This window comes from Accipiter gentilis, chromosome 10, assembly GCF_929443795.1.
Source record: "Accipiter gentilis chromosome 10, bAccGen1.1, whole genome shotgun sequence".
Classification (NCBI taxonomy): domain Eukaryota; kingdom Metazoa; phylum Chordata; class Aves; order Accipitriformes; family Accipitridae; genus Astur; species Astur gentilis.
Window position 1 is genome coordinate 25,755,991 of NC_064889.1, and position 243,864 is coordinate 25,999,854.

Genomic DNA, 243,864 nt, shown 5'->3' on the forward strand with positions numbered 1-243,864 from the left:
CATATTTATGAGTATTCCCACTCCTGAAGGATGCTGACAGCTCTTCCAGATATCGCTAATGTCTCAGGCTGGGGGCGTACAGACGGTACCCCTGTTTCTGCTGAGCAGAGGGAATCTGGCCGCAGGTCTGTCTGTGCCCAGCACACAGGTCGTGGATGGTGGGAGCCGGGGACACATACCTTGCAGAAGTGCCAGCCTGAGAAGTGACAGTGAGATCAGGGTCCCACCACCGATGCCCTGAGATAGTGCTCACATCCCGCTGCTCCCAGCTGACTTCATGCCCCAGCCTGCCGCCTGCCTGCCTGCCTGCCTCCAGAGCCCCTTCCCTGCAAGCTGCCCTTGCTCACAACACATGCTGGGGTATCTTTACCTTCTGCTCTTTGTCTCACTTGGTCTCTCAGCTCCCTTTGTTTTGCACAAGACCTTTCTAATGGTCCAACTGTGCCACCTCGCCCCCAGTTCTGAGATGCTGTGCACCGTGAAGGTGCCACCGGCTGCGCCGGGCCCTGCATCGTTACTCTCTAGTGGGGTATATTTTTGCTAACTGCTTGGCAGGTGCAAAAATGCAATTGCAGCTTGTCAGAGCTGCCCACACGTCAGAGCTGAGAACAAGAGACCGCCTTGGCCGTTGTCCCTGGTGCCAAAGGGAAGAGCTCCGTGAGGCTGCATGCCCCAGTCCTCATGGCCATGCCTGCCCCATGCCAGGCTGGCTGTGCTGAGCCCTCACTGTCACCATCCCGTGCCCCTGGCTCCTTCTGACCCGGTGGCCACAGGTCTTGGCTCACGGATCCTGCCACTACTTTTGGATGCAGCCACTGGTGATTTCTGCTCTGCCACGGTGTCCACTGCTGAAGTACATCTGATGCTCCATGTTGTGTGCGGTTTCTTCAGTGGCACAGTAGCAAATTTATTATGCAAGTGTGTAATAAAGTCGTTTCAGCTGACTAATAAAATGCAGCACTGCATAATGCAGTCTTCCTATTCTGCTGGGAGATGCATACGGATGTTAAATCCCCAGGAAGGGTGGTTCACTCCCCTGAAGAGATGCTATGGCAGGGAGAGGAGCAGGAGGTCTCACATGCACTTGCAGGCAGGAGAAACCAGCCCTGCCTGCAGCGGGGTCCTGCCCTCTCCCGACCTGCCGCTCACTTCGTACCTGTGCTGCCCTGTCCTTTCTGACAGCCCAAACCTGGGCACGGCCCAGCCCGTGCTCACGTGTCCACCACCCTCCTGACACACCACCCCCCCCCAGCACATCGGTGACGTGGGACCTCCATCCAGGTTGCGCTGGGCTGTGCTCCCATCCCCACCAGCCACCTGTGGCCATGGCAGCAGCCAGACCAGCACCGAGCAGGCACAAGCAAAAAGCATCCCCCCTCCATCACCCCAGCTTCACAGAGCTGGGATGTGGACCGCCATGCCCTGTTCTCAGTGCCACCGTGGTTATGGCGGCCACATCCCTCCCTGCTCCCGGTACACATGCTGCAGCCCCCATGGTTGCAACCGAGCCAGTGCAAAAGCCAAGCTGTGCCAGCCGGGGTGCTCAGCCGGCACCACGTCCCCGGCAGGGCTGTGCTGCAGCGGAGGCACGTGGTGCTCCCCCTCCCCGGTGTGATGTGGCTGAGCTCTGGGAAGCCAGATTTTCAGAACAAGAAGGTTAATTGCTATTTGCTTTCAAAGCCTTTATCTCATTGTTTAATTCCTCTCTCTTTCATCTTCCCTGTCTGCTTTTTGAAGAACAGCATTTAGAAATCTGTTTTGCAGAGTCCAAACCAGTCTCAGGTTCAGGACCCATGAGAATAAACAGAGGAGACCCATCTCAGGGCTGCGGAGGTCCCATGTGCAGGAACCTGTGTTCCAGTAAGACAGATTTTGTAGAAACAGACTTTAAGGGCGTGGGGAGTCATCGAGCCCAGCTCCCAAGTGCGGCCTGGCCCCACTGTGAACCCTGTGTGCTTCGTCTCTCGCCTCAGCACCGTGTCTGCCTTTCTGTGTTAAATGAAAGACCTTTAACCATCAGGTGTTTTCCTTACGATAAAGATATTTATATACTTTATTAAAGTCAACCCTCAGTATTCTTTGTAAGTTAAACAGATGGAGCTCGTAGGGTATTTTTGCCAGCTTCTCAGTGATTTTACTCATTCTCTTCTGCTCTCTCTGCACATCTCTGTTAAGAACTCAAACACCAAACCCAAATGCAGGTTTCCAGTGTTGGTCTAAACACTGGGTAACTGAATTTTCCATTAGCAAATTCACTGCCCTGGTCTTCTCGCTGTTGCCTTTGCTTGCCAGGGAGCACTCCGGACGCTCCTGGTGCATTGCTTTGCCCCCCGTGCTCTCCCAAGGCTTTCCAGGAGCAATCTCCAGCATCCTCACCGTGCCCTGCCACCTGGGCATGGCCAGTGGATCTTGCACTCACATGTCCAATTTTATTCTCAGCCTTATTAAAACACTCTCCGTTTGGATGAGTGGAGCGTTTCAGAGCACTGTGTGCCTCAGCCGCTTTTCCTTGTTAGTGACTGTCCTGCCAGGCTGTTAATCATCCATATGTTTTATCAGCAGTGATCTTGCATTTGCTAACAATTTGCTGATTAAAAAAAATTACTACCAGTCCCTGGCGAAGCCCTCCGGAAGCAGTGCCGTGCAGCGATGGTGCTGTGCCGCGGTCGTGCCACAGACCTGCCAGCTGGCCAGCACCTCCTCAGCCTGGACCTTGAGATGATGCTCGTCTTTACAAACCCCATATTATAGCACATCTGCACAGCTTCGCTTAATTGTAATCTTATCAAGGGACGAGCACACGTTTATTTGACAGAATCTACCGTCTATAAAACTGTATTGGCAATAATTATATTTTTGTCCCTTAATTCTGTCTCAAATTTTCCATTAGCTTTCCTGTCTACAAACCTGCCAGTCTGCTTGAATATCAGTACAGCATCAGCACTTTGCTTGCTTTCGGATTTTCCCCAGTATTCAAAAGTGTATTCAAAATCAACAGCATTGGGTCAACCAACTCTTTTTCTATTCAGGTGTTCCTGATTGTGGCTATTTTATATCTTCCCTGGTTGCCAACAGATTGGAAATGTGTTTGTCATTCTTCTGTGGTTCAGGCACCGCCCTCTGCTCCCTGCCAGGTGCAGAAGGCAAAGCTCACTGCCCCGTCTGCTTTCTGTGCACAAAAATCAACTGTCCCGCTGTTTCGGGGGAGCTGTGGTCCAACATGTTGTCCGATTGCTCCTGATCAACACACAGTTCTTCTGGTTGTTCCTGATCCCTCCCATACAATGGCTTTTTTCTCTTCATCGATTTTGTACATTTTATGACTTTTAATTGACCAGCTCATGTCTGCTTAGCTGTTTCTCACTTGCCAGGTATTGGTTTTTAATTTCTAAGTGCAGACTCACAACAAGAACACATTTTTACTCAGAAATACTTTGCTCTTGATTGCTGAGTGGCAGTTTTTGAATGCCTAGTGAGCTCCTCTCAAAGAGTGTTAGCTTTCAGTCATATTTTTCTCTCTCTGCTTTCTTCTCAATGTCTTTGTTCCTAATTCAACTCATTAGAAGCATCAAGTATATGAAAATATTACTACAGTTAATGAATGTGCTAATGTAATAAATGTGTTTAGTAGGTGTATTTAATACCATATTAAATACAACCGTGTAAATGTAATGCACTTCCATTTTTGTAAAGGTTTGGCTTAGTAGAGAATGACATTCTTATTACAATTACACATAAAGTAACTTCTTCAGAGCACTAGGTGTATCTGTCAATACATCCACATGTACGTTCTGGGCTGGACCATCCTCTTCTGCTCACAGTAAATGCAGCTGAGCACTGACTGCGGATCCCTGGGCAGCCACGCTCTTCCCGCGTGCTGCTCCGTTCCTCTTCATTCCTCCTAATAAAGTCCAGAAAAGAGCTGCAGCCTTTGCGGTCTGCCTCAGGCGTGAAGAACCCACATGCCCCAGCACCGAACTGCTGGAGCCAGCATGCGGCCCCTCCTGGCTGGCATAGGACAGGGCAGTGACAAAGCAGACCAAAGGGCAAGAGGAAAGCTCTCTGTATTGTGAACCTAAAAAGGGGGGGCAATGTTGTGATAATAGCCCAGATAAATGGGCCTGTTGCATTTTGGAAACCAGTTAATATAGATGCCAATTGCTTTCCTAAATATGCTTCCATTAGGGTATTTTTTCTTATGGGAACTACTTACGGTTGCTATGCTCAATACCTACTTTTTAATTTCTTTTCTGCAGCTCGGCACAATCTCTGGCTCCTAGACAGCATTCAGAAATCCACAGGGACGAGAGAATTTCATATTGACTCTAAAATAAAAGGGTAACTTTACAAAAAGAAAAAAAATCCAAACAAAGCAAGAGCAAAAACCCCAGGGTTTCCTAAAGTGGAGAGGAAGGTTTAATTTGTTACCCAGCACCGCTGCTGCAGCACCATGAGACTGAGTGAGCTTTCATCCTCCCCACCCCCCGTCCTCTCCTGTGAGTAAAATCCTTTGAAATGTATCTTTTTCCTTATAATTCATTAACCTGTAAAAAGGATCCATTTTGTGGAGAAAAGGCCATTTACTGAATAACAGGTGGACATCATCGCTACATTGATTTTCCAGGGTCTTATCAATAGAAACGGTATGAAGTAACTCGGACAGACTGGAGGCTGTGGACTAACACTGGATTTACCTCGTTAGGCTCTAATGAAAGCCAGCTCCACGGACAGTGTGTTCTCAAAAGGGCAGGATGAAGAAAATCAGAATGCTGGCAGAGCTGGCTGGATGCATCACCCATAGCCTCAGCCTGCTCACCCGGCTTGCCCAGCCCGAGGTTCGTTATCCCGGCTCGCTGCGCACTCTGGAATGGTCAAACACGTTTGTGTCATCAAAATGCCGGAATGTTGGAAGATCATCTATAGGGGCAGCAGCATCCCAGTGCATTTGCTACCTTTCCAGGTGGGCCTTGAACAGCTATCACAAATCTCTTTATCTCTTTCCACCCAAAATGTGCAGTCAGAAATGCAAGGGATTATCCACTCCCTGCTGACAGCCTAATGACATGTCTGCAAATGCACAAATTGTCTTTGCAGTTCTCTTGCAGCTACGATTGCCAGAAAATCTGTATATAAAATGAAGATAATAAGCAGTAAATATTCAACCCAGGCTGTTGAATTTTTAGATGTAGAAGCACCCTGGGAGTCCATTTTCTTCAAACAGGGTTCTACTAGAAATATTTTGAAGAAAGTAATTTTAAACATATTTAAGAGAAAAAAATAATAGCAAGTTAGGAAAAGCAATGCTTGTTGCCTGAAACACTCATCATGCAAATGCTTTTTCTTTACACAGTGCCCAAGTGCTGGTTGTTCTAGGAAGATGTCCGAGGCTGACTAGCTCCCTCCCCTCTCTTCCCCTGGCAAACATTGTTTTAAAGTCTCTTGGATCTGCGCAACGTGTGGTTCAATTACGGAGCTTCACCTGTTCCTCCTTCCTTTGGAAAAATACTAATTGAGCGTTTGATTCTCCTTCACATCGGTGGGATAGCGCAGACAGCCCGTCTGCATCGTCTCAGCCTGACTGAGGACGGCAGGATGAGACCCGCAGGCTGGGAGCGCGCCAGGGCAGGCAGTTGTCATTCTGCATTTATCTGCGGAGCCATCGCCTCCAGCAGCGCACAGGGGCTGCAGGAGCAGACGTCCTCTTCCCATGAAGGCTCTGAAGATGTTTTACAAACGGAAAGGAAAAGTCGCCAGCCCTGTGCCATGCAAGAGCCACAGAAATACTCCTGCAGCCAAGGTGGTACAGCAAAGTTGGCCGGACAGCCTGGTCCTCCTGACTGTCCCTTGCTCTGTCTGCCACAGGCTCCACGGCTGTCCCGCCCTGCCGCAGGGTAGCTCCGTGTGCCGAAAAACTTGGGGGGTGTTTCACCCACCCGGGGAGGCTGTACAAGAGCCGAAGCAGCAGCCCCTCCACTTGCCACTGGAAGAATCAGGCAGAGTTCAAAGTAGAAATGCCATGAGTAGTTTAGATTAAATCCAAATTAAATCCCATGCTTGTCAAACCTTATGCTATTACTGGGAGTGGCTGGAGCAGAGTGCTCGGCTATTTGCTATTAATAGGGTCAGGCTGCTGCCGAGCAGACTCGCTCTACCTTGGGGCAGCACACCTCCCTGCCTTCCTCAAGGAAAGAGATATTTTAGGAGGGTTCCCAAAGGCTTGTATCTTCCATCCCCTCGCAGAGGCTGGGAAGCAAGCTTGAATTAACACTGGAGGATGAGCTGTGTTTTTTTCTGTGGGAAATACGCCAGCTCGGCTGCACTCTGTGCACAGCTCGGAGCCTGGGTCAGCTCCAAATGTGGCTGGCAGCCCACAGGCAGATCAGGCTCGTGGCGGCAGCAGTGGCTGCTCTTCTGCGGTTTGGAAAAACATGGAGTTCAGGCAATTGCGTTTGGTGGGGGTTTTTTTGCAGGGGCTTATCAAGTGTCTCACTATGGGGTGGCCTGTCTGGTTATGGTGAGAAGAGTCATCCCTGATACCTGTCCCCCTCAAACCCTGCCCCCATATCCCAGTGCCATCCTCCCTTGCTGACATCCCACCCATCCCACCACACACAGCAGGACCCGGAACCTCACGCTCGGCTTCTCCTGCTCATCTTGGCTCCAGACTCAGACCTACAGCTCCTAAAGCCAGCACTGGACGGTCCCCACGTGCCTGCCTTTGGCAGCTGCTGGAAGTTATTACCGTCTTCCCCTGCAATGAAATGCCACCCAAATTCCTGCAGTGCCTGGGTCCTCCCATACTTGGTACCCTCCCACTCATTTTGGCTGGTTTGAATGCTGGCTCTAGTGTTGTGAGGGCTTTTTTGCTGCCTCTCCATGCCCGCTAATGCCCGGGCAGCCGGGTCCCAGTCCTGGGGAGGCAGCGGGATGGGAGCCCCGCACAGATGATGGTTCCCATGGGCACTTAAAGGATGGGGCTTCATCAGAGCTGAGCAGAGTTAGGGTGTCCAAATCTTGTTGTATTATGTGCCCAAGTCCCTCAAGCATCCTTGAAAAGTAAGTATTTACTTACACTTAAATTCTTGCACACACATCAGGGACAGCATTAGCAAATCCAGGACCTCATGCCTGAAAATCAGGAGCCAGGGTGCAAAGCCTAAGATCGAGAGCAAAAAACCCCAGGGCTGCTTTTCCTGCTGTCTTCTTTCTGACCCCTGCTGAGCACCCTCTGGTCCACATGCCTCACATTTTCAAGCCTTCTTTTGCAATCAGGAGGGATAGATTTTTTTTGACAGAGACTGTGATTACTTCTTAGTCATGGAGAGCAAGAAGTGGAACTTTCAGAAGAATACCACTAAGCATCATGAGAATCATAAAAGAAATCACAAGCGGTGGTCATAATGCACAGTGGTGGGTCATGGCAAAATTTCACGGGGTGTGTTGGTAGGGACACGTGACCCCAGTAACGTGTTTGTACGGACCCCCCAGTTCACAGTACAGAGTCCCCAGACACAGAGACAGAGATACCCTTGTCTCTGCCTGTTACAACGTTTACAGAAACTGCCTGTAAATAGAATTATAGGAATATTTTAAATGGATTTCTAGGCTGGATTCAGAACTATTCCCTATTTGTATTCCCTAAATATAAACCAGACTGTATCTTGCTAGCAAAAAACTGCCAAGAGCGTTTCTCAGTGTTACCTCCATGAGTACCCAAGGAGACTGAAAGTTGTATTTGCACTTTTAAGGATTGGTGATGTAAATGTCTGCCAAACCAGTGACTCAGAAAGAAGAGAAAAACCTGCGTGCCCCATCTAGCCAGCCACAAGCACGGTGGCTCCAATCTGGAGTCTCTGCCGTGAGCGCATGGAGCAAAGCTTTTCCTGACATACTTATGATTAGCTCTGCAAGCAGGGGAAGAAGTCAAAGCAATTGTTTGCTGTGAATTGCCAACTTGAACAGTCACACTTGGTGCTGTCTCTCTCCTTCACAAGCGCCTTCCTCTGCAAGGCGAGATGTGGTGATGCCGTGGGCGTGATGCCAAGAGTGGGCAGTGAGTTCCCCACCACGAGGGGCTCGGCCATAAAGAGCTCCCTAAGGAAAGTGAAGAAATCCAGGGATGAAGAGCCTAAAAAGGATCTTTAGGACCAAAAAAAGGCTGGCGACTTTGAGCCCACAGAGAACCTCATGAAAGGTACAGGCTCTGCCTCATGAAGGCTGGAAACCATTTTCCCAGAAGACCCAAGCCCCACAGATTGCAACCAGAAGTGAAGATGGGGAGACACGTCTGACACTGCCCATGGCTCAAGGCATTGCAGCAGGCCTTGGTGGGGGTCCCACAGCGAGGTGCAGGCCTGCAGTAATGCCAACAGAGGAGAACGAACAAGACACCCTGGAGCGACCCAGCGGTACAGCCTGCATCTGCTGCAAGAGGACTCCATCCCTGGCAGGCATCCTCCAGCCGGGACAAACACCCTCGTTAGAAATTCTGCCTTGTTTGCTGGGGAGTGTTGGCAGCAAACACCCTCGGGAGAGATGCTCCTTCTCCGGGTGACAGATTGTGCCAGAGAAGCAGCATGTCATAGGGCATGACATCAGATGGAAACTTCTAAGCGTTCTTACCATGGAAGTTACATTGCTGTAAACCGGGTTGTGTGTGGAGGCTTGTTGCTGGTCCTGCCGAGCAGAGGCTCTCTGGTAACAAATCACACTGCTCAGAGCTGAGGCTGAGCAAGGTTTTTCCTGGACTGTACCCGGGATGGTGGTACCTGAACACAGGACCCCCCCCTACCCTTCTTTCTTTCTTTCCCCATCCATGCCACAGGTGACCTGCAGTGACGACCTGCACTGAACCCACCGTACATGGTGCTGCGGAGGAGGCCAGAGCTTTGCCACTGCTCCTTGCCAGGCTCTTCCCAGCACCTTCCCCACCCCGAGAGCCGCTCTGCATCCCTGCAGCTCAAGGAGGAGTGAAAAGGTCTACTACTGTGACCTGCATAGCAGCACAGGCTCTATAATTACTCCCTGAAATACTTGCCTCGAGCCAAAAATTGTGTGCTAGAACTGAAGGAGACCTCTGTCTAATGAGTCTGTCCCTGTATGTCAACAGTAATTAATGTGCATCACCCTCCAGCTTCCCACTTCCTCCTAACAGGCTGAAATTTTATCCTCTGGTTATAATTGCAAATTATGGTTAAAATTTTATATGGCTGGGAGTCGGGAAGCTGGACACTACCACCCATTTCCCTGTGGGTACATGTGGGGTGGATGCTAGGACAGTTCCAGCCCCTTCTTTCACTCCTGGCCCTCTTACAGCTTTCATCCTCACCACCCTTTTCTCCTCCCTCATCCCCTTTTCTTCTCTTTCTCTCCCATTTTGAGTTTCCTCCTTTCCTCACCTTTCTTTGCTGCCTTTTCTCTTCACCTCAGCATGAAACACCCTCCAGGAGTGTGGTGGAAGATGATCATCCCTCATGCACATGAAGCCACCTCTGAGCACAGCAGCCCCTTCTCATCAGATGGTGCTGCTAGAAACAATATCAGGATATAGAGAAATAATGAAGGTACCAAAACCACACATACAAATACGGATGGGGCACATCATCCTCCTTCCCCCTGTGCTGGGAGAAATCATAGGAGAAATAACACTTGGAGGTTACTTGTTGATGTGGCATGTCTCTTCCCCAGCCACTCCCAGCACCACTGCTACAGGAGATGTGTCTGAGGGACATCATCTAAGGCTAAATAACTAGAACTTACTGACCTAGTTTTGCTGGTGGAGGTAACTCAGTTGCTGGCCCAAATGTTTCCCGTGGCCATTAGTGTTCAGCTGAGGGTGAAAGATGTACAAACACTAGCTAAAGGGCTTCCACACTCCACAAACATTAACTGATGGCGGAACACTCCTTCGTCTGCATCGCCTGGAAAAATCTCCCATTTGTAACCAGCATGCAGTTCTAAAATACTGGCCTAAAGCCAGTGATGGGTCCCTCGTCGGTGACTGTAGTGTTTACAATTATTCATTATTGCAGAAAAATACAGTATGAAGAATATACAAGCATTTATTCCAGATTCAGACCAGGTAAATGTAAAGGAACTCAGATACGCAGTGGGCTGGTTGCAATAGCTAGGTGGGCCTCTTTCAAGAAGAGGTTAAGCCTTCTTTTCCAAAACTTTTCATCAACAAAATGTAATTAAGGGATAACAGAGAATTTGGTCTTTGGTTTCTATCTCTTCTCAGTGTATAGAAAACTGAGAGCAAGCGTGAACTGGTGAATTGATGCCCTCTTCAAGCTGCGGATAGACAGCCTGGGAGAACAGACCGGGGACTGTGAATTCAGCTGATTTGGAAGTATAATGATAACGCTGATGGTACTGTTGACGATTTAAATTATGGGCACACCCTGTGAACTGGGCCACATTTTGACATCTCATCTGGATGGCACTGGGCTCGTGTTGGAGCTCAGATGATAAGAAACATTGCTTTTATATAATTTCAGATTCAGATACCTGCTGAAAAGCAAAAGCAAAGCTGACAGCCTCGTTTCCCAGCTCTGGATGAAGAAAATGCAGAAAGTGTCTAAATAGAACGGGCTGCAGTTAAACAAGAAATGCCAGTTAAAGCAGAGGTCCGTATTTTGGTCATCTTGAGCACAATAAGTAGTTATTACTTACAACATTAGCGTAATTTAAAGATGAACAGTTATCCTTTAACACTGTGCCAAGTCAGAGCATGGCTGCTGGTTAAATAGAGGTCTCCAGCCAAATCCCTGGAGCCAGGCGCTCGGGCATCCCCCAGCAGTCAGGTCTCTGCTGCCAGCCTTACCTTTGGAAATACCCAGGTTTTGTTCTCCACACCTCGTAGACCACTGCATCCTCTCTCAAAGCTACAGCTTGTTGTGGATGATAATTACAGTGGATGATATGTATATGGATTATGGAAGATACATAGATATGCATGACATTTTCTGTTGAAATACCTGAGACAGGTAAAGAGCAATGCATTACTTTTGAATTTAAGGCAGTTATTGCATCTTTGCTTCCGTTAACATTAAATATTCAAACAGCTGAGTACTCTCCAGACATCACCTGAACACAGCAGACTGGATCACCGTTAACTTTGTCAATGCACCATCTATTATTGCACTGAATAAATGCGAAGTAAGACACTTCATTGGCTGTTTGTACTTTGAAATATATCAGGCCTGACTGTACTGGTTAAACAGGCATGTTCGATGCAGAGCCTGAGGCAGCCTAGCAAACCTAGGAGCCACAGAAGGGTTCATGAGCCTCGTGTGATGGGATGGGGCTGCTGGTGCAGCCTTGGTCAGCACGAAACAACCGGAGCTCAGTTTCTGCCCTGCAGCAGAGGCGAAGAGCATCCTGACTGCACCTCGGCACGGTTTCTCATGCACGGCTCTGCAAACCCTTGTCCTGCTGCGTGCCGGATGCTTTACAATGGTTTGTAATGCAAGTGCCATTCTCAGGACGGGGATACACGCTGCCCTTGTGGGGAGCGTTCTGCTCCACTCCTCCGAGCAGCAGAGACACCCACGCTCTGTCCCCCCAGGGTTTTAAGACATAATCTCTTTGTGAAACATAACCTACTGGCAAACAAATACATCTAAGAATTCATTTAAAATACATATTTGGAAAGCTGCATTTTGGATTTTTTAACTCAAAACTGCAAGTAACGGGGAATCCAAATATGGAGAATCTGTAGGTTTTACTGTGTTAATTATTAAAAAAGAAGAAAAAAAAAAGACAACATTACTCATCAAAACTGCATTCTTGTCAATCAAAGCTGGGGGGAACAGAGTAATTTTATAAAGACATCTCCCAGCCTTTGATACGCTTGGTGGAAACCTTTTCAGGTAGTTTGAGAGCGAAGCGTAGAGCTGTCCTTGGATGCCTGGCTCCAGCAACGTTCCTGGTTCTGAGGATGAGTGTGAGGCAGTGGAGGGGGACGAACTCAGTCAAGGGGCTCCTGCATTGCCTCAGCGAGGGTCTTTATAAAAAAGGGAGGTTCTCTGTCGAAAACTGGAACCTCAGCATAACTGTTCACTTGGTCGAGGAACAAAGTTAATAGCTGAGCCGTGGCATGGGTGAGAGGCTCTCTGACAAAGCAGTGGCTGCTGTGGCATGAATGCTCTCTTCATTAAGCCGCTCAGCTGGCTCAGAAGCTTCTGTTCTTGATGAAAGCAGCACCTGCTAATGCTGAGGATCCCATTCTTCATTAACAGTTCAGCTGGTTCAGAAAGGGAGCTCTGAGGCAGATCAACAATTTATGCAGAGTGGGATACATGACAAAGTAGCAGCTACTTTAGTGAATACAAGCATCTTTGTAAAAGTGCCCAGATGGTTCAGGAGCGAGTCCCATTCTTTGTGAAAAGCGCCGTTGTTGTTCTGGGCTCTGCCTCCCGCCTCCTAACAACGTGCCGGGCACAACCCATCTTCCTGGGGAGCTGCAAAATTCAGTCTTCCAATAGACATCCTGCGCAGGCCAAGTCTCTGGGTTTGCCATCATTTTTTCTAGCAGAATAATGTCGTCTTCAAGATGTTGCGCACTGTCCAGGTCTTGCTGCTGCAGCGCCACTGCCTGTGACATCTCCTTCCCACTCTGTCATTTACATTAACTGGACATTTAGATGAATTGCCTATTGGATACTAAGATACCTGAGCCTGATCCCCCTCTGGGGTGCCTCCATGAGCACAACTGTCGCAGGGGTGCGCCCAGCCTGACGGGCAGACCCAGTGCGGCCAGCTGGGCTGGGGCTGGGGAGGCAGGGGCTGGGAAGGACTCATCTCTTGTCACTCGTCATGGGGAAAACCCCTGACCCGTACGGCCCCAAAGAAAAGCACCAGGATCCCAGCCCCACACACCAGAATGCGGGCTCCCCACAGTGGGGATGGTGTCAGAGATATGAGAGCCTGGAGAGCCACCAGTGCCTTGGAGCAGTTCTCCTTTCGAGTGGAGCTGGGAAGAGCTCAGCTGGGCGGCGCGGTTCAAGAAGGGATGCTGCCCTGCAGCCAGGAGAGGTCTGGAATGGTTGGTGGGAAGGGAGCCTGTGCTGCTTAGGGAAAAGTGAGGAACACGGTTTTATAAACCATCTTTCTGGCTGGGAAGGCAGGGAATGAGCGAAGTCGGAGCAGAGATAATATGGGGACCAGTTAGACAGCTGCACAGTTGGAGTCTAAGGCTGGGGCTCACGAAGGGAGGACGGGAGCTGCACTGCAGCCTGCGAACACAGCTGGAGGGGATGAACGCGAGTCTCCAGGCAAAGATGAGCCGAGTCGGGAAAGCGCAGTGGGGACAGGGCCCGTGGTGCAGTGGGATAGACCAGAGGCAGCTTAACACGGACCCTCACTGTAGCCTGTTTGGTTCAGGCGTTTTGCAGCGTGTGCTGAGCCAGGGTGGTGGTGGGAGCAATGCTGAACCCCTCGGTGGGGGCCTTCCTCTGTGCCGGGATGGCTGTGGATGGAATGTGACACCCAGGCAGGGAATGGCCAGGGCCGGAGGCAGAGATCTGCAGTGCTGCCGGCCGGGCTCCCACCCCTGGTCGGTGCTGACACTGCCACCAGGTATTTCACTTCTCCAGAGCAGCACCAACTGCAGCACCCTCTGCATCCGAGCAAACACGGATCACTTTTAGAGTCCATTTTGTGAAATAACCAGAGATGTAAAAGTTTCCTTCCAGAGCGAACGAACACTAAGAGAGAAGCTCGTGCCCTGGGGACCACCTCGGCATTCGGGCTGGCATGCCGCTCCGCTCGAAGGGCCGTGATAGCTGACCCCTCTATGGAAATAGCATCCTATTAACCCGAACCTGTCTCTGGCAAGAGAGCCGGGTGCAGGCCGGTGCTTCGGCAGTGACTTGCAGGCCTGCTGGGTCGGGCTTATTCACCTGCCCTCCCCAGGGACGCAGCCTCCTCCTCCGCAGGGCTGGAGAAAAGCAGCTGCCCACCTCTCGGGGGGCCAGGGTGGCCCCGGCCGCACGCACCCGAGCCCGCTCGACATCACTTGCAAGACTCCCCGCGACAGCAGCGCTCTCAGCGCCGGCTGCCCCCACCAACCGGGGGCTGTCTCCACAAACTGGGAGCTCCCCCCCACAAACCGGGGTTCGCCCCCACAAACCGGGGGCTGCCCCCCCCTCCCCCGGGTGCGTCAGGCTGCGGGGAGCGGCCCCCGCGGGCAGAAGTTGTGGGCAGCGGGTGAGGACAGCGGCAGCCGAGCCCCGCGGCGTGTCCCGCTGTCCCCGGGGAGCCCCGCGGCCCCGCCGCTCCCTCCCGCCGGCCGGCGCGGCGCCGCGCACGCAGCTCCCCGTCCCCCCCCGCCCGTCCCTGTCCCCCCCCCCGCCCCTCCGCGCCCGCGGAGCCCCCTCCCTCCCTCTCTCCCTCCCTCTCTCCCGCGCGGGGCTGCCCAGCGGAGGCGGCGGGGCCGCGCCGCCCCTGCCGCATTGGTTTGCGGCGGAGCCCGTCAGCGCCGCGGCGCCGAGATTGGCCCCCGCAGCCGGCGCCGGGTGCCCCCCCCCCGGGGCCTGCCTCCACCCCGCCCGCCGTGCGCCGCGGCCCGGGCACGGGCACCGCGCTCCGCTCCGCGCCGCTCCGCTCCGCTCCGCTCGGCCCGCAGCGGGGGCAGGGCCGGGCCGGGCAGGGCAGGGCCGGGCCGAGCCGAGCCGGGCGGGGGGCGCGTCCTCCGCACCCCCCCCCCCCCCCCGCCCCCCCAGCCTCGCACCGCGCCGGCAGCGGGGATGTGAGCGGAGGCTCCGCCGCTCCGCGCCCGCTCCGCAGCCCGCTGCTCCGCCGCCCGGCTCGGGAAGATGCTGAGCAGGTGGATGAGTGGCAGCAGCAGGAACCTGGACCGCGAGTACAACTGCACCGTGCGGCTGCTGGACGACAGCGAGTACACCTGCACCATCCAGGTCAGCGTCCCGCGGGGCTCGGGGGAACGGGACGGGACGGGACGGGACGGGACGGCCCCGCGCCGGGGTGGCGCAGCCCCCCGAGCCACCGCGCTGCCGCCCGGAGCCGGCAGACAAAAGGAGCGGAGCGGCGGGGGCGGCCCGGTCCTGCCCCGCCGCTGCGAACAAAGGCAGACCCCCCCCCCCCCTCCCCCGTCTCGGGAGGCGACCGGAGCATCGCTGCGGGAGACGAGCCGCGGCTGCCGGCGGCGAGGAGCCCCGCGGAAGAGCTCCCCCCCCTCCCCGCCTGCGACCCCCTCCCCCGGCCGCGGAGGCGTGCGGGGATAGCGCGGAGAGCCGCCCGCCCTTCAGCCGGCGCGGGGGTGCCCGCAGCCCCCGGAGCGCAGCCGGGGCCGGAGCGGGGCAGGGGCGGCCCGGAACGGTCACCCCGGGGCCGGGGAGAGCCTCGGCCGTGCCCCGCGGAGCCGGGCCGGTGCTCGCCCTCCGCTGCCGGCTGCGGAGGCTCCGCGGGGAGGACTTCGGCGCGAAGTAAAGTACCGGGGACGGTGCTGGGCAGGGATGGAGTCTCCCCTTGCCCCCGCCGCATCCCGGCTCCCCCCCCCGCTGCCCCCCTCATTAGCGCCCAGCTCTGCCCTAAGGAGCGGTGGCGGTCCGTAGTTGTCCGGAGCGGCGGGGACGGGGTGCGCATCTGCCGCTCCCCGTGTGCCGGGACCAGGGCCGGGACCGGGACCCGGACCCGGACCCGGACCCGTCGCCCCCCCGCCCGGTTGCTGCCGGGGGCTGCGCGGGACCGTGGCTCAGCGCGCAGAGACCGTGGGATGTCGTTCTTTCTAAAAACTAGCAAAACACGCTCACCGGCTCCGCTGCAACTAGTTAGGTAACGGGACCCGGCAGCTGGAGGGCTGAGAGGAGCATCCCTGGCTCCGGCTGCTTTTACTCTTCATCCCCACAATTATCATCATCCCTGCGAGGGAGCTCGCCGAAAACCTGTACGCTGTAGCACTCGCAACTATTCCTGCTGGTGTCAGCTGGCTTCAGCCCAGCCTGTAGGCAGTGGAAAATTCAGGGCAGAGTTTGGAGTAAAGGTGACTCAAGATGTAAATAGCAACAACTGCCACCTCCCAGCCTTTGCTGGGTCTCCCCGGTTCTCCCCGTCCTGCCGCTCCGAGGAGGAGGGAGCATTTTTTCATTTACAGGCAGAAATATGCTTTAAATGATAATGCTGAAGAATGGTTACCGAGGAGTGCTGCAGGCAATGGGAGGCACCGTCGGTTTTGCTTAAATAGTCTAAAATAGATAAATACGGTGTTTTGTGCAAATAACAGCTGAAGAATGCTAATGCCGCTCCTTCCTCCCCCACCTGGGTTGTAAAGTGTGACCCAGTAAACAACTACAACGGCAACCTAGTTTATTTTGCGCAAGCAAAACTAACTCATCTCTCAGAGGTTGTTTTTGATACAAATTAAATGGAAAACCGTAGTTTGGGAGAGAAAGTGTAGGCAATGCAGTTAAGAAAAATCTGGACTTTCTGTCCTTAAGATAATTTAACAAGGTGTTGTCATTTTGCATGTGTTTTGGTTTTTTTTTAAAGAGAAAATACTACTTGATCACATATTTCAGTGGCTTCTTTTATGTTCAGCATAGTAAATAGTGAATCCTGGTATTTAGCATGCATGACCTATGGTATAAAGAATTGGCTCGTATTACCCTCAAAATCAAGGTTACCCCAGTTAAATATTTGTTTTCTATTGCTTTCATGCTGCCTTATAAGGCAAGTATTTATAGTCCGTGCAAAATTAAAGTGTACATAGTAGGAATGTATAATGTCTCGCAAGTGAGAAAAACCGTCACCATACAGGCTGCGAGCGGTGAATGAGTTTTGAAGGTCATTCCCTCACGAGCGCAGATTTTTCACGTCTTGCTGAGATCCGTAGTGTTTCCTCGCCCAGGCTGTTTCTACGCCTGTTGTTTCTAATTTATGTATTTCTATTTTTACTTAAATATGGAGAAACTGTCCAAAGTGTAAGTCATCATTTTTATACGCAGTGCTGTTAATCACGGCACACATCTGGGGAGCGATGCTGCTCGCTGGAAGTTTGTAATGTGTATTTTCGCTGCTGTACCCCGGTGTTCGTGCCACTCGCCCTGGCGGCATGTGGGGCTGTGGACAGGCTTTATACCCTCCCTGAAGTGTGGCCCGTTGGACATGTCATCTGGCTTCTCCATTGCCGGGGAAAAGCAAGAAGCACTCAGAGGCAGAGCTGCTTTTAAGAGGTCTTATTCACCTTTCAGATAGTGGCACTGGTTAAACCTGTCAACAAAACTAACCTCTGGCTGTGCTTGATAAAGGCATGTGAGAAGGGGTTCAGTGCTGCTAGGTAATACCTGAATATTCTGTTTCTAAATAAAGCCTTTTTTATTTGATTATCTGAAGTTTACTTCGGTAATATTCCCATGATGAACGAATGGTTCGTTGTCTGAGCTTGGATAAAACCTTCCTCTCTTTTGCCCTAATTTTCACTCCCCAACAGCCCATCCGAGCAGGCGGAGGAGCCTGGAGAGCTCATCCCCAGGTCCCCCAGCCCCGGCGGGATCAGGGACAGTGTTGGGGGGACAGAGCTGGTGCAGGCAGAGGCAGCGTGTGCAGTGGGTCGGGGCAGCTGGGTTGGCACATCTATAAGCAGTTTTAGTGTTGGGGGTTTTTTTGGTGTATTTCCAGTAGTTTGCTGTTTTGGGGAGGAATCTGTCCCAGCATCCATCTCTGCTGGGATCCTGGGGATGCTCTGTGTCTGCTGGCGAGCAGGGCTGCGGGTCTCAGCCACTTGCCGGGACTCGGGAGGCCCCCAGCAGCTGCCTGAACATGGAGATGTTGGGCTTTCTTGACTCAGAAAAGCTGGTGTTTTAATAATATTACGTGCCACAGGGGTACCTTTTAAAAGCAATAAAAGCAGTAGTTTGCGGTGTGGGGGCCATCAGATGTGAGGAGGCAGCAATGCCCGTTAACGCTCTGTCCCTTGGTGTTGTGCTGGCTGCTGGCCATGGGTGCTGGGGACCCCACTCCCATGGGTGTCACTGCCCCGAGACGCATCTCCAGGGAGTGGCTTGGCCGGCAGAGAGGGGCAGCCGTTCCCGAAGGCCTTTGGTTCATTTCCATGGCAAGGGTCTGGTCTAGCAGTATATTTAATTTATATTTACCACCTTGTGCTCCATGTCTCCAAATGCAAACGCGAAGCAGTTTGCCAGCGAGGCAGCCTTGCAGCCGTTGTTAGAATAAAGCAAGCTTTGAAAAAACGAAGCAATGCTCTTGTGCTGCGGTTTTGCTGTGACTGAGCTGCTTGTCTGAGGAAATGTTTTAAATTCTTCACTGTGGTGTCAGTGGTGGTATAAAAGGCTTGAAATAATTAATGATTTGCCATTGCTCAATGCATCAAGCATTTTCCTGAAAAGACAGTGGTGTTTTGTTTCAAACCTCGGTAGTACTACAAGAATGTGGAGATGTGAGAAAATAAATACAAAAATGCGGTTTCCTAGATTCAGAATGTAAGAACTTTCTTGTGTAAGATTGGAAATAAAGGAAAACGAGTTCTTGACTATGCTCTTGGACAAACCCCACGTTTTCCACATGAAGCACAAAGTTCATTAGGAGACCTGACAGGATCATTAATAACAGGCAGTCAACACAAAGGGGAACCTTGGGTTTTTGCAGCGCTGGCTACTGTGAAGGTTATTTGTTCATTATCTTTTTATCTTCTGAGAGTTCCCAATTGCTTTTGCCGGGAAATAGGTTAGCAGACCGCTGCTTCTGCAGTGGGGTCTCGTCTGAAGTCCTGAGCACAGGTGATGCGCTCTGCACCGGAGGTTGCTCCCTGCTGCCGAGAGCGCCAGAAACCACGAGGCTTCATGCCGAGAAGTTTACGCCTGCTCGCAGAGCCTTCCCTTCTCACCTGCAGCCTGATCCCGGGGTGCAGTAACAGGGAGCGATGCCAAACCTGTTGTCAGAAACGTGGAGTAAGGCGGACTTTGGGTCCGAGGCTGCGGGTCTGCACGGCGGGTCAGGCTCTCTCAGCATCGCCTGGTCTCATGGTCCGACACAGGCGAGGCTTCGGCAAAGCCACTGCAGCACTGCCAGTGCTTTGTGGTAGCGGGGAGAAGTCCATCAGCAAGGTCTCTGGGCTGCAGCGGGTGCAGGATCGCACCACTCCCAGCCTGTGGGTCCCAGGCTGGGGAAAGCGATACCGACAGGTTTCCTTGGCCAGTTTGCTGTGGCTCTATTCAAATAAATGTTTTTATTTATAGCATTGGAAATGTATTTGCAACAGAAACCTATCATTCTCACTCAGCTAAATCTCGGCAGAGCTGCACGCTGTCAGGGCAGCATCCTTCATTCCCTGCTCAAACATTTACATACATATGGTTTGTGGGCTCGGAAGAAAACGGCCTGAAATGCACAATAAATTTGAAGACAAAGTAACAGTCAAAGCTGAGAGTTTCTTGGGTTTTGTCTCCTTTTTCCTTTTAAATTTATTTCCAAGTATATAATTTTAAATACAAAGGATACAAAAGGCAGCTGAGGAAAACAGCCACTAAATGTCCACTGAAAAACTAGTGGCATATTTAATCTCATTTTTAATGGGAGGCAGAAACACAAGTTGTTATGGAGATCCATCGAGAATATTTCTAGTGCTGCTCTTTCTTCACCAGCTTGAAATGTCTCTTTTCTGTAAACTTTTCATACCTGTTTTATACCTGCTGTGAAACTGCTGGCTATCCCCCTCTTAGGAGACAGTCTTCTGAAAGAACTACTTTGCTTATCACTTTCCCATATAAGATGTTGAAGACAAATATGGAGAGAGAGATATATATATATACAGACATGCACGCACACACGGTAATACCACTGTAGAAAGATATGTACAGTAGCATCATGAAAGAAGAGATTTTCTGCTTCTGTCATGTAAAAATTAGGTAATGCACAGTAGGAGGCTTTTTTTAAGGTGTCTGGGGAATACTAAAAGTACCTCGAGCAGCCCACTTATTTTTAATTTTTGACTCACTCTTCAGGAGCTCAAAGGGATCGTGTATGTGGGACTGACGTCTGTGGCCACATTCCAGCAAAGCTGAGACTTGCATGACGCTTCGGTTTGCTCCGTACAAGACTAGAGGCACCGAAAGTGTCTGTGATCCCTGTCTGTTGGTACACCTGGCACATCTGTTTTCTAGCCAAAACCTTGCAGGCCGGCTTCTCCTGGAAGCCATGTATGAAGATGGGCAAAGACTGTGCAGCGAGCAAGACCCTCACTGAGATGCCATCAATGGTCGCAGGCAAGGTCCCGATGGAGATGCTGTCGGTCTGTGGAAGCTCCTCCACAGCTCGTGTCAGGGCAGGTGCCCTCTCCGGGGTGGGTGGCATCATGCGTGAAGGTGGGTTCATAAGCATGGGTAGGGGCACTGGGAATGGTGTCTGCCTGCACAGCGATGGGTGATTTTGGGTGTCAGTGGAAAGTGGAGTCCTTGTTGGCTTGGGGGGTAGCTATTCGGTAGCTGATGGGCACTTGGTCCTGCGCGTTTGAGGATGGTGTGTGCTTATCTTTGTCTTGTGCTATGTGAGGTGGGAGTTTGCCAGTGGGAAAACCAAACCCTGTGGTACCCTCAGCACTTCAACCTTCCAGGAGACTTGTAGGAATGTCTCGTACCCTGTGGTGAGCACAGTTTGTGCAGGACTGATGGGAATCCCGACCCAACCCGCCGAGCAGAGCACGCATGTGCTCCCACCGAAACGGGAGCCATCCCTCTGCCTCGTGCAGGGCAGCTGTGTCTTCAAGTAGGGGGTGGCATTGTAGAGCAAACACTCCAAAATCACCGCGCTCCTGGTCTCCAAACGGCCGAGGAAGCGTGGCACTACTGTCACTTGGTAGAAATGACAGCACATTACTGGAGAAGGCTGGTGAGCAAGCAGGGATTTGCCATGCAAGAAGTGCTGTATTTTATTTGCTATCAATTTTGTCAAGAATAGACAATACCTCGTTAGCACAGGGGTCAGATGTCGGTGCTGTTGCAGAGAGAATTGAACAGTGCTTCTGTCATCAGCCACTTGTTTGTGGTCAAAAAACCCAATTATTGTTTGGTGACAGAAAGCTTTGGAGTTGCTTCTGCAAATAAGAAGGTTTCAGGTCAAATTCTTTTCTTTGAAATTTTTCCAGAGTAAATTATCATAGCAGTATGACAGCAATTTCATATTGATGATCTGGAAGTGCCTGCAAGGCTGATGAATCCACAGCGAGTGTCTGCAGAGACTGTGGCTCTTGCATGGCCAGAAGGACATGGAGAGCAGGTTCTGACAGCTGCAGCAACACTACAGTTAATGTGTGCGCATACGTGGGCCTGAATTTGTCCTGCCAGGGCTGGGGGGATGATTTGAAAGGATGGGGCTAAATCCCCTCTTGTGGCAGGATTTGTATTTATTTATTTATGGGTGTTGTTTCAGTCAGCCTCTTAGAAGCTTCAGAACTCAGAAAAACTTAGCCTCATTTGTTTCTTCATTGGCCACCTCCTGTGGACTCCCCCCTTGTATTCCCAATGGAGTTACAGCTTCTGTGGCTCTTGGTGGCTTTCTAAAATCTACTCAGATTTATGTGGCACCTTCATCATCCCAGGAGACGTTTTTGCTTGTGCTCCCTCACCTTATCAGCAGAGCTCTGCCAGCTGCTGCCAGAGCCCAGGAGAAAGGCAAGCCCCCTGTCTTCGGTCATGACAGAGAGGAATTAATACCTTGAACATTTTTTTGAGCTCTCACCTAAGCATGACAACAACTTAACCAACCCGAATTTTGCACAAGGCGCTGTTAGCTGGTGCAGTCTGGTTTTATTAGGTTCCTCACAGAACTGGATAACCAGCTACAGAGCAAACTGTTGGTGGAGGCCAGGCTGAAGGGGAGCTTGCTTTGCTCTGAGCACCAGGATGAAGGAGGAGATGTGGAAGCAATGAGGGGTGAGTTTTCAGAAAGATGTGAAGAAGTGAGAAAACTCCATGCGCACAAATAAGGATGTCAGAATTAGGGTTTATATGGTCATCTGCATTTATGCAGAAACCTAGGGATATCTTCTGAGCATGAAACACAAGCCAGGTTTTCCTTTAGGAGGTGATGGTCTGCCAAACCAGCTCTGGAGCCCTTGGGCTGATGTGACGGCATTCGTGCAGGCTGGGCGATGCCCCGAGCCGAAACTCCTGCAGTCACAGCCCTGCCTTCGCAAAGTCTGCAGGGCACGTGCACGGGGGCGAGAGCAGCCTTTCGGAGGGTGGAGGAGCGTGGACCAAGGGGTGAGCAGCTCCCTGCGCGAGCCCTGCCGCTACCAGGGCGTTTTTGCACAGTGAGGAAGAGGAGCACGAAGGGCAGCATCTGGGGTGCTGCAGGGCAGGCGCGTGCGAGCTGGACCTGCGTGGAAACATGTTTGCTGGGACTCATGGACACGAACGCTTTTTGTTGTTATGCTGCAACGAGTGGGCTGAAATGGCAGAGTGAAGATGCCTGGCTTCGCGTGTCACCGCCAGTTCGCTGAGACGTGCTCCCTCAGCGTGTAAAATACTGGTGCTTCTAGAAAATAAAAATGTGTGTATTAGACAGTTTTATCTATGTTTAAAATATTTTGCTTCTAGAAAAACAAAAGAATTAAAATTGAAATGAAATCTCATTAAATATGTCACCCTGGAGGTGTATTTGCCTGTGTGGTTTGTGTTCAGGGGTGCTGGAGGGTGGTGGGGCAGGAGCACAGTGGAGCGGGGCAGGAGATGCGCCAGCTCTTCTGCAGAAATCCCAAAGATCAGCTCCTTCTTCTCCAGAAAAGGAAGCGGTCGGAAGCGCCTTTCTTTCCAGATTTCTGTGCCTGTCTGTGCTGGCAGCAGGGTCAGGGCAGCGGTCGCCCTGGCAGGCTGGGAGATGGTTCTTCTCCTCTGTCATCCCCACAGGGTGTTGTTGTTCAGAGGTTGGTGTGTGCATGAAATCACTGCCCATAAACCATCGATCCCGGGCTGGCGGGCACATGCCTACCTGACCATCTTAAATGAAAACATATTTTTAATTTTCACACTCAAATTCTATGTGTCTAACCCTGCTGCCATCCCCTGCCTCCTATTCAAACAAGCCTGTCTTTTATTTTGTATTTTTTAGGACATTGACAAGGAGTTCTTGCAGTTGAAGGTAGCTATTAAATATCCATTACGGTGTTTTCATTTCTAGACAGAGAAGTAACTGCTGCCTTTTGCATTCAGTAGCATTTGGAAACGAGAGGAAGAGTGGTGAGGTCTGAAGTCGCTGCAACATTGTCCCTCGGGTACGTGGTCGGTGGGTGGATATGTGACAGTCATGTGCAATCTTTCTCTCCCGTTGCTCTGTGGCACAGATTTTGTGATGATCTGATTTTCCAGGAATTTACCGGGTGAGATGTACCAAGATATGGTTGTTTCTAAGGTGACCTGTGGGATTTGGGGCTGGCTGGGCAGTTTTCCTGCGCACGGCGCAGAGGTTGTCATGTCTGTTGTGTAATTATGGCCAAGACTGAACTGAATATCTGCAAAAAATGCCTGGACCTTAGAGTCTGATTTTTTTTCTGAAAAGGGCCAGTGCAGAGGGAAGTTGTGTGAAGTGTGCTCCAGACTGCCAGTGGAGAACGGCTCTTTTTTCTAAGCAAATATAGGATTTTTGTAACTGCCAGTGGACCGATCTGGCATGGTCCTGGGGAGCAGGTGGGCACTTTGTTCCTGCTGCATTGTCATTTTAAAGATGCAGACCGTACTTTGCCCTTAATTACACTTTGGCAATTACCATCCGCGTAGATTACCTTCACTGGTAACCATTGTCTTCATTTGCAAAAGCGACTTGGCAGCTGAAATTTTGTGAGGAATGAGGAATATAGTTTATTCTACGCACATGCACAAAATGCGAGATGCTGTCGTGCTTCCTCTGGCTTGTTATCTGTAGGGGACAGCAGGGGTAAAATACAGTAAAACCTTATTTTACTCAATAAAGTCAGCAGCTGTCTTTCCAGATAGACATCAGGAGCTGTGCTACTGAGCAAGATGGTGCCATTTTTACATAATCAGTCTGTAGAGCAGAGCTGTATTTTAAGCCACAGGATCTTTTAGCTGCTCCGAGGATCAACTTTGTGCTTCCATTAGTGGATGATCCCAGTTCTCCTTATGGAAACTGGGGGAGTCTGTTCTCCCAGATTGTTCAGTCTTTGGTCCTGACCAGGAAAGTTGATGTAAATGGAAACTGCTCTTCTGCAGACAAGGGAACAGACTGAAAAACCTGTCCGGGTCTGTCGGATGTACTTCACATTGTGAAAATGCAAAGGTTAGGAAATCCCTCCCAAACAGGCACGAGCATTGCAGGGCTCAGAGCCATGGGCTGGCTGTGCCCTAATAATATTAACATAATAGTTTTAACATATTTGCTTTAGATTTTTGAGCTGGGAGCCTCCCTCAGCTCCCAGCCAGGTTGTGGTCCTGCCAGGGCTGAGCTTATGCTGATACCCATTTCTTTCCCTGGGAGAGCCAGTTTTCTGCATTGAGCATCTCATTGGAAAGTCAAGATTCACACGTATTTTAATCTTTCATATCTGGCAGTAAAGAATATAAGCGCTGGACTCCTGAGCATGGAGAAGATCGTAGGCTGGTTTGGGATGCTGTGGGAAGGAGTGAAGTAAGGTGGGTCAATACTTGCCAGGTACTGGTGTCTCACCAGATAGACGGGGCATTTTTATAAATGGTAATTAAAAAAAGCTTTGTGGCATTGTGCTTTGTGAGGTCAGAGAGAGACCTGTTTTGGGTTTGTCAGCTAGCTAATGTTGGATGTCAAAATTTGATCAACGCTGCAGCTGGAAATAGAATATTTTGGCTGCATAACATCTGTTACCGAAGCCTTTAATTATAGTGGCATATCTGTCATATCGATGAGGTTTTTCTATTTTTCAGAGGTTTTATAGCAGGGCTGTTTCAGTTTGTATTGGCTTTTAGCTTGGCACATAAACTGGGATCCCAAAAGAATGCATCTAGCTGCCTATATAAAATTTTTCTTTAATAAAATATTACAATAATTGATTAAGCCATTCTGGACCTAGAGAGACTTTAGGAATATATAGATTAGGTAGTTTATAGCGATTGTAACTGTATGTTATCGATATACTTAACTCATAGAATGGACAGTATATTGGGACTGGAAAAAACCCCCCAGAATCCAATATAGTTATGTTTGAAAAATAGATAATAAACATGCTGAGCAAGTACTTTTCATGAATCGATTTAATTCTCATTAGCGCTGCACTATATAGCATGCTGACTAATATTTCTGGCTTGCAAACAACAATGGCTTTCCAAAGGAAATGTGTAATGAGAACAGAATGTCTTTGGGATCTGAAAACCTGGAGCTCCTGGGGCCATTGGAAGTGGAGAAGAGAAAATGTGAGGGCAATAGAAAATGCAGCAGCCGAGGAGAGGGCTGAGGTTGGAGACAACGGTGAGACAGGATCAGGGCAAGAGGGGTGTGATAGAAGTTGGGAGTGTCCCCCGCCGTGCCAGGCCATCCTCCTCCATCCGAACAGGGACCCCCATGACCCTCACGCCATCGGGACTGCTGTCCGAACCAAGCCTCGCCACCTGCCCTTGCAGTGGTACTGTCAGACCTCTCTCCTAAGGTAACTCTCTTGGACCAAGCTCCTGCCTATATCTCGGTGTTCCTGGGCTGTTCCTCAAAATTAAGGTTCTTCTCCTGATCCAGAATGGACTTCTTCTGTCTTCTGGTCCACGTCCACGTTACTACTGTCCTTCCTTTCTTCCACTTGCCTTTATTGCCTATGTGTTTATTATTTTACATCATTCTCGTTTGCACGTTGATATAAAAACCCCAAACCTGCAGGGAATAATTCCCCAGCCTGTCACTGCTTCTTGGAAGCAACTTCTTAAGCCCACAGATGAGGCTTTAACCAGTTGTGACTTCTGCTTTCCAATGACAGATTTCTTCATCTGGGGCTTTGGAATAAAGCAGAGGGTCTGCGAGGTAGCTGCCATTTGAGTGGATTAGTGATGGCAGCCTGTGTTCTGCCTTGCCTTGCTTCCCCTGGTGTGAGTGGGAGTTGCATGTCTCCTTAGCAGTGCCTTGTTGGTTGGGTACCGTGTCCCCCATCTTAACATTTGGGGTTTGTTCTAGTTATAAATAAGATGCTAATACAAAATTAATCGCAATGTAGCGTGCCTTAAACAACGATGACAGTGATTTCTCTCTGCCCTTATGGGATGCTTCCCACTGTCAGCATTAACACATTGGCCCTTTGGCAAAGTCCCCCAGAATTAAATAAAAACACAACTAACAAGGCTTGGAGGAAAGAAATAAGGTTGAGGCTTTCCTTAGTAACCCCCAGTACCACTGAGCAGAGAGTGTTCCTATTTCCATAGGGCTTTTTAATTAACATGTGGCATTCTCTTACGAGGATGTCACTGAGTCTAATGGAGAACAATGTCTGAGGCATTTTAGGCTGATTTGGTTTTAAACTTCTGCGGGCAGCGTGTAATTCTCAGTCAGCTCTGCTGGGCTTTTCCAAAGAGACGTGGGTTTCAGACATGGTTAATCTCTGCATCCATGAACTGATGCTGATGAGCCATGTCATGTCTTGCCGGTGTCTTGGGGCTGCTGAGGGGGGGTAAACCAACTCGGGGAGCGGCAGCGCAGCCCCTGCGCCCCGGGTTCAGCAGGGTGCTGCTCTGGGTCCTCCACGGCTCCTCCCTGCACCACAGCCTCCCTCAGCTGTAAAACTGGGCTAACAGCTCATCCTTTATCCATCCAAGTTTCTCTGAGGACATGTTGGTGAGAGACAGGGTGCAGGGGATACGTGAAGAAGGATGTGACGTTTGCCTGGCTTGGTGCTCAGGTTCCTGGACTTGCCAGGGCCAGTGCCATGGGCAGGGAGGATGATTTCACTGTACAAGCTTGATGTTGCTTTGCACTGCAGGGTTGCAAGCGAAGGAAAAGCAGAGCAGCCTGCAGCGGAGCTTTTGGCTTGTCCCAGTGCAGGGCATGCCCTGACCCTTTGTGACTTGCACCAGGCGAGGAGGCTGAAGCCTTCAGCTCCCGTCGTGCCCACCTGCTGCCCCACGGCCCTTTGCAGGGTGCGGGACCCCTGGAGGGGCAGCTCCAGCAGCCCGGGGTTGAGCAGAGAGGGCCGGTGCTGTGGTCACGGCTCCTCCTCCTTAACCAACCTGAGACCTGCAACCCCCAGAAATGCGGTTCTGAGCCTGAAACACAACTGCAGTATTTTTGAGGAGGAGGTGATCCATTCTTGGGTACAAAGAAGTAAAAAACCCAGCAGTGGCCAGCAGGTCCCCCGTAAGGGATAACTGTGAGGGGGATGGCAGTGCCAAAGTACCGCTGGCATTGGTAACGGCACAGGGACGAGCAGGAGATGGCTCCAGCCTGGGGCAGGGCTTGTCCCCCAGGAGCCTCACCGCGGGAAGGCTTATCATGGCTGAACCGCAACTCAATTACAGTTCCTGCATCGCTGGGCGAAGAGGGAGTGGACAGGGATTTTGCCAGGGGAGTGCATTAGTAACGGAGACCACAAGCAATTCAACCTCGTGTGCTCAAGGCAGAAATTTCCAAATCCCTCTGGCTCTTCGTTCACCCCTCTGGAAGCGAACAGGGAGAAGATGTATTCTCTGAGCCTCATCTGCTGTGTTATTATTTCCTAATGAGCCTGTGTGGCCCTTCGGTGCAGGAAGGCACCGTGCCTCGAGCAGGGACAGGTGCCTAGGGCCAGCTGCCTGCAGCAGCCGGAGGCTCCTGCATCCCAGCAGACCTGATGCCCATCCCAGGCACAGGGCAGTTGGGAGAACCAGTGCTGGGAGCTGGCAGCAGGGATTAGCCCCCCGGCAGGAGCTTCGGTGGGGGACCAGGAGACCCCAGGTGGGGAGGGCGTGCTGGAAAGCCAGGAGGCTGCTGAGTGGCAGCTGGTGGCCCTGGTCTTCTGCAGCCCTCTTTGGTGTCCTTCGTGAAGTTGTCACTGGCAAATTAAATGGTTCCCTGAGACTGGGAGAGATTTTGGGTGTCTCACCCTGCCTGGGCTGGGGAGGTAGGCAGCTGCCTTTTTTCTGTTACAGCTAATTGAGCTCTTCTTGACTTAAATTCTGAGTCAACACTTGGAGTCCCCAGGATGGATGTGAATGCTGTACCCCACCCAGGTCTAGAAAATGGGCTGCTCTTCCCGATGTTCAGGTGCAGTGGGCAAAAAGCTTCCCCAAGTGCAAGGGTGCTGGTGTTTCCCTCACCAGTGCTTGACCTTAACTGAAATGATGGGCTGTTCTTTTAACAAATCCTCTTACCACAAGATTTCCCATTCCCTGTCTTTGTTTGTCTGCTTATTCTTCACCCCTGCAGAGAAGTGCCGTCTTCAACAGGCACGGCCTCAGGGCGGGCCCCGGGGGCTTGGCAGAGGTGTTGGCAGTGGCTCCGTGGCCATGGTGCCTGTAAGATAAATGTGAGGATTAGGAGATGAGTTGAGCTGGGCTACAGTTTTATACCCTGTGCAGTTTCCAGGAGATGGGAATAAGGGTAAAAAGCAGCCCAGAATGGCTTCAACGTTGGCTTCTGCATGGGACTTGGGAAACCGTAAATTAGCCTGAAAGGAGTGACTGCACGTTGACCCCCGCAGACACTGCCTAATTGTTTTATTTTGCTTTGTTCCACGGATCTCTATGGAGAGAGAGGAAAAGTCAACGTCGTGGTGCGGCTGGCAGGGCCAGGAATTGCCATGGGAACAGAGGAACAGGGCTGATGCTGAGCAGGGGACACCACCATCGCCTGGGACATGCCCTCGTCCCCGCTGCTGCTTCAGGGACGTTGTGCTGGAGCTTCATGTCCAGCCCCTGGAAGTGATAACGAGGAGCTGTAACCCAGTGGTGTTAGTCAGGATCCAGCCTTGTCCCAACTGCTGGGCTGTGGGGACTCCTCCATGGGCCCATGCCACTGTGACCCTCGGCATCGGTCGGGTCCTCAGCACCGGCGATGGAGGGAGGAGCGGGCTGAGCTCCTCCATGGACCTCACCCCAGAAGGATGCCCTGGGATGCTCACATCTGGTGCAGGGGATTAGGACCGCTGATGGATGGGATCTCGTCCCTCCTCTGTTCCTTATTTATTTCATCTGTAAAACCTGCAGTTTCATCTGAATGGGACACTTAGTTAATGGAAACTGAAGCATGGAGCTGCCACCTGCGCGTGGGAAGTGTCCCTGCCCGTGGAAGGGGGTTTCCAGGGTGGGTTAAGAGCTCTGCTCCTGCGAGCTGATAGTTGTGGTGCTGGCTGATGTATGGAAGCACTGAAGGTAGACACAGACTCCAGTGAACCTTGCCCTGTGAACTTCTGGAAAAGGTCACCTGGGTTTAAAGCACCATTTAGGCAAATAAGTTGTGCTAAAATAGCGTTTCTTTAATTAATGCAGTCAGATTAACCAGTGCTGCAGATAAATGTCTCCTTAAATTAGTTGTTACTTGAAACTTCCTTGTCCTGGCGCAGATGGATTTTTAAAACACTGTCAGCAGACCAGCAGAAGCAATTCTGCTTTGAGACTGCAAGCCCCACGGTGCTGAAAGTTGCACTGCCTGTCCCGGGTGCTGTGCTGGGGCCACGGGACTGCTCTCTGAGACTGCTCAGAGACTGCCGGCTAGGTGGGAGTTCAGCACTAGAGGTAAAAATCACCTTGGGGGGCACATCTGGGTGTGTTTGGCATTAGTCCCTTGCAGGACACGTCTCAGAGAGCAGTGGGACCGCTTCTGGTGGTGGTGCCCAGGGTGAGCATCCCAGCGCAGCGTCTTGGCAAAGGCCACCCTTGGAAACGCGGCTGATGAGCAGCATCCGTAAGGCAAGTGGGGAAGGATCCAGCTTGTGTTACAATAACAAACAAAGCAGGCAAAAGTAAACATGGAAGTAAGTAAATGAATAAGCCCCTTTGCACTCGCTTTTGGAATAACATGCAGCTTTAAACTGGTAACTGCCTTGGTGCTGGGAGAGCTTCGTGATGCGATGCACGCTTTGCTCTGTGGTCTCGGTAAGTTTGAACGTGCTGGCGGTAGGTTCAGGAGCAGTGGGCAGGAGAGCACATCAGATACTGTCTGGGTACCGCAGTGTCTGATTCTTCTGTGGGGCCTGTGGAGCTTGTTTTGACTTGTGGCCACCTGTCAGTTACTGTCAGTCGGTTTTATAAATGTTGTCTTGCCTGCCTTACTGAAATGGTCTCCTACTCCGTACTGCATGGTGGGGTTCTGCAGGCAGTGCAAGCAGCTGCCAGTGCTGCTTCTTCCTTTTCTTTATGCTTTTCTAACAGTATCCACACTTGGATATTTTGTGTGCTACAATAATAATAAATAAAATGCATATGTGAATGATTCTCTTGAATCGGTTAAATTAGGGAAAGGGGAAGAGAAGTTCATGATTGTGCTGGTGCATCCAAGAGCTGAAGGGGAGCAGGGGTGTTTGTAGTGTTCCCTTGTTTTGCAGTGTTGCACATAACAATCGCGTCTTCCTTACCACCTCCCCGCTGGTTCCCTGCTTGCCTTAGCAGGTACCTTGCTGCCAGCCAAAGCAAGGTTACTCTTTGCTTGGAGGCAGGCACCAAGATGCTTTTTTCTGGGTACGTAGATACTAGTGACGCTGCCATATGTTGTGGGCAGGCAGTTGCGCATGCATTATATAAGGGCTGATGATTTAAAAGGCTGTCTTATTTCTGGTCACAGGTTTCCGAGTGCTGGCTCTGCTGGCTGGTGGCATTCTTGGGGCTGGTGTAGTTGGCTGGTTTACATACCAGTGGCTACAATCTTTATTTCTTTTAGCATCCTATGATGACTGTAGAGAGTCCAATTCTCTTTGGCCAGTCTCTCATGCACACAGACCTTAGCAGGACGGGCTGTGACATGACATACTGCATGGCAAGGGTTGTTTTGGCAAAACCAGACGTCCCTCTGATCATACCTGGGTAAAAGCTGCAGGGCAGGGGTGGGTGGACACATATTCCTTTGCCTGGCAGCAGGCTGGGACCAAGCTCCCCACCTCTGCGGGACCTGAGCAAGGGGGGGCACAGGGACCGATGCTCTGTGCCTGTTGGAGTGTGGGATTTGCAAATCCTGTGCCTGTTGGAAGCTCCAGTGTGCCCATTCCAGAGGGATGAGTTTCTCTTTGGCACTGGCCAGAATCATTCCAAATAGTTCCTGATGACCGTAACAGCTTGTCTGCAAATGATAGGATTATTTAAGATCCATGAGCTTAAACTCATGGGCATGAGTTTTGCCCATGAGCTTCCTGGGCAAACTTGTGCTGGTGCAGCCTGTGCTGTGTGCTGGTAGCATTGGCATGTTGATGTTGCTGAAGGAGCTGTGCAATTTGCTTTCCTGGTATTTTCTCAGTGGCTGGGTAAAGGAAATATGGTGCCATTTTGCTGTTGAATTCTTCCAAGTGACCAAGCTGGCATGAAATAACACTTGCACAGAGCAAGCACAAATAGGGTGAGTGCTTATGGCATGCTGTCTTTTAGGTGTGTTTGGGAAAATATAATCATCTGACAAACTACAGAAGCCAAAAGAGACTATTTTGAATGCACGTGATTCTTCTGTAAGTGCTACAATTATCCTGGCCTTTATTTAGAGTGTCAGTTAGAGACGGTGATAGCAGCAGGGTAAAAATATGATACTTTTGCCTGGATGGCATCCACTGCCGAGGGAAGGGCTGAGAGGGCCAGTGGAGCTTGGTACAAGGTTAGCAAGAGATTCACTCAAGCCCTTAAAATATTTATGGTGTTGTAATCCATACACATTTTAAGCATATTTGACATCATCCTACACTGCTCTTGTATCTGTCATTGCTTATGGAGAGAGTCCAGAGAGCATCACTGTACGGCTGGTAGGAGGTAGCTGCAGGTAGCCATGCATTGCATGTATATTTTTATAGCTGAGATTTAGAAAGGAGTCATAAAGTCTGTTCCTAGAGAGCTCTTTATAGTGCGAGGCGGGGCTTTGCACAGCACTTGCAAAGGTGACTGACTGCTCGTGCAGCTGATGGGATTGGGATGCAGGATACGTGCCGGTGCTGGCTGGGCGAGGAGGGTTTTGGCTGCGGGGCTTGTCCCCTCCTTGCACACCTAGCCGCCGCCCACGCTGCCCCCGGCTCTCCATCACCTGTAGGGAAGTGAAGTAGCCTGAGGAGAAGAAGATATGTCTCAGACGTTTCTTCAGTGACTCGAAGTCACCCCGTCGTTCGGTATGTTCCTGAAGCGCCTTCCCCTGCCCAGGGGTGCCGGAGGACCTGTCACCGGGGCTGCGAGCGCCGGCGCGGCGGGGCCTCGCGGGCTGTCACGTCGTAGCAGCTGGGTTTGGGGAAGCTGTGCAGCTCTCGGCACAGCTGGGAGGATTTTGGGTTCCTTTGAACTAATCAAAGCTCAACTAAATGGGATGGATCGTCTCTTCGTCTCTTCAGCGAGGTGATTTGTCTGCACAGCTTCAAGGCAACACTGCTCCATCCTCCCTCCCTCCCTCTCTCCTCCCTCGCTGGTTTTCGGTCATGTTCTGTGCAGTCGAGAGAGCAGCCTCCTCCTGTTGCTGTGGTAGGGAAACGCTGCCGAGGGCCGGAACACGCGGTGCTGGTTCGGTGGGACGGGCTGGGCATCGTGCAGGCATTGGGCTGCAGGTTCCCCTGGGGCAGTGCCAGTGCATGGAGAGGGACGGCACCAGCGCCTGTACGTGGTCCGTAGGGCCCCGCTGAGTGCTGGTTTCTTGGAAATTGGGCTAAGACTATTGTGCAGGAGATTTAAAAAATCATCAGAACTGGAAATGTTAATGCCTCCTTCCTCTCTGCCATGGCACAGGGGTGCATTTTTTAATTTAAAAACTGCCTGGATTTTTTTTCTGTTATGGTAAAACTTTTTTTTTTAAAGGATAGCCTAGAGGAAACCCTCCTATGCCCAATTGCATCAGACATACTCCAGCATCTTCCCTTTTTCTCTGCACTGTATCCCCTCCATCACTCTTCTCACTTCTGCCCCTTCCATCACGCCTGAAGCTGCTGCCTGCTGAATAGCTTTGGTCTTGGGATTCATCTGCTGAGCTGATCTGCGGTGGAGGAGGAGGGCACAGCTGGACGGCTTTGTGGGGTGAAACCTCTCCTGAAGCCGCTTCAGCCAGTGGGAACAGCAACGGGAGGGACAGGGTGGCCGGTGCACCGGGCAGAGCTGCAGCTCAGTCCCTATCGAGTCTGCAGCTGCGGGCACGGTCGCCTCTCCGCTGGGTGCTCGGTGTTTTTAGGAAGCTCCTGCAAGGCTCTGAAGTGGGGAAGAGGACCTGCTGAAGGACAGGAGAACGTGGGCTGGGTGGCGGCAGTGCCCAGGGGTGGCTGGTGGCTGCTGAGGCTGCCTCAGCTAGAATTTATCTCACAACCTGGGATGGTGTACTGGGAGGCCATTTTATTGTGTCCTCAGCATAGGTTTACCTCCCTGGAGCATGTTACATGGTACCATCTGCCTGCTGAAAACCGAGGCTCAGGAGCAGGAGTGCCACCGCTCTGAGCTGTATCAGTGTGGCGAAAGCCTCGGTGCTCTGCAGGGCTGCAGGGATATGCGTGCTGTGGGTGGGTGAATAAATAATGCTCTACTTGGAGCTGCGGGAGGGAAGGTGGCATGAGACCATTACCTGTTCCCATGGTCTGGGGAGGAGAATGGGGAATTCTTGGCAGGGACTGGGGAGGTTGGCTGTTTCCAGCCAGTGACACCGTTATTTGCATGTGCATTGGCCCTTTCTTTTACCTTTTTCTCCCTTGGAGGCTGAAATCTTCAAGCATTTCACCTCCTGGGCTTTCTCTTGACCCAGAAATATTTCTGCCTGCCTGCAGTTGTCCATGGTGACCACGGGCTGCTGTGCGCCAGGGCTGAGGAGCACAGCGAGAGGTTTTTGTGCTCATGACAGTCTCCATGGGAATGGGGCAGTAGGGCTCTTTCTTTTGGATAGTTCATCCCCGTGGCCCCTTCCTGGGCAGCGGCGAGGCCTGGGCAGCCTTGTCTGCCCCATCGGGGTCTGTGGTGGGCAGTGGGGTGGCCACTAGGGCTGCCAGCACGTTCAGCTCCTGTGCATGTCCCCAGGCTGGTGCAGGATGACACCCTGGTATTCATCATTGAGATGACATCCATAACAGGCAACAGGAGCAGCAGCAGCGGGAGGATATTCAAAAGGGTCTCCTCAGACACAGGGGGGAATCCCAGAGACCTGAGCAGCATCTTTGGGATATTTGTCATTTCGAGCATCTTCCTTTTCTTGGGCACCAGACTGTGTTCTGGGGTCATCCTCCATCCTCATCTCCTTGGATGTGTGGCTGTTTGTCTTTGCATTTTGGTGGCTTCCAGGAAGGCAAGACTGGACCATTTCCCTCCCCAGGTCTTCAGGACACCCACGATCTCTGTATGGATCCCTGCAGGAGTCAGGGTGGCTCCAGCAGGATAGCTGACTCCAGGGTGCTGGCACTGGAGATGGGACATGTGGCTCCATGCCCGCCCTGGAAGGGAGATGTGATACCCAGCCAGGGGGGCCCTGGGACGACGAAGGGGTTGCTGTAACCAATCCATGCGTGAAGATGCGGCAGAAGAGCCGGAGGCAGAGCAGTAGATCCCCAACCCAGGCATATCCACCAGCCAGGGAACTGGGGCAGGACCCACGAAAGGACTGTCAGCAGCAGTGGACCCTGCACCAGGTCTGCTGGTGGTCCCTCACCTGCTCTGAAGGGACAGGAACTTATTTTCTAGCCAAAAAAAGTCAATTTGACCAAGCCAGTTGCCTTACTGCTTGAGGGATAATTCTTGTCAATCTGCCACTTTTTACTCTGGTGTGCTAAAAATAGTGCATTATTTCCAGGCAGTAATTGCACATCCTGTAGTCGTAATGAGCTCGTAAGGTAATTACTTTTTGGTGGGAAAGAGCTGAAGATAGGGTGTGTTTGGCTGACAAAGAGAGGGTTTTTAAGAAGCCTAATGGATTCTGTGCTCACATTAAAGGGCAGACGTCCCACAGCAGGGGTGAAGCATCTGTGGGGAGGTAAGGGATGGCACATCGGCCCCTCCCTGATTTCTCCAGGGGTGTTGGGGAAGCGATGGCCTCCATCCCACATCACCCTAGCCTGCGCTGCTTTTAAGGGAAATCCTGGAATAAGTGGTAGCATCATTGCCGTGTTTGTTGAGAGTACATGAAAGGTGAATGTCAACTCAGGAGGTGGCAGGAGTCAGCTTCCCATCTATGAAAGAATATTTTAATGTATTTAATTTCTTCAAACCAGTATTTAAAAATACTTTTCCAAAGCTAAGGGTTATCTTAACGGAAATTACGATATAGATTGAGAAAGTACAACATGCCACCCACTCTATCAAGGTTTGCCCTACAAGAGGTTACCCTAAAAGCCACCACTCCCCCCGTGCATCCTCTGAAGCTTCTCTTCCCCATCAGCTCTTGATGCCCAGGGGGCTGCTGGAGGGGGCAGGGCAGGGAAGGGACAGACCCATCTTTCCCCTGCTAATGGTTTGCTCTCCCTGTGTCAATAAGTAATCTCTTCTAGTACTGCTTTGCCTCCCAGCTTTGTAAATCAATTTACCGTGTTGTAGAGTATCTAGTGCTTGCATGAAATAGGTAAATTACATCTACCGCTGTTACATCTTTGTAACTAGCTTGATAACATATTAAGAATATAAACCATTTAGAACTTTTTTGTCTGAATCAATTTTCCTTTTGTAAGGCAGAGGTGCTGATCTTACAGTACAATGCATTTCCCAAGCTTGTGTAATCCTGTGGCCTTTCTTTATCGCAGTCTCCAATGTATTTCCACAATTACAGCCAGATTTATGTATCTGCAGTTTCGTTCCCACATGGCAATGCTGGGATATAACCTCTCCAGCTTTGGGTTTCTACAGCCGCCCCAGGTATGTGAGCACATTGCTACAAGGGGAAAAGCTTGTAAAGCCGTAACTCATGTTTTATGGAGACAGGATTTCCTCATATTTCTGTTTTTTCCAAGCATGGCTATAGCCAGTAAAGTGCTTGTATAAACCCACCCCTGCTTCTGCTGGCATCGGTGAGGTCAGTGGCTGCGGGTTAAAGCTTTCTATCAGACATCAGAGAATCTGAACAGGAGGACGGTTTGGGAACGCGCTCCTTCACATGGCACCTCGTGCTCTGCCTGTGTTTCTGCCCTGAGCTGACACGAGCGATGAGAATTTGAAGTCCTGGACTGTCAGCGTTGCATATTATTTTGCACAACCTTTTTTAAAATAAAAGCCCGTATTAGAAATCAGGCTTAATAGCCACGTCGCGACCGTTGTTCTTCAGGAAGAAGCTGTCAGAGAGGATCGAGCGTGGTTTGCTTGACGTGCCTTTGCTGGCTGTGCGGCTCCGAGGACAAAAGCCGGCTGCTTATGCAATCCCTGCGGAGGGGGGAAGGACCCCAGCCCTTCCCTCGCCGCCCTCTGAAGTGGCTCCCGATGCAGTCGGCGGAGTGAGCGGAGTGACGGGTGCTGTAGGACGGACTGACAGCCGGCGCTGACGAGCAGAGCAGCGGTGACGGGCGGCGTTTAATGAGATTCTCTGGGAAGAAGGCTGGGATGTGGCCGAATGCTGTTGCCCGGCTCGATCTGCAGATGCCCCCCAGCCTGCCCCCCCCAGCTCGGGGGGTCTGCTGCAGCCCGGCGGGCGTGGGACTGGAGGGGCAGGGGCCCAAACTCACAGTGGGAGTATAAATTGCTGTGGTTGTGAGAGAATTAGCTGCGGTGCCTTTGTGCAATTTGAGCAACTCCTTTGCAATATAAATATTGTCTCTTTAATAAAACCAGAGTGATCCGTTGCTTGCAGATAACAACTATAGCATGGTATCAACATAAGCAAAGCGTTAACAGTAATCGTGGTCCTCGCTGTTAGAAGGATGTGACAGTGGTGTATACGTGTTTCAGAGCGCGGGGTTACAGGCCAAGGCATGAAATCTTTATCTTTTAATTGGTTAACACCGTGTTTCACTACCTTGGCTGGTGCAGGACGTTCACTGTAATTAATACTAATGAACATGTCTGCGGCGGGAAGCTCTTCATCCTGTGCTGTTTTGTTCCTTTATTACTGTTTTCTTGTAGACTAGAGCCCCAAAAGCACAGCCTGTCCATTTCAGTGTTGTGGAAGGGTGCCGAGCCGGGAGTGCTGGTGACACTCCTGGGCTCGGTGTCCCGGTGTGGGGCCGGGGCTGGGGGAACTGCCGGGAAATTAGCTCCTGCCTTGCCGGTGGGAGTGTCTCTGCCATCGGCAGGGCAGAGCGGAGCTCCCCATCACCTGGCCATCCCTTGCTGGGAGCAGGAGCTCACTCAGGCTGTCAGCACTGGCCGAGAGCCCCTGACCGTCCTGGGGAGGGCAGGACCTGCTGCCCAGGTTAGGAAATTACAACCAGGGGCTGCTCTACAAGGGTGATTACTTTTTTCCCCTCCCACCTTATGGGAAGTGTCTTTCTGCTGGCTTGCTTGACACCAAGCCCTAGGCATTTTGCTCCCGGTATTTGGTATGCTGAGAACTGCTGGGACCAGAGGGGTCTCTGGAGCTGTGGGTGCTGTGCCACGAAGCTGGGCTGGCACCCAGACCCTGCCATGCCACAAGTGCTCCCCAGGAATGATGCCCCTCGAGCTGACCTGGGCCCCCCAGCCTCGCCACTGCCTCCGGGTCTGCGCCAGCCCCCTCTGCTCCACTCCGTCTGCGCAGGGAAGCAACTTTTCTTGGATGTGTCAAGTTCCTGTGCTGGGCACAGTCTCTGTGCTGCCGGGGCAAGGCAGACGCTGCAGCGTTGTTAGGCCGTTTGAGTGCAAAATGCTTCTGGTAGCATGAGGTTCGTTAAGCAGAGGAGCAGAGTTACCAGAGGTGGTCAGGCGATGGCAGTTCCATACCGGCAGTTGATTCAAATGCGATTTATATGATGTTGCAAAACCGAGCTGAATGTTGCAAAGCAGCTGAGGGTGGATAAGATGATGAGTTTTATTATCTTACTTTTTTTGCACTTCTGTTATCATTGTGTTGTAAAATGCTCGAGCCTCTGCCTGGAGGGAGCAAACCATCCTGCCTCAAAATGAGCAAAGTCTCTAAGTATCTGGCTTTTTGAGAGCAGTGTTACACAGGATGGGCTACTACACCTCTGAGCGCTTGCCATCAGCTTGAGTTGGTGTGCACGGGAGGTGCATGTTGTCATCCAAGCTTCGAGCGCCAATTTGAGGGCTCTCGATGCTGGCTGGATACCATGCTGGCAGAAGGACGCCCTTTGGCAATTCCTGACCAATGGGGTTTTGACTTGGACTGGGCTGGGAGAAGGTGGTCTGAAGGGCTGAGAATATTCATGTTCGTTGCAAAGACCCTTGCTCTTCCTCCACGTCCCATGATCAGCTTCCCTCTGAAGCCCTGCTCTTTCCAGGCTGCTCCCCTCCCCTAAATGTCCCCAGGTTGCGTGGCCAACGTCCGCATCCCTGCCGGGCACGGGCTGGCTGCTCCCCGTCTGCCCTTTGCCCCATGCTAAGCTGGGAGCACTGGGAGGGACAGACAACTGCTTGTTTCCTTGGTGGGTTCCCCCTGTCCTCCACTACCTTTGGTTTGCATTTACAATCTCTGTGATGCTGTGAAGGACGTGTTTTTGTCCATGACGGGCTAAGCAAAGGTGCCCCTGGGCATGCTGAAGAGTCTGCCTTGGCATCCTGCTAAAATCTGGGGGTGTTTCTGAAGACAGTTTAGATATGTGCATCTTCACAGAGGCTTTGAATTAAATCTCCAACAGTCCAGAGCCTCTATTTCCTTTGCTAAACTCCAGGAACTTTGAGTGATAGATAGGGAGCCGCGGATCTTGGAGATAGCGAGCAGTTTGAAAATGTGTTTCTGTATCAGGCCTGATACAAAGACTTGCTTGCAGCCAAAGGCACTGCCTTGATTGCAAGGGGAGATCACAATTCTTATAACTGCCAGGCAAAGCTTGCCATTCTCTCTCTCTCTCCCCTCGCTGCATATTTCTGACACGCGATCAGCACTGACCGTGCAGCCACCTTAATTTTTTAGCAGCTCAGAATGACAGGATTGTACTCCTCTATCTATTTACCCATCTATTTCTGCAGAGTAAGGACCTAATTGAGCGAATAATGTACGAGCTGACGGCTCTGAAAAGCCATTGCGCAGCACTTTGTATTTTGGGGAAAGCTTTTTATTCTGAGCCATTTGCGGTTTGCCCACGCAGGGCGCTCAGTCACTGATGGATGGCCCAGGTCCGTGCTTGGGGCAAGCATTGGTCACGCATCCTGCCAGGGACCCAGTCCCCAGGGGTCTCCAGTGCCCGATGGGGGCAGGGGGAAGAGTTACTGCACGCTGGTTTGTACCTTCGGGACAGGATCCTGGAGAAAGTCTGCTTTGGCCCAGGGGTTGCAGCATCAATGCCGGGCACGTTCAGACCAAGCCCAGGAAACATCCCTGGTACAAACATCCCTGTTCCCCTCAGAAAGAGGAGGTTGGACCCAGGAGCTCCTTGCATCAGAGCAGTTCCTCGGTGGGATCTCAGCTCGGCATTGGTGCCCTGGAGCTTGCATGGCCTCTCAGCCCCTGGGGAGATGCTGAACCGAAGCCCAGTCCTTAGCAAACCATTAGAAACCCGCTTTCACCGAGTGCTGAGCCCAGAGGAGCGGTTCCTCTTGTAAGTTGGTTTAGTTTTTGCCGTGGAAACATCACCTCTTGCAGCTGGAAAAGTGAAACATTCAGCCAGAAACCCACCTGTGTAGCTAAGTGAAATATGATTGCGTTGTCTAATCAGGCAAGTGACTGACACAATTTGCAAAGTCCTTGAGGTTGTTAAAGGTCACTAATGTGCAATACGTAACCAGCCCAGCGTGAGTCATGCCTGCTAAGCCAGCCTTTGCTGAAGTCTGCTTGGTTTCTGCTTTGCCTTTCCTGCTTCTCCATAAAAAGCAACAGCTGAGAATGGTTCTGTATCTTCAAGGTGTAACTGAGGTGGTCTCTGCTCCATGAGGTTACGAGGCGAATCTGGGCAGACGGGATTTGTAATAAGACCCGCAGCAGACTGAGTACAGGCATGCTGAAAACACAGACCGTGCACTGCACGGTGATTCTGGGCCATTTAAATGAGCAGCTGACAGGTGATGGAGAGGACGGCGCTTCCCACGTACATGATGGGCTGCAGATGATGTGCTTCAGCAGCAGCTGTATTTTGCACACACACAAATATTGAGCTGTGGCACCAGACCAGGCTGTAGCCAAGAAGGTCTTGCTCTCGTTTCCCCTTATTACAGCAGAACTCTGAAGCTGCCTGGCACGTTGCCGGAGGAAGGGCTGCAGGCAGGGTGCTGCCCGGCTCCCGTGTGTGGGCAGGGGATGGCGGCTGGGAGCGGGATGGGAACGGTGCTGGATGGTGCCCATCTGCCTCCCCCTCCGGAGCAGCGTCGGCATGAGGGATCATCGGTGCAGCGGTAGAAACTGCCCAGATTTAGATACATTCTATGAAATAAAGCAGCTTGAGCAGCCCTTGCACACATAGACTTGAGTCAGCCTTCCTAAACTTGTTCTCCAGTTTTAAACGGTGTTGGGGATGAGGGATGTTGTGGGCGCAGCCCTGCCTGGGACTGCTGGCAGGTCCTTTGCTGTTCTGTTTCCACTGTTATTTTAGTACCGCAGCAGAGCAGCTTTAAAGCAGACTCTTGTGTCTGCAGGTAGCTGCTTCATGTGTCTTTGCGATTTAGAGAAACATATTGATGAAAATGGCAACGGCGAGGCCATGCCCGCAGGGTGCGGTGGCAGCAGTGACAGCAACAGCCCCAGGCACAGGACGTGCAGTGCCTTTCTCGTAACCCGGGGTCTGTGCAGGATGGACAGTTGGACTGATGTGGGACGGCTGCTGGCCATCCTCACCTGCCGAGCTTTGCTGGGGATCTTACTGGAAGCTGGGAGCTCTGTGCGGGATTCACAAGTGAGGCTCCTGCGCCTGGAGCTGCTGAGGAGGCAGGACTGGTGAACTGGAGGGTAGGACTCAGCGGTGCTGTGTGTGCGAAGGCAGCAGCTGCCCGCAAGACCGGGATTTAAATACTCTGTAGTAAAGCAGCATTTGTGACTCTCACAGGAGAAGGCATGCGCAGGAGCTGAGCTCGGTCTGCCCAGTAAAGGGTAAGGTGCACATACATCATTTTTATGGGCTGCACTTTCTCCAATGCAATGTATTATGCATACAAAAATCACTTCTGCCTCTACATCTACTACCAGCATGTGTTTTGTGTTTATTTGTGCAGACACACGCTGGTATTGTAGCGGTTGTGTTGTGAGAAGGCATGGCTCGTCTCTGGCAGCAGAGTCAGGGTGCTGGTGCTCTCTGCACGACGTCTTTTCTCCTGCTGATGAATTAGGGACCCCTGTGCGCTCGTGACTTTAATTTTTCTCACATTACTCCAGGGTAACTTGGTCTGAGTTGGTGGAATTTCTCCACCAACTATTTCCCCGAGTGAGGTCCCTGCATCTGCAGTGGGTAAATTTGGGCACGCTGCCTTTGTCTCCACGGGCGGCAGTGGAAGGGCCCTCTCGACTCCCCCTTTCGCAGCTATTTAAGCCCAAATTCTTCTGTGGAGTTTCAGTGGATGGGAAGTGCATCCATACTGCAATGCATCTCCTTCTTCATAGGACCACACATAGCAGCACTTGGTTGCATTTTTTTACTGCTGTTGTCAGCAATAGCATCTCATTTTGAAGAACTGAAACTCCCAGGAATTTCCTAATATTGGAGTTTCAAAAAAAACCCAAACCACCAAACCACCAAATCCAGCGTCTGTGCGGTGTCCACCATAGCAGTGGGGCTGGGAGCCAGGGATGGCTGCCCCTCACATGGGGCTTGGGTTCAGGTCAGGGGCCGAAGGAGGGAAGGTGCCGTCTCCAGCAGCATCTCCAGGCGAACCAGGCAGCGTGCGCAGGATGAGCTCCTCTCTGATAGCAGTAGGCTTATAAAGGGATGGACATCAAGGAGGAGCCGGGAGCTGGTGGGACCAAAGGCTGTTTTTCCAAGCGCTGCCTTGGGACTGGGATGGCCTGTGGGGTGTGGGTATATCGGCTGGCCCCTCTCTGAAGTCAGGGAGGAGAAACCTTCTTACCTTTACTTCTCTGTCCCATATGTGTGTGTGCCTGTAAACACACGCTGGTCTGAGACCCTTCAGTGGTTCTTGTAGTGCAAATAATACATGAGAGATGGACAATGTAATCAGAATGTTTATTCTTGATCAAATCAGTGCAACTTGCATTGATTTCTCTAACCTGTGTGAGTGTTCCTTAGGTGTATTTTCATTTTTATTCCCACAGGTTTCACAAAACATTGCTTCCCTTCAGCTGAGACACTCTCTAATCATATGTGAAACCTGGTCTGATGTGAGTAAGTGGAACAGACAGGCAGAACCTTTTTTACATTAAAGTGGAGTCGCAGAGTCTTGTGCACACACTGTGCTGGATAAGTGTTATCTGCAGACATGATACCTTGGCTTTACACACTCTGGGGTTACACAGCTGCACTTCTGGAACAGCACGGCTCAGTCGCTTTCTGAAAATTATGAGGTTGAACTGTTGGGAGAGCTTCCCTTGTTTTGCTCAGTCGTGGCCATAAAAACATAATGTGTCCCTTTGTCCAGTTTGGGTTTCTGTTCCAATCTGATCACTCTAAGTGCAACTCGTTTGGGTAGGTTTTTTTTAAGGGCATGCCCAAGGCCGTTAAGTCCAGGACTTGACCTGTCATAGTGCTGGACACATCTCAGGAGTTCCCGTGGGGCTGCAGCCAGTCTTTGCTGAGTGGGGAGCGCTGGGCGAGCCAGCTGAGCCATTGCTTTCTGTCCAACAGATGATGGAGGAAGCGCCGGACGTGCTCTCCCTCCCTGGATCACCTGCGTGTCACCGTGTGCTGCCTGGGGCTCTCAACCCACCAGCGCTGGCGGGTCTGCTCCTTTAGCATGAAGGTGACAACAGCCTCTTCTTTGTTAAGACAGAAGATAAACCCGTGATAGAGAGCTGGGGTGAGGAAGGGCAGAAAACAGCCCCTGCGACGGGTCTCAGAGGTGTTGCTCTGTGCAAGCATCAGGGAAAAGGAGATGAGCAGGAGTAAAGCCCAGGGAGTTTCTGCTGTCGGTCTGTTGCAGCAGGAATTGCTGCCAAGGAGATGGGCCGCACTCCGTGCGTGCAGGTGGGCAGGGTAAGATGCTGCAGGCTAGAGATGCAACGAGGGAGGCATAGGTTAGAGATGTGGGGAAGACGGATGTTGGGCGGGGGGGGCCAGCGACGTGCCCAGGACTGGTGGCCTTCAGCAGGGCTCAGGGGGGCAGGAGGGACCCCTCCCAGGTGGGACCCATCCCAGGCTGGTGGGACAGAGTGCTGCCTCACTCAGCTCCACGTCCCCGCCGCTGGGTCTGCCCCATCCCTCCTCCGGGTGGGTGTGGGCTGGGAGGACAGTCGGGCGGCAGGACGCCCAGTATGGGGTCCCCAGCACTGCTGAGCACCAGGGGGAAGACCGTGGGAAATGGGAGCAATTATCCTTTCTGGCTCAATGCCCACCTGGAGAGCTATTCCTGTGAATCTGTGCAGGGGAAGGTAGTTTTGCTCTGCTCTCCTTCCAGTAGATAAACAAAGGTGATATAAAACAACATTTGATTTGGAATTTCATGTGGTATTTTTTCACCTGCAGAATTCACAGTGAAGACAAACCCAGCTCTGTTCAGGTGGCAGATGTCTGCCCTGGCCATCAGGGCCTCCAGTTTAGCATCCCTTGTTCCCCTTGGCTGCGGGTGAGGCAGCAGAGCGGGGGTCACTGGCGAGGATGCACAGACCCAGCTTTGCCGGCAAACCTTTAGTGGCAGCTTTATGGGAACAAAGCTTTGACTGATGCAAACAACAGCAGCAACCCAACCAAGTTATCTCCACCTCTGCTGCTTGGCCTTCAAGGTCCCGGCGGAGCTGATGCTGGGCGGGGATGGCTGCAGGTCCTGGTAACACTTGTTCCTGCAGGCTCAGTGGTATCTCTAAGGTTTAAGGGCTCTGGACAAAGCATTTTCAGGAGCTCCTAGAGGGTAAAAGGCTGTCAGCCTGGATAATTATTAGAACAGCAAAGAGGGGGAAGAGAAACAAGAGTGAGAAGGAAGACCAAGAGAGAGAAGGAGATTGCTGCAATTTGTGGAGCCCTTGGGACAGTGCCTGAGAGCCATGTCTTCAGATCTGATTGAGCTCAAAAAGTCTTCCTCATCTCTCAAGGCGTCCGAGCGTGGTGAAATGTCGGAGCAACTCATGGTCCAGCGGGTTGGCAGCGGTTCTGCCTCTCGCTTCCCGTCTCTGCAGGGTCACTGGCACGACTGGCTGCTGTCGGGGAGATGCTGGGTTGCTCTGGGGAGGCTCACGAAGAGCGATTTGCCCAGGATGCACCCAGCAGCTGGGTGCTCTGGGGCAGGGTCTCCCCTTGCCCCCCAGAGCGGTGCTGCTGCTCTCCCTGCCTGCTGCCAGGCTCTGCCTGCACCCGGCCAAAGTCATGGCTGCCTCACCAAGGGAGCGAGGGTTTTGCTGTGGGTCAGAGGAGCTCCTTGCCTGCCCGTGCATTAAATACTCTCCTCTTCCACTGAAGAAATGCTCCAGGGTCTGGCGATACGTTAGGGATGCAGGAAGGCTTGCAAACGGCAAGACTGTGCATCTGTGCTGCCTTCTGCTCTGTGGGGCAGTTTTTCTCACCCACTCGGTGCCACGTACTGAAAGCAAGTGCCCATAACTAGGCACCAAGACTATGAATTTGCTTTTCTTATATTTTATTGAGGAAAGCATCATGTTTTCCCCATTTTAATAATCTGTGCTATAGATGGGGAGCTGGTAACCTGCACCCCACTGAAAGGCGTGGGACTGGCTGGGCATCTTCTCACGCCCCTGGAATGGACACGAGGGTCCCCTGGCATGGGGTCTCTTACTGCCGCAGGTGTGTTTGAAGCTTTTGCCCAGGGCTCAGGAGACCCATTGCTGCAGGGAACACTCCTTTTCTGGTTTGCTTCTGAGGGACAGCATAAAAATAGGATTTATACACTGCAGTAAGGTTTGGAGCTCTCCATCACCAGCAGCACCTCAAATCATTAAGCCTGAAATAATTTTAATTGGATTCAGAATCCACAAGAGATTTTTTTTGCCATTGTGGAGCTGGACTAGTTTCTCCAATATCATGCCAACCAGCCGAGCACAGGAGAGGAGAGAGTCCCTGTGTGGCTTTGGAGTGCCTTTGGGTTATAAGTTACTGGGTCTACTTCCAGTACCAAGCTGGGTTTAAAGATTGAGAGATAAATATTTTGTTTCCTTTGGAGTGGATAAACACCACTTGAAAAGCTCTAAATTGTTGATTAAGTTCTTGAAATGAAATCTCTAGCTTATTGACACCCTGTTCACACAGGACAAAGATGTGTATCTGTGCGGGAGATGTCCCTGCAGCTCTGCTGGGATGGTTTAGGTATGTGCAGAAAAGATAAAATTTCAATTAATCATTTTGCGTGTCCCAATTAAAAATGAGGCATTTGTCTTTGCGAATGAATGGCAGATCAGTAACCCTCACCCACACAGACAGGCTTTTTTGGTTACTGTGTTTTTAGAGTGCGTGGACTTCTTAAAATTAATTAGGCATTAATCAAACAGAGATGATTCAGTGCACTGACTGCGCAGAAAGGTGGGGTAAAAAGTAAACATTAAAAATTCCATTTAAATAGACTAGCCTAGGAACATTTGCAGCCATGTATGCTGCAGCTCTTGCTCCTGTGTCCCCTGGCTAAGGAGAGCCAGGTGCTTGGAAAGCCCCCCGCAGTATTGCAGCTGCACTTGGGTTTCGGTTCGGGATTTGGTGGCTCCTTGGGTCTGATCATCACAATAAAATTCCCATTTTGTGCTTCCAGTTTAATGGCAGGACTGCGACTGCAAATGCTGGTGCATGTCCGCTGGCTGCCCTCATGGTATGGGTGTCGAGCACCCGTGTGCGTGGGCAGCAGGAGACAGCCGGGTGGCTGCCCAGGGAGGGGATTTATCACTTTTCTGAAGTGCCTGTGACAAACGCTGAGGTTTGAATGGGAGTCAGCTCTTGTTCAGGTGTCTGCATCCCTGCTGATAAGCAGCGAGGGGAATTAAAAGCTGAAATTACATTGAGAGCCCCTATCTTATTTTTCCTGTCGCCTTGCGAATCGACAGGGTATAAACCAAGCACAAAACGTTAGCGCTGATTCAGTAGTGCCAGGCAGCGACGGCTCTACCAGAGTGTGGGGCTTGGTGCAGCTTGGGGGTATTTACTGAAATACAGTTACAAATGCATTGATTTGGCAATGTTAGGATGATACTTCTTGTTGTGCTAAACTGCAGTTCGTGGAACACCTGATGGGAAACCTGTCACAGTGAAATCTGCCGCTATCGGCACAGCTCCGGCCCGGGCACCTGGGAGGGTGCTGCAGCTCATTAGTGGGGTTAAAATGGGACAGGGGGATTCTTCTGGTCATGGTTGTGATGGGGCTGTAAATGGTTTTCTTCCCAGCACAGGAGCAACCAGGGGATGTTTTAAAATGTACACTGAAAAGTCCCAGAGAGCATCGGAGATTTAACTGTATTTGAGGAGGACTCTGGTGTACAAACAGCACTTGGTATTTGCACAGTGGTCCTCTGTCTTGTTGCAATCAGATGGTATTCACCTAGTGACAATACAAACACAGGGAAAGGCATGGCCGAAGCCTCAGGAAGGTTAAAACCTCAGATGCTCCGGACTACGTGCAGGCCGGTGAGCTGCTGCACAGCGTTGGGAGTGAAGAGCAGTTGCAGGGAGCGGGACGAAGCGAGGGGATTGTGGGCAAAAGGGGCTGAAGGCGAGCTCAGTGAGGGCAGGGAAAGGCAGGCTGGCAGGGAGAGTGGCCTGGGAGCTGGCTGGCAGAGCGGCTAGGGACACGGTCCCGGGCCACGCAGGGTGCCGGCGCTGGCCCCAGCCCTGCCCTTGGCCTCGGTCCCTCTCGGCGGGCGTCTGGCGAGCGGCTTTCGAGGAAACACCGCCGCACCTGCGCTCGCCTGCCCGACCTGCCGGCACCGCTGCCGCCTCCGAGACTACGGCAAGCCCCGGACCACGGACGAGGGCTGCCCATCGCGGAGCAATAAGGGAACGCGGAGGACGATGGACGAATGCATGGAGGGAAACCGGTGCCGTTTGTCACCGCGAGCCCCAGCACCCATGGACCTCATCCGCCCCTTGCAGGGAATCAGCACTGGTCAGCTTGTGCGAGGGTGGCGGTGCTGGCACAGGGCGGTCCTGAGTCGGGGTGCCCTGGGCTCTGGACAGAAGCTGGAGGGCTCCGGCTGTGGTGCTCTGTCCTCCAGCCCGGGTGGGCGTTGGGTAACCTCTGATCACCTGGCACTAAAACTGAGGACAATTTCGCACACAGGTTTTGCAGCTGAAGTTTTGTTGCTGGTGTTTGTTATTTTCTTGCCCTGACAGATGCCAGCGATGGCGTTGGGTGACCCTCAATTTGAATGTTTAACGAGATGCTTAAATATTTAATTGTGCGTTGCATGCTGTGAGCGTGCGCATCACAGAGACGTCACACTGCTGGTACAATGTTACGTGAATGCACAGTTCATCCTGCTCCAGCAAAAAAGAAGGCAGTGGGGCTGCCTGCAGGCAGGTGTCTACCGGGGGGGCACACATCCCGGCGGGTGCACAGGCTCCTGGTGCTCTCCCAGCCGTGAGTCCTGGGCAAAGCCCGCCTGCCGGAGCCAGGCTTCTCTGCTGGAACACAGACACGAGGCTGTTTCCCGGGGTCAAGTCCCTCTCCTCTGCCGAGCCCCCTCTGTGTTGGAGCCCCTTGGGGGTGGCTGTGTCGGGATCATCCTTCTGCTGGCAGCCCCAGTTCAAGCCAATTCCTCCCCAGATAAAAGCTGAGCTAGACGCCTCTCCAGCGCAGGTAGAGCCGCACGGTGCCACTGGCTACACACCCAGCCCTTTTCTTCCACCCTTCCCATTTCGGAAGCAATCCTGGCCCCCCAGTTTCCCTTCCCCATATTATTTCACTGTGCTGCCCTTGTTTGCAAAGCCCCCTTTTATTCTCTTTTCTGACTTCTGCATAAGCACCCCTTTCTTCTGTGCCTTAAATGCAGGTTCATGCCGCCCCCCTGGGGGGCTCCTGCCTGTGCCCTGGCCCTCACGGCAGGATGAGGTCCTGGCTCGGAGCAGGGCTCATCAGCCGTGTGCTCTCTGCAGCTGAACTTGAGCAGAGATAAGCTCATCGCTCCAGCATCTCTCTGCTCCAGGCCATCTGCAACTTTCTGGACTGTGGTAGTTTTTTTGTCCTCTTTCTGGGTTCAACTGCCAGCCCAGCTGCGGTCACAGCTCCTGCAGCAAAACAAAGCACTAACCACGCTGGAGCTGTAAGAGCAGTTTGAACGAATCCGAGCATCCCCCAGGCTTGGTCCCCCAGGCTTGTTCTCTCATGGTTCCTCATTACACAACCCAGCAACTCTAGTCCTATTTTTATTCATAATTATCAGTTTGATCCAGTAAGAGTCTTGGTGTGGGTTTCCAAGGTATGTTTAGTTGGCCCTCCCATGCCCCGGGAGGATCACAGGAGCACTGATGCACGCACACGTGCTTGTGCACACGCAGCTCTGTCTCAGCCGTGTCACCCCCGAGCCCCTCTTCAGTACTGGGGCCGTGGGGGCTGCCGCCTTTGTAGGGGTCAAGCAGAAGTTCCTTGTGAGGTCCCTCCCTGGTCTGTACCTACAAGTTTTAGCTAAATATCACTGCTGGGACCGGTGGCTCTTGGGTGCTCCAGAGGAAGACCAAGGCAGTCCTCAATGTATGAGCTGCCTCTGAAGCTGCCCTGAGGTGAATTAGCTGTTGCAGACCAGCAGTGTGTTCTTGCGTCTGCGACGAGCATGGTGATTTTTAGGTGCTGCTATTGCATGGGCGTCCAAGCCTTTTAATATTGTGTTTTGTGTTAAAAGAAGCTGCAAACCCGCAGTGTCAGAGAGATGCATTTTGGGGCCACGATGTGTGCTGGAGGTGATGGACCTTTGCTCTTTGTTTTCCATTTGTATCACCTGCCGACACCGCCATCTCCCCTGGAACAGGCAGAGCTGGTCAGTTCGTTGTGGCAAGGATCAGCCTAACTAACCCCTACTGACAGAAGACACTCCTCGTCCCTGGTTATGGAAATATCCAAGCAGAGGAGCAGCACAGGTTTCCACACTGGGGCTCCCCAGGTTGGGTGGGAAGGTGGAGAGCTGTGGCCGCGCTGGCACAGCTGTGCCCTTGGCTCCATTTCGCTGGGTCACCGGTGCGGTGGCTTTGGTGGCTTTGGGCGTTTGGTTCCCCTCTGCCTTTGCTTGGAGGAGGAGGTGGGTGTTTGAAGCAGTGCTTTCGCCTGGCTCATGCAGAGAGCCCGTGGGCCGTGGCTGGGCTGTGCAGGGCTCGTGCAGGACTCACGCTGATCAGTGAGAGTGCAGGCACGGCTTCCCAATGCATGCTGTTGGTTTTCGGGCAGCAGCTGCTGCGGTGCCTGGGCTGGCTGCTCCGAGCAGCTGAGCACACTGTGACACCCAAGGAGCGGCAGCCAGGCAGTAGCCGGGACAGGCAGATGCATCATTTTCACCACCTACCTGTTGTGAAAATAAGTCCTTAGCAATTGCAGCGGAGCTGGACCGGAGCGGCCGTGCTGTGCCGAGGCAGGTCTCACCTGGGCTTTCGTCCTCTCCTGCCCTGTCCTCAGCAGTGCTGGGCTGGGGGTTTCCAGCACTATCGCAACACAGATGTCAGTGCTGAAGACAGCCGGTAAGTGCCTGACACGTCTCCAGGCAGTTGGGAACCTTATCTTCTGCATGGGGCTGTTTCTGTGTATTCTGTTCCTGGGGATGAAGGCAGTAAGTTTGTGGAGGGAAGAAATTAAACATTCCCTGGGTTTGCATTCTGGATTGTTTCCCATCACCCACAGGATGCTGGATGTGAGCAGACTGCCGAATCAGCCTGCCAAGCAGTGGTGCCAACCTCGAGGCCATGTTGTGCTATTGCAAGCCCAAATCAGACCAACGAATCTCTTCAGCTACTTTATTTTTCTGGAATTAGAAATCAAAATCTTTTTTAGTAAATACTAACACCTAAAAGAGTAATTCCCAAGGCTGGGATCCTCCGTTGCAAGTTCCATTCAGTGCCAGTGCTCTCAGCTAGCAGCTCCTGCAAAGCTGTTATCTCCAGTATAAATCATTACACAATCCTAATTCTCATGCTGCAAATGGCTTCATTATGAAAACATAACATCAAAGTAGACCCAGAAACAACCAAGTTTCTGTTCAGAATCCAAGATGCTTGGGGCAGATCAAGAGTTTGGCCTCGCAAACTGCTCCAGAGAGCAGGTTGGGCTGGATCCGGGAGGATGAAAAGTGGCTCCCTCCCCCTGCAGCCCCACAAAAAAGTTGTAGTTTATCCTGAATTTGTAAGGGGAGATAAATGTGCAAAACCTTTCATGACCCAGTAGGCACACTGAATTAACTTGAAGTGAATGTGAATAACATGTGAAATAAATGAACAAGGAGTCCCTGTATCTGCTGCCTGGACAGTGGGAAGTAACTAGTCTGGCAGAGCGGGATGCTGGAGTGGGGTGCTGGAGCGGGAGGAGTGCTCCCTACGCATCTGCCAGAGAGACAAGCAGATTCCAAGCCCAGAGACTTTTACAGTTTTTGAGACGTCAAACCCTGCAGGGTCCAACCATACTGGAGTGATGGGGGTGAGGATTTTGCTGGGCTACCCCAGGTCTCTCCCCGCTTTGGCTCGCGATGTCTCTCTGTGCTTCAGAGCAGTGTGGGGGCTGTGAGACGAAGGACGATACCCAGCACTCATCTTGCATCATCCTGCTTTAATGAACTTCTTTGCCAGTCCACGGCACAGACTAATTTGGTTCTTGTATCGAAGAGAATTAAGTTGTGGCTTGTGACCCTGATGGTATGTTTAGCTGATGGGGACGTTGCTGTGTCTCAGCAGAGGTAACCACGTTATCTGTGCAGCACCCATTTAGCCCTAATGGGAAGTAATGGCAGTGTAGCTTCCCATTAGAGCTAATGGGCATCACCAGAGTGACTTGCCCAGCATGGCGAAGCCGTGCTGTGCTGTGCCGCGCCACGCTGTGCTGCGGGAGCAGGGGTGGCACGGCAGGGACCTGCCATGGGCAAGCAGGGGCTGTTTCCCCTCTGCGAGGGGGGACGAAGAAGAGACACACGCAGTCTCCCTGCCATGGGGGAACTGGGATGCAGGTCCTAAAGCTCCTTTTCGGGCTGGAGAGTGAGGCTGAACCAGATACTGCAGAAATGGGTCAGGGCCATCAAATGCACACAGTGAGATCCAGGGTTAAGGCACAATAAATCTAGGATTTTCTAAGAAGCTTTTAATTTGGAGGGATCCATGAAAGAAGAGCAAAGACCACAGATCCTGCCAGGTCTTTAATCTTCACAACGGCCGTCAGTGCATCAGCTGCTGGATTAACCTTTGTTTCCTGGTTTTCCCTGAGCAGCCCATTTGCTTCCTGGTGCCGTGGGCTGCGGAGCTCCTGGTCCAACTGGCGAGCCAGCCACAACTCCATGCCCTCCACAATGGCACCACATTTCCATCAGGGCGACCAGGGAGGGCCCTGAGTGTTCACCTTTTGGTAGAGTTACTTGTGCTCAGGTAGAGATGCATCGCAAGCACAAAAATACAACTACCTGTTCTCTTTTCCTCCACATTTCAGAATTTCTGATTAAGCAGGAGCCCAGTCCAGGTCAGTCTTTGCTGGTTTTAGCAAAATAGTTTCCCTCTGCCAGATTTGGATGAGGCTGAGATTTTTGGAGTACATGATGGATCCAACATAAGTACTAATGATTTGATGTGTGTTATTAGTAAGTCTCCATCATTTCTTGTCTTCACCAATGTAACATAGTGAAGAGGAAAGAGGAATTAGTGAGGGAGCTGAGCCTAATTGTAAAATGCTAGAAAAGAGAAGTAAATGGCACAAACGGAGGCAGCTCTTACGTGACCGATGACTCAGGCTCCCACTAACCTTGGCAGCCAAGCAGGGCAGCCCTGGTGCGAGGGTGAGCAGCTAGCGAACAATGCCCGCAATGTGCACGGCACAAAGGGGCTTTTCTTCACCCAAAGCATGCGTGGCCACTTGGTCCAGCTCCTGCTTTCCCCCCACAGACAATGGCAGGAACACTTTTATTTGCACTGGAGTTTCCCTCGGTTGCTCTCATTGTCTCCCAGGTAGGGGCTGCGCAGTCTTGGCTCGGCTCAGACCTGGGGTTTTGTAACCTTCTAAAAAAACCCCCTTGCCGAGGAACAACTGGTGGCAGCTGGTGACTTTCCACAGGAGTTGGTCAGTTTGTCTCTTGGGCACCCAGGTTGTGCCATTGCCTGTGGCATGAGCCGGGGCAGAGTGAGTCCTCATCCTGCACATAGCTGTGCAGCCCCCAGCACCACGCCCGGAGACCCCAGGGGCTCAGCCCCCAAACTCGCGTTGCAGGTAGTGGCATGGTCAGCTAGTGCCCCTTTCCCTCCTGTACTAACATAGAAAGAAAACCCACGGGTTTGCCCCATTATGGGTGCTGTGGCAGCACCTCCTGTGCCTGGAGCTGGGAGTGGGGCTCCAGCCCGTCCCCAAAAACCCTGCAGGGGGTCCCTGGCCCACCCTGCTCCAGAGCCCACAGGTCTGTCCAATCTCACCCACATAAACAATACAGCAAGAGTGTCGTATTAGGTCCCTATACCGTGCAAACTGTATGAACGTGTTGCAGGACAGTGGCAGGTACGTGTGAAGCAGCTGGCAGGTGGAGGCGCAGCGTCGGTGCGCAGAAGCCGGCCACCTCAAAGGGCCGTCGCGGGAGAGCTGATGGAAAATCTTCCCGATGGGGCAAAGGGCTCAGCTTCCCATTTTTCTGTCTTTGGCTTTGGATGGTAATAGCAGGAACAACATCAGTGCTATGATGACGATAATGATAGTAATGAATGAAAACTCTTTTTCATCTTTAAACCTATTGCTTTTATCTCGCGGAGTGCTCTGCAGACATGGGCTGGTTAATCCTCCTGCCCCTGCTGAGCTTACCGGAGAAGCATGGGTAGCTGGGCTGTGGTTTTCGATGCCCTACAGGCTGCTGCTGCTGCTTTTCATGTTTGGTCATTCTACTCAGGAGCTCAGTCAGTGCAGTCAATTTGACAGTCTCCATCTTTATAGTTTATTTCATGTTTTTGAAAGATTTATTTAAATAAATTGCCAGATGAAATACTGCTTTCAACTTGTTGACCTGCTGCGGTGTTGTAGCCTTCCAGCGGTGCTATCAGGGAAAATTCAAGCCTTAGAAGTTTGTCTGGTATAAATGAGTTGCCTTGTAGGTGCTTTGATGCAAAACTGCATTAAGCAGAAAGGGGGGGGTTAGTGACTGCGTTTGTTGGTTTAAAATGAAAAGAAAACTTTTCCGTACATTTGAATGGCTGAGTTGTTTTCCACGGTTGGCTTGGGCTAGTCATGGAGCGGAAAGCTGGCAATGCTGCGGGGGGATAACAGTTCATGGCAAATGCTGAATGCAAAACCAAACCTGGTCGCCGGTTCCTGTAGCTGGCGAAAGTCATACAGAAACGTGGCGACTGCTGAGATGGAGACCTGCTCAGAATATGAGTATATACGTGGGATGAAATACATCTTAAAGACTTTTTTAGGTGCTATTTCTCTGGAGCCTTCCCAAGGGCAATGGTTTCAGACTCTACACCAGCCACCTCCTGCCAGACCAGGGTGAGGTGAGCAAATTTAAGCTGAGCCTGCCCTCTGAGCTGCACCTTGGTAAGCCTGAAGATCTTTTTGGCCCCGAGAGCTGCTGGCGGCCACTCTCAGTGATGGCATGTGGTGCTGGGGCTCTGCCAAGCTCCTCTCTGTGCTGGCCGCTGGCTGGGGAGCACCAGGCATGGGCCAGCACGGGGCATTCGTGGGATCCTCAAGTTGTCTGAGGCTGCAGGACAAACCATTGGCACTTGCCTATGGCTCTGTTGTGGCACGGTGAGGATTTCCATGCTGGTGGGTCCTGGACTGTTGGCACGGGGTCAGACGGGGCGGCTCTGCCCCAGGCAGGGGTGGTAAATCCTGCGTCTTTGGGAACAGCCAGGCTGCACGGAGGTAAAGCCGCTGCAAAGCTGGGCTTGGCAGCACCTGCTGCCAGCAGGTTTGCTGAGCTGATCCACCTTCCTCGGTGCTGCAACGACTGCTGGGATTTAAACTAACAATGGGGTGAAAGCATCTCCAGCTCAGTGCAGGGGCTCAGCAGCTGCTGAGCTGGAGGTGCTTTCCCCCCATTTCACCCTCCCTCTCACCCACGCACCCAGGCTGGGAAGGTGCCAGGAGCGGTGGATCTATGAGGAAAACTGATAACCCCATCTAGCAAACCAGCTTCCCTTCTCCAGCCACACATGGGCAACGTTCAGCACTTTAGGGTGACATTTATACTCCTGCTCAAAGACTAAAAAGCCAATGGTCTGATGATGTTCATCCAACAAAATTACTCGTAGAAACAGTGCACTAACTAAAATAAATCACATTCAATGGTAGCACGAGTGTTTCTTTTATGCAGCGATGTTCAGTTCTCCTAAGTGCTGGTGAATATGTCCCTTCACCCTGTGTGGGATTGTGTCTGGGCTCTCAGGAGATGGTCATGTTGGAGGTCCCTGATTTCAAGGCAGATTTCAGTGAGGGTGGCCGGTGTATCACTGCTGTGATGCAAAAAGGTTAGGGAATTGCATTCATTGGAGGCAAACCTTACTGGATCCAGCCAAGATTTCCTTCTATACAGGAAATGATTTAACAGCACAGGAATAGTTATTGCCATATTTGTAAGTAGGAAAGGAATTCCAGGCTTTACTCCTGTGGTTATGGCGTTATCCTTGAGCCATGCTAGGTAGCTTTTTGTGTACAGCCAAACCCCATTGTTTGTCATCATCATCATTGTCGTCATCCACCTGAGCTGATCCTTGCCCAAACTGCTGGAGTGTGCAGCTCCTGGGTGCCAGGCAGTGCCACCCCTGGGCTGCTCCAGTGCGGTTCAATCGGCAAATACCAGAGGAGGCCCTGGGAACCAGCTGAAAGTTTGCTGGGAAGTGCTACTGCTGCAGTGTGCACCAACTTCTTGATGTGCCATGGCCAAGCAAGAGCGCAAGGCAGGGCGCAGCTGATCGCAGGGAAAACATCATGCTTTCTGACCTGCAGCGGGGTGAGGAACCTCCCTGTTGCTTGCCCTCCTGTGCTGCCAGTGGCTCCCCTGAAAGGGAAAGCTCCGGGTGTGTTCGGAACAAAGTGGCACAAAACGGGGCATAATATGTTGTTTGTAACTGTCCTGGTATTAATAGTTAATCAGTCTGCTCTGTATTTCAAAGTATGTGGGCATGGGAGGGAATTGCCAGCGAAGCAAACCACTTAACTTGGAGTTGCGTTTCTGGCGTTCAGCCTCTGAGGAAACGCTCTCCAGGAAAACCTGGAGAGCTCATTACAGAGACAATAAAGGCCCATGATAAATAGGATGCAACCGTTATTAACACGCGGTCCCTAGAAACTAGTCTAAAAAACTCGGCGCTTGGACAATAAAACCATGTCCTTGATTTGTGTGGTAGTGTGTTCCCTCCTGTTGCCATGGCTACGGCATCCTCCAGCGATGCTCCCAGCTGCTGCCTTGGAGCCTGCTCACATTAACGCTTTCTCAGATCTGTATCTTCTCGGGCTGGGGTATTTGCATTTTAAACTACCAGGAATGCCTTCACAGGAACTGCCACATTCGCATCCACTTTACAAAGTATTCCCATTTATTCCTGCCTCCTTTCCCAAATACTGTGGTTAATGTCAGCAGAATACCCTTCCTCAAAGCAAAGCTCATGCCGGTGTTGTGTGCCACCGCCCGGCTGGGTGAGGAGAGCTGTCTCCAAAGGGAAAATTTACAGGGAATTGGATGGTTTGCCTTTGTTTAAAAATCTGTGTGCATGGAAGTCGGTGGTGGAGAGTGGGTTGGATACCAGAAGGCCCCTGCAGCAGAGGTGAGGGTGGCTCCGGCACTGGTCGCAGGGTCCGAGCAGGTGCCCCCATCCCACCAGCCTCCTCCCTCAGCTCCTGTGCAAAGCTCCCGCACCCTCGTCCCCATGCTCAGTCCCAGTCCCACCACATCCTTCCTCCACACCCATCTTGTGTTTCCTTTACACAGAAGCCACACGAGCCCGGTGCCAGTGGTGGTCATGCTGGAAGTTTGTTTAGAGGCACGGTGCAAATCAGAATATTTAGAAGGATGGATGACCTGCAGGGAGGTAGCCGGCACATGTACATACGCTGTGTCAGTTGAGCATCCCCGAGGCACGTGTCCCTGCCACCTCACCTGCCAGCGGCTGGGCACCCAGATCCGGCAGCTGGGCACCTGGATCCGTGCTGCCTCACCTGAGGCTGCAGGCGCGAGTGGCAGCGTGGAGGCAGCGGGCAGCCGGGGATGTTGCTGGAGCCTGCATTTGGAGCGGCACTTGTCTTGATTTGGGGGCACCATGAGCTGCGGGATCCACCACCTCCCAGGGCAGTTTATTCCTCTATTTAATATCCCTTATTTTTAAAAACTGCGTCCTGTTTCTAATTCAAATTCAGCTGCTTCCAGCTCCCAGAGGCTGGTTCTTGTGCTGCTTTTCTTTACTTGATTGAAGAGCCCTTTAGTAGCTGATATTTTCTCTCTGTGAAGGCACTTACCGATGATAATCACGTCACTTCTCACTCTTCTTTTTGATATATAAGAGAGGCTGAGCTCTTCAGCAGCCCCACTGCAAAGCAGCTTCTCTGGCTTCCAAACAATTTCTGTCTCTTTTTGCAACCTCCCCAGTATTTTCATCTCCCCCTTGCAGATATGAGTATCTTCATCTCCCCCTATGCAGATACTGAGGTTAGGCCAAGCCTTCCAGCATCCCGCCCAGTAAGGCTGTGCAGAGGCAAAAGCCTCTCCCCAGAGCTGACTTGGAACCCCCCCCGTTTGCACCTCCAGCTACCACGCTGCTGTTTGGTGCCCGTGCTGGGACTGTTCCCAGCTCCTGCTCCGCTCCCAGCTCTGCAAACACAGCCAGGTAGCACCGGGGTCACCAACTTGTTGCATCCTTTATGTAATTATCTTTTCTTTTATAGAAACTTCTTATGTAGGCAGGGGGCACAGCAGGTCCTGACTGCTTCTACATCCATCCCCAGCAGCCTCTGCCAGCCCCTGCCAGACACAGGGGAGGGACTGGGGGACCTCTGGTCTGAGCTGCTGGGACCGTGCTGGTGACATTGCCATGTGGCACCTGTGGGCCCTTCTAGTCCTCCTTGAGAGCAAACTTGCAAAAAGCGACGCTTACCTTTCACAAGCAGCCTTTAATGACGCTGACTTCCTCGCAGGCAGGCATGTGCTTGGGACTGCAGAGAAGTGAAGTTACAGTGTTTGACGAACGGCATGTGTTCAACCTGTCATGTGTGCGTGTCCCAATTTTGCAAAGCCACGTACTGGGACGGACCCCTGTGGGAACTCGGTACCCAAAGCCAATGCTAGCACAGAGGTGGCATCGGAACGACCACCGGCAGATCCCGTCCAAATTTGGCAGTGCACTGGCCTTGCCCTGGCCAGGGGCTGTGGCGCGCAGCAGGAAGCCTCTGTGCAGGAGAAAACACAGCATATGATGCTGCTGAAGGGAAGCGTGACCCTCCTCTGGTCCTGGCAGTGCCCTCGCTCTGCTCTTCCCTTCCCAGCCCCTCTGCAGCCTTTCACTCCCCGGCTCCCCTTCCCCTGCCTGCAGCATCCCCCAGAGGGACCAGCCCCTTCCACCCCCTGCCCCTCCTGGCCAGCATCACCCTCCCTTTCTTTCTTGGTCCCTTTCAGCGGGACCAGCCTGCCTCCGTCTGCCTGGTGCTGCCAGCGCGAAACCCGCAGTGATTGGTGGAGATGAGCTCCATGATCTTTTGCACTTCATGTTTTTAATTTTTGTCCACCTCTTTTTTTTCTTATTTTTCACGTGCAGGGTGAGGTGCTCCTGTGCTGGGCTGTGCCCAGGGGCCCTGTCTACTTTCCCTGGGTAAAGCTGTGCACAGCCATACCCTGCCAGGGAGAGTGCACATACCGTCCTCAGAGGGTCTTCTTGGGGGTCAGAGGCAGACAATGTTGCCCTGATAATGGGTAAATAATAATAATCTACTGTATTTTGGTAAAAAAAATCTCTCTCAAAAGGGAGATTGTAGTCAGAAGGATATATTTCTGTACATCCTACACACAGGGGGTTGGTTGATAGGGTTTCTTCCGGGTGTGTGTTTTTCCAATTACCAATTTTGACAGCATCTTCCTATGGATCTGCTGCCATTTTGCATTAATGCTCATTTGTACAAATTCCTGACTATCTGAATCCTGTTGTTTGGTGCCAACATTCCCTGCAGCCTGGGGGAGCCTGCCTTGAGCCTTGAAAGCAACATGCTTCATTTGCCTGAGTGGAAGAGCTCAGCATAAAACAAAATCTTGTGGCAATATTTCTTCTGTACTGGAGAGCAGACAGAAGCTCATATAACTGGTTCCTTCAGCAAAGTACGCCTATAATTTACTTTCAAACCACAAAGAAAAAAAATATAGACGGGATAAATTGAATAGATGAAAAGCGAAACCAGCAAAGGTTAGAAGCATTGTTATTACTGTGGGTGTTTTCATGATGGAGGGGATCGGAGCGGGATGGCTCCTGGCAAGGCAGGCAGGGATGCTGGAGTGGCTCATGTCTATGATCCGGGAGCTGATGATACACCTCCCTGCAGAAGCGCTGCCGGTAAGCACACCGTACAGCACGGGGCTGAGCTTTACCTGCCCGGGAGTGCTGGCGTGCTAGTGGGGAGCTGGGCTCTGGTGTCAGTTATAAGTCAGTAAAGACCGAATGTCTCAGTGGCCCCAGAGGTCACCATCCCTGGGGATTGTACAGAGCACAGCCCCAGTGCCAGGAAAATCACGTGGAAAGGACCACAGCATCTCGGCAAAGTTCTCCAGGCCTGTTTGCACAAATCACATTATTTTTCAGAATCCAGAGTGTGCCCAGCACATGTTTTAGACCATCAAGCCTTGACCAAGCACGTAGGAAACCCAGTCTTTTCTGGTGTTTAAAGCTGTGCCTGCCTGCGCAGTGGAGGGGCTCTGGGCACCCCCCACACTGGGAATGAGCCTCCCGGTCCTGCACACCCACGGTCAGCTCGTCCTGCTGCAGAGGTCACGGTCCTGCCTTCACTGAGGAGTGAGCTTTGGGGCAGAGATGCTGTCCTTCATTGCATGCAGACCTGGCCGCAGGGAAGGAGATGCCCTGGATGCTGGGGTACTCCTCCAGTCAGGAATCTGATTTCAGAGCTGAGAGCAGCAGTTTGACAGTAGCTGCTTAATCCAGCTGTGGGCACGGTGGTTGCATCCCCGCGTGCCCGTGCAGGATTTCTCAGCTCCTTTCTCATCCGATGTTTTTTTGCTCAGGAAAGCAGTGAAGGTGAAAATTTAAATGAAAACACAAAGAGAGGCTTTAGAGCGAACAAATTGGAAAACAAACTCGGTGGAACAAGGAGAAAAGGCCCGTGACATACAAGAAATTGCGTGGTTAGAAATAGAGCTCAGCCAAAAATTAGCTAGTTGCATTTTTTTCCCCCAGGACAATTAGTTCCTATATTTTTGAAGGGCTTTCTGGGTTACTCTGCCATGTTGCTCCCTCTGGTTCTGGTTTTGAGGGTTTGATTTTATGGAGGGGCTGTCTTGGCAGGTCTAGGCTGGTCCCACGCCAGGTGAGGAGGAGGATGGAGGGAGCGAAGTGGGTGCAGACCCAGCGCGAAGCTTTCAGGGCACAGCCCCAGCCAGCGTCTGCCTCACCCAGAGGGTTTTGCAGTGGTCCCCAGACCCCAGGGCATCTCCCAGAAAAGAGGGTCACAGAGATTTTTGGAAAAACAACTGCCCACTAAGTCCCCTCAACCCATCAGCTCCGGGGGAGTATTTGCAGCTGCGTGGGCTTGTTTATTACCTTATTATATTACCTTCTGGTTGGGCAGCAGAAGCAGATTGCTGCTTCCCCTTGGCAGGCGTACGGGCTTGTTCGTGGATGCCTGTGTGACATAAAACAATGTGACACTTTTGCGCATGATGTCACACTCATATAAAAATACTCATGGCTGTCCACCGAGATCTTTGTACAGCCGCAGCTGGCAACAGCCGAATCTGGGGCATCTGCGGCCGTGGTGCCCACGGCAGTGAATTTCCATATTGTCATGTGCAGTTAATAATTTTATTCATCCCGAGCCCATCTCCCCCAGGAGCACGAGATAGACAAAAGAGGTTCTAATGCTGCAAGATCTGATTTTTGTCAGTCATTAGCAGGGAGGTAGTGGGCAGTTGCAGCCATGGCTTGATTGCAATGGGCAGGATGTCCAATGGTTTGGGGAACAAAATGATTGTCACTTGTGTGCTGGGGTCAGGGTACCCATGACAGTTATGCACTAGCAGAAGACTGTCAAGGTGGTCGAGCTGCAAATGCCCTTTTTGTACCTTTTCTTGTCTCCCTATCATTTGCATTTGCAAACAGGCCCTTCAGGGCTGGCCCATCGAGCAGAGCCCTGCATCTCCTGGGGAGACATGGCCTCTTGTCCTGAGGAGACATGGCCTCATGCTCTGCAGTGCCAGAGAAGGAGGGAGAGGGAATGCAATGCTATTTGCAGCATCATCCAGACAGTACGTGTGCCCCTTCACTGTGGGGAAACAGAGCTGTGATGTGGCTGCGTGTTGCAGGATAGCTGTGGTCTCACACGCACACACACACACACACACACATAAATAAAAGACTATATACAGTCTTTACAAATCCTTTGCAAGGTCACCTTATGTGACAAAGGACAACAGCACTTCAACATAAGGCACTGAAATGATCTTGAAGGCTCATCCAGACACCAGGCTGTTATGAGGGTCACTCTGTAAAGGTTGCAGCATGGGGACATTGTGTGCCAAGGCGTGTTGCTGATTCATGAGACAAGGACTAGGCTGCCCTGTTGTAAGTGAGGAGGAGGAGGAGGAGGAGGAGGAGGAGGAGGAGGAGGAGGAGGAGGCAGCACGGCGAGAAGGGGCTTGGGAGGGATGCGGGGCTGGCAGCCGTGCTGGGGCAGGGCGGTGGATGGTGGAGCGAGGCTCAGCGCTGCCGGGGCACAGAGGAAGGGGACGGGGTGATTTATAGTTCATGCTTGGCAGAAAGGATGGAGAGACAGGGATTAACTGCGCAAGGGGAGTGGGACTGGCAGAAAGAGCAGATGGCAATATTTGGAGTTACAGGGAAATATTTTAAATAAGTTTGCTGCTGAAGGATAGGCTTTTCTGACTTACAGGGACAATACTTGGGGAATGAAGCTACTGCTGCTGTTTCCAGATGACTTAACTGGTAATAAAGGAAGTTTCAGGGCGATACCTAAAGGTGGTGTTTGGAAACGTTGCTCTGCCTTCCTTTCCCTGTCTTCCCCCCATGGAGGCAAAGGAGCAGCAGTTGTGGGTTCAGGGCACTGTAGCATCCACATGGGACAGGATACTGAAACATGGTTTTGTTCAGCTGGGATGCTGCTAATAATATGGGCCCATTCCCAAATGCCTTGATTTCTCTTTATTCTCATTTTATTCATCTTCTGTACCACCCCCCCCCAAAGCCAAACCAAAAGAAACTGTAGCGTGCCAGTGGTAGTTAGATGTTTGAAGATACTCTCATTTAGAACTGCTCTGTACATTGAAGGTCGGACTGAGGATGGCAGCCAGCCATCCCCCCAAGGGAGCCTCTGAGTCACCGTGTTTGCACAGCAAGAAAAATAAACCCTCAGAAAACAAACTGCCTCCTTTAAACACTGCACTGCTTGGAGACCAGCGGTGGAGCAGCCTCCAGCCCGTGCCCTGCAGCTCCCCTGGGACAGAGCAAGGGGAGCAGCATGGAGAGCTGTCGCCGCTCCGTTTGGGTTCACCCCATGATGGCAGAGGAACCCCCCAGCAGAGTCCTGGCTTTCTCCTCACCTCACCTCAGCTCCCTGGTCTCCTTCCCATCCATCTCGTTAACTCGTCCCTCCGTTACCTCCTGCTCACCTCTGCCTGTCTCTGATGGTCTCTGTGGACATCTGCCCGTTGACCCAAGCTCCACTGTCATGAGTCAGCCCACTGTCCTGATGGTCAGCATGCAGAGCAATAGCCCCACATCATCTCCTTTGGCTCCTGTCCCCATGCCTAAACACTGGCCAAGGGTCTGGATTGGTTGATCCCTGGGTTTATTTAATCATGGGAGCAGCAGGAAAAGCAGTGACTTCCACTGCTGCAGGAAAGAGAAGCTATGATAAATGGACCTGCACGTTGCTGGGTTTGACGCATTGCCTGGGACTCACCACAAAATCCGAACAGCAAATTCTCTAGGATTTCAGTTTTCAAGCAGGTTTAGCTTTTCCTCCTGCTGAGCTGCTGCCAGAGCTAATGGAAAATCCCCGTTTTCCCACAGTCGGCAGGCTGGAGGAGCTGGAGAGGACACAGTGGTATCCCATTGCTGGCTGGTGCACGCTTGGGAAGCCTCCAGAGCAAACCCCCCTGGTCCAGCTGAGCATTTGCTTTGGCTTTCGCTGAGACAGAGGAGGCTATCCAAGGATCGGAGCATTTCCATGCAGGTCCAGCCTTCACCTGGCCGGGGACAGCGGGAAAGCAAGCCCCCTTCCACATCACCTCCCAGACACATTGGTCCCCAGCACTTTGCTGTGGTCTGTTACAGACCAAATCACCCCGTCCTTCATCTTTAGTGCCTGCAGGACCCCCATTCTCGGGGCTACAGAGAATGAGGCCCCCAAGGGTGGATGGCAGCCAGCTCAGCTTGAGGTTTGAGGATGCTCAGGACTGGCCTGGCTCGGACACCTGAGAGCTTCCATGGACAGGATCACAGCAGAGGACCTGGGTACAGCACAAATGTCCTGTGAAGGCTGACCGTGATGCCGATAAACCCGTTAGTCACTTGTATAATTACTGCTTGGAATCACTCTGAAATCTAAAATTGCTCATTCTCTTCAAATTACAAGGTAGCTGCAAGAAAATCACGCTTTTAACAGCAACAAGTGCAGGTATTTCACCTTGTAGAAAGGAAGTTTCATGTATTCTCCCCACATGTCATTTTCAGGAGGCCTTCTGGTTTGGAATTTGGAATTTTTAAATACCCCACAAACGTCTTTTGACAGGGTCATCCTCCATGCTGGGGCTTAGCTAAGATGTTCATTTTCTCTCCTGCTTCAGTGCCTGCATGGAGGCATTAAGGGCATCAGCCAAGGAAGTTTGCTACGTCATCTGCTTCTGAGGTTGTGGCAGAAAATGCACTTTTTTGGTGCCAGAGGTTTGGTGTTTAAATCTTACCCTTCACAAATGGCTTCACTGCAGGGCGTCTGAGGAGGAGGCAGGCTTCGCTTGCTCCATATGGATATGAAATGCTGAGTTTAAAACTTTAAAAGCTGCTTGTTACTTGGCAAATCAGAATCTCTTTGTTAAAGTCAGAGGGGTGAAGGGAGGCAGAACTGATGTGCCCCCATGTCCATCACCCTCAGCTTTTTTTCAGGCAGACCCGAGTCAAGCTGGGTCACGCTGGTGCCGAGCTCCATCCCACAGCTGGGGCACATCCCAGCAAGGGAAATGGGATTTTCTGTCCCACGGAGCCATGGCTTGGAGCCCCTTGGGTTTTTCTGGTGATGTAATGGCTAATATTTGGATTATAGTAGCAAGAGTAGAAGCCTTGGAGTCAATCCCTCCAGCTGGGTTTCCTGCTCTCCCAGCCCTTCCCGCTACCCCGAGCCGCCTTCCGCCAAATTTTCCGTGCATTTTGAGCATTTTAAGATGGGTGTAGTAAAAATTGTCATTAGAAGGTGCTGCAAGGGTTGATTTCATTACTGCAGGCACAACTGAAGTCTGAAGGGGCACCATTTCCTATCACAAATGTCTCTGTTTCAGTATTGTAAAATTTGAATAATTCTCTTTGACAGCTTTTTTCTTTTTATAGCAGTAATTAGTCAAAAAGTATTGCCATGATGAGTGTTAGGCAAAGCTGCCCTGGGATTCCTGTTTGATAGCTGCAAGTCATACTGCACAGCTCAGGAAGGACACCTCTCTGCAGGTTTTAAAAGTGGCAATAACGACAGCAGGTAATGAGGGTGTTGGACTCAAATGCTAAACCATTTCCTCCAGAGGGGAAAAATGTGGCCTTTTCTTCTACCTAAAGGTTGCACTTGCATTTTAAGGCATGTGGTGGGTTGCTGGGACACCCGTTGGAGCCAGGCTGTTCAGTCAGGCCCAGGAGTGATTACTACACAAAATAGCAAAAAAAAAAAAAAAAAAAGAAAAAAATTTTAACAATGAAGACCAGAAACTGTAATTTTAAAGGTTCAGTCTAAGTGGGGGGAGGTAGAGGGATCTGGGCAAGAAACCAGATATTAAATGGGTTTTTAATCCCAGTTAGTCCCCCAAATGCTACAAGGTCTAGTCACTGAGGGCTGAAATTAGTGTAACGTTGGCAGCATTGTGTGTTACTTTAACAGGAAGTGTACTTAAGTGTGGAATGAATTTACCAAGGGAAATGATGGAGATTTTGTCTTTTTTTTGTCTAATTCAAGTTATCTAAAAGCCATGGGCCTAGTTTTGTCATACACTGTTGTTAATGCACACCTGTCATTTCGGGGGGGGGGGGGGTGTGGTTGGCTTATGTTATTCAAAAGATAAAATTAGAAGGTTAGAGTTATCTGGTGACTTCAAAATAGGTATCTGAGTGGAATTTGAGTTGTCTGTGATTTTTTTCAGAAAGCCAAGATGGAATTAACCCATCTTACTGCAGTCAATTTAATGCTTTTTATATGGTCTGGAGCAGAGCTGTGACTATTTCTGCATTTTGGGAGTTTGGTGCCGATGATTCGCAGCAGCAGTGTGTTGGTTTAACCCACCAGTGCCCAGGCACTGGCGGGTGCTTGGGGACCCAGGCTGGCAGGTCTGTGCTGTGGGCTGCCTGCTGCTCCTCTTCATCACCAGCAGCAGAATTCAGCAGAAAAGAGGTATTTGTCTTCCTTTCTCTAGAACTGCAGAGGGACAGATGGTGTCACCCATGATGTCAGAGAAGATACCTTCAGGGAAATGGATCTTTTCTCATCATTAAAAACACACATGCAAATCTGAGAAGGGTTAGTGCTGCTTGCGGGGGGGGGGGGGGGAGGGGGGGGGGGGGGGGGCTGTGCGATGCTGCCCTGTCCCCTGCAGGTACCTCTTGCGCTTCCCCTCCTGCTGCCGGGGCTCTGCCTCCCACTGAGCATCTGCCACTTTACAGGTGCAAACATTAGCCCCTGCAAATGCTAGTATTTCCATATGAAAACCCCATTTTGCACTTTATTTTCATCTACAAAAGGGGGCAAGTCCTGCCTTAGCATTACTTCATACTCCCATACAAGTGAAGATGAGGAGCAGAATATGTACGTGGCTGTTCCTACAAACATGCTTTTGCAATGTGACCTTCTGGTGCTCAGACTGGATCCTCTGCCAGGACAAACCCACGTTGCTCTCTTGCATTGAACTGGGCTACAGCAGCTAAGACCTGTCAAGGCCTATTTTTTCGTCTACACATGCATGAGATGCAACTGGACACAGCTTCTGCATTATGCAGAAATATTAAGTATCAGTAATATTAAAGTAATGATTGATATCACCAGTAACTATAAGATAAGTTCATAATAGAAAATGTTTTGCAGCATTCCCATTTGATTGACTTCTGTGGTAGGGCAGAAAAGGTGATTAATAATAATCTGTGCTGCTGATGGATGGTGAAGATTTGCTAAGGATGGAGTAAAACTGTTTTAACGTTCTGCTTAATACACAGTTATTGCTAGTGGCCATATGTTGTTCTGTGTATAAATAATCAGCAGATATTGTTGCCTCAGCTGCTGGAGTGCAGCAATTTGGCACCTCTGGCATCGTAGCTCGGTCTTGGCAAAGGCACGGGCACTGGAGATCTGTTAAGCACAGACGCTGACAGCGGACAGCCCTTCACAGCCCGCTCCTCATCTCCGGGGCCATCGTGGGCCCCTCACAGCCCCGGGAAGCAGATCAGCCATGGGTGTCCCCACCTTGGCACTCACAGCCTGGCTGTCCCCTGTGCCTTTGTCCTCCTTTACAGCCGGCTGGAGCCTGTGGGCTCCGAGACTCATTTCATGCCTGGTTTAAGCTGGGCGATAAGTATGGTGAAGTGCTTTTGCCAGTTTAATGGTAAAGCTGCTTTGGAAGATTTTGGAGTGGCATGCACCGCCTCCGTGGCCGTAACCTGCACTGGGTTTCTGAATGGGAAGCACCACTCGCTCTCTGTGTCCCGTGAGGTTATCTTCATTTCCACTGATGTTATTGAAGTGTGAGGTTTTATTCAGTTGGGTGTCAGACAAGGAAAATACCACATTCATCTTTGGGACAAATGTTGACAGTGAAGTTCACACCTGAAAAGACATCGCATGAAGTCCAATTTGGCAGTTGCAGTGGACAAGGATGGGGACTTTGATGCCACCATGAGGACACAGGAGATCGAGATACACATCTGAGAAATCAGCTGCCTAGCTTTCCTAGTATTAACAGTGCTGAAAAAGTCTGGTTTACCTCCCCAAAAATTGCCATTTGTATGCACAAGCTTTTCCTTGTTGCAATATATTGAGATGAATTGCGAATTGGCATTGCAGCTCAGTGACTGACCCAGGACTCCCGTGGAAACAAAAGATGAACCTTTGCTGAATGTTTACAGTTTCAGACTGCTCATCAGTGAACCCTGGGAGGGCAGCTCTTGCAGCAATTCAGAACTGGAGGTGAAATGCAAAAGTAAGGGAAGAAAATCTGGAGATGAGAGCTGGTGTCTGCTGGGAAGTCCCTTTGGTGGTGGTAAATAATCCTGTGTTACCTGGGGATATGGAAAAATATCTTGGGGGGTTGTATGTGGTGAGATGGTTCTTCCTCTTACATGTGTTATGGAAAACTGATGCTGTGCCTGAAATCAAGGAGGAAGATTTTAGCCTGTAGGACCTTGGGTACAGTGCTGAGCACCCTGAGAAAGGGGCATCCGTGACCAGGACCAGCTGGACGGTGTGTCCCAGCAGCCTGACCCCACGGGAGCTGCCTGCCTGCCCTGCAGCAGACACTCAGCCCCATTCCTCCCTCGGGGCTCCCAGCAAGGGCTGGGTGAGAGCTCCTCCCTGGTGTTAACGAGCCCCAAATGCACCCACCTGGGCAGCCTCTGCTCCACCCCACTGAGGTAGGACCAGACTTTATTTATGGGGAGCAGCCACAGGGCAAGGAGCTCTTGGGGGCTGTTAGTAGCAGATAGCTGCGTTCTGCTCTAGGATGCTTGTATGGTTAGTACAAAGCCACACACGGAGTGCTTTGGTTGTGCTGAGCAAAGTGGGGTGGGAGGCCTTTTGGGTCTCCAGGGGATTGAAGGATTATTTTTTTTTTTGACCCCTACAGGACTTACCTGTGGGATGGAGGCCGTGTGCTGGGATCTGCTGTGGGAGATGCCCTCAGCTCCTCGCTTAGCCTGAGGCTGGTGCTGAGTCAAAGATTTTACAAAAGAGCTGAGCTTTCAGAGGCTTAAGTGGCAGGAAAAAGAGACAGCACTGGTTACTGCAGAGGCAGGGTGTTTGTTCAGAGTCCTTGCCTTATCTGGGAATTCAAGTGCTTGGTTTCAATGTTACGGGTAAATCCTAAGAAGCTGCTGGGGGTGCAGGTGCCAGGTTATGTATTTCTGAAAGATGGCGCAAAATCAATGCTTTCTTCTGAGAAACCTGGAGCGGATAGTGGGAGGAGTGGCCCTGGATGTAAGCTATGACCCACAGACTGGGGAAAAGGCACCAAACCAAAACCCCCAGGCTGGTACGTTTACCAAACTTTATAGGGGAAAAAAAATACAAAGCCAGAAAAAGGTGGCTGCTGCAAATCACATTATGTTTCCACCTGGCACCTTGGAGGAGTGTTTCTCCTCACTCCAGTTAAAAAACCAAGCAATGGCCCTGGGTGGGAAGAAGGTGATGTCTGGTCCTGACCGAGACTTGAGCTGGCTGCAGGGGGTCAGGCTGATGTTGCATTCAGGGGGCTCTTGGTGCAAATGGCTCCCATCCCCCTTGGCTGCTGCAGTCCTCCAGCATCACTGGCCGCAGTGGTCGTCACTACTGACGCACTTCTGTTTTTTTTTGTAATGAAGATAAAGTGGGTGAGTTACTAGTAGCTACTCCAAAATCTTGTAGCAAGTGGTTTTTCTCTCTGCAGGACAGTGTCTGATGCTGAGTCACGAGTGTCTGGGTTTTTGCAAGACTATAAATAGCTCTCGCACCCGCTGGCCCGCAGTGTTGTTTCACTGTGGGCTCTAAGCAGGGCTCCCCCTCCAGCCACACATGTGGGTTTCCTCTCCACTCCTGTCCACCTCTCATCTCCCCTTGGCGAGGAAGAGGGCTGACTTTTCCAACCCAAGTGATTCTATGACTACAGCCCCACGAGAGGCGGTGGGGGGAGCTGAGCGGGTGCAGGCAGGTGCCTCCTGCGGGCGCTGGGTTCCCTGGAGCTGGGGAAGGGTCTCCCAGCCCCTGGGCTGGGTGGGCTCCCTGCCTGCACAGTCAGTGCAAGGTTGTGGCTTGCAGGGGATCTGCAGAGTGACCGGCATTGGTTGGACTGGCGGTCCTGGCCAGCATGGTACCCAGCCACAGCAGCAGGCCTTCGGTCTCTGGTTTCTTTGGCTGTGCTTTTTCCTCCACTGATGTTGAAATCTCTGTTCTAACTCTGGCCAGAAGAATAATTTGTGATAATCTCCCCAAACTGTGGTCCAGAAGCTGTAGTAAACCCCTTTTAGTTGAAATAAACTGTGATACATTTCAGTTTTATTGTTGAATATTATCTTAGATGTAAATATCCTGGAAGTCCAAAGCTGTTGGCAATTTCTTGGAGAGCACCAGAACTCAGATATGGATTTTAAAACACTTAAATCCTAGTGTCAATAGGGATGTACTTGAGAAATTCAGGCCATAAAAGCAGACTCTTAATGCTTTTCCTCCCCTCTGTGCAGTGGGCTCAGCCTGTGATGAGCGGATCCCGCAGTGGGAGCAGGGGCATGTCCTCTCAGAACATCCTTCCTTCCTGTCACCCCACCAGTCCACACAGCCTCTGCTCTCTCAAATGCCGCCCGTGTCACCACCCTCGCTGTCACTATCCATCTTGCCTTTAATTCAATCATCGTTTTCACAGATGGGGAGCTGGGGTGTGCCACCTCCCTTGGTGATGTGTTGTAGAGCCACTTTGCCTGGAATTCCCATGGTCTGGAGAGTATCTCTCTCCTGAATCCAGTTGTGATTTTTAATTTGGATCCCATTGTGCTTTCCTCACTTCCAGTGAGACCTTTTGCTGAAGCTGTCGGAGGAGGATGGAAGGGGTGTTGGGGGTTGGTGGCTGTGGTGTAACAGGAGATGAGGCAGAAATGGCCGTTTTTCAGAGGGAGGGTCTGCAGTGGGATGTGGTGAGGGTCTGTGTTGGAAGGTGTGAGGTGAGTCCTCACAGATGGAGTAAAACCAGAGGAGGTGAAGAGCAGGAGAGCGGTCCAGAGGGGCCATTGGCAATAAAAGCATGGTGGCAGGAGCACAGGGGGATGAGCAGTGGGGGAGTGGAGCAGAAGGACGTGCTCCTCTGTCAAGGAACAAGTTCAAAACCAGCTTTTTCACTGAGGTTGTGTGGTGTAGTGCTTGGGGACAGTGAGGGTGCTGAGGCTGTGTGTGAAAGTATCCCCAAAGTGTGGACTGCTGCAAGCAGGGGTGAAGTCATTGCGGGAAGATTTACTTTATTTACTTGCTCTTGTATTCTTTTGTCAAGTTGGTGTTGGGGGAGGCAGGGCTGAAGCTCTGCTCTGGCCTAGGGGGGATACTTTTATGTTGTTCTGATTTTTTTTTTTTTTTATGTTATTGTGACCCTTCTTTGGAAGCGCTGGGGCTGGTGGTGCTCCCGCTGGTGCCAGGTAGGTGGTAACATCCCTGCCTCAGTGCCCGGGTCCTGCTGGCACCCACGGCTCCCCTAGTCCCTCTGTCCATCGTCCCACTGCTCTGTGGTCTTCAGTTCCTTCTCTGCCATGAGGCAGGGACACTTAATTTCCTTAATGAAGGAGAAGTATGTATGTGCTTCCCATTCACAGGTGCGTGCATTTCACTTGGCAGAGAAAAAATGTTGATTTTTAATTTGTGTTTAGTTTACCAAGCAACTCTGATTGCTCTGTACTGGTGGCCTGGCATCTTCTTGTTTGCTGCTCTGTTGTCTGCCAACTTCACAGCAATGCTGTTTTTTTCTTGTAGATTTTTGGTTAAAATCTTGGGAATTGGACCTGTTTTCTCACGGATCCCTGTTAAACACACACCCAGTGGTTTCAGCATCCTAATTGCATTGCAGACAGCTTTTAATATGTTTAGTGTGTGTCATGTTGATGTTGTATCATTCTAATTTTTAATCAAAATGTCATGCAATACCAGGTTAAGTGTTTTACGGAAGTCTAAATACATTAAATCAACACTGTTGCCTTTATTAACCAATTTTTAAACACATCAAAAAATCAAATAGATTTTACAGGGTTCATTTTTCGGAAGTAGTGTTTGGTGTCCGCTCTCCAGTATCGGTGGCTTGTATCCGTGGTTCCTTTATTTTTGCCAGGATCAGCACTGCGCTGGAGGGACGGCGTTTGCCCCTGCTGACACCCATCCTTTCTATTTATTACACGTATCCTTTCTATTTATTGGCAGAATGTTGTTCTCCTTCAGACTTCTGCAGCTTTTTCTTGCAGAGGTATAAAATGAGATGAATTTCTGATTGTAAGGGAAACTGCATAACCCTGAAGTGACAGACAGTTCCTACCCCAAAGAAATTGCAATTTAAATGCTTAAACCTGGAGTCTGCCAAGAGTTTTCTCTTTCTGAATGCAAATATTTGAATTCTGCCATTGAATGCAAACTGTGAGCTGGGTCCTTGCCCTGCATGCCCTGCAGGGCAGGGGAAAGCTAATTAGGCATTGACTAATTATTTTCAGGTTTGGTCACCTTGAAATCCGTGACGGAGAATGGGGATGGGGGGGCAGGGGGAAAGGGTTTATGGCCTCGGCTCCTGGAAGAAGACACAGATGTTTGGTTCTCCCATGGGATGGTCTTGCTGCAGGAGCAGCTCTGGGGCTGGAGGCAGGCACGTGGATTTTCCTGGGAAAACCGCAGGAAGGTGCTTTCCCTCCTGCCTGGGGGGGGTTCCAGCCTACCCGAGCCCAATTTACAATAATTATTTTTAATATCGCTTTTATGTGGCAATATATTGTTTTAATTTCACAACAGTGCAACATCTGATATTAAGTATTTCCAGCTCGACTCCAAGCTCCCTGAGGCAGTATTTATTAAAATCTTTCTTTGTCCATATTTCATGTTTATTACTGCCATCTTTAATTAAGGGAGGTAAATATTGCTGATGTGGGTCGAGGGGCCTTTTTAACATGAATAATTTGAAATGCTCTCAGTAATACAAGATGCAGCAGGAGGGGAAAGAACGAGCTCTTGGGCGTTATTGCTGCCTCTTCCTGCACCGGAGCACGGCAGGGAAATGGGTCTTCTCGCGCAGAATCTGGTGATGTTTTAAAATTAACAATGAGGTTCTGCTGAAGATGTATTTTTCTTATCCGGCATTGGAGCTAGAGGAGCAGAGTCTGGGAGCCGTTTCTCGGGGATGCATTGCTGGGGACGGAGAGCGGCAGCCCGGATGGGTTTGCTGGTGCTGGCTTGGCGGAAGGCACCGAGCCGTGGGGCTGGGGAGGTTTTGCAGCCCGAGCCGCGCTTCGCTCTCGGCCTCCAAACCCCGCTCTGGCAGTGGTGAGTGCTCGTCTGGGGCTGTGTCCCCCCCAGCCCTGCTCGCTGCCACTTTGTCCCAGCTGAGGAACATGGGAGATGTCTGAGCGGTTTAGTTGGAATCAGATTTTTTTCTGAATTCCTCCATACTGTTCTCTTCTAATCTCTGGAGTTTTATTCCTGTAGTTCTGTGTTGCATGTCCACACCCATATGGACAGGAAAGAAAGGGGAAAACTGACCTAAATCCCGTGGAGTGTGTCGGTAAGGACACTTTTCATGACACATCTCCTAAAATCCTTCCTTTTGTTTCTGCAGACAAAGATGGCTAACGATGCAGCGCCTGGGGCAGTGCTCAGGGCAGGGGCCATGCTGTCCTGGGTGGGGGTTTGCCATGTTGGTGACTGTGTTATTTCTCCCTGTTGCTGTTTCTCCCTGTCTGCCAGCTTCAGTTGTTCCCTTTGTCATTGATGGAGCTTTTTGCTGCCTGAACCTGTCCTTTGCAAATGGTTGCAGGTGAGGAGCCGTGCGCTGCAAAAGGAAATGGGAACTGATACTGCTTGGCAGTTACAAGGACGAGGCTTAAGTATGATCAGCTCTAAGGTAGATCCAGTAATATCTGCTGTGAAAAATGGTTTCATCACATTTTCTTTTTCCTTCTGTGTTTGAAATGGCAACTGATCTCTGAATCCAGATATGTTGTACTGCATTATAGACCTCTCCACAGCCCGTTTCATTGAGACCTCTATTCAAATGAATGGGTTTAACTTCATGCTTTGCATGCAAGCAGCAGTATGTAATTGCAGGTTTACTCATAATTGCATGGCTTCTGGAATATATTTTGGTGTTCGTTATTAATGCAGTTGTTTGTTGTAGAGAAAATAAGATTAATTTATATTCCAGTAATACTTCAAGTATATGTTTTTATACAACAGTGTAAAGGTGGAATCTGTAGGGAGCCCTCAAATACTGCAAAGCTTGCCTTAAGATCCCAGGCCTCGGTCTCATTGCTGCGGTAATGAGGATCCCAGCCTATCCATAAGCAGCTGCAGTAAAGGCAGAGTGAACTTAATTCCAGTGTAATCTCACTGGTTTGGCAGGCTTTCACGAGGGGTGATTTTTGCCTTAATAAACCATTGCAAAAGCTGGGTTCCCAAATGATAACAGCATATTAGAAAATTTGCAAGATTCAAGGCTGTGGAAAGATAATGTACATCTGCTTCCACCAGCTATTATTTCTTTAAAAATCTTTTTTCTTTCCCTCTATATACATCTGTGTCCATATACAGGAACAAGAGGCGGGTGACTCTCAGCAGCTGAAGCTTTAGTCTAAGACCACTTAAGACTTCATCTGTGAGAGCAAACCTTGCGTTCGTGAATCCTTTCACTGTCCCCCTTTGGAAAAATTACTCCCTTTTAAACACAGACTGTGCCCACTGTGGCATGCCCTGGCTGGTGGCCCAGAGTGCTCTACACTGGGGCTCCCCCTAAGCTAGGGTGTATATGGGACACTGCCGATGGACAGACGGATAACCTGCAGAGGCTGTGCAGACAGTGTTGTGTGCATACCCAGTGCGGGTGGGCTAATTGCACATGCAGCTGGCTTATTGGGGAGGCAGATTTCCCTGTGGGGCTGGGGCGAGTGTGCCCCAAAGGGCACTGCTGTGCAGGTTGCTGCTGGGGTTTGCTTTTGGGCAGTGGATGCTTGCTGCTGGAGCCTGGCCTTGTGCAGGTCTGACCCTGCTCCGGTGTCCTGGGAATTTGTGGTTCTTGCCTCCAGCCCCCAAGGGACAGCGAGCTCACTGCTGTTCTCCACGCATTGCAGTATCTGATCACTGCAGTCTCTTCAGTCTGTGCAGATTAGAAATCTAGGATGTAATTTGTGGGGTTGGTGTCTCCTGTCTGCCCATTGCAGACTCTTTTTAAGGCTTAAGCGTTAATTATCAGAAGGCTGAAGTTTACTTTCCAAGGGGATCCCACCCTGTGTTCAGAGGCAGGTGTGGGACCTGGCAGTGGTGCAGACCTCGGAGTGATGGAGCAGCTCAGAGCCTGCATCCGCCTCTCTGCACATAGCTGGGCTGCAGGACAGGGATGTGTGTTTGACAAGTTCCCTGTTTCTGCAGTACCTGAGATCTGGGAAACAAGGATGCCCTGGGATGCTCAGAATGAAGTTCTTGCGCTGTAGTCATTACTTTGAGGACGTTTCTCAGGACTGTGGTGTCTGGTGTCGTATAAATGTCAGACAGGAAGGAGATGAGCATGTGGCTGTGGGCCTGGAGTGTCCCTGTCGCATGGCTGAAGGTGCTGTGGGGCTGGCGGGGAGCAGCGTTCAGGAGCATGGGCCCTTGTACCTATCGAAAGGAGCTGTTGGGGATGGTGCTTTGAAAGCTGGCAGAGGCTTCAGCTGCCTGCTGCCCCCAGACTGACTGTCCTGGGTTGGTGAAAATTCATTATCAACTGTTGGCACCTCTGTTGCCCTCTGCTCTGCAAATCCCAGCTGGGAGAGAGTTTAATTCAGAAAAACATCCTTTGGGGACGGATCAGATGTCTCATTCGTGGAGGCATCTAGAATACAGCCATGCTGGAAAGTTTCTCAGATGCTTGCGCTTGTCTCTACCTAAAGGAGAGGTTTTTCTTTTGTGTTTCTCTTTGTTAGGTCTCCTGTGTTCTCCTTTCTTGCATCTCCTAAATAGTTGCCACGGAGCTACTTTGTCAGAGCTGAGTCACCATTTAGTGGTTTCTTTCCTTCATATCTTCCCATGCTCTGGAGAAACTCGGCGACAACTCTTAACTTTCCCACAAGTCATTCTGTCTTACGGAACAGGTTGTTGAAGCCTCCGATGGAAGACTTTTCCTCTTTAATAATAGACGCACAGCTTTGCTGAGGTGTTGGGTGCACTGTCTTGCTCTCCCTAACTGGCAAAGCAGATGAAGGTGGAAGTGTGCCTGGTTGAGGGAGCTGATGGGGCAGAGGCACTACACCTGGGCTGTCACAGGAGACCTAGGGCTAAATGAGAGCCTTTTCAGAGATATGCCAGAGGCTCTTTGAACTTGGTGGCAGCTGAGATAAAGTATCAGGCAGCAGCAGTAGGAGGGAAGCTGGAAAAAGCACATTTCTGCAGCGTGTGGGGCAGGAGACCTGTGCTGGCAGAAGGTTGGTGCCCTTTGGTGTGGCACGGGGGGAGCAGAGCCTCTGCCCGCAGCGATGGGCAGGGATGTGCTTCATCACCATCACATCGCAGAGGAAGGAAAGTAGTTTCAAATGAAAGCTCTGTGGCGGTGGGGAGCTGTGCCGACCCCAGTGATGCTGGGGCTGTCCTGGCAGCAGTCCTGGCTCGGCTGTGTAAAGGGAGACTCTTCCTCAGGGCCTAGTCTTTTGTCAACTTTGAGATAATTGGATGTGATAGTGCAGGCATGATGACTTCATTTCTGTAATTATTTTTATTCTGCAGGCCTGTGTTTTAAAATAAACTGAAGAGCCAATGCATTGAGTTACATTTTCATCTCCTTTATTTAATTTTACTTAAAGGACTGAATGTTCAGTTACTCCTCAATGCCAGGATTACCCAGCTTTCTTTGCTTTTCCCCCCCTCCAGATTATTGGTGTGGGCTCAGATATTGCCACATAAGGCTATAGCAAGGATTTTTAAACTTAGGCTTTGGTCTGAGGGATGGGAAATCTTCCTGCAGAAGCTGGGACCCCATTGTGATGTTGGGAGGATGGACAGTACTTACAGGTAGGACTTCTTAGGCTTCTGACCGAATTTTGGTTTCACTTGACAAGATAAAACCTACTGGCAAGCTCCTGCTTGCTTCCGCTCCATTGCACATCTCCAGCTGCACTTGCCTCTCGTGCTCATCCTGGTTCTCCATGTGCTCACCCACTGTTGAGGCTCGCCTGCCCTTGCTGGGCTCCTATCTCATGCCAAAGGCTTTCTGAAGGAAACATTCATTTCATGGGTGTCTGAACTGGCTTCTGTAAAATGCGTGCCCTGTGGTATACAGAGGGAGAGCAGCTCTGCACGGCACAGAATGAAAAAAATTTGTATTTAGTGTTGAGCTGTTGCTAGCAGAGTAATCTAGTGTTTCATGTTTGGATATTCAGCTTGCATTAGCTTCAATCAAGCACTCGATCGGAAGTCTCCTTCCATTAAGTCGTGCAATTTTCATCCACTGATCTGGGCTGCGGTAAAGCTTATGCAGCCATCTGGGCTTAAAACAATGACTTTCCACATCAACATGAGTAATCCTCCTGCCTGACATCATTTAATCAGTATTTTGTCTGAATGCATTGTAAATGCACTGGGCCGTGGGTGGAGTTTGGGTTCCAAAGCTGCTTCTGCTGCAAAGGGCAAACGCCCTGTGCCCGAACGTGGGGGTCTGCGGTGCAGAGGGCTGTGGCGAGAGCCTGTGCGCTGTGCTGGGGAAGCTGGGGCCAGGTGTGCAGAGGGGTTCTGAGGTCCCCATGTGATGGAGGTGCTCAGGGCAGGTGTCCCTGGGACACCTGTGCCTGAGGGGATCCCTCCTGTAAAGTGCTGCTGTCAGTGGAGATCTGTCCTAAAATTCAAGTTGTGTACAAACTCAGCTGCTTCTGAGCCCATGGGAGTGCCGTGGGCAGTGTTTCTGTGGATTATTTTTATCTCTAAATATGAAATTCTCTCTAAGCAGCATTTAAAACTAATGTCATTGCCCTGGCAGCGGTGGCTGTCCGGGACACTGATGTGAACATGGAAAATGTGACTTCTGGCAAGAGAATTCAGACCGTTTCTTTTAACGCCTATGATTTTTAGTATTGCCAGGAGTTGTTTTTTTTTAAAAAGTGATAATTTGTTTAAACTTGTTGGAATCTGTTTAATGAACTGGCCAAGCTCAAAGGGAATGATTATGCTCTGCTCAGCTGTAATTCCCATGCTCTTTCATCAAGCAAAAATACACGGACCACTCCAGAGCATGCGCCCTGCTCCGAGCCCTGCTCTGTCCCTCCTGCCCATGCATGTTCCAGGGGGGCTGCATTTCAGCACCGGGGAAAAAATCCCTGTGAGACCATAGCCTGCCTGTGGGACTGTGTAAAGCCCATCTCCAAATACTCCCTGGCGGTAAATCATGAGCAGGTGACTCGCAGAGCTGGGGTCTCCTTGCGAAAGGGGGCAGGAATGCACCCACCCAAGCTGCAGCACAGCCTGCACCCGGCTGTGGGACCCTGGCTGTGCTTGTCTTGGTGACACATTTAATTGGTGGTTTTAAAAATCCACTTCCTTATTGAAAAGAGGTGTGGGGTTGTGAGAGTGGTGGCTGCCCTGGGTGCAGGCGGAGGTCACGGTGCTCTGCCAGGTTCACGCTCCCGCCCCTCGTGCTGGCAGGACCTGGTTTTTCACTTATTCCCCCCAGAATTGGCTCAGATGGGCCCTGTCAGGCAGGACATGGGCTTTGCAGTGCAGCCTGCAGTTCGTGTCAAAAGAATCACCCCAATTTATGCAGTGAAGGTTCAAATGGCATCTCTGTCAGCCTGCTGTCATGTTTTTAGCCAGGCAATAAAGCATGGCAGTAATTAGGAAGGATGACCTCGTTCCACTTAGTGTAATGAGGTGGCTGCTCAGCTCAGCCCGCTCAGGGCATCCTGCTCTGGGCAGCCCTGCCGTGTACCCGTGTGCCTCTTTGTTTCCCTCCTGCCAAGGGAGAGGTGGGAGCTGACTGCTCACCGGGCACTGGTCCTGCTGCCTGCACCTCTGGCTTTGCACTGTGACATCCAAAATTTCCCACTTGTCCCATTTCCAGAGAACCTGCCTGGCAGTGTGGGCACTGCCCAAGTACATCCTGATCCATGCTATGGCCAGGGTATCTGCCTGGTTTCTCCAGGGATCGGCTCCCCTCCCCAGAGCGTTCCCAGGGACTGCCCCTGGCATTCACCAGTGATGTGGGGAGCAGGAACAGCTTTGGATTTCAATTTAAAATTAAAATCTTGGTGACTGTTACAACACTTCTGTTCCCATCCCATGCTGGCAGCATGCTTCCCTGGCTCCCTACGGCCCTCCTGCCTGCAGGAGGGGTGATTTTTCAGAGGGTGAGCTGCAGTGGCTTGATTTGGATGTGCTCATATGAGAACTGGTACCCAGAAGCGCTGGCACCTGCGGGCTGGGCCCAGCCTGCTGGCTCGGTGTTGCAAAGATGGCATCTTTAATTTGCATATAAATGGATAGGCACCCGACCATGCTGTGCTGGGAACAGTCATTGCCCATTGCCGGAGCCTCCCGCTCTGTGGGCAGGGAAGGGGCATGGGAGCCAGAATCCCCTTAGGCCTGTGGAAAGGGTGTTGCACCCCTGGGAGGCTCAGCCTTTGGGGTGCACGTGTAGTGGGACAGGGCTCCTGCATGGCCTCTGAGACAGGATTTTACATATTGGTCATAGGTACCACATAAAATGAGGGAATTAAATTATAAGAGGTTTTGTAATTTTAGTAACTAAAGGTTATGCAGAAATGTCAGAGCCACAGCTGGTGGGTCCCAGGTCCCCATGTGCCTCTCTCTGCTGCCTGCGGCGGGCAGGAGCCTGGGACCTGGCATTTCTGAAGCTGTGCCTGTTTGCAACCTTGGCATAGTCATTTCATGCTGCAGTTCTCCAAGGCACCTGCTGGGTTTGAGTGCTTGGGTTTTGGGGTGTGATGGAAGATGCTGGAGCTGACTTCTCTGCAGGGCCAAGAGCCCGGGGGGACCCAGGCCTGGAGAGCGGCTTGGCCAGGCACCTCTGCATGTGAGCAGCCGTGGGTTTTGGAGACTTTGTCACTCGCTTCCCTGCTTTTATGGAAAGCTGATGCTTCCCCAGATACTGGGAAGCTGAACCTTTACAGAGCCCAGATTGCCCCCGGAACTGCTCGGACCCCAGGTGCTCACCCACTGCCCACACTGGATTTGGAGCGGCTCAGCAAGGAGGGTTTGAAACAGGCTTCACGGGGCTCCGGAGCACCAGGTGCTTGTGGCTTTACACTTCTCAGGTTGTGGGCTTGTCACGCTGGCGGTTTATCCAGTAGACATGTGGCAGTGCCTTTGGTTCCTCCCTGGCTGCGTGGCTGTGACATGGGTGGGTTTGGCACAGGTTGTGGGGGAGGCCTGGTCGGTTGCCCCTCCCTCGGGATGCTCCTGTTTCTTCTCTGTTGTGCAAATGCAGCAGTAACATTCCTGTAAAGCCTCATCCCGCCTGTCTGACTGCTTCTCACCTCTAGAGTGATGCTTTGTCAAACATTTTTTTGTTGAGTGGAGCTAAGAATCCTTTATTCTGTCTTTTTTGATATGGAAAGTAAACAAGTTAACGTGAAGGCATCTTTCTGCCGGCATTTGGGTTTTAGTATGCAGTAAGGCTGGGCCTCCGTTCTATCTCTGCCACCCTCTGATGCCGGCCGGTGTTCAGCGTTGGGGAGGTGCTGTGTGTGGTGCTGCCGTATCATACGCAGCGATGAAAGCAATGCACTGCCTGCGATGTTGGCATGGATTAGATCGCTTATTTTACAGAATGCAAGATGGGAAATGCTTTTGCTTTTAGAAATCTGGGCTGGTTTTGTGTGCTTTCTCATGTGTGACCTCAGGTCCCTGCTCCCCCCGTTTGCCTGTCAGCAAGGGGTTGGGGGATTTGCAAAGAGGCTCTTGATTTCTTACTGGACTTATCCATACCTTTCCCCGTGCAGTTACAGGGATGTTTCGCTGCGTGGGTGGAAGGGCCTGGGACAGGCGTTCAGAAGCCCTGGGTGGACAGGGGACGGACTCGGCCCTGCAGGGCTGTTGCACACCACCTGCATGGCTTGAGGGGGCTGGGGGGGACAAGCCATTAGTTTGTGCAATTCTCATCCCCTTTTCTTTCTCGGCTGCAGTAGAGCTTAGACAGCCATCCAGGCTCAAAACAGTGTCTTTCTGAGTAATCCTCCTGCCTGGCAGCAGGGGGAACAGCCCCAAGGTCTCTGCAACTGTCTTCTGCCAGGGAGTGTAATGTGGCCGAGGGAGTAAAATACCCCAGTGATCAGGACGGAACAGAGAAATAAGGTCACTTATGTCTGTTTAAAAAAAAAAAATTAAAAAAAATCCGCTTATGGCTTGCTGTGGATAACTGGATCCTGCCAGAGAACTTAGGAAATGGATGGAATGAGTTTTCTTTCCGCTTCCTCAAGAGTTTCCCATGAAGGATGGCACGTCCTTCCTGCAAATGTTAACTGCAGATCTTGCCTAAATCCATAGCTTTAAATATCAAACAAACTCCTTATCTGTGTTCGCAGTCTGCGTAGGAACTGATTATTTCTTTTCCCCAGCTGGGGTTTAAGCTGGGCTGCATCTTGCTCCCTGCAGCGATGGCCTCTTGATGCCCAAGTGCCCTCTGGCTCCTCCACGAAATCCCAGCTGCGGTGAGGTGCTGGGGGGGGGAGACCCCAGAGGAGGTGGGCAGTGAAGCAGGGGGCTGGCATTGGGTGCAGCATCGCCTGCCGGGCACCCGCTCTGAGCTCGAAAGGGCCTGAAGTTCCCTGACGTGTTTTCTGCAAAATACCAACGTGCCGTGTCCTGTGGGTGTTTTCAAGGGAAGATGTCAACCTGCATAACCATTCCCCAAATCACGTTACCAAGAGAATGTTTTTTTGCCCTCTCGGGTTAATCTGTAAAGGTCATGTGTGACACTGGCATGTGACTGGAAGGACAGAGGCTTTTGGGGGGCTTTTCTTTAAAAATAGCAACAGCTGAGCAAAGCCCTGCTCCCTCGCAGCTGGAAACATCCCACCGGTGCCACGAGAGCTTTGTGCCGAGCCCTTCTCTGGGCTTGTTCCTCCACAGCAGTGTGCTGTACACGTTGCTCTAGCAGGGTGCTGGCTGTGCCGGCCAGGGGCCATTCCCCCACACCGCAGGGGGGGCTGCGGGCTCCCGGTGGTCTGTGGTGAACAAGCATGTTCAGCAGGACAGCATCTTGCAGACCCCTGTGCCTACAGTTTGTCCCCAGGGCAGAGCTGCCAGCCCTTCCCGGTACGGGGACAGGGAGCAGAGGGAGGAGGGTACAGGGGCTGTGCAGCCCCTGCAGACCCCCAGGAGCTCCTCCAGAGCTGAAGGGTGGCCCACACGATGCTGCGGGGCTGCCTGGGCTTCCCCCTGTACTCCTGGGGAGGGGACTGCGGCATCCTCTGCCTGCTGAAGAGCTGCTGGGAAGTGCCACGTTGCTGACGCTCGGCATCTCCACGGGGCTGGTGTCCTAGGCCTGCCAAGAGCCTGCGGCGGTGCAGGGCAGTGCCGCGGCACTAGCCGTGAGCCAGCCCTGACCAGCCTCTCCCAGGCAGTCGAGGTGCATTTTCCTGGGAGCCTTTTGCCTGCAGAAGTCTGTTATGTATGAGCACCTTTCTCTTGGTGCATGTCCTGCTTGCTCTGGGCTGGGGTAGGCGTAGAAGGGTTGATAATTAATGGCTGCAGTTCATCAAGGAGGAGCACTGCTTTCTTCCCGGCAAGGTGGGAAAGTCCAGGTCATCTTCAAAGGCTTCGATTTACAGAAGCAAGCAGGGTGAGATGGAGAGTCAATGTGAAGGGTCAACATTCATTTCGGCAAAAGCTTTTGTTGGGTCCCAGGTGAAATCAGAAATTTGCATTTAAATGAATATGTATTTTGAGACATTAAACCCACAGGCAAAATAAAGGCCTTGCTGAGATGACAAATAGATCACTTCTCATGCTTTTTCCTGATATTACGCCAGCTAGCCTTTAGAAATAAAACCACGTCAGCTAAAGCAGTTTTTCTTCCTTTTCTTTTCTGAAAACCACAGCCTACTGTAAATACCTGATGTGGACCTGAGCTACTGAAACCTTAAATGATAAAAGGAAAGGATTGGTGGATTTGCAGGGTCTATGTGTGATGTGCAGGAGAATGATCTCGGAGCTGTTCTGCAGTTCCAGGCCAGCTTCTCTTTCATCGTAAAGTCCTAATGAAGAGGGAGAAAAATCTGCTTAGAGAGGAGGGAAAAAACAAGACAGCTCCGGGTGACCTGGGAAGCAAAGTGGGGCTTGCTTTGGGAATTTTTTTCAAGCCCTTGGTGCAGTCCGAAGCCCTGTCCGTGGGCAGGCTGAGGGCTGAGCCCAGGGCCCCAGCCCCTAGACCCCACATTGGAGTGAGTGGCACTGGCATGTGTGGGGGACGGCCGGGACGGCCGCTCATCAGGGCTTGGACCGTGGCAAGCAGCAGCCTTGGCCCTTGGTCTCTGATGCCACAAGCTGCCAGCAGCAAGAGTCCTGCACAGCATCTTCTGTGTCAGGTCGGCGCTTTTAATTCCCGGTTGGAGCTGGGCCGGTGTCAGGCGGTGCTTTGGAGTGCCTGGGGAGATGAGAGCTGACCTGCCGTCTGCCGCGGCATTGCTCCCTGCAGGAGCTGCAGTGTTCGCCCAGCCACGTCTGCCGAGGCGGCGCGGCAAAGGGCTGCCGGGGCCGCTGGCTGGGTTTTGCAAGGGGAGGCAGCGGGCAGTGGTCCTGTGCAAACCAGAGCGGGTCTTTGGAGGAATGGGCACCGTAAAATAAACGGTTGCGGGGCTCTGCTGCCATTATGGGTTCTCATCCGAATGTGTTTTTGTCTCAGGCTTCTGATGAATAAAACAAGGGCTCTTTGCTGCACTCTGAAGTCGACACCCAGCTGCTCAACAAGCTTGTAAAGCATTTAGTCGAGGAGCAGAGCTGTGATCAAACGTGCCTGCTGTCTCCGCTCGCGCGCTTCCCGACCCAGGGCTGACAGCTGGCAAGACTCGGCTCCCTGTCTGGCAGAGGCGATGCTGCTCTGCCTGCGCCGCTGCCTGCCTGCGCTGGAGCCCCTGTCTGCTTCTCTTGGCCATGGCTTCAGGGGAAAAGAAGCCGGTGCTGGTGCCACTTCCCTTGAAGAGGTCTTGCTTTGTGCATGCTGTGGGACGGTGCTGCCCACCCTTGCCAGCTGCCATGGAGGGGTCCGCTGGTCTGTGTGCCGTGGGGCTGGCTGCACTGCTGCATCCCTGCGGGGACATGGCCCTAGGTCCCTCAGAGGTGACTCTGGGGGCAGATTCCCCTTCCAAAGGTCTCTGTCCTTTGTCTTTTTTATATCCCAGTGCTGTCCAGCAGCATCTGCCTGACCCCCCCCTTGGCCAAACCATCCTTGTTGGTGGCGATGAGGATGCTGGCAGTGGGATGCAGGTTGAGCGTGTTTGCTTCTGCCCATCCGAATCCCCCCAAACTGTGCTCACTGAGCAAAGCATCCCTCACTCAGGGAAGGGGACAGGGGAGCAGGCAGTAGCGTGGCTCCTGGTGCTGCTTCCCCAGTGCCTGCAGCATGCTGGCTAGGTAAGGGGCCGTCCCAGAGCAGACCGATGCTGGCACAGCCTTCGCTCAGCCCCCTTTTTGGAAAGAGGGCTCACAGCAGCATGTTCCCCCAATTTATGCTTTTCTAGCCCCACGAGAGGCTGCTCTCACCAAGGATGGACTCTAAAAGAGGTTGCAGGTACTCTTTGCGCAGTGCCCAGCGTGTTACCTGAGGTTTATTCCACAGTGTTATTGGTAAAATAACATTGTCATCGTGGAGATTTACATCACGCAGTGCTTGTGTCTGTATCTCATTTTCTGCTGAAGACAGCATCAGATTTATTGGAAAGTTTCCGCTGTCTGCCCCTCTATTAGCGTGGATCGTTTACACCTTAAAATGGCTCTCCTCCCTCTCCCTAGGAAAGCACCTTTTGGAGGATTAACGATCTTGCAGTCAAGTGATAGCAGTGGTTATAAAAAAAAAAAGTCGTCTTTGTTAATATTCAGTGAGCAATATGATGTCTCTGAGGACAAAGATCTTCCCATCGCTGGGTAAATCAGAGTTCATTATCATGTTAATCTGACTGATTACAGTCTCCCAAAAGGATTCTACATATGGTCTTTTCTGTAACACAAATAAGATCTGTTTTGCTTTAATCACAAGGCTTGCTCATGTCGCTTCCTTTCCTGGACGATCTTTATTCTTGAGGTGCAATTCAGGAAGATTTAAATATTAATTGCTTTTGAACCTGCTCTTAGTTTTGTTTCTGAATTGGGGTTTTGAACTTCTACCTTGTGCTTGGATTCAGGATTTGCTCTTATTTTTTTGTTGTTCTATTTTGGTTCTGGTTTTTAGTCTGTAGGAGCATGAGCTGTATGTACTCCATTCCCTCCATCCAGTTCACTGTGCAGGTGAACGTCTTATTTGGGAAATAATTTGGGGGGGGAAGCTGTAAACCTTGGCATTGGTTTCAGTGGAGGAGTGGGGTACATGTCTGGCTCATGGGTTTTATTTGCTTACTCAGAGGTCTTGCAGATGCTGCTGGCCCAGGGCTTTCCTCTAACATCTCACACCAAATTATTTCAGCAGCTTACACAACACGATAGCAAAGGTTTGGGGACACTTGTGGTGTACAAACAAATTAAACAGCTCGTTCTATCTTCCTGGGCACACTGGGATGCTCGGGCTTGTCTGCAGCAACATCCCTGGGACATGATGCTCAGAGGGGAGCATGAAGGAAGAGCTCGTCTGGACCGTGGCTTCACTAGGTGTTTCGGTAACGCTTGCCCTGTGTTTTTTCTTCCAACGCCTCACTTTGCTTTCATGAAAAGTAAATTTTTTATGAACCATTTATACTTCTCTTTCTTTTCTCCCATGAGCTTTTTGCTGCATTCAGTTGCTGGAAGAGAAGCAAGCTTCTCCGCAGGAATGTTGCCAAGAAAACCAGAGGTGCCTGGGTTTCTGGTTGTGGGTAGCGCACATGGATTTTTATTTTTGTTGTTTGTTTTATTTTATTTTTCATCGGCTACGTGTGCAGTAGCATTGACCACAAAGTGCAGAGCTTGTTCCCGTGAGGTCTGGAAGATGCTGCTGCTTTGAAAGGGAGATTCCCTGCGGGACCTTGCAAATCCCAGTCCCTCTGCCCTTGCCTCAGGGCTGCCTCGTGCCTGGCATTGCAAGGGGCTTTCACAGCACCTCTGCACCTCTTTGAGGGTTCCAGGGGTGTAAAGGAGAGGGTGCTGCTTAGCACAGCCGATATGATTGCTGTCCTTTCTTCTGCAAGCTGCTGCTTACTTTTGCAAGGTCTGACCCAGCTTTGCTGAAGTTGGAGGATGTGGAGCCAGAGCTGACAGTTCTGGGATCCTGTGGAAATACGGGGCTCACGGCCAAGGAGCAGTTACCAGTTTGCACTGGTCCCAGAGCTGCTCTACAGCCAGCGCGACTGCCAGGTACAAATGCAAAATTTCAGGTACAGCATTACTTGACACAAACTATGTGGCATCTAATACCGCTTTGCAGATCAGAGGTCACCGAGACTTCAGTTGTTCCTTGTCTGAGTTTGGAAGTGCAGCCATCCTGTTCGCAGTAGCAAACCCAGGCAGCTCTGCCCTTTGCTGGGTCATGCAGCCATTGCAAGTGAAGCTGTTGCTAAAGCATTTTTAGTTCCTAGACTGCCATGAAAACTATCTCTTGTATGCAGCAAATAGGGCTTACTTTCTGACAAGGCAGTATTCCTCATCAGATGATTACTATGAACGTGTTTATCAGCCTCTAAATAATACATACCAGAATTAGTTGCAACAAGAATCTTTTGCGTGCTAATGGAAAAAGACTGCCAATTTAAACAAGAGCACACATGGAGCCACTCCAAGATTGCATGAATGAAAAAAGTGAGTTTGAGTTATCAGAAAAACCAATTTGGTTTTATGGAGAGAGGTTTTCAATGCCTCTAAATTATAGACTTATAAATTCTAAATTTAATTCATAAAAGTTACATGGTAGCGCTAAGTAGCAAAATGTAAGGTGACATGTCATCAGTCACTGGGACTTAATGTATGGATTGCTCAAGAGCTGTGTTCAGGGCTGAAGGGTGTTTTGTGCATCCTCTTGAAGGCTCTGCGGCAGGACCTGTGCTGATGCCAGCAAGGATCTTGCCACTCCAGGTCATGATTAGCAGATGGGGATGTCCTGCCTTGCACTCTCTGATGTCGGGATGGAGGAAACGATATTTCTGGTGATGAAAGAAATCACCAACTCAAAGTGGTGCTGGGGCTCTAGGTTAACCCCCTGGGTGTTCAGGGGAAACAAGGAAAAAACTATTTCTTGCCTTTAAATGAGTCAGAGCAGTAGATTCTTCACAAAATAAAATGTCAGTACCTCAGACTTTGCAGAACAGAATCTTTTTTTTTCTTACCCCCAACCGCTCATGTTCAGGTTTTCCATTGCCATGTTGACACCGTGATGCTATGAAGCCCTCGTAGATGAGTGTGCCTGCAGTGTCACCAGGCTCTGCGATGGCTACAGGAGTGGGGGAGCTCCAGCCCCACCTGATTTTGGTGGCAGCTTTGCATGAGAAAAGGCTGTGGCTCCAGCGTCCCTGGATTAAACCTCCGGTAAGCCCATGGACCATCAGAAAGCCAAAACAGCTTCGTGAGGATGTCCCACGGGCTGAGCGTTTCACAGGGTCTGAACTCCTCTGCTGCCATTTTTGCATTATTCTGAGGCAAAACAGTCCGTCCAGTGAGCCAAGCAGCCCAACTGAAACGTTGGCATCCAGCTTTTACCCTGCTTGGGCCTCCTGGTCTTTGCTGCAAGGGGACAGAAATTATTGTTCCCGTGGGCACTGCCCTGGCCAAGGCTTCCTCCTGCTCACCAGCTTCTCTGCAACCTGGGGCTGGGGAGGACAGCGTGGGTCTCCGTGGGTTTCCCTGCCCGGTGGTGGCTGTGTCATCCTGAACCTTACTGCTGGACCAGGGTCCTGCCTCCTTCACACTCAGGTGTGAGTAACCTGTCCTCATTCTTTAATTTTCTAGATAAAATAGTGTTCCTCTGCCCCATCCCCAGCTGGGGGAAGGGATGCACCTAAAGCTGGTTTTAGGAAGATGCATGAGTAAAAGCAAAGATTTCCCAGAGAGTAGTTCTCTGCTTTTCAAATGAGCTGATGAGTGACTGGGAAAGCAAAGACTGGAATTGCTCCCACTTTGTCTTGCCAGGACCTGAGGGACTGAGGTTTGGTTCGGTTCTGATCTGGCACTTCCCGAAGAGCCTGGATGCGCTATGTTAATGTGTTGGGCTTCCCGGCAAGGTGAGATCCCAGTAAGATCCCCTGGTAATGGCTTCACACACGGACCCACTCGAGTCCTGTGTGGCTGCCCCAGGGATGCTGCAGAGGACTTGATGCTTTAATCAGACACTGCTGCAGTTTGCTGCCTATGCTGCCTTCAGCCATTATGCCCAGCAGCGCTGGACGGGATCCATCGAACCACAAAAGACCCTATTTCCAGCAGAAGCACCCCCCAGTGACGCAAAGCAAGGGGAATGCAATTGCTTTAGAAAGTGGGCGCAGGAGAAGTGCCCATCACGGGTTTCAGCGGGTGCCATGTGCACATGGGGAGCAGCAGCTTCAGGTGAGCGTGCGCCAGAGCACAGCACCCACCTCCGGCAGCCCTGAGTCCTGGGAGCAGCACCCCGACAGAGAGCTTGGGGTGAGCCAGCTGTATTATCTGTCCTTTTAATAGAGCTTGTCCAGGTTGTGCTAAAAGTAAGTAGAAGTAACGATGGAGTTTTCATTTAAAAACTAAATACAGCTCCGAGACTCGGATGTCACAGGGGACACAGGATGCCATTGCTCGGTATTAACTTACTTCCGTTGCATATAGCACCAACTCGGGGCTTTGGCAAAGAGAACCTTTCCCTGCTCTAGGTTTCCTTTGCAGAAATGAGGCTGCTTGAGATCTCAAGCACCGCTTGGATTTCTTCTGAAAAATTCACCACTACCTCTTGACACTGGTCTTTAAAGCTGGCTGTGAAATCGGCCCGAGCAGAAATACAGCCTTTGTTGTGGGATTGTTGGGTAAGGTGATGCGGCAGTCCTGATGCAGGGGGTCCCATTGGGGGAGGGTCTCCTGTGCTCCTCCACTGGCTGGTCCTTTCCTCGCACACCCCTGGGTGACGTGCAGCCTTGTTGGCACCTCGCTGCTCACCTTGCCTGCTTTACCGCAACCCATCTGGAAACTGCGAGTGACTGCAGTGCTTGTTAGGATTATTTTAAGAAATTACTTCTTTATTTCTCTTTAATTAATTTTTAAAAATCCCCTGTATTTAATCCATGATAAATATTTGAATGGTGTTAAACTCACCATTCTGGCAGAAACTCGTGCCGTGCTTGTTCTTAACTGTGACTGACTGAAGAATATTTTGCTGCAAGAAGAGCAAACAGATGGCCCTGTTGCCAGCACCAAGGCAGCAGGATTGGAGCCTGAAGAGGAGACATTTCTGATGGAACTGCTTGGCTTTATTTTGTGTAAAACACAGTAGCTGGTGGTCACTAGCGGCCCTGTCTGTGCTGCCCGGGGCCTTGTGTGTGCTGGCACTGACAGCCCTCGGCTCCCGCAGGTCCGGTGCCTCCATCCGTGCCTTTTCAAGGAGCCAGAGTGGGCAGACACAAGGGAGCTGCTGTCCTGGGAGACATGGGATTCGGCAGCAAGGTGCCTTTTGCCCAGCCAGGCTCTATCCCAGCACCCCGGAATCAGCTCCGTGGAGGACAGGGGACAGCCGTGCAGCATCGGTCTCACCGGGGTCTGCACTGCCTCTGCAGTGCAGAGGGTGCGGGGACTAGCCACCCTCACTGGGGATGTGGGATGGGGGAGGACAGCATTGCTTTCCTGTTTCTTTGCTCTGTTTTCAGCAAGATCCTGCTCCAAGCTGAGAAAATGCCGGGGCTGTGGGGATTGTGCCTGGAGACCTGTGGTGCAGGCATCAGTACTGGGCTTTGTGAGGTTAGGGGAAAGTGCAGAGCAAGTTTTCCAAAGCCCTTGGGAGTGCAGAGTGTCAGGAAAACTTCCTCATCAAATGAGATAAAACCTCACCAGGTGCAGCAGTGAGGTATGGACAGGGTTACAGCCACGTTGGTTTACTTGCTGGGAAGCTGGCGTGTTCTAGAGGGGTAAGTCCCTGATTATGCTGTAGGATATTAAAATGTGCTGAACTGCTGTCCCACAGTGGATTCTTTCCTAAACGGGGACATAAGCAGAAATATCAGTGGCTGAAATTCAGTGATGGATAGCCATGAAGGACCTTTCGCATACGCCAGTATGTCAAAGGTTTTTAAAAACCTGTTTGTGGATTAAAACAAGGAATTGATAATCTGGAGTTTAAGGCTCCAAGAGCCACTTCATTAGTAACTTTCCTTTTCAAAAGCTTTATGAACTTCTAGAGCAAACTCCCTGGATAAGTCTTGAAGACAGAAATTACTGTGTCAGCTAGGAAGAAGGATTACAGATAACAGGGAATTAATACTGAAATGCATATGCTATAAATATAACAGGATTACATTCAAGTGTTATGTAAAACCCCTTTTCCTTACTCTGAGTCTCCTCTGGTGGGCAAGGTAACTGTGGGCTCCGGCACCAAGTCTCTGGGGGCTGCAGCGTGCGGTGGAGCAGGTGGGAGTTGGGGCTATCGAGGCACTATTCTGCATTTCCCACTTTGCTTCTTGCTCGCAGCTGTCATTTGCTCATCAGGGGACTCTGCTTCTGTTACTGCCTTTGAAAGGGCTTTTTGTGTGCGTTTCATGGAGACCTGTTTGTTTAGCACATGTGAAAATGCCTGGTGGCCCAGGGCAGGGTGGGCTTGCTCAGGTCTGGGCAGCAGTGCATCCCCAGCACCTCCCTGTTGGGGTCCAGTGCTCCTCGGTGTCCACAGGTCCCTGTTCCAGGTCCTCCCCAGCCATCTGGTTCTCCATGGCCTTTTATCCTTCTGTTCCCCCACACTGGGCCTGCCTTTGGAAGCCATCCACAGCATCCCCCCAAGAAAAATCATTCCCCTCTAGCCCTTACCCCTCCATCCCTTATCAGTTGCTGTGGTGGGGCCGGCATCCCTGCGGCAGCTGGGCACCAGCCTGGGGCTCAGAGGTTTGGCTGGAAACATGCCTGTGCTGACCCCTCTCTTCCCTGCTGCACCGGGCAGCTCGTGCTCAGGCCTCATTCCCCCCCTGGGTCTTCTCAGAAACCAAGGGACCGTTCCTGGGAACGGTCCCTCGGCACTCTTCTGAAGTCCTAGCTTCACTGATGGCTCTGAGAGCGTCTTCCCAGGGGCTTTTTATGACACTGAGGCTGCTTGGTGTTGTGAAGTGATTTCTGGAAACAGGGTGTAAGCTCCTGCCACAGCACATTTGAGCACAACAGCCTTTTGCTGAGGTCTTGCTGCCAGCCGTGTTCTCCATGTGTTTGAGTCGGAGATGTCGCGGGCAGGGTGGGTGACCCCACTCCTCCCCTCCCTGCAGTGGGCGCCCGCTACCCTGCTTATGTGGATCAAGTGCATCAGCTGGTGTAATAGCAGCAAAATAGCCAATAATAATAAATTCTTTCTGTGGCAATGGAGCAGGGCACAGGGAGAGGGATGGGGGGGACAGGACAGGAGTTGCAGGATGAAGGTCTCAGCACCTGCACGGGAGCTGCATGGTGCTCTGCCCTCCTGCCCCACTGGGGAGTGTGCTGTCCTCCTCGGAGACTGCCGGCTGACATTGGTGCGGGACCCTCTGGGCCAGTGCTGAGGCTGCTCTGGCACCTCTGCAGCCCCTTCTTGGGGGGGCCATCAGGAGAGAGGGGTCATTGCAGGTAACGCACCCCGTTAGAGCCTTACAGGCTTCGACGCTCTGCTCCAGGCGTAGTCACGGATTTCTGAGCTGCTTGTTCTCTGTCTGGAGATGAATATTCTCAGGCATGTTTTTGTCCATTTCCTCCTCATACCGCAGCTCAGATGAGACGTGGGATTACCCTGAGGGCTAAGACAGCTCTGCTAGAACTTCGCCCTGCCTGCAAAGTGAAGAGTAACTTTGTCTGAGGGATAATAAATCTCAGGCTTGTAGAGTAAAATACCAAATTTTGAAAATGAAGCATTTAAACCACAATATTGCAATCAAATTGCTAGCGAAAATCTCTCATGTTGGTAGTGAAGCTGGTGGTTCTTTGATCTCTCCCAGCTCAGATGTTGCTGCCAAAGAGACTTAAGCTTAAACTTCACTTTGTAAAATAGACTTTTTTTGACAGTTTCCTTTAAAAAATAATCTTCTCCTAAGCTCAGGAAGCAGGGAGGAATGGCCAGCCCCACAACAAGATTTCCAAACCAAATAGCGCAGAAAGGAGCCGCTTTCAACTGCTGCTATTTCTTCTGTAAATCCTGTGCTTAATCCGCAGAGTGGCTGTGGGGTAATTTGTCATTTTAGCTCCAGAAGTTGCAAACATTGTAGTGAGGCTGGGGGTCCAGCAAGGTTGAATTGGGGCTGGCGGTGGCTGGTGCTGCTCCGGGTGAGCAGAGTTTTTCTGCAGCCCTGGGACTGGTCGGGCTCCCTTGACCACAGGCTCGGCGTGCTGCCGCTTGCCAGATCCTGGCTGTATCGTGGCAGGAGAGCTGGAACACGAGTGGCACTGCAAACGGCCGAACCGCAGCTGGCTGATGTGGGAGGTCAGCCCAGTAGGTTGCAAAGCCCTAGTGCCTCTCTTCAGCTCTGTTCCTGCTCCTCGCCAGTTCTTTTTGGCCACATCTGTGGAGCAGATCCAGCCCTGCCCAGGCACTGGGGCTTTGAGCCCGGTCAGATGGGCTGCTCGGGGCTCTGAACCCCCTTCTTGCCATGAACCGCTGGAGCCCTGGCTCGGAGCAGCTGCCTGGCACTGCCAGAGCCGCGGTGCTGGGTGCAGCAGAGGAGAGGTGCCCGCCAGTTTGTGCGGAAGGAAACACAAAATTATTACATGGGAGGGAAGAGGGAATCTTATTACGCAGTTTGGAGTGATCTGAGACGGTTCTCGGGTGGCTGATTGGGCCAAGGTGCAGCAGAGCCATCACCACTGCTCACCAGCTTTTCCCAGCCCACATCAAGCAGCTTTGAACTTGTCTGTGCCTCTGAGCATCCGACCTGCGCCTCTCCCCCTGTGCAGTGGGAGATGCGGGATGCCTTGCAGCTTCTGCTGATATGTTTTCCTTTCTCCCCTGGCAGGAGGTAGAAGGGCCCCAGCCCCTCCGTTTTGCTCCCAGCCCCCCTGCAGCCTGTGACCATGGGAATTGCTTCCCTGCCACGCGAGGCATGTATTGTGGCTGCTTGAATAACGTGAACAATCCCCCACTGCTTCTTTCGATCTGGAGCGAGTACACTTCCAGCATCCCCCCGTGACCGCAGCTTGTGCTCACCTGCCTTGCAAAGCCTTGACTGTGAAGTGAGCACACTGGTTTTGGGGTTCAGCTGCTGTCTGCAGCCCCTTGTGATTTGCTGGGCTCCCCCCCCACCATTGTCCCCTCCCTGGGGACCAGCCTCTTCACCAGCTGGGGCAGGACCTTCACAAGGAGCCCTGCAAAGCACAAGCCAGTCTGGTTTGGTGCTTCTGAAGTTTTGCAGTACGAGCACACTGAAGGAGATGGGAAGAGCTTGCCTGCTGAGGGATTTCTGAGATGTCCCGCATGGCGAGACTGCTGGGTGAGGCGATGGTGGAGCGAGTACGTGGTACCCAACCATCGCCTTCCCCTTGCAGGAAGCACATTTAAGGTTGGCTGATGGGGTTTTTCAGCAGACACGTCACTGTGGGCAGGGCCATCAGCAGGACCTGGCTGGCTGTTGGCAGGCTGTGGGAAGGGGCCAGGCTGGTGAAGGGGCTGGTTGTGCTCAGCCTCATCGTGGAAATTGGCCTTGCTCATCTACCACTGGTTATGGAGATGGCAGGTTTGGGTGGCAGTGGTGCTCGGGCTGATGTGGGAAGCTTACACTCTTATATGGCTTCGGGCTTGATGCTGTGTGATACCTGATTAAGAAACTGGAATGAAACAAAAATGTCATGGCACATGGTAAATAGTTTAAAAAATAGCTTTGCTACCAGTTTCCACAAGCAAGACTTTAGGACAGACTAGGGTCTCATCCTGCAATGCAAAGCTGTCCCTTGCCGCAGCGAGTTCACAATTCCAGAGCATGGCTGGGGCGTGCAGACGCGCTGCCCGAGAGCTGCTATGCTTGGCAGGATGGGGAATGCTCCTGCCTAAAGTGAGGCACACCATTCATTTATAGATGAGCCGCTATTTTTATATATCTTTTTTTTTTTAGCTGTGTATGACCCTAATTTTGGCTGAGGAGCTTAGAAAAGCTAAGAATGCAAGGTTACTTTAATCTTCTTAAAGTTTAAAAATCATCTGGGATTCATCTGTTTGATAGTGCTGGAGGCGCTTATCTCCCTGTAGAAACCTTGTTTCTGTTTTGCAGTAGGTCGTGAAAAACTCTTTTGCAGTAATAGGTGCCAAATTGCAACATTCTGCACTTTTCATCTTCTTTGAAACTTTACAGATGCTGACGCTCAGCGTGGCAAGGTACTCGGCAGCTCCTCTGCACCGTGCTGGGAAGGGGCACCACGATGCTGGGCTGGCAGCATCCTTGCTGCCATGGTGCAGGTCTAGAGCCAGATGGGTCCCAACCAAAGTTTTGTTGAGCTCTGTTGAGAAGCAGACCCTGCAGTCCTCGGCATAGGCAGGTTTCTGTCGCTGAGTTGTGGGACAGGTGTGTTTGCTACTGGAAAATGCTGGCAGGATCTCCCTGCCATCGGCACAGTGCCGTCTTTCTGTCTCCCCGTAAAAAGGGATCATAAAACTCCCTGGAAGAGCTCGTTCCCAAGGCCACTGATGAACCCATCTCCTCCCCAAGCAGAAAGCAGTAAATCTGTGTGAAGCTGTTGCTGACACATTAATGCTCCTCAGGTACCTCATAAAGATGCTGCGGGGCTGGACAGCTCTAAAGCACTTTGTAGAGGAGCAGCGCAGGTAGCGATGGATTCCTGGAGCCAGCACCAGTCCTCTCTCCTGTGGCAGCATCCCCTTCCACAGGGTTTGTTCCTCATCCAGCTCCTCTCCTCCATGGGAGAGACCCCGCTAGTTTGGCCAGGCAGCAGGAGGGGAGCGCACCCAGGCAGCCGCCGTGCCCTGGTGGGTGGCAGGCAGGGCTGGCAGAAAGGAGCAAGAGCAGAGCCTGCATCCACGGCTGCAGGTAAACTCATGAACGGCAGCATGTGCGTGGGGCTGGATGGCCATGGCACGTTCCCAGGAGGATTTGCACATGCCACCAGAGGGTGTGGGGAGGCTGGGTGGGTGCAGGACAGTGAGCCAGGCTGAGCGTGGCTGTTGTGGCCGTTGCCATGAGTGCACGTAGCTGTATCTCAAGGCAATGTGCTCCCCTGAGCCTTTCCAGCCCTGAATCCGTCTTGTCCCAGAGTCTGTCCCTGAAGTCCACCCGCTGCCCTGACAAGCTCAGCTGGTCTGCAGAAGTCCAGCAAGGCTGTGAGTTGGAGTACTGGGATGTGCTGGGGGCTCCAGAGAGCCCACAGAAACAGGGAGTACCATGAGAACTGGTCCCAGGGACATCCCAGCACCCTTGGACGAGATCGGGTGCGAGGGATGATACAGGATGTGGGCTGAGCTGAGGGGGGTCAGGCCCCCCGAAGGCATTGCCCCACGCTGCCACACTGCCCTGCAGCACTGAAACCATTTGGGTTTCACTCGTGCTTTGGGGCAATGCATGGCGTGGCTGCAGGGACCATCACAGAAAAATTCACGTTTGCAGATTTTCTGCCTGCTTATGCCATAATGCAGCCTTCTGCGAGCAGTGGCACATCTTCATCTCATTTAACACGAGACTAGGCAAAATTAGGGACTATTATGAGTCAGAACAATTCAGTGTGATACGTCACGAGTGACTGGCAATCCGTGTTATCCTCGGCAGATCTGCGCTCGAAGCAGCATCCAGTAGCACAACATTAGCACGGTGCTGCTGGCTCCTGGCACAGCCGCTGCACTGCCTCTGCAAATCAGCCTCTGCCGGAACGCTCCTTACTGTCCTGCTCAATTGCACAATTGACATTAATAACGGCAATGCACCACCCTACAGCATCCAGATGTGTCTGGACATGCTGCTATGCTTATCTGCAGTTCCTCAAGTTTTTATATATAACAGAAGTTTAAGACAGAAGAAAGTTATTAGCAGGTGTTAGTATTTGGCAGCAAATAACTCTGTGGGGTGCGTGTCAGCTTGGCGTGCGGCATTCACGGTGTGTGCAAGTGGGGATTGCTAATGGTGCAGCTGGCAATAGTCTCTCATTAGACTGCTGTACCCTGAAAGGCTGACCTCAAAAACTTGCAAACCTTAAGACAGATATAAGTCTTACTTTATAAGAACATATAAAGATCAAAACATAGAATATTTAAGCTGATATTATGCAAGAGAGCTCTTTTAAGTCGTGATTTGTAAAGACAGTTCAGATAATTTCCTGAAAGACATACTCATAATGATTAATTTAGAATATGTTTAATTCAAGTTAGAGAGATCAAAGAGGAAGCATTTCCCCCTGTAATGCTGTTTGCATTTTTACACTTTCACCATATTCCATTGGACTGGGGGGGATGTCTGATTTGTCCTTCGTTGCCGTTTCTCTGTGTTAAAATTGCAGAGGAAAGCATTATGTGGACATTCATGCTAATTTGGGGCATGGGTAGGGAAAGGGAGAAGAGCCTGGAGCAAATCCCTGCAAAAGTGGCTCTGGGAGGCGAGGAGGGGCGTGATGCTGGGGATGGCGAATCGTCCCCTCTGTTCTTCTCGTCTAGCTAGAAAGGTTCACGCTTCTGCGGTGTTCTCTGGCATTTTCTGTGACTGTTGTATGTAACAGACTTTCCTGAGTGGGAAAGTTCAATTAGCATGAGTAGGACAGAGCCCACATTGCTGTAGCGGGATGAGCAGCGTGCCTGGCTGGGGCTGCCTGCGGCAGGGCAGGGGCTCAGACAGAGTCGCCAGATGTGCGACGCACCGCTGGCAGCGGAGGGGGAAGGGAGAGTGCACGTGTTGAGGCAGATGCTTTGGTTCCAACAGCCCTTCAGGTCTAATTGGGAATAATTTACGAGTACGTCTTTATTTATGCAACTACGATTTCTGTTATAGGGTCAGTTGTTTTAACCTTTGTGGCTGTGTCAAATGTCCCTTTTAGTTCAGCCTGGGAGGTAATCTTTTCTAGAAGAAGAAAATAAAATCTGTATTTATTACTATTTTGGATATAATCTGGGAGGAGGTCCAGTCTTCCTAATGCACGTAACAGCTGATCTGGGAAGGTTATTTTGTGCCTGTTAGGCACGCAAGGCTTGGGCGTTTGTTTTACTGCTCACAAGATGCTGCTGCAGTTTCTCTTTTCTCAAGCTCCATGTTGCTGCTTCAGTCCTCATTGAAAAAATGAAAAATTATTTAATGAAAGTACAATAACTTGCTCTAACTCAGGAAAAGGGATTTGGATTCTGCCAGGTTTCGTTATTCCTTTCCATTCTGTGCCCTTGTGCCTGAGCCAGGCGCACAGCCTGTACCGGGCGGTGGTTGTGTCTGACAGTGATGGATGATACACGCAGAGACTCAATTAGCCTATTAATAAAGCACAATCTAGGCCACGGTTTTCCAAGTTTGGCACCTAAATCTGTATTCAGGCTCATAAATGAGTGGCCTCATTTCCCGAGCAGCGGCCGGCGGTGCCGGTGACAATTGCGTGCTGGCGAGCCGGCTGGCAGCACCCCGCTCAGGCGAGCCGCAGGCACTTTGCTCCGTGTCCCTGGGCACAGCCGCAGCAGGGCGGTGGGCGAGCGGCGCAGGCCTGAAGGGTCTGGTTTGGGGTGGGAATGGGTGGGCACCGCAGTTGCGGGGACCCGACCTGGGACCGTCCACATCTGCATCCCCAGCGGGAGCAGCAGCTGCCGATTCCGCGACTCATTAAATGAATGTCTCTGCACAAGGGAGCTAGGGAGGGCTGCGGGGCAAGGTGGGCGTTCTGCCCTGCCAGGGCTGGGGTCCTGGGGGACGCCTCCTTTGCCAGCCCAAGGGGTTGCCTTTGGCTTGGGCTGGAGCTGAGCAGTTGCGCTCAAATTCCAGGTTTCTGGTCCTCGAGCCATGCAAAAGGGGACATGAACAGTGTGGATGGCCCTGGGGTCCCCGCTGTCCCTCCTGCTCCTGATGTGTCTGCTTTCCCCGCTGTGGACTGGCATCTCGTTCCTCTGCAGGGTGGTCTCTGCTGGACACCATCGAAGGATGCTTCCTGAGGACAGGGCAGCGCCGGGGGCGGCCATGCCTGTGGCCTGCGTGGGAGCTGCTGTGCAGGTGCCCACCCAGCATGGCCGCAATGCATGGAAGCCTCGGGGGGCTGGTGCCTGGCCTGCGGCTTTGCCAGTGGGTCCCTGGCCGACGGCAGTGGCGGCAGGGCTGCAACAAATGCAGCAGACCTGTGTGGCTGGGGGGGCTGACCAGCACCATTAACCCAGCCCAGTGAGAGTCCAGTGTGCAGGGCAGGCTGCGGCCAGCAGCAGCTGAAATATGAGTTTCACTGTCTGAGTATGGAAATGGGAATCTTTCATTTTTTTCCAATGCCAGGTGCATTTGAACATCATAGCAAGGGTGAACAGCAGGCTTTTCCGTTTGGCCTGTGCAGGTGGAGGGATGCAGGAGAGGAGAGCAGGCAGAGACAATTCCTGAAATTTTAGCTCTGCGCTGTCAGAGCGTTGTTCCCATCGGCTGGCGGGACTTGCTGCCTGTGGGGAGTTCTGTTTGTTTATGGTCTCAGCATCTCCCAAAGACCGGGATGGGTTTGGCAGGACTGCTGCCTGCTCAGCTCCAGCCCATCTCCCCAGCCGTGCTGCAGCTGCAAAATGCTTCAGCTGCCTCGGTGCAAGCTCTCATGGCACCACTCTCAACACTCTCCTGCTGCTTCACCTTCTTTTGGCCCAGAACAGCTGCCTCAAGTCTCCGTTTCTACAACAAGGAGAGTTGCTTAAAAACACAGTAATAAATTGGGGAAGAGCGTGAGTCAGCTGAGCTGAGCCAGGCTGGGATTCACTGCGGTGCCCAGCCAGCAGCCGTCCCCAGCTGCAGGCTCTGCAGGCTTTTGGCTGCTCTGCTGTATTTTAACAGCAAGGTCCAAAAGCCCAGCGCTGTTTTACTTTGGCATGAGCCAGGTGAGGTTGGGCAAACCTTTTTCGGCCAGGCTGCAAGGTCGGGCTCTTCCAGGTGAGCGTGAGGGCAGCTTGCTGTGCCATGCCAGCAGTGGCAGCCTGGCTGGCACGAGGACACTCGTCCTCTCCGGTGCCAAACAACCTTGTGGCCCCAGGAACAACACCTGGAGTCCTTGGCTGCATTCCCTTAGGGTGGTGTGTGCCCAGCATCACCCCAAGGAGCTGCAGTGCCGGAGCAGGATGCTGACCCAACGGCTGCTGCATGGGCAGCATTGAGCAGCAGGACTGGGGCTGGTTCTGGGCTGCAGCCCCACAGGCATCACAGGTGCCCTCAGGACAAAGCAAAGAGCTGGCAGCCATGGCCAGGGCTGCCGTCGAGCGCTGGTTTTCAGTGGCACCTGCTGTCGCTGCAGTAGCCGTGGGAGATGTTGTCACATGCAGCCATATCCCCAGTGCTCCTTGGAGGATCCTCTGTGATCCCTCCCAGGGGATTCACTTGCAGGAAAGTGAAACCTCACTGTTACCCCCAGTGTGTGAGAGCAAAGCTGCAGACCTGTTTATTGGCCCAGGGAGGCTTTGCAAACCACAGACCAGAGGACCTTCATGTCTTGCAGACACTGGTGTGGCTGGTGCAGAGGCCGAGCAGAGCTGAGCAGAGCCCGCTCGGCCACATCAGGGTGCTCTCAGGGGGAGCACCCAGCTGCTGCAACTTCATCTCAAAGTCGTCTCATCTGCTCAAGTGAAGCTCTTCTGGAGTCAGTTTTCTCTTGCATGTGCATGCAGCCCACAGAGACACAGCTACAAGGCTGATGGGGGGGGGGGGGGGGGCTCTGTTTAATCTGCAGAGATGTGATGCTTGTGATAATGGTGAACATGCCCATGTCCCTCACTGGGGGGAGAGACACCTGAACACCCCCGAGGACTCAGGCTACAACTGTCTTTTAACGCCGTGTGTTTTACGGTGCATCAGTCACTGCATAAAAAGCTGCCCTTGACTGCATCCCAAACAGATCCCATCAAACACATTTGCCACAGGAGGCTTTTTAAGACTTGACTTAAGCTTGGCTGATGCCCAAGTGAGTCCCACCCCATTCAGCGAGCGAGGGGTAAAGGAGGGGAGAGCAGGGACTTGGTCCCAGGGCTGTCAGGCTGTGCAGATCAGCTCGTGCCTTGGGGGTGGCTTGAGACAGCCCTGGGGGGATGGGTTGCCCGAGGCTGCAGAGATGAACCTCAGAGGCAGCCGACAAATCCTCTCCATTGCCTCTGGGTATTTTGGCGAGACTGCCATGCTGATGCGGTAAGCACAGGGCCTGGCTCCGGGAAATGCAGGCGGTAGAGCGATGGGAGGGCTGGAGTACGACCACAACGGCACCGGGGCAGAGAGTTGGGGCACAGTCAGCAGCAGGATTTCCAAAGGAGACTTCACATCTCACATCGGCAATTGCTTCAAGGCCATCATCTTCTGGGAGGAGCAGGTCCCCGTGAGCATCCCCTGCCCCTCAGCCGAGCTTTGCTGGGCAGCATCGGGGTCTCCCCTCTGCTGCTCCATCTGGTGCAGTGGCTGTCTGTCCTTCCCCTTCCTTCTGGTTCGACCGGAGCTGGGGTGGGCACCGCACGCCCCACATCCCCCCCAGCCCTTTCCTCTATGCTGCGCGGCCGATTCTCCTGCTGACTTCTGCGTGCGACCGCCCAAGACGCTCCGTCAGCCCGTTGCTGCTGGCCGAGCGCCAGCGCTGCAGCAGCCGGGCGAGCAGGACGGGCTCTCCCTGCACGGCCGCCTGCGAAGGCAAGGGTTTGCAGCTCTGGACCGGGATGACCCTGCTCCAGCAGCAGCACTGCCCGGGGGTCACCCCATCAGATCGCCTTTGCTGCCCTGGTGCCTGCCAGGCTCCGGCTCCAGCACCGAGGGCAACTCATTTTAGCAGCTGCATAATTGCAGCCTGAATTTCATGACTCTCTAAATGAAGCACTACTAATTTAAAATGCAGAGGCATTTATCATACTGTACCAAGTCCCAGGAACGGGTTAATGCCAGACCCGTGGGGTTCCCCGGTTGCACGGCCTGTGTCTGCTGAGTGATTATTTGATCAGATAATGCACGTGTTAAATATATTTGTCAGGAAACAGAAACCTGTGTTATCTGAAGGAGGCAGCGTCGGCTGCCAGGAGCAGCCTTTGATCTGTGGAGACGTGGCACTGTAAAGCAGGTCCCCCATCGACTGCAGCGCAGCCATTCCCAGGTCCTCCGGCAAACCCCAGAGCGGGGCCGAGGGCTGGCAGCAGGGAAGGCTGGCAGGCTGAGGGGCCAGATCCTGCCAGCACATCCCCGTCAGCCCAGGCACCTGGGTGCCATTTCCTGGGTGCCATAAAGGGGACAAAGATAGCAAGGTCCGAACCATTTTACCTGTTCTCCCTCTCTGGCCCCAGGTGAGGGGGTTTCCCAGGGCAGCAGCACCTGGTTTAAGCTTTTCAGAAATACATAAAATACTGGTTTTGATCCCAAACCTGGCACAGGCTGAGAGGACCCCGCTCTTAGAAAGCGCTGAGGCTCAGGGGGTGAGACCACCACAGAGGTACAGCTCTGCTCAGCACGGAGCCGTTGCCCTGGGATGGACCCTGCAAGCAGAGTTTCATGAATTATCCGGGTGTACCTGGGTTCTTGTCCATGAGCAAAATGTTACAGTGGTCAATTTTAAGTTGGATGGAAAATTTTGGAGTAGTTAAATTGCTGTCATATAAGGGATATACAGTGTTGCACAGCTGTACACTTGGTCTGGGCAAATCCCATTGCTGATGAATCAGCTCTCATGGGGCGGCTCTATGGCCTTTGGGGGTGCGATTCTGGAGAGAAAAGGAAGTGTTGAACCAGAGAAGCCTCGGTATAATTCCTAATTCTTATTGGCTTATTGACTTAAAACCTTTGGCACATAAGAAAACCATTTCTGGAAAAAATAGCAATAATCTTTTTGACAGAGAGGATGTATGGCCCATCTCCAGCAGTGATCCCCACGGCTGGATGAGCTGTGAGTGGGGTCCTGGGGGGCTGTGAGTGGGTGTCACCGGGGTCCTGGGGTCTCTGACTCTCTTGGGTGCTGCATTTCCACACCAAGCGTAGGAAGAACCATGGTGTCCTGGACTGAGCACTGCTGTGGAGCAGCTCACAGCACGCAAATTAAGTGTGTGCTTCAGTCGTTGCGCCACTGGAAATTAATTTTTTAATAACTTTGAGATGTTTCAGATTTTATGTCTATAATACTTTAAAATTCTCCATTAATATTCTGTCTAGCACTAGCTGTAAGTTGTACTAGCACACAGGAACTTATAAAGCTGTAATTCTCATTGCCCAGACACTCCTGCTCTCCAGAGTAGGGCTCTGGCAGCACAGGCTGGTCCTGGAGAAAGTATAAATCTGTGGCATCCCTCTGCCACAGCCCGCAGCAGTGCAGAGCCCCAGGGACAAGGAATGGGGAAGGCTCTTTCCTAAAAGCTCAGTAGCAGAAAAGGGCACAGAAGAAACATGCTAAAACCAGGCAGGTCAGCACTGGACTCATGCTGTAGTGTCATACCACGGGAAGACTAAGAGAGCCAGAAGAGAGCGAAAGCAATGAGCTGACAGTGACCTGTGCCGTGCCTATGGTGAGGGTGTCCAACAGGGATCACAACAGCAGCAAAGCTGTGACCTTGCTGATCTGCCTGAAAACATGGGCCAGGCAAACAGACCCCAAAATTCACAGCTTCCCCACCTAACACTTCACTATGACTCGAGCTGCAGCCCGATTCCCAGACAGACTCTGACCTTGGTCACAGTTTTCTTCATGCTTTTAAAATACCCTGGGTGTTTCATAGCATTCAGGCTGTGTTTGGGGCGATTGCTGTTCTGCTCTACTCACGCTCTCGCTGCGCTCTCACCGTGCCCTCACCGCACACTCTGCCCTGGCAGCTTCGCCATCAGCAGTGCTGCCTAGAGCTGCCTAGATGCAGATTTGTTGTCCAAGTGGCTGTGGGTTTTTGACCGATGCTGCAGCCTCCTGCCGAGCCCTGGACAGCCTCAGCATCTCACCTGGGTGTGAGCCGCAGGTCTCTGGATGGGGACGGGGACCACTGCGTTATGGGGTCCTGCTCCTGGCTGCTGTTGGGCTGCGCCTTGGATGGGATGGGAGACAGTTTCTGAGCTGAAAATATCACTGGTGAAGCACTATGGAATTGGCAGCATTTGTACCGTCCTTGCTGTCACTTTACAAGTTTTGGACCCTGCACCCACCCAGTGTGCCCCAGCTCCTCCGCTCCACCGCCCTCCTCCTCCCGCTTTGTAAATGAGTTTCTTTGTCTTGCAGAGAGATGCCAAGGGCCAGTACCTGTTCGACCTTCTCTGCCACCACCTGAACCTGCTGGAGAAGGACTACTTCGGCATTCGGTTTGTGGACCCTGACAAGCAAAGGGTGAGAGTCCTTCCTGCCCAGGCTGGGTGATGGGGTTTCTTGCAGCTCGGTGGTATCAGACTGGTCCTTGCTGCTGCAGCTGCGGACTGGAACACAAGGCAAATGGCTGCAACAAAATTTGGTTTAGGCAGTGATGAGGGTCCCTTCCCCAGCAGTTCTCCCCTGCCCTGCTGCTGGGCAAGGGAGATTATGGGTGCCCTGACAGGGTCATTGCTTTGCCTGTGGGAAGAGCAGCTACTCATGGCCCCCTGAGCACCCTGGGGAGACCTGTCACCCCTTCCCACCTCTTCTGCTAGAGCCAGGGCTGAGTCTCGTGCTGCAGCCCCAGGGAGGGGGGGCCATGGTGCACCCGGGCTCCAGCAGCAGCAGCAGCAGTGTCCCAGCTCCGCTGATACATCCTCAGCGTCAGTCGGGATGTGCAAGCCCAGAGGAACTCACACGGCTATCAGAGCCCTGCGCGAGTGGTGAAAGCATCTTCCATTTGCAAAGTGAAAGGATTTGATGCAATTGCAAAGGTAAAGAGGGAGATCTCCTGATACTGGGTTTGCAGGACTATTTCTAGCACGGAGTCAAATTTGACACTGAGATTAGGCCATGCGACAGCTTCGTGCCGAGAATCTAAACACTTGTGCGTGTCGCCTCAGGCAATGGAGAGTGAAACAAGACATCGGAGTGCACAGAGCCGAGAGCCCCTGCGGCAGGACCTGGTCTGACCCGGCAGCGCAGCTCCCAGCACGGATCCGTGCAGAGTCCCGCTGAGTCCCAGGGCAGCTGCCACAGGTCGGGGCAGAGGGTGGCACAGCCTCTCGCAGGGGCAGAGCCCCACGGGTGGGTCCCGTGTGCCGCGGTCCCAACGAGCTGGATTTCCACGCAGAAGTTGTGTGAGTGAGCCCTGCCACTTCTTCAGGACTGACTGTCCACGCTCCTTTTAAAACGTGTGCAGAATGCAAGCTCCGCACAAACACATGTTAAATTGCTGCTTGCTATTAGAGCACTTGAGGTTTGTGAATGAGAAGTGCTGTGAACACACTTGCGGGCATAGCTATTAATAACAATCTTGTGTTGCACTTCCTGCTGATCAATATAAGCCACGGTGACAAACAATTTCTGCTCCCCAAGGTACCTTCTGCTGTGTCTGTTATAGGGAGCAGCCACTGTTAAGCAAGGAGCTGGGTGCGGGGCTGTTCCCTCACTGCTGTCTGCAGTGGGATGGGGCCCATATGGGCTCCTCGCTCCCCCCATCTCCCTTCCAGGGGCACTCACTGATGCTCATGTGGCTTTTCTCACCCAGAGCAGTAGCTTCCTCTTCCTCGTCCTCCCCACCTTGCTAAGTCACAGCCATCAGGGAGCACGTGATGCTGCTGCCTCTGGTGGGGTCTCACCCCCCCAACTTGTGTTTTCTGGGCTCTCTCCCTCCCAACTTCTCCAGCCTTCTCCCAGATTTGCCTCCTGGCCATCATTGTCACGCTGATGCATGACCTGTCTGAGGGCTGGATTTGCAGTGGGCTGTGGAGTGGTGGCTCTTCAGTGCTGGAGAGCAGCATTTTTCTTGCATGATGCTGAGGGATCATTAACTGCTGCTCCATTTGTGTTGGCTCTTTGTGTCCCTGCTTTTTGGTGAATCGCATCTTTAAACACATGTAGAAATAAAACCCTGTGCATAATGCATTATTATGCATCATCTCTGTGGGCACAGTTGGTGGAGAGAGAGCACTGCTGAAGTCTGCACGTACCGAGAGCTCCGCATGGCACTCTGGAAAACCCCTCAGCATAGTCACTGTGTGGAGGAGGTATACTGGGATTTTTTCTTGGAGCATCTTCTCTTGCAGCAAATGAGTGGGCAGATGGAGAACGCAGGGTCCATGTCTTGTCCGAGCTGGTGCAAAGAGAGGACGTTTCTCTGCTGTCACGTGTGGTGGGTCAGTGCCCAGGGCCTGCTTCTTCTACACTCTGGATGCAAAGCCCAAAGCAGGCAGTGGCTGCCTGCAGCAGCGTGGGAGCCCCTCTGGGAGAGGGGGAGAGGGGTGCGGAGGCAGAGCTGGCACACTCGGTGATGCCGAGGACACTCCTTTTACTGGTGCTTTGCTTCTCCTGGAAATAATCTGACTCAGTTCAGACCATGAGAGTTGAGGCAAGAGCCATCGCTCAGCTTTGAGCAGCATCCCAGGACGGGACTGCTTTGTGGGGGAGACTCCTCCACGGAAGAGCCACCCCCAGCCCTGCAGTTCATGGATGCTGTGGCTATCAAAGAGCTGCCCAGGTTTAGCATTTCCTCAGCTGAGTGGTGCATTTAAGCCTGTGATGAACTAAGCTGCCACTTCCGTCCATTATTTCTGATGCGCAAGTCAATATTTCTTATTGAAATTGTGCTCTGCCACATGCCTGACTGGCAGCCAGGGCTGGGGAGGATCTAGGGGGGGGGGCACGGCGAGCAGGGCCGGACTCTGCTCCTGCCTGGGGCTGGGCTGGGAGCCACACCACTCGTGTGATGTGGGAGAGGCGGCTGCTGCAGCCCGCAGCGCGCTCCAGGCACAGCTACATCTCCTGCCAGGAGGGCACACAGCAGTCATTGAAAACCTCTCAATTTTTAAGCGTGGCCGGGAGGAGCCTGTGCACTGCCCTGGGGCTGCTGCAAGTGAGATGCTTCTATTGAGAGCACAGGGCGACGGACAGCAGAGATGCTGAAACATGAAGAAAAAGAGAGAAAAAATCCTCCCTCCTTACCCGTCATTTCCCAGTACTCTGTTGAGTCTGGGTCAGAGGATGCTGATGTCAGCACTCAAACCATTTCAGCCCACTCCAAAAGACAATGGTGCTTCTTCCCAGCGCGGCGGGCACTGTCGTGACCTGGAAGTTCCCTTGGTCCTGCGGTGGGTTCCTGGGACTGAGGCAGGGATTTCCCGCAGGAACCCTCTGTGACGTTCCATGTCCCCGATGCTGCTGTTGGAGCCCTGGGACTGCTTGCTGCCGGTGTTGGGGCACAGCCTGGAGCCCCCTGCATTCCCACAGGACTCCCCCTCATCCCAAGGCTTCCCAAAGCCTCCTGAGCAAGGGGCTGTGTCTGCACAGTCACAGGAGTTACCCAGACCCCCAGGTAACAGGGCATGCCGTGGCCCCCTCGACCCCTGCCACTGATTTTTGCAGTGCTGCCAGCAGCCCATCTGCAGCAGGTGCCAAACGCACCCCAGAAATGCCCGAGTGAAATCCAGACCAGTTTGTGCAGCCATGGGGAGCCACCACTCACTGGTTTTGTCTCAGTGGTGGACACAAATATTTAGAGTTTTCTATGGCAATCCCAGATTTCAGTGATGTATCTTTGTAGATCTGTAATCCTTTGTGCTAACTAGTGTTTGCCTTAATTACAGTAATTTTGCTTCGCTGTTTTGGGGTTCCCTCCTCCCAACACACAGGCATCCGAAGCCACTTCTTGACTGACAACACTTTGTTTCCTAAATGTGCCTGCCCAAACGATGTCAAATCAAAGCAGCAGCTATTGCAGAGGCTTTGCTGCAGGCAGAGCTTGATGGTTTCTTTCTGATGGCACAGAAGTGTAATTTCAGAAATACAGGTTTGAACCTAACCTTCCTGGTGTCATGCTGTAATTATAGATTCCAGTTCTGGTTGGGGTTAGCTTGTGTGATTGTAGCTGGTCGTTGCAGCCAGTGCTGCAGAGTGATTGCCCTCCCCGTCAGAACCGTGCTGCTGGGTGCTCCCATCTGCTGGCACCGCGGTGGCACGGGCAGCCACAAACCCTGGGAGCTGCCTGGCCCCATGGCTGTGGTGGGGTCAGCAGGACACCGGGCAGAGCCCCGGGGAAGCCCCACATTCCCCAGAGCTGCCAGCCCACAGGGAGGTGGCTTTGTACTTTTTGCATGCAGGACCTTGATTTAGGCTTTAAAAATCGGATCACAGTGACCAGTCCATGCGCTTCTTCAATGCCCTCCAGTGCACATGTGCAACCACGGGGCACCAGTGAAGGGTGATTTTAACAACTGGGGACCAGGTGCCTTAGCACAAAACATGTTCACCTCCTTGCTGTGATTGCTTACTCAGCTAGCTGGTGAGCAGAGCACGGAGAGCGGGAGGTTGCTCAGGCTGAAGAAGGCTGCCTTTGCCATGTAACTTGGCCACATTGTTGTCGCTGTTAGAAAACTGCACTTGGGGACAGCATGTGCTGTTGAGCAAAGGGAGATGCCTCCCAATGAGCCCCTGCTCTGCCCGGCGCCTCTCCTGGGGCTGGCAGAGGGTCCTTGCTGGGCGCTGAACAAGCACAGCCACTCACCCCGGCATCACCGGAGCCCGGCTGTGCCTCCACCTCGACCCAATGGGGCTGCCAAGAGAGGACGCAGGGGACCCGGCTTTCCCTGGGGCCGTGCAGAGAAAACGATGTCAGACTGGGGACGCTGGGGCTTGGGTCCTGCTCGGGCCCTCCCTCGGCTGCCAGCCAGCTGGGCAGGGGCTGCAGCCCCCCTCCCACCTCCTCTGCCATCCAGCTTATGGATCTGCCACAGCATAGGCTTTTATTTCAGGCAGAGGGGTTTTTTTTGTTTCTTTAATTTTGCCCTGAAGAGTCAATGTTATTAACTGAAAGTATTTGTTACTGAGTTGCTTTAATTGCCTTCTTTTTTGTTTCAGCATTGGCTGGAATTTACCAAGTCGGTTGTGAAGCAGATGAGGGGTGAGTATTGCTGCAAGCAGATGTCCTGGACAGGCAGTGTGTGCTCCTTTCATTTAGATGTATTTCCATTTTCTTCAGTCCTTCCCCTCTGGGGTCAATTGCCAGCACATCTCCCAGAAAAAGGGCCTTTTTGATTATCAACAAAGCTGTTCTGCTGGGTCAAAAGTGGGATCATCCTCCACCAGTCTCACTGCAGTCACAACCAGCCATGCCCCCACAGCTCGGGGGCACAAGGCACCAGCCCTGCCGGAGACCAGGACAGAAATGATGGGGACGAGCAAATGAGATTCACCAACACCGGGGCCTGCCTGGAGAGCAGGGTGAGCAGCCGGCAGAGAGAGCCGTGGGCGCTTCCCCATGGCTTTACCAGTGACATCTGCTCCCACCATGGCCACTGCAGTGGGGAATAGACCCATGCCTGTCTGCTCCCTCCTTACCAAGGGCAGCTGGGTGTGTTTGTGGGTAACAGGGAGGGCAGGTGAGACCCCCCAGCAATATCTGACCGTCTCCTCGAGCGGGGTTGTTTGGGAGGACGAAAGGGACAAACCCTGCCATTTGGTGACTGAGGTATCACTGTTCTCACTGCAGCCCAGCCTCCCTTCACCATGTGCTTCCGTGTGAAGTTTTATCCCACGGACCCCGCTGCTCTGAAGGAGGAGATCACCAGGTAAGGATGGGGCACCCGGCGCGAAGGCTTGGCCAATTCAGGAACACGCTCTGTCGAGCTTCGTTTTATAGCCAAGGGAGAGCAACAGCCATTTAGGTTTCCAAAAGAACCAGAACGTTTCTGGATTGTCCCAGCTGCGGGGGAAAAGTGTGGAGCCGTCGTGACTGGCAGGGAGCACTAGTCATGTGTTTAAACCCACTGACTCAGTCTTTGGCCACAGTTGGTTGCAAAACCCACGTTTCCAGGGCAAAGTGCTCAGAGTGCAGCACTGCTCACCGTAACGTCCGTCGCGGCTTCGGTACCATCCTGCCAATGCAGAACGGCTCCTAGGCTGCACCAGGTGTGTGCCCTTCCCTGCAGCTCTCCAAAATCTCTCCTTCCAGCTGGAACCCCCCCAGTCCTGGTCAGTGCAGGAAGGTGGGTTCAAGCAGGAGCAGCAGTTCTGCGAGAGTCCATGTTCTGCTTCTGCTAACTCTTGCCACTTCTGAATCGGCTGTTAGTGCCAGTGCCTGAGCACGTCCTTAGCTCAAGGTGCCATTACGTGTGCTTGGTCTGTCAGGAAGGGTTTGAGTGTCTCCAGTTCCCTTGATGTCCCCTGCATGTAATTAGCCACATCCCTTTTACGTAAGGGGCATGAACGCTCTAGGAGAAATGGGTGATAAACTGAGATGCAGAAACTTGACAGCACTTCTCTCGAGTTTCTATCTTTAGGGGCTCTTCATGCCGCTCTTCCTGACAGAAGGAAGGACATGAAGAGCACTCACGGAGAAATCGCAGCAGCTTTGGAAAACAAGCCGTGACTGTGGATCTCCGGGGCACGACAGCCCAGGCCCCCCCACCGCCTGCCGTGGTGTGGAGGGTCGGGTGTCTGCCAGAGGCAGCTGGGCTGGCACCTTTGCTAAAGGTTTCTGCATTTTTCCCCTGGAACCTTTTGCCATTATTGCTGCAAATATTCGTAGTTGTCTTTACAAGCCTGGGGTTTGTTAGAGAGAAGGTAATAAAAATGGTGTGGACCGGGTGCAGGCAAGCTGGAGGGACCGTGTCAAGGGCACAGCGCACTGCCATGGCATGGGCATGTCCCCCACTAGCCCGGGACCAGGGCAGGACCCCTTGCTCTGCTGGCAGCTCACCACTGCAGTGCCTCCACTGCTGCTGCACCCAGCACAGGGTGCAGACTGCATCATTTGCCCACCGTGCAGTGGTGCAGGGGAGCGAGAAGAGCTTCAGCCTCACCCGAGGGTGACACCAGCCTTGCTTTTGAGTTCCCAACACAGCAGGTCTTGGGTGCGCAGGCTTCATTAAATGCTGAATAAAATTTGCTAGAGATGTTTAAAGGTGCTGTGGGGAATTTTGCATTGTAAGACAAGGCGAGGGTGTGAAAGGCGGCGTGTCAGCATGCCGTGGGACTGGGAGCAGACCTGGCCTGTAGGCTCAGCCTGGGCTCAACACAGGGGTGGCAGAGCTGGGAGAGCCTGGAGGGCTGACAGGGCCTTGTCCCCCAATTCTGCTAGAGAAGGAAAAGAGGGAACTGCCTTTAATCATCCTGCTGATCTGTCAGGCACCACAACATGCTTTCACCTCGCTCTGCTGTCCCCTGGGATGTTAGGTATGAGAGCTGAGCCTGACCCCTCTGTGTGCCCATGGCAGCGAGACCCCAGACCTGAGTGGGGGTCTTGGTGAGGGGCTGTGGCAGCAGGGACCACCACTGGGGCAGTGGTGGCATGTACCCTCTCCGTGGTGGGTCTGTTGCAGCTCCCTGCGGGGCGGCTGTCACCTTTTAAAGCAAAGCTGGAAATGGGTTCCTCAGCCACACTTAGATGTTTTCCAGATTTTCCTCAGATCAGGAGTAAAGGGTCCCTGCCCCCCTCCCAGGTGGTGGGGGCATGCAGACCACTCTGCTCCCCACTGCATTCTCACCCACGTTGAGCAGCTTTAAATGAACCTATAACACAGAAAGTGAAGAAGGGCAGGTGGGTCAACCGCAGGGTTCACCAAGACTCCCATCATGTCTCTGGCAGGGACCGTTTACCAAGGATGTAATTAGAGGAGAAGTGTCATGGATGAACCTCTGTAACTCAGTGGTGTCCCCTGGGGTCTGTCCTGCACTTGTTCCCAGCACATGTCCATGGTGTTACTGTTGGGGCTGCGAGGTCCCTTACCAGCCCTGCACCCAGGAGAGGGCTTGGGATTTGCCATCAGTGTGCTTTGGCTGATCAGGGGACTGTCACCTTTTGGGTAGCAGCTCCTGCTCACCAGCTGTGCTCTTCCAATGTCATATGAAGATGGAGGACAGCTCATGCAGGGACCTCTCCTATCCTTGTCTCTCCTTTTCTCTCCTCTCTGCTCTTCTCTCCTGTCCTCGAGCTCCAGAGATGGAGGCAGGCCAGCAGCTGCTGGATCTCACACAGTGCCAGGTCTGTGCCTACCCCCAAACAGATTCAGTTCCCCTTTAGACTCTGTTGTATCGTGGGGAAAAGCGGCTGCTTCTTAAACACATCCAAAAATTGACAGTAAAAAACAGAGAGAAATAAATGATGACTAAGGGCCTGGCAGCCTTCCTTCGATGCTAAAGCAGCCCGGCCCAGCTGCCACCAGGTGAAGGCGTCAGGTTTTGGTGTGGAGCGCTCGGCTGCACTGCAGATTTCTCACCTTCTCGTACTGCTGCCAGCAGAAGCTCCGGAGCGTCCGACAGCTCTGCCTGGGAAGGGACCAGGAGCAGAAGGGCAGAGGGGGTCCTGGCCAGGGGCTGGGACAGCATCGGCAGCATCTGCGGTTCCCCTCTACCAGGCTGCGCTTTGCTGTCCTGATTTTCAGACTATTTGGCTGGTTTTCCCTGGCTTCGAAGCAGGGGCCTGTTTGTACTGTCAAAAGTCGGTCAGCTCGCTCCTGGCATGTGGACATCTGCGGACTGCTAAGAAAAGTATCGAATCAATTCCAAGGATTCAGAAGTGGTTTGGGGCAAAAAGTGCTGGCTGCTGGCCCCCTGGAGCTGCACCACTGCAGCAGGAGCTGGCTGAGTCTCACAACAAGCTCTAGGAGGGAAATGTTTTACTTTCCTTCTGCTTTTAGTCATTCACGTGTGTCCTTATGTGAAGGCCAGGCCAGGGAGATGATCTGGAGAAGAAATGTGTGAAGAAATGACTGCAGAAATGCTTTTCCTGGCTATGCCCTGGATCTAGGTTTGGGGTGTGAAAGGGTGCAAAACTTGTAGGTTGCCATCGGCCAAAATGCCAGGTAAGGGCTCCAGACAGAGCCAGTGAGCTGCATCTGTGCACAAAGGTGTAGGCAAAAAACATTATTATTTGCGTCTGCAGCTGCAGCGCTCCCCTCTTCCTACCTCGGCTTTTACCTGTGATGTACCTTAGTCCAAGGCAGGAGATCGTCAGTCCTGGAGAAGGAAGCCCCCCCGCCTCACCTGTGAAAAACAGGGACAAAAGTAGCACAGGCTTCTCTTGATATCTTCAAAGCAGGCTGTAAATGCCATGTCGCACTGCAGACACTCCGCTGCTGCAGATTGCAGGACCCTCAGTGTCTTGGCCCCAGATACCCTCAAATGGTGGCAAGTAGCCCTTGTCCCTCGCTCATAATGGCTCAGTCTCAGCAGCCTGAAGCCGTGCAGCCCCGAATCCCTCTGTGCATCCTGACCCTGTGCTGGGCTGCCATTTCTCCATTTGCTCTTGCTGCCATTACATATTCCCAACGAATAGCTGGGGTCCTTGCTAAGCACATCGAGAATTAAGTAGGCTTACTGATAGAGCTAAATATATTCCAGGATTTAATTCTTGGGATTTTCAGTCTATTTCTGCAGGCAGCAAATGAAAGAGGATGTCTGGGCTTTTGCAGCCTGCTTTGCAGCATGTTTGGAGTGTACCTGGGCTCAGCTTTTTACTTCAGTTTTGCATTAATAAACTATTTTTGTTGGGTGGATCAGTCAGAGGAAGCAGAGGATGGTGAGGTGTTTCAAAAACTCTTTTGGAGTTTGGTTTCCCCGTGATAATGTACAAAACTAATGAAAGCTTTGCTTGTGTTTCACAGAAGGACCCAAACCCCAAAATTAAAAAACCTCTTAAGTTTTTGTTTGGAAGTCTGAGAAAATTTCAGTTCTTCGGGGCTGGCCTTAGACAGGAGATGCAGATTACGAGGAAAGCAGTTGTAAAGAGCCCTGTGCGCATTTGCTGGGCCTGTTTGAAAGTGTCTTCATGTCCAGAATGCCAGTCTTTTTGGTGCTGCCAGGACATGCGCTGTAATCAGCTTTCTCAGATAGGATTGATTTGGTTTTTAGTACAGGCACACTTTAGGGGTCCCACAGAAGTGCCCAGAAATAGTTTCACAGGGATACATCTCCTTGTTTTGCTTAAGAGGAATTTACATAGTTTGCAGATTTTATGTTTACTCCCAGCAACTGCAACCCCGTGCAGCCATCAGGCCTTAATTTAAATGTGAAATGGCCAAAGACATCATCTCTGAGTAACGGCAGCTATTATGTGGGCATTAAGCTGTGCATACAATATGTTAATTGTATTTCTTTCCCTTAATCAGAGCTTAGCAAACATCTGCAGTTGTCAAGCACGGTAAGGAGAATTGAAATGCAGGTCAGGGATTTACCCTTGTGGAGGGTGGGAGCTGGACCCAAAGAGCATGGGGGATGGAGCCAGCCTGGATGGAGCTCACCGCTGCAAGCTCAGAAATATTTCCCATCTTTAATGTCCTTTTCCAAGGCAGCCTCACCCCACAGCCCAGTGCTGCCTCGGGAAACTCCCCTTTCCAGGGGAGATTTCCAAGGCATGGGCAAGGCTTTGGAAAACCTGTTTGGCACCTGCTGAAGGTTTTTGTTTGTAAAATCAGCTCAGATCTACAGACTTTCCCTTCTTAAAGGGAACAGGGGTGTTCGGGGCTGGGGGGATTGGGGCTGGGGGGATTGGCAGGGTTAAACCCATTTGATGGTGCATTTTTGGTGAGGTCCATGGTAGGTGCTGGGGAAGGGCTGGTGCAGTGAAGGGCTGGTGCTGGGCGAGGGTGCCAGCGGTGCTTGCTGGCCGAGCCTGGGGTCTCCATCTCAGCTGGCCTGATGCGGGGATGCTCCAGCAGCAGTGCCGTTGGTCACCCTGAGCGCTGGAAGCCCTGACCATCAACTGCTGAGACTGCCAGTGCTTCAGAGGTGGTGGGGGGCACTGGGAGCAGAAGACCCTCGTCTCCTTCTCGTGGGTAAAGCATGAGCCCTGCGTCAGGACTGCAGCCACCTCTTGCCACATTTGTGCCCTGCAGCTGACATGAGCGTGGAGCTCTGCAGCCCAGCCGGGCTCAGGCTGTCTGCCCAGGGACTAGGGTCTGGGCCTGATGACCCCCACGGGCCCCCCACAGGCCCAGGGTGAGCCCCCAGGCAGGTGGGCTGCTCCTGCTTGCTGCCGTTGGAGGTGTGCCTGCAATTGCAGCTGAAACCTGGGCTTAATATTCACTTTCCCTTGGACTGAGTACACTTTAATATCTGGATTTCTCTTTAATGTATTTTATCTGTGAAATTAGTGGTTTATCTCATCGTAAATACGGATTTGAGAAATGAAGCGTGACTGAGATATTGCAGAGTGCAAGTCTGATTATTTAAACACATTTCTGAGCACTCCAATTTCCATTTTGCTCCTTCACTCTGACTTACATTTCACCATCAGAAGGTTTTCCCAAATGCGTTGCCACATGACTCAGCCCAAACTGTTACTTAGGTTTAAATTTATTCAAATATGTAATTTTCCAACATAGTTTATCTTTTCACTGGGCATGGAGATAGAGGTGGGTGAGCGCAAGAAGTAGCTCACTCTAAATGATGTGGTCTTGATCATTGGCGAGCATGGAGGAGGGAAGTTGGTGCGTATGCAGAGACCTGGAAGGATACAGAAAGTTGGGGAAGGAGAAAAATCACGTTATGGGGAAGCTGAGCAGCCGGGCAAGGATGCAGGACTGGGAAGTGCAGCAGTTGCTGGTGGGCTGGGGACCATGAGACCCCGTTCAGAGCATCATCATCCCTGGGCACCTCGGCCCCAGTGACCTTGTGATGGGCTGGGGAAGTTGCAATTGTGTTCGGGCACCACTGCCCAAATCGGGATGAAGCAGCACAGGGGACTCTGGAGGCTGGCCGGCAGAAGGGACCAGCACCTCCTTGTCTATGAGTTTCCTCCTTTCCATGTTTTTCCCTGGTGGGAATGCGCAACCAAGTATCTCTGTGCCCAAGGGAGTCCTTTGTCTCTGCCGGCAGCTCTGCCCTGCTGCAAGTGGCCATGCGGTGAGGAGCCGGGTTGGTGGAGACCTCCATCAGCCCTCGGGTCGGACGCTGGCCCCAGAGCAGGCACCGTGTCCTTGCGGGCTGGAGCGGGGCTGGGACATGTAGATCTGAGCCCCAGCACCAGCCCTGACCGGGGGAACTGCCCAGTAATTAGCACTTGTTTGCTCCTAGCAAGTGTAATGTCTTGCAAATGGGCTGCTGGGAGAGAAATGTTAGTGCAAGTGTCTCGTGGCAGATATTTCACATATAAATTGCCTGTTTAGGTAATTTAAACTTTGGTTAATAGATGGACTATCTCTTCTGTCCTCAGGTATTTAGTCTTCCTGCAGATCAAAAGGGATCTCTACCACGGCCGTCTCCTCTGCAAGACTTCGGATGCTGCTTTGTTGGCCGCCTATATCCTTCAAGGTAATGCTTTTTGACAAGATAAATTTGCTTTTCATGCTAAGTAGTGATTACATTATTTCACTTACAACAGATCACCGCACCTAGAATACAAATGTCATCCCACCAGTGCAGGCCTCATGCTTCAAGGCTGTGCTTGTGCCGTGCAGTGCTGGGCTAGAGGAGGGTGAGGGTTGATGTTGGGGTCTCACCTGCAGGAGAAGCACCGCGCTGCCGTCTGCTCCCTGAGCTGTCCCACCTGCATTCGGGACAGTGGCATCCCCATGAGCATCCCTCAGCTAATCCAGCCCGTGTCTCCTAGTTCTGTGCTTGTCCAGAGGCAGAAGCAGCCTGGTGACAAAGCACTTCTCTTTCTGGGGCTGTGCACAGCCTGCGGTAACTGGCAAGCGCCCACAGTTTGCAGTTGCAAAGAGGGCTCCAGAGTGAAATGTAGTCTTGCTGATTGCTAGGACGGATGAAGACAGCCTTGGGTAAGCTCATTGCTTGCTGCCGAGCGCCTCGGCAAAGAAAGTGCTTTTGTCAGCAAGTTGCAGCCGCGCAGGTGCTGTTCGGAGCAGGAGGTGGGAAAACCTCTGAAAAGCTTCTGCCTGATCTGCCCTCCTGCCTGTTCTCCTGCCTGCTCTTGCCTCCACTGCTGTGGCACTGAGAGCATGGAGCTGGCATCTGACTGGCGTGGGGCAACACCTGGATGCTCAGCGAGGGGTCGTCAGGCTGTTGGAAGAGCTGGGTGGTGCTGGTGGTGGAAAGGCACCTTGACATGCCATTAGCAACGCCATGCTGGGCATGCGAGTGGGCTTCCCTACCCAAGGGTGCTTGGCTCGGCGCAATGCCGGGCCCCCTCTCTGCAGTCCCGCGGTGCCTGTGGTCCCATCCCCAGCATGAGCTGGCGGGGGATTGCCCCAGCAATCAAAAAAGAAAAGTTTCAGCTCCAAAGTATTTTGGAGTTATTTCACAGTGCTGGTATACTTCCCCTCTTCTAGTGTTTTAAGCAGGAAACATAAAAATTAATGTAACGTCTCCATCTTGCTTAGGACCTGAGGCTGGAGGGAACTAAATGAGAGCAAGGTCCTTTCATCCCCAGTGGCAGGAGGCTGCCGGATTACTGTAAATCCCGGCAGGAGACACCAGCTACAGAGCCATGCTACAGTGAAATGCCAGTGGCGATCGCTGCTGACTCCCATGGGGTGCTGGGAGAGGGAGCGGAGCTGCATCAGCCCGCGCCGAGGGGAGAGCAGAAATCTGGTTGTCTCGGGCATTTCCGCACCCTGGTCTCAGTGCCTGGGGTCGAGGCTGCTGGGATTGTCTTGAGGACAGACCTGTCGCTGCGCTTGCAGCTTGCCCAGGCTTGAAGCAGGTTTTCCAGGCAGGGGTCAGTCCCTGCCTGCACGACTGCATGCAGCCCCCCCTGCCCTGCTGCAGGGCAGAGCGGCTGGGTCAGCCTGTCCCCATGATCACTGGCAGTGCTTCCCCGGGGTAGGTAAAGAGGGGAAGGAGCTTTTCTCAAGGTCGCCTCACAGATTTCCAACTAATTATATTTTTTCGAGGTGCAGTTGCATCCACAGGGGGAGCAGAATTCACTCACTGCCTTATTCCCAGCCAGCTGGGATCGGGGTGGGGGCCAGGGGTACCCCAGGGGTACTCCAGGCCAACCACCCCAGGGCTGCCATCGCATGGACCTAGCGCGGCTCCCAGGAGGTTCACATAGCTTGAGGAATTAATAAATTTGGGACAGTGACCATCTGCTGCCAGGTGATTCCCAAGCAAAGAGTGAAATTAATTGGATGCAGTTAATGCCTTACAAACTATCCCTCCTGATGGGAAGCATGGCTGGGTTGGAGCGTCATTCCTGGGATGCTCTGAGCCCTGACCCTGCGCCTGGTTGCCACCGGCTCTGCTGCCAAGGTGGGCGCTGCCGGGATGGGGATGCACACTGTGGTCTGGGTTGCACTGCTCTTCCTGACTGGTTCTGCCTTCCCCCAGCTGAGATCGGGGACTACGATCCAGGGAAGCACCCAGAAGGCTACAGCTCCAAGTTCCAGTTCTTCCCCAAACACTCAGAGAAACTGGAGAGGAAAATTGCAGAGATCCACAAGTCAGAGCTGAGGTACGGCCGGCCGGCTTTGCTGAGTGGGATTGTCAGCTGCTGCAGGGATTACTGATGTTGGGCTGATTTTTATCCCTGTTTGGGATTTTCAGTCATGCCATGGGGTGAGCACTCCCTGCTCTGGTCCGTCAGATCCAGCTGAGAGCCAGCAGTGCTCTTGGCAGCGTAGGTAATAGCAAAAATGCAGAGCAGCACAAGCTTTAGGAAAGCAGGTCGTTTAGTGGCGTAGAAGCATCACAACAAATGACCCTGCGAGAGGAGCTGCCATGTCCCACCAAACCGCTGCTCGCTGAAAGGAAAATGTGATCGAGCAGCCAAGGACAAGCCACAGAAAGTGCAGACAAATAAAGTACACCAGCAATGTGGCAGTCCAGTCCTGGTGCAAAGTCAGCCCTGATCCCTCCTGCCTGAAGGAGGACTGAGGGGTTTCTCCTGCTCCTGGCTGTTGGCTCAGCCGGCATAACCTGAGGGGCTCCCTGGTCTTCCCCAGTGGGGTGGGGACAGTGACCAACCCCCTGTCCCCCATAGATCCCCTCCTGCCACCTCCCCGCGCTGCCTTCACCCTGCTCTGGGACATGAGGGGTGAGACACCGTCAGCAAAGCCCCGTCCTCCCATGGCACTGGCGCTGCCTCCAGGGCCACGTCCCGACCGGACAGCTGTGCGCTGGTCCCCAGGGATCACAGTGGGGTTTTGACCGCCCAGAAACCCGGCAGAGCCATGCCCTTACGTGCTGTGGGCTGCTGCCTTCTGCCTGGTAAACTCCCTTTTCCTCCCCACCTGAAGAAATGCCTGTGCTGCGTATAGGAAATTCAGCCCTAAATTTTGCAGGTGCTCCTGAATTTTGGCCCTTTCTAGTGCTGCTGGTTCAGCTTATCTCCTGCTAGATCAAGCTGGCAGGAGAAGAAAGTCTGGGTTTCAGTGCTGGTCTCCTGCTGCAGATTGCTTGTGCTAATGAATGTAACGGGAATATGCCATGACTGATGCCTCTTGTCGTTAACAGAAACCCTGTAGCTGAGGGCTGACTTTCACGTTCATGTCTACCATGGAATACTTTTTTTTCCCTCCTGTAGTGGGCAGACACCAGCTACTTCAGAACTGAATTTCCTCAGGAAAGCCCAGACTCTGGAGACCTACGGGGTTGACCCACACCCTTGCAAGGTAAAACAGTTTTCTGAACACTATTCCTTGCATTGGATTTCTTGCTCCAGCCAGTAACAACCTGCAGAGGTACCAGTGACTGGTCCCTAGTGCAGCCATTTGTCACCAGTCAGCAGGCTTTGGTGCTTGCAGAGCCGTGGTACATGGGATGTGCTGTAGCCAACAGCCCTCTCCAGCCTTAAAAACCAGCCCCAACCGGGCACGTGTGCACAGAGGGGAGTGGGGAGGGTGGCTAGTCCAAAGTCCTTCCAGAGAGTACTTAGGGAATCCACAGGAAAGTGTTTTCATGTGCAGACAGCTATAAAAGACAGTGGCCGATCATCTTCTGCTAAAGCATGTAATTTGGAGGCAGTAACAAGGTCAGTAATGTGTCTGAGAAACCAACAAGCATTAATCTGCCAGAGACAGTCTATCACTCTGCTCTTCCCTGGCCGGTAATCCAGTTTTCTGTTTGAAATGCTTTTTATTGACTGTAGATGTCATTGCGTGTGGCTCTCTCTGGCCCCTTACAATCCCATCACATGCAGATGGATGCGGGATGCAAAGCAGATGGAGAATTTCACTCTTAAGGGCAGTGCCTGCTCTGTGGTCCCCTGGGGCTTTTAACTGAATTATGCCCCGTAAATACACAATTGCGGTAAATATACCTGGCCTGGGTGGGGGTGTGTCCCATTTACTGGCAGTCTGGTATTGCTGAAGAGGTTGCCAGCTGGAGGAGTTGAATCACCACGCCTGTTCAGGTCTCCTGTGTAGCTGGCTGGATTGGGCCATGCTGCCCTGGGAGCGATCCTTGAAATGTCTGGCTCAGCACTGGAGCTTGGGGGGTCTGTGCTTTGCTCTTATTTCCCTGTGGGGTTCTGTGCCCCATTTAGCATCCCCAGCCCCTATCGAGCTTCTGCACCCTCAGCAATCCGTCCTCTCCCCCAGCACCCCCCACCTTTCCCAGGGGCACCCTGCTCCCCAGCTCCCCCACTCCACACTGACCATGGGGAGCTCGCCCCCACTCCTCCCATCCCAAAGCAGCAATTCCAAAACTGTGCAGCTTCCAGCCTGACACCCCATTAATCTCCAAGCTGCCCTGCTCGCTGCCCATGGCTGCAGTACCAGCCACAGGCAGGGCAGGACTGAGGGGGTTGCTGTGTCAGTGGTGGGCAGGGGCAAGGGGGTCCGTACCCCCCAGGACGGTACGTCCCTCTACCAAGATGCAGCTTCTCCCTTTCCTGAAGATTTCCCTGGTTTTGGGAAAGAGCCAAAGTGCTTTGGGCAGCCCAAATTCTGAGCTGCAGGAGCTGCTGCCGGGCTGGTTTCTGTGAAGATGCACAGAAATCTTCCTTCCTCCACAAGACTGGGCTGCTACATCTCAGACATGATGAGTTTGAGGAGTTACATCTTGCCTTGTGCAGGGTATTGGTTTTGAGGTTCAGGGCTCTGCTTTTAGCCATTCACCCTTGACAGATGAAGATGGATTTTTGATCTAATCTGGATTTAAAACCAATTTGTTCTCTGCTTAAATTCGGAAGATCTTATCATAGTGCTGGCTCCCTGCCGTACCAGCACCGTGCCAGCAAAGTCCAGCGTCCTGGGGTGGAAAGCAAACAGCAGAGAAGATGTCTTGCCTCTTGATTAAGGCGGGGAAGGGCACAACTGGGAGCAGAGGGGGAGCATTGTGCCCCCAAGCTGGGGAGATCCTGGGCACAGGGCATCCCAGTGGTGAGCAGAGCTGCCCTGCAGATGCGGAGCAGCTCTGCTCGCCAATGAGATGCCCTGTGCCATGCTTTTGCCCAAGAAAACATTGCAGACACCAATCAGACATAGCTCTTCTGCAGCCGCCCCTGTAAAATTCCTTGCCTGCTTTTCCAGCCCAATGCACCAGAAATCCCGAGCCTGGCATGCACCTTCCCTTTAGCTCAGCATCCTTTGAAAGCCATCTGAATGTCTGCCGGCCAAATAAAAGTCAGGGTGAATCTAACAATTACTGAACAGCCACAACAGTTTCATAATATTTTTAAAATTCAGCATGTATGTGTTTTTTCTGTGCACATCAGTGCAGTTAATGATCACTTCCCTGGAGTCTAGACATTATGATTAAGTTAAACTGCTGCCTTGCTCTGTGCATGATACTAATTATTGGTTTAAACTGTCTCGATGCCGCCCAGCTGCACTGGCTGTGCAGGGCTCTGAGGGAGTCAAGTATAATGGGTTTTTACCATTTCCTGGTTTAATTACTAGTGAAAGTGTTGGTGGGGCACTGCCTTCGCTGTTTATTCCTCACTAGTAAGCAGATGGGACCGCTGCGGCTGAGAACTCTATTGCAGCTTCTCCTCATTAGTGGCACTGGACCAGCTGCCCCGTTATTCAGCTGCGGGTTTTACTGTGTGTGCAGGGTGTCACGGTCCGGGTGAACCTGCCAGGAGCGTCCCACTGGCAGAGACGGCACGGAGGATTCTACATTGCCACCACCGTTGATGTATAAGCTTTGCCAGCTCAAACATTTTGATGAGAAATTGGTGTTGTCTTCCAGGATGTGTCGGGGAACGCGGCGTTTTTGGCCTTCACCCCCTTCGGTTTTGTTGTTCTTCAGGGAAACAAGAGAGTACACTTCATTAAATGGTGAGTTCCTGACCCTGCATCACCTGCAGTGCCCTGCTCGCTTGGAGCTGTGCCGGCCGGCTCGCTTCTGCTCGCTCTGTCTGTCTCCTGTTGTGTGCAGTGCTGTGGGCCAGAGGCCATGAGTGCCCTGCATCACCCCAGGGTGTTCAAGGGGTGCTCAGGTGAGCTCCCATGGATGGGGCATGTGGGTGGTCCCAGCACCAGGTGCCTTCCCCAGGCACTCGCACCACACTGGGATACGGGCAATGTGCCTGTAATGGGACAGTGGTAAGTGCACCCGATGCCCATGTCTGAGCCGGGACGGGCTCCGAGCAGAGGACACAGAGGGCAGCGATGCTGTGCCAGCTGGAAAACCCATCCCATGCCCTGCAGACACTTGCACCAGCACACCCGTGAGCTTGCATGCCCCCGTCTGAGAAGCAGGGGAGAAAACAGGTCCTCTTCACGGTGCCATGTAGTGGCTGTGCTGCTGGGGCAGCGGGACGCTCCTGGGACAGGGAGAACGGCACCGAGCAGGGCCACGCCACGCACTCAGGGTGTCACTTCTTGCTCTGTCCCACCCTTGGAGGAGCCCTGGAGCCTGGCTGCCTCCCCTGCTGCAGCTGTGCGCTGGGCTGCTGGCTCCAAGGACTTTTCTACCCTGGCCCCTAAGCTCGCTCCTGGTCAGTACACAGCAGGGCTTTCTCCTGTGAGCTGCACTCTCTCTCCATTTGCTTTGTTGCCCCAGACTTAACTATTTTCTACATTGTCTACATTAACTTGCATCATCCGCATGTTGGCTGGGTCCCCCGAAAGCTCCTCCAGTCCTTCTGAACCTGGTTGTGTTGTTCCTCGGTCTTTGCTGCATCTCAGATTTTGGCCAGTGTGTCACTCACGGCTGGCATTGCCACCTGGCCGGTGCCCCTGTGACGAGGTCCCAGTGACTCTGGGACACCCCACTGACCATCACCTTCACCCCAGGGCATCCCCCTTTCCAGCTGCTTGTTTCTGAGCCTGGGCTCTTCTCACCGCTCTGTGGCACCTCCCAGGGATGGAAAACAGGGTCTTGAAGCTGTCCCGTTGCCATCCCCAAAGCACCAGCTCTCACCCTGCAGCTCCCAAGCAAATGCTTTGGCTGGGGCTGCGCCCGTGAGCCAGCCAGGCTGTGGTGGACTCCGTGCAGCGTCTCACCTGCCCATCCTTGTCCTTTCAGGAACGAGGTGACCAAAATGAAATTCGAAGGGAAGACTTTCTACTTATATGTGAGTCAGAAAGAGGTGAGTGCTCTCCTTTCTCTTGGGACTTCCTGAGCGCAGCCATGGTCGTTCCTTCAGCAGGTTCTCCATGAACTTGTCAGGCTGCAGCCTGCAGCAGCATCACCCCGTGCCTGGCGGTACAAGTGGCAGCAGTGGCAGGGGCTGCAGCTCGGTGGCAGCGCTGAGGTCACCTCCCTGCTGCTGTTGGCACCTTGCTCTGGGCATTAGAGCCTGCAGATGCTGGGTTAGCCCCAGACTATGCTGTGGTGAGGGCTCTGCCCTGAGCAGCAGCCTGGGACCTCCAGCAGCTTCTCGCCATGCCTGCTTGCCGTGGCCACGTGCTGTATTTGGGATTATTGTGGTTATTTGTTACCGCCATCATGCTCAGTTAGCCCCAGTTAATGAAATCAGCCTGAAAACCTCTGGCTGAAATCAGCTCCCACCCAAGCCATCAGCATGATGTTTTTAAAAAATGTATTTCTGGATATTCAAAAAGGCAGGTAAGCCAGAGGAGGTGGGTGGCAGGTCACTGGCATGCATGGTGGCCCATCCCTTGTGTGAGGCACCGCGCTGGGGCGTCGGCTGATGCTCCAACACCTCCCGGTGTCCTGAGCGGCTCTGGAGGAGGATCTGCCCTGTGTCAGTGCTGCTCTCCAGCTCCGGCTGCTCTGGCCTCCGTCCACACTCCTAGCGTGCTGCCCGGTGGGCACCACTCATTGTTCCCCTACCAACTTCCTGTGTTTCTCCTTTAGGAAAAGAAAATTGTTCTTACGTATTTTGCCCCAACACCAGAAGCCTGCAAGCACCTCTGGAAGTGTGGGATAGAAAACCAGGCTTTCTACAAGTAAGTGTGGGGTCACCCAGGTGTGCGTGGTGGTGTGTTCTGCATCTCCCCATGGGTTGGCTCTGCCCCGCACAGCACCTGCCCATGGGCTCCATCCAGGTGCCAGGGCTCGAGCACAGGCTGTCACCAGCCACGTGGCACCCCTGTCCTGGTGGCCCCAGCAGAGTCACCAGCCACCAAAAGCACCGGTGCCCCCGGGCTGGGGGCTCTGCCCCATGGGGTCCCTCCCACTCCCCACAGTGCGTTCATCCCTCCACAGTGAACTTTTAATCAGGAGATTAAAACTAATTGTTTGGCGATTAAGCCTTTAATGCTGAGCAACCGGCACACATCCTGTCTGCAACAGCAGACGTCTTTTAGCATTTTCCTGGTTAACAGCAGCTTGTTTGGAGCTGGCCCCTGTGTGCGGATGCTCAGGCGCTGTGAGTGTGGCACATGGCCGGTGCAAGGTGCAGCAGGAATGGATGCTGGCAAAACTCAGGGAATGTTTTCTGACCTAATATTCAAGGGTGGATTTTCAAAATGGCTTCACAGGGTCTGTTTGTGCTGAATCCTGCATGAAAATCCCCACTGAAGTCGCGCCAGTGCCCCGGAGTGCTTTAGAAAAGCCTGCCTTTTTTAGCGAAGAATGCTCAAAAACTTTCAGAAATAATTTGCATCTAAGCGCTTTGGGAACAAGTTAATTATTCATGGGAAATATTCAAGGGACCGGGGAGATGACGTGCAGTCTGGGCTGCAGCCACAAGCCTGGGCAGTTGGGGATAGTGGCTCAAGGGAACATCTCCACCAGCTGCCCGGCTCTGAGGGACCTCTGGGCTGGGGGTCTCACCCGGGCGGTGGGAGCTCCTACCCGGGGAGGATGGGGAAGGTGTTGTCCTTCCTCAGGAGCTCTGGGCTCCCTGGTTCATGGCCACCAAGGCAGCATTTTTGTCTCTGGTTTGGTTAATTAGGCTGTCAAACAAAAAGGGAGAGGTCACGGGCTGGACTGTCTGCCAAAAAAACAGGGAGGTGCCAAGCGGAATGGTTTGGTTTTACCAACCTGCTCATGGTGAACTTAAAAATAGCCTGCTTTGTGCTTTGTAATGAGTTTTATTTTAATCAGCAAGATGCGAGATAAAGTGTGTGATGTATTCTCTTTGGGAATACTGCAATCAGCAGCTGCAATCAGCAGGTTTCATTTCTCATTATATTAACATGAAATGAAATTGCAATATTGCTTTACAAATCTTTTTATGATTAATCATGTCAGTAAATTACCGCTGCATTATGCATCCGGTGGAGTGGACTGTGGGCTCGGCCAAGGTGCTGCTGGGCTCCTCCCGGGGCTCGGGACTGGCTCCCATGGGATGAGGAGGAGACAGGACTTTCCCTCCCGGCTGTTTTGCCCACCGCTGGCCGGACTGACCCCAGATTCCTGCACCCTTGCAATGCAGAGGTCGTGGTGAAGGTTTTAGCCCCCTGGAGAGCTTTAGCCCTGTGCAGCTCCTCCATGCAGGTGCTCGCTGGAGGACCCGGAGGACCTGGCGTGAGCTGCAGCCCAAGCCCCGCTCCAGCCGCTGGGGAAGCCATTGGTAGCAGGTCCATCCTGGAACCTGGGCACGGGCTGGGCAATGGTCCCACTGCTGGCAGGGACATGCTGTGCTGGCAGAGAGGGCTGCAGGGTGCTCGTGTCCTGCCAGCCAGTGCCACCCCACAACTGCCGGTGGCTTTTTTCATTCCTGGTGGTGTTTCACATCTCCAGGGCTTTGCTCTTGTAATTTGGCCCTGCTGCCATTTGCCGGCAGCACGTGGCTCCCTCCCTTTGATGCTGGGGGTCAGTCTGGTGGGGATGATGCTGTAAGAGCACCAGCAGAGCCATCCATCCTCGTCACCACCATGGTGCACTGGAAACAAACCTGGGCGAAGGTTTTGCGGGGAAGCGGTGCCGGGGGCCGTACCCTGCCCGGGCGCTTACACAGCTCTTGGTGCTGTTGCAGGTTGGAGAAGTCGAGCCAGGTCCGGACAGTGTCCAGCAGCAACTTGTTCTTCAAGGGAAGCCGGTTCCGATACAGGTAAATAATGACAGTAAGTAGCAGCTACTGGGTGTATTTTCGGATGCTCCTTTGGATGTGCTGTGGGGAGCAGTTCAGGGCTGCAGCGGTCCGAGGACTTGCTAAGAGCCCTCCTGTCACCGGAGGTCCTCCCACTGCAGCACTGTGGCCTCAACAAGGCCATCGCTACTTCTTTCTGTGTTTCACAGCTGACATCCCTCTCCCTAGCCTCAAAATGGCAGATTTTTGGAGGGACGGGAGTGGAGGAGGGGAGAGGACCATGGGGCTTTGGAGCTTGGTTTTTGAGAACAACATGGAGTGAAACAAATCACCATAATTCCTAAATTCCTGGAGGGGTGTTGCTCCTCCCTGGCCCTGGAGCAAAAGCCTGGACCCGGGACCTTGTATCTCTGCAGGGCAAGAGACCCCGGTGCATCCCCAGCTGCAAGGTGCACGATGCCAGCACCCTCCTTGCTGGCACGGGAGGGCCCAGATGCCCATGGTCTGTCCCCCCGCCAGAGGGGATGTGACACCATGGTGTCCAGCATCTCATGCCAGGAGAAGCAGCAAAACGTGGTGGCAGAAGTGTCAGCAGAGCCTTTCCCTGATCTTCCCATCACCCCTATTTCCAGCAAATATTTCTGCTTTCCCCTGGAGCTGCAGGGAGAGCCCTGCTGCACCAGCCCCTGTGTATGGGGAGGGGGCCAGGCCATGCTGGCGCACGGTGTGCCTCGGGGGGAGCTTGTGGCTCACCGGTGCGGCGCTCACGTCCTCACGGCTGCTGTTCTTGAACCACCCGCAGTGGCCGCGTTGCAAAGGAGGTGATGGAGTCCAGCGCCAAGATCAAGAGGGAGCCGCCCGAGATTCACCGGTAAGAACCCAGCAGCAATGGTGCAGCACAGAGAAGCCCACGGGGCTGTTCCCTCCCAGGGGTTTGGTTCCCGGCTCCCTGGGGTGGTGGAGGGAGCCACAGGACCGAAGCGGGAGAGCTGCCCTGTACACGGGGCTCTGGCACTGGCCGGGCTCTGACACTGTCCTCATTCTCATCCCCAGGGCAGGGCTGGTGCCGAGCCGGAGCTGCCCCTCCATCACCCACGGCCCCCGCCTGAGCAGCGTGCCCCGCACCCGGAGGAGAGCCGTGCACATCTCCATCATGGAAGGTAGGGCGTGGGCTGGCTCTCCCTGCCACTGCCGGGGCTCGGGAGCCGGGGCAGCCTCGGCCCTGGGGCCATGCATACGTGTGCATGTGCACACACACGTGCACGCATGCATGCACAAAAAGCTGATGCACACATCCAGCTGAAAATCAGATTTTTGTAGCCCCTGATGCTGATGTGGCGTGCTGGGGCAGGGAAGGACACTGGCATGTCCCCAGGGCCTTATGGCAAGTCTGGACAGCACCAGATGTTGCTCTTGCAGCTTGGGATCAGTTTGGCAACAATAGCTGAGCCCCGGCAAAGTGGAGGGCCAGTTGTGGGACAGAAGTTTCCAGTACAGAAGCAAAGCAGAGGAGAATTTCTCAGCAACATTACTTTAGATTAAACTGGAAATACAGCAAAAGGCTCCAGGTTGCCCTGATAGCTCTGACCCAGCAGAGAGGTGAGTCACCCCAGCAGCCCTGTCCAGCGCATGCCGGCATGCCTCACTCTGCTCTTCCAAACACTGCCCTGGTTTGAAAGCAAAGCAAACCTGCCTGGAGCAGCACGCCAGCACCCAGCGGGGTCCCAGCAGAGCAGAGTGTTACTGAGAGCCGCAGGACTGGGGTCTGACTGTGTACAGGAACAAGCTGGTCTGCAAAAGAGCTTGTCACCCACCTGAGAGCTGCTCCTGGCTGGCTGATGGCCACTGCCCACGGCTTGCCAGTCTGCCAGGCTGGAGCTCTGTGCCAGCCTGCGGTGGGGAGGCTGGTACCCCCCGACCCAGGGCAGGGCTGCAGCCGGGGTCAGGGCCGTGCGGGGTGGGATGCACCTGGGAAAGGACGGTTGGCAGAGGGCAAAACGCTGGCACCAGCCCTGGAGCAGCCCCACGGGGCTGGGGACAGTGCTGGGGGCTGTGGCTGTGCTGCTGGTGGCAGCTGTGGTGCCCGCTGGTGACAGCAGCGTCTGATTCCCAGTGACGCTGGGGTGACGGAGAGCAGCGTGTGTAGTGGGTGCTGCTGGTGTGTGGCAGGGCCATGTGAAGGTGCACGGAGTTTGGAAAACTGGAAGGTGGATGAGGGAATGGGGATGGCAGGGAGCGTGGGGTGAGGGAGGGGGTGCACCCTGCAGTTGTGCCCTGCTCCTGGATGGGCTGCGGGGCCAGCCCCTGCCCCAGCACAGCTGCACTGATCCTGCTCCCTGGGCTACAGCATGGACAGGGTGCAGAAATGCTGCCTGCCCAAATGGACAAGTCCCTCAGAGCAGGAAAGTTATTTATTTCCATCGAGGGATCCCAGGGCTGATGTCTGTGCTGATTTTGGGGGCAGGAGTGTGCCTGGCAGCTGCGGCAGCCCTGCAGACAGTTAAATGTGAGCACCCTCTCCCCCGCGTGCTGTTGCGAAGTGGCAAGAGCATTAAATAGCCTCCCACAATAAATTACCCTGAGCTGGCACAGCTTCCCAGCACCACCCCTGCCCCAGCAGCTGCTTTTCTTCACTCTCACTTCAGCTCGGTCCCATGGAAATGTGGGAGCCCAAAATAGCCCCGACCCCGGGGCCAGTGGCTCCAGCGCTGCTTGCGTCAGCGGTGCCGGCGGGTGAGCAGCCGTCCCCACGCCCCCTCGCAGTCCCTGTGGGCACCCACTGCCACAGGCCAGGCCAGCCGCTGCCCGTGCCACCATGGTGAAGTGCCTGATAAAGATTAAAACCAAAGTCAGCGTCCACCTGCGGCTTGTCAACCACTGCTGCCGGGAGGTGAGGGTGCGGGTGCTGGCCCTGGGACCACGGCTGCTGGTCCGGGCTCTGGGGGCTTTGCCGCTCCTTCCAGCTCTCCCTGGCCTCAGCCGCAATGCTCTGCACAGTCCCGGGGACGCACCCACACCAGGTAACGCTGCGCTGCCGGGCTGCATGGGGTCTGGGCTCTTCTTCGGCAGGAGTGGTCCCAGGGGTCCCTGTGGGCTCCCTGTGACTGCAGCCCCAGGGGGATGCGGGGATGTGGGAATGTGGGATGCAGGATGCATGCCATGGGAAGCGGGCTGGGATCTCCCATGCTGGCTGGACTCTCGGTCATTATTACCACAAAGCAGCTCCAGTTTTGGGGCTGGACTCAGCTTTCTCCAGATTTTCTAGCTTTTTATGTTAGTCCTATGACGCAAACAGATGGCAGGAAAGCTTGGGTCTGGGGGGGGGGGGCAGCATCATTGCAGTGATGAGCAGGGGACCCCCCGACATCAGCTGCCCTCCCTGGGAGCCGAGGTGCTGCCCACTCTGGTGGGTGCCCACCTGTCAGGAACACAGCAGGTGCAGCAAGGGGATGTTCATATGAGCTTCGCGACACATGAGAAAACGTAGCTGTCGGGGTGAGAACGTGTTTATTCCTCAGCTGTGCTTATTGCCTCAGCTGCCGCTCACGCTCAGTGCCGTGGTGGCACGTACGTTAAGCTGAGCTGATCCAGAGGCATCCAGGGAGTATTCACAAGCACGAGGTTGCAAAGCCCCGGGGAATGCAGGCAGGACAGGCTCTGGGCTCTTCGCTTCATCCTTCGGCAGCGTGTGGGGCCAGGGTGCCCGGTGACACTGTGCGATGGTGCTTTGTTGTGCTGTGCCCACCCCACCAGGGGAAATGTCCAGCCCCGTATCCCTTGCAGCCAGCTGCGGGGTGGCACTGGGGACCTGCTGGTCCTGGCCACCACTGCCTTCAGAAACCCTCCCTGAGGCACAGCATGCTGTGACGGCAGAACCGGTGCCTACCCCGCATCGCCTGCCCTCTTGCTGTGAAAACTGCAAGAAACAAGTCCCGCGCTTGTGGGGTTTCTTGGAATTGGAGGGGGGTGGGGGGGAGTTAGTTGGTGGAGAGAAGGAGTTCCCCTCATCCTGCCTGCCATGCTCAGCCTTGGTGCAAAGGGCAGCCCGGCTGTAACTCTAGCTCAGTTGTGTATGCGGCTGGCTGGGCTGGCACACAGCTCTTCATGCAGCTCTTGTTCCCGTGCTTGTGTGTAAAACATTTTTTATTTAGTGAATCAATAGAAATCAGAACTGTTGGTGACTCCGGTTTGACTGACTTACAGCCTGCTCTGCGGGGAAGTCTCCCGCGTGTGATGGGGCTGCAGCCCCAGGACATCTCCTCCCTGCCAGGCAGGTGCAGCCCTCGCTTTCCTCACGTGCCATCCTGAGGTCATCTTTTAATTCATCACCTCAAGGCAGGCAGGCAGATGCTGTCGACAGCGGGGTCGGCCATGCTGCCCGCACAGGGCTCCAGCTTGGTCGGGACCTCACTGCACCTCTTTTTGTCGAGGGGTGAGGCTGTGCTGGCCGGGAGGTAAACCCATAAGGATTGCCCCATCGGCTGCAGCAGGCTCGGCTGTCTCCAGTGGTGCCGCAGGGAGAGTTGCCCCCGGTCCCCAGCTCGGGGCCAGCAGGGACTCACCAGCTGCCCCAGCATGGACCCCTTGGGGTGTGTTTCTCCCCCCCACCCCATCCCTGCCCCGCTACAGCCACTCTTCCCAGCTCACCCCTGCCTGCATCACGGTAGCACAGGCAGCCTGCCCGCGGTTGGGGTTGGCGGTGCCGACAGCAGAGGGGCCTCAAGCACGCTGCGGCCAGCTGCCGGCGGGGGGGCTATCACCTCAGAGCAGTTACAGCACACGGATGCGTTTGTGATCGATTGATGACAAGCCCGGGCCCCTGCCTGCGGTCCAGACTGACAGCCAGTGGCTGTCGGTGACAAGTCACGCAGGTGTTAGCGTCACCATTGCAGTCGCAAGCTGCAGAGAAGGGGCTGCCGTGGGCTCCGGCTGGGTGCTGGGCTGCGGCTGCTGGCCCTGAGGGACCAAAACCAAGCACAAAAAAAGCAAATTGAGGCAGGCATGCCCTGGCCTCGTGGGGGTACATGGGGCTGGGGGCAGTGCCGGGCTAGGGGGAGAGTTTCCACACCCCTGGCACCACTGAGCATCCCCCTTTTCTGTCCGTCCCCCCCCCCAGGCCTGGAGTCTCTGCGCGACAGTGCCCACTCGACCCCGGTGCGCTCGGCCTCCCATGGCGACGCCTTCACGGCCCCCGGCCGGAGCGGCCGCGCCGAGAGCAGCGAGCGGGTAGCCGTCATCGCCGACGAGAACTACAGCCCAGCGGACAGCGTGCTGCCCACGCCGGTGGCTGAGCACAGCCTGGAGCTGATGCTGCTCTCGCGGCAGGCGAACGGGGCCCCGTGCAGCATCGAGGAGGAGAAGGAGTCAGAGGCCGGCACGCCGGCGGCGGCCGAGGCGGAGGAGGCAGGCGGCGAGCTGCGTGCCCTGTGCCCGGGCGCCGGCGGCCTGGGGGCGGCGCAGGCGGAACAGGTGAATAAGTTTGTTTTAAGTGTCCTCCGTTTGCTCCTTGTGACAGTTGGACTCCTCTTTGTTTTGCTCCTCCTCCTGATCGTCCTTACCGAGTCCGACCTTGACACTGCCTTTTTCCGTGATATCCGCCAGACCCCCGAGTTCGAGCAGTTCCATTACCAATACTTTTGTCCCCTCAGGCGATGGTTTGCCTGCAAAGTCCGCGCCGTGGTAAACCTGCTCATTGACACCTGAAGGCAGGAGTCGCCACGTAACTAGCCGGGGGCCTGGGGAGAGACCTGCCGCCGTCCCCCGCGCGCGGGACCCGCTGGGGCGCCTTCGGCACACACACTAATCCTCCCTTCCCGACCCAGAGCACGGCGCGGCCGAGGAGGTGGCTTTCCGGGAGGAAGACGGGGGTGGGCGCAGCCCCCCGGGGCCTCCTCCTCCCCGCGCTCAGCCGCGCTGCTCCCACCCCTGGAGCCCGCACAACACTTCACTGTTCCGATTCTCACAGACGCGCGTACGACTTCGGAAGCACCGAGCAAAGAGAGGAATTTATTTTACTGTTGCCACCCATCATTGTACGAGCATCGGCCGGGAGGCTTGCGATGCTGTATTATGCAGGAGCTTTAGCAATGGTGCTACTGAGTATTAATTTAAACACTCGTGTACTGTTACGTTATTAAATCCACCACTGTGCACACCACCACCACCACCACCTTCCAAGTACCGCTTTGCAGAAATCCCTCCCTGCTAACCGGAGTCTCCTACGCGGCGACGCGTGGCACGATGCTATCATCGGGGGACGCCCCAGTTCCCCCCCCCCACACTCCCGGGCGGGTGCGGTAGCCGGCTCCCCGCAGCACAGCAATCACCCGGAGGACGGGAGCCCTCGCCCTGCGCTGCAGACTCGGCCTTTTGTCACTTTTTCTAAGCCTTGAAGCGTCGGTGCTCCCGAGGGCAGGGAGAGCACAGGCAGGCGAGAGCACACCAGGCACCCTCGGCCAAGCCTGGGCGCATAGCCGGTAGTGACCGTGTTGGATTTATTAGGAAGACCTTTAGCCTCCAAAAGTCGTACCTGTTTTGTACAAAAAACCAAAAAACAAACAAAAAAAACAACAAAAAAAAGAGAGACTGTTTCAAGGTCTATTTTAACAACAAAATGCTATTTTGTTATCAAATCTAATCAAGTCTTTTTTTACTTTATGGATTGGGTGACCATGGTGCACTGTACCAAGTGGTTCACGTTGAGCAAATCGTTTAAGAGCAAACGCTTTTGTAGCCTGGAAGCCTAACACCAGATTAACCCACTGCTAGTTTTGGAATAGACAAAGGAGCTATAATTTTGTGACTTTTCTGAAGATAAAAAGGACAGAACTACAGGAGCGGAGGTGACACTGAACAAGCCAATGGACAACCATTAGACCTATCTGTTCTTAAGCAAAAATCAATAAAACCAACTCATCATACTTGTGACATAACCACCGGGACCTTCAGTTACCTGGGAAGCAGCAGTCTACTTACACAGGGAGCAATAAAAGCCAGTTCTGTTTAGTTTTGATTGAGAAGTTGGACATACATAACAAAAAAAGGTGAAAACAAGGTGAGCAAGTTTTATTTCATCTCAGGGAGAGATTTTACGTAAGCTGGGGCCATAACTGCAGTTTTAAAAAGCCTGATTTCCGTGTTCTTGTCTCTGAGCATCCCACCACTCATTACCACATGCGCGCGTGAGCGCCGCTCCCCGCTGAGGCTGGCTCCTGCCCGGTCCGGACCCCCTCAGCTGGCACCTGGCGAAGGAGCATGATGATGATGTTGGTCGATCCAACACCACAACAAGTTGGCCAGACTTGGATCGTTTGTCACTGCAATAAAGAGAGAGGTCCCGTTTAAGTACTGTCTGTCGGGGGGGAATAAAGACCGAAGCCGTCGTGTCTCGCCGCTGAGGACGCAGCCGTGGCCGCCCGCTTACAGCACAAGGGCTGAGGAGGGTTTGGCGTACAGCCCCTAACTCTTGAGCAGGCAGAAGCCCTTATGAGCGCTGCCAGGAGATAGAGGATCGATTTTTACATGATAATCCTGTTTTATGCAACATAGCAAAATTAACTCTTAGTGTAGTGTTCCTACCTCAGTCCGTAGTTAATGGTGTTTCTATGCAGTGCGTGGTAGTCCCGAACCTGACGTTTTTTGCCCCGGGTTAAAGATGCAGTGTTCCCTCCTCCTCACTGCTGATGTACTGCGTGATGTCTAACAGCACAGCCCCGTCCGCCAGCGAGGCGCCCGGCCCCGCGCACCCTGTACATGAGACATCTTCCTTCCAAACAAAGTGCAGCCTCTAAGTACTGACCTTGGAAACCTTCTACATCGGCTTACTCTAGAATAGCGATAAATGCCAGACCTAGTTTACCTCTGCAGTTTTCACCCAGCGTTTTACTGCAAAACCACGAGAACTGGTGATTTTTCATTGTATGTTTTTCCTGTACGTTCCATATTACGTCTTGTGTTTCACTACCTGTTAGTTTTACCTGTCTTTATATTAAAATGTTGTTTCCATAGGTTCTTATATCAGAAGAAAAATCTCATAATAGCATACTGCATCTTTAAGCAGTAGACGGTAAAATACCTGAAAATGTGAATTTCTTAGTTTTCATAAAAAAAGAATCTAGAAATTAACCTTTCATGTGCCAAATACTGTAAGTTACATTTTTCCTTCAAAATGTACCTTTTTCTACATATTCAATATCTTAGTTAGCATAAGTCATTGGTGCCATGAAAAGTATTTTTAAATTTAAATAAATATTTAAATATCATGAAAACCAGCATTGGTATGAGATTTGTTTAGCATTTACAGTGTCAGTAATTTTATTGAGTTTTACTTGAGTAAAAACTCGTCTCAAAACCCACAAGGAATTTGGCCTTTTAGCAGCCCACTCACCAAAGTTATGAGAAGCCTCAAGCAGCCATGAGTGCAGTGGGGGAGCGAGCTCTGCTCCAGCAGTTCAGGACTCCACCGGGCACAGGAAGAGCCTGCCCTTGGCTGCCACTGGCCTAAAACCCGTCTGCTTCATGTTGTACAAACACGCATCACTGCTGCGGGGGAAGCAGACGCGGCCCAGCACAGCCATGCACATGGCAAATTGGACACAGACAGCCCCGCTTCCTCCTGATCCCCGTTCTGCAGCTGTTAACCAGGTGTGCACAGCACCCATCAAGTAGGATTTCATTGCTCATCTAAGCACAGCGAAGGGCAAGGAATGCGCATGCTGAAACTAAGAGCAGTGGCAGAGGCCAGAGAGTAACTCCCAGCTTCCTCCCAGAGTAACTTCAGGACATGAGGGGATTCCAGTTGTAGCAGGACGCTCATCCTGCCGTCAGGGGATCAGCTGGGAGCACTGAGGCAACAGCAGCAAAATGATAAGAGCACGCTCATGTTAACTACCACTGAACTGCCTCTTGTAGAGCAAAAGCAAACCACACCAGTTGCTGCACTGGCTGCAAAACCACAGTCTGACCTTGACCTTGCAGTGGTAGGTTCCTGCAGGACCCCCTGTCAGCACTGGAGTACAGTAAACATAGGTTTGTAACAGCAACAGCCTCTCACCACCATTTTTAAAAGTGCATTTGGTGTCACTGACACATGACACACGTCAGTGACAATTTTTAACACAAGCTCCGCTGAGCTGTTTCAGTCAGGTTCAACGCACCACCCCCTCAGAGGGGCCTGCAGGTGCAGAAAGGGGAGCTGAGGCCAGCCCCCCCCAAACACATGGCCCAGGACACCCCCCCCTCTGCAGCCTGCTCCGCCTACACCCCGACAACTCCCAAGTTCAACTCATCACCATGGAGCTTCCCTAGAAACTGTGCCCAGTGGCACCAGCCTACAGAGAGACCTTCCTTCTGCCTCCAGGAAGTATTTAATTAGACATCAGACATCTTACTCAAGGGACAAATTTTGCTGACGACATGGATGCTGAACACCTGCTAGCCTTAGAGAGAGATGATGGGAACACCACACAAGCTGCCAGAGAACAAGTGCTCCAGATTCTCTAATGAAAATCATTAATAAGTGCCTCATACATGTAGCATGTATCCTACTGATCCAGCATTTTTTCTTTTTCTGAAAAATAAGAATTTGGTATTGGGGAAAAACATCTATTTTGGTACAAACTGACTGTCATAATTTATTTTAATTAAAGAAGAGAATGCCAAAAGTAGTTTAGAAGATTTATTTTAAAGCTTTTAAAATACACTTTTGTCCTGAGAAAATATAGTTAGCTTAGGAACAGCTTAATACAGATTAGACAAATTTAATGCAAAATAATAATAATATCTGAGCCACATGTTTTATTCTTTGAACACATGAAGGCGACCACTGGCGTTGCCACCCACTAAGATGTTCTTACTAGGATGAACCACATTAATGGAACACACGGAACTAAGGAGGTCAAGGTTATAAAAAGAGTGCAACAATTTTCCAGTATCTTGGAAGACTTCTATTTGTCTTGGTTGTGCCATACTGCCCACCACAAAGCAGTCTTCTTGTTTAGGGTCCCATATTGCTCTGAACCTGGTTAACCAGCGTCCGGTGTTACTGTTATGCCTTCAGAAAAACAAACAGGGAGAAAAAGAGAGAGATAAACATTCCTCTTACTGAATTCAGTATTTTTAAGTATTGTCATTTATGTCCTCTTTGCTTAAACCCCTCTTCCTTGCCTTCTAAAAACCATCAGCACTTTCACACACTGGACAGATGGTGCTTCTCAGATCCATTCAGTGGATCACTATCCTGTGATGGGTGGGATGGCACAAAGAAATGCAATGGAGTAAGACGATAAAGAAGGCGGCACTTTGACTTAAGTGATTATTAGTCAAAGTAGTTACGCTTCATGGTTGCATATTTTAGTAAAAATAGGACAAACATGCATCAAGCCATTCAATAAATTGCAAACTAAGAATTTGCAAGCCAGTCATTCATCTAGTTCTAGCTCCTTAGCAAACCAAACTTGACAATGACTCGCCCTGCTGGAGCACAAAGGTATTTTACAAGTGGCGAGACTTCACTCAAAAACATGCGCTTTACTGTTAAGAAGTAACCTTTGATATTTAAAAAATGCACAAAGAAAAAGCATTCTGAAACAAAACACATTTCAGAAGTCACAAAATGGTCTGTTCAGATGTTAAAACTTCCCTGCAGACTTGACCGGCTCAAAGCAGGCTGTGGCCCATTCATGCTTTACGAACAAAAGCCAGTCGGCACCCTTGAGGACTAGGGCAAATTCTCAGGCTGGAAGGGTACTCGGCTGCTCTTGCTTCCACAGCAGCCAAAGACTCCAAGGCTGTCTGGAAACACAACACTGCGTAGCCTCTGCACACCTATCACTTGTGCCACAACTGCACTTGAGCAGAACGGCCATAGCATGCTGTCCTCAGCCCCAGTGTATTCGGCTTACCTGATGGTACTGAGAACTGCGACTGTCGATGACAAAGAGGTGGTGTCATAGACCCTGTAACACAGAACAGCATCTTAATAAAATGTACACGTGTTAAAAGAGGTAGTCCTTTCCTCATAAAACACAGATCAGACCACACAAGATTTTGGAATATAGTAACAAACAGCACATAGACATCCAACTCAAATATAAGCACCAACATTCCAACTGCAATTATTAAATCTGCTTTTTGAATTGGATTTGCTTTTAGCTAGAATTGAAGGTCATCCTTTCTGAAAGCTGTTATAGGAAGGGAACAAGAATGGCTTGCTAGGACAAACGACAGGCTCCTCTACCCCAGTATGCTGTCCATTTAGTCACTGCACAAACAGGCTGCCCAAGGAAGAACACAAGAGAAAAGAAAACACACAAATGTGAAATCCCACCACTAACAGCTTCCAGTGCCAGGACTTCTCAGGCAGGCATGAGCTCGACTAACAGAGAAACCATCAACAGATCTCCCGTTCTGGGCTCTCCTTTGCCCCTGAAAAACTTTCCGGACTCCACCCTCCCTGAGGCAAAAAGGTCAATGAGCTGCTGAGTTAAAAGCTGCTTTCTTTTTTCTTTGGAGGAGACAGTGAATAAAATGAACCTCTTTCTGTTTTCTGCATTCTGTCGAGCACAAATATTCTGGTTTACTCATATCCATTTTGTACTCTGATGCTTGCTCTGTTAGCACCAAGGATTTACAATTTTCATAATGAAGCCTACTACAGAGAACAAATCTTCAATTATATATAGTAAACACATCACAGGAATGAAAGCATTAGAGCAATACAGAACTCGCACAAAAGAACTCTTTCCTGTGTATGTGGAAGGTGAAGAAAGAAAATCGAATTTCCAGACAAAACATAATGCTGCACCATATTCAGATTCCTTCCAGAGTACATGTATTTACCCCATCTTTTAAAAACACATGCAATCTTAAGTATCAGCAGCTAAAAATAAATTCAGTTTCAAAACATTTGGCTGGTTTTTGTTTGGTTGGTTTTGGGTTTTTTTTGTTTGGATATGTTTTGTTTGTTTTTGAAGACTAACAGTACCTGTATATTTTACTGTTAAATATTCTTCAGGAAAATGAGAATCAGGAAAACAAACAAACAAACAAAAAAATCATTAAAAACAACATTAAAAATGCCAATGCAAATAAATCTTTATCACTTTTAGAAAAAGTGATAACAACAGAAAGCTCTCAATGATGGGTAATGCAGATAGGACCTAATAATAATAAAAAAACCCACCAGTTGACATTTTCCATAAAGACTATTCCTTCCCATGCTGTCTTACCTCAGTTTATCATCAGCACACACCGTCACTACTCTGTTCCCAGTTACAGGTGAGAAATATGCAGAAGCAACACTTCTTGTGTGTCCTTTAAGAGAGCTCACAGGCTTGTTCCCATTAGGCTTCAGGTATCGAACATCATAAATACAAACATCCCTGCAATACATACCACACAGAATACTTTACAAGGTGACAGTGAAATAATTATTTTTATTATCCATTTACCAAAAAACTCTCAAGAGACACTGTGGGTTTTACATGAGCTGCGTTTAGAACTTTACTTCAGCAGTGTATATTCACTCAAACAGCCAGTGGCTCCAAAGGATTTTGAGAGCACCAGAACCAGCCCAGACCAACAGCTCATTAAAATCCCTCTACACTGTGATCTGTCAAAAAACAGTGACTCATAAGACCATTTTGTACCCATTACCAAAAGGTGAAGGAAAGTCAAAGTGTATCACATTTTAAATCCTGCTAAGAACTAAAAATTTGTTTTCTAAAAAGATCAAAGCAGCTCTGACTATACACCGAGGCTCTCAAATTGTCTGCCTCATCAACAGCTGCTCCTGCCCTCCAAATGTGTCATTTATAGCTGACTTCAGACACCAATGCAGACAGAACACTGAAAACACAGAATAACTGCAGTTCATTTTGAGCTACATACACTGAGCCAGCAGCAACGAAATACTGTTTATTCACTGGATGAACATGGACTGTCCTTGTTCTTTTGAAGCCAATGTCTGCAGAAAGCTCTGAAGATGTTCCTGGGGTCCGTCTGTCCACAACAGCGACACTGCCATCCCAGTCTCCTACTATTGCAGTGGAGGCATTATCTTCCAAAAAGTCAAAGGAAGATAAGTTTTCTTCACTTCTGCATATCTGAGCACAGAAAAGGTCAAATGTAACCAAAACTATTCAATGAAATACAAAGAGTTATTCTTAATACCCAAAACACTCTATGGGCTGTAGATTTCATGCTTTCCCTTTTTAATATACTAAAAATACTAATGAAGACTACCTACATTGATAGCTCCAGCCTTAGCTATCCATGTAGGTAACCTTTCTGTAAAACTGGTATGCTTTCCACAGAGGAGATAATTAACGATCCAAACCAAACTAGCAACAACATACTCTTGAGTTCTCTGTTAGAACTCTTAAAAGACACTATCACCTCCATGTTCCAGTAACCCATCAACTGTTATCCTCAAGTGCATACTGAGTAAGGAATTAATAATACTGTTCCTTTCTCCAATGCTCCAGGAACCTTTAATGGGGTGCAGAAATGTGAGTTTGGCTTCCTACAATTTGGGAGGTCAGTGTCAGGACATCAAGCCACCTTATCCCATGGCAGTTTCCTCTCAAAGCAGCAATAAGCCACAAGCATAATAACGCTGCAGGAAAACTTCCATATTCCAGCTCTCTAGGTGCGCAGACTCTCCCCATTAGCAGTTGTATTCTTTCCAATGGCAGTAATACTCCTAGAGGTATCACAAGGCTGTGTAAATTGGCATAAGGACAATGGAGCAGGAGAACAGCATTTCTCTTCCCCTGACGTCTAAAGACACATTCTTGCAAGCATTTGTCTCAAACAAAGAGTCCCCCCTGGACCGTCCTGTCCTCTTGACCAACCAATTGCAGATACTTCCCAAGCAGCTGGCCTGCCTCCAACCCCACCAAAATTATGGTGCCTGTAAGGGTTGGGGAAAAAAGCTTTAAACTGCTGTAAGCTTGTTATATTTTCCCATGTTGGAGAGCTGATCAATGCAGAGGCATCTGTCAAAAATAAGCAAACAAAGCAAGCATCATGAAGCTCCTCAGTTAAGCTGTCTGGCTCACCATGGAGACAGTCATAGCATTTTTGCTCACTTGAAGCCTGAAAAAAGCAAAATCAACTCATGCTTTATGTTGTTTTACAATGTTTATTTGGGGCGGGAGGGAGTGTTTGTAAGATTTAGTTCTTTAAATCACTCTCGTTTGCCATTGTTAAAAGGTAATGCTTTTGAAAAGAGGCACATATTGCTTAAGTACAGAGATATGAAATTAAATTCAATAATTGCAACTATCTCTGCAGGAAGGAAATTGGGAGTACCCAAGCTGTTACTATTTTTATTGAGTAGGAAGCATCTCCGTATTTTTATGATATTAATTAAAGGTTACTTCATGTGTCCTTGTGGAAATGGAATCTTGAACTTTCTTGTTAACAAAACAACCAACAAGTAACAACTTGGGTACGAGGAGACTAAAACTTCACAGCAGTGCATATCAAGAGATTTCCAAGGAGTCTGCAGCACAACCGTGGGAACACTCACCTCATCAAAGACAGCTCTAGTAACATCACCACATCGCAGACTGTCATAACTTAGAGACAGCAAGTGCACAGGATTAAATGGAGAAAAATGCATGCAGGCGACTGGGTAATTGTGTGGAATAAAGACATGTGCTCCTTCTTCAGATTTACAGTTCTGGAAAACAATTGAGATTCAATGGGCAGAGATACTAATCACTAGTAATAACTACTATTATTAAATTATTAATAACTACTATTAATTACTGCAACTTTCAAAGTAAACTCTCAGTTTACTCAAATGTTCTCAGTCTGCTCTGGATAACTGCATGGAGGAGGCAGTAGGGTGCTTGATGTGTGGAGACAACAGCACAGATAACACAGGCAGCAGGACTGCTTTGGGGCACAGCATGCCCAGGCTGACATCTTACTGGAACAAAGGGAGTTTCACATCTGCTTGGAAGAGAGAACTGCCCTCACGTGGACCATGCAACACAGCACTGTTAGGCTACGGCCTCCCTCCTGCTACCATTTTCACCACTATACAAGTAACTTAGCTCAAAAGAGCACTAAGAATTTACTCTCAGTTTCAGAATTCTGTTTTCTAATTAGGAAGAGCTGCAACTTCTACAGTCATCAATGCTGTATCTGGCTCTTTTTCACTGACAGAATTGGTTTCTCAGTTACCACAGCTGAACACCTTGCTGAGGACCACATGTATGCTTACGCCTTTACACCAAAATATGTATGCATTAGGTTACTTGGAACTCAAGCTAAATTACAGTGGCCCGAACCAAATGTAAAGCATAATCTCCTGTATCTTCTCTTCTAATTTTGGCATCATTCAAGCTCTGTTATTTTCAAAGAAACTGAATAGACCATTCTGGACCAAGAACCGATTCATCCCACAAAGATTACTCTGCTCCCAAACTTGTTCAGGTCCAACTCACTTCAGGAAAATAAAATAAAAAAAAAAAAAAAAAAAAAAAAAAAAAAGAGTGCAAAAGGGTAAAGAGTAGCTTTAACAATTCTAGGCTTCCACTGAAACGTCTCTGCAAGGCCACAAAGAGAGCCTGCAGCACTTGGAGACCTCAGCCTCCCCATCACCAGATCACACTCTTTGACAGGTAGTAACCGCAGCTGCAGTCAGAGCTTTCTAAATTGGATGGAGCAGTTTAAAACTTCTTTATAACTGAGTAAGAGTCCCAGAGCTGAATTTAGTTGATCAGTTTCCTGAAGCTGTCAAAACAGAAATTACTTGAAACTCAAGAGATTAATGGCATTGTGAAAAATGAAAAAGAAAATCTGCACGTGTGTGAACTTCAAGCAGCTGGCTTGGATGACACAGGATCAAAGCAGAGCGTTCAGGATGGGGGAAGTTACAAAGGTGTAAGTCAAGTACATGAATAAGGATACTTGCTGCAGGAGTAATTAAGGCAATTCAGAAACAATGGAGAGACTATCTGCAAAGCCCTCAAAAGTTTTCAAAGTGCCAAAAGCTAAGCTATTTTTGAGAGACAATGTATGTAAATATGTGCCAGCATATATATTGGCATAGCAATTTTTTCTCTGCTGTCTGGAAAAACAGTGACTCACTGCAGCTACCCCAAATTTGTACAAACTCAAAAAACAAATACTTGAGCATCCATTTCCCTCACTCTCCGAAACCTAGTTGTGGTATTGCTACAAGGGTACTGTAATTAGATCCTGAATCTCTCAACAGTGAATTGCAATTTTAACCCTCACTGATAATATTATTTCAGCTAGTGATCCACTTTCTTCCACGCTGCCCCCCAAAACTACCAGTGCAACCTTTACTCCCATTAAACCTGGGCTTGCTGAGGACCAAGATCTTTCAAACAATTCTGTGAGCCTCAATTTAACAGACACACTGGCATTATCTGTAAGAATATGACAAGTCTAAAATAACATCGCAAACTTGACAAAATGACGGTCCAGGCTGTGCTCAATCTGTCCCTGTCCCACAACAAACAGCTCTGCCAGGTGAAGAGCGCTCTAACAACTCACCACATTCCAAAGACCGATCTGCCCAGACTTGTCTCCAGCTGCTACAAAGATGATGCTTTCAGAAGGATGGATAGCCATAGAACACACTCGGTATTTCACAACCTTTTTAATGTTATCTTCACTGAGGACCATGCTGTTCAGGCTGTCTTCGTATCTAGACAACATCATTAAAACATTAGCTATTCATGAGAAGAAAGGACAAGACAATACCCAGTTTTTAGCTGCTGGCTTCAGATTACCTTTTTATGTCACACATGCGCTTTTCAGTATCATTAGCTTTCATCTACAGATAGAAAGGAAATATTTATCAGAATTAGAACCCAAGCTAAATTATGTCATCCAAAAATAACTAATTGTAAATAATACCACCTCACTTATCCTCATCCATGTAGTCAATAAGTTCTCTGCCAATTTACTGTTCCCCATCTGATCTTCTGGAACCATTGGTAAAGGTCCAGCTGGAACTTGAGGCTGGAATGACATCAGCAATTTTCATAATTCAAAACAACTAAAATTACAAATAGGGTGAATTGTTACTTTCCACACACTGGATACTCTTGAGAGCACATCTACAACAATACAAGAAATAAACATTAAAAAAAAAAGTTTGTACCAAAATCTTATTAAAAAGATAAATATAACTTTACTGAACACAGCAGCAAAGACAAATAGCTACCCTGTGTTTTTTTCTCTCCTTTCTGATACTCCAGCAAGGCTGATCTTCAAGAACTGTATTAGCAATTTAGCTTTATTCTACAGCACCATGGAAGACCTAAATTCCCATCTCTCAGAGCACTAGAATTTTTACTTGTTGCTATACAACTATGTCAAAAAGGTAGTAAATATTTCAAAGGAAAATAAACCAGATCAAAAGTTACAGTGAAATAACAGTAAAACAGAGTAATAAAACTTTGAATTTAAAGCTGCTCCAATCTACAGGCTGTTGAACATTTTACCTCAGGACCCTTCTGATCATCCAAAACTGCACTATTTCATAAACTTAAGTCACAGAACATTGACTAACTTTCAGGGAGAATATGGGAAGCCTGTTATTCAAGATGCTTGAGGATGAAAGAATTTACCTTTTATTATTGACACTGTGTAACGCACCTTCCCAGATGTCTGAAGGTTTTTACAATAAGCTCAGCAGTGACAAGTATTATCAGTCAACTACCGGCACTGTTTTTATAAAGCTTCTGTGTATACACAGTTCCTTTAACCCTTCCCCATCTTACATATTCCTCTGCTTCTGGCTGGGCAGGCATCTTAGGCATTGGAATTCCTGACGGCTCTACTCTTTGTAAGCGCATAGATCTTCGCCGTACTGTTTCATCTTCTGCCTTTTTAACCTTAGCTCTAGAACAATTAAAACATTTCAAAAGTACAGACACAATTAATAACCTAAGTCCTCTGCATTTAAGTACAAGACTACAGAGCAGGTTCACACATATAGCTCTAGCACCTTGGCCCAGACTTACAGCCTAACTATTTCTGATTCACTTTAGGAGGGTTGTGATTACTTTTTCCTTCAGTGAGAGCAATGAACAACAAAAAGGGCACTTGGCAAGGCACATAGATGTATTGTATTTTTATTTCACTTGTAATACATCCTGCCACTGTCACTTCTCTTCCCAGCCCTCCCTATTTATAGTTCATCCTTCCACTCACTGATCTAGCCATCTTTTTCCTCTTTCATCATATATCTTATTCTTTATGTGGACTTAAGCTCATTTCTCTGCTTTGCCTGGCACTGCCAAATGTCTTTTCTCCTACACTAATTGGTTACCCTATCTCTTGCATCTAGTTCTCCCCTTCTCTTTCTTTCCCACACCTTTTCCTATCATTTGTTTTCATCATTTAACATTTCTTTCTTTAGCCATCATGCAAAAATATCATCAGAAAAAAGAAATGCGCTTGAAATATCTTAATAATACAAATACCACAAAAAGAACAAATTCTGTAATTTGACAAAAAATATATTAATACTATCATTTTTCTTCCAAAGGATGGCAGAAGAGAAGCACTACCTGTTCATGAATTCACACAGCTTAAGATAATCAGTTATTCAGGTTTAGCTTTATAGGGACACTCCTCACTAGCTCTCCCTCTTTGTAGTATGAGGTATGTACAGATGGAACTGCTAAAACGGCTACCACACAATGAAAGAACAGCGATGCAAATCTCATATCCAGTTATTTTACCTTCTGGTGACACGAGATTGTCTTTTAGTTGCAATTTGATGAAGTTTTGCAGCTGACTTAAAGAGAAAATAAAAAAGATTAAAAATACATCAAAGATTAACCTGTAAAAAATACAATTATGTAAAGGCTGCAATAAACTATATTGTAATTATTTATAACAATAATAAAAAGGGATTTTTAAGAATCAAGCTGTGTTGTGTCCACTTTGTTTCCATTTACCAGCAAGAATTCCCTGATCTCTGTGCGCAGGAGCAGAGCACAGTCTGGATGTCTTGCAGCCCTTCTCTTCACAGAACAAAGAAAACACTCTAAATGCTATGCACGAAACACAGAAAGATTTTTAAAGTAGAACCTATAACCACAGAGGCCTCCATTCACAGCATTTTCTCCATTACATTTTGAAGACAGGCATTTAGTTAATTTGGACTCCAGAAAAGTTTAGGCATGTCCAGCGAAGACCACTAAGACCACTGCTCCACTATGACTCCTGCCAAAGCAGTATGAACCCTGCCATGAAAAGATTTACCTGCTTCTTGGGTTTGGCAGCCCATACTGGCCAGTGCTAATGGTAACTGAGAGGACTATAGCTCCTTTTGCTAGTCTTCACTATTCTGTGGTCAGTGCTGCAATTACAGTCAGACTGCCTAGCCTCTACTGACATCTCTGAGGATAACTGGAAGAAAAGGAGTTATTTTTACTCAAGTTTCAGTCTTGGTTGTAAGGAGTCTTCCTGCCTACTAGTCAGGCTCAACCATGTCTTGCAGCTTGGTATAATGAGCAAGCAAGCATGCAGCCATCCAAGGAAGTAATTCACTCACTAGCCAGAAAAGGGATACATTATGAATTAAAAAAAAAATAATGTAAGAGAATGAAGCAGTGCAGAAAGAAGGGCAATGATTTGGATCTACTCATGTGATAGCATTTGAAAAACCACTGCCTTAACCTTCTAGACAACTTCTCCAACGTGAGAAGAATTATGACATGCTTGTGTCCACCCAGACTTGGCAGAACAGTGGGAAGGACTCCCTGCAGGCTCTTCCCAAGAGCCTGTCCAGCACAGGGTGGTGAGCTGAACCCTCCCAACAGCCTGAAACCTGCTACCTGGTGCCTCACAGGCCCCACAACCTTTCAGTTAGATAACAAGCTCACCTGCATGCACTGCATCTAAAACACAAGAGCTCGATGCCCTCCTCGGGGAATGCAGCACACAGGAAGGGGTGGGAGCACAAGTTACACAATCGAGCAGAATGCTGCATGTACCGTGCCCATGCTGCCCAGAACACACACACGCACCAGCACTTTCATGTGAGCACTTTACCCGAGGGTCACCTCATCTGGTGCCGCTGGGTCCGCAGTGCTGGGACCACGCATGCTAGCACGGCTGGGTACTGCTGGTACGGAATGGCCTATAAATGGAGTTTTGCTTTCTTCCCTTTTTGTAAGCTTAACTGATGACTGCTCTTCTTTGGAAAAAGCTAACTAGCAGCACAAAACCCCATTTTTTTATCTTGTCAGGGCAGTCCTGATGTCTCAGGAAGTTTTCATGGCTTTCCTCACACACTTGCCACTGTTAGGAAAGGGTTTCACAACAAGAGGGATAACAGAACATTTATTACATTTGGAGAGCACATTTTGGTGCTACTTAGAAGCTATACAAACCTCATGCAGCTTTAAAGCAGCAAAGAATTTAGCATTTTCTGTAATGTTCTTTAGTCTTTTCCTTTCATAAGCTGATAACTCTGAGTATCCATCCTACAAAAAGAAAAGCCAATTACAATTCATCGTACAGTTACGTGGCCTGCAAGAGATGTCCCAGGCTTCTGGGAAGCGAGTCTCTAAATTGATTCTCTAAATTATTTAAAAGTGGTTTGATGTATTTGTAAACAAACCAAAACTTGTCCATTCAGGTACTAGCTTGCATTACAAAACTTATGCCTAGCATTAATTCTACAAAAAGGGCAGTTCACCAAAATCTTGCTAGAACAAAAACAATACTGAAGTGTCTCAATAAACAGCTTAAAACTTTCAGCAATACAGCAAACATTGCACATAAATGGCACACAGTCTTAGACGATTTTTATCTCTTATAGAGGAGAAGGTGGACTTGACAAGTTGAAATGATGATTTAAATATAAAAGAACATTAGGAAAGCTATCATATCTCATGATTGTATCTATCCATAAAAGCGTCTGGAAGACAGCTATTGACAGCACAAGACCACACCGGTGCTTCTGCTACTGCGTTTTATACGCTCTGACTGATAGCAAGAACATTTTCTTCATCCTTCAGGCATTCTGAAAGGGTACAACAAAGTTCTATACTGCCAGTCAGAGAAGTTAAAAAGAAAAAAAAAAAAAAATTACATAGATAGGAAAAAGACTTCCAGACTTTACTTTTACAAACGCGCGTCTTGAGAATTGCAGAACAAGCCTCTTTCCTTCGCTGCAGCCAAGGAGCAAGCAACTCCCGGCTGGCACCGCCGCTGCTTTGGGAAACCGGGTCGGGGTCGGGGAGTCCCCGCAGCGGCGCGGACACAAGCGGGGAGGGTTCCCCCGCGGGCACTCACCGGTAGAGCCTCTGCCCCATCGCTCCCGTCGCTCTCCGCATCCCAAACGCCGTCCAAGCCGTTGCCAGCCGGGCTGCCCGCGGGCGGGGTGCCGGGGGGCGAGGCCTGGGCCGCATTCCGCGGCCCGGGCTCCAGGCAGAGCTTCTTGCCGCCCGGCGCCCTGCCCTCCGCAGCCCCGCCGCCGCCGCCGCCGCCGCCGTAGGCGCCCAGCAGCCGCTTCTGGGGCAGCCGCCGGCCCGCGACGGCGAGCGGCGTGAGCAGCACCCGCAGCTGCCGGGCCGCGCCGGCTCGCCGCTCGCCCTGCTCCGGGCTGAGCTGGAGCTCGGCGATCCCCGTCGGGGTGGACTCCTGGGGAGGGAAACCGGGGGCTCGGCCGGGATCCGCAGCCCGGGCGGCTCCCGCGGTGCCCCCGACTGACGCCCGCCTTCCCGCCCCGCTCCTCACCAACCCCGCCCCAGCCCCGGCCGCTCTCCTCACGGCCCCGGCTCCCGGGACCCTCTCCTCACGGCCCCGGCCCCGGCCCCGGGACCCTCTCCTCACGGCCCCGGCCCCTTCCTTCCTTCCGCCGGCCCTCTCCTCTCCTCTCCCGTCCACCGCTCCCCGCCCCGGCCCTCCGCCAGGCCCGGGCAGGCAGCTCTCACATCGGCTCCCGCTTGCCCAACCGCCCCGGACCTGCATCCGCTGCCGGGTGCGCGGCGAGAGCTCCTCCGGCTCCAGCGTACCGGCCTGCGAGAGCGCCATGGCGGGCCGAGTGGCGGGCGGGCCGCGGGGGCGGAGCGGCCGCTTCCCGCTCCGGTTGGGGGCCGGCCTTCCCGCCCACCGCGCCTTCCCGCCAAGGCAGCGGCAGCGGCAGCCCTGCCCTCGCCGCGGGCAGGGCACCGCGCCCGGCTCCCTGCGGCCCCGGAGCTGCCCTGCTCGCCTCAAAACCCCGGAGCCCGCGCTGGCCCCCGCCCTTAACTCGTAGGTGCCGCGGGGGCGCGGGTAAGGCCCCCGAGTCACGCTGGGCGGCGCAGAGGGGCGAGGGAATTAGGCTCGACAAATACACGGCGCGGCTTGGCGTGCTCAGGAGAGAAAAAGTGAACGTTTTTAACGGTGAGGTGAATTGAAACGGGCTGGAGGCTCGCAGGGTGGGTCATACAACACACAAGACCAGACGTGGCGGAGCCCAGGAGTAGCTGATGAAATCCTCCGCGCCAGTCAAGCGAGCAAACGGTTCATCCTGGCCGGGCGCTGCCAGGCGTGTACAGACGACGGGTGTGTGTCTAAACCCCTCGTCTGAACTCACCAGGGTTTCCTTGTGCAAGGCAGGAAAGGGGAGCCAAGGGCAGCTCAAATACCCTTCACCGTGGCTGTGACAAGATCACAGGTTTTTTATTTTTTTTAAAAAAAAAGCACACCTGGGGCAGGGCTTGGAACTCCCAGGAGGCCCTCCAGCCTCAGTATCTGCAAAATAAAATTTGAAACCTACAACCGTTAATTATATTTTCTATCTCACATGAGCATCCCAAGACTTACATATTCAGAAGAGCAGCTCAGCTATCGAGCTCTGAAGTACTTACACAAGTAGCAAGGGAGAAGAACAGAGACAAGCAAAGCTTTGGGATGTGCAGTTCCAGTAACCGCTTTTGATTTGTGGTCTCAAGCGCATCCCTGAGGTAGCTGTGAAGTAGGCTTACAGGGAATACTTTCACTGAAATAGTAGGGTTTCTAAAACCAGTCAGAACTCTATTTGTTTAGAGTAGAAAGAAAGGTCCAAATAAACTTATGAGCTTAAAAACATTTATTTAATGGGAGTTTTTGTAGTTGACAAATGTACAAGTCTCAGAAGGTTTAGCAAATGAAACAAAAACTTAATGAACAATGATTACATCTTCAGGGCTTGCTTTTATACAGTATTTACATTTGCCTAGTTAGAATATTGAATATGAAGGCTGAAGGAATTGTCTGTTTTTGGGTTTCGGTGGTGCCATAATCCCCAGCCTTCCAGCAGCTCCTTGTGAGGCACTAACACTATATGATGCTGAACTGCAGCCAGATGAAGCTGGAGTCTTTGAGCTAGATGGCCTTTTGGTCCTTCTGTACTTGCTGTAACCACTGCAAAATTCAGATAGAAGGTACATGTGTCAAACATCTGCTTTACTTGCCACATTCCCGACACCCATGGTGTGCTTACTTACATGTACACCACCCTTAGATTTTTCTAGAAGACTATGCTTTCATTTTTTTTAATTTTTTTTTTTTTTAAATACACATGGCTGAAAAAATACCTTTGAAATGTAAATCAAGTGTAGCTGTTGCTCTGGCATTTGCCTAAGGACAAGAAGCAGCCTGAATCAGGGACAGAGAATGCTGAACCAACCTGACTCCTATTAATCCAATTAGAATATCAACATTAAGTGACACTTCAGGGTCAACAGCATTTAACGACTAAGATTTTAGTAGATGGGAAGGTGAAAAGGGTGGGAGTAAAACCTACTGAGCTGGGAACTGCTGTTTGGGACAAAAAACAAAAGACCAGAACGAGGGAAAACAGGGCAGAGAAGGACACATCCTTGGAAAGAACAGACAATGGCAGAAAGCAATGAGTTTTAGTAAGGTAGACCATATTTGCCCTTTGATGATGAATGCAATATTAAAGTGGTAAAATGTCAGTAGTTAATATACCAATAAAACCTAACAGTCTTTAAAATTTAGGCATGAGTCTTCAGCTGGGGATTTTACAGAACATTTTGGAGAGCACGTTAGTATCATTTAGATACTCTTCCGAATGGCCTTAACTCCTCCTGGCTGAAACATAATGCAATTTCTATGACACACACAGACTGAATAAAACCCCATTCAAAGTATTTCAGAAATGCAAGACATAGGTTGCCTGCATAACTGCTCTTTTGTACCTCATGTTCTCTATCTCAGGTACCAAATGATGTAAAATATCTAGGCTGAGGGATAAAGTAACCTGACCATACCACAGTACAGGGAACTTTAATTCCTTTCTGTGCAAGGCAAGCTATGAGCACAGCAAACCTTTAAAAGGCCTACCTATAAAACCTACATAAGAACTTGGTGCTCAAGTTTTCTAACGTAACCTGTTTTTAAAGAGAGTTTGGGAAGGGCAGACTTTCTCCAGCCATTTCAACTTTTTTGGTTTTTCCCTTTCAGCACCGATTAATCATCATGTTTCAAAGCACAGACCTTCAGCACAAACTGCTACTACTTGAGTTACCAGACTCAGAACTACATGAACTGCTAAAATAAGGTCATCAGCTCAAAGGATGAGGCCCAGCCTGGCTCCTTCATCACCCTGTGATAGTTTGATGGTGGATCTGCCCCAGAAGCTCAAGACCATCCCGACTCCTGGATCCAAACGTTATGCTCTTGATGCAGGTGTTGTCTTGTATGGTACAATCAGAGGGAGAATTGAATTAATGAGGGATGGGGAACTAAGTTCAAATATTCCATCAAATCTTTGAAGTTTTAAGCCCTCTTTATGTTTCCAAGCACAGAATCCAGTCAGCCTGCTAATAATGGTTATGGTAGCACACTGAAATTTAGTGTCACTACTTAGCTTGTAGCAGTCAAGAGTGAGAAACAAAGGACAATTGTTAAATATCCTTCCTCACCAGGAGCTTTTTAAACAAAAAGTGCTAGAAAACCAAAGCAGAGCAGTTGTTACCAGGTACCTGGATAATTTTAATGCCATCCTTAAAGCCCATACTTACTCAGGAAAACACAGGATATAACAGTGCAATTCTGGGCTCATCGTCATCATGCTATTCTGGACAAAGAAAAGTTACGAACAACCACAAGCAACGTACCCTTTGGGATGAAACTGCTTGTTACCACCATTACTTGTCTTTTTCCTCTTTGATTCTCTGAAGTTTGGTGGCCTTTTCCTTTTCCTTCTTTGGTTTGCATTATTGCAAAAATAGCTGGAGGTGGTAACTACACCTTCTGCTTCTTCATCACTCTCAGGTGTGCCAGTGCTTCCCATGGCTGTATCCACACTTTGGCAGGCATCTTCTACAGACAGACAGCGAGTTAAAACTAACAAAATCAAGATAATTGCCTGCGCCAGTCAGAACACAGTGATTGTACCAAAACTTCTCTCCTTGCTGTTCAAAACCTCCTTTGCACAGCCTTCATCCTGGTGATGCTCCAGGCTCAGCTAAAGGTGTTTTGTAGGTTGGCGTAAAGCAAGGACAGAAGGCAGTTTTGGTTTATCTCATGACATAAAAGAATGCTGGCCAGTCCTATTTTCTCTAGCTTTGCTTCTTGTCTATAAACTATTTTGGTAACACTGGGCTTTTTGCCTTTACACTCTCTTCCCCATGTCAGCTGGAAAGAGTTATGGAATATACCATAAATACAACAGTCAGATATGGCACTTGTTTTTAAAAACAGCATCAGGAGACACCAAAAGACTCAGACAGCTCAGAGCTCCTCCTCAATCAGTCACTATCAAGAGGGATGCGATTCTTTGCACAGGCAGTAGAATAAAATACTTAAAAATCAGGTTTGTAGACATGCATTTATTCACATTGCAGTGTATGAAAGCACAGCCTCCTTAAATGTAGACATGAATCACTTTAAAATTGCAGGTCATGATGTCTAATCTGATAGCCAAGCTGTATTAAATATTCTAATTACAACATAGGCTACATGCTATGTTCATGTGAAGTTACCAGATTTACTAGTCTCAGGTCTCAATTCTCCACTAGGCTGAACTTTGTATATAAGGTTCAAAGGCTGTGCAAAGTCTGTGAAACTCTACAATTCTGACCTGATAGTTTTTTGGGGGTTTTTTGTTGGGTTTTGTTTTTTTTTTTTTTTTTTTTTTTTTTTTTTTTACACCTAGCTTCGAAAGTTCTTCACATTTGAACAAGAGCTAGTCAGTGAAGACCTGAACTTGCTGACCTCAATTACTATGAAAAATAAAAAGGTTGTAGTTATTGATTATCTGCCAGGCTACAATGTTACCCCATACATAGTAGATGCAGGTGGAAAAATATGCAGGAGGTACAAGACCCCTAGCCTTAAGGTCAGAATTTTCATTATAACTAAGCATATTACATAAGTGCCAATAACTAATAGGTTAGGAGCAGAGCACTCTGCTTAGTTCTTATTTTCCTTTTTTAGCCTTTCAGAGATATGCTGAATTTAACTAGTGAGAAGATCAAAGACCTTTGTACGTTCTGAAAGTGTGCAGTTGCTCCCTTTTTGCAATTATTAAACTGTAAGAATTAGTTATTTGTATTTAAAACAAGGTAACTTTTGAGTGAAACTTCTGATAGAGGAGAGGAGGGTACCAAACAGGAAAGTACACATGTAGGTGCAAAGTATACTAAACCTGGTTTGGTCCATCCAGAGTACTTATCCATCACTTTAATTATTTCTGCACCGTATTTTTCCAATTTGTCTTCTGTGACACCATCAATCTGCAGTAAAACCTCTGTATCAGATGACAAGGTTTCTGTAATGTAACAAAGCACCAATTAGACATGTCAAACAAACTAATTTTTTTTAAAGAGAGATCATGGTAGAGTATTCTGGAGGAAACTAATTCCTTTTAGTTCCACCCTATGTGTTATATTCGTAAGGAAGTAAGCCTTTATTCTAGTGGATTTGCTTCTATTTGGTTAGGACAAAAGCTGGTCCAAAAGTTTTCTCTGACAGTGCTTCCCAGTTTGTTTTGCAGTATGATTTCTTGGGTGGCTCTTGTACTTACCCAGCAGGACTGCTACGGCATAAACTGCAGCTCCAAGGAGTCTATGCTGTCAGCTACTTCCATAGGACTCGCTTAGTTATGTATACTTAAACCCGTTTTTGCTAAATGTTAGAAACTGTATATTTTCTGTCAGCAAAAGCTACAATTGCACATGCAGTCTACTGCCAACAGGGGTTCCAGGTAACGAAAAGCTGACATTACCTGCTATTTTCTTTAGAGTTGAAGTACTGAAAATATTGAAGTAATGCACATCAAAGACTTTCCCAAGCATTTTGCATGTGTCTGTAAGTTCCCCAAAGCACTTTTTAACCATCTCTTCTCGCTGTGACATTTTTGCTGTGGAAGCCCTTTGCTTTCTGATGGCACTGGCACTTTCTGTTACATGAAACTCCACCTGTTAAAATAAGCCAATCAATAACTTCTGTCAGGGGAGTTACTGCAGAGCCATCACTAAAACATTGATTGATAACATGGGAAAACAGTGAAGGACCAAAAAAACCCCCCGCTATTTACCCACTATAGACTTTTTAAAGTTTTTTTGTTTGTTTGTTTGTTTTTTTACAGGCTACTCAACCACCCCTAAGTTTCTTCTACAAAGAACAAGCAGAGTATACACAACACAGGGAAGAAAAATCCTGAGAACCCAATTCACAGCTAGCTTCAAACAGAGGTCACTAGGTCTAATGCTGAGGGTTCTTCTCTTCTCCAAACACAGCACTAATGCAGAGGAGACATTGCCTCAAGCAATTCTGGGACTCGTTCCATGACCTTCTTGAAGTGCATTTTCCATCAGAGCTCACCAATGACTGGAAAAAAATAGAGCAGAAAATGCAGAAGGTAGCACTGTTCCTTGTTTTCCTCCTAGCTAGCTTTTTCTGTGTTGGCCATAACTTTCCTTTCTTGTCAAGCTGGAATCAAATGGATGGGGGGAGAAGAGAAAGATTTAATCCTGTTCAATCCTCTCAAACTCACCTTTCACCTCACAACATTATTATTAGAATACTGGACTAGAAATCATGCATGTTGGAAGATTAGTTCCTGTACTTCAGCTGGTAGGCAAACTATGTTTAAACTATCCTAGGGTATATGCTACATAAAAACTGTAGCACATTCCTTAAAACAATATGTTCAAGAAAAAAAAAAAATTGTTACACACCTGTAGCAATCCATCTAGCACAGCCTGAGCTTTCTCTCCTAGAATTACATATGCTACCGCTTGGTCATTAGCTGTGATATACAAGTCTTCATCCAGTATCTTGTCCAAGACCAGTTTTCTAAACAGTCTTTCAACATTATGCCTTGAGTAGGCAGCTCCCTTCCCAAATATTCCAGACTGAATCTTTGCATTTGTCGTACCTGTACAACAGAAATCACAGGATTAGCCTGTGATTAGAAAGCCTACGTACATATGTATTTACAGACCTGTGGAAGATTCCCAAGGGTACTTCATAGTCTATGCACATAAAAACCCCACATTTAAGCACCAGAAACTCCAAGCACCACCAGAGAACTAATATTATCACTATAGCAACCTGAAACAGATTAAAGCTTTAGTCTCATTTATTTTGGATCATTTACCACCAAGAGATTCCTGGGAAGAATAATTTTGCAAAACATATCTTAATTTAAACCACTGCCGGTATTGCACAGACCTCCTGATCCTTAGTCAGAAATTTATGCAGCAAGTCTATTTAGGTGTTGTTTCTGGAAGAACAGCACTCACCTAAGAAAATGTCTACCATCATATTCAACGTGTATCTTCCAGAACCTGTATTTCTCTTTGCATTTATACGTCCCATTTGTCCACAGTGCTGTTGTACAAATCTTATAATGCTCTTCACTTCATCTGTAACATTTCTTGATTTGTAATCCTATTAAAATAGACTTAATTAGGAAACAATGTTATGTGGTTCTGTCCTAATGCAAGTTGTTACTGACAACCTTATTTGTCATTATTGAGCTTTTTCCAGTCATGAATTCATTTTGTTCCAAACAGAGAAATAGTCATTTTCTAGTTAGTATACCTACAGTGATATGATATAGTCACAGAAATTCTTCATTTGATAATACCCTGGAAAATGCAATAATACATACCAACTGATTGTATATCATCTCTATTGTGTTAATTCCATAGAGTGAGCTGCAAGATTGCTGCATGAATACTGGTAATCAAGGTAAATAATTTGGAAAGTATTCCTGTAATTATTCTGCTGCCATGCACTAGAACTTACACTTCCAATATGAATTAAAATGCAAAGACTGGACTGAATATGCATTATTCTAGCCAAATTTTGTTGCAAACACAGGACTGAGAAGCAGTATCATCAGGTATAAAACTGAGCTCAGTAACCCTTCCCTGTCTGCTTCAACAGCTATCTTCTCTTCTACTCTGTTCATGCCACTAACAAGTTTGCTTCAATCCTTGATGCACAAACCTTAATCTTTGGGCCACCTCAAGCACTGTACACCTCCTAATGTGGCACTCGTGCTATTCTGGCAGCACAAAGCTGCCTTGAAAACATCAGAATAGGCAGTGGAAGGGATTTCCCCACAGCCATTCCAGTGGATCTTATATTAGGTCCTGCCTCCTATAAGCACTGTAGCCAAGAAAAATTGACACTAAGGAACATTCTTACACCTCACTAGTCCTCCTCGGACAGAAATAAGAGCATCGTAAGTCCATGGATAGTCTGTATGATTCTACTCTAGGTTAAACCCTGGAAATAATCCAAAGCATCTAGCATCACAAAAATACAAGACATCTTATTCATTTTCTCCATTTGCCTTCCCAAATGTCATGTAACCATTTTTTAATGCAGCTAAATGCAAAATCAGTTTGACGACACTATAAATAAGAGCTATGATTTTTACCTTCTTTCTACTGCAGTTATCGCAAATTACTTCTGGGTGATCTTTACAGAAGGTGGGATTAAAATCAGTTTCCCCAAAGTAGGCCAAAAGCTGAATTCTCCGGCAATCAACTACATTCTCACAGTAGTGAACCATACTGTACAGGTTGTTAAAGTGGGTCTGTCTTGTGTAACTGTTGCCATCTTTCTCCACTGAAAAGCAATAAATTCAATTGTATTTGTTAAATCTGCACCTTTGCACTTTTATGTATTATCAGATAGACAAAACACAATATTCTTTTTTTGCTTAAAAAAAGATGAGTAGGTTAGTACAGAACTAACCTGGGACAGATTTTGCCTCTAAAGTTTTAAAGAATGGAGAAGGGAAATAAGACTAGAATGACAAGAATCAAGAGATGGATATGTATGAAGCAAAACGGTTTTGACTAAAATTAAGTACAAGTGACAAAAATCTTCCATTACAGAAAACTATTCAGGTAAAGATGCACAGTTCTCCCATTTTGCAATACCATACTATATATGGCACTTCTAAATGAGAAAATAACAGTCTAAAAATGAAACAGAGACCAGTGACTAAGTGACTTCTTTAATATTGTCTCCATTAAGTTACAAACATGAGAACTCACTTAGTATTAGTCTTCTAATTCTGGTTACATCACTGTAGCTGTAGAAGAGCAGACAGTGAGACATTTCTCCATCTCGTCCAGCTCTGCCAGATTCTTGATAGTAACCTTCTATAGATTTAGGAAGAGAAGCATGGATAACATAGCGTACGTCAGGTTTATCAATTCCCATCCCAAAGGCAATTGTTGCACATATAACCTAGGAAGCAAATAATTTGTTACACAGAGTTATGAAAGTCATTCATGCAGCACTCTGCACCGAAAACAGGCAGGTGATCAGGATTACAAAACTGCAGAACCTAGAATTTCAATTGTAACACTGCAAGACAAGTACAAAATAGCAAAAACACCTCTCCTTTGAGAAGAGCTATTCCAGACAAAGGGAAAACTCCAAATTTGAGTCTCAATATACAGTTCAGCAGTGTGCCTAGAGCTGTTTCAGAAGCCTTGTACTGCTTCAGTTCCTTCCTCCTGGAGTATCATCACTTGGTGCTGCGCTGCAGACTTTGATTTGTAAAACTCCCAGTAAGAAGATGGCTAATGTGTTTTGGCAGATCTGTTTGGATCAGTTATTCAATACTGCATCCAATTTGGCATAACGTTACACAACTTTGCTTTCATCTACTAGGCCAAGAGGGATAAAAGTGCTCTAAATTCTATTTACTTTTTTCCCCCAGTTGCTTTTCTTTTACCTGGCATCCTTCTTGATTAATCCACTTCTTTTGTACAAGATCTCTGTTGGAGTCAGCAAGGCCAGCATGATAGGCAAGTGCAGCAAGACCTTCCTTCTGCAGAATAGCTGCTGTTGTGTCACATTCATGACGTGAAAGACAATAAATTATTCCAGAGTCATCTGCGAATACATAAAAAAAAAGATTTGCGCTACAATACAGCTTTATTACCTTTCACTTGTTTTAATAGTCATACCTGTCAAGCAAATACCAACTTCTCCCTGTTGGAATAAATATAAGTGTAATGCAATAACTGCTTAATAACAAAGAAAATTAATTTTATTAATATTAGATGGTTTTGTTAGTTTTTCCTCACCCAATTTCCTGTGGTTTTGGTGAATAACTAACTACATAAATCAAGAGCTAGAGCAGTTTAGTCAAGGATATACTAGGTTACAGCCCTAGAGAAGCTATGAAGGGAGCTTGGTATAGTTGGCTTCCAGCAGCAGGAGCTGCATGACTCCAGAAAGTGAGCCTAGAAAGACAGGAATCTCTGAAGATATCTTCAAGGGAACCATAGATAAGCAGACCAACAGAATTAAACAATTAAAACAGTATGGATATTAGATGACCTTTATACTCTGAAGACACGATGCTAAAAGGTCTGGTAACCTCCAGAAAGATTACTCAAGAGCATTACCATAATTTACTTTTACATCTTAACTTGAACTCTTAACTTTAGGATGCCCATAAATCTGATTCCCATTATCAATAATATCATTTTGCCTCCAACCTGTTTTTGCTTGTAAATATATTAGTCACTTACAGAAAGGTGCAAGTTTGGGGTTTTTACACCATTATAAAAGCTCTTCCTGCCTTAAGAAGTAGTTCATAAAAATGCATGCAATCACACTATGCTGCTCAGTACTCACGTGGATGATATTTTTTAATCCATTCCAAGCAATCCATGGCCACCTTCTTTGGCTTCTTGGGCAATACATCATATTTCAAGTTATGCCTGTTGAAGCTCATTGTAAACCTAAAAGATGACATGGGTGTCATGGGTGCTTGTCAGCTTTATGGGTGCAATAATCCTTTCAACAAGCTAGGTATTGACTGGAATGTCCCAAATTCAACTAACTACTACTTGTTCTGCATTTTTTGCAATAGAATTATCGTTCCACTATGCCCACAGAGATTTACATCGCCCATACTTTGGGTCTAAAATTCCTGCATTTTTCCTGTGGCTGTGAAAAAAACCAAAGCTACATGGCACTACGTAGAAGGAAGAAATGCCCCTAAACCAAACATGCAGACAGTGATTTGCCTTGCCTTCATTTTCCTTTTGAGTACTAGCATCCACATTTGTCTGACCAAATTTGCAAAATATAGTGTCACCTCCCTCCTTCTTCCCTAAAATACATTTCTAAAATAAGAAAAATAAAGCATTCTGTTTTGTTATATTTCTATCATGTACAATGAAAAGACTACAATACAATCCAGGCCCAATGGTACCTCATTATCTATGTTACTGCAATGCTAATTAAAGAACATTTCCAGCTTTTGCAGTTTTCCAGCCATTTCATGAAAAGCACCCTAAAATACAACTTGCACATTTTGTCAGTGACATAGAAAATGTCATGATGTTAGTTTCTGTTAAACAGCTTCCTTAATCATGCAAGGAAGAGTTTGGCAAGTTTTTTTCTTCTTACTTTAATATTTTGCATATAGCTCACATTAAATTCCACGCATACATTCTCATTTAATCAGATACAATTATCTAAGTATTTCAGATGGACCTGTAATGCTTTTCTTACTTTACTAAGTTTTCCCCTCAAAATTTCTGCAGCACAAACAAATTGTTTCAGGAGGCTGCTGAGCAACTTACACTTGTGGTTTTAGCATCTCAAGCTGATTCTGAATATCCTTCTGTACTCTGGGGTTAGCAGTGGCAGTAAGAGCCATCATGGGAACAGAGTGAAACTTCTTGCGGAGCATATTCAGTCGTTTGTAGTCTTGTCGAAAATCGTGACCCCACTAGTTTAAAAACAAAATTTAAGTATAACTGAGTAAGATGCTCCAACTAAGTCTTTTGCCATTTTGAAAAACAAATCAAGGTTTTTACCTGGCTGACACAGTGGGCCTCATCAATGACAAAACGCGCTAGGAGTTTTCTGTCATAGAGATTTTCCAGGGCTGACATCAGTCGGTTGCTTGCACAAATCTAGGTACAAGATTTCAGCAGCATTAGAAAGCAAACTAACAGAGTAAAGTGTCACCCCATCTGACTAAGGATACAGAAACAATTGTTCTGTACAGTAAAGTTAATCTTGACTGCACAGGTAAAGCTTGAAGGCATAAAGAAGATAGCAATCAGCTTCATTTTAATTGACAATGAAGCAGCTGGTGTGGGATTACTGCAAGGTTCTAGGATCATCTACCCAGAGGTCCTACAATCTGAGTAAATTTAAATGACTTATGTCATGAAAGACAGAGAAAGACAATGCTGAAGAAAGAAATGTAATCAGCACACTAAACAGTCCTCTCTTACAAAGCTCTTGTGGAATAACATAATTTTTAATGGCAGCATATAATTAAGTACAAGGCAATCTTTTGACAATCACGTATGACCTTGACAGTTCCATATTTTTTCCCTGTATTATCCTATTCATAGTAGTTTAGATTCTAATAGCTACTTGACAGCAATTAGCCACTAATATGTAGTAAGATATATATCAAAATGGATGGGCATGGGATTTTTTTTTTTTATTTTAAGAATTTAGATTGTATAGACATACGCAGTTCTCATTCTTGGTTAATTACTGATTGAAATTAGTTATATCTGCACAGTCTTACTGAATTACCTAAAAAATGCTAACAATTTTTTTTCCCCAGGAGCCTACTCTAAGTTCAGTGTTTCCCCTTTAATACTTCATAGTAATCCTTCTCTTGTTGCCTCCGTGATTTTACAATTCAAATTAAATACAAACCTTCTCAGGGGTAACATACAGAAGCTTTATTACAGGATCCTTTTTTGACAATTGCATGTATATTTTTGAAGCATCAGCATCTGTTCTATCACCAGTCAAATGTGTTGCAGCAATCTACATTAAAAAAAAAAATTAAGTTTCAATATGCACAAAACAGAATAACTTCCAAATACAGTCCTACATCTAAAGCACACCAAAAAAGTACATGTATTTACTATCCTCAACGAACACATTTTAAATGCTTCTTTGTGTTATTATAGATAGCATTTGAACACCCACCATACTGTAGATATCACAGAATTTTTCTAATGATAAAATCAAAAGACTATAAGCAAAATTCTATTATTCTGCTCCCAATTCTACCAGCAGACCAACAGCTGACTTAGGGAATTGTCTGCTTTCTTTGAACTCTCTTTCCAGTAAAGAAAATAGCTGTGATGTTTGTTTATTGCTCAATACACTGTAAATTTGAGATTGAATTCAGACAACAGAGGTCTTAAGATAAGAAACAAAGTTTCCAAAAAGGACAAAAACATGGTAACACCCTCAATAACAGTGCCCACAAACATAGAACAACATAGCATCAGAAGAGGTTGAATACAACTTGGAGCAGCAATTTAATATTAAATTTGAAAGTATAAATTACTATTTATGCTAAATAGTAACAAAAGAATTGGATCCTAAGGACAAAAATGATGTAAGAATAGGTCATACCAATAGAGCCAATTCTGCCTGCTTGTCTCCTCTTCCTCTTCCAAGAGGCACCTGCAGTTCTGCAGAGAGTTAATTCCTTCTGCAGCTACAAATCCCCAGGAGTCACAGAGCCCGTTTAACTGGCTTTTACAGCCATGGCACCCCACAACACCAGAAAGAGTGAAGAGCATGGCCAAAGTGTAGCGTTGTGCAACAATCACTAAACTGTAGACAACCATTCAAGGGCCCTATCTAGTTAGACTATCAAAAACTGTACTTGATGAGGGAAGGACTTGTCTGAGCTTCAAAACCCTTCGTCATAGTCCCTTTGGTCTCATACCCCAAAACATCTCTGTATTTTTGCCCTAAAACATGTTATCCACATTTGTTTCCCTGATCGCTCAATCTCAATAATACATTAAGGATCAAAAAGACACTTCACCGAGGCAAAAGCAGTTCATAAGTGGTCAGACTTAGGAACACACATCTTCTGCATTTCTTGCATTTCTTTTCTCTGTGTATTACTTTTCTAGAAATGCTTAGCATCTCCAGAAGCCTCCTAACTCACGGATTGTTAGTGCTTATTTCTGCTACAGAGCTAGGCTGCTCCTATTTAGGTGTCCAAATACAACTCTCAGAATCTTAGAATCAGGCATCTGTACTTGAAAACTAAACTCCAATAACAAATACACACGAGCATCAATAAATTTAGCGGTTAGACTGCCAAAGTATTCTAGTTCATCTAATTTAATTCTTCCCAGACAACTTTGTGTGCCTTTTACAGCTTCCATCTAATCAATTTTTGTAGTTTATATTTGAGAGATACAAGATTTGCTGTAAAATTTCAGTTTTCTAATCCACTTATCCACAGTTTAACTAAATAAAGCTGTTTGAACTTACATCTAAAGTCTTCAGTTTCTGTACTTGATCTATTATCAGCGACCTCAGTGGAGAGATAACAATAGTGACTCCAGCAGAGACACACGCTGGTAACTGGTAGCACAAGCTTTTACCACCACCTGTAAGGATTACACAGAACACAAAAAATGTTAGATATCAAGAGGAAAGGGAGACAGTGTGGAGAAGGAGCGGAAGATGGGAGACCTATTTTCTTCCCAGTTTACAGCACTTTCAGAAACAATAAACTTTTACTAGTGACTGCCTCTAATATGATACCTATGGGATAAGGAAGAATTATCATGTGAAATATTATGGAAGGCAGAAATTCAATCACCCCATTCAAAATACCACAGTGCATACAATATTCCAGAAATCCTGCAGCCACAGGATTCAAGCAGCACAATTTATTGCCACCTCCACAAAGGCACAGAAAAAGTGAAAAGTTTGTCACAGGCCTTGCAAAAAAGAGCTTCAGGTCTTTATTTCTCAAGTGTGTGCGAGACCCAAAAGCCTGCAGCTGTGTGATGTTTGGAGATACATACCAGTGGGCATTAAGATGAAGCAATCTTCACCCAGAAGAGCAGCATTGATGGCCTCCAGCTGATTTGTCCGAAAATAGTGCAAACCAAACTTTTTGTGAAATATATTCATCATTTCTTCAGAATGGGAAAATTTCATACCCTTGAAACGTTCTAGTGCAGGGTTATTAACCAGTGGATCTAGTAGACAAAGAAAATGTACTCACAATAAGTTACAATATCAAGTTGCGCTATCCCTCTCGCAACATAAAACTGCTTCACTGTAACAGATGGCTTAGCCACAACTTCAACCCTTTAAATCTTTCAAAACCTTTCAAACTCAAATCATGACTTACTAAAAAACATTGCATTCATCTAGAATTTAAGACCAGCTGAAATGTGAATTTTGATTATATGCAAATCTCTGGAAACAAGCTTCTCACCCATGACTGTGTAAAACGCATAGTCTTTACGCTGACAAACTTCATCTCTGTCACAAACAACTATGAATAGGCTTGCTATTTGTGGGTACCTAACAGTAGGTGCTAGCTGAATCAGTGACAGAGAAGCTGATGGAAAGGGTTAACATTTTCACCTCCCCTTTTACCAACCCATTCCTACAGTAACCACAAATAATACTGACCCACCCCTGTGCTCCAGAGGGATTAGATTTGCTTCAACAAGTGCCCATTTTTGAACACTTTGCATAAACAGCTTTGTACAGCTTTGAATTAACAACTGCAGAATCATTATTTAATTAAAACACAGAAACATTCTGGTTTCCTATTTTAGCAGCTTTATCTTCCCAACAGCCTGCAACCTGCATGGCAAATAAATATTCAAGAAGCTTGGCATCACTTGGAGGAAAAAAACAGAAGATGACTTTGCAAAAAGAAATCTCCACAGAAACTGTAATCTACAGTAAGTTACTTGGCCTTAGGTTTAAAAATAAGTAAATAAAAATTTTAAATGGGAAAGACAATAATCCTAATGAGCATAATTTACCTGAACGGTTCTTTGTTGCCATCAAGAAGCTTGACTTCAGAGCAGCAGGATTTGATACAACAGCAGACCCTTTGGCTCTGGACATTATCTTTGACAACAGCGATTTGGCAGGTGGCCCTTCCCCGACAGGCTGATACGACGGCGTAGATGGCGTCTCAGGTACTGAAACATTCACCGAATTCTCCCAGTCCTCATCAAAATCATCAATATCAAAGTGATCAAGGTCAAAGCCTGTATCATTTATACCTAAACTGTCTTCTGCAGGAATGCCAGTAGGAGCTTTGCTCTGACCTTTCAGAGCTGTGCTTGTCAGAGGCCTCTCCAGCAGATGCTGGTTTCCACTGTTTCTCACCCCTGGTTTTTCATAGCAGCTGCTGTCCAAGGACATCTCAGAACAGAGGCTGAGAGAAGCTCCCTCTTTGCCATTTACCTTGAAAGAAGACAGTGCTGTAGTTTCTGGGCAGGTGATCTCCTCAGTGCTTCGCTTTGAAGCGTAAGAGGCATCCAAGGTTTGATTTTTTTTGGTAGAAAAATTGTTTGGATTAACAGTCCCAGAAAGCATAGATGGGACGTTTGTGGATTTTGGCGAGTTCCTGTCAGAACTGAAGCTCCAGTTCGGGCCAGAACACAGAGCAGCAGTACCAGGACACACAAGAGGGCCCTGGTCCACACATGCCTTCCAGTTTCTAGGAGAAGTGTTGTTTATGCTACTTTTGTTCAAAGTGACAGAATTAGCTAGCAATTTTCTCCTGGGAGAGATAGTAAGGGAAGGAAGAAAATATTTAGTCACAAGCAATGGTTTATCAAGTTCTAAAACATACATTAAACAGTTTTGTCTCTCTCCTATTAAAAATACTAACATATGGTGGTTACGTCATATTCTGTGTCACTATATTTAAAAAATATTTCAAACATATCCAGGGAAGAGAGAAAAATACCAGAACTCAGTTGAACAAAATCATTACAAAATTACTACATCTTCTCTGTGGACATAAAATAAAAGAATTCCTAATAGCAAGGAACTGATCTAGGCAAGGTAGAGCATAACAAACAAACAAAAAATCCTTAGAGGCACAAACCTGAAGTTTAAAAAGTAAAAATATGCTTGAACCAAATTATGGTTTTATGTACTTTATAAAGACTATGTCTGACTACGGTAATAAGAGAAAACAGAATAAATTAGTTTTACTGAGAACATTCAGAAAAAGCACATAGTCCCAGTCCAGTAAAAAAACAAAACAAAATCCCAAATCTCAATACTTCATCCACGTATTATGTCATCAAACCATGCAGAAGTTAAAAAAGCAGACTGCAGTAGCAATAATCAGATTGAAAGGTGACACGTACATGGATATTAGGAGAACTCATAATCACTGTAGTCAGTGATAGTGAGTCACATAGACAGAATATTAAATTAATGCCTCCTGTTACAAGAAATCAGGATGACACCTAGCAAGTTATATCACATCACTCTGCCTCTTTGGAAGTATCTGGTGCCAGTCAGCTTCCAGAGAAAAGATACAGGACTACCTATGACTCAGACTGAATGTGAAACTGGACCCTTTCTTCTGGTAGAACACTGGGATTGTTAATATTTTCAGCAGGTTTTTTTGATTTTTTTCTTTTTCTTCATTTGGTCAGTAATTTTAAGCTTTTAAAAAATCCTTCCGTATCATCTTTTCAGTGTGATGGAGACACCTGCAGGCACAACACCGCTTCACACAGAGCATGGAAATGCAGAAGACTGCTTATTAAAGCGTACCTGAGATCTCTCTGCTGGAGAAGTTCTTTTGCACAGGACAGAAACTTAAGCTCATGAAGTGGAATGGTATCTACCAGTTTACAGATATCATCCATGATGCCATAGAGTTGCTGTTCCAAATGCAAGCCTTTATCTGTTAGATGGAGTGATTTTAGCAGACAGTAATACTAATTTTTATTAGAATACGTAACAAGATGATATCACTCTCCCAAAAGACAGTAAATTGAAACAAATAAGTCCAAATAATTTACTTTCAATATATTTTTAAGAAGTCCATTCACATAAAGAAACTGTATCTGCGTGCATGAACTCACCTAGTCTACATATTTTTGCCCTTGCCTTTTAATTATCCATCTATATACATTTTTGAAACCTCATTACAGTTCTTTGAAACTTATTTCCAAAAAACATTCAAGTTTACATGTTTTGCTTATCTCAAATTACTCCTCTCCAAACACATTAAAACACCTTTTCTCAAAATATTATGTTGCAATTCTAGTCTAGAAAGCACTGTAGAAAACCTCCCACAAGTGAAACTCAGCATTTGTCACCTCATGACCTTCCCTTTAAAATTTGGTACCACTGCAAACCATCTGGATTTTGTCAATGACCTGCACTGTACCTCAAACTGCTGCTACTGGGGGTGTGCTCCCTCAGACTAAATTCTGGCTTCTGCTACACTTGCCTAACTCTGATTTACTGGGTCAGAAGGGCATCTCTTGCAACAAGCTAATGGTCCACATTGATCAGAAGTTCACTATAGGTACACTAAAGTATGACAAGATGGAGCTTGACTAAATTGATTTCCAGAACAGCATTGTTAAAACAGAAATATGAAAACACTGTTCTGGGCATTATAAACATTTTAAATGGCACTACAGAACAGCACCATAAGCTACATTTCCATATATATCTTGAGAGGATCTTGAGAGGAAAGTCTGAACCTGCAGCCTTAAAACCAGGCTACGCCACACCTGTACTTAGTAACTTTTCATTCTGTGAGTGAAACTCAGAAACATTTTAGCTCAGTATTTCCCAAATCTGTGGGAATCAAATGGAAGTGCTGGCACAGCTCCAGCTTACAGTGATGTGTCTTTGTGTCATAGCTGACTTCAGGAACAATTTGGTTGATCCGTGCTTTTAAGTCTTGAAAAGGAGGTCTGTGCCATATCACAGACTGGTACTGACAAACCCAGAATCAGGATCAGACAACATCCCTGCATCTACACAATGTATACAAAACATCTGAAAATCCTGTATGAGACTCAGTCCTCTGCTTCCTTGTCCCCATCAGTCAACTGTTAGTTAATGCTCTCAGATTACATGGGATACACAGGAGAACAATTAGTTGCAAACCATCCCCAAAATCTGAGGCATAAAATTTCAAAATGTTTCGTGTACCTGCATCCTCCGCACTAGGATCACTGTCAGCAACAGGCTGCACTGTGGCAACCTTCCCAGGCTTGGACTCAATGCTGCTAGCTGTGGATCTTCCACCAGTAGGAGATTCTTTGAAAATATTACTAACATCAAAAGAAAAAGTCATTAAAATACAGGTATGTATAAATCAAGGCATTTCCATAAAAGAAGTTTATCTTTCAGAATAACAGCATTTAAGATGTGTGTAAAAGATAAACAAATTTGTTAAAATCCAAGTAGCTGAGCAGTTTGCCACTCATCCTACATGCCAACATGTAGACTTTCTTCAGTAATTTTTTTCTCCTCCCACTACAAAAGGAAAAATAACTCTTTTTTTTTCCCGAAGCAAAAGCTACCTTAAACATTGGCCATAAAAAAAAAGTATTTCATAAAACATTAATAGCAACTGTCAACTGCTGACTTGCCAAGCAACAGACACAATCAACACAATCTGTAACTTTTTAACAAGCACTGGTTTCATGTCTGTTTTCATACTTTTTAAAACCATCCTAAAGACAGACAGTTTTATCAATAAACTTTGTTTTACCTAATGTTTTTTACAGAAGGTGAGAAGGAAGGCAGCTCTTCTTCAGGGGAAGGCGGAACAGTATCTAAGCAATCATCCTCTTCAAGTTCAGTGCCTGCAAACAGGTCGATGTCAGCCTCATCCTGTTCTGGGGGGCTGTTTTTCTCATCACTGCTTGTCTTCTGGCTCTCACCACTTTTATCATTAGAAGCTGAAAGAGAAGTGTATTAATATTGTTGGGTAACACCGTAAACTCATTCTGCTATAAACAAAAATGCAATGGAACACTGGAAAAAAATTAATAGCCAGATTTCAAAACACTCGTTTAATACAGTTTCTGACTTCTAAAAGAAAAAAAAAATAATTATTACTGCTCCCTTTTTCTCCCTCATTAAAAACCAATGGACAAAACCCCAACAAACCCTCTTTTAAGTGGAAAAGTTAAACAGCTTGCCTATTGTTACCTTTCCCTATCAGAAAAGAAAAACTTAAGAGGTATATTTTCCGGCAAGAGATTTTATAGAAAACTATTGTTATATTAAATACTAGCTTAAAAAGAGTGTAGACTCATTGGCTAGCATAGTCCCTATATTGGAATTAGAAGGTAAATTTACATGTACCTAGGAGAAATCCTACTAAGAAAGGCCAATATCATTAACACATTAAAATGCATTTCACGGAAAGTGGGGGAAAGGTAACAAAATAGTCTTAGGAAGAGAAATACAGTTCACAAATTCTTTCACCACTTAGTGTAACAGCAGCATCACAGAATACTGTTGCATATTGTTCCGTTGCATAAACATTTCATTCCACAAATAAAGATCAAAAGTTTCAAAGCATAACAGGTAAGCCATATAAAATAGAGAAGCTACATGGAACACAGGAGCTACCAAGGAAGGACTCTCACTGATAGTCATGAACTTTTTGGTCATAATCAAGGGCTGGAGATATTTTCGTGGGGGTTTTTTTGTTGGTTTGTTTTAAATTGAAAGAGATCTCTTTTTCTGGTTTAATATTTCTCATAATTACATTTAGGTGTAAGATGACTTTATGTCTCTTTTGTATGAATTTTAAAAATGCTTCTTTCTATAACATCCCTATAGATTATTGCTCTTCATTTCTGGAATGCCATATGGGATTCAGTCTTGCAACCCCAATACTACCATGTAGACCAGCTGCTACTTCTGCTGCAGAGACAATGCTCCACTATTTGCAACCCTGCACTTTCACAAGCTGTAGTTACCCAGATTAAATCCATGTACCCACAACTGCTCATCAGATATGAGCGTGCAGCTCCCTCCAATTTCTGAAAAATCAAGCCCTCTGTGTGCAAACACAAACGTAATTTCTTCTAGCTCATTGGTACTTTAAAATAAACTGTTACCTGGGTGAGCCTCTTCCCCATCATCATCCAAAATCACATCAGCTGATAAATTCTCCCAAAGGATCTCACCCACAGCCTTGTTACCGCTGCAGGGAGCTGAATCCTCAAGACAGATCAGAGATTGCTGCGACAAGGGTTGTCGTTCAGCCTCTGGAGAGTTCTCCCTGCACCCCGAAGCACCATGGCTGCAAGGCCCCGTGTTGTCACCCACGGTCCCGGGAGAGCCAGGCAGCTCATCCAGGCCAGGGTTTGACCTCTGGGAGGCCTTGCAGGAGGCCTGCTGCCCTTTGGGGGACAGGACCGGTGGCTCATCCAGGCCAGGGTTTGACCTCTGTGAGGCCTTGCAGGAGGCCCGCTGCCCTTTGGGGGTCAGGACTGGCGGTCTGCAATACTTCTTTTCGATTCTTGACAAATCAAAGTCGTCCATGTCATCCCACTCATCTTCTATGGTAATGACAGCGCCGGCCACAGGACTAGGCACGGCCTCCCGGGCTGGAGCACCCCACAGCCCCTCAGTCACACTCCTCTTTCCAGAGGCCACGGGGACTTCTGACACCTCCTGAGACCTGGCAAGCGTTGGGCTCACACAGTCCGGCTCGAGGCCCTGTCCACGGGGACTGGCTGCCACTGGAAAGAAATCCTGGATTTGGGTTTTCTTGTCCTTGGAGGCAGGGAGGGGCGAGGTGAGTGCAACCAGGGAAGTGTTAACGTCTTTCTCCCTTAACGCAGAGGCGGCAGAGAGGCCCCGAGGCTCCCTGGGCAGGGCACCAGCCAGGGAGGTCTTCTTGAAGGTGAAGCCCCTGCAAAGAGAGGAGCCCCGCGTCAGCATCTCGGACGCCTCCCGCTCCCCGGTGAGCTCGCTGCACCGGTAAAGCTCTGCCGCCCGCCGCCACCCCGAGTCCCCGCGGTACTCACGCCGGCCGGTTCCGTGGCGGGAGCGGCTTGCTGAGGGCGCTGCGGGCCGAGTGGAGCTGCAGCTGCTCCCGCAGGTTGTTCTGCGGCACGGCCGCCATGGCGGGGAGGGACAGGGCCACCCCGCCGGCAGGGGGCGCTCTCCGCGACGCGGGTCCGCGCTCCCCACCTGCTCGCCTCCGCCGCGCGCCCCCTTCGCATTCGGCGCCAAAAGGCCGCCGGCCCCGCCCATTGGGTAGACGCGCCGGGAGCGGAAGTGGCGGCACGGCGCTTCCGTTTCCATGGCAAGGGTGGGCTTCCGCCCCGCCCCTCGGCACAAAATGGCGGCGCCGGCACCTGTGGGGAAGGGTCATCGGGGCGGAGAGCGGCCGCCGCCAGCCCCCGGGCCCCGCCCCCGGCGCTTTAAAGCTGGTTATGAAAACAAGTTGCGTGATCCCAGGAAGGTCTTTACCTTCCTTTGCACGGCCTTGTCGCTCGCTGGAGCTGTGTCAGGAGGACGGTGCCCCCGTCGGGCACCCCCGGGGTCGGATCCAGCTCCGGCATCAGAAAACAAAGACTTAATACCACATCTCCCACCGTGCCGGTAACGCACAGAGCCGCGGAGAGCACACACCATACCGGTGACGAGTCGTATTTATTCAGTCAGTGGCCGATTTTAGCATGAAATAACACACAACAGACGTGCTGCCTACTGACGCATAGCCTCCCTTCACCGAGGTGTGTTTATAAAATGTTAGCAATACACTTCTTGCTTTCTTCATTGATTCTTAAAATAATTTCTTCTTTATTTGCATTAAAATACCCTATTTTTTTAATACAAAAAGTACTAAATACATTTAATGAAAATAGAGTAAAAGTACAAACCACAGCACTCATCTTTCTCTAGAGAAAGGAACAATCACCTTCAAAGAAAATAAAAAAATCCCTAGAAGTTACATCCGTTGATTGGGAAACAGCCACCTGAAAGAATGGGTGAGCTTTGTTGGGGCAGCATCTTAAAATCCGGTAACTGCGTGGCATTTCCACCATCCAAGCAGTACCCCCCGGCTGCTGACAGCCCCCCAGCAGAGGCACAGGGCCTCAGCTGGGACAGGGCGAGTGAAGCATGCTGCGAGCATGCCATAGCCGGGAGGAGAAGGCGGGAGTCTGGTGCTCAGCACAGGACCACACTTGCTTTTGGCTGGGGAGAGGAGGTACGGGTCTTCCTACTGGGAGAAGCTGTGTGCAAGCCAACGAATCTGCCTACAGGTAACAACTTTGAGCAGACTGGTATTTCATCTTGTTCTCACCTTCTTGATTTTAGCATTCAGAAATTTGTACACAATCGCTCATTTCCTATGCCCACTTTCCCCAGCCTGCACTCTCCTCTTACACCTGAGGAACTGGGTAAGATGCACAAGCAGCAAGACCACACATATTCTTGCCACGTTCAATAAGGAAGTACCTAAAAAGAGAAAGAATGTGTTTGAGTGAGTGTTCCCTCCTCCGGCGGAGTCAGCATGACAGATATAGTGGCATAACACAACTGCTCTCATTAGTGCAAGCTCCTTTCTCATGCCAGCGCAAGGACCAAATACTTGTGACAGTAGTTAGGCAGGCAATGCTGTTCCCCATCCCCCTTATATCACAAACTAGCAGAGTTAGCACCTGACTCTGAAAAATTTCACTAGCAGCTGGAAATACTTGCAGAGCTGGAGTGAAAACTCACTCCCAGCACAACCCATTCTTCTCTGGCCATGTAACCACAGAAGAGGCACAGTGCTCTCCTGGCACCAGGTGAACCACCAGTATGGCAGCTCTGCACACGCTGGCCAAGCTCCTGGTGACAACGGCAGGGCTACTGATCTATGGGTCTGCTCTAACCAGTCAACCCAGGACTGGTTTGTAGAGCCATGTCTCCTTCACTGCTGAGGCTGGAATGATTGCCCCTGCATCCTCCCAGAGTATGAAACAGCTGCGAAATTTCAGCTTGAGAGCGTAAGGGCGACCTGGGGGCTGATGAAGGTGGGTGGAATCCGACAGACACAACTGTCCTTTTACCAGGTACAGGGAGACCATGGTGGGTCAGGTAGCATTGGGACCTCCTTACCCATTCATGCCCCACAGCGGGCCCCAGGAGTTCTTCACAATCCAGTAAGGTGTTCCATTTTCTTCTCCATAGCCCACAGCAAGGACAGCATGGTTCACCTTGTCAGGAGTGTGCTCACATCGTGGGCTGCATAGAAAAGGGAAAATAATGCAGATTAGTTACATGAAAAAACACCCTGTAATTAATCATGGATTAGCCAGCATTCTCAATTGCACTCCCAACTGCAAAAAGAACTACTGGATACTCTGAACTTCCAGTTGTGGAGAGTAGGGAGGGAAGCCAAGAAAAGGAGATACTACTCTCTGTTCCCACTCAGAAACTATTACCAGCCATATCTGAAGTCAGGGCGATAGGCTATGCGGATCTGAGCACCCGGTCCGGGCTTTTGTTCAGAATTAAGATCAACATTGTCACACAAGAATGAGCTACAATGAAAAAAACTGAGCAAAGGAATTTTTCCAATGAAAACCAGAAGCTCTTAAGTGCATCCCAGTAACAGTTTGTTCTGCCCCAAAGTTCAGGGGCACTGTTCCACATTTTGCACAGGGAACAGCTAGTTCCTCAGTCTAAATACACGTTTCCTTGTATTTCCTCTGAATTTCCAGCTTTTAAATTGCACTTGATGAAAGTTGCCACCTGTGATATAAAACAAGACAACACAAGGTACAAGCTCCCATCTCTAGAGCACTTATTTTTAAACATTTTCAAATTGCAGATAAGTAAAAGATCAAAAATCCCCACAACAGATTTACTTTTCTTCAATCTGTTAATAGTTGGTCTGGGGACCATAGGCTGAAACCACTGGAGCATCAATTATTCCATATGCTCTGACTTTAAATCTACCTTAGACTATAAATCTACAAGATAACTTGGCATGTTCCTCAAACAGGAATCCTGTTACAAAGTATCTTGACTGTCTCACCTGCTTTAACTCCTCACATCTGCCTGTTGCTTGCTTTAAACTTTGAGATTACTGTCTTTATAGCAACAGCAAAGCCACTCAAATTCATGGTGCTGCCTACTCTTTCCCTTGCAGCTCCCTGGGGTAGATCACTCATGCTTAGACTCTTAGTTTAATTTTCCCTGCAGTTCTACGTGACTGAGGATTCATTACTCTCAAGTATTTTTCTAGTTCTCTCCAAACATGCACTTTCCCAATTTCTTGCCTAATAGAAATCTATCCTGCTGCAGTTAGCTTCCATAGTCTTTCCAAAACATAATAATCATCCTTTTAAGTAGCTTTTTGCCTTGGCTATAGAGCTGACACAACACTCGAGACCTTCTGCTAGGTCACTTCATGTCTCCAACTAATTTTTCATCTCTGCTGCTTTTCTTACACAACCAGCTGCAGAGGCAGGTAAGCACCTGATGGGATTGGCATGAGGTGTTGGGGGACCTGCCTGCCCTGCAGAGGACAGCGATGCAGGGACCCCTGCCTTCGTAACACAATCTGCAAACGTACCAGCTCAGGTGCAGGGCAGTGTGAAGGCAGCTACACTGCTCACCACCACCCATCTGAGGTCTAGCACTGGAAGAGCCACTTGAGTCCCACGGAAAACTTACTTTGGTTAGGACTTGCCCTAAGTAAACCAGATGTGTTCAGCTACAACACCTGGGCTGACCCTGCCACCATCCACAGTCACACACATCGGCCCTGGAAGAGGCTTCCGCCAGCTCTGTGGCAGAGCTGCAGAAGGATCTCCTGAGCTTCCTGACTTGCTGAACTTTGTTCCAAACGCAGACTGGTCTTCAGGTTGGACTGGTTCCTAGCAGTAAACTGGCTGCAAGCACACTGTTCCCTCTTCCCTGTGCTGCGCTCTCATCCCCCAGGGAAATCGGTATATCAAGGCTCAGTTTACTTATGTTTTCTATTTTGTTTAAAAGAAAATGCAAGAATGCAGTCCAGTGTCCTGGCGTCCAGTGCCACAAAGCAGGAGAAATGGGGATGCGAGTGATTCCACCTTCCCCTCACCCTCAACCTCCCAGGTTCAGAAATACTTACTTTGAATAGACTCCTTTTCTGTAGTGCATGAAGTTACCTGTCACCTCAAATGCAAAGCTCACCGGGTTGTGCTTCCCCACAGCTTCTACCATGCCATCCTCATCATACTGCAGGAAGAGGATTCTAGGGTCAATTTATCTCCTGATTTTGCTGGAACCAGTCAAGAACCCCGGAGCAGCAGTCAGACCATGGGGGATGGCTAACCCTGGCTTTCTGCTTGCAGACAAGGAAACAAGGGCTGCTTGCATTGAAAGACAAGAACCAAGACTGTCTTACAGTCCGGAGGCGCACCCACTGTGGAAAGCAGGCACAGACCTAGTGCCTGTATTTTGACTACAGCATTTCATTGGTGCCACCTTCAGAAAAGGGAGTCAGCGGCACACAGGAGAGGAGGAGTGTGCATGCCAGCGGCTCGCTCCTCTCCAAAGAGAAAGCAGGCTGCAGCTTGTGCTGCAGGGCCTGGCACACCTTGGAGCCTCTGAGCACCTTCCAGGTCAGGCTTGGCGCAGCCCTTGAAGTTCGGAAAAGTAACCCTCAGGGCCTTACCTGCGTGATATTGATAACATCCTTGACAAATGCAATAGCCTTCTCCGGCTGGAACTTGCAGGTGCCATTCTGTGCAGACAGAAAGGAACCGGTGTTAAAGCCTGCTCTGGACCCTGCTCTGCCACTGCAGAAATACACCTGAGCTGCGCTGGAAGTACCTCGGCCCGGTATGGGTAGGTGTCCTCCCCCATGAGCCCTTTGTTATACAATATGTATTCAAAGGCTTGGCTTGGCAGGCCCCTGCAAGACAACACAGCCAGAATGCAGATTCATTAGGATGGTAACGCTGTGGCTTCTGCAGAGCAAATCCATGAACATTCCCCCACAGTCCTACAGACCGTTCCCACAAACTTGGAGGAAAGGGAAGGACAGTGTGTATCCCAGACCCTCTATAGGCATAAACTCCAGTCTGTTCCTGCAGTACCTCGCTGTCTGGGACTCCAGCCCATCAGGCTGTTTGGCATGGTCCTACAGAGGCATGGGAAGACCTCATTCTCAGGGGTGCCTAATCCCTGGGGGAGAACGCCAACACACAGGAGGCCCAAAGGCATGAGGCCACCTTGTACACACAGCACCAACAGTGCCGGCTCAGCTCTGCAGCCTCGCACGCTCAAGGTGTTTATCCGTGACCTCTGCCCAGCCTGCAGCCTGGATGCTGTGGCTGAGGTCCCCAGCTACACAGCACAGGGGAGGACAAGGGACCCACATGTCCAGCAAGCAGCTGCTTCCTCCCCCAGCCAACTTTGGGGAGCACATCTCACAGAGGGAAGAAAAGGAGAGTGTGATCAGGGCATGCTGACAAGGAAAGGACTAAGGAGGAATCACAAGAAAAGTAAAAAGCACCAAGAGCGGTTTTGCTCAGCTCTGAGCATTCCTCAGGGACTGCCTATCTTACAGAAAACAGAAGATTTCAGAAAGCTTTATTTTCTCCCTTCTCTAGCAATGCCAGTAGGAATTTACCAACGGGGAAGCAGAGGTTTCTGTGGGTTCCTTAAAGTGCCATAAGATGCACGTGACCCATCAGCAGTGCAACAGACAAAACTCCTCTTGCTTTCCCCAAGCATGTTAAAGACTAGTTATGTAGCACACGTGACTGCAATGTCAGAAGACATTGTAAAAAAACAAATATCACAAGAAAAACTAATAAACAAGAGGAACAACATAGGAAATGCTGGAGATTTAGTGAAACATTCTAACCTCTAGGGAGCGCGAAATTAAAATAAGGAAACCAAACCAAAGCCAAAACTGTTTTCCCTGACATGTGTCAGCCAAGGGAAAACAAAAACCATTCCAAGATCTGGAAGGATCCTGACACTAGATCTTGAGGAAAGCTGTCAATCATGGAACATAAGATACTCCCATTTCTATTCTTTATTACTTTATATTACTTACCCACTGCAGCCGTGGTTGTTAAAAGCCTGGGCGCAATCAACTAACTGTTGTTCTGCCTAAGGAAAAGTTTTTTGAGTAAGTATATATTCAACACCTGCATTCGGAATAAGTGATACAAAATGAAATCCGGGTGGCAGGCAACTGAGGAGCATTGGTTTTATCCATGTAGCTGGCTGTTCACCTGCTGCAAGCTGAACAGCTCCACATCCTAAAGAGGGAGACAAGGAAGATGTGGAGCTGGCAGCCCAGGATGCTTGAGCTGCAAGAGGCATTCCTCCTCACACCTCCCAGGACACTGTCTTACCCATGGGAGCACTGGCTGAGATCTCTTTCAAAGGTCAAGTTTGTTTTTAACATTTACACCCAACCCTCAGCTATTCTGGTAAGTCATAAAAGCAGCTGTCTTTCTAGTTCTTCAAGAACGTAAATCCTCTGGGAGTTTAAAAATAAACAGTCTCACAATATGCTGCTTGCAGCAAGCTGTTTTGCAGCAAGAAGCTCCTGCTGGTTCGCAGCACCAGACATGGCTCTAGCTAACTATGCCTGCTCCCAGCAGCAGGGACCTGTCAGCGTCCGGCCCCTCCGCTTTCATCCTGCTCTGAAAAGGGCTCTGCCCAAACCCGCGGCAGCAGGACACTCAGACCCCGAGAAGAGATGGTGACAGGCACGTCCTCAGGCACAGCAAGCTCCCGGCCACACTGCCTTACACCTCCCCAGCAGTTTTGCTTGGCTTGCAAAGAGCTGCAAGGGGTCTGCAGGGCTGGGGGTGCCTGCCACAGCCACACACAGTGATGTACAGCCAGACTTGGAACAAGCAGCTGGCAGCTGTCCCAGACAGGAGTGGGCTGGCCCTGCTGGCAGCCCCGGCAGATAACTGGAAGCAGGACTTGCCGTCAGTGCACAGGAAAGGAAAATCTCTTACCAGAGAGAGGAGCTTTCCCGTCGCAATAGCAATAGCAGACTCCAAACACCCTGTGGTGGAAAAGGTCCAGCAGCTCCCGCAGGGGCCCTGCATTAGGAACCGGAGAGGAACTGCTCCATAATGTGCTCCAGGGTCACTAGCCTCCCCAAAACACCAGGGCCAGGGCAGAAGGGCACGCCAAGAGCACATCGCTTCCACTCCGTGCCAGCAGCTGGGCTTCACCTTCCGCTTGGCCCCTGCCCAGGGACCCATGGCCTCCCCCCACCCCAGCCCACCCCAGCCACCCTCGCCCCAGCCGCGGACGGGCTCCTGGAGGAGCCTGCTTCCCTGTGGGCAGGCACACCCCAGCACTCCTCCTCCTGGCATGGTGCCCTGCCCACAGCGGTTAGCCCCTCTCCCAGCCTGCTCTTGGCACATCGCTGATGACACACAGTCCTCACCTGGTTTTTCACGGGTGTCACGTAATTTCCCTTCTTCCTCCAGTCAATGGAGTCGGGATACGGCCCCGAGCTGCGCAGGAAGTTCCCCTTTGTGGCTGAGCAGTTCTGCAAGCGAGGCAGGAGAGCTGCGGCAAGCCACCATGCTGGGGGACAGTGGCTCGCGGATGGCCGCCCTTCCCAGGGTGGAGGCAGCGGTGACTGCCATGCTGCCTGTGTGGCCCTGGCTCACTGCATGACAGCCACACTGGCCAGGGAGACCTGAGCCAGCCCTGGAAGAGCACTGCTAAAGGACCTCCTAACTCCCCAATCAGCCGGGATCAGGCTTTAGGCCTACCCACAAAAACACAGATCGACCTGCAAAGCTGAAAGCAGAAGTGACAATTTGGCTAGAGCCAGGGTCAAGAGGCAGAGGCAGCTGAAAGCTGGGAAGGTTGGGGATGGAGGGGGCGGTTCACCTCACTCTTACCCCAGCACCGGCGGGACAGGGCACTGCACTTAGCAAAGTGGGTTTCAGGCAGCACAGTGATGGGGTGCTGACCCACAGGTGGGTGCAGCTTGCTGCGGAGCCCCCCCGCCCCGCGGCTCGGGCTCTGCCATCCCCTGCCGGACCCCCTCCTCCTGTGACTTACCTGGGGCTCTCTCCACAGGTACAATTTTTTAAATTCTGCGAAGGTCAGATCCGAAAACTGGTTCAGGCTCACTGGAAGAAGGGAGGAAACGGGAACGTTTTGCTCACTACGGTTCAGAGTGCAAAGCGAGAGCGGGCCGAGGGGGGGTGCTGGGGAAGCGGCTCCTACTCTGGTAGCTGTGGTTGCCGGCGTTGTGCTCGTCGATCTGCCTCTTGTTACCGAGGAAGATGCGCAGCCGGCGGGGGTACTCGTCCGGGCTGTACCGCCGGTTGTTCTACGGGGACACAGGGCGTCAGCCGCTCCCGAGGGGTCCCCGAGGCCCCCCATTCCCCCGGCCCGGCTCCTTCCCACCGCGGCCCGTCCCCGGAGCTTTACCTGCAGCATCCAGGCCTTGAACTGCAGCTCCTCTGCGGGAGAGAGCGGGGAAGCGTCAGCGGCTCGGCTCGGCTCCCCCGCCGCCGAACGGGCGACGGGGAAGCCGAGCCGAGCCACCCCCTCCCGGTACCCCTTTACCTTCGGCGGAGGGCTCCCAAGCGGCGGCGAGCGCCAGAAGCGCGGCCGCAACCAGCAACGCAGCCCAGTCCATCGCCGAACCGAACCGTGCCGAGCCGAGCCGAGCTGAGCCTCTGCCGGAGAGGCGGGGCGGGGGCGGGGAAGGGGGCGGGGCGGTCCCTCCCCGGGGGCGGGGGCGGGGCAGGGGCGGGGCAGGGGGCGGGGCGGTCCCTCCCCGGGGCGGGGCGTCCCCGCAGAGGCGGGAAGGGCGGGGGAGGGGGGTGTCTGCGGGTCAGACGTTGACCCGCCGATAAAAACATCCCGAGTCCCGGTTCACCCTGAGATAGAATAGATTTATTAGCAAGAGGTAATCAGGAAACATATATTTTTACAAAAAAATGGAAATATTTTTCCAAACAAGCTGTAAGTTGAAATAGTTTTAGGGCTTGAAAGAGAATTCTCATACCACGAGGTATTGCTTACAGCAAAAGTGTTCTGGTTGTTAGAGTGGAGCATGCCTGCCACCGTAAAGTTAAACTGTGTTTATATACTGTACAATGTAAAAAATACATGGTAATATTCACAGAATAAGCACTACATTACTATATTCCTGCTAGAAGGTGGTTAGACAGGATTACAGTATATGTAATAAAAACACTCGGTCATCTTTTTCTAATTCTACATCATATTACTCATAGTGGTCACAAGGTATACGGATCTATAGCATATCAACAGAAGCTTGTCATGAGCCGTATGCAGCAAGGAGAGTCAAAGGGACATTTCCATCTTCCCGACTTAGGAGGGACCAGGGGCAGCAGCCGAGAGGCCCCCCTGATGCCGGGCCAGCGCGGAGGGGGTGGCACACAGAGACAGGGCAGCTTTGCATGGAGAGATAAACTTTTAACGTGTTCTCTTCCCCTGCCTTACAGAGTTTGCCACAGGATGTTACTGCTGATATGGTCTGAGAGCTGCTCTGTGCTGCCCGAGAGCCCCGTGGGAACACACGGGTTCACCCGCCCGACCGCCAGCCCCCTCGAGAAGAACCAGTGACAAAAGTAACATCATCGAAAAGAAATGGGGACTCCAGCAAAGTGTCGAGGCGTGAAACCTTAAACGACGCGGGAAATCCTACGCGAGGTCTACTGCGGCCAAAGAACGAGGGGGGCGGTTTGCTTGGAGAAGCACATACGTGGAAGTCACTCCAGGGCGTCCAACAGAAACAAACAGATATATACAGTATGGTATAGCGTGTGTACACGAGCAGCCGCCGGCCACTGCTCCGGGCTCAAGAAGGCAGTTTGGGCTCTATTCGCAGAGAAGCTTCGTAAAGGGTTTCTTCATCCATCACAAATGACTGGTCCAGCAGGTACTGCGTCACCTGGAAAAATGAGAGCCAAACGGTTAACGGGTAGGACTCTCCTCTGCTGCAGCCGATGATAAATGCTGAAATTGGAAAATGATAAAGGCCTAAGCCTATCTCTGAGTCGCAGAGAAGTGCCTGCAGTTCCTGCCAACCAACACAGGCACTGCACGTGCTTATTTCATCCCAGGATTGCAAAGTCTTGCCTAATCCTCAGCTGCTCTTCTGCTTTTCTTGCTTAGTTTTCCCCTCTGGTACAATTTTATCAGGCACAAAGTTCTCTCCTGCTGAGAACACAAAATCCTGATAATTAAGGCACCACGTAAGTGGGGAACAACATTCTTGCTTCAGGAATGCTGCTGACAGGGCAGGACATCTGCTCCGGTACTAACAGAAAATCCACTCACAATTCCTGGCAGATTTTTCCCAAATTACTTTTTGGCCTTGTTAGCAGCACAGCATGTGCACCTGATGCCAAAGAGGGGCACAGCCCATGCCGGGGCAAGGCACTGCACCTGGGGTTCAGAGCCAGCCAGCAAAAGAAGCAGCCGGCAACAGAGCCTCTGCCTGGGAAGTGCTGGCAGTGCAGAGAGGGCTTCATCCTGTCACCCGCAAGAGCATCCAGAACCTTCTGTACAGCTGTATCCCACCTCTGCAGGGAGACAGGGTGATGCGCAGCCACGCACAGCACCACCTGCACTACCCTTCCCTGCTGCACTTGGTATTGGCTGTTTTCAGCCAGGTTTCTCACGGCAGTGGGCTGCTTTCACAGATGCTGGTCTTCTTCCTGAGCAGCACAGGCTGGGAGGAGGCAGGGGTTACCTGGGGTGCCCGGATGGGAAAAGGCAGCGGTGTGAGCCCAGTCTCGGGCAGGTACCAACAGTGCAGAGGGCAGGGCTGGGGCTGCCCGGCACTGCAGAAGCTAGAGCCTGCAGCTCCCTGACCTCCGCCAGCCCAGCCAGGGGTTGTGGTCCAGAGTGACTTGGGCTGCTCCTGCCACCACACATGGAAACTGGCATCACTGGAGGGCGGTTTGGCCCAGCCGGATCACTGACAACGTGGCACGGCAGTCGGGGCACCAGGCAGGTTTGGCAGATGCCTGTGGGGCAGCAGCAGTGTTTCAGGAGGGTTTGATGTTTCTGGAGAACAGCAGTGCTGGAGACAGCGGAAACCCCAACGCCAACCAGCCCAGTTCCTGGGTGGCTCTGCGGCGCCGCGGCAGAGGAAGCACGAGGGTGGCTGAGACCTTTCATCTTATCACACATCTGGGGGCCACCACGAAGCGGAGGCCACCCAGCATCAGGATGCGGGGGGGGTGGGTAGGACATGTTTTGCTCCCAGCCTGCACTCCCAGCCTGGGGTGGGGAGTGCTGCCCCAGAATAGCTATTTCTCAGCATCTCCAGGGTGGGCTCTGCTGGTGCTGGGATAACTCACCTGCATGTGGAAGGCCCGGGGGGACACAGGGTCTGGCCCTACTCTGTGCAAAGTCTGCTGCAGGGAAAGGGAGGCACTGAGGGAGGGCAGCCTCTGCACTGTGTCCCAGCTGTGCCAGCAAGGAGCATGCACGCACTTTATAAACACCCAGAGCAGCCCCAGGAGCACTCTGGCCGTTCACCACACCACCCGCCCTGCCTGACGGCTGTTGCATCTGGGCGTAGCTGCCGTCTACAGCAGTGCCTCCGCTGCGGCATCCTGGGGGAGGCGCGGGGGAGCCTGCTGCAGCTGCCCTCCGTCCCCTGCACTGCTCCCAACAGCCTGCAGCAAGGCACAGACACTGCTCCCAGCATGGAGGCATCAGCCATGCTCCTGCTGCAGCAGATGGGCAGCAAAGGGCAAGGGAGTGTGGGGCGTGAGGGCAGCGGTCACAGGAGCCACTGACACTTGTTACTCATTCCCATGGAAGGGCCCTATGGATGAGGAAAGGTACAGCTTCTCATTCCCCTGCCAGGTAAAACACAAGCTCTGGCTGAGTTCCATGTCCTGGAGCTGCTCTCCTGTGGCACAGGGATCTCTGCAGCAAGACCCACGCCCGCGCTTTTGCAGCACACAGGTCTCTGCCTTGGACAACGTTTGCCCAAAAGTGGCTCACAGTGGAGGACAGCTCCATCCCCAGTGCCCACCCACTCCCCGGGAGCCCTTCCAGGCTGCTCTTTTGCCACACTGTCCGACCATAGCCACGCTCCAGCCCCAACTGGGCAAGACCGTGCTGGGCTGCTGACCCTTGTGCCCACAATCGCGGTGGCTTGCAGGAAGAACCAGAGTGAAAGGGCAGTCCTGACTCCTGGGAAGAAACGGCAGCAAAGCTAGGGACAGGCAGGGACAGTGCTGACTTGGATGGCAGGAAGCCGCATCCTTTTGCTCTGCCAGCAATGCTGCGTAGGCGATGAGCTCTTTACAGTTTGTGTGGCAGGGCACAAGCGTGCCGAGAGGAGCAGGGAGGTCGCTACATATCTCCTGTGCTTGTCCCCCTCCGTTATGCCTCACCTGACACAAGCCCACACACCTGCACTAGTTCTGCTAGCATTTTCTGTCTTAAATTTCTTACGGAAGCATCGTATCTTCCCCAAAGGAGCTGCCAGATATTGAAGGCTTAGACACTGTGATTTGAGAGGGAGAGGAGGAGGAGAGGGAGCACGTGGGTCTCAGGACAAGGCTGTACCTTAGGCTGGTGCTCAATCTTGTAGGAGGTTTGCTGGAACTGGCGGATCTCTCTTATGATGTGTGAAATCTGTCCGGAGATAAAACACAGAAGCCGTTTACAGCACAGCCATCACCACCAGCACTGCGTCCCACCACCTGGGAGGGTGACAGGCAGCTGGTGGAGTGCACTCTGCACCTTTCAACCACAGCATGATGCAAAGGGTTTTTTTGTTGCTTTCAGGGACAACCCTGGCTGCATGCACGCATGCAGGGGGACATGTGTGGCCATCTGGTGCTGTGCAGGTGACGGCCTGCTGTGAGGACTGCACAGGGTGGGCACAGACCTGGCCAGCACCGTGGTACCGAGCCACATCACTCCAATCTGTCCCCCACACACCCACTTCAGTGGGACTGGGACACTCACCATCCTCATTTTGGAGAAGTTCACCAGGCCATCCTCGGTGTAATTCGGGGTCCCCTCCTCAATGAACGCCAGGTCGGTCAGGTACATTCCCAGGTAGGGGACACAGGGAGGGTCACAACTTCAGGAGCAAACCAGAAACAAATAAGAAAAGAAAACTGCCTTACTATGGGGCTTTGGAGTGGGGAGAAAGGTCAGACTTCACAGTTAGCAGAATTTGAGGGATTCTCTCCCCAGGAAAGCTGCTGGTCTCCTGGGCCACATCCTGCAGCCACCATCCCCACGGGCAGAGCAGGACAAGCATGAGCTTCAGCCATGCCCCACACGAAGCTGCGGGCTGCAGGAGGTGAGTCGGGGGCAGCTTCAGCAGAGGGTTGGAAAGACCTTTCGGAGCTTTCCCTGCTGGCCTCAGCCCTCACAGCCAGCGAAACCCCTGCCGAGAGCCGAGGGCAGTGCAGGCGCTGAGCTTGCCCCCCGCCCTTCACACCGCACCCCAGCCCAGTCCCCCGAGGAGGATTGCTGTGTGCTGCTGATGGGACACAGCCCGTGGGTGTCTGCCATGCACAAGCTTATGGGGATGCACCAGCTCCAGGGCAGCTCAGCACCCCGCTCCCCACACACCCACAGCACCGCGCTCCTCGACTTGCGGGACCAAGCGAACACCAAGTAATGAGGATTTGGGGAATCTGAGTGCTGGCAGAGAAGCTCCATGTCGTCTCTGCTTGGGTGTGGAGCTGGCTGCTATTGCAGCACTGCCAGCTCTCTGCTGTGCAATGCTCTGACTTGGGAGCCACCCCAGTGTGCTGCATATAAGGCATGTCACGCTAGCTGGAGTGACATGCACGGGCTGGTGGGAAACCATAACTAAATATTGTACACTTGGGGGTTTAAACTATGAGTCTGTAAGGAGACAGGGCAAAAAAAGTTTTGTGGTGTCTGGCAATGATTTCCCCCTCTGCAATGCCTTTTATTCTCGTCTTTCCACACCACTGCTCAAAGGAGCAGCTCATTACTCAGGATCGCTTTGCAAGCCACAGCCCTGTGCCTGCTAAACAAGACATGCATTAGTGCAGGCTCTGAAATGATCTTGTGAGCAAAGCCCCAGCTCGCAGTGCAGGAGCCGGCGTGGGATCCAGGTCCCCTAGCACCGTGGGGACCCTGGGCCAGCCATCAGCAGCCCCCTCACAGCAGCAGTGCAGGAGAATCATCGTTCACTCACTTTTTCAGTGCCTCCCTCAGGTTCTTGAACCTGCCCTCCGACGACACCAGCTTCTGTAGCTTATCGATCAGAGCCTTCGTCTGCAAGAAACCCAAAGTGTCACTTGGAGAAGGCCCCGGAAGAAATCCCAATCCCCGCGGCCGCAGGGTTGCTCCCATCCCGCCGGGGCACATGACCCCTGTCCGGCTGCTCGACACCTTTGCAGGTACAAATTCTGCCCTGGCCGTTACACCGGCTCCTGGTGACATCCAGAGGAGCTGAGCAAGCACTTGAAAGCAAAGTTCCTCCAACACATAATAAAGACAGGCTATGCACTTGTTTCCTTCCCCTGCCTCCAACCTCTGCCTTTGCCAGTGCCTGTTTTAATTTACAGGTTTATCACTTCTCAGGAAAAAAGACGGTGTTCCAGATTCAGATGAGCCCACACAGCAGTTCTGGCTCGGCAGCCCCTGGCCTCCACCAGGCTCTGCACTGTGCAGGTACAAGCTATTTCTGTACCACATAACACAAGAATTCATTTTGCTCATCCATAATTGGTCTGAGCAGCCCCGAAAACCGGTTTAAAGAAGTGTCTCTGTGTGTATACAGTTACAATGACTCTTTAGGAAAGGTTTCTTTAACTGCACATCTGACCTGTGGGATGAATAAACCCAAGAGTAACACAGGATCTGAGCTGCTTTGCACACCACCTCCCTCCTGGGAAAGACCTACAAAAACCTTACTCCGTTTTCTGTTTTTTCAATGCATGTGTCTTATGTCATCCCAACACCATCACACTCAGCCCATCCAACCCTCCTCTGCCTCTCAGATGAGAGGTCAGCCCCATGCTCCTACCTGCTTGGAGACCTTGAGCCAGGTTTTCTTCAGACGGAAGATGGCACTGCGGTTGAGGGAGGAGGTGATCTCCAGCACCGCATTGTAGTTGTGCAGGCACCGGCAGATGTCCGCCACTGCCACCCACTTCTCGATGGCACTCACCCGTGCATTGATCTCCTCGTTCCGGAGGATCTCCGACGCTATCAAGTTACTGACCTTTGGGGAGACACCAGTCCCAGCCCACACATCAGGTGGACTTTGTACAACAGCTACACGCCCTCCAGCCTCACTGCATTTTTTAAAGAGATTTCCCTTCACTGCAGTAGTCCCAGCAGGAGCAACTGCACCTGGAGATGCTCAAACTGCAACAGGTCCCTGAGGCACGTAACATCCAAGGAGCACAGGTGGGGGCAGATAAACCTCGTACATCCCAGTCCCTGGCTAATGCCAGGGGCAGGTTGGCTGCACTGCCTCATCTTTGCCTGTCTCCCCGTCCCCCACTGTGGCTGCACTTACATCATTAAAGTGTTTTGTGTTCTTCATGATGTAAGGAGTCCTTTCGTTCTTCTCAAGCTTCATCCAACCTTGCCCAAAGAACTCTCTGCAAACGACAGCATTCAGGTCAACATTTATTTCCCATTTTTTGGGGATGCCCAAGCCCTGCAAACTCCACTGCACCCAGATGGAATAGAGAAGCTGGGGCCTTTGCCCCCCACGCTGCTGGACAGGGACCACACGGATGCGCTTGCAAGTGTGATGGACTTGGGAGGGTTGCCCTGGGAATGCCAGCAGATAAGCCACAGGGTCACGCCTCAGATTTGGGCTTGAGCCCAGCCTGGGCTACTTGCAGAGCAGGTGGCAGCTGGGAAGGCATTGCACCCTCTGGGGTTAGCCTGGGCCAGGCTGGCCATGGGGCAGCAGGCGGGTGCAGAACCCTGGGTGACCAGAACAGCCCTTCCTCACTCATGGGCATCACTTACTCATACGGGATCTTCTTGAAGACCAGGTGATCCAGCAGCGTCAGCTGTTCTGCTATTTCCAGGGCCGAGTGGTTTTCAAAAGGTTCTGCTTTGACTCCCTCAGCCTGAGTGACAGGGTGGGCTCATTGGTTAAGAGCATAGTAAGAACTTCTGCATTTCATGCATGTAAAATCAAAGCCGAAGCTGGACTCCCAAGCCAAAGGCTTTTCCCCAACAGAGCTGGCGTATGCGGTGCTGCACTGGTCTGAGGGTCCAGAAGCACCGCATCCCACATCCTGCCAGCACTGAGAAGTGCTGGCTTCACACAGCCCTGTGAACCCGACGGTTTTAATTACATTATCATCCATGTACATGTACAGACACAAAATTAACTAATCTTCTCTATTTAATTAATTAGGTGTCAGCTACAGAACGGATCCCCACACACTGACTTCTGCAACTGCTGCCTTCTTGCTCTACATCTGCTTAATTAATAAAGCACCAGGGGATCCCAGCCAGAGCAGTGCTGCCAAGCTGCTGCCTCGTGCCCTCGTACCCCTGCCAGGCAGCTCAGCCAGCCTCGCCAGCACCGCTCCACCAGTGCCCATGGGGTCGGCAGCTCCCAGACCCTGCTGCTGCTTGGGATGGCTCTTCCAAGGGATGCCCAGAAAAGCAGGAGAACAGGGACATCCCCTGTTCCCACTGCCTGGCTCTGGCCAAGTGGCGCTTGCAGGCACAGGGGCACTCGGTGTGCCCCATGCTCGGAGCTACCCAAGCTGACAGTGACAGCCTGCACAGGCTTTACTGCACTTTGGTATGAACACAGCCCAAACGCAGGGTTCTCCCAGCAGGGAACTGTCTAAAAACCTGCCACGAGCAGCAGCATCTCTCCTGTCCGGCTCCCAGGAAAAGGGACTGTAGTAGCTCCCAGCATAGAGGGTCCGTGGGAAAGAGGGGCCAGGCTGGTATCGCACTGGGATGGAGCAGCATGAGCAGGAACCGTGGGTGGCTCTGGGACAGAACTGCAAGGGCCGAGGTGCAAAGCACAGAGTGTACCGGGCAGCAGTCGCAGCGTGGGTGTAGGCACTCCACGCTGCCTCCATTGCAGCCAGTTACTCCCACAGGCAGCCGAGACCCTCCCCACTGCCCTCACTGCCCTCCCCAGCACTGCCCACAGGCAAACAGCAAATGGCCCGGCCCTGTCCTTGCTTCGCTCAGAGATGTCTCAACTGAAACACACGCTGCCGCATTCCAGTGTCCTCTGGCCAGAGCCAGCGGTGCACCGGGACAGTGGTGCAAAAGGACAACACTGCAGGGTGGCTGGGGTGCAGGATGCGCAGGCGATGCCGTGGACCAGCTGAGCCCCCTGCTCTGGGGTGCCTGCTTCACCCTGAGAAAGGCATCGCCTCCCTCTAGCACCCTCTCCAAAGCAGGGGTTTGGGAAAAGCAGAGTGGCTCCAGGTACCCACGAGCGAGCCGGCCTCAGGAATCGTCGTGGCCTGCCTGAGTTAACAGCCCGTTGCAAAAATGCCCTCCTGGCCACAGGAGGGGGTTGTGAAAGCAGCTCCTGGGGAGCAAACACCAGCTGGGCTTCCTCTGCACAGCTCAGGGGCCCATGGAGAGGTTGGGGGGGGGGGGGGATGGTGCACACTGGAGGGGTGTAGGCTGTGGGGGCACATCCTGCCAGAGCACAGGGTGCTGCTGACAGCAAACAATGGGTGGGAGAGTGGCACCGGTGGCACTCAGCAGCACCGGTGCCGTGCAGGAGGGCTCCGAGCACCCTGGAGGGCATCCCAGCCAAGGGTTCAGCAGGCAGCACAATGCACACAGCCAGCTCACAAGGAGGGTGTCAGAGAACCCACAACCCCCATCACCCCAACGTGCACCCCAAAATCCAGGGCTCCCTTGCGTCCCCACCATGCCTTTGACCGCAGGTCACTGTGGCTCAGCTGCTCAGATTGAAGGGCAGACTGAAACCCTCTGGTTTCGTTTGTCCTCTCCTCTTCAAAGGAAGTTTCCAGGACCCATGGTTACAGACAAAAACTTTAAAAAACCCCAAGGGGCCTCAGCCACTCCAGAAGCTGGCCGGCACACCCAGGGGACAGAGCAGCTGTTGTTTCAGGTTCACCAGGCCAGTTTAAAGTGGCTCTTGGGTTTTTCTGGGAGCAGACTTCAGGGTTTTTTTCATGCAGGAAGGCAGCATATGCACTGCAGCCACCCTGACAGTTTTAAATCTATTGCACGTTCCCAGGGCTATGCTCCTGGGGGAGCAGCACCGATGCCAGCTGGGCCAGCGCCTGTCACTTGGAACCAGCTCGCGGCAGCACTGGCACAGGTTTGGGGACAGAGAGGACACAGTGAAAATCCGTGGGGTTTTCCTGCGTCCCTCAGGCAGGCACTGGCATCAGCAGGCAGGCACGTCTCCGTGCCCACTCCAGCCATCCTGCCGACAGTGCAGAAGGACTAAACAGCTGGTGGGCTGGATTAGTGTTGCCTCTGTCTGCAACAGATCCAGCTGTGCTCGCAGCTGGCCCTGTCCCCGGAAAACCTTTCCCTGCTTTGTAGCCATATGCCCGGACAGCAGGCTTGGAGAACTGCTCTCCAGGAAGCCAGGTGTGCTGGAGCACGGGGATCTTTAGCTGTTCCCCTACCACTATGCTGAGCTACTAGGCAGAGTGACAAAGGGAAAGGGTATTTACCATCTGTACAACCTCCTCCAGGGTTATCTGATTGTCTCCTGGATCCTCCTGCGTCAAGGTCCTATGGCATGAAAAGACAGCATTACTCTGGCTGGGAAAGTATCAGACCTGCACAACTCCAATGGAGCTGCAGCATGACTTTGTGGTTTTTCACAGATTAAACACTTGGCATGCATAAGAATGCTTCTAAGTCCCATTTCCCATTTTAAAGAGAAAAACAATCCTTGACCGAGGCCACAGCTGGCCCCACATGCATCACTCCTGCAGCAAGACACAGCTGCCTTGGCCCCAGCATGGGGTGGACATGCACCTGGGTGGCCAGAGCTGCCCAGCTCATCGGAGATGCCCACAGCCCCTGGCTGTGGTGAGACACGGTGCCATCCCACTGGCTGACAGTGGGAAGGGCCACGTGCTCACTGGGTTCAACTCCACACCTTGGGCATGCCTGCATGTGCACAGGCACGAGGGTGGGGGGTCACGCCTCACCCGCGGCCCCCCATCAGGTCCTGATGCGCCAGGGAGTCAGATGCAGCCAGCATTGCCCATCCTCCTTCTCAGCACTTCCTGAGCCCCAGGGCCTAATTGCAGGCACAGCCCCTCCAGGAGACATTGTGCCTGCTCTTATCCCAGGCGAGAATGGGAAGCAGCCGCCAAAAGCCTGGCACAGCATCCAGGAAAAAGCAACCTCCCACCCACGGCCCTTCACCTTATGATGTTGGCAGCTGCTTTCCTCTCCTGGGTCAGGAGCTCAGGATCGTGAATAACCTCCTCCAGAAAGGCGATCACTCTAAACTTCAGCTCCTCATTGGTCTCAAAGTCCTGCCAAAGCCGGCACAGTCACAGTGTTAATGTACTATAATGTGAGTAACATTGATTCCCAGCAGCTCCGCTCTCTGCCCATTTAAACCCGGCCAAGACTGATGATCCCGCAGCGCCAGCATGGGCGGCTGCTCCGCCAAGGGCAGAGGCTCTCTTCTCCCTGCAAAATCCCAGCCTGTAGTGCCCAGCAAAAGGGAACCAGCCAGGAAGGTACCGGGCTCATTCTGTACCATTGCATTGGCATCACCCCAGGCGGGAGAGGCATGAGGGCTTCCAAGTGTCAACCAGTACTAAACCGCTCCCAGTGCCCCCATCAACCAGCTGCAGAGGGACAGGGATAGCAAGGAAAGTCATGTGGTTTCCTAACCCTAACCCCAGCCTGAAACCCCCTAACAGGAGTCAAACCCAGTTACTCCACTTCCACCAAGCCCAGCCAGGGTGATGACTGTGGATCCTGGCTCTATCCCTTCGCGCACCAAACATGCAAACACTGCAATCCTATGCCTGGCCCCCGACTCTGCACCAGGGGCTCCCAGCTCCCCTGCTTCACAATTTTCATCTCCTCCCCACATCCACTCATTTGCTTAATTAAAAAAGAAGTGCCAAATTGTCTTTCCAGCTGGAGCCTGGCTAAGCCACACAGCACGCAGCCCAATTCACACCAGTGGGGAAGAAGGGCCCCCGCGGTGCCGACCCCCCACCCGGCCCCCCGCCTCCCACCTGTGAGTGTTTGGAGACCCAGTGCCGCAGCACATTGAGGACCCGGTTGGTGGCCGCTCTCCGGATCACGAACTCCTTGTCTCCATTCCGCTGGTCCGTCGGAAAGCCTGAAACTGCCAGCAATCCCTTAGCACTGCTACAGGTCCGCTGAGAATTGCTTACGGGTATTTTCAGCACTGCTAGAAGGAGCAGCCCCTCTTCCCAAGCATCCCTAAACAGCCTCTTAAACACAAGTGCTGGGGAGGCTCTGCGTTACAAAGCAGCGGGGTGCTCAGCCATGGGTGCAAAGGGTTGAGCTGCCTGCAACCTGCATGTTCCTTGGGCAGCCTCTGTGCCCAGGCACCCAGGGACCACAGCCCGGAGCGGGGAGGCACTGGGCTGTGGGTGCTTTGGGCTCCCTCAGCAGGGGCTGGGTCCCAGCCAGGGTGCTCCTGGAGGGAAATCCAGCCGAGCATGGTGGAAACAGGCACCCCAAAAACGTGTCCCTGCTCTCTTGGTAGCCCGGGGCTGGGTACCTGCACTGGCGAGGGACATCCTGCGGTACTTCTCCTTGGTGGGGGTCCCCTCGTTGGCTCCCGCCGTGGCAATGGCAAACGCGGAGGCAGCAGACAGGGCGCTGCGGGTGCTGTCGAGCTCCCGGCAGGACGTCATGACCACGCCATTGTTGTAAGAAAACAGTGAGAAATCTGAGGGGGGAGAAGAAAGCCAACACCGCTCCGGCTGCTGCCGCCACTGCAGCCAAGTCCCCTCCCACAGCCCTGACCCCCATTCGCCAGCCCCCCTGGGTCAGGGCAGGGTGGGAACGGGGCTCATGGAGGTGGTGGGTGCAGACAACCAACGCGGGACTGCTCCTCATGGAGACCTGGCTTCTACCCCGTCAGGGCTTGGAGCAAAGGAAATGGGCAGCTTTGGATGCCACCATGCTGCAAGAATTTATCCAGCACAGCTTTGGCAGGAACGAAGCCAACACGGTGCTACGGACAGCGTTAAGATAGCTATAGGGGAGACTCAAGCAGATAAATTATGCTTGATGCCAGTGCAGGCTCACATTTTGAGCAGCGTAACTCGCTCCTAAAGCACCAGATCAGGCTTAAGAGGGGAGGAAAGGGGCGAGAAGACCCGGTAAGACGCGCAGAACAGCTCTGTGATAGGGGTGGAGGGTTTGGTGCTTCCCTGTCCCCTTGCAGGAAAATAAAGGATAAAGTCCTGCTCCTTCTCATGTCTGCTTCAGTTTTACACCTGCACCTTTAGCGGCTCTGCACAGCCAGGTTCAAGGTCAGCAGGCAGCCCTGGGCAACTCCTGAGCAGGACAGGTCTTGGCTCACTTGTTACCTGATGAATTTTTGCACTTGATGGACTTAGGAGTTGTCGGAGATTTTGTTGGGGAAGTTTCAGCTTCTGCTTCATCGCTCTGGTTGGGATCTGTGTCTGACTCTTCCCTTACAGATACCTCTGAGCCTGGGAGGAACAGGGAACCCAGTTACCATCACTGCTGGACACGTGCATGTTGCAGCCACATTTTAGCTCTTCCAGATTTCCCTAAAGTCTGAATCATTCCAGCTGGGCACAGAGCAACCAAGAACAGGAAAGGTACAGACTCCCACAGTTACTTTGGGTTTCTTTGGGGTGGGTTTTTTTTGTGGTGGGTGGGTTTTTTTGTTTTGCTATTACAACTTACTCAGCTTTCAGGTAGGACACAACCCACAGGAGGCAGGAGCTCTTTGTGCCGTGCATGGTGCATTCATCACCAGCTCAGAGGCTCTGCCCAGGGCTGGTGACAGCAAGCTGGACCACAGGCGAGCTCCAGCCCTTGCACTCCATGCGCAGCGATGGGGTGGGATGCAGTACCTCCGTTGCAGGGCACAGGCACTGGGAAATCACCCAGCGAAGGGCTGCAGGAGGAGCTGGGGCAGCCTGTCTCCCGCCTCTGGCTGGGCTGTCCTCTGCCCTCACCTACGGCTACCCCACAGACCGGCTTCACCCCTCTCGGAGCCCCTTCTTGGGCACAGAGGGTGCTCACACAACCTGCAGCAAGGGAGAGGATAATGTCGAGGTGCAGAGAGCCTGCAGCCTGTTCCCATTTTTGTTAAAGACAGGGAAACTGCTAGCAATGCCAGAGTTGTGCACACAGCCTTGCTTGCACAGGGGTCCAGCCCTGAGGCAGCTGCCCCACAGCCAGTGGGTCCCAGCTCAGGGTGCTGGGTGCTGAGTGTGATCCCAGTGCAGATGGGGCAGTGCAAGTGCTGGGCCATCCCTGCACAGTGGGTGGGGAGTGCAGCTCAGCCCACAGCCACAAACGCCACAGCGAGTGCTAAAGTCAGAGGGTCCCTGGGGTCTGCACTGCCGAATCAGTCTCGCGGGGCTACGGCAGTGGGGAGCCTCGTCCTCCACTGCTGTGCTCAAAGCCATGCCCAGGGACATCAGCGCAGGGGGGCAGAGGGATGCTCAATGGGGCAATGACCTGTGGCCTTTGCAGTGCTTTACTCACTCAGCTCCAGCTCTCTTCCCCCAGTATCCCATTGCTGAGCTTCCTGGAAGCCACACCACGCAAGCCACCGCATCACCAGGAGCACCACCACCACTGCCACTGGTCTCCCCAGCGCACAGGGGGCTGCTGCGTGCCTGCTTGTGGGGCTGGAGGCTCCCTGCATCCACCCCTCGCCAGCACACAGCCAGGCTGCCTGCCCCAGCTCGGGCCTGGGCTGCCACAAAGCCCCGAGCACGGTGTGCCCAATCCCCCGTACATGTCCCTGTACCCCTTGCAGAACACCCACCAAAACCGGCCCCTTCCCTGCCGGCTGCCTGGGCCAGACACCCACCCACCTGCAAACCCACAGCAACTTACTTTGCTTGCTTGGCAGTGACTCCTCTTGCTTTTCTGAGGCTGCTTCTCCTTCATCAGGGATTTTATTGGGATAGTTACTGGACACGTACAGTTTGTTTATGTCCAGGGTGGTCTTACTGAAGGGAGCCATGGAGGAGTACATGCTTGCATAGCCATTGGAGGAGCAGCTGAGAGCAGCCAGGTCCAGCGCCTTCCCTCCTGTGATGATGGGGATGTTGAGGGAGAGCTTCCTCCGCCGGCTGGGAGACGAGGACTTGGTGATGGAGAGAGGGGGAGGCGAGGAGAACTTGCGGTTGGCTCTGGGGGACTTGGGGGGCTCGCCGTACAGCAGCTTGTTGTTCTGGCTGTTTGCAAACAGGAGCTCCAGGGACCTTGGTGGAGAGACAGGGAAAGGCCAAACTCACACCTCCTCTGCCCGAGAGGTCATGGAGATCCCCCACTGGCAGCTCCAGCAGCGCTGGGTGTCCAGGGCATCCCACTGGGCACAGCACAGCCGGCATGAGCCCCTGCTGCCCTGCTCCCACCGCTTGGGACACCCACAGAGCTCAGGTTTATCTGCTTCCCCAATTTGCAGGTATCGCAACTCATGGGGACCAGGTGAAACAGCCCTGGGGTGGCACCAGGACCAGGCAGGTCTGGGGAGCAGAGGACTGACTTGGGACAGAGGAGTGATGCTGCAGCCACTCCATAAACTCTGCCGGTCCTTCAGGGGCAGGACAGGTCACCGGCACGGGCCCTTGCAGCGATGCCACGCGCAGCCTCACCGTGCAGGGATGGCACTGATCGGCTTCTTGTAGATCGTGATGAGCTTGTCGAGGACGACGAGGGCAGTGGTGAAGACGCGGTACGAATGCAGGAACGTGTTCAGAAAGTCAATGCTCAGGAACCGCAGGTCCGTCAGCCTCTCCAGGAGCCGTTCCACGCTTGCATAGCGGATCTGCAGGACCTTGCAGGAATTCATCGTTTTACTGAACCTAATGTCAACATCATCACAATACAAGCTGGCATCAGACCTGCAGAGAAACAAGATATCTGTGGTTCCAGCCTGGAACGAAACCAAGAGCTGCTTCGTGCGAGCAGCTTCCCCCCAGAGATGTGTGGGGACCACAGAAAGCAGTACAGGTTCTCGGCAGCAAAGGAGCCTCGTTCGTATGGGGTGTCCCTACATAAAACACAGGCAGGAATACTCCCAGGGGAAAGCTAGGAAATCCACACCCCACAACGGGTGGAAACATTGCACAGTGCTCAAAGGGCTGAGGTTTGTGCAAAAAACGTGGAAGGACTGTCCCTGGGGGACACCCACGAACCAAGACCCTTTCCCATGCGTGACAGCAGGCCACAGCAGCATGGGTGGTCGATGTGGTGAGGACACCCTCCACACTGCCCCATCCTACCGGCTGTGCCCAGCACCCCTCATTGCCACATGTGTCCCTCCTCGGGCCGGGGCAGCCCTTGCACCCTAGCACCCACAGGGATGACAGCCCCCTGTGCCCCTCTCCTCTGGGGGTTTCACACCCACCTCCCTTTACTATTATTATTTTTTCCTCTGAGGTCTCCCGTTCCACCTTCCCACCTCCCCACACAAATCTCCTCTCCCAGATAATTAGCACTCCTAATCACCATGCTGGGAACAGCACACCCGAGAGCCTGAGCACATGGGAAAGCCGCCAGGCTCCCAGGGCTTTCGGCAGTGTTCGGCTGCCACGGGAGCTGTGCCATGGGGCCGGGCAGAGCCCGGGGCTCTCCGCAGCACACAGCCGTGGCAGCACTCACTTGATCATCTGGGGAACGGTGACCTTGGAGTTCTCCTCGAAGGCATTCATCATGAGGCCGTTGCAGCGGATGTTGTCCACGCACTGGAAGAGACATAGATGGGAGGTGGGAGAGGGCAGCGGTGGTGAGGGCAGCCCCACTGCCTGCCCGGCTTGGACCATAAGAGAGCCCAAGCTTGGTTTTATCCAGACAAGACACATCCTTGCTAGCTGCATCTGCCGCTCCTGATGGGACACCAGGGCTGGGAAGGGCAAGAGCTTCCACCTGAAAACAGGAGCTCCATGATAATGCTCCTGCATCCCTGTTCTGGGGGAAGCATCACCCAGAGCTGCTCCTCAGCTCTCCCACTATGGACCCGGCCCAGGCTGAGGATGTCCTGGCAGACACAAAGGCATTGCAAGAATTGCCAGAAACCTGCTCTCATCCTGTACCGCCATAATTAAACTCCCCTCCCAGCCTGAGCTGCTAGATGCTCTCAGAGGGAGACCCAGCGAGCAGCAGAATGGCACCAGTCCCTTCACTGCCGGCTGACCACCCAGGGCTTTGCTGGGCAGGACTGTGGGCTGGAGACCCCTGTGAGGGCAGGACTGGCCCCAGCCCCTGCGCAGAGTGGGACCAGGAGCTGCTGGCTGACTGCGGCTGGGAGCCACCTCCCTGCGTGGGCCCAGACCCCAGCTCCTGCCCATGGCTTCTCATTGAGGACTGAAGCTTGGCAAGGCGACTCAGGCAAGAACGTGGTACAACAGAGGTGGCCAGGAGGCAATCCCTATTTAACGGATAACTTTTTCTCTTCCTCCCACCTGGGAAAAAATATCTTCAAAGTCATTTGCATAAAGCAAACAATGAGCACATATAAATTGTACCAGATGTCTGAGTCAGAGGGGAAATCCAAACCACAGATCTACATGTGCAGGCAGAGCACCAATGGGACAGACCCTGCTCCCACCCGCTGCGGCTGTGTCCCCTTCCTCCTCCACCTCCTCCTCTTGGAGCTACCAGACACCAGAAAGCTTTCGGTGATGGCCAGGCTCTTGGTGCACCCCAGCTCCAAGTCACACACTGCATGGAACTGCTCTCCCTGGGTGCCCAAGGCTTGGTGGTCCACCCGTGCTGTTCACAGCAGCCCAATGCAGTGAGATGTCAGCCCGCAGCAGGCTGCGAGCACCTCAACGGTGCTGGGAAAGTACCCAGGGTGCAAACCCAGCTGGGCACTACCGCTGCAGCCACAGCCCAAGGGCAGGCAGCAGAACTGCAGCCACACAGCAAATGCCAAGTGTTAATTCTGGGTGCGCAAAGCCGCTGCAGCAGCCTGCATGGGGGCAGCCGAGCAGAAATCCCATGGTGGCTGCTCATCCCCGGGCACTCTGCACCCTAACAACTCCTCCTTGCCAGGTCCATCCTACCTGGCTGATGTCGCTGGTCCATGCAGCCTTCTCCTGCCTGGACGAGGCCACGAGGATAACCGTAAAAGATGAGGAATCTTTTGGCTCCACCACAATTTTGAAGTCAAGATGGTCGATGTCTTGCCCTGATGCTTTTGCTTTGGAAAAGGAAAAGCCACATACAGTGATTGTGATAAGACTTCCCCACTGTCTCTCCCCCAGCGTAGCTTTTATTAAGGTTTTAAGGAGTTTGTTGCATTTTGTGGGTTGTCTGCAGCAAGGACACGACAGGTTTGCTGGGCAAAGGCTCCATGTTTGCAAAGTAAAGTCTGCATGCCAAGAGCGCAGCACGGCCTTGCTGCTGGGGCCCCAGCGCTGCGTGCCAGGGGAGAACCTGGCTCCCCAGCATGTGTTAGAAAACTCGTCACAAGAACAAGAGAAAGGAGCCTGGGCTTTTTCACAAGTCTGCAGTTAAGCTGGCATGGCTGAGGACATCCAGCATCTTTGCCTTTTTCCACTTGCTAGCACTGAGCTGTGATGCTCCCTGACTGCCTCAGGAAGGTCAGATTTGCATAAATGTGCATCTGTTTGGTTCACAGTAAATAATTTACTTAATTAATTAAATCCAGCCAGTAGATCATGACTTCCTTGAATCTATTCAGCATCTGAATTTGCTCCAGCTCTGCTGCAGTTGGTTTTACACCACATGGACGGATGGCAGCAATGCCCAGGAGGACGCCACGTGCAGACAGGGACTCTGGCAGCACTGACCATGCTGCCATCGGTCCCCAGCCACGGAACACGGCAGCTGCCTCCCGCCGGGGAAAACATTGCTGGGGCTGGCAGCAACCTTGTGCCAAGGCTCTGGTGTTAAGTGCAGCCTCCAGTGGGACCCACAGCCCTGGCACCTCCCTGGCCCTGCTGGGTCAGGGCTTTGTCCCCCCCGGCAATGGGGTGACCATGCTGCAAAACCCAAAACCGCCTGCGGTGCACAGTGGGAGATGGTCTGCTGTGCTGGTGGTGCTGGCAAAGAGGGTCCTGGAGCACCTGCGACTGCACCCGCTGGGACACACAGAAGCCAACCCCCCCACCCCGTGCCCACGGGTGGGGGCTGAGCGGGGCCCTGGGCATGCCCCAAGAGGAGTCTGACCGGCACGGGGCCACGGGGGCACCTACCGTCCTCGTCGGTGCTCTCCTGCTCCTCTACCAGCGTGCAGTCAATGAGGGAGATCACGCCGTTCTGCAGGGGTGGGAGTCGGGGCTCAGTGGCAGGATCCCCCCGCTGGGTGGCTGGGGGCTGCCCTGGCCCCCTGCCCCACGTCGCAGCCCACTGCCCCGGGGATGGGGACAGGGCGATGCCGCTGTGGGTGCACACACAGCAAGCGGCCAGCACAGCGTCTGCTTTCACTGGGAAAGAAGCAGTTACTGACTGCTGGGATATCACAGTTTTCCTTGTATAACCAATCAACTAATTTGTTTATAAATTATTTAATATGAGCTTTAAATTAAATTTTCCAAAAGTCTGTTGTTGTAATTATCAACTCTTTGCCATGCACTATAATTTTTCAAACTGATAATTTAATGCCAGTAATGAGCAATTTCTGTAAGATTCTTGCTCAATTAGCTGCAAAACTTCCACCAACAAAAGCATGAGTCTTGGGAGCGGACCGGAGGAGACTGTAAGCATTATGTACAAACCTAGGCTATAATTTAAGTTTCTCACTGAATAGATTGTCAAGGTTTCTGCTGCAAATCAGGATAACTTCTTTTATCGAGAACTTGCAATTTCTCATCTTTGCCCATGACTCAGAGCTCTGCACATCACTGACAAGGCATCTGGACCACGTGAAACAAATTCGCCCGCCCGCCTGCTCCAAGCCCGGCAGCTGCCAGACCCTTCGCTGGGGGTTGCCAAGCCCCCCCACCCTCCGCACCTTGGTCAGATGCAGCTTGCCTCCGGAGCCCCTGGTGCAGATGATCAAGTGCTTGGAGAAGAGGAAGCACTGCCGCTCGCCCTCCTTCTTCAGTGAGAGGGAGCCCAGCCGCCCCCGTGTGATCTTCCCTTTCTCCGACATTGGCACTTGGATGAGGGACCCTGTGCAGGGGAGAGATCCGTCCCTGGCATCAGCATCAGGGACAGTTTTGCAGGGCACGGTCCCCGGGAGTGGGGCATCACTGTGTGCCCGGAGCGGGGCAATGGCGAGTGTGTCCCCAAGTACCAGGGCTGGGACTGGCCCCGTGAGCCACCAGCTGTGTTAGTTATTGGGACCCCAGAGACCAGGGGAGCAGCAGCCATGGCCCCCAGCCCACCCTTGCACCCACATCGCATGGGTGCTCCTCTAGGACCGAACATGCCCAGGAGGTCAGGATACATCCTGCTACTTCTCTGGTGGTAGGAAATCAGTAACCGCTCAAATGCACATTCTGCTCCATGATGCAAAAAAATGCAGTGCCCAGACTATCTGAAAGTGAGGGGCTTTGGAGCAGAGAAAACTCAGAAATGGGTTATATACTTAAATGTCACAGCTCACCAGACCACGCCGCAGAGGGATGCGGGGACGGGTGGATGGGGGCTGCAGGGCTTTGCATTAACCGCGGAGGGGAGGGACATCCACACAAACACAGTACCTTGTCTTACGAAAGTCTGGCTGGTGTCCAGCAGAATTTCACACCCTTCGATAATCATCCTCTCTATTGCCAGATTTTTTCGAATATTTTCGGTCTCACTCACTTCATCATGCATTATCCTGAAGGAGAGAGAAGAGAAAATTGGAGCTTGGATGAGATTTGCACTTTTACCAGCAGATCCCTTTGGACACATGGCAGGGGCTGCACTACATAAGACCAAACCCAAAGGAATATCAAGGGAATTACAGCAGTCATCTGTACCTATACAGACCTGGGAGCTCAGGAGGTAACCTACACATCAGCCTGGACCGTACCTCCAGATTTCTAAATATTGAAACATGAGCACTTCTTGCTTGGAAATCACAAAATTCAGACTGAGGCCAGACACATCCCCCCTGTCACCAGCCCCCTCCAACATCCCTGCTCCTTGAGGAGTGGGAAAAGGGATGGTAACTCTTTGTGGATCGCCTCAGGACCAAGAAGCACTGGTGAGTTTGGCGCTGTCACAATACACTGGCACAGGACACACAGAACGCTTCAGTCTGTGGCCTTCGGAGGGAGAGGATCAGAAACGGAGAATTGCGGCCAATTCCTAGGTGCTCGTTGCAGGGATCTTGGAGGCACTTGGCCCCTTCCCACGGGGCAGCCCCACCAGCACCCAGCAGCAAAGCCATGCCAGACAGAGGACAGAGCCAGACCTTCAGAGCCATCCCAGCCCTCCAAACCTCATATTTCATCATTAAGGAGCCCTGGAAAACACAGCCCACAGCCAGAAGCAGCCAGGCTCCTATCCTGCTGGTCCCAGGGACGGATTGGCACAGGAGGGCAGGAGATGGCACTGGAACGACTCAGCCTTCGAAGCACAGAAGACGAGGGCAATGGGAGGGCAGGTCCCAGCTAAAACGGCGCAGGACACCTTTGGCGCAGGGCTTTGCTTGCTGCCTGTGCCTGAGCAGCAGGCAGGGTGCATGGGCAGCCGGAGGCACCTGGGCAAGCTCCCCATGATGATGCCACCCACAGCACCCCCTGCATGAGTAGGCAGATGTCTTTGTGCCAACAGCTCACGAGGGGTTTCATCCTTGTCAGGAATGGCCGATAGGCTCCGAGAAAACTGAGGACTGAGCTTCTCTGCATCCCACCCCAGGGGGACAGCACAGCTCTCCGTCGCCGTCTCCACTGGCTTCACCTTGCAGGTGCTGTTACGAACACCCGGTCCCCAGCAGCCTGACCAAGCACCCCTCCACCAGCCTGAACCACCCGGGTGCAAGAGCTGCCCCCGGTCCCATAGCCCCCGCTGCCAGGACAGACAGGGGCAGGCAGGGATGGGCAGCAGTGGGTCTGACCTGGACAGCTCTTCCAGCTTGGACTTGGCGTAATCCAGGCTGTTCCTCTCCACATGCTCGTGGGGGGTATGAGCCAGCAGTTCGTGCAGCGTCAGGATGTACCTGGGGATCTGCGGCAGAACAGAGCAGAGTGGGCCATCAGCCACGGCACAGTGCAGGGGCCGGGTGGGATGCAGGGGGGCACAGAGGATTGCAGGCACCCACACTGCGCTGCTCCCAGAGCCGCCGTGGCTGGGGACACCATGGCTGGGGACACTGTGCCTCAGACCCCTGAATCTGGGAGGTTAAGAAAGCTTCAAAGCTCCTTGTGCTAAAACTTAATGAAGAGGGGTGGAACGGCATGGGGTTTTGCCCTGGACCCTGCTGTGCTCCATCTGTATCCCAGAGGTGCGGGGTAATTGGGAAGCCAGCAGCTTCACCCACAGAGTCCTCCCCACAGCACCAACAAGCCCAGCAATGGCCTGAGCAGGTCCCTGGAGCAGTGTGGGACCATGCAGGGTGCAGCCCCAGGCCATCTTTGTCCAGGCTTTGCCTCCCCACCACCTGATGCCTGCTGTGGGGCTGGGGTTTGAACCACCCAGCCCATCCCTTGCTGCCAGCGCTGTGGTGGCATCTCTGGGGCCGATCCCAGCACCAGCAATCACCTGGAACATGGGGTAGGTCAGAAAGGTCTCCAGGGTCCTCTCCTCGCAGTCGGGCTTGGCCTCGTAGTGCTTCAGCAGCTTGTCAAAGTCCCGGTTCTGCTTGCAGTGGGCCAGGATCTGCAGGCTGTACTGGTGGTTCCTCACAAACTCCTGGTAGATGTTCAGCATGGGCAGCAGAATGTCGAACAAGTCAGCTGCGAGCAGAGAGGTGGTGAGAAGGTGGGTGTGTTGGTCCAGCCCGTGCCCTGGGGTCCCAGCACAGCCCCCCCAGCTCCTGACCCTCCTCACCCCAGGGTCCCACCCAGGGCACCCTCCAGGCCCTCTTGCTGTTTGTGCAAGCCCCAATTCTGCCCAGTTTGGGTTTTAAAAACACCCTGGAGAGCCAGCTGAGGGTCTAATTGGACACAGCAATGCTCTTCAGCATCAGCTCTCCCATGCATGGTCCAGCCCACCCCTTCCACCGCCCGGCAGAACCAGGAACGCGGGAACTGGGTTTCTCTGGGGTTTTTTGCTCCGGTCCTTGCCTCCGCGACCAACGTGAATAAGCAACGACATGCTGTGCAATGCATTTCACTCCTGCCACCAGTTAGCAAAATGCCTGTTGAGTTGCATGAGGAGGAGGAGGAGCACGGGCTCGGCTCTACCAGCGAGTGGGAAGGAAACGCAAGTGAAGAGGCAACATGCACTCACCCAGCACGAGCGTCGGCCAGCTGGATATCCTTGCCTTCAGGCCTTGGTAAAAGATTTGGTGCAAAAACATGATTGTTTCGCTGAAAGATAAACCAAGGGGTGAAAAGACAAATGAACAAGTGGAAAATAATGAGTAACTAGATGAAATCACCAGCAGGAGAGCCCTCGGACTGGCTAGGGAGGTGGCTGCACAAGATGGGGTACAGAGAGGGTCCCCAGACAGACACAGGGAGTGGTGGATGAGGACAGAGGAGGAGAGGGAGAAACCGAGCAGCCTGAAGCTCCCCTCAGAAGTCAAGCCCGAAACGCAGGGGAGCCCAGACCTCCCTTCCTGCAGGGGAATGAGCCAGCCACACCTCCCAGCCCAGCCCCACAGAGCAGTGCTGACAGGGGGGGCGAAAGCACTGTGGGCTCCCCTGCCCTCAGCACCCGCCATCTGACGCTGTGCACACCCCCGACCCCATTAGCTGCAGGGTGGGAGCTAATTAATAATCCCTTTGGCTATCGGTTCCACTCCCTTTTGGAGACTGATGTCTTCTGCAGGTACCTGTCCCTTGCCAACAGTGAGGCATGGGGTTTGTTTGATTTCCAGAAGTCGATAAATCACCTTTGCATTCTCCTGGCCAGGCAGCTCTGCCTCTGCCCTACCCAGACATGCCCCACACTCTCCAGCCCTGCCTGACCACTCCTGCTACCTGCCGGGCCAGGCAGAGCAGGAATGGGCAAAAGCTTTTGACAAGGAAGGCACAATGGCAGGCAAAGCTGTGCCAAGCCAGGGCAGCCCCGCTCCCACAGGCCGGCGATGCCAGCTGGGTGTGCAGCCCTTCAAGACGCCCATCTGCCTCCCTGCCCTGATGCTGCTGCCCACCCAGGGCACCCCTGGTCTCCCCAGCCTCGGCAGGACAGGGTGCTCCTGGCTGGAGCTCTGAGCTGACCTGTCTCTCCAAGAGACCTCACAGCAAGGAACCTACTTCAGGCCATGGAGATGAGACAAGGCAGAGGAGGGATGCTTGGGAGTGCTTGCTTTGCCTGCACCAGCCCAAGACAAGGTGCTGGCTTCACGCAAGCCCAGATGTGGGGGAAAACTGGAATTTGGGTTCTGCAGTTTGGGTCCCTCCCTGCTCCCCATGCAGTCTGGGGAGCTCACGACAGCAGCAGCAAGGGACGTGGAGAGGTGCAGGAGTGAACACCAGGAACTGCGAGCACTGCTCCTGGAGATGGTCCCCTCCACAAGGGACATGTAGTCAGCACCTCCAGGGCTGGCAGGGCTGGCTGGTAAGACTTGCTGCTGGTGTCAGTACTGTCCAGGGGACAGAGCCATTGCAGCTGCCATTAAACCTGGCACGTACCACTGACACACTTGGCATCACCGTGGCCTGGCTGGAGCCAGTGAGTGCCACCTCCCATCCCTGCCAGCACCCAGGCACGGCCACTCTCGGCACACTTTGCAGCAGCTGTGACCCCATGTCGCGGCTGCAGAAGAGGCTACACCTGCCCCTCCATACCATCTCCCATGAGACCTGCATCCTCCCCACTTCACTCATCCATTGTTACCTATGAGCTGCCATTAATGCCATAGGACACCGTCCACCCCACTGCCAGAGCCAGGACCTCATACAGACAGGCTCCTGGCAGCCCTGACCCACTTCCTGGAGCATCAGCCCCCACGGCACCTCCTCGTGTCAGTGCCAAGCACTCAGTGGGCTGCTTGTGCTGCTGTCCCATGGTGATGGTGAGCTTCCATCCATAGCTTTGGGGACCAGGCTGCAGGCTCCTAGGGAGCCCACCGACACCGAGCACCCGCACACCCATTCCCGGGGGAGGGCAGCGGGCTGCAGACACCAACACCTGCCCGGAGGCTGCTGGCTCTGCCAGAGTGCCGCAGAGCTGTTGGAGCACTCACCTGTTGAGGAATATGCTGCTGACATCGTCGTGCGTGATGGGAGGCTTCTTGGAGCTGGCTGCCATCCGCAGCGGCCGCAGGAAGTTGTTGACGAGGATGTGGAGCTGCTGGACGTACTCAGCCTCTGCCTCCAGCATGCTGAAGACGACCTGGTTCCTCTTGCGCATGCTGTCGGCGTGGGGGGACCTGATGTAGTCCTGGATGATCGTCTTCCACTTCCTCCGGCACAGCCAGCCCCGCAGGAAGCTCTGCACCTGCCGAGGGAGCAGCAGCCGTGTTAGGGTCCGGGCTGATGAGCCAGGCAGGCACCCCGCGCTCGGCATGGTGCAGGGACAGTGGCTCTGCAGTGAGTTTTCCCTGGCTCTGTGCTGAGGTGTGCACTATGATGCCTGTTACTGGTGCTGCTCTGAATCCTCCCGGCTGGGAAATGAACAATAACTCATTAAATGCACTTGCTTATTGCAGACAATGTCCTCTTTTCCCTTTTACAGAGATGCGTGGAAGACTCCTACGAGAAGCAAGGATCCCATGTTCACTCCTAACCTCCCTGGGCACGGACACAATGCCAGGCACTTTCCTGCCAGCAGGACTGTGCGGGTACCAAGACTCCCAGCCTGCTGGGTGCTTCATCCTACCCATTTTGTCCCAGTCACCTGGTGAACTGGGGCACCAAAGCCCCCCTGGAGCCAGCACCTGTCTGGGCACCCAAACACGCAGAGATGGATTAAGACACCTAGAGAAGCTTCCGACCCTTCCTCATGTAAATGAGCATTCGCAGCACATCCTGGTCCATGCCCAGAGCTCCGTCCATGCATGCGGCCGCTGCCGGCCACCCCAAGTCTGTGGGGTTCAACCCCACATCCCCTGCACAGGGCAGCGGGTGCCCAGGGCTGACGGAGGCTTTCCTGGGGGTTGGGCGAGGGCAGGACCCGCTCCCTGAGTGGCAGCAGTGCCGGTCCCCTCCGCAGCTCTGCTAGGAGGCCAACACACCTCTGTGCTTGCTGGGCTCAGGGAACTGCCTGTGGGAGCAGGGTGCACGACACGTCTGCTGGCAAGTGCGGCTCGTTCTCCCCAAGAGTACTGTATTCGGAGCAATTTGCTTGTGGGGTCTATTGCTCCCTGCAGGGATGCTGCTGGGGCAGTGGCTTTTTCCTCACAAAAATAAAAGATGTGACCACAGCCATGGGAGGAGCGAGATGTAAGAGGTGCTGTTTGCCTGTGAGCCAGCACGGCTAGGGATGCAGGGGAAAGCAGGGAGTGCCCTGCAGAGCAAACACAACTAACCAAAGGGTTTCCAGTTTTGCAAAACACGTTTTCCTTCTAAAATTCCCCATTAGCAGAGGCACCTCCTCAGACAGCTCCCCCAGGCCCACCACTCCGCCAGCCCTACATGGAGCGTGTCTGCCACACCACCACGAGCACCGGGACCCCGCCAAGCACCGGCTCCGGCCCCCGCGCCGCTCACCCACCACCACCCACCTTCTTGATTTTCTTGATGTCACTGTCATCATCGCTGGGCGCGCTGGTCTGGCCGGCCTGGATGCGCTCGTGGTCCTTGAGTAGGGAGGCGATCTGCGGGCACAGGGTGGGCATGAGTGGCCACCCCGGCACATCCTGGGAGCCGAGGACAAATCCTGCTGTGGCGCAGTGCCAGGGAATGGCCAGCGCCTCCAGCTTAACTACAGATACAGGGACTTATTGTGCTGATTCTTTCTTAATGGGAGATCAGTAGATGAAGCAGATAAAGAAACGCTGCAGAGCCGTCAGGGCACCGCCGACTCCCCGGCACCCTCAGCACCCACCGAACATGCCGCAGAGACGGGGACCTGGAAATCCTGCCAGGTACCCAATGCAAACCGCATCCCTGTTTCCTAAGAAAGCCTTCGCGGGGGAGTCATTAAAACATGAGTTGGAGAGAAAATGGCAGGAAAATCTCAAGTCATTTGCACCCTAAAACTTGCAGACGGGGACAAACTCTCATCCAGTCACAGCTTTTCAACACAAATTGGATTGAATCTCGTTAGCTTCAAGCATTTGCATTCTTACTGTTTCTCGCCTGTACTTTTTCTCACTCCTCTGCTCATTGCCATGTCCCTGCCCCCACGGTCGCAACCATTTATAAAGCTACAGAAAAAGGTAGGAAAACAGAAAATGTACCATTCAGAACATGAAAATTGGGAAAAATGTGATCTGAATTTTGATTTTATAGAAAACAACAAAAATAAGAAAATAACTTTCAAACAGTAGTTTCCAAAAAGTTTTGGAGAGAAAGGAGTTGAGATATTTTTTGCTTGGAGACTCTGTTTCGCAGTGACACTGGGAACTGACGGCAGCAGTAACTGCAATACCCGCCAAGCACATGTTGGTTTTTTGGTGTCTGGGTGGTTAGGAGGGAAAGCAAAGTAAAGGATAAGAAGAGACGGCCGCCAGGGGAAGCAGACAGAGGCAGAAGCTGCTTCTGTTGCACTGTCACAGCCTGGGAGAAGGAGGTGACTTCCACAAAATCCTGAAGATTTTAAGTGAAATGCCTCTTCCGAACTACATGTTTTCATGCCGTAAGAAACTAAAAATGCAGTGGGTCAGTCCAGTCACCATGTCTGAACGAAGCTCAACAGCTGCCTCTCAGTGTCCAGGTTTCCCAAAGAGACCTGAACTTCCCAACATTCAAAATTAAGGTGTTTTCCCAGGAACTGTCCCTCTCACTGCCAGGCACCTGGAGGCAGGGCGTGGGGCTGGGGATGAGCTCGAGCCAGCTCTCCCCACTCGGTGAAGGGGTGGTTTGGCAGAAGTGGAGTTTGCTGCCTCCTTGATGGCATGCTGCCAGCGTGACGCAGCCATGACTTGGCTGGCTGCACTGGCACTGCCAGGGCACCGGTCCCCCAGCATCCCTGCTCTCCCAGCCGAGCCGCCCCCAGCTTCGCCAGCCTCAGCAGGAGCAGCAACACACCAGAGAAAGCCACGGGCTCACAGGCACTGATTCAGCTCCTACACAGCTCTAGCGGTTTCACCCCATTTTATTCCATGGGATTAGATTTTAGAAGAGTCTTTAGAGATTTTTTCCTCTCCCTGTGCCTTCCTATGGAGCCTCAAGTTACCAAACATCCCCCGCATCCCCTCTGCATCAAAGTGTTTGCGAGCACCAAAGCCAGCTCCAGGTGCATCTCAGCCAGGACCCATGGAGCGGGCTTGCCAGTGCCATGGTTTTATTTTGGTTTCTTTTTTTTAAATTGGGTGAGTGAAATTTGCACATTAAAGTAGAGGCTGATTATTTGATCTCTGCTTCAAAGCATGTGGAAGAGTAAAAAAACAAAACCCAGTGCAGGGTAAAATCAGAAGTACCTGGGCACAGGGGATGGGATGGGCTGCAGCTCTGGCTGGCATCTCTGATCCCGACCCCTCAGCTAATTTCAGGCTTCACAACACATCTCCCACCTCCCCTGACTGAAAGCTCATTGGGATGCTCGTGACCCACTGCAGCTGCTTGCGTCCCCTGCCCCTTACGCTGGCCACGCTCTTGGGGGAGTGGAGCTCACCCTGACTCGGAGGCTGGACCGAACCCGGGGAGCTCCTGGCCAGTATTGGACCAGGAGAAACCTCCTCACCGAGTGGGTGCTGCAGGCTGTGGCTGGGGCGGTTTTGGTGCTGATCCTGTTCTGTTGGAGAGCACAAATTCAGCAGTGCCGAAACTGCTCCTGGGAAAGGCTTGCAGCTCGCTAGTTCCCCAAGACTGAAAGCAGCCTTCAGCATACCCCGACTCATGGTCAGGGATTGCTATTAACCTGTACTTTTTAACTCAAAAGTTCAAAATTTAAGGAAAAGACCACCACAAGGAGGTGCCAAACCACTCCTGCCCCCAGTGTCTCTGCAGTTGCCTCCTTTGTGGCAGTTTTGAGATTTTGACTGACTCAGGGTTGACATCTCAGCCCAGCAGGATCTGCTCCCAGCAGCGTCCACCATGAAGCCGCTGCCTGACCTTCCCTACCAGACATGAGGACGAGGCCGGCGGCAGCATTGGCTCTGGGGTTCCCTATGCCCACCAGCCCCACCGCTAGCTACACCGCTGGCACCAACACCCACCAGCAGCTGAAACCCAGGCAGAGAGAGGGTACCCAGGGCCGGCTGCAGCTGTGCAATGCGGAGGCCAGGCAGCATGGGGCAGACCCACGCCTCCAAGCATCCTCTTCCCCGGATGCCTTAGAGACCTGAGCTTCCCTCGGCACCGTCTGCCGAGTCATTTTTGCATTTGGTTGCTTTGTCTGCCGTAACCCGTGTCGTGTCACCCTTCCTATGACCGAACGTCGCACACTACTGAACAGCAAACTGCTGCGAGACCTTCTGGGACAAGCTATGGGCAACAGGTTTTATGGGCTGCTCCCATTGAAGAGACTCTCCCTTCTTAGTGAAGTGACCGTTTCCTTCATGGCACCATGCACATTAATTCCCTGATGTACTTGGGTTATGCAGCTTGCACCTGGCACAGGAACCCTTCTGAGGCCACAGACGCCTCTTCCTTTTTTCAGTTACTCCTCTAGCTTTGCACCGCCTGGCAGATGTCACCACCAGGCACACAGCATGCAGAGGGGGTCTAATCAAGGTATCTAGGATGAAAGTAAGGAAGGCGAAATCATAAGATAAAGAGTCTCCATCCCTCCCCCAACAGCTATTCCTGAACCCAAGGGACCAGCTCACCAGCCCATTCCCCAGTGCTCGTTGCTGGAGTGAACCCTTCCCTGCCATGGCAGCGTCCTGGGGCCAGGGGACCCCACCGAGCCCTGCACATGCACCGTGCTGGGCGGCACAGCCACGGCCACTTGCTGCACAACTCCTGCAAGAAAACCCTCCAACGAAGGCGATGCCCTCACCCCTCTCTGCAAGGGAAGGGATCAGCCTAATGTCATTAAAACAAGCGTAAATACACCGGTTGCGACATCCCCCGGTCCCTGCCAGCGCGGCGATGCCGCCCACCCACCCACAGCCCGTGGGTCACCCTGGAGAGCAGCAGCACATCCGTGGGGCGACACCAGGCTCTTCACCTCGGCCTTCAAGCGCTCGATCTCGATCTCCCCGTCCTCGATCTGCTGGCGGAGTTGCTTGGCAACAGTCTTCTCCGTTTCCACAATCTGCAGGAGATGGAGGTACTTCTGCATCAGTGCCTCGTGCTCCGTCGCCAGGTTCCTGTAGCTGCAGGCAGAGGCAGACACAGCCATGAGCATCTCTGCTCCCGCAGACCTGCCGCCATGCACCCCCCAGGATGTGCACACAAAATTAGGTGTCTGCATACTGCGGTTTGCATGCAGGGGGAATTCTCCTGCCTGCCTGCCTACGTGCTGCCCTTGCCCCTCTGGCTTGGGGTACCCGCAGGGTGAACAAACCGGGAGATGGCTCTTGCAGTTTGGGATGCTGCTACTCAGAACTGACCAATTTGGAGAGGACTCGGGTTCCCCACAAGGGTGCAAACAGAAAAGACAATGCAAATTTTAAGGAAATGGTAGAAGACTAAAAATATATAAAACCAAGGCCAAACGCCTGTCACCTACCATATCCCAAAAGTTTAACAAGGAGGACACTTGCGGCACAAGCTCTTAGAACATCTGCTCTCGTTAAGGGGTTGCAGCAGATGATACTTCTCTAATTTCCTGCATACAAAACTCATCTGCCCCCCACTTCTCACCACCAGCCCAGCACCCTCCTTCGCCGTACATGTGGCTGCACCGTGCCAGCTCCTGACCGCTCTCCCCTGGGCAAGTGGGCTGTGCTAGCATTCCCACAGCACAGAAAGACGAGCTTGGAAAAACATTTCTGACCATTTTTGCTATTCCAGATGAAATCCTTCCCAACGGTCTTTGAAGCCAATGGTGAATCGGGCATCCCTCCCGCACAAGGCTGGGACAGGCAGCGCCAGCCTGCCGGGGCGGCTGCCCCACGCAGGACAGGGATGGGGACGGGAATGGGCAGGCATGGGGCCTGGCGGGGATGTGTGAATGCAGCCTCCTGCTCGGCACAAGAGTCCCTGACATGGGGCTGGGGGCCAAAAGCACTCTGCTCTGCCTGCCAGCAGTGCCTGGCTTAACAGCTCCCTGCCCGCATCCCTGCCCAAAGCTGTCCTCGGGCACAGCCTTGCCTCCGACACTCCCGTCCCTGGGTCTGTGCTGGTGGAGGGCGATACCTGGCATGAGCTATGGCTGCCACCCACTCGTCGCAGTCCTTGGCATCCTCGGTCCTCAGCTCCAGGGTCTTCTGGTTCTCGTGGTTGAAATTAACGGTAAAGTAATGCTGTGGGAGCAAACAGAGGGTGAGGTTACCGCTCACTCGCACAGGGCGATTAGAAAAGCACTTTATGATCCACTACAAGTCGCTTAATTTAAAGAAAAACATTTTGAAACACCAGGAGCACGGCTGAGATGTGCTGCTCTCAGTGCTTGGAGAAAAGCTGCTCCTTGCTGGCACGGCAGCGCAGCCATGCCGCAGGTGAGGACGGGGCTGAGAAATCCTCCAAGGGGAAATCCTGCTGGGCAAACACCAGTTTCAGATAAACCTAAACCTACCAAGGACCAGGAGGCTGCAGGCCTAAGCCTGCAGCGATCGCCTTGGGGACAATCCTTACCCGGGGCAAGGGGCAGATGAGCAAGGATGTTTAGCCGGACTGCCTGCATGCCCGCCTGTGCCGGGAGCGAGCACCCTCGGGCACCAAAACAAAGCCCCGCTGCTGCCTGGGGCTTGACCTTGGGCAGAGCCCTGGTCCCATGTGCTCGCACCGCTTGAGCTGGGAAGCTCTGATGGGCAATGGTGTAAGAGGACTCGGCGCAGGACTATATTTAGCCTCCCTTGACATTTACAGTATTTGTGTTAATTGTGCGCGGTGGCAGCCCGCGTCGGCTGGGGTTTGTGCTGCTCCTGTGCAGTCTCCTAGGAAACAGGTACCACGCTGCAATGCTGGATACTGCCCGGAATAACTGGGCTAAAACGAAACCCACTAGAAAAAGCTCATCCTGACATTATCTGCTCCTCTGTTAGGTTTAACGAGGGATCTGAATTAACAGGTATCTTGGCAAAAAAAAGAACCCCAAACCCAACCTGCAGCAGCCACTTGCTCCCTGGCATGCACCCCACTGCTCCCCAGGACAGCAGGCAGCAGCCGGCTGCAAGCACAGACCCTGGCATGCCATGAAAACAGAGACGGGCACCACAATGCAGGCAGGAGCTTGTGTGGGAACCTGCCCCCATGCCGGGCTGCAGGCAGGGATGGGCAGGGGCATGCTGCACCAGGGCAAGGCTGGCACTCACCCAGTGCAGCCAGGCAGCCCAGCACCATCACCATCCCTGTGCTGAACACGGGGAGTACCGCTCACCACACCTCCCCAAAACAGGGCTACGTCTCCCACCCCTACCCCTCCCAGCTCTCCCCTGTCCTCCCCCTCCCCGAGCACCTTTACTCTCGTCCCCTTCCCACTCCTAATCAGGCCCAGGGGTGTTAAGCAGAAGGACCTCCCGATACATGCCGGAGGCTTTCAGTGAACCCAGGGCACAGGGGAGCCGAGGCACAGCCGGTCACTGTTCCCGCGGGATGCCTGTGCAGGTAGCATGGATGGAGGGACACTCAGCTCCCCCACCCAGTACCATGCCCACCCAGGGCTCGTGTCTCACTGGGTGACAGCCTGAGGAACGCCCTCTGAGGTCGCTCAGCCTGCCTGGGTCCTGCAGAGGAGAAGGGAGAGCCTGGGGACCCCTTGCTGCCCTGGGGCCATGCCAGAGCCCTGAAAGAAACAGCTCTTTCACCTTTTGGGCAGCAACTGGTTGTTGCTGCGACCCTGTTAAGATGCATCCCCTTTACTTCTATCCAGGATCCTTCAGGTGCAATATCTTTTTATTGCTGATCCTGCAGACAAGTTTCTCTTTATGGAGCCTTTTTCATGGCAAAACACACCATCATCTCTCTCCCACCCCTTCCCCATCCCGCTGCAGCCAGGCTGGTGAGAGCTCCGGGCAGCCAGGCTGCTGGCTCGCCTCTGTCTGTGGGACACGGCTGGAGCTGCAGCAGCTCAACAGCCCTTCACTTCTCACCCCCCTTTCTTCTCCCTCCCACCCCCAAAGGCTTTTACTGGCAACAAGATAGAATTCTGATAGAAAATTTACCAGAAAATTTTGGTGTCTTAAACTGTGCGGGTAGTTACGCCTCTCTGCTTTATGCCCATCTCTCTGACATCCCTTCCCTTGCAAACAGCAGTGAAAAGAGCTCATCAGATTGGCAAGTCTGGAAATCCTCCCCCTTAAACACTGACTCAGGAATATCACCAGCCGTGCCAGGGCACTGCCAAGCACTCGCTCCCCAGCCCGGCTGTCCTGGCTGCAGGGACACGAGGGGTGGGAAAGCGCTTTCTCAGACCCAGTGCTCCCGGTGCCACAGGGACAAACCTCCCCAACGCTGCCACATGCATTCACCGCCCCACACTCCACTGATGCCAACAGCCAGAGCTTGGCTGAGTCCCCCCAGGACCAGAAACATGAGGAGATGCCTGCGTGCCTCTCCCAAACTGGTCCCTGCCCAGCAGGAGGGGATGGGACGGCGAGCCCTGGGCTGCCCTTCCCATGTGCTGCGGGTCCCTTGGGGACGATGCAGCACTCCTGTGGGCTCCTGCGGGTCAGCGCACCCGCTCAGAGTCCTGCACCCACAGGCAGGACCAGGCATCGCACCAGGTTAGAGCACCCTGATCTTCACCGGGGCCCTCTGGGAAAGCAGCACCTCGCACAGCTTTGGGACTCATCAGATTTTAAAATAAGGGGTGGCAGAGCCTGCGGCAGGGACTGCAGCAGGGACCCGAGACAGGCGCCCACCCTGCCCACACTGCCTCTCCCCCTGCTTCGCCCGCCAGGTCCATCGAGGCACCTCACAACACACCAGCATCAAAAGCATTTGGTCAGACGGCTTCTGGCTCATCTAATTTAAACCCAGAAACTCCTGAAGGTTTTGCAAATGGCAGTTTCAACATCATCAGCAGTGGAGCTGGACGATGTGGGGCTGAAAGCTTCCCACTGCAGCCGGGGGCAGCTCCAGCAGCCACCGTGGGGCTGCGGCCAGGATGGTTTGGTCCCAACTGCTGTTCCATGTTCAATTAAAAGCTGGTTCCTGCGAGAACACGCGCCGCAGCTCCCTCTGATTTATCCCCATACAATACCCAGGAAGTGCAGCGTGCTTGAAAGGAGGAAGTTATTTTATATTTGAATAATAAAACTCCCACCACCTTTTATCTCCACCTAAATTATGATCCTTCTCTGTTATCACAGTGACACATCAAACTCGACAGCCCAGGAGTGTTTCCAGCGGCGCTCGCTGTATTGGGGGCTGAGACTCGGAGGCAGCACGGCCCCAGCCGGGGAGTGAGACAGACCCACAGATGGGACCAGCCGCTCACCAGCGCCTGGCGAAGAGCAGGGACCAGCAGGATCAGCCCCTGCCTCCAGCATCGCCCCAACGTCCAGCTTCCCCTGGGCAGTTTGTGCTGCTGGGCCACCCTTGCCCAGTGCAGAGCACAAATTACCTGCAGCTTCAATTTGCTGCTTCTCACACCCATTTTTTGCTCATGTGAAGACCTCATTAACTCCCAGCCATGGAGGTACTGACAGCCTTTACTCAAACCACCTCTCACTCTGCTTCCTGCCAAACTATGCAGATGCAATTCCTTAAGTAAGTCCCTCATTACAGGGCATTTCCAGCCTCCCCCATTTCCGTGGTGCCTTCTGAGCACCCGCTGCAGGATGCGTGGCCCCCGGTGCTGGGGAGGTTTTATTTCAGGAAACCTCAGGAGGACACAACAATTCTGCCTGAAATACTGACACAGGAGTATTTCAGGTCAGAAAGTAAAACGTTAAAAAACCCACCCGGAGCCAGCTGCAGCCCTGCGACCATTGCCCGGCTTGTCCCAGGCCCTGCCTGCTGCAGGGAAGGGCAGGCACTGGACACCACAGGGGGCTATTATTGAAGCCCCTGATGTGCAGAGACCCCCAGGCTCAAGGAGACACAGCCTGTGATACCAGAGACCCCCTCCTCTCTCCCACCTTAAGGGCTCAACAGGCTGCTCCTGCTTTTCACCGGGGAAGACAAGGCGCATCCCTGGCAGCCGGCAGAAGCCGAACCCATCCTGCAGACCCCGAGCTTCCAAGGCTCACGGGGAGATGGCTGCAAGTGGTTTTCAGCAGAGGCAAACAACATCTTTTGCTTCAGCCTCAGCAGATACCAGCACAGAGAATTTCAGCTCCAGCAGGTAGTTTGCCCAAGTCCCGTACCTGGACGCCAAGTGCTGTTGTGAGAGGTGTCGGGCATCTGCAGCTCAGGAGGTGCAGGCAGGACAGAGCTAGGCAATGTCTGCACAGGCAGGGGCTGCTCCTCCAGGGACCCCACAGCACTGTCCAGCAGCCGGCAGCTCACGAGACCATTTCCAGCGGTTGCTCCTGGGGTGCCCCGGCTGGCGCATGCCTGGGGCTCTGCTCAAGGGTGCCCCAGCCATGGGGGACCTGGCCCAGCACCCACCACAGCCCCAGCCCCCCTGAGCCCATTGCCCAAACTCTGCTCCCTCTGTCACTTTTTCTGCAAAAAATCCCCGGCACCAGCTTGGCTATTTTTACTGAGGAGAGTATAATAGCAAAGTGCTGCTCAGGAGCTATTTCTGCTTGCAGAACCTCAACAAATGACTTTGAATTAATGAAGGAGACTACCCGAGTGATTAATGTGCAGGGACTATCTCCCCAGAAATGTCCTCCCACATGTCTAATGTCCCTGGGCTGGCACAGTTAGCGCAGCAATGGCTCTGCTCTCCTGCCATGCCCATTGCTGGTGAAGCAAAACCTGCGTGTGTGCCCCCAGATGTAGGTCCCTGCCGCACCAGGACACGGGTCCCAGTGCACTGCAGAACGTGGGTCCCCAATGACTCCAAGATGTGGGTCCCCGCACACCCCAAGATGCGCTTTGCCTGCTCGCATGCCCATGTCCGTCTTACGCCTGTTCCCCCCCACTGCGGCTAGGACACTCAGGATCCTCTATCCTCCACATCCTCGGTAAAAGCCAATGAGATTACAGAGAGCACATTTGCCATTGTGCTTTCAGGGTTCCCATGCTGGGGTCTTGCTCGGACACGGATCCCCGTGTCCCATGGCCACAATAAGGTGCCATGTGGCGTTTCAGCAGGGATGTTTAAGGGTGGCCGGAGAGCTCCCGTGGGGCTACACGCCTGCAGGGAGCCAGGCTCCCTGCTGGGCTCATGGCACGGCACACCAGCAGCTGCACCAGCCTCCGTGCCATGCCCTCACTGCTCCACGGTGAGAGCTGCCCAGCCCTCCTGTGCCCGCTCCCCACGGCAAAGCCGCACACGCCAGGGCTTCAGTTCCCCAACACCCGGCTGGCCTGTGCCATCCCACTCTGCTCACGCAGACCCAACCAGTGCCCAGCCATCGGCTCAGGCTCCAGACGGAGCAAAGGGCTGGTGCCGCGGGACCCTCGGGCAGGCACCAACACCACAGCGCCGGGGACAAAACAGCAAATTTTCCAGTTTGTTGGAGTAAAGGCAGAGAAGGGCAAAGCAGAGCCAGGCCTGCCGTAAGCAAACCCACTGCTGGTGGTCCAGCTAAGCTCTTGAAGGGTTTCGCTTTGCTTCTTGTTAAGTAAACAATAAATAAATTCAAATAAGCTTTAAAATTATGCATTATTTCCAAAATATAAAATCAACATATTCCAGAATTTTTTAAAATTTGGAGCAGGGCATTTTTCAGCCTGAACAATTTGCCAGACCGCTCTGGAAGTTGTGACCAATGCAGCCGGGAGACTTTCCTGCAGACCAAGGCTGGTCACAGATGGTGCCTGGCTCTGCTGAAGGGGCCAGCATAAGAGCGGGAAGACCAAGACAGAAACATCCCCAGCAACACCGCCCGCGCAGAAGCAGTGACCATCACCCTTTCCCACAGAAAGCGGTTTTGTTGTGCCATCACAGGGGCCTTTCCACCCCGCGGCACATGCCCACTGCCATCCCTCTGCAACAGGGATGCTCCCTGCCATGCTGGGGACCCACCTGCCTTCCATCCAACCATGGCAGAGAGGTATGCGGCCGCCTGTTCATGAAGCTGATGGTTATTGCAGCTGACATAAAGGGCAAGGGAGGAGAATTTTCCTGCTCTGGATGGATGAGTCTAAAAATCCACAGCCAGAAATGACAGCTTTTAACTTCCCTGACCTACATTACCATGTGCTCTGGGAAGACAGGACCTGGGACTCAGAGGAGGAGATGGGTGGTCAGGCAGCTCATTTGCTTGCTGACAATAAGAAAAAATCCCAGAGGCTGCAATTTCTCTCCTCTGCTTCTGGACGGACCGTAAGGATGCTCATGCACGGGCACTAGCGCTGAGCATCAGCCGTGTCGGCTGGGCTGCGAAGCCCCACACCCACGAGCAGGCAGGGCGCCCTCTGCAGTGGGGGGCTTCATCCCATGTGAATCCCACCCTATGTCTTGGGCAGAAATATTTGTAAAAAAAAAAAAAGATCAATTTTTCCCCTCTGGCACATTATCCAGCGATGCTGGCAGACAGGCACATAGGCGTCACCAGTACCACATAGGCATCGCCTGTACCACCACTTTTTCTCAACAATCCAACAACCAACAGCTTCTCCGACAGGATTCCCACCGCCCCACAGGGGACTGCTGCTCAGGCACCCGGCTGCGGAATTTGGAAGCTGGAGCTCAAGTACCCAAGACATCAATACTAAACTTAACTCCAGATCTGAAAAACCTCAGGAAGGTGTTTGACACCTGCGCTGGGGCTTGGGACAGGTGGGTATTTACTGCTGAACACGCAATGCCCCGATGTGCCTGGATGCCATCCCCAGCCTCGGGGGCTGTGCAGGGACACACACTTTGCACTCGTGATGATGTGCAAAAGGCAGCTATCGATTACAGTGGACCTCAGCCTTTTGGAAAACCATTTGTAAATGTTTAAAAAACCCATGGCCCTGACCACCACTGGTGGATGAGTACCTTTAACATATGCACCTTGCTTGGTTCACAAGTCCTGCAAATGCCGGTTTGTCCAGCATGGAGCTGCCTAGCCTGCAGCCGGCCCTTGGTGACGGTGACAAGCACAACCTCAGCCGCAGCTCCCGTCTGCAACCTGCCCAGCATCCCCATCCGCTCATGTTGTGCGTACTGCTGGGGGAACAATTCATTCCATGACTTCAGCTCCTTTGTTCACAGAACATCTGTAAGAAGGCCATGTTGTCCCAAAATTGCCTTTTTTGGATTTATATGACAAATTTGGGGAACAGTTTTTCATCCTATGACAAAGCCAGTTCCCGCAGAGGCAAGGTGTCCTGCACTCAGACTCAGCTGTAATCGCTTCATCGCCATCAGTCACACAGATCCCACTACATTATCCTGTCCTTTGAATAAGCATCATGTGAATAATCAGAAAGACAGCAATCAGGCAGCAGCATACTCAGACTGATACCCCGAAGAAAAAACAGACTTTTCTAGAAGACAAGAAGTGCGTTACCCTCCTGTGTAAAGCATGTTTTGCACAGACTCTGCTGTGGCTGGATGCACAGCTAACACAGGATTTCTGCGTGGCACGGGGATTGCTCGTTGCCTCCAGGCAGCCCTGTTGTACCAACCTGCTGATTTTGCTTTGCTGCCTCCATGCTGGGCCCCGGCAGACAGGCAGCCACCCTGCGCCCTGCGCAGGAGCATCCTCACCCCATCGCCTCACACCCCCAGAGCAGAGCAGAGGGTGCCCAGGCTGTGGGCAACCCTGATCAGGGTGCCCATGGACGCCCTGCTCGCCCCAGCAAGAAGCTGCTCTGCAGGTGGGATCTGTCCCCTCCTGCCACCGGGACTGGAGCTGCACCCTGCTCTGAGCCCTTCCATCTCCACCTCAACTCAGGACCATGTTCAAAGCCACTTGTGGGTCCTCTGCTGCTGCTCCCACTCATCTAGAGCATGGCCTGTGGCCCAGATAAGGCCAGCCAGCTGGGCACTAAGCAGAGGTGCCCAAGATGGGAACCCATCATCTGCAGCTCCCCTGGCCATTACTGGAAAGAGCCAGGGGGTCCTGGGGGGCACATGCTGATCGTCATCACCACGGGGGCTGAGACAGCAGCACCCAGCAAGAGTACTTGCATCTAATGCTGGAAGAGAAGGTCTGGACAAATGTCTAGCTGCTCCAGAAGGGCCATTATCACCCTCCTCATCAGAGGGACCAGCAGTGGTTGTCTGCCCAGTCCCACCTGTCGAGTGAGACTGCATTTGTCCCTGGCTTACCCATAGCAGCCTTTTCTGAGGGTACCAGGAGCCCAGGTGAACATCCTCATGCTGGGACAGGCAGAGCTGGATCCCATGGCCCGTGCTGCTGCACCCTCGGAGAGCTGCCTGAGCTCTCCTGCCACCCAGGATGGCTCCGTCAGCGGGGCCTGGGGCTCGGCTCCAAGAGAGCCAGGGCTGTCGGGCTGGCTGGGGCTGCTGCGGGTACCCAACGTGCTGTGAGGGCACGCGTTCTTGAGGCACACAAGCATCTCCCAGCTCCACTTCCCTCCAGCTCTTCCAGTGTCTCAGGGATGGGTGCCACTGGACAGGGTCCCCTCAGTGACTGTGCTTTGTCTCTACTTGGCACCCACTATTCTTTGTGCTGCTGGTGCTGAGAAGAGATGTGGCTTTCTCATGCCTTCCTTAGCTGTGCAGGTGAATGAGCAGGACTAGGGCTGGACACACACTCCAGGGAGACAGAAGACAAACTCCTTCCCTGACATGCCGGTGGGAACCATTTCCACAAGCCTTCTCCCATCCCACTGGGAAACCATGGCCTCACGCACACACCCACTGACCCCTCATCCTCAGCTTTGCATCATGGTACAAAATGCTTCCTTGAGTCTCCCTGGCCCCCTGATAGCACAGACAATAAATGTTACACCCATCCCTGGCAAACGCTTCAGAGATGGAGAAGAACATCTCCAGCTATAGGCTGTGCATTCACAAGAACAGCCCAGGCTTTGTGGGAAAAAAGACGCATAGCTCCAGAGAGCTTCTGAGTTTCGAGTCAAGGGTTTCACACAGTGCTACCACTTGACTCAGCATCATGTTGGCTCTCATCTGAGACACAGAGGGCTGCTGGTTAAGAATAACTCACAACACCGGGGTACAGGTCTGCAAATGAGACTCAAGGCTGGATCTGCGGAGCAAACCCAGCCAGGATTCCCGCTGCCCAACTCAAGCGTGATGGAGAGCCCTCACCCCCCATCAGGCCCTTCCAGGTCCTGAGCACATGGCCTCGAGCTCAGGGACAGATCAGGTCCAGACCCCCATGTCTGCTCAGCTCCTCTGCCAGGATCTCACCTTGGCTGCGCCCCACTACATGCAGTCCCACCCGGGGTACCCGGTGTCCAGCCTGCCCTCCCCTGCAACGCAGCACAGACCTGGGGGGTCTCTCATGGCCCCTTCCACCAAGAGGCAGGAGACGTGACCACACGAAAGCACATCCCAGCATTCTCACCCTCGGTGGGGGGCCGGGGACAGCAGGTCCCAGGAGGCGGCATGGCCCAGACACCACGGTGTAATAAAAGGGAGGGTTCAACCCCCCTCGCCACCCCAGCACCGCCGGGTGCACACCCATCATGCCGCTGGCACCACTGCCCCGAGCAGCCCAAACGCCAACCTCCCACACCGAGCAGGGCAGCGTAGTAGGACCCAGCAGACCCCTCCTGTGGGCCATAGCCTAAAGACCACTCAGTAATAAAATATCTTCCAAATGCAACTGGTTTGAAGAACATTTCATTTGTGGAAAAACTTAACAAAAACAGAAAAGAAAGTTTCCAGAGGCATCCAAATCCACTCTTTGGTGTTTCAGTTTTTCAAATAACTTTCCTCCTTTATTCTCACATGCACTGTATGCTAAAAATACCCTGCATTCCCAGCAGAAAAAGCCACCACAAAAGCAAAATATGTGAACTTCAAAAAAAGGGGGGTTTTGAAAGATCCACCTTTTAAATTTCTCCTTTGTGGAGAATGTGAAACCTTTCAGGCTTTACTCCAGTGAAGAAGGAATCGAAACCTGAAACTCCTCTGCTGCAGGGAATACTGTCCTCATAGCTCCAGTTGTAACTGCCTGGATAGACGAATGCCCTCAGAAAACAATTAATGGTGATCACAGGCAATGCCAGAAATTTCCTCAGCACCTTCCTTTCAAAGGAAGAGCCAGTGATGCTGAACACGGCTCGGTACCAGGTGAGCTGGAAGAAAATGTTCTATCTGGTTTGTAGAACTCGGACACCTTCCTCTCAGAGACCTGCCAGCTTTGCGTGCCATTTGCTCACTTTCGCCCTCCTGCACAGACCTTGCTGCAGATCTGCACCATAAATATTCTGCTGCTTATCTCATCTGGTGTGCCATTAATTAGTTGGCAAAGCAGTGGGCATTCAAGTGCTTGAGCACTTTCATTTAAATTTGTCCTAATGAATTACACAAAATTATGAGCCAGACGCTAAACCTTGGTAAATCGGTGCAGATCAGCAGCCTGGTAAATATTTGGTACGGCAGGGTCTCATTTACACCAAGGATAAATCATCCAGGTGCATTTTGAAATGGAAAGGGGCTGTGACATCCTCCCCTTAATGTTTACCTGCTGGAAAATCCTTCCTTCACAAACACGAGGAGTCAGAACCTGGTGAGCAAGCTTGATTTAAACCTGGAGAGCAAGCTTGACTGAAACCGAACCAGAAACGCGCAACAACATCTATTACGCTGCTACCTAAAGAGACACAGCTGACGAAACAGGACAGCAGCGTGACCCCCTTGCAGACACAGACCCTTCCTTGCTGCCGTAGCTGACTGTGTGGCATGCTGGAGGCTGCTCCAACGCGAGGGCCAGGACTGCAAGGAGGCACAGCTGTTGCAAAAAAACGGTATTTTGATCTGAACAGGGAACTGTTGCCGTGATCCCTGCCGGGAGTGAGGAGGCATGCCACGGAGCGGTGGTGCTGCACTGCCTCGCTCTTGTGGCAGGGCTTTTTGGAGTGCTGAGCGTGATATGATTAGCCAGAGGCAATTAAGGGGCTTATTTCCTTCCAGGCTGCCCCTTGCCGCAGGCGGGTCCCCATGGGGCCTGTCCCGCAGTCTGCCGGCCATGCTCACCACCACCTCCCTGGGAGCCTGCTTAGGCAGAAATTATGCAAGACCTGCAGAGCTGGACCCAAAATGCACGGTGCCTTCTGCAAGCACCCAGCCTGGGCTGCCAGCGCCAGGAAAACCACCCCTGCTCCTCCCTGCGAGGGGCTTCCTGGTGCCCTCTGCGACACAGGCACCCAACCGGGTGTGCGACTGCACTCCACGCACGGCAGCCAAGGGGTGAACTCAACTGCAACGGGCTCCTCTCCACGTTCACGAGACTGGAGGTGATTTTGGAAGCTAGGGTGGCGATGGACAGGGATTTGCACCCCCAGGCTGGAAGCCAGTCCTTCTTCCCCCCCCTGCCCGGCACTATCCCCACCTGGCTGCCCAGGCGCACCCCGACCTCCAGCAAATGACACCCGACAAACAAGCCGGAGGTCGCCAGCATTGCACACCACGCTGCTCGGGGCCACCCTGCCCACCCAGGGAAGGCACAGCCAGGGGAGAGAAGCCCACCCCCTGGGCCCGTGGGGGGCTGCCGTCCCCACGGCCGGGTCCCCAGGCATTGTGTCCGCAGGACATAGATTCTCCCAGCGCCTCGCTGTTCCAGGGCTGTTCCACCCGCAGACATTAGCATCTGGCGAGGAGCACCGCAGCCAAGGACCGGCCCTGCCTGTGGCACGGGGGGGGGGCCCGGCTCCGGTGCTCCCCACCGCCCGCGGAGGGGATGCGCGGCGTGTCCAGCCGGGTCTGTGACAGGAGCACAAACGGCACGTGCGGAGAGTGGGAACGGGGTGAAACCCGCGTGAAAACAAGGCCCTGCACCCCCCAGCCCCCCCTGCTCTGAGCACCGTACACCCATCGCCCAGGCCGCCCGCGCCGCGGGACCGGGTGTGGGTTCGAAGCCCCACACCCTGGCAAACCCCGGGGAGTGCGTGCGGGGGGGGGGGGGAGGGGGGCGGCGGCAGGTACCAGAACCGAACGGCTGAGCCACAGCGTGCACGGAGTGACCCCAAGGGAGCCCCGCCCCGCCCCGCCCCGTCGGGGCCACTGCCCCAAAACCTCGGCCGGGCCGGTGTGGCCGCGCCGCGGACACGCGTGGGGCGCGGGGCTCCGCTGCGCAAAGCGCGGCCCCGCGGCCGCCAGGGGGCGCCTCGCGCCGCAGCCCCGCCGCCAATTACCGGCGGCTAATTAGCCGCGGGGGGGGGGTGGTGTAAAGAGGGGGGGTCCGGGCTGAGCCCGACACCCCCACAGCGAACTCACCCGCTGCCCCGGGGTGCGCTGGCAGAGCGGCCGGGGCACCGGCACTGCAACCCCGGGGAGCGTCCCCCCTTCCCCCGGCACAGGCCAGCCTCATCCCCCGCCCCGGTCACGCGTGAGGCAGGTCCCGGGCGCCGGACGGGTCCGCGGCGGGGGCGGGAGCCTCGGGGAACGGGGCTGCGTGCGGGGCCGGAGCGACCCCGGGGCGTCATCCCCCTCCGACAGCGGCCGGTGCAGGGGGGCGCCGGCCCCGGGCCCCCGTCGCGCCCACCTGCTTCTCCAGGGAGTCCTTGGCCGAGAGGGAGGGCTTGGGGGAGGGCGCCCGGTCGCAGACGCAGCCCTCGAGCAGGTAGAGCCCCGAGGGCCGGGAGCTGGAGTCGGTCTCGAAGTAGAAGAGCATGTTCTGCAGCAGCGCGAACCACTTGGTGTGCCATTTTGTGTTGTCGGAGCTCCGCTTGCTCAGGTAGCCCTTCCTGGCGCCGTCCTTCTTCGCCAGCAGCCCCAGGTAGGTGACGTGCCCGTCATTGAGCCGCATCCCCTTCTGCATCTTGGTGGGCACCGCCAGCTCCTCACATGGTCCCCGCCGGGCAGCCGGCGGGCGGGTCCCTGGCGAGCAGCCGCAACCCCCGCGACCGCATCAGCGGCTCCCGCTGCCCCCGGAGAACCGGCGGCCGCCGCGGCGGCTCATGCCGCGGCCGAGCCCCGGCGCCCTGCCCGCGCAGCGCTCGCCTCCCGCGGCGCCGGCGGCGGCGGCGGCTCTGCCGGGGGAGCGCCGCGTCCCGGAGCCGCGTCTCCCGCAGACGGGCGAGTCATGTGATGCCGGAGCCGGCGGCGGCACCGGGAGCCCGTCAGCGCCGGCCCGAGCCGTGCCGTGCCGTGCCGCTCCGCGGCGGGGCTGGCCCTGCCCTGCCGCCGGCTGCGGGGGCGGCCGCGCCGTGCTCCCCGGGGCCGCCCCCCCCCCCCCCCCCCGCCCCGTCCCGGGCCGCGGGACGCCGGGGACGCCCGCCCCGTCCGTCGCCGGCAGGACCGGCACCGCTCCGCGCTGCGCAGGACCTCCGGGCACACGGGACCCCCGGGCCGGCACGGACCCCTGCACACAGAGGGAGCCCGGGGCCAAGAGGCAGCCCCGGGCACATGGGACCCCCAGGCACAGCCGGAGCCCCGGGCCGAGGGGGGACCACTGGGACAGATGGGACACCCAGGGCAGACAGGGCGCCTGGGCAGAGCGGGAGCTGCGGGCCAAGAGGGACCCCCAGACTTGATTGGGAGCCCTGGGTGAAGCAGGGCCCCAGGCCAAAAGGGAGCCTCAGGCCAGGAAGGGCCTGGGGACAAATGGCACCCCCGGCCTGAGTGGGACCCTACATGGACAGAGACTCCTGGGTGAAGCAGGACCCCACCGGGCCAAGTGGGGAGCCCCAGTTTGAGATCAGCCCAGGGCTGACACAAGCCCTGGCTTGCCATGAGCCCCAGACTGAGGAGGACCCCCAGGCCATGTGGGACCCCCAACCTGCATGGGCTCTGCGTGAGGTTATGCTCGGCTGGGCACCCACTCCACACACCCCAGGCACCCACTCCAACCTCAGGCACCAACCCCCCCACTGTCCCAGGGAAGCACTTCCCATGTCCCACTCTGTGCGTGTTGCTGACCGTGGGACATCCCCACTCGTGGCCTTCCCCTTGGCAAGTCCTAGGCACAGCCTTCACCTCCCCCCCCCAGCAGCACGGCGCTGATCCAGTCCCCACACACTGCAATCCCTAACACTGCAGTCCCTCAAGCCAGGTGGTCCCTCCGCCTGCAGAGGTGTCAGCACTCCTCGACACTGTCCTCTCCCTTCCCACCCTCTGCCTCTCCTTAGGGCACCCCGGTAACTGCACAGCTGCTCCCAGGTGTCATACATGGGAGAGAAGAGGACCCAGTTTCTCCATTGATTTCTGTTTGTCTCACTCTTCAATCCCTCTCCTCTGTCCTGGCCTTGTGCGCTGCACCAAGCAGGACAAAGCTGGGAAAACCAAGCACTGGCCGCAGCTGGAGCCTGTGCAGGGCAGGGAGGGCCTTGGTGCTTCCCACATCCCAGGGGCTCCCCACAGCCGGGAGCACTGGGTTGGTCAGACGCCTCGGTGATGGGCACATGTGAGACCTGAGGCGGCACATGAACCCTGCTGCCCATGGGCAGCTGCCTGCCCACATGGGCAGAGGAACCGGCCCCAGCCCCAAGCATGACCAAGCCCCTGCAGACATGGAGGACATCAGGAAAACCGTGTTAATTAGCTTTGTTTCCGCTGAAAATGCTGGCAGATCTCCAAGGAATTCAGTGAGGTCACAGGTTGCCATGGCAACAGGAGGGAACAGGCTGGAATTGGGAAGGGTGCTGGCATTTCCAGGATGGAGCTGCTTGGCCTGGGTACTCACTGGGACACAGGCCATCGCTGCCCTGAGGGACACAGCCCAAGCGCCTGCCAGGTGCCGGATCGGTGCCGGGGAGGTGATGAGCAGCCCCAGCCGGGAGCGGGAAGCGGGGCCGCATGCTGCCCTTTGCACCCCATGCCTGCCTGCCCCTCCAGCTGGCAGGCAGGCTGCTGTCCTCCCGGACAAATGCACCCACTGTTACCCAGATTACAAGTGGGTATTTACCTCTAGGACTTTCCCCACTGGCACGGCTAACTCTCCTCCTTGGCCAGGGCTCTCCCCTCTTCCGTTTTTCCAGCCTGATCAATGAGGTGCCACATCCCGTTTCACCACCGCAGCCTCTGCTTGGGGTGAAAGATGGGTCAAAGCATGCAGCAGAAGGTGCTCCCCATGACCGGCCTATCCTGCCAGCCCAGTGCTGCTCCAGAATAACCCCCAGAGAAGAAGCTGAGACGCTCTCCATCCCCTCCATCTCTCTGTGGATTAGCTGGAGCCAAGCAGGCAGCTGCCGGGCAGAGCTGAGCAGTGGTGGCCGTAGCTGCGGGGCCGAGCCTTCTCACAGCTCCTCATCACAGGGAGCGAGCTCTGGGCAGTGCTGCCTGCAGTTGTGGCAGGGACAGTCAGGCAGGACCTGCTGCATATGAAATGGTGCGGTTGCACAAGGGGAGATCCTTCATGGAAGCCTGCAAAATCTTGGATCAAATAATAACTTGGAAGCCAGCACTGACAATAATTCCTATACTGGACAAAAGTGGAAAAGCCATCTTGTGCCCTAGGAGTTGCTGAGCCCTCCAGCCAGCGTGGGGCCATGCCCAGAGATGCAGTGTGTCAGGGGACGTGGTGTGCCCAGGGATGCTGTGCACCCGCTCCCCGCAGGGCGAGGGTCCCTGCTGCCCTCCACTGCCTTGCTGGCATGAGCAGGTGCCCAGGACAGCAGCACTTACAGCACTGGGGATGAGCAGCATTTCGCTGTGGTGGAGTTGGTACCAGATGAGGCAGCTGGACTTCGTTCCCCAGATAGTGTTGGTTTAGCTCAGACTCCCCTTAGATGATATGGAGGGTAATGGAAAAAATATCTGACAGCTTGCAAGGCTTGAGCAAATACGGAAACTTTGATGTCTAAAACAAAGGGAGGTTTATTTTTTGCATGTGACGTTTGCTTCGATCGATTCTAAGGCATTTGCAGTGTGACCGTTCTGCTCTGGGAAAGCAGAGGTGAAGCGTTCGTCACTTCTCCTGAGTGCTGCTACACAGAAGAGCCAGACTCATTGCTGCTGGCTTCTGTGAGACAGGGAGTTTGTCCCGAGTAAAGATTTCCCAGGGTTTCCAAGTATTTTAATTGCAGTGGCTTCTTCTCTCTTCATTTAACTTTTTAACAAACATTGAAGTGGCTCCTGTGGGCATCCCGTGCCAAGCCAAGGCTTGAGCCTGAGCAGAATTGCGTGCAGAAGGAGCAGTTACTGCAGCAACACTGGCGGACGCAGGGCCTGCTCGCAAGGGAAAGCCAGGGGGGCGGGGAACGCTGCTCAGGAGCAGTGGGAGGCAGGACAGTGGGGGGCTGTGGGGGCACACCGGCAGCAGGGGAGCTCCAGGAGTGGGACAGTCACCAGCAGAGACTTGCTGCTCCTAGCAGCTCTGAACACGCTGTGACGGGGTCTGGGGGACCAGGGTAGAGCGTCTCCTGAGCCAGCAATAAGGCAGGTGAAGGAGAGAGGGTGATAGCGCCCATGGCTTGTTAGGGGCTTGGTGGGTGTCTGCATGTGCCGCCACAGGCTGAGCCCTGACCCGTTGGTGTGGCGCAGGACAGGTGTCTCGGTGCATATCAGGTCTCTGGCAGACTGCCTGCTCGTTCAGCACTGCAGTGCCGAGATGTGCTTGTCCCTGCGTCCTGCCACTGTTATCCGGGCAGGTGCAAAGCCTGTTGCTGTGCTCTGACTCCTTGTGAACCGCATCCTGTGATTTCCATGCCAAAATAATCAGCTGTGGAAAACACGGCCCTTGCTGCTCTCAGCCCATGCTTCAACCTCTTGCACTAGTGGGGCTCATGTTGACTCAGCTGGCAGCAGGCTCTTTTATACGCCAGCAGCCTCCTCACCAGTTCAGTTCCCATACAGTCTCCTCCCTCTTTCGAGCTTGGATGGAACAGTTTGCCACTCTGTACATCCAGCTCCAGTGGGGTGCACAGGCCGGGTGCCCGATGGCTCACTATCCGTCGTTGACACCCTTGCTCAGCCACATGAACATTTCCCCATCTCTGTGTGCAAATGCTCCCCACCAGGCTGGCTCTCAGCACCCACCTGACTCGGCCAGTGGAGATGAAATGCCTTTGGGAGGAGTCCCACAGGCCACCGCTTGCCAGGGACCTCTCCTCTGCTGCCAGCACAAGACACCCATGAGCCAAGGGCATCTTCCCAGAAAACGCCCCGGGACTGAGACCCACCGTGCTGCTGCCCCTCACCCTGCTGGTATGAGCCACGGTGGAGCAGCACGGGGCAGGGGGGTCCCACAGTCAGTACTGGCAGCACAGCCCTGCTCCCCCAGAGCACTATGCAGCTCATGTGATGGTCAAACTTGCTGCCTGTTGCACTCCTGCCTCCTTTCCCCTGGGTTTTCAGATGCTCGCTGGCCCCTTGGGCTGCTGAGCGCATCTCGCTGGCTGAACTGCAGGCTGAGGATGCTGAAGCTAAACATGTGCACGACAAAAAAAAAACCCACAGCCTTCCCAGCTCCCCACATGCTGCTGGGTTATGTGGGCGCTGGTATTTATCGACGGCTCCCCCAGCTCCCTCTTGGCCTCTCCCGTAAAGGCCGGGCTTGGCTGCCACCCACGGGAAGCTGCCGGCAGCGGGGAGAGCCAGCAGGCAGCTGGCAAGGCACAGCCGAGACGCTGCTTGAGGAGCTCCCAGCCTGACAGCACCAAAAATGGGAGGTTGTACTTCTGGTGACAAACTCGTTTCCTTCACTTGGAGCGGGGAGTAAAATGGGCATGTTTATTCAGTCAGGCTCAGAGCCATCAACCCAGGGCTCAGGCATCGAGCCGGCAGGTGCTGATGTTTGTGTCATTAAAACGCGTTTTCCCAGGACGCAGCATCGTTCCAGGCTGCTGACAGCTGGGGACACGCTTACTTACAGTACTGAGTGTGGATACTCATTTCCTGCCCCCTGAGCTCCTTTTCTGTGTGTAGTATGTGTACAGTGTGCTTCCAACTGCTATGAGGGACACAAAGTGTCTTGGACTCTGCCCAGACTGGGCTTTCCAAAAGGCACAAGCTGTAGTCAAAGTCAAGTCCATGGGCTTGGGCTCCTAAATCACACCAGCAAGCTTGAAAGCCCCGTCCTTGGTTGAGCACGTTAAAGCTGTGCTTAAGATTGCTGCAGCAGATGCCTGGTGGGTATGCTGTCATGGTGCTCCACGTGCTGCTGGAGGAGGTTTCAGCTGGTCCTGCTTTGCCATGCCTGCGCCCCGGGGCAGGGCTGGGCTGAGCAGGGACAAGTGGAGTTCAGAGCAGCTCTGCGGGCATGAGGGCTTGGCTCTCTGGCAGCAGGGAGACAGAACCCACCAGGCTGTAGTGCAAAAGCAAAGTTTTTTCCATTTGCTCAGCCGCAAACTTTGAAGGAGCAGGAATAGTAACTTCACATTTATTTCCAAGGCACCCTGGCACCCTGGCAGAGTTGATGGTGTACCAGATCATCTGTGGAGAGGACAAAGCAACCTGATTCAAAAGGCACCCTTGTTTAGAGCTGCTCTCAAGTGTGCCCTTGATCTTCATCCAATTCCCCAGCAGTGCTCCAGTGCTCTCTCCTTTGTGTTCTCAGAAATATTGCTAAGGCGATGGCAGGACAGAGAAGAGATTTTCAAAGCACAAGTAGGCATCTGTTGTGTTCACACAAAATGTCAGTGCTCCAGCCCAGTAAGCAATGCCCTCTCCGATACACCAGCGTCAGGAGAGTTGGACTCAGCACTTTAATGCACAGACAGTTCTCTGCTAATTGGCCCCATCCAGTGTTTCATTTTGGCAGACCAGGTTCCCATCACTACCATCACGCATCTAACCTTCCCTGACAGAGGAGTCTCCAGGGGAGAGACAAAACCTGGCTCCTGGGGGCAACCTGTGAGTGCAAATCTGCAGCCAGCAGCCCCTCCCGCTGCCAGCCAGAGCAGTGCTGCTCTCCCTACCTACACTTCAGCCTCTCCAGCCTTTGCTTTCTGCCCAGGGCAGCTCCGTTGCATGTCCCGGGGCTGCTCCCCCTGGTGAGAACCAGCTGTGCTGCTGTGGGTCAGTGCAGTTCCCTCTCCTCCAGATGCTCGGAGCAAAACTCTGCTGCTGAGGGCCTGCCCTGCCCTGCTTGAGCAGGCGGGTGCTGAGAAGCCTGGGGCCAGTGCAGCTCCTCTGCTCTCGGTGCTCCTGCAAACCCGCACAAAAACCTGCTCTGAGGCTGGGAAGCAGAAGAGCAGGAGCTTGGACGCCACAACCCAAGTGGAGCAGCACCGCAAGGTTGCCAGCAAGATGCTGGCTGCCAGGTGGGCTCTCGCCACCGCCTGCCATCGCAGAGGGAAGAGCAGTAGCCAGGTCCCTGCAGCGCAAGATGCCTCTGGGCTCTGAGTGTCGCTGGGCTGGTGGCACGCTGCCCACTGCGGTTCTCCAGTGCAGCTCCACTGGGTTGCAGACGTAAAGCCAGGCTGCCATGGCTTCCCAGTGGCATTGATATGCAGAGATCAGCAGCCTCCTCGCAAAGGGGCTGGTGGAATACTGGTGGAAATGCCAAACCGAAGTTTCAGTGTGCCGCAGCTCCATGCAGCTGCCCCTCCTCCTTGCACACACATTCCTCTCCTGCTTTGGCACCATGGTTCCTGTGTAACTCTCGGCATTGCCACGTTTGGTTTCTTCAGGCGCTGGCCACTGACTAGGCTCCAGGACAGGGCACTCCCCGGTGCTGATCTTCAATCCATAATATATGCCATGCCTGGGAATAAACAATAGGATGAATGTGGATTTGCTGAGTGGTTTACGTGGGAAAAGCATCTTCTCTGACCGTGTTATAAATCCCTCAGTAGTAACTGGTTTCACAAGCAAATGCTTCTGGAAACCTACCAGGCACTTCATCTATTTTGAATTTCACTAATTCAATGGCTGGCAAAACCAGGAAACAAGCCCTGCAGAGAGAGGTTCTCCACAAACATGATGGAGTTAGAAGCAACCTCCTCCCTCTTTTGCAAGCCAACTCATAATATTATGTAAAAATGCAAATAATGTCCATGCGAAGCTACAGAGCCATAAGTGCCCAGAAGAGAGCTCCGGCGAGGACTAACCCATTGCTCCTGGATGTGTGAATCACAGGCACAAGCAGTTTGGTTTACAAGCGTTTGCAGCGCAATGTGTGCTCAGCGGCCGTAAAGGGCCCTTTACGCCAGGGCTGTGCTGCGCCATGCTAAGGAACAGTGTGCCTGGAGGGCAATCCAGAAGAACCATGGTAATTTCCCTTGCTACTCGTGAGCACTTAGAGGGTTTGCAGGACTTAAATGCTGGTAAGAGCTGCCCATTGACTCCTCAGCTGAGGGAGCCCATAAGGTATTTGGAAATTGTTGCCCTCCTGGAGCGTGAGCTCAGGGGTGGTGGGGGAGCATGTGTTAGTGCTTTGTGCATGTCAGGCAGGACAGGGACAGGGGCAGGGGCAGGAGGAGTGCCAGGGAGGTGGCACAGACCTGTGGCCTGGGGAGAGCCCTGGCCAGGGCATGATGCTGGTGCCAGTGGTGCATGGGGCTTACCGGGGAGCAGAGAACCCTCTCCCAGACTGAGCCCCACTGGTCCCAGTTGCCTGGGGGAGTGGGGAGATGAGGGAAAGGAACTCAGGAGATTTGTGATCCCAGAGCCTTCAGTGATAGCCTCTTCCTCCTGTTCCCAGGTTCTGCCTTCATGTTTCCTTCCCTGAGCTGAGCCAGTGAAGCTGCAGCTCTCCCTGGCCAAATGCTGCCAGCCTGGAGGCCGCTCACATCAGAGAAAAGCATGGCGTATGGTGTCCTGGCACTGGGGTGGCTCCTGGGCCCTGGGGACACCAAGCTGTCACCCTGGGAAGGTGCTCCAGGAGGGATGAGGTGCCCCACGCATCCCGTGGCTGACCAATGGTGGGAGCTGGAGCTTGGCCAGAAGCAGGAACGCCTGCTGAGCTGTGGGGCTGGAGCCTGCGGCACTGGGGGGGCGAACAGAGCTCAGCCCCAGCCCCACCGCCTGCCCGAGCCCTTCTCCAGCCAAATCCTGGCAGGCACTGCCCTTCCCTGGCTACACGCCTGCTTCTCCCACTGCACTGCGAACCAGAGACTTCCCTCCTGCCCGCACGAGCGATGGCTCCCGGTGCCAAGGACCTGCCTGCAGCCAACGCCTGGGGTGGCATCGTCGTCTTGGAATCCGCTCAGCGACACGCACAGAAAACGGGCTTTGTGTGCACATGGCTCCGAGGGCAAAGGACTTTTCCATCAGCCAGGAGTCTGAAATAACTTGTCAGAGGAGGGAATTCAAGATGCTCCAAGAGGTGCTGTGGCACGCTGGGCTGGAGGAGCTGCACTCCCACCGCAAAGTGTTCTCCCATCTAGTGGCTAAAATAAAAAGCGTTGGTGCAGCCCGGGCAGGGTGAGGAGCACTCGCTGGGGTCAGTGGGCTGCAGCCTGGCCAGGCAGCAGCCATGCCGGGCAGGGTGAGTGCCACTGGCCCCGCCACCGTCATGGATGTCCCTTTTCATCTCTGGAGCCCTGCTTCCCTGCCAGCACCTGGAGCTGAGCAGGTGGAAGAGTGACATTTGCAGGAAGTGCTGTGGGGGGAGAGGGATGTATAAAACAGGGTTCCTCACCAGCAAGAAGATGCTACGAGTTCATCAGGCTAATTTGTTGCTTAGAACTAAGTTCTCTGTGGTGGGTGTCAGGAAGGGGCTGGCTGCACATGACCCCTGGCTGCCAGCAAGTCGGCTACGCTGCAGAAATCATGTATTTGTTGACATTTTTTAAACGGAAAGCTTAAGGACTGTTATTATGCTGTGCAAAATTATTTCAGCAGCCCTTTGAACCACTAAGCTATTCTCTGGGAATCTCGACACCGGGGATGACAAAGTGGTAATTTATGCCAGCAGCTCTCGCTCACTCTCGAGCCCGCAGAGAGGGCTGCTGGCACAGCTCCTCGCTCCTCATCGTGCAGTGCTTGGGTGCCAGCTTCTTCACCTGAGATACAGGGAGGGGAAAGAGTTGCCTTCCCACATTTCATCAAGTCATGGCTTGCTCAGGTCCTTCTCCTCCTGGAAGGAGCACGTAGCAGAGTGAGGCATGGCAGCGTTTTACCTATCGGGGACCTGCATTTGCAGGGAGTGGCTCCGAGGCCACCAAACCCCAGTGGCCCCTTCAGCCCCGTAGCAGATGAAGCAGCCAGCGAGGATAACTGCACTGCCTGGAAAAGACACGCCAGCTTTCTGCTGGGGAGGCTGCACAGCCCAGGCGGGAGCTCCGGGAATGACGGCTCGGCAGCAGGAATTGCAGTGCCATGGGCACGCTGCTGGCGGGACAGACGGGGAGAGCAGAAGCTGGGGGCATCTCTCCTCCCAGTGCTCAGGCCCAGCCTGGGGTGCCCCCAGGCTTCCTCAGTGTCACCCTGCCACCGGGCTGTGCCGGGAGGTGCGCGGTCCGTCGGCGCTGATTGGGGCTGTCAGGGGCAATGCTAACCGTGTTGTTGGGCTGACTGCCTCATCTCCCAGCCCAAGAGCTCGTGGATTTGCTCTCTCCACAAATCATTTTGCTGCTCTGGGAAGCTACAGTCTCTTCCGGGTAACTGCGAGCCACCCAGTGTGGTCCCAGCCAAACCGTGGCCAGGTGACACGGTGCCCACCATGCTCACTGGGGCCACCATGATGTTGGGATGATCCCTGCCTGCCTGGTGCTTCAAGGCCGGCCGCGCATCTCCCGGCAGCCCTGGCTGCAATGGGCAGCTCCTGTTACCGCAGGGGCAGCCGCTCCCCTGCTGTCCCCTGGGGATACCAGTCCAGTGGTGGATCCAGCTGCTCTGCAGTGCCATGGGTCTCCACTGGATCTGTGCATCCCGGCTGGCCTCAGCCATCCCTGTGCCACTTTGCTCCACTAGGACAATGATACGACATCTGTCCAGCCCAGCAAGACCACCAGGTACCTGGGCACAGACAAAAATTGTCCCCATCCCATGGCAGGGTCGGGCAGAGGGGAGAGGTGCCAAGCACCCTGCTGCAGCACCCTGAGCCGCTCTCCCCTGGGCTCAAGAAGGATGTGCATCGCTCATGGCCAGGCCCCACATTAAGCATGTGTTATCACCTAAAGTGAATCATTAATATCTCCATGGAGCATTCCCAGGGGAGCGTGCAGCTGCCGCCGCTGGGGCCACGTCCCACATGGGAGCTGGGGCTGCACAGCCACTGGCAGCACCATGTGTGCTGGGCACCGGAGTGCACCGGGGAGCTGTTATGGGGATGGGAGCTCTGCCACTGCTGGCAATTTGTGTCAAGAGCAGCACCACACTGGGCTTCCTGAGCTGCTGCAGGAAGGCTCACTTAGCGCACATACAGCAGTGATTTGGTAACTGAACGTTATTTTTAGGCATTTCTGAGACAAACTGGAGTGTTTTACAAGGCTCTCTGAATGTATTACAGCTAAAATGTATTTTATATATTTTCATGATGCTGTACTTCACAGGCCAGGGGTCCCTGCTGTTACATACAATATTTGCCACATGATAGACAGAACAACGCTGAAACCTCCCCTGAAAATCCCAGCTGCAGGCTTTTGAAGACATTTCCTGTCCCTACAGGTACAAAGTATTTTCAGGTACAAACATCCCCACTCACCCTGTGTCTGGCTTTATTACTCCACGTTTGACTGGCAGCTTCCACGCTGCAGGTCACAGTATTGCCAGCCGCTGCTGAACGGCCAGAGCAGGAGCTGGGCTGTGCCACCAGTGCCCAGCCCCGTGCACAGCACCCCCAGCCCTCCACCAGTGCCCTGGGCATCCCCTGGAAACCATCCCATATCCCTAGGGGAGCACCCCACGTTCCCAGGAAAGCACCCCACATCCCTCGGGGAGCACCCCCTGTCCCAGGGGAGCTCCCTGGCACGTGGCAGCCCGGGGTGGCTGGACAGAGAGCAGCCCCGACCGTGGCTTTGGGGCCGAGAAGGAGCCACACGGGCCCCTCTGGCCCTGGGAACAAGGGGTGGGTGGTGGTGACAGCTTTCATAGGCAGCTGCCCACCCAAGGCAAGCACGGTGCAGGCTCACGCCGGGGCGGGTGAAGAGCCTTGCACCACCTCGTGCAAAAGCTCTCCTGAGCTCCAGTGCATGGCGGGGGGGGGCTGCAGTGCCAGCACCTCAGCCCCCACCCTGAGACAGGAGGTGACGCAGAGGGGGGGCACAAAGCAGGCAGACCTCGATTTCCCCGGTTATGGCCAGGGAGGGGGATGCCTTGCAGCAACCTCCTCAATGGTGCCCTCGTGACCTCCTCAATGTTGTCCTCTCTCCCTCCCACTGATCTGGGTGCTGTTGGCAGCTCTGAGCCTCTGCCAAGCCTCCTGCGGAAACAGGATTGGATATTAAAGAGTTGCATCATTTGCAGGAGTCTACGGGCTCCTTTGCATATCAGAGCCATAAGGACCTGCAGTTAGATGGGAGCTGGAAGGAAAATGGGCAGCTCTAGCTACGAGCTGAACCGAGCATCGTCCCAGGGTGGAGAATGGATAGAATAAATGGTAGCACTTCTAAATATTACTCACTACAAATTTGCTGGTTAGGGTTCATTTTTTCCCTTCACATATGTAGGCACCATCAGTATTTGGGGGCAGTGAGGGCACATTTGCCATTCCTTGCCATTTCTGCCCAGCAGCCCTGTGGGTGGGGACAAGGCAGCAGCACCCCGGGCACCCCAGGCCCCGTGCAGTGTGCCTGGGTGCCTACCTAAAAACAGGCTTTCATTGCACTGATTTGCTCGCACCACAGGTTGCAAAACAGTCGTAGTGCTAAGCCAGAGTGGAAAAAACCCCGTAAGTGGCCCATTTGCCGTGTCCCTGGCAGGGGTGCGGCAGCACGGTATTTGTGTTGGAGCCAGGGTTTGTGCTGCCACTGGGGTATAGGGGCTCGGATCCCGGGTTCCCATGGACATAACACCTCTGCATGCTGGCTGAGTGAGTCAGGGTGGGGTCAGGGACAGCCTGTTCGATGGCCCTGCTGTAAGGCTGGGACACAAAAGGTTGATGATGCTGTGGGCATGGCTCCTTCCCAGAGCATCCCCAGCGAGTGGGGAATGGAGGAGGCTCCCATAGGCCCGCACAGCCCCACAGCATGAACAGCAGCGTTGGGAGAAACATATTTATCAGTTAAATGTCAGGGCAGGGAGATGCTGCTGCAGCAGAGCTGACAAGCCAAACCCCACTTTTGGTCCAGCAGTAATGAGCCGGCCACCACTGGCACGATCGCATAGCACCAGCACATAGCATCATAGAATAGCTCAAGTTGGAAGGGACCATAAGCATCTCCAGCTGCTTTGGGAGCAAACCCAGCCATGCAGCTTTGCTGCCCCACCTCATCCTCTGCAGGCAGGACATAACCAGGGCATGTGTGCGGCAGCACAAGGAGCAGCGGAGCATCTTCCCCAGCTGCCAGTGCCAGCTCTGGGCTCCTCAGCAGCAACAGGACGGTCGCAAGCAGAAATCCCAATTTCTGGTTCTGTGGTAAATTCAGAAAATCCGTGGGCACTGCCAGCACAGTCAGTGAAGCTTTAGTAATTCCTGGGTACATTTCATGAGCAGGAGGACTAAAATCACTCTTTTGCATTTCGATTTTGTCAGCAGTACGATGGAGAATTCTAGGTGCTTGGACATTTGCTGCTGGAAAAGACAGCTCTTAGCAAACAAGCAGATAATGCTCAAGTAACACCAGTCTCCTGCAAAAACCTGGAGCTTGTCCCCCTTCAAAGTGCCTGTGCACCTCCTTTGTGCCTGGCTGCCGCTGCTCTTGGCAGCATGGGAGACTGTTCCCTGCAGGATCCCCCATCCCCCCTTGGGTGCAGGCATGGCAGCTCTTACCATCCTGCAGATCAAGGCTAAAGCTGCCCCTTTACCCCCCCCGAGCACATGGCACAGTGACATTTGCAGACAGAATAGCTCTGCACATTTTCCCTTATTAGGCTTCAGAGTCAACATCACACTGGGGTGAAGGTCTTGTGTTACTCTGAGCTGCTGGCACAAGGACACAAAAAGTACTTTCTCTAAGCTGAAATTTAAAGCAGAGCCACGCTCCTCAGTCCCCTGACTTGCACAGACCCCCTGCCCATGCCCAGTGCTGGGTGGCCTGCACCCACCTAGGGGTCCTGGTCCCAAGCATCTTCCACGGGGTGAGGGCTGACTGAGGCGGGAGCATAGGGAATAAACCCAGCTTTAAACCCTTCCCTCAACCTGGGTCTCTGAAGGAAGAGTGTGCTACTTTCTGTTCTCTAATTAAACTAATATTGCATCTTACTACTGAAGAATGAGTAAACAAACAATTAAAGACTTGATGAGGTGTTAAATGTGACACTGGTAGGAACAGCAAAGGCGCTGAATCAAAGAGCCAGGCTCTCTCTGCAGTGGGGCAGGCTGTGGCAGGGCAGGCAGTGGGGCAGACCCAGGGCTGAGCGTGCCTGAGGGTCTGTGCATGTACACATGTATGTATACATGTGTGGGTGTGCACGTAGAAAGCCCACAGCCTGATTTGACCAACACACAGAAAAGGGAGGGTGGGGAGGGGATCTGGCACATCTCTGACAAACAGTATCCTTTCAATCCCAGCAGGCTCACAAACATCTCCAAAATAAGATATTTTTATATATACATCTATATAAAAGTGCTTTTTTTCCCCAATTCACTGCTTTCTCAAAAGGCTGAAGAGGTCTCCAATCCTTCCACCCATCTCTCAAGAGCACACCAGACCTCTACTCAGCAACACTAAAAGCAGATCTGGCAAAGTCTATTTTTAACATCCCCCTGGACACTTTGGAAAACCAAGCTCTGCTCTCTGAGCTGGGAGGACAGAAAATGGCAAAACTCTGCCTGCAAACTGCCTGTGCACCAGGCAGTCCTGACCTGGAGGGCTTTGGCTGCTCCAAGGCACTGTCTGCCCCCCATGGGGCATGGGGGACAGGGACAAGGTGCAAAAGCAGAGCCCAGGCATCCTTCTTTGGGACATGCCCAAAGGGGAGAGCAGGGCTGGGAGCCAAGCCCGAAGCCACAGGTCCACACGGAGGGGCAGCAGCCCAGACCTCGGGTCCGGGCTCCTACCTAAACCCATTGTCACAGCCTGACCTGGGACAGGCAGTGTTTCAAGGCTGCTGTCAAACCTCTGGTGGAACCAATTTGGAGGGCAGCTCTGCACACTCAGTGTAGTGGAACTGCTCTCGTTTAGACACCTGAAAATTAAGACCAGAGCTTTTCAGCCCCCTCCCAGCCTGGGACAGACAAGCTGCATTAATGCTGCAAGAGATTTTGGTAGCCAGGTACCAGGGAAAAGCTTTGAGGGTGGCAGCTGCTGAGCCAGGTCGCTCTGAGCTCAGTGTGTGTGTGTGTGCTGGTGCAGAAGGTGCTGGCTGGCATGGCTGGATCACCTTGGACAATGCATCCCCGGGCTGGACATGCCGTACCCAGGCATGTAATCCCCAGGGCCACCGGGATTAGTCCAGGGAAGCAAGGCCAGCATGCTGCTGCTGGTGCTCCCAAGAACAGCCCTGCCAGGGGAGCTTCTGGCTAATGTTACTACACACTTTAGCCCATCTCTAATTAAGATTTAATAACCAAATCTCTGGAAGCAATTAATTACTTATTATTGTGGAGAAATTGTTTCTCCCTGCCTCTCTACCAGCAGATATGGAAGATGACAAAGCGCTCCCATACCTACTGAGAAGCGATGGTTTAAGGAGATGCAGGAGCCACAGGACTTGGTTTGAGTGGGTGAAACAAGCCCTGATAGCAGACAACACTATAAATACGCCAGACAACGCAAGCAGCTGTGGGCAGGACACGGGTGTCATTTGCTAAACCAGTTAGTTCCCCACTTGCCACGTGGCAAACACTCCACAGTTACCCACCGATCAGCTCCCCATTAGCCGCTTAAGCGGGCAGGTGGGATTATCCGCACCAAGGGCATGGTGGGGATGCCCACGGCCACAACGTGGTCCTCCCACATCCCTCGCAATGCCGCACTGCAGCCAGGGCTCCGCAAACAGGAACAACAGCCTGACGAAGCTGGCTGTCTGCACACATCTGCTGTTTGTCAGGCAGAGTGCCCCACTTCTACCAGCACTGGGCACAAGCAGCCGGCTGGGGTGATTATGCTGCTGCGTGATCTGCTCTGCAAGAGGGCACGGCTCTTCCACAGCATCCCAGCCACACTCAGGGAAGGGAGCCGGGTGAGCTCCCAGCTGCCCAGGTAGGCTGAAAGGACAGACTGTCCCCCAGGACAGAATGCTGGTGCAGGGACACAAATGGCCCTGGGATGGAGAGGTCCAGCAGCCAGGACTGGATTTCTGCCAGGTGCTTTTGTGCAGCCCTGGGGAGAGCAGCAACTCCTCCTCCACACAGCAGGCAGTGGCAGGGGGGGGATCCTGGGGGACAGGGAGCTGCAGCTCCAGAAATGGAGGTTCACAGCAGCCAGGGAAGCATCCCAGGATCAGGCAGCATCACCCCCATCAGCCACAGCAAGCATGAGCCCAGCAGGCTGCAGGAGGTCCCGCTCCCTCGTGCTGTGGAGATGGCATAATTTGGCTTCCCCATACAGAGCCATCCCCCCTGCCCAGCCGGGAGCCCCCTCAGCTGGTGGGGCCAAGCCTGGCACTGCTCGGCCCCAGAGGCTGGGAGCAGCAGACCCCAGGGTGCTGCTTGTTCATCCGAGGCCTGCGGCACTGGCTGTCTTCCTCACAGCACTTCCCCAACTACACGGTGCAGCAGCCACAGATGGCACGGTGAAAGGCACCCACATCCCCGGGCACCCCAGCCCACTGGCCGGCTCCCCTCGCCCAGCCAGGACAGCCGGCCCCAGGCGAGACGAGCTCCGCTGACCCACGCTGGCGCTCGCCCAAGGCAGCGTGCGCTGCCGGCGGCCGTACCTGTGCCCGCGATGCATCAGCGACACGCTGTGTCCGTTCCTCCTCTCCCAAGAGTGCACGCAGAGATGGGTTCATGAGCCCAGCGATGCCGCAGAAGCCGCTGGCCCCCGCACCAGCCCCAGCTTGCGGGGCTGCTGCACCGGCAGGGACAAGGACTGCTCCCGCTAGCAGGGGTGCGGGGATTCACCGCTGTGCTGGGAAGATGAATTTGAGTGTTTTCAGGAACCCATCCGATTCCCAATGCAAGAATGTGCCCGCCTCGCCCCAGACCAGCTCAGAGGGAGAGAGGGAACCCCATCTCCCAGCAGGCAGGACCCCCAAGGTCTCACCTCCTGAGGCGCAGCAGCAGGGATGGAGGCTTTGCTGCACTTTTCCCCAAACCAGGTCCTTTCAGTGCTCCCGTTTCCTGGAAGACAAACAACCCCAAACACTTCTCCATCATTCAGGGGTTTAATTAGCTTGTTACCCACTAGATGGAGGGCAGAGCCCCCCCTCCACACCCCAGTTCACCTTCCTGGGAAAAAAGTGCTGTGTCAGGCCTCCAGCCTCATTAGCTGCCTGTTGTTAGCAGAAGGACTTTGGCCTTAGAGCACCTGGCAAAGCCGCACCATTTCCCAGCTCCCTTCCTCTCCACCAGCAATCCTACCCACCAGCACCAAGGGCTGTGCAAAGCCCCTGGGTGCAGGCAGGGCTCCAAGCCTGCCCAGAGCAGCATCCCTGCCTTGGGGCTGTCCCACAGAGACGTGACCCACGTCTGCAGCGCCTTTGCACCGCTGCCCACATCCCCCATTGACCTGCTCCAGGTTGCACCACCTTCCTTATGCCCAAGTCACAACTCCCGGGCACTCACCCTTGTTTCAGCAGGGGTAAAGTTTTACGTTTTGTTAAAGTTCCTCCATAACTTTGTTGGAATTTTTTTGGCTGCTGGACAGAGCTGGTTCACTTGTAGGTGTGGGGGACCCTTCTCATTTGTCCCGCATTTTCCATGGTATGTTTTAGGCACTAGTATATCATTATCCTCACCTTGCAATGATGGTGTGCAGAAGGCAAAGTGACGTACCCGAGGTTGTACAGGCAGTCACAGGCAGAGTGGGGAGATGCCCCAGGTCTCCTTGTCCTCGGTGGATAGTATTTTCAGCTGTGTCAGTAACTGGGCATTAACACATGCAGAGAACAGTAAGCCCCCGGAGCTGCCCTGAGACCTGCAGCAAGGGGACCCAAAACCTTCCCTGGAGCTCAACAGGGATAAAGCGCCCAAGTTTGGCACATGCTGCTCAGTCCCACATTACAATGGGATTTGCTGTAACAGATTCTCATCAGTCACAGAAGAGTGACAGATTTCTTTTTAATCAGATTAAGCATCTGCTGCTGACAGAGCACATCTCTGCACAGTCCAGGCAGACTTTCCAGCGAGCAGTGCCCACGGGGCAAATGTAGCAGGAAAACACCATGGAAGGCAGCAACCAAGCTCAGCTGGCTCATAAATATGTTTTAAGATCATTTTAAGCCAGATGTGAGAACGTCTCATCAGGGCTCGTCCGATGCTGGGTTCACCCCAGCCCTGCTCACTGCTTTGTGCTCCAGGCAGGCTGCCGGGGGCTGGCACCACCACAGATGCAGATGCCGGGCTCTGTAGGATGTTTTCATGTTGGTTATAGAAACAAATAAAACAAAACATTTGCTAATTCAGGGAGATTCTTCTGGATAAGGCAAATTAATCAGATGTGATTCATTCTTGTGCTTTCTCTGTGGGACAGAGGCAGATTGGGGGATTAGCGAGCCGGATAGGAACACTGTGATCATGTGAATCTGAGCTGCCCAAAGGGTCTCCCACCTTGGGTCTGGCAGGAGCGACTGGGCTGCAGCACCTAAGGCCGATTCAAGCGTTGCTGGCAGCAGAGAATCAATTACAGGCTTGTTCAGTTGTCCTAATGAATCCAGAATTAACCAGGAAACACTTAGGAGTCAGTTTAATTCCCATTTCCAGGCACCAGCCCTCTCCTGTTCTTGCCGGCTACAGCGAAGGGATGCCCAGTGCCAATATTTTCTCTCTGAGCAGCTCAATCTGCACTTGTCTCTGTGAAAGTAAATAGATCCAAGCCCCTGCCTTCAGTCCTTTAAATCAGATTCAATCCTCTTCCCTAAACTCTCTCAAGTTTTCAAACACATGCAGACCCCAGAAAGAGACACTGGTCTAACAGGGCTCACAGCAGTCGACAGAAGTGATATTGTCTTCATGACATCAAGTGTTCTCCCATCACACACACAAAAGCCACTTCAGCTCTGTAGGACATGGCAATGCCTTGGGCTCTCATCTCTGCTGTCATCTCCTGTGAACCTCAGCTCCTCTCCAAGGCACTACCCACCAGGATGGGGACCCAGACCAGGCAAGCGGCTCCTCTCTCTTCTCTGTCAGCAGATGCAGGAGCTGATACTTGCACAATGCTGTAAATGGTTTGCTCAAACTTACTTTTCCACTCCTTAAACCTGTGTCATATCACCTGCAAACACTTGTAGTAACAACTGTCTATCTTCTTTCAGGTCATTGGGAAAATATGTTTGATAATGCAAGTCCAAAGCCTTGTCCCCAGAGGTCCCGCTGCCCCATTCTGGTAGGTTCCTCAGTTCCAGTCAAATTTCAGGGCTGGCCCACCAGTCACTTTAAGCCATTTAATGTATGCACTGGTGACTGCAGAATTCCAGGTACCCAAGCCACTGACTGTCGTACCAGAGCCTACAGCAGCAGCACTGTCGCTGTATCAGCTCAGGCTCTCATCCCCGCCACAGCCACCACCAGCCCTACCAGATCCAGCCACCAGAAAAGGAACTCCATAGACCTTAATTACCCTCTTTTAAATCTTGATTAATAGAGTCTGGTACCGGCTACTGCCGAGCCTCAGGCTAGGCTGACAGCAGTGCAGGCAGCCTGGCCAGACTTGGCTCTCGCTACCATCGCTGTGCCACGCACCAGTGTGGAGTGCACCTCACCGCCGGCCCTGCCACAGCTCGGGGAGCAGCTTCCTGGGGGGCCCATCTATCGCTTTCCATGTGGCTGCCCTCCGGGATGGCTGGGACTGCAGGGGGTTCTCCCAGCTCCGCTCCCCTCCTCTGCTTCCAAGGGGACAGCCTGCCAGAGGGATAAGCCAGAAAAAAAACCCACAAAGAAAACCAAAAAGCTGCTTTCCTGCAGGTCAGCCTGTCCTGCTGGAGTCAGAAGTGATGACACGAGTCGGCCAGCAGCACAGATAGAGAGCAGGACCACATTGCTTCAGCGATAGAAATCCCAGTGAAACACATCACACCGGTGCCTCATGGAAAATGAATCACCTGCGTTTTCACAACCTTAAAAAAAAACAAAGCATCTTTTGTGCAGGGATCAGGGGCCATGTGCTGTTCTTCCCTGACCTGACCCATGGCTGAGTGGGTCACAAGGAGTGGATTTGTCACCGGTGCTCTGCAAACCCATGCCAGCCTCCACAAGCATCTCTGTACCTCCAGGTGCCTGCCTGCAGCTCCCGTACACTACCTGCACCTCTGCTGCCCTCCTCTGCCTCCTCACCTGCCCTGCCCCTGCCAGCACTAAGGAGGGCATCTCCTCACCCGTAAAGACAAATGGATTAATGAACCACTCAAGAGTAATGTCGTTCATTACTTTTCTCAGCCTGAATAGCCTTGTCTAGCTTCTGTGTTTTAAGGTTGATGTGGCATTTACACCCAGCTAGGGAGCTGATGCTGACATGCATCCCCTCCTGCTCCCCCAGGAGAGGCAGGGAGCATTCTGGGTTTCTGACAGTGGGTTTATTTTCTGGACTTATACTCTCCAAGCTCACTGCCCAACGCTGGTGCAATGCCCACCACTTGCCAAAGCCCCATCTTCAGCCAAGCCAGGTGGCAGCACCACGGGGCACACTGGGTCCCATGCCAACCTGGCACAGTTCAGGACTAGCACAGCTCTCATCTCTCTTAACAAAGAAGGTGTCTAATTAATTTTAACATTTTTCTCCAATCAATTATTCAAAGTATCTGCACAGTTCATTCACCCAGCTCTTTAAACCCCAGTGGCCACTTCTAATTATCCACCGAAAGCAGGCAGCATCGATCCCCCCTGAGCGGTCCCAGGTGCATGGCCCCTGCACCCTGCTCCCCAAGCCACCTGCAATGCCTGGGGAATGATGCCTCGTGGCCCTGTAGCAACTTCTGAACATCACCAGAAAGTTAACTCAAATACATACGCTTGAAAAGTGCTTTTAGTGACATAATTTCCACTGTCTTGGGACAAAGACACTGGAACATCGGAGTTACACCGATGCACTTTGATAACTCTGTAACTCTGCAAGAAGCCACCTGAGACCAGAGCTGGTGCCACTCCACTGTCCTGGGGGGTTTCTGTCCCTGCACAGCTGGATCCTGCAGGGACACTGCGACACATCTCTGCTGTTGGGGGGTGTGAGGATGCACAGGGCCCAGCACGCACCCCGCTCACTCACAGCCCTCTGAAATCAGCTCTCTCCAATACGCCTCACAGCCCCGGATTGTCACATGTGCAGGCTCAAAGAGAAATAGAGCATTTTCCCAATGTTACTGCTGTATCCATAGCTCACTAAAAGTAAAGATTGCTTTTTTGCAGTGGGTGAAAACCAATGATAAAAATCCCCATGAATACTTCATCAGGCTGCCTGCTTTCCCATAGATTTTCTGTCGCCAGGAGAGCGTTTCCAGCAGCCGCTGGTGCCTGGAAACCAGAACCATGGGGGAACCCAAATCAATTGCATCTGAAAGAGGGAATTTTCTACTAAATCCTATTGCTCCTGGTGGCATTATCCACGCGGGAGCTCCAGCAGCAGCTGGAACAACAGGTTTTCCCCAGGACACAGAGCAAGGGGATCAGGGACTGGGGCTGGTGCACCCCACCGCAGGGTCCCAGGCACCTTCACCTCCCCAGCCAGAGGAGAATGCACAGAAGACACGGGGCGAGGACAAGCAGCAACAGAATGAAAATATAGCAAAAAAGAACCAGCTCCAAAGGTACAGAAAGCTTTCGAAGCTGCAGGGACACCAGAGACTTTGCAGACAGATGGGCCATCAGCCAAGAGAGTTTGGAGAGGTGATCCCGCCATGGGGCTGAGGTCTCCTCCGGTCCATCAACTCTTACTCTAGCAGGGTCCAAAGCCACCTTCTCCGCTCCCTGGCACGCTGAGCTACCGGGTCCCTTGCAGACCTGGGCTGGGCTCTGGCTCAGGAGGAGCTGCCCATCCCTGCCCCTTGCCAGCCCCGTGTCCAGCAGGTTTTGCGGGCTCACTGCGTCGCTCTCACTAGAGAAGACCCAGCATGGAGGGAAGAGGTTTTCTTCCTAGCATAAGGCCTGAAGACCAGCATCCTTATTACTTTGTGTCTGCCTGAGCAGACACTGAATCATACAGCAAGCTGGTATTTAAAATATTTGCATTCCTCTTTTTAGCAAAAATATTGCTCAGTCCTAAGAAGAGAAGGCGGAAGGGGATCTGCTTGCTGCCTTAACTGCCACACCAGCAGGCACAACGAAGGCTCTTCACAGAGGCACACAGTAGAGGATGAGGGACAGCAGGCACCACAAGAGCAATCCCGACCTGATGCCAGGGAGAAGTGCTGCTGTGGAGAGGTCAGGAACTGGGCAGGGCTGGGATGCTGGGGGAGCTCCATCCCACCACAAATGTGCCCAAAACACAACTGCAGGACACCCTGTGAAGCTTGACCTGAGCCTGGAGCTGGATCTAACCTGGAGCTGTCCTGCTTTGAATGGGGGATGGACTGGAGATCTCCAGAGGCAACTCCCACACTGGGTGACTCTCTTGCCTGTGATTGTGCCAGATGTCATTTAACAACTCACGATACTGCACCACCAGCTAACGAAGAGCAGAGAACCCTCTGCTCAGGACTGCTGCTGCACTAATTGCTGTGGCATCTCAGATCCAGCTGTGGGCTCAGGGCTGTTTGTCACCATCCCAGCTCTCTGTGACCAAAGGCTTTGCCAAGGGTCCCCAGGGGTCTGCCACACTGGGGCAAGCAGACATCCTCACCAGCTTTGCTGCGCGGGCAAGGTGAATGGCTCGTGCAGAGCATCACACCCAGCACAGGCAGCCACCCCCCACCCTCCCGGCCCCTCTCTGCCGCTGTCCTCACAGATGCTCCCGCTCACGTGAATCACCGGTCCCCTGCCCTTGGTGCCAGTGATGTGCCGATGGCTCACTGAGCCCCGCCACAGTGACAGGTATGGCTCATCCTGCATGACCTAGTTAGCACCAACAGCAGCAAGATGCAGCTCTGGGAGACCAGTCTGTCTCTAATCCAATAGAGACCGGAACATCCCTCCCTCCCCCAGGGCCCACAGCCAGCCCCACAGGAGCCCCGGGTTCATCCACCACCACGCTGCCAGGATGGGCCACACAGGAGGCGGCAGCACCCTCGTATCCCCAGCTGGAGGTGCTGGATCCACTTGGGCAAACCGCTCTTCCTGCCTAAGCCAGAGGCTGGTTCCAAGTCCTGGGGTCAGATTCTTTTTGCATTCTTCACAGAGTCTGCTCCTGCCCTGACGCCTGTCCCCAGGGCAGGACACAGAGACACTGCACTGCTGCTGGCCGTTTGCTGGATTGCCCAGGCTGAACCCTGGCACAGGGAGTTTCTGACTTCAGGACATTTCCATGGGTCTGTCCCACACCCCTTCCAGCTCACAGGCATCCTTTCCGAGGCAGAGGCACACAAAATCAGGCCTACTTTCCAATAATAGCCCAAAGGCTGGATCCTCCCCCAGCCTTTTCCACATTGCCACTCCTTGCACATGCAGGCCTGTATTAGCAATTATCAACTGCAGCATCCAGTGTGATACCAAGTTTGCCATTCCCCGCAGCCCCAGGGTCCCTGCTAAAGGTTGCTTTCCAACACAACCCACTGTCAGGCAGCTTTGTTTCCAGGTGCCTGCCTTTGTACTCCTCCAAATCAAAACATATGTTCAAACAAGCCCAGCTATTGTGCAACCTGGGTCACCCCACCAGCATTTACATAACCTGGGAACTTCAACAGGAATGAGTTGTTTCCCTCTAAACTGCTCATTAAAAAAAATAAAATTGAATAGCAGACACAACCTCCAGGGCATCGGCTCCTGGCTGGCACTGACTTTAGCAGGTGGCACATTTTAGCCCGCCCTAAACCGCTAGCCTTACCCAGCACAAGTATCCTCCGCAGGCACACGCAGCGCCGCGATGTCCCAGCTCCGGTGAGGCTGCATCTGGAGACTGGGAGCAGAGATTGCCTCAGAGAGAAATTCACTGGTTTTCTTGTTCGTCTTGCATGCACAGCTGAAGCCAGAGCTGCAGAGAGAGATTCCCACAGGAATCACCAGCACTTGGCCTGGGTGGTCCCTGCGCAGCTCCACAGCCATGATAGAGAAGCCACAAAAATGCCACTAGCAAAATCCAAGCAGAGCTTTCCCCCTTTAGTCCTGAAAATGACCCACGCCAACGCTGCCTGGCCTTCCTTTTGTGTCACTCAATTCACCTGGTAGTTTATTGCTAATGAGGGCTAATTAGCCTCCGTCTTCTGCCCTGTGGCTTCCCAAGGAGCTGCTCTACCCCTCAACCCAGTTTTTTTCCCAGTTTTTCCTGTTTTTTTCCCAGTACTGAGCCCTAGCCGCTCCCGCTCCCTCCCTGCAGGGAGCCAGACCCGCTGCATTGCTGCTGGGATGACTGCGGAGCACGCTTGCCCCTGGGGATTTGGGCCTTTCCTAAAGACTTGGAGCTCGCAGCAGAAAGCCGGCTCAGCCCCAGTCCTGCTGCTTGGGCACCAGGCTCTTGGCTCGAGGCCTGGACAGACTCATTAACCTGAAAAAACTCCTCCTGAAGATGGGCAGGAGGGCAGGCAGCTGCCTTCCCC

At 52.2% G+C, this 243,864-nt stretch overlaps 5 protein-coding genes across 10 annotated transcripts; 1 reads left to right on the forward strand and 4 right to left on the reverse strand.

The window, feature by feature from the left end:
• Window positions 1-14,419: 14,419 nt before the first annotated feature.
• On the forward strand, window positions 14,420-131,734 carry FRMD5 (FERM domain containing 5). Of its 2 annotated transcripts, XM_049813532.1 has the most exons (15): window positions 14,421-14,921; window positions 102,249-102,353; window positions 106,989-107,031; window positions 107,620-107,698; window positions 114,283-114,380; window positions 116,358-116,481; window positions 117,553-117,640; window positions 120,162-120,250; window positions 121,443-121,506; window positions 122,238-122,329; window positions 124,306-124,380; window positions 125,162-125,230; window positions 125,413-125,519; window positions 129,476-129,828; window positions 130,008-131,734. In XM_049813532.1, the coding sequence occupies exons 1-15, from the start codon at window positions 14,820-14,822 to the stop codon at window positions 130,053-130,055; spliced, it is 1,536 nt and encodes a 511-aa protein (XP_049669489.1). In that variant the 5' UTR covers window positions 14,421-14,819; the 3' UTR covers window positions 130,056-131,734. The 2 variants fall into 2 exon arrangements, with proteins under 2 accessions (XP_049669488.1, XP_049669489.1); XM_049813531.1 differs by having other exon boundaries at window positions 14,420-14,921; window positions 129,476-131,734.
• A 2,336-nt stretch (window positions 131,735-134,070) lies between these two features.
• Window positions 134,071-146,438, reverse strand: WDR76 (WD repeat domain 76). 2 transcript variants are annotated; one of them, XM_049813530.1, is made up of 13 exons: window positions 146,335-146,438; window positions 145,663-146,010; window positions 144,756-144,848; window positions 143,097-143,152; window positions 142,131-142,251; window positions 141,265-141,366; window positions 141,135-141,178; window positions 140,896-141,049; window positions 138,893-139,045; window positions 137,248-137,462; window positions 136,587-136,739; window positions 135,261-135,314; window positions 134,071-134,410 (listed from the first exon to the last, which is right to left on the reverse strand). In XM_049813530.1, exons 1-13 carry the CDS (start codon window positions 146,401-146,403, stop codon window positions 134,155-134,157), a joined length of 1,818 nt encoding a protein of 605 aa, XP_049669487.1. In that variant the 5' UTR covers window positions 146,404-146,438; the 3' UTR covers window positions 134,071-134,154. The 2 variants fall into 2 exon arrangements, with proteins under 2 accessions (XP_049669487.1, XP_049669486.1); XM_049813529.1 differs by having other exon boundaries at window positions 145,663-146,424.
• A 1,042-nt stretch (window positions 146,439-147,480) lies between these two features.
• Window positions 147,481-167,873, reverse strand: BLM (BLM RecQ like helicase). 3 transcript variants are annotated; one of them, XM_049813525.1, is made up of 21 exons: window positions 167,664-167,873; window positions 166,749-167,548; window positions 165,386-165,575; window positions 164,821-164,942; window positions 163,420-163,552; window positions 161,658-162,406; window positions 160,677-160,853; window positions 160,135-160,253; window positions 158,542-158,655; window positions 157,677-157,775; window positions 157,440-157,588; window positions 156,484-156,590; window positions 155,573-155,733; window positions 154,884-155,079; window positions 154,259-154,449; window positions 153,111-153,258; window positions 152,544-152,743; window positions 151,589-151,781; window positions 151,010-151,132; window positions 149,478-149,682; window positions 147,481-147,756 (listed from the first exon to the last, which is right to left on the reverse strand). In XM_049813525.1, the coding sequence occupies exons 1-21, from the start codon at window positions 167,759-167,761 to the stop codon at window positions 147,573-147,575; spliced, it is 4,458 nt and encodes a 1,485-aa protein (XP_049669482.1). In that variant the 5' UTR covers window positions 167,762-167,873; the 3' UTR covers window positions 147,481-147,572. The 3 variants fall into 3 exon arrangements, with proteins under 3 accessions (XP_049669482.1, XP_049669484.1, XP_049669483.1); XM_049813527.1 differs by lacking the exons at window positions 147,481-147,756; window positions 151,589-151,781 and having other exon boundaries at window positions 149,584-149,682; XM_049813526.1 differs by lacking the exons at window positions 147,481-147,756; window positions 149,478-149,682; window positions 151,010-151,132 and having other exon boundaries at window positions 151,691-152,193.
• Window positions 167,874-168,275: 402 nt separating this feature from the next.
• Window positions 168,276-176,316, reverse strand: CTSH (cathepsin H). The gene is made up of 12 exons (XM_049813538.1): window positions 176,194-176,316; window positions 176,056-176,087; window positions 175,849-175,954; window positions 175,681-175,751; window positions 175,052-175,156; window positions 174,612-174,698; window positions 173,690-173,745; window positions 172,456-172,537; window positions 172,298-172,366; window positions 171,752-171,858; window positions 169,750-169,875; window positions 168,276-169,104 (listed from the first exon to the last, which is right to left on the reverse strand). The coding sequence occupies exons 1-12, from the start codon at window positions 176,264-176,266 to the stop codon at window positions 169,029-169,031; spliced, it is 990 nt and encodes a 329-aa protein (XP_049669495.1). The 5' UTR covers window positions 176,267-176,316; the 3' UTR covers window positions 168,276-169,028.
• Window positions 176,317-176,514: 198 nt separating this feature from the next.
• On the reverse strand, window positions 176,515-220,317 carry RASGRF1 (Ras protein specific guanine nucleotide releasing factor 1). Of its 2 annotated transcripts, none has more exons than XM_049812857.1 (27): window positions 219,698-220,317; window positions 207,201-207,307; window positions 206,068-206,215; window positions 202,514-202,606; window positions 201,035-201,288; window positions 199,132-199,211; window positions 198,442-198,635; window positions 197,798-197,907; window positions 196,455-196,573; window positions 195,761-195,921; window positions 195,003-195,066; window positions 193,848-193,984; window positions 192,445-192,527; window positions 191,436-191,645; window positions 190,672-191,042; window positions 189,159-189,284; window positions 188,342-188,512; window positions 187,827-187,939; window positions 186,994-187,106; window positions 186,288-186,348; window positions 183,610-183,713; window positions 183,146-183,230; window positions 182,648-182,845; window positions 181,814-181,893; window positions 180,598-180,715; window positions 180,193-180,261; window positions 176,515-177,550 (listed from the first exon to the last, which is right to left on the reverse strand). In XM_049812857.1, exons 1-27 carry the CDS (start codon window positions 219,971-219,973, stop codon window positions 177,458-177,460), a joined length of 3,738 nt encoding a protein of 1,245 aa, XP_049668814.1. In that variant the 5' UTR covers window positions 219,974-220,317; the 3' UTR covers window positions 176,515-177,457. The 2 variants fall into 2 exon arrangements, with proteins under 2 accessions (XP_049668814.1, XP_049668813.1); XM_049812856.1 differs by having other exon boundaries at window positions 191,436-191,684.
• Window positions 220,318-243,864: the final 23,547 nt, after the last annotated feature.

Bases quoted from the DNA above. Each gene is read 5' to 3' on its own strand.
- CTSH (XM_049813538.1), bottom strand. From the start codon at position 176,266: ATGGACTGGGCTGCGTTGCTGGTTGCGGCCGCGCTTCTGGCGCTCGCC. The intron at 175,955-176,055 runs GTAAAGCTCCGG...GTGTCCCCGTAG, and splicing joins TCAAGGCCTGGATGCTGCAG to AACAACCGGCGGTACAGCCC. The intron at 174,699-175,051 runs GTGAGGACTGTG...TTCCTAATGCAG, and splicing joins TGACACCCGTGAAAAACCAG to GGCCCCTGCGGGAGCTGCTG.
- FRMD5 (XM_049813531.1), top strand. From the start codon at position 14,820: ATGCTGAGCAGGTGGATGAGTGGCAGCAGCAGGAACCTGGACCGCGAG. The intron at 121,507-122,237 runs GTGAGTGCTCTC...TTTCTCCTTTAG, and splicing joins TATATGTGAGTCAGAAAGAG to GAAAAGAAAATTGTTCTTAC. The intron at 125,520-129,475 runs GTAGGGCGTGGG...CCCCCCCCCCAG, and splicing joins GCACATCTCCATCATGGAAG to GCCTGGAGTCTCTGCGCGAC.
- BLM (XM_049813525.1), bottom strand. From the start codon at position 167,761: ATGGCGGCCGTGCCGCAGAACAACCTGCGGGAGCAGCTGCAGCTCCAC. The intron at 165,576-166,748 runs GTAACAGTTTAT...CTTCTCTTTCAG, and splicing joins TGGGGAAGAGGCTCACCCAG to CTTCTAATGATAAAAGTGGT. The intron at 164,943-165,385 runs GTAAAACAAAGT...TTTTGATGTTAG, and splicing joins CCTTCTGTAAAAAACATTAG to TAATATTTTCAAAGAATCTC.
- WDR76 (XM_049813529.1), bottom strand. From the start codon at position 146,403: ATGGCGCTCTCGCAGGCCGGTACGCTGGAGCCGGAGGAGCTCTCGCCG. The intron at 144,849-145,662 runs GTGAGTGCCCGC...TTCTTTTTGTAG, and splicing joins ATGGGGCAGAGGCTCTACCG to GATGGATACTCAGAGTTATC. The intron at 134,411-135,260 runs GTAAGCCGAATA...GTTTTTCTGAAG, and splicing joins GCAGTTCTCAGTACCATCAG to GCATAACAGTAACACCGGAC.
- RASGRF1 (XM_049812856.1), bottom strand. From the start codon at position 219,973: ATGCAGAAGGGGATGCGGCTCAATGACGGGCACGTCACCTACCTGGGG. The intron at 187,940-188,341 runs GTACCCAGCCCC...GATTGCTGGCAG, and splicing joins GATGTCCCTCGCCAGTGCAG to TTTCAGGCTTTCCGACGGAC. The intron at 180,262-180,597 runs GTGAGTGTCCCA...ATCTCCGGACAG, and splicing joins ACTTCTCCAAAATGAGGATG to ATTTCACACATCATAAGAGA.